This window comes from Cynocephalus volans, chromosome 15 (genome assembly GCF_027409185.1).
Source record: "Cynocephalus volans isolate mCynVol1 chromosome 15, mCynVol1.pri, whole genome shotgun sequence".
Lineage (NCBI taxonomy): Eukaryota > Metazoa > Chordata > Mammalia > Dermoptera > Cynocephalidae > Cynocephalus > Cynocephalus volans.
Genome location: NC_084474.1, coordinates 4,024,127 through 4,270,566, shown reverse-complemented (window position 1 = coordinate 4,270,566; position 246,440 = coordinate 4,024,127). Strand labels below are relative to the sequence as shown.

The 246,440-nt window shown below is 50.0% G+C and overlaps 1 protein-coding gene across 1 annotated transcript; it reads left to right on the top strand.

The window, feature by feature from the left end:
- The first annotated feature begins 33,677 nt into the window (after nucleotides 1-33,677).
- ANK1 (ankyrin 1) lies at nucleotides 33,678-234,751 on the top strand. The gene is made up of 46 exons (XM_063080073.1): nucleotides 33,678-33,803; nucleotides 147,844-147,945; nucleotides 168,590-168,688; nucleotides 172,864-172,962; nucleotides 173,452-173,550; nucleotides 174,409-174,594; nucleotides 175,534-175,632; nucleotides 176,308-176,406; nucleotides 176,688-176,786; nucleotides 179,581-179,778; nucleotides 181,194-181,292; nucleotides 181,667-181,765; nucleotides 182,183-182,281; nucleotides 182,693-182,890; nucleotides 183,329-183,427; nucleotides 183,818-183,916; nucleotides 187,803-188,000; nucleotides 190,413-190,511; nucleotides 192,184-192,282; nucleotides 192,527-192,625; nucleotides 193,634-193,726; nucleotides 194,142-194,214; nucleotides 194,939-194,962; nucleotides 195,829-195,925; nucleotides 196,875-196,953; nucleotides 198,010-198,107; nucleotides 198,188-198,412; nucleotides 199,065-199,219; nucleotides 199,527-199,738; nucleotides 200,209-200,413; nucleotides 200,741-200,837; nucleotides 201,042-201,270; nucleotides 202,378-202,503; nucleotides 202,630-202,749; nucleotides 203,949-204,027; nucleotides 204,291-204,365; nucleotides 205,817-205,948; nucleotides 206,781-206,927; nucleotides 218,453-219,011; nucleotides 221,395-221,605; nucleotides 222,176-222,318; nucleotides 224,704-224,959; nucleotides 225,546-225,629; nucleotides 226,576-226,641; nucleotides 226,931-227,065; nucleotides 232,733-234,751. Exons 1-45 carry the CDS (start codon nucleotides 33,678-33,680, stop codon nucleotides 227,027-227,029), a joined length of 6,078 nt encoding a protein of 2,025 aa, XP_062936143.1. The 3' UTR covers nucleotides 227,030-227,065; nucleotides 232,733-234,751.
- Nucleotides 234,752-246,440: the final 11,689 nt, after the last annotated feature.

Sequence of the window (246,440 nt, the reverse complement as noted above, 5' to 3'; positions counted from 1 at the left end):
AAGACATGGAAATGTCCAGAGATTAAGAGGGACTTTGTTCCCTTCCATCTTTTTTAAATCCTTTTTTTTATCATGAAAATGAAGTATGCTATATACAGAAGAGTCCATAAAACACGTACAGCTAAATCAATTTGTATAAAGTGAATATCTCTGTAAAAGTAGATCTTGTCCAGAAGTAGTACAGCAGCCAGTAGATCTCCACCCTGACTTGGAGGGCACTTTTTTTTTTTAAAAGATGACCGGTAAGGGGATCTTAACCCTTGACTTGGTGGTGTCAGCACCACACTCAGCCAGTGAGCTAACCAGCCATCCCTATATAGGATCGGAACCCGCGGCCTTGGTGTTATCAGCACAGCACTCTCCCGAGTGAGCCACGGGCTGGCCCTTGGAGGCACTTTCTAATCTCAGTCTTCCCTCCCAGCCAAAGATTATCACCATTCAGACTGATGTGGTAAGTACTTGCTTAAATTTCCTTACTACCTAGTTGTGCATTCTTTTTTTTTTTCCCAGACAAGTGACCCAGTTTCTTTAATAAATAAATTGCAAAGAAAAAATATATAGGACATGGAAGGGGAACCTACAAATTAAAGAAATTTAAGAAATGTCGACCACTTGCAATGTTGTGGAAATTGTTTGGATTCTCATTACTGTAAGCAAAACATAAAAAGAAAAAATTAATTAGATCATTTTGGTCCCCAGATTAAAAACTTTCAAGGACTTTCTATTGTACTTAGAAGGGAATCCAAACTCATTCCTGGGACCTCAAGGACCTGACCCTGTAACTCAGCATCCCCATTGTATAGCCACCCTGGTTCTCAGTCCACGTCTTCCCACCGTTGACCACTGCCCCTGCTGTCTGGGTTGGGCACCACGCTGCTCTCTCCCTGTCCACATCTTCACGTAACTGGCTCTTCCTCCTTCGGGTCTCATCTGAAGTGACCGCTTCCCTGATTGCGCATTGAGTACAATCACTAGGTATGGTCCCTGTCCATTCTCTTCTTAGAGATCCTATATTTATCCACTTTATCTTCCGTCTCCACACTCAACTGTAATGTGCTCAAGGACAGGGACTGTGCCCCTCTTGTCCTCTGTATCCTCAGGAGAGGAATGGAGTCAGGAGCACAAAAGGTAAGCAGGGAAGGTGGCTCCAGCCTCGCCTCTTCATTTTCTACCAAGGTTTTAAGGATTCAAAGACAGAGCACCTAAGAGGTGGCCTGCCTTTGTTTCCTTCTGTCTCCATTCCTCTTCTAAACTTTTTGTCTTTGTTTTGTAATGTGCTGTGATTTTATTTACTTTTAGAGAATATCCTTTGAGTGAAAAAGGTTTATTTACTCAGAATGGTGAACACCTACTGTGTGCAAGGCACTTTGTTCGATCTACTTCCTTAAGGCTCGGGTGAAACACAATCCTGGGTGCTCTCCTAAGACATCTTCCCTTCATGCTCCTAGATGCCAAAGGGTGCACTGCACTCATGGCAGAGAGCAGCTCACATCCCGGGCTGTCCATCGCGATAGTCCATATCGCTCCAGGACCACAGAGCTGGACAAAATGGGGGAGGAGGGGGCAAAGCCAACTTTTTTCCTGTTGTCCACACTCTTAGGTGCTGCTGGGTGCCTTTACACCTCGTGACTATTCTTTTTTTAAAAAATTAATTACATTATTACTTATTATTTTTTACATTCTAAGATGTTGCAGAGCAGTTCAGGCGAGGGGGAGATGGGATGGGGAGGGGGATAAGGTGGAAGGAAGAGGAAGGGGTGTGGCTGAGGCCCATGGCGCCCCCTCATGCCAGCAGGGAAGCCCAGGGGGCTTCTAGCAGTGGCTGGGTCAAGGCTTGGCTGGTTGTGGACTTCGGGGTTGTGTGCCTGAGGCCCTCAGCTCCTCGCCACCCCGGCTCAGGGGCCTGGGGTACTTCCGGTGGTGGCCTGGTGATCATCACTGGGCTGATTGTGGACATTGGGGAGTGTGGCTGAGGCCCTTGGCTCTCCCTGCACCCTGGCTTGGGAGCCCAGGGGGCTTCTGGCTCTTTCAGGTTTTATAGGTGTTCTTTGGTGGTGTTAGTTAGACCTTTACTGGTTAATATCTGAACTTTGTCTCTGGTCTGTGGGTATTTTGTTTTTTCTTTCAGTTCTGTGTTGGATTATTTGCTATTCCCACCACTTAAACTCTGTACTGGAACTAATTTGTTGTCCTTTATTTACTTCTAAAATGGGGGAACTTCCTGTGGGGAACAGCACTTGAGTCCTGTGGTTGAGCTAATTTGCTGCTTTGCTGCTGATTCTCTGGGGAAGGCTTTTTGTGCAACAAAGGTTTTAATTGTTGACCTTGTAAGCACTTCTGGGTCTTGTGAGGTCCTATACACCTGGGTAGTGTAGAAACTCTGGTCTGGGCCTGAGTCTTTTCAGCAAACTGCACCCCCTGCAGATCTATATTCCTGACCAGTCTCCACTGAGTGGTCCTGTGCTGATTGGGGTGCAGATCAGTTACCCATGCTATGCCCAATGTTCCCGTGGTGGCCCGTCTCCCCCAACCCCCACACTCCAAACACTTCCAATGGGACGGGTCATGGTCCAGTCCCTTGTGATGACTCACTGGCCTCTGAGTGGCTCATTTTTTCAGTTGTCTGTGGCCCCCTCACTCCTGTATGGGTCCACAGGAACCCTGTTAGTGGTCTTGCTGCCCTGGGGGCTACCAAAGCCCTCTTCTCCCCTGCAGCCTCCAAGCAGCTTCATATGAAGGGCACAGCTGCAGCTTTTGCTGGTTCCTGCTCCATGTGCTCACCAGGCAGGGCCAGCCCTGAAGTGGGTGGGGCTCGAAATGGTAGGAGCAGTCCTTTCTTTCTCTCATCGTGGCTTCTCCTGCCTTTATGAACTCCGTAAGTCTCTCCTCTTCTTCCCCTGAGTTCTAGTGGCCCCAGCTTGGCTGTCATTGCTTTTTAATATTCGTAAATTGATTCATTATGGGAGAGGGTGATGCTGGGGACCATCTATTCTGCCATCTTGATGGGAAGTCCTGTAGGTAGACATTCTTAAACACCATAGTACCATTTTGCCTAGTTTTGAATTTTATAAATATGAAATAATATATTTTGCATCTGACTTTCCTCGACATGTCTGTAAGATTGATTTATGATTTTGGACATTGCTGTAGTTTATTTTCACTGCTGCATAATATTTTATTATATGACTACACAAAAATGTATTTATACCTTGTAAAGTTTACAAATGTAGATTCTTTCCAGTTCGGGTTGTTGCAAGTAATACCTCTATGTCTCTGGTGCACTTTTGCAGATAGGTATATTTCTAAAAGGAGAATTACTGGATGATAGGGTAGGTATAACTTCAACTGTGTTAGATAATTCCAGATAGCTTTCAAAAGTAGCAATACTTTTTTTTGGCTCCTGTCAGCAATGTATGAGAGTTCCTGCATATTCTCTTCAATATTTGATATTTTCAACCATTTCACTTTTGCCAATCTGGTGTTTGTGTAGTAGAATCTCTGTGCTTTTCTTTTTGCATTTCCCTGATTACTAAAGAGGTTGAGCACATTTTTACGTGTGTACTGGCTATTTGAAATTCCTCTTTTGTGAAGCATTTGTTCAAGTCTTTCCCTGTGTTACTATTGAGTTTTCTTTTTCTTATTGGTTTGTAGGAGTACTTTATATATTTTGAATATTTTTGACAGTTTTGTATGTTATACATATCTTCTCCTACTCTGTGACTTGCCCTTTCACTTTAACATTGTCTTCTGATGAACAGAAGTTCGTAATGTGAATGTGTTCCAGTTCATTAATATCTTTCTTTATGGGTACTGCTTTTTCTGCCCAAATTGAGAAATTTTCCCCTACCCTGAGATTACAATGATATTCTCTATAGAGTAATTTCTAACAGCTTCGTTGTTTTGCTTATATAGTTAAATATTTAATGCATCTGGAATTGATTTTTGTTCATGGTGTGAAGTAGTGGACCAGTTTCATGTTTTCCCACATGGATACGTAGTTCTAACACCACTTATTCTGTCACCCCTGCTCTACATCAAGTGTCCATACACATGTAGGCTGTTTCTGGACTGTTTGTTCTGTTTCATCGATCTGTATACCTATCCTGTCTTAATTACTGTAGCTTTGCAATAAATCTTCATATGAAGCAAAGCAAGTCCTCCTAAGTTGTTTTTCTTCTTCACAAGTGATTGACCCTTCTAGGAGTTCTGCATGTTCATGTATTTTCAGAATTATCAGATTCCTAAAAGATCCTATTGACATTTTATTGTGATTGCATTTATCCTAAAAATCAATTTGTTGAAAATTGACATCTTAACAGTGTTGATTCTTTCATTCATTGAACAGGGAGTATCTCTGCATTTGTTTAAGCCTTCTTCAATTTCTATCAATAATTTTTATTGATTTCTGTATAGAATTTAACAAAAAAATGTTAAAATTTAAAAAATCTGTGTCAGGAAATTACTAACAAAAGAAAGCTACAATAGCTATATTAATATGAGACAAAAAGGCAAAACAGATTACTAAGATAAAGAAGATTACTTAATAATGGTGAAGGTTTTAATTCATCAGTAAGATATAAAAATTCTAAATTCATATGCCCTTATTAACATGATTCCAAAATATATAAAAGAAAAATGGTGGCCGAGCCCGTGGCGCACTTGGGAGAGTGCGGCGCTGGGAGCGTGACGACGCTCCTGCCGCGGGTTCGGATCCTATATAGGAATGGCCAGTGCACTCACTGGCTGAGTACCGGTCACAAAAAAGACAAAAATAAAAAAAAGAAAGAAAAATGGGCAGAACTATAATGAGAAAAAAAATCTACAGTCATAGTGGGAGGTTTTATTAAATTAATAAACTTTATTTATTAGAGCAGTTTAGGTTCACAGTAAAATTGAGCAGAAAGTAGAAAATATTCCTTGTTTCCACATATGCACAACCTCCACCACTATTGACATCCTACAAATGTACAGTGGTACATTTGTTGCAATCCATGAATCTACACTGATACAACATTATCACCCAAAGTCCATAGTTTATGTAGAGTTCCACTCTTGGTGTTATACAATCTATGGGTTTTCACAAATGTATAATGACATGTAGCCAACATTGCAGAATCATGCAGAATAGTTTCATGGCCCTAACAATTCTCTGCTCTGCCTACATGTCCCTCACTCTCCTCTAACCCCTGGCAACACGGATCCTTTTATTGGATCCACAGTTTGTCTTTTTCAGAATGTTATATAGTTGGAATCATACAATATGTGGCCCTTTCAGATTGGTTTCTTTAACTTAGCAATATGCATTTAAATTCTATCCATGTCTTTGCATAGCTTGACAGCTCATGTCTCTTTAGTCTTAAGTAATATTCCATCGTCTGGATATACCATGGTTTATTTATCCATCCACCTACTAAAGGATATATTGGTTCTTTCAAATGTTGGCAATTATGAATAGAGCTGCTCTGATGGGTCTTCAAAAAGTTCACGGAAAATGTGTATTATGAAAAAGCTATGCATGGATTTCAAAACATTTTTGCACCAAAATAAACTCATACTAACTTGTTATAACATATCTGAGCAGGATCTAGTTTGAGGCACTGAGAAGGATGAAGCATCAGTTTGAAAACAGCCCCTATCAGAGCAATGTGAATTCTGCTAAAATTAAAGCAAGAACAAAAAAATGGTGAAATCATTGATGCTTTACAAAAAGTTCATGGGGACAATGCCCCAAAGAAATCAGCAGTCTACAAATGGATAGCTCATTTTAAGAAGGGACGAGACAATGTTGAAGATGACGCTCTGAGTGGTAAACCATCCACATCAATTTGCAGGGAAAAATTAATCTTCTTCCTGCCCTAATTTAAGAGAACCAATGATTAACAGCAGAAGCAACAGCCAGCACTATAGACATCTCAACTGGTTCAGCTGGCACAACTCTGACTGAAAAATGACAGTTGAGCAAACTTTCTGCCCCATGAGTGCCGAAACTGTTGCACCCAGATCAGCTGCAGACAAGAGAAGAGCATTCAATGGAGATTTTAAACAAGTGGCATCAAGATCCTGAAGCCTTTCTCCAAACAATTGTAACAGGAAATGACACATGGCTTTATCAGTATGATTCTGAAGACAAAGCACAGTCAAAGCCATGGCTACCAAGAGGTGGAAGTGGTCTGGTCAAAGAAACAGTGGGCCAGTCAAGAGCAAAGGTCATGGCAAAACTTTTTGGGGATGCTCAACGCATTTTGCTTGTTGACTTTCTGGAGGGCCAAAGAATGATAATATCTGCTTTTTATGCGAGTGTTTTGAGAAAGTTAGCTAAGATTTAACAGAAAAACACCCAGGAAAGCTTCACCAGAGAGTCCTCCACCATGACAATGTGTATGCTCATTACTGTCATCGAGGGCAATTTTGTGAGAGTTTTGATGGGAAATCATCAGGCATCCACCTTACAGTATTGATTTGGCCCCTTCTGACTTCTTTTTGTTTCATAATCTTAAAAAATCTTTAAAGCACACCCATTTTTCTTCACTTGATAATGTGAGAGACTGCATTGACATGGTTAAGGTCCCAGGACCCTCAGTTCTTCAGGGATGGACTAAATGGCTGCATCAATGCTTACAAAAGTGTCTTGAATGTTGGAGCTTATGTTGAAAAATAAAGTTTATATTTTTCATTTTTATCTTTTAATTTCATTTCAACTAACTTTTTGAAGTCCACTCATATAAACATTCATTTGCAGGTTTTTGTGTGGACATAAATTTTCAATTCATTTGGGTAAATACCAAGGAGGGCAATTTGTGGATTATGGTAAGAGAATGTTTAGTTTTGTAAAAAACCGTCAAACTGTCTTCTAAAGTGACTGTATCATTTTGCATTCCCACCAACAATGAATAAAGAGTTCATGTTGTTCCAAATCTTCATCGGCATTTGGTATCATCAGTGTTTTGCATTTTGGCTGTTCTAATAGATGTGTAGTGGTATTTCATTGTTGTTATAATTTGCATTTCCCTTATGACATGATGTGGGGCGTCTTTTCATATGCTTATTTGCCATCTATATTTCTTTTTTAGTGAGATGTCTCTCAGATCTTTTGCCCATTTTTAAATCAGGTTGTTCATTTTATTATCATTGAGTTTTAAGAGTCCTTTGTATATTTTGGATGACAGTCCTTTATCAGATATGTCTTTTGCAAATATTTTCTCACAGTCTGTGGCTTATCTTCTCATTCTCTTGAAGTTGTCTTTTGCAGAGCAAAAGTTTTTAATTTTAATGAAGTCTAGCTTATCAAATTATTTCTTTCATGGATTGTGCCTTTGGTGTTGTATCTAAGAAGTCATTACCATATACCCAATCTAGATTTTCTTCTATGTTACCTTCTAGGAGTTTTAAAGTTTTGCATTTTGCATTTAAGTCCATGATCCATTTTGAGTTAGTTTTTGGAAGGGTGTAAGGTCTGTGTCTAGATTATTAATATTAATTAATTTATTTGTTTTTGTACATGGATGTCCAGTTTTTCAGGCACCATTTGCTGAAAAGACTATCTTTTCTACATTGTATTCCCCTTCTCTCCTTTGTCAAAGATCAGTTGACTACAGTATGTGAGTCTATTTCTGGGCTCTCTTTTCTGTTCCACTGATCTATCTGTCTGTTCTTTCACCAACACCACACTGTCTTGATTACTGTTACTTTATAGTAAGTCTTGAAGTCAGAGTCAGTCCTACAACTTTGTTCTTATTTGATATTGAGTTAGCTATTCTGGATCTTTTGTCTATACATTTTATAATCAGTTTGTTGATGATGTACAAAATGACTTGCTGGGATTTTGATTGAGTTGCATTGAATCTATGGATCAGGTTGGGAAGAACTGACATCTTGATAATACTGAATCTTCCTATCCATGAACATAGAATATCTCTCCATTTATTTAATTCTTCTTTTATTTCTGTCATCAGAGTTTTATAGTTTTCCTCACATAGATCTTGTACATATTGTTTGTTAGATTTATACCTAACTATTTCATTTTTGTGGTGCTAATGTAAATAGTAGTATGTTTTCAATTTTAAATTCTATATGTTCATTGATGGTATATGGGAAAGTGTACAGTGAGAAATTTTAAAAGCCTTTTCTAAGTGAATGATAGAACTAGCAAGTAGAAATCAGCCATGATATAAAAGAAATAAACAAGATTAACAAAATTGTCCTAATCAACACATATAAATCAACACATATAAAAAACAGCATGCTACAATAGCAGAATATTCAATATCTTTAAAAATTGGCTATACATTAAGTAATAAAACATGTTTCAACAAATATCAAAGGATTGAAAAAAACAGAGTAAATCTTCACTACTATTGTAATTATGCTACAAATCTGTAACAAAAAGATAACTAGAAAATCCCCAGATGTTTTGAAATTAAGAAATAATGCTTTTAAATAATTAATAGTCAAAAAAAAAAAGAATAGAAACTTAAAAATATTTTGAGCTGAATTATTCACAAGCCAATGAAATAGTGGATTTAGGCAAAGATTGTCAAATGTTGCTAACATCTTGGAAAGAGACATCCAGGACATCACGTGCATGCTCATACATCCTGTGAAAACATTCTTGCCAGAAAAGCCAACCCGATTCTGAAGAAGCCTTAACGTATCAGTTTACAGAAAACACAGGGACAGAGGAACCTGTTAAACACTACCACAAGGATACAATCAACAAAATCTAGAATGTGAGAAACTTCGCAGGATAAATGGCAGATAAGTGCAAGGAACAATAGAGGGACAGGGGCATGGGGGAGGGGTCTTATACAGTAAGAGACTTGAGAGAAACGTGAATGAAATGCGTCCTGATTCTGAGAAATTAACCTAAAAACGTTTATGATAAAGGGAAATTGAACACCACATATTTGATGATATTGAGGATTTGTTATTATTTTAGAGTGTAATATAATGATATTGTGTTTGTAATATCAAATATGTACAGGTGAAAGGATATGCTATCTGGGATTTGCTTCAAAATAATCCAGCATTAGTATGAATGAAATAATTGTTGAAATAATATTAGTATTGAGCTGAATTTGTTGAAGCTAGTGAGTACATGGGGGTTCATTATACTATTCTCTCCACTTTTGAATATATTGAATATATTTTTTTAAAAAATATAAAATGCCTTTAAAAATGTATTTAGAAAGAAATTTATGGCCTTAATTAAAATGCAGATAGTTGAAAGGAAAGGCTGAAAATGAATGGCCACTCTGTGTCCATCAGATTAGTAAAAATGAAAAGGTTGAAAATATAGATATTGGTGAGAATGTAAAGCAACTGAGATCTTATTAACTGCTGGTGAGAGTGTGAGTTAGTTAAACTACTTCTGGAAACTTCTTGGCATTATGTTTTACAGTTGAAGTTATGCATGTCCTATCTCCCAGCAATTCCACTCTGAGTTATAAACCTACCTAGAGAAAGACATGTAGCTTAAGTCTCAGGATTCATGTACAAGAATGTTTGTAGCAGTATAATTTGTAATGACCCAAAACAGCCCACATGTCATCAATAATAGAATGATTAAATATTTTTCAGTATGTATGTACAGAGGAATTCTATACACCAATGAAACTGAAAGAACTACAGTTAATGCAATTAATGGATACACTTTTGCTTAGGAATAATGAGCAAAAGAAGCCAAATAAAAAATAATACATAGGACACCAAAAAACATGAGCTATAAAAGAAAAAAAATGATAAATTGGATTTCATCAAAATAAAAAACCTCTACTTTTTGAAAGACACTATTAAATAATGAAAAGTTTAGCTACAGGCTGGGAGATATGCATATTCACAATACATATATCTGACAAAGGATTTATATCCAGAATATATAAAGAACACTTTCAACTCAATAAGTTAACCCATTTTTTAAAAAATGGGCAAGAGATTTGAGCAGACACTTTACCAGAGAAGACATATAAATGACCAATAGTATTTGAAAAGATGTTCAATATCATTAGTCAACAAGGAAATGAAAATTGAAACCACCATGAGATGGCATTTCACATGACTAGAATGGAAAAGACTGAAGACTGGAGGCTGGAGGCTGGACGCTGGAGACTGGCCCATCAAGTGCTGATAAGGATGCAGGGTGATTTGAACTCTCACTTTTGCTGGTGGGGATACAACTTTGAAAAACAGTTTGGCAGTTTCTTAAAATGTTAAACATACACTTACCACATACTTTCCGGCAGGTATATTCCTAGGTATTTACCCAGGAGAAACGGAAGGGTGACATCTACCCAGAGACTTACACACTGATGCTTGTAGCAGCTTAATTCACAAATGCCCAACACTGAAAGGAACCAGATGTCCGCTGGCTGTCGAATGGATGAACAAAGGTGGTGCACGTGCACAACAGGACGCTTTGCAGCAAAGGACTTGCGTGACAACATTAGTGAATCTCAAAGACACAGTGCTGAGCAGAAGAATTCAGACTCAGAGCACATTCTTTGTCACTCTGTTTATATAAAACTCTAGAAAAGGCAAAGCTAATCCATAGTGACCGAAAGTAGATCAGTGGTTGCGTAGGAATGGAGAGAGATTGACTGCAGAGGGACACAGGGGACTTTTCAGGTGATGGAGGTGTTCTGTATCTAGCCAACACTTATCAAACTGCGCACAAAAATGGGTTATAAATTATACCTTATTACATTTGATTTTAAAAAAACATTTGTACACCCACGTTCATAGCAGCGTTATTCGTAATAGCCAACAGGTGGAAACAACCCAAGTGTCCACCAGTGGCTGAATGGATCAGCAACATGTGGCCCACACATAGAGTGGACTGTTATTCACCCTAAAAAAGAAAGGAAGTTCTGACACCTGCTACACCATGGATGAACCTTGGGGAAATTATGCTAAGTGAAAGAAGCCAGTCACAAAAGAGCAAATTTCACTGATGTGAGGTACGGGGGCTGGTCAAATTCATAGGGATGGGAAGAGAACGGTGCTTGCCCGGGGCTGGGGGAGGAAGGACAGTGTCAGGAAGGGGCTGCGTCTGTGCGTGTCTGTGCGTCTGTATGTGTCTGTATGTGTCTTTGCGTGAGTGTGTATCTATATGTGTGTCTGTGCTTGTGTCTGTGCGTGTCTGTGTGTGTCTGTACGTGTATCTGTGCATGTGTCTTTGTGTGTCTGTGTGCAGATTTATGTGTGCGTGTGTCTGTGTGTGTTTGTGTGTGCGTGTGTGTTGCTTGTGTATCTGTGTGTGACTGCACGAGTCTGCATGTGTCTGTGCGTATGTTTGTGTGTATGTCTCTGCACGTGTCTGTGTCTGTCTGCCTGTCTGTGTGGTTGGAGGTGTGGATCCTGGGATATTCGTTTTTCGACCTGGGTAGTGGATACATGTGTATTTGGCTTCATAATGATCCACTGAACCACATTTATGTTTTATCTAATTTTTGAATTGTATTATATAGCACAATTTTAAGAAAAAGTTAAGGAACCTCAAGCCTTCTGGACCTGACTCCTGGGCTCTTCCCATTAAAGTCCTTGGTCTCTAAATATACTTTTGAAGACAGGTGCCAGTGTCCTCGCAGTGGCATGGTCTCTGTGTGTGGCCGGGGCAGCAGTGGAGAGGACACCGTCAGTGGAGAGATGCGCGTCAGCCTCGGTCGGTGGGTTTATGTGACCTGCACCTCATGTGAGGGAGGTGACTCTGTGAGTGCAGGAAGGGAGGCTTGGCAGGGAGGGGCCTGGCGCTGCACCTTAGGGGTGGCTGCAGGGACAGGCTGGGCGGATGCACACAAAGCAGAGGCGAAAGCAGGGGACACAGCCAGCCTGGGGACGTGGGCGGCTCTCAAGGGACAGGGTGGCGAAGGCCTTGAATTCATGTTTTCCACTCAAGGCATATTTAGCAGCACCTGTGTCCTGCGCATGGGTCTGAAAGCGGGAAATATGGCCAAGAGCAGCGAACCTGCTGCCCGACCTGCAGCCCGAGAGGGCAGAGAAGCACAGCCCGGTGTGGGGGAAGCAGCTGGGGGGCACCTGAAGTCCTGGTGGACGAGAGGGAGGGGTGGCGCGGGGTCCCTCGCCGTGGAGAAGCGCTGCTGGGTCCACCCAGCGCTCTCGTTGGCGACCCGGGCTGACAGGATGGACAGTGAGGACTCTGCCACGTGTTGGCTGTGGCGCCATCATGATACCAAGATGAGGGGGTTGCGCCTGGTTGCGGGGTGGGTCCGAGATAGCGGCGGAAGGGCGGCCGAAGGTTGGCAGGCTGCTCGGGGAGCGGTGCCCAGGCTGCGGCGGGGCGAGGGCCAGCCCGGGAGCACAGCCTGCAGGAGCCGCCGGCCCCTCGGTGTGATCGCATCCCCTGGGCCAGACAGCCCTGCACAGGGACCTGAGCAAGACAGGCCGGAAGTGGATGCATTTTAATAGATGCTGATAAAGGGGACGGAAGACTAACCTTGGTGCTCTGGGGATTAATCACAGGGACAGCAGGACAGCAGGAGAGACCTGGGTATCTGCCACAGGGAAAGGGGAGAAAAGTTTATTGTGATGCTGCACCCTCCAAGCGGCTGGCTCTGGCATAAAGACAGACATCAAACTGGTGGAACAAAATAAGGAGCCCGGAGATAAGCCTCACATGTATGGTCACTGATTTTTGACAAGGATGCTGAGGTCATTTAATGGGGAAAGGACAGTCTTTTCAACAAGTGGTGCTGGGAAAACTGGATATCCACACGCAGAAGACTGAAGCTGGACCTCTGATTTACACTGTACACAAGAATAACTCAAAATGGATCAAAGAAATAAATGTAAGAGCTAAAACTACAAAACTCTTAGAAGAAAACATAGGGGGAAAGCTCAATGACACTAGATTTGGGAATGATTTTTTGGATATGATGCCAAAAGCTCAGGCAATAACAACAAAAATGGACAAATTGAACTTCATCAAGATTAAAAACCTTTGTGTGTCAAAGGACACTACCAAAGAGTCCACAGAATAGCAGGAAATATTTGAAAACCATATTTCTGCTCAGGAATTAATATCCAGGGTATACAAAGAATCCTCCAACTCAATGGTAAACAACCTGATGGATCTTGGACGTGCCTGGTGCCATTTTGCACACAATAGCACAAAGTGGCCACCAGCCTTTTCCTTACAAGAAACCTCGTGGTTTCTGAGAAATAGAAACTCCTCTACTTCCACATGGGTGCAACCTTCCACCTGATTGCATCCACCAGCCTTATCTTCCACTCCAGCACCAAAGCCCTCCCTGATTAAGTCAGCCTTCCCTGCAGCCTAGAGAAGCTCTCCCACCCACCAGCACCACCTGGTGCTGCCCTCCATTTTGAGCGCATCCTGGCAGATTCTTTTCCTTTAATAAAGCTTGATCGGTACCCAGCGTTTCGACTCACTTTCTTTCATTTTGGTTCCGAAACCCAGGAAGGGTCCTGGCCAGGACCTTTGGACAATCCCCTTTCTGGGGTTGACTGGCCCTCCCAGCCACCCTTCGTGGACCTGCTGAACTGGGTGCCTCCGGGACTCTCTCTTTTTGCCATTTCAGACCAATGCATCCACCGTTGGTCTCAATTCAGGGTGAGTCATTGGGTCTGTCCCGATCCCATACAGGTTCCCCAGACTACTCTCTCTGACTACTGTCTATTTGCTATGAAGCCCAGGTGCCTGGCTGAAGGAACCCCTCTCATGCCGTCCAGCTATTGGAGGATGCTCCTCTAGCCAGTTGGTGGCTCCTCTCTCGAAAAGAAGGTGGGCACCAATGAGGATGCTCCTTGGTGTTACCTTTCTTCTACTGGGACTGATCACCTCCTTTCTCATCCTCTAAATGGGATCCTCACAATCCAAACCTCCACACTCTATGCCCTTGGGCTGTCTCCTGGTCAATTTAAACCTAAACATCTCATTTTCCACAACCATTTGGCCTCCAGGGAGATATTAAACCTAAATGTCTCATTTTCTACTGTAATCTCTATGCCCTCTGGGCTGTCTCCTGGGCAACCTCTTGGCCTCCAGGGAGATATTAAGCACAAATGCCTCATTTTCTACTACAATCAGGTTTGGCCTAAATACAAACTAGACAATGGATCCCAGTGGCCAGAAAGTACCACTTTCGATTTGGATACTCTCAGAGACCTAGACAACTTTTGTCACTGAAGAGGCAAAGCCAGGGAGATTCCTTATGTTCAAGCCTTCTTCTGTCTCTGATCACGTCCTTCTCTCTGTCAAAACTGTCCTACATCTCAAATTCTCCTAGCTCATGCCCGATTTCCCCTTCTGGACTCAGATCAATCCTTTGATCCGTCAGACCACTCTGCTCCCTGAGCACCTCCTTATGCTCCTGATCCCCCACCAGCCTCTTCACCTTTTCCCTCTGTTCCTCATACCTGGTCTCGAGATGCTTGTTCTCAGCCACCCAAACCCTCTCCTTCTTCCCCTTCATCAGGTGACAATCCCACCTCAGCTCTGGCTCCTTTATACCCCCTCTGTGAAGTGGCTGTGATGGAGGGAATTGGCTGGGTCCATGTCCCCTTTTCTCTTTCTGATCTCTCTCAAATTGAAAAACGACTGGGATCCTTCCAGTCCAACCTGGACACATATCTTAAGGAATTCAGGTGTCTCACCCAGTCTTATGATGTCACCTGGCATGATATTTTCATGATTGTCACTACTGCTTTGTCCCCAGAGGACAAGGAGCAGGTCTGGATACTAGCCCAACAACAGGCAGACGAGGTACATGCCCCAAATAATAGGCAGCCTGTGGGAGCCATTGCTGTTCCTTGCATGGACCCAAATTGGGACTACCAGGCTGGCCATGGGGACCAGGATCTCTGGGATAACATGACACACACTTGATTTATGGCCTCCAAAAGGTTACTCACAAGTTGGTCAATTATGACAAGCTTAGAGAAACACAGAGATCCACTGAAAATCCCAGTGAGTTCCTAACCTGCCTCTCTGAGGCTTTACATAAATACACATGTATAGACCCAAACTCCCCTGCAGGCAGGGCCTTACATTCTCATTTCATTACCCAATCAGTCCTTGATATTCAAAAAACTAAAAAAACTTGAGGATGGTCCAAATATGACCCTATGAGACCTCCTCAATGCAGATTTCAAGGTTTTTAACAATAGGGAGGAGGAGGAGGAGAAGGATCGATACAAAAGAGATCAGGCCAAATACCAGCTCCTGGCTAATGCCATCCATGGTTCACACACTCCAAAGCCAGCTGCCTCCAGGGACAAGCCACCCAGGGAATTGCTTCAAATGCAGTCAACCAGGCCACTGGGTATGGGCCTGTTCTAACCCCAGGCCAGGCCCTGTCCTCACTGCAAACAGCCAGGTCACTGGGGGGTTGACTGTCCCACTCACCAGAGACGGAGTGGCCCAGTCCCCAACCCACAGCCTTTGGCTTCACGGCCATCCTTACCAGAACTTCTTGGATTCACCAAAGAGGAGGACTGATGATGCCCAGGGCCCAAGGCCCCCACAGAGATCACCACATGTGACCCCAGGGTAACTCTCCTCATAGCAGGTAAGCTGGTCTCTTTTGTCATCGATACAGGGGCCACTTACTCTACCCTTCCTGAATATGCAGGACAAACAACCCCATTCTATATCACAACAGTAGGGGTCATGGGATCAGAATACTGCCCATGGATAACTCAACTCCTTTCCTGCACCCTACGTTGCACCCAATTCACTCACAAATTCTTAATAATGCCTCAATGCCCAGCCCCCTTACTGGGATGGGACATCCTTTCCAAATTCAAAGCTAAACACTTTAACTCCAGCCATAATACTCCTGTTACAGGCTGCACCCAGACCTGGCCCCTAAGGCTTCTACCTTCCCCTTCCCCTTGGACAAGGTTAATCCCTAGTATGGGACATTTCTTCTCCCTCCATTGCTACACACCATTCCTCTATCCTTGTTAAGTTGCAGAACTCCTCTTTGTTCCCTAATGTCCCACAATACGCCATTGCTAACAAACACCTAATAGGCTTAAAACCCGTCATACACAAACTCCTTTCTTCTCATCTCTCACGGCTTACCCACTCGCCTTTCAATACACCCATCCTTCCAGTTATAAAGCCTAATGGCTCATGCCATTTAGTTCAAGACCTGAGGGCCATTAATGTGGCCATTTTACCCATAACCCCAATACTCTTCTATCCACAATCTCAACAACAATCCACTTCTTCTCTGTACTTAACCTGAAAAATGTCTTTTTTCTATCCCCTTACACCCTTCCTGTCAAAACCTGTTTGCTTTCACTTGGACTGATCCTAATACATGTCATTCCCAACAACTCACCTGGACAGTACTAACTCAGGGGTTTCGGGATAGCCCCCACTTCTTCAGCCAGGCCTTAGCTCAAGACTTATCTGAACTTCCCCCCCAACCTCTAGCACTTTAATACAATATGTGGATGACCTCCTCCTTTGTAGCCCCTCCTATGAGGATTCACAGGCCCACACTGTTGCTCTCCTTAATTTCCTGGCCTCCAGGGGATATCGAGTGTCCCCCAGCAAGGCCCAAATTTCTTCCCCTTCAGTCACCTATTTGGGAGTCCACCTCACCCCCAACACTAAAAAAATAACGGTGGATCACAAAAGTTTAATTTCTAAACTACGAACTCCTACCACAAAGAGTAAAATTCTCTTTTCTGGCGCTTACAGGATACCTCCACATGTGGATTCCTAACTTTGGTGTGTTAACAAAACCACTTTATGAGACAGCCAAAGGGGATGCCACAAAGCCCATTCATTCCCCCTTCCAGTGATTAAAAGCCACTCTCCTCGCACCACCAGCTCTATCCCTCCCAAATCTATCTCATCCTTTTATCCTATACATCACAGAAACCCAAGGATTGGCAATTGGGGTTTTGGGACAAGAGGTGGGAGATATCTTCTCCCCCGTTGCATATCTTTCTAAACAACTGGACACCACAGCTCAAGGATGGGCCCCCTGTTTACAGGCCTTGGTGGCAGCTGCCCTTTTAGCACAGAAAGCACAAAACTAACTTTTGGACAACAAACAGTCATTTCTTTCCCCCATCATCTTCAAGACCTTCTGAGCCAGAAGGTCAAGTCACTTCTCTCCCCTTCCTGCCTACAAGTTATCCACCTTACCTTCATTGAGTATTCCCAGTTTTCCCTCAAACCTTACCCTCCCCTAAACCCAGCCACTCCCACTCCAAAATAATCACAACTTTTACAACATAACTGCACAGAGGCTCTGGACCTTTTTCTCAATCCCTTTCCACACATTTCCCCACACCCTATCATGCGGCCTAACATACATCACCTCAGTCATCAGTCGAAGTAGAAAAAGCCAGTCACCTCCTAAAAACACACCTTACCAAGCTGTCCATGGAACTTCACCTCCCTTGGACCTAACTTCTCCCTGTAGCACTCACTCGCCTGCAGGCTGCCCCCCACAAGCCTACAGGCCTCAGCCCCCTCAAACTTATGTATGGCAGACCCTTCACCCTCACACCTCTCCCTTCCAGCTCATCACCTTTAGGCCAGTATCTCCCTACTCTTTCACTCATTAGGGATCTTTGGGAACAGGCCAACCTTCTATAACCTCATCCTTTCCCCACCACCCCCTCAGACTTTAAACTGAGCCTGGGACAGCAAATGTATACTAAAACCCGAATCCCAAAGGCCCTCTCGCCATGCTGGGAATGGCCTTATACAGCACTTCTCACCACCCCCAGGGCAGTAAAGGTACTAGGAAAGGCCCCTTGGTATCACTTATCCTTGGTAAAACCAGCACCTGAGACTTTACCCAAAGAATCTGTTAACACCAAGCCAGAGGGGTCCCTCTGCTCAACCCCCAACCCAACATCTCCTTACACTTCGTCCATTTTAGGACCCACAAAATTGAAAACCTCCAGGACCTGCACTCTTCCCCCAATGCCAGAAGAAGGATGGTCTTTCCCCTGGTGATCATCCTCTCACTCTTGCAGGCCCGCTTCACGTCCTTCACACAGGAGCTCCTCCAAGACTGGTCCCAACCCACCATCTCCAGTGTTGAAGACACCCTTGAGTGGGTAACTGAATTAGCCTGGCAGGGCGCCCTCTGCAATGACACCCCCATGAGGTCACCCTCTACTCCTTTTTCCTACTACGCACCCTCTCAATCTCTCAGCCCCTGAACACTTGCCTTTTCTCTTCCTCCTGCTTCTTTTCCTAACAGAGACATGTGCCACACCCTGTTCACAACGTATAAGCAAGGTCTTGGTGGGTGGAAGGACACTTTCCAACCTCCCGGGTCTGCCACCCAGAATCCTCAGGGGAACCCTACAGGACACATTCACATCCCTGACATATGTTCCCAGAACATGCTATGACCAGACAACAGCCACATCATGTTCTTACGGGGGTAAAAACTACTGGGTAGCACTTTCCAAAGGGGCCTCTGCTGTAGTGCAGCGCCCACCAGCAAAACCCTTCTGCTTCACCCAGACCACTCACCTGGGCTATAGCGATGGGGAGGACTTCAGGACAAAACACGTCGGACCCCTGACCATGATGGGACTTGGTCCCTGCCTCTTTCGATGTTTCTCTAATTTCTTACAGGAACGTATGCAGGTTTTCACCAGCCAAAAGGCCACTGAATTGTCCCTGCGATGAGGATATCAGCCCCTCAGAATCAGTGAACCTTCCCCAGAAGAACGCAGCCTCCCCACATGAAACCAATACCCCGACACCTAAATCTTTTATTTTTTCATATCTTTGCTCATCTCCAGCAGGAAGTAGCTTCAGAAGAATGAGACCTTCACCCCTTTTCCCTTCTCCCTATACTTAAAAGTCAGGAATGATGGATCTTGGACGTGACCGGTGCCATTTTGCACACAATAAGCACAAAATAGCCGCCAGCTTTTTCCTTACTAGAAACCTCGTGGTTTCTGAGAAATAGAAACTCCTCTACTTCCACATGGGTGCAACCTTCCACCTGATTGCATCCGCCAGCCTTATCTTCCACTCCAGCACCAAAGCCTCCCTGATTAAGTCAGCCTTCCCTGCAGCCTAGAGAAGCCCTCCCACCCACCAGCACCGCCTGGTGCTGCCCTCCATTTTGAGCACAGCACGGCAGATTCTTTTCCTTTAATAAAGCTTGATTGGTACCCAGCGTTTCGGTTCACTTTCTTTCGCAACCCAATCGAAAATTGGGCAAAGAACTTGAACAGACATGCCTACAAATAAGATACACAAATAGCCAACAAGCACATGAAAAAAAAATTTAACATCACTAATCATTAGGGAAAAATGAATGAAAACCACAGTGAGGTATGACCTCATACCCATGAGGATTGCTATTATCAAAAATAGGACAAAACCAAAAAAACAGAAAATAAGAAGTGTTGGTGAGGATGTAGAGAAATTGCTGGTAGGAATGTAAAATTGGACAACTGCTGTGGAAAACAGTGTGGCAGTTCCTCAAAAAATTAAATAGAACTCCATGTGATCCAGCAATTCCACTTCTGGGTGTGCATCCAAAAGAATTGAAAGCAGGGGCTTGAAGAGATTGTTTGTACCCATGTTCATGGCAGCATTGCCCACAATAGCCAAAAGGTGGAAACAGCCCAAGTGTCCATCAGTGGATGAATCAATAAGCAAAGTGTGGCATGCACATGTACCGGAATGTCATTCAGCCTTTTTAGGAAGGAAATTCTGACACAAGCTACATCATGGATGGACCTTGAGGACATTATGTTAAGTGAAAGAAGCCAGTCACAAAGATAAATGTCATATGGTTCTACTGACCTGAGGTTCCTAGAGTTATCAGATTCGGAGGCAGAAAATAATGTGGTGTGTGCCTGGGCTGGGGACGGGCACCGGGGAGTTAGTGGTTAATGGGGACAGAGTTTCAGTTTGGGAAGATGGAAAAGTTCTGGAGCTGGGATGCTGGTGATGACTGCACAGCAGTGCGAGTGCACTTAATGCCACAGAACTGCGCACTTAGAAAGGGATAAAATGGTAAATTTTTATGTTATGTGTATGTTACCATAATTTATTTTTAAAAGTGGAGAGAAAGACCCAACAAAGGACATTTATTCACAATTGTTCCTAAGAGACAGCCCTGATCACTGGTCTGGGGTGTCTAAAGGGCCTGAGGCCAGCAGGAGGGTGGTCTACCCTTGGCTGAGCAGGGTCAGAGGCCCGATGGGAGGAAGCTGGGAGGGGCTGACCATGCCCACCTGGAGGATGAATCCAGAAAGAACCCCACGTCGACTGAATGTGTCTGGGTGTGAGTCCTCCCCCCAGGCGCTGCAAGAGGCAACTGAGACTCCAGGAGAGAGATGTCCACATGCTAAAGTATTAAAGCTGCATAAAAGGTACACGTACAGTGCAAATTCTACCTCCTCACACTTCCCCAGCCCCTCTGCTCCCTTCCCCAGGGGCAGCCTGGGTGGGAACTCCCCATACATCTCTTCAGACGTCCCTGTTCTCACCTGAGCACAGGTAGGCGCATCTGTCTGCACACTGGTGTGTGTCTCTTTCATCCCGCTCTCATCCCTTGTCTTCCCGCACAGCTAAAAGCCTACTTCCTTCCTCTATTTTTATCACTTAATCTATCTTGGAGAGGTTCCATATACATTACCTCCTATGGAGTTGCCTTATTGTTTTTAAAGGTAGCACAGTAGTCCATTGTAGGGATATATTATGCCTATAGGCTAACTCAAACCATTTTTCACTTTTTCCTGTGGCTCTCAGGTTTTTTCTGCACAGCTGCTGTTTGAGTACAGGTGTTGAATACCACCAATATTTTCTGCACAGAACTCTGTGACAGACCTGCTCAGTGAGCAGGTGAGTGAGTGTCTGCGTGCCTGGGGACCCTCAGGTCCTGGGCACACAGCCTCCTGCCCTCTGCCTCACTCTCACTTGCTCCTTCTCACTGAGGAGTGAGGGGCCTGTCTGTGAAATCTGCTGTACCACATCCTGCCATGTGCCTTTCCCTCTGTCACAGCTGAAGTCAAAGGACGCTGTAAGAGGCACCCAGGGGACGGGAGCAGAGGTGTGGGCGAATGGCCACAGGGGGTCCCAGCCCCTTCCTGGGGCTCTACATTATGCACATTACCACCCCACAGCCCTGTGCTGACAAAAGACCTTGATTGCAAAATTGGAAGCCCAGAGTAGCAAGCTCAAAGTTCTAGGAGGAAAATATGAAAAGGTCAAGAAAAGCCCAAAGTATTTATGAGCCTTTTACAAAAGAAATGTGAGGACGGCCACGTTTAACCTGATGCAATACAAACAGTATTATGTGCAGGGCCGGCCTGTGGCTCACTCGGGAGAGTGCGGTGCTGATAATACCAAGGCCACGGGTTCGGATCCCATACAGGGATGGCCGGTTGCTCACTGACTGAGCGTGGTGCTGACAACACCAAGTCAAGGGTTAAGATCCCCTTACCGGTCACCTTTAATAATAAAAAAAAAAAAAACAGTATTATGTGAATTAAAATTCGTAAGGTGAATCACTTTAAAAGCATTAAATGGAAACTACTGTTAAGGAAATGCACAGGGAATCCTTAAAAATAAAATTTATAAAGATCTTTTAGTAAAACAATCACCCTTCCCTTTGCCCCTTTCATTTAGTTGATGTTTTCGGCATTTAAACTTTTTTATATATTGAGTCTTCTTAAAGCAAGACCCACAGTTACAGAAAATTCACTGGAGGAAAAAGCCACATTTATGCCTGTCAGGGTGTGTTTTTAGATACCAAACAGAGGGCAGGAGCGGGGAAGGTACATGCCTTCTGGTGCCAAAAAGAGGCTAAGAAACAAAAAGGCTTTTCACAGTTGGATTGAGGAAGGGGTTCCAGGGAGAAAACAGCCTGCTAATAAATGAGCAAGGACATGGCATCAGTGATGCTGACAAAGGTTTTAGATGATGAGTCCATTTTCCAAGCTCATTTAAACATCTTTAATAAAAATAATCAAAGAAAGAAATATGAACACCAGGATGCTCAGGAGGCCTCACAAAACAGTTGTGGCTTTCATGAATTAATTGTCAATATATATGAATTATATATCTTAACATAGAGCCTGCTATATACCAGGCTCTGTAAGAGGCACTGAGACACAGCAGCGAACAGAACAGAAAAAACCCTTGCTCTCGGGGGCAGGTGATAAATTCAACACATGACTAAGACTCAACGTGGGACAGAGAGTGGTACATGCAAAGGAGCAAAACCCAAGCAAGGAGGGCTGAGTGCAGAGCGGGGGGCGGGGGAGGCTTCAGCGGGCGTGGTTTGGGGAGACTGCTGTGGGCTGAGCTGTGGCCCTCACATGCTGCAGTCCTACCCGCACTGGCTCTGAATGTGACTATGTGGAAAGAGGGCCTTGGATGGGCGATTAGGTTAAAATGAGATTATTAGGGTGGGCCCTAACCCAATGTGACTAGTATCTTTACAAGAGGTGATTAGGACACAGATGTGCAGAGGGATGACCATGTGAGACACAGAGGGATGACCATGTGAGACACAGAGAGAAGGCGCCACCTGCAAGCTAAGGAGAGAGGCCTCAGAAGAAAGCGACCCTGCTGACACATTGATCTCACACTTCCAGCCTCCAGGACTGTGAGGAAATCAATTTCTGTTGTTTAAGGCACCCAGTCTATGGTATTTGTTGTGGCAGCCCTAGCAAACTAATACCAAGACCTCCCTGAGAAAGTAACTTTTGAATCAAGACAGAACAAAATGAGAGAGTGTGCCAAATGTGGGGGTGGGGGGTGGGGCAAGACAGCAGTGCAAAGGCCCTGAGGTGGGGGTGTGCCCACGTGGCTGGAACGGAGTGGCAGGCTGGGTCAGAGAGATGTCAGGGCATGTGGGAGGCAGCTTTGGCTTTTTCTCTAAGATGGGAAACTGTTGTTGGTTTTGAACAGAGAAGTGTGACATGGTCTGACCTATACTTTAACAGAATCCTTCTGGCTGCTGAATTAGAGCAGGCGTCAGATAGGCAAGGGGAAGGCAGGGAAGCCAGTGAGTGCGCTGTTTACACTTCAGGTGACAGAGGACTGCAGCCTGCATGAGGATGCAGCACAGGATGGAGCTCTGGACACGGGTGAAGGCAGAGTCAGTGGGACTGGCTGACAAACCACGTGTGGGACATGATGGGAAGAGAGGGGTGGAGAGAACACCAGTGCTGTTGTTCTGAGTGGCCCAAGGGGAGGAGTTGCCACCACCTAGACCGACAAGGCTGAGGCAGGAGCAGGTGTGGGAGCATCGGGCCTGGCTCTGGGCGTGGTGAGTTAGAGAGGTCTGTTAGAGTCGCTGGTCATGGAAGCAGCTCCAGGGCAGGGCACAGCCTGCAGGTGTACCTGTGGGAGTCATCAGCAGGTGCATATACCTGAGCCCACCCAACAGATGAGAGTACCCGGAGTGTGGGTGCAGGAAGAAAAGCGGTCCAGGGAGGCGCCGGCTGCCCAGTCCTCAAAAGCAGGGGTGGGCAGGTCAGGGAGTCTGGGGAGCCAGGGGGATTCTGCAGTGAATGCTGCTGCCAGCAGGTCACGTCAGACAGGGCCAGGAGTTGACTCTGGAGCAATGGTCACAAGAGAGCAATGGTCATGGCAAGACTAAAAAGTGGGTTACGGGATGCTGAACAACGGCCGTGGTTTTAAGAGAGTGGGGCCCCATCAAATCAGGAGATCCGACCCGGCAGCTGGCGGCCAGGTAGGGCCTTCAGCTGCTGTCCCCTCCTCAGTGGACACACCCTGATACCTGCTCTGTGTGAGTGCTGTGCCGGGGCTCTGGGTACACAGATGAGTGTGCTGTGGGGTCAGCCCTGTGCACTTGCTCCTGCTGTCGCCCACTTGACCCGCTCTGGTGACGGCATCTCCTCCAGTCCCAGGTGCTGCCTCTCAGCTCTTTCCACTCATCTCCTGGTCCCAGCTCAGAACTGCTGAGGTCACCAACAGTGGTCTCTCCATCCCTCCAACCATATGCAGTGACAAGCCACCAGGGGCCAGTCCAGCTGGTGCCCCCACTCATGTGACACTGGGACTTAACCATGCTTTGCACCATGGTTTCCCCCCAGGCAGACAAAGCACAGGTGCACGTGAGCTGAGCTGGGTGGCCAGTGTGGCTAAGGGAGGAGGTCAGGTCCCAGCCCAAATGTGCTGGGGCGCTAGGGGTGGACAGTGGCATTGTGGAGGAGGAAGGGAACAGAGGAGGACAGGGCTGGGCTGCCCAGCAACAGGGATGAACGAGTGCAGACAGAGTGGGGAGTGAGGGAGCCTGGAGCTGAGGCCAGGAGCCAGGCGGGGTCAGGCCACGTGAGCCTGGAAAGTCACCTGAGGGACTCTTTCCTTCATCTGGAAGGTGACAGGAAGGTAAAGCTTTCAGTAAAGGAGGGAAGTGAGTGTGATGGGTTGAATCGTGTCCCAAAAGAGGTTGCAGTCCTAATCCCCAGCACCTGGGAATGTGACCTTGGGACCAGTCATTTAATTATGTGGGAAATATCTAGCTACATTATTTGGAAAAGGGGTCTTTGCTGATAATCAAGTTATCCAATATGACTGGTGTCTTCTATTAAAAGGGGAATTTTGGACACAGGGACAGACGTGGATAGAAAGTGATGATGGGGGGACACATGGAGAAGGCTGTCTCCGAGACAGGGAGCTCCTGAGCCACTGGAAGCCGGGACGAGGCATGGAGCAGAGGCTCCTCACAGGCCTCGGGAGGAGCCCGCCCTGCCGCACCTCGGCCTTGGACTTCAGCCTCCACGACTGTGAGACAATATGTGAGTGTGAGGACGCTCTGAGTGTGGCGGCGTGGAGCTGCCCTGCAGGGGAGACACAGGAGGCAGGAGCCGGCTGGCTGGTCACGGCCATAGCCCAGGGACAACTGCCGAGGGCCTGAGCAAGGACGGCAGCAGGAGAGTGAGGAGCAGGCAGGTCTGAGCTAGCTCAGAGGGCGAGTCAAGGGACTCTGGCCTCGACAGGCAGTGCAGCCGCTGGTGTGGGAGCAGCGTTTGACGTGCGGTGACAGCCCGTGCAGGGCCATGCCTGCGGCATCTGTGCGGACACACCATGGGTGGGGAAAGATGCCTGCGGCTGTCTCAGGAGCTGCTAGAAGGGGACTGGCGTGGAGCGAGGACAAGGAGCAGCTCAGCAGATGGAGTAGGATCAGGAAAATACACGGTGAAATAATAGGAAATCTATGTATGTTGTCTCTGCCCTGCGTTTCTCACATAGAGCTCCTAATATCCCTGTAGAAAAAGGGGCTGGAAGAATCTTTTGTTCTAATATTTGGTGTTTGACCCAGTCCTGACCCAGTCCTGACACAGAGCTCCTGAATGCCTTGGAATCTCCTGGGTGATGGGAGCAGCTTTTGTTCTAATGATGCGACTCTTGTGGGCTCCTGGATGGCCTTAGGATGGGGGCCGGTTGCCAGGGGAACCAACTATGTGATCAGTGGCTTGGAACTCTCAGCCCCACACCCATCCTCAGCGAGTGGAAAGGGCTGAAGGTTGAGTTGATCCAGCGATGTAATCAGTCATACCCACATAATGAAGCCTGCATAAAAACCCCAAAGGCCTGGGGCCAGAGAGCTCCAGACAGCTCTGCACCCCTTCCCACACTCCTTGCCCTGCGCATCTTTTCATCTGTCTCCTTTGTAATATCATTTATAGTAAACAGGTAAATGTAAGCAAAGTGTTCCCTGAGTTCTGTTGAGCCGCTCTAGCAAATTAATTGAATCCAAGGAGGGGGTTGTGGGAACCCCAATTTATAGCTGTCAGTCAGAAGTACAGGTCGTAACTTGGGGCTTTCAACTGGTATCTGAAGTGGGGGCAGTCCCGTGGGACTGAGCCCTTAACCTGCGGAATCTGACATTAACTCCAAGTAGCTAACGTGAGAATTGAATTGAATTTCAGGACACCCAGTTGGTGTCCCCTGGAGAATTGGTTGGTGTGTGGGGAACCCCCCATTTTGGTAACCAGAGGTGAAGGGTTATGTTCACTCTCGTGTTGAGTGGTGTGTGAGAGTCGGAAAAACACTGGTTTTTCCTATCTCAAACAACCATCAACCCGATTAAAACACAGGCAAAAGATTTGAATAGATACTTCTTGAAAGAGGAATATTACAATGGCCAATAAACACATGAAAAGTGTTCAACTGCTTTAGTCATCAAAAAATGCAACTGAAAGCCACAGAAGGCTAGCACTGTTCCCTCACTGGAAAGGCTGAACTAAGTTATGACAACATCAAGTGCTGGTGAGGATGTGAACAGGAAATCCCTTACAGGGCTGGCTGGATTGTAAATTGGTATAAGCACTTTGCACAAGAGTTTGGCGGTACCTATAAAAATATATGTAAGCAGCAGTCTAATCCTGGGTATCTACCCAACACAAACGAATGCTTCTGTCTACAAAAGAAATGTCCATGAAAGGCCACAGCAGCTTTATTCACAGCAGCCTCAAAGTGAAACGACGCAAATGTCCATCAACATGAGCATGGGTGACTCACCTGTTGTACAGTCACACAGGGGAACACTACAGTCATAGAAGAACACTGCAGACACGTGACAACGTGGATGACTCTTGCAGACACAGTGAAAGAAGTCCTATGCCAAAGGGTCCCTACTGTATGATCCCATTTATCTGAAGTTTAAACCAGGCAAAAGTAATCTAAGGTGACCGAGGTCGGAGAAGAGCTCACCTTGTCATGGGGGGCGCTGATGGGGGAGGTACGAGGGAGCGTGCTGGGCTTCTGCACATGTTCCCTGCCTCGACCTCACTGGTGTTACACAGGTGTGCACATATCTATACTGCGTGCATAGGTAGGGACAGAGAGGATGGGCCATCACCACAGTCCATCCACACCCACTGAGTCAGGATCTGCATTTTGAGATCCCTAGGTGATTTGAAATCTGAGGACTAGTTTTGAAGAAAGGCTGTGGAATCCAGTGAGCAGCAGGATTGTGGATGTAGAGGAGAAGAGGGGGAAGCGTCTTGGGACTGCCAGGTTTCTGGCTCAGGTGACTGGGTGACTGGTGATGCCATTAACTGGGGACTGAGCTGCCAGGAGGGGCACTAACGAGTGACTTCTGGTGGCACTGTCCGGGAGGTGCTGGGTCCACCTCTGTTCCTGTCTCAGTCTAGGGGAGAAGTGAAAGCCGAAGTGATAGATTGGGTCATGAGGGTGCCAGTGGAAGCCCAAACTCAGACCACAGAGGGAGCAGGAATAAACTGAAGGGGCCCTCAGCAGAAGCTTTTGTCAATGAGCCCTGAAAAAAGCATTCACAAGGTAGGAGGACATCAAGGAGAGGGTGGGGTCCTGGGGTCTCAGAAAGCAGAGAAGCATGCGACTGGGTCCAGCACCCCAGGGAGCTACGTGCACAGGGGCTCCGTGGTATGGTGACAATCCGAACGGCAACAAGGCAGGGGTGGGGAGGGAGGGAGCGTGCCCACGCTCTCTGGTGGCTGGGCTGAGGGAGGCGGTGATGCGCGATGGCTCGTGGCTGGTCACAGGCCGCATGGAGGGAGGAATGCAGTGGAGACGGGGCGTGGGGCCAACAGGCCTGTCTTCTGAGCAGGCGACAGGGAATGGGACCTGGAGGACAAGCCGAGGGAGCAGCACAGACAAGGGTGGCCACAGGCACACATGAGCGGCGGGGTGGGGAGCCGAGCACACTCTGCCGGGAGACTTCCGTCCCTCCCGTGGTGGGGACACAGGAGGTCAGAGCAGCAGCCAGGACACTGGCCAGCTCAGGGGGTCCAGCTCAGGTTGAGTGAATAAATTAACTTTATTCTACTACTTTCCAAGGATCAGACGTCAAGCATCTTCCTGTTTTCCTGTTTTCTCCGGACACTATGGTTTATATGCTCCTTTATCTCTCCAAATTTCACCCTGGAAAACACAATGATTAAAATATGTTGCCTTCATTTGTAAGCCTCAGACAGGAAACCAGAAGTTTCAAGCACAGTGTTCACCTTTGCTATAAAGTCCTCACACAACTCCAGACACGGGGGAGACTGAAAGTGCTCCCCAAAATTCTGAAGGGCGAGCACACAGAAGAAGGGCTTGTGTGATATCTGTGCAGCTGGAGGGCACAGCGAGGCTGGGGTGCGCCGCCCAGGAAATGGTTGAAGGACTGTGCAGGGGACAGTGGCCCCCTGGGTAGGCTGCCCAGGGTGAGGGGTGATTTGGCCTGGGAATGTGGGGGTGAGCAGGAGGACCCTCCCATTCACTGGGAAATGGGGTGATAATGCGTTCCAGTCCTGACGTTCTGATTTTCCATTGGCCTTTCTGTCCCACCCTCTACATCAGGCCTCCTGGGTGATCATTCCTGGCTCAAACTTGAACCGCACGCCTCCAGGGTGTGGCACTGAGCCAGATGGTGGGGACACCAGAGTGGGCGGGTTGCACTCTGTCCTCAGAGGCTCAGGGCTCATAGACACTCTCCGGCTCCTTTCCAAAAAGGGATTAAGGATGCAGGGACAGAAAAGGAGAGACCTTCCAGGCCCAGCCTCCACGGAGGATGTCCATGCTAACGTAGCAATAAAAGCAGACTCTAAGAACTGACGGTTTTGCTTCATATCATAGGTCTCGTGCCATTGATCTTTAACAAGTTATTCATCCTTTTTTTTTTTTTTTTTTTTAAAGAAGACGGGTAAGGGGATCTTAACCCTTGACTTGGTGTTGTCAGCACCACACTCAGCCAGTGAGCAAACCAGCCATCCCTATATGGGATCTGAACCCGTGGCCTTGGTGTTATCAGCACCGCACTCTCCTGAGTGAGCCACAGGCCGGCCCTATTCATCCTTTTTGTGCCTCACTTTCCTCATCTGTAGAATGGCAATGATAAGGGTGCCTACCTCGTGGAGATGTTATTAAGGTTAAATATACTTAGAAGAACGCCTGGTGCACCCAATATGTTTTAGCTGTTTATATTATTTAGTTCAGGAAGCAGATTTTATCTTGGGAATCTTTATTAATTATTAATAATGTTTCCTTTAAAAACACAAATAGGTCTAGTTGCATAAATGCATGCTTACAGATTGGGTTTGGGGGACCAGTTGGAAATCTCAGAGAAGAAAGCAAAAATTTAAAAATAGATCCCCTTTCCATTTACTTCACAGGTAAAAGATCTCACTGAAATACAGAATTGACTTGAGTAATAAGTGTCCCTGTGGAAAAAGAAAGAAGAGACGCTTCTAGGGGCTGTCTCTGGTGCTGAATTCAAACATCTACCTCTATGTTGGAGTGAGTGACTGTCCTTACCCGGGAGTTAACGACAAGGGTCTTGGGTGCACATCTGACTCTGTGGCTCCTAAGAAAGGGTGAGAAGAGTCTAAGAATGAATGCCCTGGTCAGATCACAGCCCAGACACCTCACTGAGAGATGTCACTGTGCTGAGGAGGTGGCCCTCTGGTGACCACAGTGAGGCATCCCGTCGACCTTGGTGCTGTGTGTGGACCACTGTGCGTTTTCCTTCTACAACTTCAGAAGAATCAGATGGACTTTTGGTTGCCTGCCTGGGGATATTATTTTACGTGTCTAACTCGAGTCATTAATATCACTTCCACACTTTAGGAGAATCAGCTGAGGTCAGGCTTTGCCTCACTTAGCAGCGTGGGTCTGAATTCTGACTCCGCCCCATTAGAGAGTGACCTCAGAGAAGTCACTTAAACACACTCAGCATCAGCGTCCTCCTGTGGGAGCCTGCTGGGACAACCGTGCCTCTGTTGTGGGAAACGAATGCTCGGTAAATCATGAGCAGTGTCTGGGGCATGGTACATGATCAGGTCAGTAAAGCTGGTGGTGGTGATGACGATCTGTTGCAGTGGAGAGTCTAGAAGGTCCTGCTGCCACTCCTCCGAGCAGAAAAATGGAATTTAATGATAATATAAATCTTTTCATCAAGGTACCCTTGTATGTTCCCGTTTTCTCTTTCTCACCCTAAAATCTTCCTAATACATAACAGGATCCAGGGGAAGAACCATACAAGTGGACCCTGGACATGGGCAGCACTTTCACCTTGCCCCGTGGGACTTTTGAAACTCCAGGGCCAGCGCCACCACCCTAAGTCATGATTTGTGGGGAAGTAAGGCAGGACTGTCCATGCACTGCCCACTGTCTGCTAGGCCTTAATGACGATGTTTTCCCTTTGGGCCTCAGAGATTTTTTTTTTTTTTTAACCTTTGAAAGGCGTCTATAAGGATTTAGATATATAGGAGAAAACAGGATCCTGGAGCTGAAAGGGGCCTTAGACACCAACTAGTCCAAGCCCTTCACTCCTGGCATCGAGGAACTGAAGCTCAGTACAGCACTTTATATTTTACAAAGCGTTTCACATTCTGTCTGCCCTGGTCCTCCTGACAATCCTTCAAAGGAGGTATTGTCAGTATCCTTGTTTACATATAGGGAAACCGAGTGGTTTAGAGCAGTGCGTTGGTTAAGAGCATGGAGTCTGCAGCCAGACTGCTAGAGTTCAAGTTTTGGCTCCAGTATTTACTAGCCGTGTGACCTTGAGCAAGGTACTTAACTTCTCTGTGCCTCGTTTCCCCCATCTGTAAAAAGGTGATAATGTGTATCAGTCTGTTTCTGTTGTTTATAACAAAATCCCTGGATTTTGGGTGATTTATAAAGAAAATGAAATTTATTACCTACAGTTTCTGACGCTGGGAAGTCCAAAGTCCATCAGATGGTGGTGACAGTGACCCAGGGGCCTCACATTGCAAGATGGTGGAAGCAGAGAGAGCAGAGAGAGAAAGAAAGACAGACTCTCCTCTTCTTTTAAAGCCCTCAGAACCATGCCCCTGACCACCATTTTTAATCCATTCACCACTGCAGGGTCCTACAATCCAATCACCTCTTCAAGCCTCCACCTTACAATCACTGTAATAGGATTTCCCACCCTCTTTACAGTCACAGTGGGGGCTAAGTTTCTAATACATAAAACTTGGGGTTCATAATTCAAGCTTCAGTGAGTTTTGGGGGACATAATTCAATCCACTACATAAAGCTTGGTGTCATGGAAGTGCTGCTATTTTGGTTATTATTCCTTAAGTGAGTATAGGGTAGACTTGTTGATTTCTTCAACACATGTTTATTGAGCCCTTCCCGTGTGTCAGGCACTATGCAAGGTGCTGAAGATGCCATGGTGAGCAACAGCAGGCACTGTCCCTCCCCTTATGGGGCTTAAAGTCTAGTGGTACGGGAGACACACGCATCAGTGCAATCACTCACACCAGCGTGAAGCCACACTCATGGCGAGTGTTAGGATGGAGGCACATACGGTGTTGTAATGAGAAGGGAGGATCGGTTTGGGGCCCTTGAGGAAGTGAAGGCCGCTTTGAGATCTCGAGTGAGTTGGAATTAGCTAGACTGGAATGGGGGGAGTGGGGACAGAGCAACCCAGGTAGGGCACATCAAGGACACAGGCCCTATGGAGAAATGGTGTTGACGCGTTCGAAGGCTGCTGAGGCCGGAGCACAGGTCAGGGCACACCTGGGGCAATACAGGTAGGAAGGGCCCGGTCATTCAGGTCCTTGGAGGCCATAAAACAGATTTTGATCTTCATCCTAAGAGTAAAAAATAAGGATGTTAAGCTGAGAAGTGACAATAATCAGATCTGTGCTTTGAGAAGATGATGGAGGGCTGGCGGGTTCCTCCGTTGGCTAGAGCGGTGTAGCACCAACACCGACTGGAGCTGGCCAGCTGCGGGGGACGGGGAGGGGGAGGGGAGGGGGAGGGGAAGAGGAGGGGAGGGGGAGGGAAGGGTGGGGAGGGGAGGGGAGGGGAGGGCAAGGGGAGGGAAGGGGGAAGGGGAGGGAAGGGGGAAGGGGATGGGAGGGGGAGGGGAGGGGAGGGAAGGGGGGAAGGGAGGGGAGGGGAGGGGAGGGGAGGGGGAGGGAAGGGGGGAAGGGAGGGGAGGGGAGGGGAGGGGAGGGGAGGGGGAGGGAAGGGGGGAAGGGAGGGGAGGGGAGGGGAGGGGGAGGGAAGGGGGGAAGGGAGGGGAGGGGAGGAGGAGGGGAGGGGAGGAGGAGGGGAGGGGGAGGGGAGGGGAGGGGTGGGGGGAGGGGAGGAAGAGGGGAGGGGAGGAGGAGGGGAGGGGGCAGGGGAGGGGAGGGGGAGGGGAGGGGAGGGGGAGGAAAGATGACTGAGACTGCATGGGGGACGGATGCGGGCGGCGGGAGCAGATGCAGCCATGGCCGTTGGGAGGTCAAGGGCCGCCGGCCGGGGTCTGGCCCTCGGAGGAGGGTCGGTGCTGCAGATGAAGTGGTGCCTCTCCAGCAGGTCGATGGGAGCCGGGGCGCGGGTGAGCTGCTGTCCCATGCGGTAGGCACCAGTCACGTGTGGCTGTTAAGCGGTTACAATACGCCCGGCTGAATTTGGATTCAGCGCTGTACGTGTAAAATACCCACTGAACTCTGAAGACTTGGTAGAAGAATGTAAAATACCTCGTTAATAATTTTATATCCATTGAATGTTAAAATGAAATTTTGGGTAAATCAAATGAAAGTCTATTATTAAAATTAATGTTAGCAGTTTCTTTAAAGTTTTAAAAACGTGGCTACTTGAACATTTAATTGCGCGAGGGTTTGGTGTTTGTGGCTCAGCTCACACGTGAGGTGAGGAGCGGACGGTGCAGGAGCCCGCGCTGGGAGGCGACCGTGTAGGAGGCCAGGCAGCAGCCGGACGCTTAGCCCCGCCGGGCGGCCGGGTGGCGGGCGGACAGGAGGCCGCGCGGAACGGCGCGCAGGTGCGGGGCGGGGCGGGGCTGGGGCCGCCTGAGCTCGGCGCCCTCTCCGCGCCGCGGCGGCTGCCCTCGAGGCCCTGCCCGCGGCTGCTTCGGCGTCGGCCTCGGGCCCTCAGTGTGGAGGGAGGGGCGGACGGAAGCGACTGTCTCCCGGCGACTTCGCTTCACGCCTTGCGCGTTAGTTCCCACCAGTCCCTCCCCGGCCCCGCGTGCAAGGGGAGCTCCGCCCGCGGGCCGGGGGCGGTGCCGGACGCAGGCGGGTGGGTGGGCGCGCGCGCAGCTCCTCCCGGGGCCGAGGGCGCGGGGACGCGGTGCCGCCGGGTCCCGAGGGCGCCGAGGGCAGACGGCTCGCCTAGTCCTGGACGCGTCCTGGCGCTGGAGTCAGGAGCCATGCCGGCGGAGGGCCCACGGCCGGGAAGGGCCGAGTGCGGCCGTAAGCGGCGCCGGGGGCGGGGCGGCCGCTTTGTCCCCGCGGCCCGACGGCGGGCGCGGGCGGAGGCCCGGGGCCCCCGCGGCGGCCTGCGCCGGGTGCACAGCGTCGCCGGGCCGCCCTGTCCCGGGCCCGCGCCCTCCCGCGCTAACCGCCGGAGCCCGCCCCCCGGCCCGCCGCCGCTCGCCGCTCGCCGCAGTGCGAGCCGCCGCCCCGCGCCGCCCCGCCCCCGCGCCGCCGCCGCCGCAGGAGAGGGAGAGGGAGGGGGCCGGGGAACGGCGGCCGGCCGAGCCCAGAGCCCGTCCCGGGCGGCGGCCAGCCAGCTCCGGCCGCGGCGGGAGGCGCCATCGCGGGCCCGCCAGCCAGCCGCGGCGCGCCTCGCGGCCGCCCTCACGCCGCCCCCCGCAGCCCGCGCCTGCTCTGGCTCTGCGGAGCGCCGGGACTCCCGTCTGCGCCCCGGGAGGCTGTCGCCACCCGGATCGCAAGTGTTGGGTCCGGGAGGCGGGGACCGCGCGCCTTGACCCGCCATGGCTCAAGCGGCCAAACAGCTGAAGAAAATCAAAGACATCGAGGCGCAGGCCCTCCAGGAGCAGAAGGAAAAGGAGGAATCCAGCAGGAAGCGGAGGAACCGCTCCCGTGACCGAAAGAAGAAGGTAAGGGGCGGCGGCGAGAGCCCAGCGGCGGGGGCGCCCTGGAGGGGCTGCCGGGGAAGGGGCTCGGCAGACCCGGGAGCCGGGGCGCGCGGGGCCCAGGCCGGCGGAGTCGATGCCGCCGCGGTGGGGGCTCGGGCGGGCGGCAGCGAGGGGGGGAGGCCGCCGTGAGGTCGGGAGGAGGACGGGGCAGGAGGCTGGAAGGGCAGAGCGGGCGGCCGGGAGGCTGCGGGCGCGCGGGAGCCGGCCCGCCCGCGGAGACCTTTCAGCACCGCGGACAGATGCCCCAGGCCGGCGCGCTACGGGCGAACTTTTCCGGCCTCCGGGCGGGCCCCGGGGGTGGCGGGCTGCACTGCGCCGGCAGGCCGTCCCTCCTGGCGGCTGCTTTGGGTTAACGCGGCTCGGGGTTCTGGGGGCAGCGCTGCCGGGCGACCCACTCTCCAGCGCGGAGAGCGTTTTTCTCAGGTCTCTCGGAACCAGTGAGGTTCCCGCCCTTCCCTGAGCCCAGGAAGCCCCTTTCCTGACACTCTGGGTCCGGCAGCAGGAAGGAAACCCCCTCCCCCTGCTGGGCATTTGGCAAGATCTTATGTTCAGGTCACTCCAGATTAGCCAATCATGGCAATGAGGGGACATTCCTTTGGAAGCTAGGCACGGTGCTATCCAGCCTGGCCCAAAGGCCTGTTCCCGGAACAGCCCTACCGACCAAGGGGCCTTTCTTTGGAGGGGTGCCAAGACAAGATATGCCCCACAATGACCCAGACCCCTAAAGGCAACTATTACTATTTTCAGCCTTTCCTTTCTGGGCCTGGGGTCTCCCCACCCCTGATCAAAGCACTTCCAGAAACACCTTTGGTTAGACACACTGTCCAGTTAGAAACGCCTTCATTGTAAAGAGAGGGGAGAGTTAACAGGCAGCGGGCTCCAGCACAGAGCCCATGCAGGAGGCCAGGAGTACATGGATGTAATCCTGGGAATCGGAGATGGAGCTGAACCCCAGTTCCAGGAGAGCCATTTTGACCTGAAGAAGCCAATGAGGTGCTGGGCCTACAAGCCTCTTGCCAGAGAATGGGGCCTCTCAGGGTTCCAGGACAGAGGTACTGGCATTGGTTGAGAAGGAAACTTTTTTTCCCCCTGAAATTATCTCATTCTGAGAAAGAAGTCTGGTGCCTCTGGCAGACAGCAGAGTGTGGGAAACAGGCTGTCTGTGGGTCACACACCACTTACCAGTTGGTCAGCAGGACCAATATCCAGCCTCTTTCTAGAGATGAGACCCAGGGGCAGAGGTGTTCTCTGATTTTAACAGAAGCAATACACACTTCGTAGGCTTTCCTGAACCATTCAAAAGACAACAGCCCCTCCTCCCTGGAGAGACTGCCCTCTCATGTGTAAGTAGTAGTCTCACAAAGGTACCACCCCTTAAGCAGGACAAAGGAGAGGCCTTCCCCAAACCGATGGTGAGTCAGAGTTTGGGTGGGTCTAAAATACCAGTGCCCATCCTGTGAGTCAGGCAGGGAAGTCTGGTTGCATGCGGTGGTGTTCACCCACTTTCTTGGCATGAATGTGATCTCCTGGTTAGGAAGGAGTGCTCTATATTTCCATTCCTGCCTCTTGCTTTTGGAGCCAAGGTGATCCTCTCCAAAACTACTTACTCAATGTTTTTATCCCACTTCTTTCCCTTGAGCTTCCTCTTTGATGCTCCCGATGCTGTAAATAATTTTTTGAGCAACAGTCAAAACAAAAGTCTCCCTTTCTTCTCTTCTTTGATTCCTTTACATTCTAAGAAATTCCCCTTCGTGTTACTCTGAATGCTGACTGCATATAATACACACATATAAAAGTGGCAATTTCAGTATTCTTTTTACTTCTTTGATCTGAACCTTTACATGCCTGGTAAACTTTCCCCCCATTTTTTAGTGCTAGATGATCCTATATTCTCCTCCCCCTGAATTGTGTTATTTTGTTTTACCAGCTGGTTGCAGCATACTGCATCAGTAAGCATTCAGAAATCTTCCATGCAGATTTTCATTATTTTATGAAAATAAATCCTGTGTGCTATGATGGATACAACAGTAAAGAAATCTTAATTCAAAGTGAGAGCAATGACGTAAACTCTTAGGGCTGATTCTTGGGTGGGTGTGGGAGATTTGGTACTGGTGGTGTGTAGGGATGCTTCATTTGTATTTTGTAATGACTGTTCTCTAAGCCACTGGAATGGTCTGGAGAGCCATCTCAGAGGATAGAGTTAAAATGTATAGGAAAGTAAAACCAGGAGAAGGTGGAAGGCCTAGAGGGAAGGGTGGCGAGGCAGAGCAGGAAGGGGCACGGAAGTCTCAGCAGGGGCTGGGGAGCAGGAGGCCAGGGGCTGACTGGAAGGTTTGAAGAAGGTAAGTCCCAGTAAGACCCATTTCTCACATGTGAAGCAGTTTTTCAAGGCAAAGTATATTAAAAGCCAGCAGTCGAGGACTGTACAATTGGTCACACAGACTAAGGGAGGCTGTGGAGCCACCGTCCTTTTCTTATATCAGCATGAAGAATTTCACACATGCAAATGAACATTTTATTGCAGGGAACTGGCGATTCACGTGAACGTATAGCTGAGCCAAGGGCATTCTGAATTTCCTAAAAGGAAAGGTGTTTGTCCCATGGGTAAGCTACTTAACGGGGCCTGCCTGAGCAGAACCGCATCCCTTCCGTTTGTAGAAATAATCACGGTTGTAACTTCAGCGGCGGTTGCAGATTTTACAGTTGGTGGTGCTGTGTGGGAAGGCGCTTGCTAAGGGGTGCTGTGCATCGGGGATGGAGGAGGCTGGTGTTGTGACGCACTGGCTGACACAGATTGAAACCACCTTGACACAGGGAACTGAGCTAAATCTCTTACTCTGGAGCTCGGAAAATGCCTGCGTTCTGATGGCTTCATTCAGTTTTCTGTGTCTGTGGCACACATCCTCGTCAGCTGCTTGCTGTTGTAGCTGCAGCTTAAAAAAAAAAAAATCCAGTGTTTATCACTTTTACTGATAATTCCCTCTACTTCTGAAGGTTGGGATGGAAATAAATAAAATGCAAAGCATTTGTAAAGCAGGCATTTGCATTAAGAATGACAGCTTTCTAGGGCTGAGGAAGCCCTTGGCATAGGAACGTGTGTGCTTTTCATGTTCACCCAGAGCTTAAGACTGGGAGGAGAGGAGAACAGGGCAGTTGGGGAGAAAGCGAGGCAGAGGATGGATGTGGGGCAGAATTCAAAGAAGGAGGAGAGGAGAGGGTGAAGGGCTGAGGGAGACAGGAGGATAAGGGGCTGATGTCTCAGCTCTACTTTGCAGGATTGCATTAAGCCTGCTACCTTTGATGACCTGTGAGTACCCTGGGGTGGTGTTTACAGAGCTCTCTGCTTGCCCCTTGTTCTGCCCACCTACTTCATTCATCCACTGATGTTGGTGAAGGAAGAGATCGTGTCCCATTCATAGCTGCTACCCAACACCTGACTCAGTACCTGACTTGTAAGGGGCAGGCAGTAGATGCTTGTGGAATGAATGGCTGAATGAGTGAATTAATATGTTTGTCTCTAGATGTTTGCCTAGATGTGGTCTTGGTCGCAGATGTGTGTTCAGATGAACAATACATTCTTTGACTGACGGTCTTTTGGGGGTTTCTGAAGACAGCCTGATATTTTTTTCTTTTCAAATCATTTGCAAAATAATAGAGATTTGTAGGCAGGCCGTGGAACCATCTAATCTTTTGGTGTAGTGAATTCTACCACTGAGCATATAGCTAGTTCCTTGCAGTCCCTGCTGCACTAAATGTCAAGTGGTTTTAGCCATTTGGAATAACAGCAGTGTTTGCACAGGGCCCCAAGGAGCCAAGCACTTACCAGCAGGGGTGGAGGAAGGGTGAGGAAGATAAAAAAAGAAAGCCCAGGAGTGGAAATGGCCTCCACCTCTTTACTGTGCAGGCTGCTCCGTCAGTCTTTCCAGGCCAAGTGGCACTAACTCAAGAGCCCTGAGCCCTGTCTCACAGCTGGCGGAGGCCCTGCTCCTGTACTGCAGAGATGTCTTTGGTTGATCCAGTGATTGGGACCACAGGGGAGACTGGAGGTGGGGGATCTGCATGAGACTGGGATAGTCGAGGCTGGAGCTTATCACAAGGAGCATTGAGGGGTTCGGGGCAGGGAGGAGTAGCAACAGGGTGGAGGGATGAGAGTTAAGCAGGGGAGTCATGTGGGTCCACAACTCCCATTTACAAAGGGCCTCAGATGTAAACTTCTGCTCTAAGCTGTAAATGAGTATATAAATTCAATCGAAGAGATAACTGACAGGATTGAAAGAGAATGATGTTTGTCACACATCTTTAAACCTGGGTCCTGCTACTAATCCATTCCACTAGTATATGTTGCAGTATGAATTGACATTTGTATATACAATCTGTATTCGGCCTTTGGATAGCGTAATTTCGTTCCATCGTATGTGAATGATTAAAAAGGTTGGTTTGTTGGTTGCAAGCCTTTAAAACATGCACGGCATTGGTCACCCTGCTTCGGTGTTTCTTCTTATTTTAGTTTATTCCGAGCCTCACAAAATGGAAGTGGCCCTGCCTCTCCCAAGCTCTGGGAGGCGCGGCAGCGGCCGAGCAGGTGGGTCTTCGCAGCCTGCCTTGAGACCCAGCTCCTCCCTTGCTGCTGCAGCGGTGGCTCCTGTCACTTCCCCGCCGGAAGCTACACCAGCCCAGCAGGGTCCTGTGGGCAGAGAGGAGGCCCACTCTCAGGGGTGCCCAGCACTGTGTGGTTTGGACTTCATTTGCCCCTCACAGCTACCCCTCGAAATAGGTGGGGCAGCAGCTGAAATTCAGAGCCTGGGGCACGTGACCTCCCCGTGAGGGGACCCTGGCTGTCCCCGAGCCTTCCTGCCACTCTGGTCACCTCCTCAGAGGTTGCTCCCAGCAGCAGTTCTGACACGTGTGCTTCCTCATGCGTCAGCTCACACAGTGCCCTGCCTGGACGCCTGGCGCAGCCTGGGCCGGTGTCGAGACCCCAGCCCGTCGTTCTCTCCCTGCGGTCGCCGAGCTGGTTTCGCTCTGTGTGCGTGTGCGCAGAAGTTCCTGTTTTGTCTCTTCTGCTAAACTGTAAGGTCCCTGAAGCTAAATCTTGAGTCTGTACCTAACCACCAAGTACGTACTTACGGCTTGAATTGATTGAGAAGCTACGTTTAACTAGTTCAGACTTTTTTCTTAACCTTTCTGTTTAGTTTGGAAGTTGGCCCTAAAGAATTGGTACCTAGTAAGTCTATTTTTTTCCCCTTGAATTATTCTAATTGAAGTAAAACCTACTGTTATCAGTGTTTGATTTTTGAAGCAGGCACATAAGCTTCCCTTGGCTCCCCGTCTCCATTTCTGCTTCTTGAAAAGTTCGAGCCTACCTCTTACAGAGCACCAGGCCCCGTGTCGGGTGCCCAGACTCCAGTCTCAGCTCTTGCGCTCACCAGCTCCATGTGTAGAATAAGCCTCTGAATTTCTCTGGGCCTCTATTTGCTTATCTGTAAAATAAGGGTGAGAATCAAATGAGGTATAAATGAGAGGGTGCTTTGTAAAATTTAAAACTACCATATATTTAAGGGGTTATAGTTAATAGCATAACGATTGTTAATTAACAGTCCTGGTACGCACTCACTCATGCTGCTCATTCTTTCTCATAAATCCGATGGTAAAGCTCACGCCTGGTCTGCCGGGGGCAGCGTGAAATCTGTGTGTGCTTGGGAAGGTCAGCACATTATTATTTCAGTGCTGGCAAATGAGAAAAAGATACTTTAAATCATTTCTTCGTTTCATTTTCAGGAAAGAAATGAATTTCCTATTTTGACAAGATTTATTACCACAGACCTACTCAGTAATCTACATGGGTCTAGTCTATAGCTTTGAGGTGGGCTCGGGTATTTTGGAGCTTTATTAAAGTTCTGCATGGCATTTGTAGCTGTATGTCAAAAGGGGAATGTAAGAGTGTTTCCTAATTTTTCCGAGCATGCTATCAACTTAGGGCCATGGCCAGTAAATCTGGGGTGTGGAATATCACAGATGGTATTATGGGTACCAGACTCCTTCAGGGAGTTCAGGAGTACAAAGCACAACATATCCTCCAAGAAAGGAAAACTCGCATTACGGACACTCAAAGCTAAAGCAAAGCAGATTGAATGGCCAGCCAATTTTTTAAAACTTTCTTTCCTCATTTACTTCCACTGTGACTGGGTGCTTCTCCTCAAAGATTTCTCTGTGCTTTTGCTGAGGTGATAATACATTTCAGGTGCTTTTTCATTCATTCGAGGATGTCACCGACAGTGATAGCTGCACAACAGCCCTGCTCATCCCTGTGGAGGTGCCTGCAGCTGCTGAGTGGCCGCAGGGCCCACATGTGCCGCTCTGTGTCCTCCTGCGTCCTCCCGTGGGTGGCAGCCGTGGCCAGGCTCGAGCTGGCTTTGCCTGCTTCCACGGCCTGTCTCCGGGCAGCCTCCATGGCCTGGCTCCCCTCTGGTGTTCAGAGTGGGCCAGGCCTGAGAGTGGCGTCTAACCAAAATGTCTCCCCTTCCTGGAAGGGGAGGACTTCCAAATTAGTGGGAAAGCTGCCAAAGGCAGAAGTGACCTCGCACGGAGTGGAGTGCTTTGTGCAGAGCCACTGGCCTCCCATCCCCGCAGGGCCCGAAGCCCTCTGGGCATCCCGGAGCAGCTGTTTGCTGGCTGAGGACAGGCAGCAGGTCAGAGCAGAGGAGAACGGCGCTGGTGACCGCCACGTGCTCCTGGCTCTGTCTCCCAGCATGGTCATTTCTCCCTTCACTTTCTGTTTCCAAGACTTATCTGTCTACCCCATGATCAACACCTTCTCTGTATAATCATTTAATAATGTGCTCACACATGTAAGTAGAGTGACAGTATTGCTGTGGTTATCATCTGTTTTCCTAGTGTCTGGGCCTTTTGCTTTTCCCATGGGCTGCGTGGGAGTCCCTGGACCTCTAAGGGCCTGGGCCTTTGCCTGAAGCACTTGCCAGGAGCCAGACTCTGCTCGGCATTTTGGGGACAGGAGGGGACAGAAGGCGAGCCAGGTCCAGCTCCTGTGTGGGAGTTGTCAGGTCCATCTCTTGGGACTTTGTGGTTTCCTGGCCTGACCCTAAGGAGTCAAGTGGTCTGAGTAGTTTTGAGTGCCCACAAGGAGGCAGGCCACCAGGAGGAAAGAAGCACAGGAGATTAGGGGGCACAGGACCTCATTGCACTGGGATCGGGAGAGGTGGGGATGGAGTAGCATCGCAGGAAAAGGGGTGGAGGGCTTGTCACAGTTGCGGCTGTCAAAACTGATTCTGAGGGTGAAGGGACAGCCTCAACCCTCAAGGGGAGACCCACAGGTACAGAGGGGAGGGACTTCTCAACTTGGCTGCTGTCAGAACCACTGGGGGCGAGGGCCACTGCTTGCCAAGCTGCACACTGCACACCTGTGCCTGACCCTCGTGGGACGGGCCACACCTCGCTTCCAGCAAGCTCCCCTCGCTTGGGTGGAGCCTATTTACACCAAGGGGGAGCTACAGTGTCAGTGTTCTAGCAGACCCCCAGGAGCAAGTTGAGGGAGCACGCCAATGCCAAGGGAGGCTAAAACCAGGAGGTAGAGGAGAGAAGTGAGAGGGGAGGGGGCTGCATTTACTTGTTGTTTCTTCTGTGCCAGTTCCAGCAGAAGTGGGCCAGTGAAGAGTTGACTTGAATGCAGCCGCCCGTCGCTGGGTTGGGTCTCCGTGGACTGTTAGGAGGCCGGGGGGTAGGGGGTAGAAAGAGGGCTGGAGGAGGGGTCGGGACTGCAGCCTGGCAGAAGGAGCAAGGACGGCAGGCGAGGGAGGGGCTGAGGCCTCCCGCCCACCCCGTGTGATGCGCAGGGAGACCCCAAGGTCCAGGCAGGGCGGGAGGCTCACTGAGTCTCAGTGCAGAAACCGGGTGTGGAGGGCGGGCGTCTGCAATGCTGAGGGTGACCCTGAGCTGGGTGTGAGGGGGAGCGTGGTGGAGCAGGTGGCCTGCTAAGTGGTGGAGCATGTGCGAGTCCGGGATGAGGCTGTAGGCTCACTGTGACGTGTGTCATATCTGCCTACACATGTACAGTGTCTGTGTAAGCATGCGTGCACATGTGAGTAATAGCAGCAGCAGCTTGCTTCCGACTTGGCTTTTGGGTAGTTGGTGGTACCTTTCATTGGTCTAGGAAGGAGGAGAGGGGACAAGTCAGGAAGAAAATGATGAGTCCTTTTTTGGAATGTCCTGTTAGGTAGCTTCCTGGGCTCTCAGCTGATAAAGGGAGAGAGCTCATAGCAAATATTCTTAAATATTGGGGAAAATGTGAGCCTGATGGAGGAAGGAGCCAGCAGTTAGTTCAAGGTGCTGGAATGCAGGTGTTCCAAGAGGTGGTGTCACACATGGCACACGCATGTGATGAAGCCGGCAGGATGTTAGGAGAACTCAGGAATCACTGGTGGGCGCTCAAGCCTGCAGGGAGAGGAAGCCCATGCAGCCTGAGGGGGCTGGGGGGCACTTGGACACTGTCACGCATGTGATGACATGCTATGAACTCATTAAAAATGATGCTTGGAAGAGTATATTTTTAAGAATATGCTTTAAAAAAAAATAGGAATATGCTTCAGATGTAACACTGACTTTAAATGGAAGCAATAAGCTGAACAGACCAGGAAAATTGAGGGTGGCCAAGTAACATGTAACTAAATAGGGAAATACACAAAAGGTTGGCAGTGGCTATCTTTGTCATGTGTGTTTCTGGGTGATTATGTTATCTTTTTAATTCTTTTCTGTATTTTTAAGATAAGACAGAGGATGCCCTGCTTGTCCAAGAGGGCAGCCAGGCATTCTCTGTGTGTCTTCTGGAGAGGGAAGCTGGAGTTTACACATGACATCACACCACTATAAAGAATTCCAGGGTGACATGGCCTAGGGCCAAGTAGGTAACAGAATGTACTGGCTTCGAGTAGAGCTGGAGCATGGTCCCCAAGAGGCTGGGCAGTTGGGACTTGGCATGTGAAGCCATCCATTTGTTATCCAACTTGAAAACGTGTGTGTTTGGTCTAATACTCCACTCTGCAGCCAGAGTGATCCTCCAAAAATGCAAATCAGATCTCGACACTCCCTCCTTTAAGACCTTTGGTGGCTTCCCAATTGCCCTTAGCGTGAAGTCCTGGCTGGGTACCAGGCTTCCTGCCTGTGTAGGCACAGCCGCTTTTTCCATCTCTGTCCCTCCCCTGCGCACCGCATGGGGGAGGGCTCTGAGCTGCTTCTAATGAACTGGGTGTGTGCACTGTCACTTGCCTTTAGATCTTCATGAACTTCAGAACTCTTCTACCAGAACTCAGGCATTGCCACCCAAGTCGTGACCAGGCTGGGCTACCCAGAAAATCGAAAGGGCTTTAATGTGTGGCAGGAGGTCGCCTTCGATGGTAATGTCAAAGCGGTGTTGAAGAGATGTGGCTTTGGAGTTAGATGGAGTCAGATGTCTACTAGCTAGGTGATTCTGGGCAAGTTGTGTAATTACTCTCACCGAGCCCCAGTCTCACTGATTGTGAGGTGGAAAGGATAATATCTACCGCACAGCCATGCAGGGTTCGTGGGAGGTTTGAATGACTTGATGCATGTAAATCACCCAGAATACAGTAAGCACTCAATAAATGGTTCCCACTCACACCCACCTCCCACTCTGGAACACCCAATTAAATCCATGACGTGGGCATTAGCAGGCTATGGACATGGAGAGAGGGTGGCAGAGGGGAACACGTGACTGCACCAGAGCTCTGAGTAGATAAATAAATGAAGATTTAAAGATGCAACCAGTGGAGTTTTCCTCTTCCGCCCTAGATAAGACTTAAAAGGGGGAACTCTGGTCCCACTTGACTGAATTCTCATCTTGTGTATAATTTAAATATAGCGCGTTCCTTTCCAGAGATGGCCACTAAGGTGAAATTCCAAGGTTGGTAGTACTCATGTAGGATTGCTGCCAATTTCTTAAATGAATTAGGAAAGACTTTGGAGAAATGTGAACCTCATCTTCAACTCCAATTAAAGTGAAGAAGCAGAGACAGTCCAAGTCAGAAAAGCTTCAAAGTCTGAAATGTCTGCAGAGTTGAACTGAATTTTTGGAGACGTCAAATTCTCCTTTGGCATCGAGACTTGGCAAATTCATTTTAATGCCATTTGAGAGAGCTACCTTGGTTTCTGCCATTGATAACACTGTGGAAATGAGAAAGCTTCCCTGCTGATCTTAGGTTCCATGGTGCTAGTGGGTGGGGAAAGCCCTTCCACAGCCTGCTAGGCCAGTGATGCTTGGGCAGGGATGAGCAGAAGGTCTTCTCTGACACAGGAAAGCTTTAGCACATGAAGGAGGGACCAGGGCTGCCTGCCACCACAGAGCAGTGTCTGGACACCATGATGTCTGCAGAGCTCCTGAGTGGGTGCACTCAGCCATCTGCTTTGGGCAGAGCAGACCACAGTCACACAGCTTGTCTTCTTGTTTGTCATGTGTGTCATAGCCTTTTGACTCCATTCTAGAATAGATCTGCATTTGGAGGACATTGGACTACAAGCAGTGTGGCTGAATTTCAGCGCTTTAAACCCAGATATCAACCCACACAGGACTTAAAGGAGGCAGACAGCAAAAACATTCTTTATATTCTATGCGGAGGTAAAAGCTGTGCCACTGTTAGATTCTTCAGCAAGAGCTTGCAGGGCCTCTGGAATAGTTCACTTTTCTCCGCCACTCCTGCCCACGGCTTCCCTGCAGCAGCCTCCTAGCAGGTCTCCCAGCTGTGCCCTTCCAGTCAGTCTTTACCTGGCAGCTAGAGTCACTTTTCTTCACACACACGTTTGATAGTTGTCCCTAGGAGGAAGTCGAAACTCTCTCCCATGGCTCATGAGGCTGTTGGAGATCTGCCCACCCCTAGAGTCTACCCTCAGAATCCTCTCCAAGCTCTCCTGCCCCTGCCCCTTACACGAGCTGTTCACTTTCTAGAACTGTCTGATTCCCACTCATCCTTTAGGGCCCAGCTTCCCCTTCTCCCAGGGGCTTTTCCAGGTCTGGGTCTGGCTGCTATGGAGGACGTGCCTACTCCAAGGGCAGTCAAATGAGCTGGTGACCAGGACCCCATTCCCAGTCTGCCACTCTGTGTTGGCCCAGGGAGTTTCCAAGGCCTTTTAATGCTGATGGCACCTTTACTTAAGTCTTAGAACAACTCAGGATTATGGTGTCAGTAAGGAAATGAAATAAATACATTACCTGGCATTTCTCAATTAATCAAGTTGAGTACAGTCTGGACTGTGGGACCTCTCCTCCTCCTGCACCACTCCCTCACATCTGTGATTATGAACTATGTGCCACTGTGGGTAAAAAGGACTGAGCCTGTGGACAGGAGAGCTGGGATTTAGTTCTAGTTCTCTTGATTCTCTTCTGGTGCTTTGGACACTTTTCTGATTCTCAGTTTCCCTACCTCTACGATAAAGGGATTGGCTTAGAGGGCTTTTAAGACCCTGGAGGTGCCCATTATTTTGTGATTATGTGGATTTATAAGACCACTGGGCAAAATGATTCCCAGAAGTCAGCTGGTTTACCCTGGCCTGTGGTGTGCTGTCCTGGCCCAGCTCTGGAGGATGCCAGACTGCCAGGCATGTGACTGTCAGCACAACTGTGACAGACCACCTGGCTCAGGATTCTGGACAGCTGCTTAGTCTTCCATCCCACCTGGTGTCTCCTGTCCACACGCTGGCACTGATGTGAGCAGATGAAGGAGAGAGTATGCAGCTGGAAGGGTGGCCATGCTCTTCGTTAGCAGATCTGGTCCTTTGGGTGTGTGCTTTTGAAGACCTGCCTCTCACTGTGCCTGTGTAATCAGGCACCTCTGTGACCGTGTACCTCCAGCTGAGCACAGTGAGGCGCCTCCTCCTTCTTCTAGGTTTGTAACAAAGGGTAACCTCTGGGAGGACAGAGAGTACCTGCCTCAGGTGAGCAGGGATGCAGGAGACAGAGTGCTTTCTACTTTCAGAGCAAGGTGACTGGGTCTGTCACACACTGGTGAGTTGCTGTCAAGGTCATGAACAAATCAAGCCTTCTCTGCCTTCTGCACCTTCTCCCATGGGGCTGGGGGAGCACAGGAGGCCCGACTCCAACAGCGGCGGTGGCTGGTGCAGCCCTTGCTGCCTGTTATCCTGGTAAGCAGACCCAGGCAAACCCACAGCTCCGAGGACCGGCAACCTTCTGTGAGATACATGATGCGGTTTGTCAGACAGGACTGGCTTTTTAGAGGCTCCACTTTTAGAGGTGAATTTGATGTTTTTGGCAAACCCAGCCTCTTTCTCAGTTTCCAAGGAGTCAGTGTTTTTAGGTGAGGTCAGCACCCCAGCCCAGCCCCAAATGCCTCTTTTTCAATTTCAGTCTCTGCCCCGGGGACCATCTCCATTACCGTGGAATGCGTGGCCCGCTGGTTTTCATGGAAGGCCCAGGTGCTGAAACCTTCCACACGTTCTCCAGTGGCTGCTCGGCTGGGGTGGGTGGAGGAACTATCCCAGGAAGGTGACAGCCAGGTTCCAGCTGGAAGACAGTGAGGCCCAGTTGTGTGTGGCTGATGCTCTCTCCACAAAAGGAGAGAGGGGAGGCAAGGGACACCTCTGATCACACTACCCGTGGAGCCCACTTGGCCCCCAACTCTGGCAGGTGCATGGGAACAGCCCTTTTACAGGTGAGGCCCTTAGGAGGCTCGGAGGTTAAGTCACTTGCTAAGGGCATGCACTTAACAGAGCCACAGCCGGCTCAGCTGCCTGATTGTGAAACCTTTGCCTGTTACTTCTAGGGCTATTGTGAGGATTAAACAAAATGAAATAGAGTGCCTTAGAGGAGAGGGATGAGGGGCAGGATGGGCTGAACATAAAGCACTCAACACAGAGCTTAGAGCTTGATGCGAACTCTACGTATGAGTTCCCTGACTGCAACATGAAATACCGTCCCACCCTATCAGCCTCCAAACCATGTGGGGAGAGAAGGCCTTTCTCAGACAACTAGCACCACAAACGTAGATGTAGATGCAGAGGTAGACACAAATATAGATATGTACCTAGACCTAGATATAGATGTGGACAGAGACAAGGACGTAGATCTGTACATATGTACTTACAGGGCAGTGTGTGGACAGTACGTTAGCACGAGAACATTAGGACTAAAGATGCTGGTCCTGACTCTGCCCCTCAGACAGTGGCTGGTGACCTTGGGAAAATCACCTCTTTGGGTCTCTGTTTTCTCACCAGTAGAATGAAGGGCCTGGATTAGACTAGGTGACATAGTATCTTCGAAAGGACCTCAGAGATCTCACATCCCATTCCCTTCATGGGAAACTGTGGTCTGGAGAAAGGAAATGTCCAGATCACACGGCTATTTTTAGTGGCCAAGCAAGCACTAGAACCAGGTGTCCAGGCCCCAACTCTTCTGTGCTCTGGCGAGAAATTCTGGCTCTTGCAAGAAATGATTCTTTGAGCACAATATGGTGGGAGGAACTCTGAGAAGGAAAGAGGGACTTTGTTCTTTTGTTCCATGTGGAAACAGCCCCACCCAGTAGAGGCAGAAGACGCAGAGCCTGCCAAAACGGGATGTGCCCATCTGCATTGCTGGTGCAGGGTGCTAAATTATTCAGGACCCGCCAGGCGCCTCTGCTGGGGAGAAGGCTGACAGGGAGCGCAAGTCTGGGTGCAGAAGCCTGAGGCCTCTCTGGGGCCTGGTGGGAGGAAATGTGCCCTGGATAGATTATTCCAAACCGGTCCTCGTCCCAGTGCCCTAATTAGTGCTCTTGGGCTGCCACATGCGCCAGCCACCACCTGGGGTGGACACTCTGTCCTCTGCATCTGGCCTCAGCATCTGGTATTGTAGGACCTAACGGTAGAGGGGACCCTCAGTTCCAGTGCAGTCTTCCTACTCCACAGGCAGGGAAACTGAGGCCTGGTCAGGGGCAGTACCTTCCCTGAGGCTCACAGGTGAGCATCAAAATCCAGAGGGGAAAAAACCCCCACTTCTTCTGGGATGCCTTCCCTGACTTCATTAGGCAGAAGTCGTTGCTCTCTATTTTTTATTTATTGAAACGTAATTGACTATATGTATTTGTGGGGTACAGATTTGAATATCAATGCATGTGTACAATATGTGTTGATCAAATCAGGATAATCAGTATACTGATGTTTCTCTTTCGTGTTCTTCAGCACTGATAATCTCGGCACAAGAGTACTGATTGTTTTGTTTAAATCAGAGGTCAGCAAACTTCTCCTGTGAAGGACCATTAAGTAAATGTTTTTAGTCTCTGTGGCAACTGCTCAACCCTGCATCGCAGCATGAAAGCAGCCCTAGACAATGCACAAGCAGATGAGCATGGCTGTGTTCCAATAAAACTTTATAGACACTGACATGTGAATTTCATTTAACTTTCATGCATTACAAAATGTTATTCTCCCCCCCCCATCATTAAAAAATGTAAAAATCTTTCTTTGCTAGTGGGCTATACAAAAACTGGCAGCAAGTTAGACCTAGCCTGTGGGTGCAGCTTGCCCACCCCGGGTTGAATACTTGTGTTCCTTGTTAGACTGTGCTCAAAGGCAGCACCGTGGTCATCTCTGCTTGACTAGAACCTGCTGGTTGAATGAATGAGTCTGGTAATTTGGATTAAACACAGATACACAGAAAAATGAGCATTAACTCCTTTGATCCTTAAACCATCCTTAGAGTGAGGGAGGCAGAACAGGCATTGTTGCTGCTATTACAGACAGGAAAACCGAGGCTGTGGATTGGTCCTTGGAAGAGCCTTAGGGTTTCTCATTTCTGCTCCTGCAGGGGCGCTGCTGCATCTTCGTTCCTGGGGGCTGCTGAGTCCCCCTCAGTTGCTGGGGTGGCTGTGAGGAGCGAGCATGGCATGGCTCAGCTGCTGGGTGCGGAAGGAGCCGGCCGGGAGTGCGGCTTTCAGCTGTGCGGGTAGACAGTCAGGAGCCCGCTGGGGAAAAGGCCCGTGTTGACATGGGTGGGTTCGTTTCCTACATCTCTGCCGCCCTGCACTCCTCGAGTAGAAGGCAGCGCATTGCTGAGAGTAGATGTTCTGTCTGAATTATGTGAACTGCACTTAATTGCTGGGGAATGTCAGTGTTCTTCAGAGATGCAGGCACTCTGCTGCTGTTGGTGACTGATGGCAGTCCTTCACATTGCTGTGGTGCCGCCCTGCCCTCCGCCTTCATGACCACATTTGAGCTCTCAGCAAACTCAGGAGGGTGGCAGCCCAGAGGATGTGATCCCTGCCTTTCTGGACTGGGAAGCTGAGGTCCAGGTGACATGGTTCCATTCCTGAGGTCACAGCTCTGGGGAGGCAGAGTTGGGGATAGCAACGCACATCAGATGTCTCTTGTGCCTTCCGTTCCACTGATGCTGCATTTTAAACACGTCCCTCCTTTTTCTTCTTTTTGAGCTGTAGGCAAGGCTGGCTTCGCAGGTGGGCAGAAGTATCACCCTTGATTTAATGTCCTGCTGCCACCACGTTGAAATCAGTCACCATATCCTAACAAAGGGCCCTGCATTTTTATCATGCGCTGGGCCATGCAAATCATGCAGCCAGTCCTGGCTGTAAGATTGTCTTCATAGCCAGCACTTGTATTTTTCTTTCCAATTAACCTTGAGTGTGATTTGATCTTGGCTGAGGCAGCTGGGATATCCAGAGGAGCTTGTTTTTATAAACAACTCCTCCCAAACCTGTCTAAAGGTGAGATTACTGTGTGGCTCTGGTGAGAAGGCTGGGAGGTCAGCCTCTGGCTCTTCTTCCTTCCACCTTTGCCTCTAGACTTTGTCCCTGTGTGGGCAGGGGACAATTCTCACATCAGAGGTGAGGTTGAAGGTGAAGGACCTGCTCTTCCCTGCCAGTGGCTGCGGTCCCAGGCTGGATGCAGCATCAGGCTTTGGGTGCTGTCTTCCGAGTGGGGGTAAATAGTGAGAGCCACTCAACTCCTCAGGTCTGGTGCAGAATACATTCTCTATTAATTTTTGTCATCGCAGTATATGGCATTTGGGATTATTTCAGAAGTCTCATAATGGGTTTGAGGGGACTGTGTGTCTGGCACTGCTCTTAGACTCTGCCCCCTTCCAGAATGTTAATGTATGTGCTTTTAGGTGACTGTTTTGCCAGGAATAACAGTAGCCACGGGTCACTGCCCATTTGTGGGTGCCAAGCGTGTGCTGAGTGTCACTGCCAAGCCCCCCAGTCTCTTCTGTCCCTGTCCTCTCCCTCACACTGCTGCCACCCTCCTGGCCTTTGTTCTGCTCCCCAGATGTACCTACTGTGTCCCCCTCGTGGTCTCTGTGCTTGGAGCTGGCTCTGTCTCCTCTGCTGTGACACACAGCCAGCCGGCTCCTCTTTGTTGTCCCAGCTCCAGCACCACCTCCTCAGAAAAGACTTCAGACCACCTGCTCTAAAGTAGCCCACTTATCCCTTCACCCTGATATGGGCTGAATGTGTCCCCCAAATTTTCATGATTAGAAACTTAACCCCCACTGCGACAGTGTTAAGAGGGTGAGAAATCCTATTACAGTAATTGAGAGGTGGGGCTTTGAAGAGGTGATTGGATTTGAGGGCTGATCCATTCGTGGAGTTCTGGGCATGGTTCTGATGGCTTCCTAAGGAGAGGGAGTGAGGACTTAGCTCTCTGGCTCCTGCCATTCTTGCCATGTGACACCCTGCATCTCTGTGCAGAGTCACCACCACGAAGAAGGCCCTCACAGATGTGTTCCCTGGACTTTGGACTTCCCAGCCTCCAAAACTGTAAGAAATAAATTCTATTTCTTTATAACTTACCCAGTTTCAGGTATTCTGCTATAAGCAATAGAAACAGACTAATACAGCGCCCCCCCACACACACACACCCACTCTACTACATCATTATGTTTAGTTTTCTTCACTACCTGGAATTATCCTATTAATTTCTGGTTTATTATCTATTTCCCCCTCCTCGCATTAAAAATTAAATTCTGAGGGCAGCAACTTTTTATGTCTCATTTACCACTCTTTCCAGAGTCTAGAAGAGTGTGCGGCACACAGTAGGTGCGTAGTAAGTATATATTGAATGAAATGGTGACTCCTCACCACAGTCCTACAGATTGAGGCACCATCAGCCTCACTTTATAGAAGGGGAGATTGAGGCCCTAGAGCGATTGATTAACTTGTCCAGCACCTCTCAGCCAGGAAGGAGGGCTGGGATTTGACTGCACAGCACCCGCCTGCCACCGCGCTGGCCCTCCTGCCTCTCTGTGACCTGCTCCTGGCTGCAGCCTGGAGCACGGGTGTGTGTCAGGCGTTCCCTGCGCAGGCCCTGGGGCGTGGGCTTCTACAGCTTGTCTGCCTTTCTTATCTGCCCTGTGGGATGGTGATTTCTTATCTGGGCCCTTCTATGACAGTGTGGAAGTTCTGTAAAATATCTTTGTTTTTCTAAATATTGGGTATAGAAATTATTTTGATTTGCAAAATTTTAAGTGAGTCTTTTCATTAAATCACATTTAGTTTTACATTGATCAAATGACCTTTATTGAAAGGAACAAATTCCTCAGAACCTATCCAATCCCATCAAGGATGGTTCTGTAAACGTGAGATAATATAAGCATCATTACTCACAATAGCCAGAAGCAACTCCAGTGTCCATGGATGGATGAATGGATAAAGGAAATGTGGTCTATACAAAAAATGGAATATTATTCAGCCTTTAAAAAGAAGGAAATTCTGGTACATGCTACAACATGGATGAACCTTGAGGACATTATGCTAATTGAAATAAGTCAGAAAAGGTAAATACTATATGATTCTACTTGTATGAGGTTCCTAAAGTAGTCAAATCCACAGACACTAAGTCTCTGGCTGGCAGTAGCTGGCAGCGGCTGGGCAGAGGGGAAATGTGGAATTAGTGTTTAATGGGTACAGGGTTTTAGTTTTGCAAGATGAGAAGAGTTCTGAGCACGGGTGGTGGGGTTGGCTGCATGACACTGACAATGTTCTTAATGCCACTTAAAAATGGCAAAGATGGTAAATTTTATATTATGTGTATTTTACCACAATTTTTTTTTAAAAATGAAAATTACCTTTGAGGAAAGGTGAAGGCAGGGTATTCTAGGACAATAGAGAATACAGGTTATCACTGGGTGGCCCTGTGTGTTTGAAAAGGAAATGTAAGAAAAGAGGGGGTGTGCTCCAGACCCCTCCTCTGAAGCGGTGTCTACAGTTTCTCCCAATTCTGACGGAAGCTAGTGTCAGGTAGAGGAGAGGTAGGAGCTAGATGTGGAACTTCTCGCAAGCTGGGTATATTGGAGATGCATTGGAGACTGCGTGGGAGTGGCACAATGACATTTGTGTCTTAGGAGGACTTTCCAGGTGAGGAGACTGGAGGCAATCAGGAGGGCTAGAGGACTGCAGCTGGTGTGAGAAGCTGGCACAAGCAGTGGCAGGTGGATGGAAGGAGGGTGACTGAGGAGCGTTGCAGAGCCCACCCTGCACCTGCATGTGGAGACCAGCGGGGAGGAGTCCGGGCTGAGTGGTCCTGATGCCCTTCACTGTGTGGGGAGGATGGGACATGGGCCGTGGCGGGAGGAAGTTCATGAGTCACCCTCCGGACTTGTCTGGCTTGAGCTGCCCTGCGGGGTTGTCTGCTCTGGTGGCCAGTGGGGTGCGTGGATTTAGTAACGAGGATAAGGGCTGTGTGCAGATACAGACATGGCAGAGGTCGGAGCACAGAAAGCAGCTGGAGCAGAGCCTGTGGGCAAGTCTCTCACCACCATTCAGTAAATGTGCCCTGAGCCCCCGCCAGGAGATGAGTACTGTGCGGGGCGTTGTGGGCACACACACTTCCCGTTGAGTTATGTGGGCAGGTGAGGTTTGCGGGATGTCTTATCTGGTCCGGGGACCGTGCCAGGACTGACGACAGAGGCAGGCCCAGCTCAGCACAGTGCAGACCCTGAAGAAACAGTTGTTTCGAGGAGACCATCAACTGTAAACAGCCATTTAAGGTCCCTCCTCAGTCTTGCTCAGGTAGGGTTACTTGCTCGGCCTGAGTTATGTGTGGCATGAACAGAACACCTGAGAATGGGGGGGTTATAGCAACTTATTCATATATGTGATATTGTTCCTGTAAGAGTAAAATCCATCAGAGCTCTTGGCCAAGTTTGCTTTTTAACACTGCGTGTCTGGAGTCAAATCCACTAATGCTCGCAAGCACAGCATTCAGTTGCCTTGTGGGTTTTGTTCCTTTGCCAAAACTAAAACAGAAAGTTTGCCCCGGCTAACTGTGACTCAGGCACTTGTGCTTATGAATCCAGATTCGCTGGAGGAATTGTGCTGTCTGAGCCTGTTGGGCCGAAGCTTCCGACCCCAGGGGAGACCAGGAGGATTTCAGGAGCGCAGCCCACCCGCAGGTGCGCAGCCCCGGCCACAATCGGATCTGCAGGCAAGGGGGATGACAGCCTGGTTCCCCAGGGCAGCAGGGTTCCCTTCTTGTCCTCCTGTTGGCAGCCCGGTCAACACACCAAGCCTGAGGCGGCCCTTCCCTGGGGAGGAGCCGCGTGGCTGGGGCTGCAAAGCTCTCCTTAGGAAATGCTTTCTGGAGATGCAGGTATTGGACTTCACGGCAGGCAGCTGTGGTCAGCGCCGCCTGGGTGCAGTGAGCCACCATGGTGGTGGTGATGGGGTGGTCATGGCTACCCTTCCCCCTTTGCTGTGCCCTGTCCGTGCTAATCTCTCAGCAGGGCTGTTTTCCTCAAAATCTTCCATTTATTCTATTTACAAGGCAGTACCTATGGCAGAGTGGCTGCGGTTTGCAGCTGTTTACAAGGAAGCCCGAGCATGGGTAACAGACGGTCCATTCTTTGCTATGGTGGGAGACCAAGGAACGCCAGCTGAGGGAGGGTGCAGGACCCGGTGCTGCTGCAGCGTGAGAGTCTGAGCCCGGGTGCACATTGCTGGTTTGCTGCCTTTGCAAGAGAAACCCTCCACAGTCCGATATGGCCACCAAAGAGTGGCATTTGTATAAAGAAACCTTATTACAGATTTTTTCATATGCAATCCAATGGGAGAATAATATTCCATTTGGCAAGTTGTGGGCTTTTGAAGGAAATGGTATTTTGAAATGCGTTCAAAGGATGCACTTAGGAAGCAAACTCATTCCTAGCACCAATGTTCTGTAATAAGAACAAATAGGAATGGACCCTTAGTGTGTACTCAGTCCTGGGACTCATAAGAACAGGGTGGGAGAAAGAATAATCACTATTTCAGGGGGTTAGAGGCCTCAGTTCTTGACCACATTCCAGAACCTCTTACAACTTGTACGGCCTTTGTAAGGCACCTTTCTGGGCCTCAGCTGCTTCATCTGCAAAATGGGGTTAATCAGCTGGTCCAGCTAGGGCCCTAACCAATTAAAAGCTAAGAGTCTATGAATATTATCAAAAGCAAACAATTTCAATGTTTGCTATCTATTAATATGGAGAAAAAGCAAGTTACCAAGTAGTACATATGTATTATTTTGGTCAGGATGTAAATATTTGCATACCAAAAATGCCTAGCAGGACAGTGACCCAATTGTACACATTTCTGAAATTATCTTTAGCTGGCATCTTATGATGATTTGTTTTTTCTTTTTCTCTGCTTAGATGTAAATTCTAATTTCTCCATAATGAAGATGAATTGCCTTATATATATATATATATGTTACACCGAGTGACACTCACATTTGATAGAATGATGTTTCCCCCCAGTGGTTTTTTCCTTCTGCCTCATCATCAGAACTTGTTTAGTTTTTCTTTTCTTTTTTTTTTTTTTTGTACCATTCTCTTCTTTCATTCCCTTCCTCAGTTTCCCTCCCCAATTTTAAGGCATTTTCAATTAAAAATAAATATTTTCCCAGGTTTTTGACTTTCAAAAATTGGGTGTGACGTATTTCCATTCTTTTAAATGTTGGATTTGCCTTTTTCTTCCTCTAGGAGCCCCTCTCTTCTCCAGTCTGGTCTAGGAAGGTAAACCACCAGTTGCACCTTGAGCACAGGTTGAGGGACAGTGTGACCCCTTTGTTGCATTCTCTGCCAAGGGGCAGGAGGTGGTCACTACTTGAGATGCTGTTTTGGCTGCACCTGCCATTTTCTGCTATAGGCACTTCATTCCAGTTGAGCCTTGCCCCAGTCCTGTGACATGGTTTCTTAGATATCCACCTTGTAGACAGGGGAACTGAAACCTAGCAATGTTAAGTAACTCACCCTAGGCAACCCAGCCAGTAAGGACAAGCTGAGACCTACACCCTTGACTATATAGTTTACATATGTGTGTCTTTAGCTCTGTTACTCCCCAAGCAGAAATAAAGTCCCTGGGGATCAGAGCCTGGGAGGCTAGAGGGAGATAAAGAGGGGACGGAAGAGGTCAAAGACATTTTGCCAACTTTCCCACAATTTTGTTCAAGCTCCAAGTCACCCAGACTCAGTGCATCTGAGCAGGGCCTGGTATTACTCATGTAATTGGCACAGCTGCCCAGGCTCTAAGGCTAGAAGCACGTACAGGAAGAGGGGCACTGAAGTGGGATCTGTGCGGCACCACTGCTTGTCCTTTGGAAGTGCGTTTTCTAACAAGGCATGTTTATAGAGTAAAATATGAGTCTCCTTTAAGATTTAGCAAGGAAAGCAGTGGTCCAGGCAGAGGCTGAGAAACTGCCTTGGCCTCCGTTTTCCAAGATGCCAGTCCTGGGCATCTCTTCCATGTGGCCGTCCATATGGCAGGCTTGGGTTTGGCCCCACTACAGTGCCTGGCCTAGGCCTGGCTGTCTCTGGGGGCCTTGCTGAGGTCTGGTGGGCCATGAAGCACGAGGCCGTGGAGCATGGAGCCATGGATATGAGAAACGAAGGTGGCGAGCAAGAGCTGACGCTGAGTTAGCAGCAGAGTGGGGACCCCCAAGCCAAGGCTTCTACTTCCACGGCAGGGCTCTATCGTGGAGCCACCAAAGCATGTTCCATGGTGTTGCAGCAGGAAACAAACCACAGTTCCACGCTCAGAGGAGCTTGTCGATGCTTCTCTGCAGTGCCTCTCGGTGCCTTTCACTCCGTGCACTGTGTATAGGGGTGTACGCTGCAGTGTTGCCAGCACCTCTGACGATGGAACCCTTGATGACGGGGCGTGTGGTGGGAATTGTCTGTACAGACACACTTTGGGAAGTGCTGCTCTAGAGTTATGCCACAGACTCTATACAACACTGTCTTCTGTGAAACACGCTCGTCACCACCACTCATGTGAAGGAGGCCTTTATTCAGTGCTGCTGTCCTCCCTGTGCAGAGTCAGTTCCACCGAGGACTGCTGTCTGTCAGCCCATCTCCTCCAAGAACATGTGCCCAGACAGCCCTGCTCAGCCACACACGCAGCCCGCGGCTCCTGATGATTTCCCTGCTGAGCCATGGGTTCAGGGGAACTTGCTAGTGTTTTGATCACTCATGCCAGTGTCTCTGGGATCAGGGCATTTCTGTGGTTGTTGGAACGGCAGGGGTTTTTTTGGAAGCAGCAGTTGTGCTGTCCACAGACTGCTGGAGAGCATCTGGTTGCCTGGTCTCGTTGCTAGCCCAGCAGCCTGGCTTTGGAAATCTGTTTATTTGCTCTGAGAGGTGCTCTGGGCACACAGGAGAGGTGCTGGGCCCTGCTCAGCCCTCACAGCTTCTCATGGGTGCTGCAGCAACGCGAGGAGGGTCGCCTGCTGGGAATGCTCCTGTCTACCTGTGCAGCCCTTCATTACCGCCTTCCCTGCACATGGGAGGGATGCCACCTCTCAAAGAACGCTTTCTGCTGAATGCATATTCAGTTCTGGGCACTGCCCTGTATTACTCCTTGCTGCGATCTATGAGCTAGTTCTTGTGTCACCCCATTTTTCAGATGAGGAACCTGAGGTTCAGAGAGATTAGGTAACCTGTTTGGGTCACAGAGCCAGAGCTCACCTTTCCACCACAACATACCACCTAATGCCAGGCCCTTAGCTCTGGGCATCGCGTCAGTGCATTCTTAGGGTTCACTGTGTTGTCCTGCCTGTGTTTTTGTGAAGGATGTTAGATTTGGCTTGGACTTGCCTTGACTGCCCCACTTCTTGGACGGGGCTGATCTGCCCCCACTTTGTAGGTTAGGGTGCTCTTGCCTGTGACCCCCAGCAGTGGAGCTGGTCTAAGCCAATGCACGGTTGCGCTGCGTGCTCAGAGGCAGCATCCAGGCAGAGCAGGACTGTCTAAGTGGGGCATAAATCTTGAGCTATTCTTGGTTTGCAAAGACAAGATTTTAATGACCTGGCTCTTCTGGGCTTTGGAGACTTGGCAAATTTTTAAATGTCTATCTAGAATAGCCCCCCTGCCCCACCCCGGTTGTCTCTTCCTCTTTCACGTCATAAATGTTTGAGCAGATCCAGTCTGCAGCCTGCCTTGTCTTACTTGCTGACGGTAGGTGTTAGCAGGGAGATGTCCTGCTGCACATGCTTCTTCTGACTGTGTCCACCACCTCGTCTTCCTTTCCTTAGTGAGATTGGGCCCTTGAAAGCAGAGGCCAACAGAGCAATGGCGATTTTCTGGAGAATGTGGACTGTGAACACATTGATTCTTGTAGCTGATTGGGGCCAGAGGCATCTGTCAGCTGCCTTTTTCTGTTGCAGCCACCACCTGCTTGGACTTACAAAGCTCCAGGCCCTCAGAGGTGGAAAGACAGGCAGTTCGCAGTCCTGTGCTTGAGACTGTGCTTGAGACTGTGCTCGAACGGTCTCACCCTGGCACCTTAGCCAAGGACAAAGACAATAAATCAATAAGTATTTATTGGGCACATAGTCCATAACTCTCAAAAAAGTCGCCACTAAAGCAATATGGGTTTAAGAATAAGCAATATGGTGCCCACCCGTGGGCCTTCCTTTCCCACCGTGCTCCTGCTTCTGCTCCCCAGTTCTAGGTTCTCAGGCTGCACCTGGGGCCTTCAAGACCCTTGTGGGTGGATGACCCCCAGGGCTGACTCTGCTGGTCTTGTGCTCAGGTCCTGTTCTTCAGCACCTGCTCTCCCGGGGTGCCAACATGAGCATGGCCACGTCACGATGGATCATGGTGAGTTACGGCAGCCTCTCTGCTTCGCCCCACTCTCCCTGCCCACCTCTCTTCCTGGGCTGACTCCCCTCCTTCTTTGGTGCCTGTGACACCCCCTCCTCCAGCAAGGCCCTCGGCAGCCATGCTGCACACAGCGGCTGACTTTATGAGACACTCCATAAGTCACAGCCTGTGCTGGGCACACTACGTGGCGTGTCATGTGATCCGCACAGTGGCCCTGTGAGGTAGCTTTTGTTGTTGCAGGACTCTTCCAGACAAGGAGATGAAGACAAACCTGCCTGCAGTTTATAGGTGGCAGGTAGGAGCATGACCAGACCTCATTTGCCTGACATCTGAGCTGGGCTCCTGTCCTTGAGCTCGCAGAGGCCCTCACTTCCGATCCCACCATCCGGTGGCTCACCTGGCACCCTGCGTTGTGGCCGTCTCCTGGACAGTTAGGCTCATCTCTCAAATGGGACATGAAACAACTCGAGGCAGAACCCACAGCGCCACCCCCAGGGTCCCACACAGGGAAAGGAGTGCTGCACAGATGCTCTGGACAGCTGGTCTGGGTGTTTCCCCTCTTGGCCTAGCTGGGTTTTTAAGAGTGCATCAGTCGCCCACACCATGGAGTGAGTCAAAGAGGGGATCCAAAGTGTTTTAGGGCGAGAGGCTTTCTTGAGGGTCTATCAGTTCTCAGTAGTGGAAAGGAAGAAAGAGGGAGGATAATGAAATAACACTTACTAAACACCAGGGTGCAATACCTCCTAGTTGCTCTGCGGGCATTGTCTGAAAACCCTGTGAGGTGATAATACTGCTTTCATTCTTCAGATGAGAAACTGAGACCTGGAGGGTTGCAGTGGCTCTCTTGAGGACACAGAGCTGTCGGCTGAGGAACTAGGGTTCAAACCTGGGCTTTTCTGATCTTACCCACACAGTTGCCACTCTGCATGAAGCCTCCCCTCTCAAATTTCTAAGTCACGTTTAGGCAAAAAATTTAGAACAACTCTTATTAGTATTAACATTAGACGAGGTACAGTTGTGCTCAGAAGACCAGAGCAAAGGCTGAGAGCTTGTGTTTCCTACAGGGGTTTCCACCTGGAATTCTACCACTCTACAGACTCTACTAATAGCCCTCAAGAAGTTCCCTTGAAATTGAAAGCAAAAAGTGTGTTTCTGTGCATCTTTCCTGGGAGAGAGAGGGCCACAGCCTTTATCAGTTCTTCAGAGGTGTCCATGACTCAAAAAAAGCTGAGGGCTTCCAGTTTAGGGGAGCAGAGAACAGATTGCCACAGGGAATCTCATCACTGCGTGTGTGCTGGAGGACAAGCCGAAGAATCCCAGTGGTGGCCTTGGAATTTCACGTGCTGAGGAGGGAGTTGAGGTCAGATGGTCTCCCAGTGCCCCTCTCAAGTGCTAGATTCAGAATGTCGTGGCTCTAAGTCCGTGGGGACTGCGGTCTCCAGGCCCGCCGCACCAGCTGCTTCAATGGATGTGGCAGGAGTGGGTGGTACGGGAGCCAGGAGCTGCGGGATTTTCCACTTGGCAGGGGCAGGCTCTGAGGGTTAATGCGTTCTGGCATTCTTGCTGATGCCAGGGAAGGAGGGGAAGGAGGCTGTGTGCTGCAGATGCATCCAGAGCAAAGCCACACTCAGAAACCCAAAGTACCCTCGTGCTCACTGCTTGAAGACAGAGCAGGCAGAGACTTTTCTCCTGACTTATACTCAGAGTGACTTGATTCCCAGCATGGTTAAAAAACAAGCATATCTCAGTGACTGTTGATTCCTCTGTACGTAAAGTGGCTTCTTTAATGGAACTGATCTGCGAAAAATACTCTCTGAACATGACCCAGTGATCTGAACTGTTGACGGGGAGGGAGGCTGAATGGCGTCCGGGCAGTGGTTTGTGTGTCTGCCTCTACCCTTCCTAAAATGAGGCTCACAGTGGGCATGGCGGCCCACTTCCTCACCTTCAAACAAAAGTGGAAGGAGAGTGAGTCTAGAGATGGGCTTGATTCCAGTTGGTTCATATCTTTTTGGCTTCGGTCACATGACATTTTCATGTTCTATCTCAACGCATCTCATTTATATGTCGGATTGTTCATACATCTATGTATCTGTTTGAATTACATTCCTTGAGTATCAGCGGTCTGCCGACACTGCGATTGAGTGCACAGGAATGAATGCGACACAGGCTCCGAACTCTCGGTGCTGGAGCGTACCTCTCAACGCTAATGTTCACATGAATCACCGACTCGCCCGGGGTCGTCTTAAATGCAGATTCTGAGGCACAGGTTTGAAATTAGGGCCGAAAGTTCTGCATTTTCAGAACGCCCCGGGTGGTGCCAGTGCTGCTGGAGGAGCAGTGGCTAAAAGGCCCGCATCGGGTGCCTCTCTTGCATTACTGTGAGGATCCACGGGTTAACACGTATGAGGACACTAGAAAAGCAGAAGGTGCTTCTCACTTAGAATGTTTGTTCTTGTACTGTATCCTTTATGGGCCTCCAGACAATCAGGTAATAGAGACGGTTCAGCTGGAATCTGGAATTATTTGGCTCCTTGATTGGCTCAGTGGAATTGGGGGCCAAGCTGAGCTAGATGTACCAGAAGATTCCAGCTTTAATCTAGATTCAAAGTCAGAGCAGGCAGTTACATAAGCCAAGCTCCCTCTCCCCACCTTCCCATCCTTCCCGTTTCATATGAGCTTTCATATGAAAGACGTTCTTTTTCTCCTGAGAGTGCCCAGATCCCTGGTACTTCCCAGCTGGGGGCAGCGACCCTCTGCAGGGAGATGAGGTTTTGCCATTTAACAAAATGGCACAGTTGAAAGCCATAATAAGTAGCCAAGAATTTAATCCAAGATTAATTAGTGAATAAATACTATGTAAGCCTAATAAGGAGAAAACATTTCTGTCCTTTATGGGAAAACGATCATGTGGCACATTAAGCCTAGGGTTGAGCAGAGTAGTCCTTCATTAGCTGATAAAGTTTACCCCCAGGGAAGGCGACTGAGCTTCCACAGAGCATCCTCAACAGGCATCTGTGGATAGGGGGTGGGGGAGGGATGGGAGGGAACCGAACTTAGAGAAGGCAAGGAGCAGTTTATTCTAGTCTCGTCTTTTCTCCATCTTTAAGACACAAAAATTAAAATAAATTTGATTTTTAAAAGGAGTGCTACATCAATATAGCCTAGAGCTAAATCAATAATAAAATCTCATGATGAAAAATTACCCAGAGGAAGAAAAACATTAAGTGTTCAGACCCCAGAAAAAAGAAAAATCTAAAGTATATTTTTCATTGATCTTGCCAGAGCATTTCTGAGTTTGCTATTTTTCCTTTGCAATTTTTCCTTTGCAATGCAGAAATTCTGAAAGTTTATTTGACAATTGCACTAAAGAGATATTGTAAGCAAAGTTGCCAGAACATTTTTGTAGAGTAAATCATTTTTTAGCAAACCTCGACTCTCTTTGGCATGTCAGTATCGGGAAGAAAGCCAGGAAAGAGAACTGTTTTGGTCTCCTCTAAATTGACAATAGTCATGTTCCTGAAAAGTTGAGTGTAAAATGAATTTTTGTAAATTGATTCTTATTTTTGAATGCACTAGGGAATCCAATAGTTGTAAAAACAAAGGTGCCTTTTGTGTTAAGTCAATACCTTCCCTCTCTCACTTGTTTTGCACTTAGAGATTTTTTCTGTCCAAATTTTGAATGTTGAGTCTGCTGGAAGCAGGGACCACCTGTGAACAAAGACAGGGAAGAAAGGCCAAGAGTCAGGCCAAGTGCAGGGGAGCCCCTGAGCAGCCCTCTGCACGGAAGACCTTCAGGAGTTGGGCAGACCCACGTGCTTTGTTGGCAAGGGCACCGAGTTGGGGGGACAGTGGCCTTGGGGCCAGACCAACCTGGGTTTGGCTCCCAACTCCATTGCCAGCCAGCTGTGTCATTCTCAGAAAGTCATTGAACCTTGGAGAGTCATTGGACCTCTGTGAGCTGCAGCCCCTCAACCCTGTGACAAGGCTAAGGGTACTTCCCTCAGAAACTGCTTAAGGATGAAGGGATTGTGCCTGGCAAATAGCAGATGCTCAACTTATGGGAGCCACATTTAGTGAGGGGCCAGGGGTCTTTTGGTGCAGAGCCCCTTGACCAAACTGTAATCCACGGTTTCCTCCAACCTCTTCCTCTCTGCACCCCCCTCTTCTGTCCCCACTTGGTGTTGCTCCTACATCTTGAACAGGTGACATTCCTTTTGATAGCTGTACAGCCAGTGCCTTGGCCAGTTAGCAGAGTCTCTTGCAAGTGCAGGAGAGGCAAGTCGTGACCCCAAGATATCAGAGTTGCCACCTAGTTTTCACACCAATCTTCTGTCACCATGTTGTCCCTGGCACTCAGGCAGGTGTGAGATCACCCTCACCACTCAGCATCTGTTGCACGGCTGGTGACTTATGACAGCCCTGCACCCTCTTGTATTCACCTCCTTCCTTCCACACCAGAGGCCTCCCATGGCATCTCGTGCCCTCCTATTTCCCCCGCAGGCTCAGAGCCCCTACCTTTGCTCTCTTTCCCTTCTCTGGAATTTTCCCTCCCGAGTAGGCATCCGGGCCCAACCATCCACTAGCGGTGTGATCTTGTTGTACCATTTCTTCTCCTAAAGCCTTGATTGCTTCAGCTCTAAAATGGGATGATGATCTCTGATAAAGTTCTGAGGGTGAAGGATAATGTACAGAATGCACCTTGTACTGGGTTATTATTATGAGCTTGTTTGAGCTAAGGACTGGGGCCGTGGTAGAAGAAGGTAACACCTGAGCCAGGTGACAAATTGGCAGTGGACAGCCAGGCCCGGCATGCAGGAGGGCAGGAGTCCCGGCCCTCTGCCCGGCACAGTGCTAAGCCCGTGGTGTGGACTTGGCCTCATGAGAGCCTGGGTCCAGATCCAGACCCAGCTGGTGCAGAGCTGGGCTCTGGCCCTCCGGGGGGCCTGCAGCATGCTGTTGCTCTGTCACTTGCCTGCCCTCTGCCGCTCTTAGGGGTTGCAGGAGCTTTTGAAAGAGAAAGAAGAAGAGAGGGAGAGGCAGATGGAGGGAGAAGCCACTGAGCAAGCTGATGACCGTGCTGTGCTATTAATATGAACCAAGATTTAATCAATTTCTTTCTGTGAACTCTGCAACTCCAGTATTGATCTCTAAGCACTAAAATTGAATAGGAAGCCATCTTAGTGTCAAAGGTCAGGTGTGCTGGCCAGCTCAGATGCTGGAGTGAATTTTGAGTGAGAAGACACAGCTAAGATTTCTGCAGAGGGGCCTTCATTTCCAGAGACTCCTAAAATCTCAACTGGTCTTTCTTCTCTTTAAGGTACTTCCCATGAGGTGGTGATTTACCCTTCTCCCTGTGGAAGAGGACAGGCAGCTGGTGTGGCGATGTGTGGGTGGGCAATGGAGAGAGACACACCCACTTCCTGGCTGTGGGGCCTCAGGCATACTGTGTGGTCTTTTCACTCTTCCATTTTTTGTTCAGTAACTATTTATCGAACACCTACTGTATGCTGGGTACCGAGGATACACCAGTGAGTAAGTCAGATTTAGTACCTGTCTTGGTAATGTTTTTTTTTTTTTTGGCTTGAAGAAGTGGCTTTTTATTTTAAATTTTCACAAAAAGGCACTTCAAAAAATTTATTGAAAATGCATATTATGGTGAGAGGTATAGGGGTCTAGTTTCGTTCTCCTGCATATGGATATCCAGTTATCCTAGCACCTAGTGCATAGGCTTGGTGTCTTTGTCAAAGATCAGATGGCTGTAGGTGTGTGGGTTGATTTCTGGATTCTCTGTTCTATTCCATTGATCAGTGTGTCTGTTTTTTATAACATGCTGTTTTGGTTATTATAGCTTTGTAGTATAGTTTAAAGTCAGGTTGTGTTATGCCTCCAGCTTTTTTTTTTTTGCTCAGAATTTCTTTGGCTATGCATGGTCTTTTGTTATTCCATATAAATGTCTGGATAGTTTTTTCCATTTCTGAGAAAAATGTCATTGGAATTTTGATGGGGATTGCATTGAATTTGTATATCTCACCATATACTAAAATCAACTCAAAATGGATTAAAGAATTAAATATACGCCCTGGAACAATAAAACTTCTTAAAGAAAACATAGGAGAAACACTTCAGGAAGTAGAACTGGGCGCGGACTTCATGAATATGACCCCAAAAGCACGGGCAACCAAAGGAAAAATAAACAAATGGGATTATATCAAACTAAAAAGCTTCTGCACAGCAAAAGAAACAATTAACAGAGTTAAAAGACAACCAACAGAGTGGGAGAAAATATTTGCAAAATATACATCTGACAAAGGATTAATATCCAGAATATACGAGGAACTGAAATAGGTTTGCAAGAAAAAAACAGGTAACCCAATTAAAAAATGGGCAAAAAAGCTAAATAGGCATTTCTCAAAGGAAGATATATGAATGGCCAGCAGACACATGAAAAAATGCTCAACATCACTCAGCATTTGGGAAATGCAAATCAAAACCACACTGAGATACCATCTCACCCCAGTTAGGATGGCTAATATCCAAAAGACTGTGAATGATAAATGCTTACGAGGTTGCGGAGAAAAAGGAACTCTCATACACTGTTGGTGGGACTGCACAATGGTGCAGCCTCTATGGAAAATGGTATGGAGGTTCCTCAGACAATTGCAGATAGATCTACCATATGACCCAGCTATCCCACTGCTGGGAATATACTCAGAGGAATGGAAATCATCAAGTCAAAAGTATACGTGTTCTTCAATGTTCATCGCAGCACTATTTACAATAGCTAAGAGTTGGAACCAGCCCAAACGTCCATCATCAGATGAGTGGATACGGAAAATGTGGTATATCTACACAATGGAATATTACTCTGCTATAAAAAAGAATGAAATACTGCCATTTGCAACAACATGGATGGACCTTGAGAGAATTATATTAAGTGAAACAAGTCAGGCACAGAAAGAGAAATATCACATGTCCTCACTTATTTGTGGGAGCTAAAAATAAATAAACAAATACACAAACAACCTGGGGGGGAGGGAAGAAGACACAACAATTACAATTCCTTGAAGTTGATATGACAAGTGAACAGAAAGGAGGTTGTTGGGAGGGAGGGGGGAAAGGGAGGTGGGAGGGAGATTTTGGTAATGGGCCACAATAATCAACCACATTGTATATTGACAAAATAAAATCCAATTAAAAAAAAAAGAAAATGCCTATTATAAAAAAACTATACATGGATTGTAAAACTTTTTTGCACCAGTAAACTTATACTAACACATTATAACACATCTGAACAGGATCTAGTTTGAGGCACTGAGAAGGATGAGACATCGGTTTGAAAAGAGCTCCTACCAGAACAACATGAATTCTGCTAAAATTGAAGCAAGAACAAACATCAAATTGAGGGTGAAGCTTGGGTAGAAGAATGGTGAAATCATTGATGCTTTACAAAAAGCAGATAATGCCCCAAAGAAATCAGCAGTTTACAGGTGGATAGCTCATTTTAAGAAGGATGAGACGATGTTGAAGATTGCTGTGGATTGATTGAATTGTGTCCCCAAAGTTTGTATATTAGAAGCTAAATTCCCATTGTAACTGTTGAGGGTGGGAAATCCTATTATGGTAATTGAAAGGTAGGGCCTTGAAGAGGTGATTAGATTGTAGGACCATGCAGTTATGAATGGATTAAAAATGGTGGTCAGGGGCGTGGTTCTGAGGACTTTAAAAGGAGGGCATCTGAGAGTCTGTCTCTCTGCTCCTCCATTTTCTGCCAGTAAGACCCCTGCATTGCTCTAAAGCCACCACCAAAGAAGACGCTCACCAGATGTGTTCCCTAGACTTTGGACTTCCCAGCTTCTGAAACTGTAACCAATAAATTTCATTTTCTTATAAACTACCCAGTTCTGGGTATTTTGTTATAAGCAACAGAAATGGACTAATGTGAGGAGGAAGCCCGCAGCATCAGACCATTGATATCAACTTGCCAGGAAAAAATCAATCATGTTCCTGCCCTAATTGAAGAGGACTGACAATTAACAGCAGAAACAACAGTCAACACACAGACATCTCACTGGTTCAGCTGACACAATCCTGACTGAAAAATGACAGTTGAGAGAACCTTCTGCTCAGTGGGTGCCAAAACTGCTGCACCCAGACCAGCTACAGACAGAGCAGAGCTCTCAACAGAAATTTTGAACAAGTGAGATCACAATTCGGAAGCATTTCTTGAAAGAATTGTAACAGGAGATGAAGCATGGCTTCACCAAGTAGAATCCTGAAGACAAAGCACAGTCAAAGTCACGGCCACCAACAGGTGGAAGTGCTACAGTCAAAGCAAAAGTCGACCAGTCAGGAGCAAAGGTCATGGCAACAGTTTTTTGGGATGCTCAAGGCATTTTGCTTGTCGATTTTCTGGAGGGCCAAAGAATGATAACATCTACTTATTATGAGAGTGTTTTGAGAGACTTAGCCAAAGCTTTAGCAGGAAAGCACATGGGAAAGGTCACTAGAAAGTTCTTCACCATGATAATGCTCCTGCTCATTTCTCTCATGAAACAAGGGCAGTTTCATGAGAGTTTCAGTGGGAAATCATCAGGCATCCACCTTACAGTCCTGATTTGGCTCCATCTGACTTTCTGTTTCTTGATCTTAAAAAGTCTTTAAAGGGCACCTATTTTTCTTCAGCCAATAATGTAAAAAAGACTGTATTGACATGGTTAAATTCCCAGGACCTCCGTTACTTACAGATGGACTAAATGGCTCATATTGTTGCTTACAAAAATATCTTGAATGTTTTGGAGTGTATATTGAGAAATAAAGTTTCTATTTTTGATTTTTGTCTTTTAATTCCATTTCCACAACTGTTTGAAGTCCCCCGTGTTATGAAAAATGTCAAATACATGCAGAAAAAGAGTTTTTACTAACCCACCACTTAACCATCACCCAGTTTCAACAATTATTAAGCATTCAGGCAAAACTTTTAGCCAGTAGACTCAACAGTTACAGTGCACGGTAACAAGAGCAAGAGCAAGTTACCAGAGACCTTAAGCAAGCTACTTTACCTCTCTAAGTGTCAGTTTCTTCATCCACAGACTGGAAAGGCTGGGCTTACCTTGCGGGGCTGTGCAGGGGATGCAGTGGTGGGCTTCACAGAGGGTGACCAGCTCAGCACCTGCAGGATGGCGAGGGCTGCATGAAGTGGGCAGTCACGGGGCTGTCGGGAGGCTACAGAGGGGAGAGTGTCAGCCGCGGCAAGGACAGCGTGACCTTAACGATGGGGTCCAGGGACATGGTGATCCTTACCATGTAGCTGACTGCCCTTAGCACAGTGCCTGGCTGTGAGCAAGCACTTGGTAGGCAGTGGTGAAGGTGAGGATGATGATGGACCAAGTCTTCCCAAACTTCAGCATGGTTGGTGAAAAGAGTTAGGAGGATTCAGGAGAAAGCTGATTGGCATGAGCTGATGAAGGAGCTGACGAGGCCCTGTTAGGTAAAATAATGACGTGTGGAATACTGAAGTATTAAAACGTTGACGTAACGTAACCCCCTGGTGTGTTGGGTGCCTCACATGCACACAGCAGTGGCTCTACAAGGCTCCTGGCCATGGTCAGGCCCCTGCCTTTGCCTTCAAGGAGACTCAACTCTATTCAGGAGATAGGACAGGGACTCCTGATAAATTACGACAACAAATTACTTAAATAACAGCCCACAACCAAAGGAGAGCGGACGTGTGTGAAGCTGATTAATTGGCTCATTACTTGCATGGACGCTAAGTGCTCGTGCTCAGAGGACAGCGCATGCCAGAGAAGACTCCAGACAGTCTCCCGGGGTTTCCATTAGGTCTTTGGTGACGGGTAGGAGATAGGAAGTGGGTCCCTTCAAATGTCGTTCAGAGGTTGGTAAAATAACATCGAAGCTCTGTTCAAAGTTCAGTGGTTTAGCGATTTTTAAAATCATTTTCAGGTTAGGTCCAAATCCCTGGTGCACTGTCTGGCACTGGAGGGTAGAAGCTCATGAATAAAGCTCAGGAATGGCTTTAGGACAGGTCCTCTTGGGGTGATGGCCCCAGACCTGGAGACCAGATCTAGCCCAGGGCCCGCAGCTGGGTGGGGAAGGCAGGGTCCATCCAGGTGAAGGGAATGGGCTTTGCACTCCAGCCTCAGGTCCTTGATGTCCCCCTTGGACTTGGTATGCCACTTATAAGATGGGGACAATGACACCAGGCTGTCTGCTGGCGGTGAGGATTGCATGGGCCAGCCTTAGGGGGTCCTTGTGTGGGGATTATGTGGGATGGCTGTAGTGGACAGTGTATTCAGCTGTCCAGACTTGGGGCTGTTTTCAGGTTGAGAACTCTAGTTCCACTTTCAAAAAGCGTGGTATTTTTTCTTCACCCTGCAAGGATCCATTCATTTCCCCCACTCCCACTATCCTGAGCAGCCTGATGAGAGATGTACGCTCAGGACAGTCTCGGGGCACAGATGAGAGTGTCCCCGAATCAGGCAGTGGACAAAGGGCTGACTGCGGGAGAAGAGAGCCGCAGCATCAGCCCTATGCCTGTCTGCCAGGCCTGGCTGCAGTGACAGGTGACTCTGAGCTGAGGTGTGAAGGACTGTTAATGCTTCGTGCTTTGCACGTCCTTGCGAGGTGTCTGCATTTGCACCAAGGCCTTTGAGAGATAATACCTTATTACAGAGGAATCACTCTGTGGTGGGGACATGGGGTGCTGTGTGATCTGGTAGAAAAAACACCACATGTTTTATCCAGAGGTTCTACGTCCGTTGCATGGTTCTGTTAAAGAAAATGTCATTGGATAATCACTATGGATGCATGCATATAAATGCATGTGGAAAGATCCAGAAAGAGATACATAAAATTGGCAATGATGGTGAACTGGGGGGGCTCTGGGATGGGAGGCAGGGTGGACAAAAAGGATTATAGTCTTCTCTGTAATGTCTAAATTTTGCACAAGAAGAAGATATTCCTCTGTTAGAGCAGGACACGGAGTCAGCGCCAGCTCTCTGGATGTCCTCGGGTGTGACGTGAGGATGGGGGTCCTCAGCGAACTGTCGTGGGATCAGCTGAGATGATGTTTGCCCAGCTCTAGCACATGCTTGGCACAAAGAATGCCATCAGCAGAAGTCAATGTCATTGTTCCCTCGGCAGCAGAGAAGGGCTTGCCTGTCCGTTTCTTTCCCCAGGTCCACAGGACGATGAGGTTTGCTCCCTCCTGCAGCTGGCAATCACACGGCCATGCTGGCCATTGAGAGGTGTGCACAGTGGTGTTTTATTTCGGACCTGGCTGTGAATCACCTGCACTGTCCTCCTCATGTTTTTCTCCCCAGGTGACCCTTAGGGAGGCCGGGCCACCCCTGTGTGTCCACTTGGAGGACAGCCACATACAACACCACTGGGCTTGCAGGAGACTGGATGTGAGCAAGCAGTGAACTTTTTGTGTTAAGTCACTGAGATTTCGGGTCATTTGCTGTCAATGCTAGGTGCACTAATTACACTAACATGTTTTCTCTTCTGGTTCTGAGTTTGCGATCCTGCTCTGCTGTCTAACTCTCAGTTTCTTCAATGTATGCTGGGAAAGACACGTGTTTTGTCTCTCTTGCCTGCCTCAGAAGGTCGTGTGTGGAAACCCAATGAGAGGTGGGTTGTGAAACCACTTTGTTATACTGGAAGGGTGTGGCAGGTGGGGGTGCTGGTGGGCCCCTGATGAGGGTAGGGGAGAGGGGCTAAGGAGGAGGGCCTTCAGGCACCCCAGCTGCAGAGAGTGCCTGTGGCTAGAGGTGGTTGTCGCAGCTTTTCTAGTTACAGTAGAATCCGTGGATAAGGCAAGGATCGATTCTGGGGATCAATTAACTGAAGGCTGATAAGAGACTCAATGTTTTGTTGGGAACTAGTCATTGCCTAGGCCAAGGCAGAAACTTGCACTGTAAGCAGTAATTAAGAAAGATTTGCCCTTAGCCCCTATTCCTGGGATGTGTGCCAGTCCTGCGAGCCTTCAGAGCTACCTGCCTCCAGGAGCTGCTCAGATGGGGACAGGTGATACGCCTGCACACGCTTTAGCTTGTGCAGGCCTTGGCAGAGCTCCATGCTAGCCCCAGGCCTTGCTCAGCTGCTGCTCCTGTCTGCAGGTGAGTGCTACTGGAGGGCCTTTGAGGGCACAAAGGTGAGCCTGCCCATCTGGCCAGTTTGTCAGCATAATAGGGCAGTGTGGTCCTGTGGAAGGAGCTCTGGGCTCAGGACAGGAAGCCTAGACTTGTCAGGGCTTTATCTTGTCTGTAACAAGCTTCGCAAACCTAGCCACGCCATGGCCACACTCTGGGCCTCAGTTTTGTCCTCTACAGAGTGGTCCAGGGAATCTTGTTTGTCCAAACATAGACCCTGAGGACACAGTTTGGCACAGACAGTCGGTGTCCCTACCCCACAGAGCTTCCAGTCTGGCCTGGCACTGTGTATCCATGTAGTCCGAGAACTCTCAGGTTCTGTGGATGATGAACACCAAAATCTGAAGCACACATTTTGCAGAGAAAATGGTGGAAACGAATTTGGAAAGAAGGTGGGGGGAAAAGATAGAAGAAAGCAGAACTTTTGGTGACCCTGATATGTAAATATTCTGCAAATGTCTGTGTGAATATATGCACCCACGTGTACTTTTTGCATGTGGACACTTAGTCGTTTTCGTGTGTTTAAGGAAGTAGTGGGAGGGGAAGGGGAAATGCAGATGGAGAAGAGGGACAGAAAGTCATGCTTCCTTTCCTCTGCTCGCAGTCAGACTGCTCGTCAGGAGGCTGATTTCTGTGCATCTTCCTCCCTTCCCCAATGATTCACCGTTTAGATCCAGCCTCTCCCAGCCCGGCCCCTCCTCTGAAAGTTCACCTTTCCCTGAGCCCCAGGCCACTGAGGATGGGATAAGTCAGAGAAGAGCTGATGCAGAGCTTGCAGGTTGGTGGGCTCAGAAATTCACATCTTTGTGTGGCAAGATTTGTTGCCAGCTGCTGTCCGGGGCGGAGTGTCTCTTTCAGAACAAAAATGAACTTGGTCAATCAGCGGGGTGAAGACACCCCACCCCCCGGCTGTCCTAGAGCTGGTGTAAGGTGGGTCTCTGGCCCATGGGTTGCAGCGTCGGGAAAGCTGGCCGGGTGGTATGCAGCTCCCACCTCCCGTGGCCTCCCCTCTCCAGGCGCCTCCCCACGCCTCCTCCCACCTCCCAGCCTCGAGCAGTTACGGCAGAGCCAACCAGCTGATTAAGAACAAAAAAAGCTTATATTTGTAAACAGATTTGCAGTTTGCAGAGCTCTTTAGAGACTTTTTTCCTATTTGCTTGTTATCATGTCAATTTGGAGGCAGGTCTGTACTTACTGCTGTGGTGGAAACCGGGGCTCAGGGAGCATCAACGGCGTGTCGGAGACCGTGTTAGTGACAGGTGGAGACGCTGCGGCCCGGAGCACTGCCTGTACCTCCTGTGCTTGCCGCGCCACAGCACTGTGTGTGCGCTGTGGGGTGCCTTGTGTGCGTGTGTGTGGTGTATGTGGGGTGTGTGTCTGTGGTGTACGTGGTGTGTGTGTGTGGTGTACATGGGGTGTGTGTGTATGTGGTGTACTTGGCGTGTGTGTGGTGTACTTGGTGTGTGTGTGTGTGTGTGTGTGTGTGTGTGTGGTGTATGTGCGGTGTGTGGGTGTGTGTGTGGTGTACGTGGTATGCGTAGGGTGTGTATGTGTGGTGTATGTGGTGTGTGTGTGTGTGTGTGTGTGTGTGGTGTATGTGCGGTGTGTGGGTGTGTGTGTGGTGTACGTGGTATGCGTAGGGTGTGTATGTGTGGTGTATGTGGTGTGTGTGTGTGTGTGTGTGTGTGTGGTGTACATGGGGTGTGTGTGTGTGTGGTGTACGTGCGGTGTGTGGGTGTGGGTGTGTGTGTGGTGTACGTGGTATGCGTAGGGTGTGTATGTGTGGTGTATGTGGTGTGTGTGTGTGTGTGTGTGTGTGGTGTATGTGGGGTGTGTGTCTGTGGTGTACGTGGTGTGTGTGTGTGGTGTACATGGGGTGTGTGTGTATGTGGTGTACTTGGCGTGTGTGTGGTATACTTGGGGGGTGTGTGTGGTTTATGTGGTGTGTGTGTGTGTGTGTGTGTGTGTGTGTTTGTGTGGTGTACGTGGGCTGTGTGTGGTGTACTTGGGGTGTGTGTGTGGTGTATGTGGTGTGTGTGTGTGTGTGTGGTGTACATGGGGTGTGTGTGTGTGTGGTGTACGTGCGGTGTGTGGGTGTGGGTGTGTGTGTGGTGTACGTGGTATGCGTAGGGTGTGTGTGTGTGGTGTATGTGGTGTGTGTGTGTGTGTGTGGTGTACATGGGGTGTGTGTGTGTGTGGTGTACGTGCGGTGTGTGGGTGTGTGTGTGGTGTATGTGGTATGCGTAGGGTGTGTATGTGTGGTGTATGTGGTGTGTGTGTGGGTGTGGGTGTGTGTGTGGTGTACGTGGTATGCGTAGGGTGTGTATGTGTGGTGTATGTGGTGTGTGTGTGTGTGTGTGTGGTGTACATGGGGTGTGTGTGTGTGTGGTGTACGTGCGGTGTGTGGGTGTGGGTGTGTGTGTGGTGTACGTGGTATGCGTAGGGTGTGTGTGTGTGGTGTATGTGGTGTGTGTGTGTGTGTGTGGTGTACATGGGGTGTGTGTGTGTGTGGTGTACGTGCGGTGTGTGAGTGTGTGTGTGGTGTATGTGGTATGCGTAGGGTGTGTATGTGTGGTGTATGTGGTGTGTGTGTGTGTGTGTGTGTGTGTGTGTGGTGTACATGGGGTGTGTGTGTGTGTGGTGTACGTGCGGTGTGTGGGTGTGTGTGTGGTGTACGTGGTATGCGTAGGGTGTGTATGTGTGGTGTATGTGGTGTGTGTCCGTATGTGGCAGGGTGTGTGCCTGTGTGTGCATGGAGGCAGGGTGGATGGGTGCAGTGGTGATGAAGTAGGGAGATGTCTCCACCTGTCTGTCCTGGGCTGGCACACAGAGAGGTCTGTCCACCTGTCCACCCTTTTCTGACCTGGATTTACCTATGTGCCCTCAGCTCCAAGGCTGCAGCTGTCTCTAGCTGTCCTCACTGAACCCGGTCACTCCTATGCTTCATCTCTGGACATTCCTGAGGGGGTACCAAGGTCTGCCAAGGTGAGGGGTTGGACAGGGGCAGGGCGTAGCTGCTGCCCTCTGAGAGTTCCACCGCAAAAGGCCAGGGACAGTCCCCAGCCTCCCGGGCTTCCCTCTGTGGCAAATGTGTGGTTTCACGACATGAGACTTTTGGAAACCCTTCCTCACCTACCTCTCTATGATTTCTAGCCCACGCCATGTCTTAGGTTAACAAGCTCCATACATTTATAAGCTGCTGTAAATCTGTACTAAAACAAAACCAACTCTTTCAAGCTTCAAAAGAGATCTGCTGGCTCCAGTGTTCCAGGATTTTGTGAACAAGTTGATGTCTGCAGGTCCCCTCGTGGAGATTTTCTAAATTCCCATCATCATCACCCTCTGGCCTTCCCAGGAACCCCAGGGAACACCTCGAGTAATGCAGCTCATCTTCTGATGGCCTCAGCTACACGTCCCACATTTGACTGTGTGCTTGCTCCTGTGCCGGACACAGCCTTCCACGCATGGCCTCGCTTTTAAACTTGCTTCCCATTGTTTTATCCAAATAATGGACACACGTGGTTCAGTGAAAGCAACAGCCCCCAGCCCACCCGTCCAATGCCTGGCCCCATCAATCACAAACAGCCACTTTCTGTATGCAGTTCTTCGGGTAGTTACCTCCACACCTGAGTATTACTACACGTTCTCATTGAATCTCCACAACAATCACACAAGGTAGCTGCTCTTATTATCTCCATTTTACAGATGAGGAAACTGAGTCTTAATGGAGATAAGTGGTTTGCCTAGAGGCACTGGAGCTAGGAAAGGAGAGCTAGGGCTGGACTCCAGATCTATGCTTGAAATCTCAGCACTGGGTGAGAGGTGGCTCCCTGCTGTCCCCATGCTCCACCCTGTACTCCCATCACCATATCCAGTGTCATTCTCTGGCTTCCAGGGTGGCCTGCTGTATTAGTCTGTTTTCTGTTGCTTATAACAGAATACCTGAAACTGGATAACTTATAAGTAAATGAAATTTATTGCTTACAGTTTTGGAGGCTGGGAAGTCCAAGGTCCAGGGGGCACATCTGGTGAGGGCCTTCTTCCTGGTGGGGGCTCTGTACAGAGTCCCTTGGCAACACAGGTAATTGCATGGTGAGAACAGCAAGAGTGTTTTCATGTGTGCTCCTTATAAAGCCACCAGTCCACACCCATGTCAACCCATTAACCCATTAGCCCATTCATGAGGGCAGGGTCCTATGATCCAGTCACCTCCTGAAGGCCCCACCTTTCAACACTGGGGCTCAGTCTTCCACATGAGCTTTGGAGGGGACACACATTCAACCTGGTTCATGATCAGCATAGCACTTTCTAGTTCCCAACCAGTGGGTTTTTACAGCACCACCAGCTCAAAGAATGGCTTCCTACATGCTAGAAAAAGGCTGCCCTGGCCCCTCATGTCCCAGTCTGGAACTGGTAACCCAGCAACAAGAACATCAGTAGGACAGAGCCGGACTGGCTGGGAGGACCCAGCAGCAGGTGACATGTACTGCCCTCTGCTGCAGGAGGTGCTGCAGTGAGCCAGCCTCGTGGAGCTTTGCTGTTAGAACTGTGTTTCCCAGTGGACCCTTCAGAGAGGAACTAAGTGAGGAGCAGCGTCATCCACATGTTCCTGTTGTGTGGCAGAAGGGGTCACTTTCTTTTTCTATTGTTTTTATAACTTTATTGAGGTATAATTTATATACAAAAACTGCACATATTTAATGTGTACAATCTGATGAGTTTGGACATATTCGTGCGCCTGTGATATCATCACCACAACTGTGGTCATAAACATCTGTTGGCTCCAAAAGTTTCCTTATACCCCCCTTTTGGTCTCCTAACACATGTTCAAGTGTGCAGTGCGGTGTTGTTATCTATACGCACTATGCTGTACAGCAGATCTCTGCAGCCTATCCTTGTGCATGACCAAAACCATACCCATCGAACAACAATTCCTCCTCCTCCCCTTTCCCAGACCCTGGCACCACTGCTCTACTCTCTGCTTCTGTGAGTTTGACTATTTTAGGTCCCTCGTGTAAGTGGAATCATGTGGGGTTTGTTCTTCTGTGACCTGCTTATTTCACTAAGTGTGATGTCCGGTTTCATTCATGTATCATATGTGGTAGGATTTCCCTTTTTTTTAAGGATGGATAATGTTCATTGTACTAGGGGACTTCAAAAAATTCATGGAAAGGGCTGGCCCCATGGCTCACTCAGGAGAGTGCGGTGCTGGTAGTGCTGAGGCCGCAGGTTCGGATCCTATGTATGGATGGCCAGTGCGCTCACTGGCTGAAAGTGGTGCAGACAACACCTTGCCGAGGGTTGCGATACCCTTACCGGTCAAAAAAAAAAAAAAATTCATGGAAAGATGGAATTAAAAGATGAAAATGAAAAATAGAAACTTGATTTCTGAACATAAGCTCTGAAAAATTCAAGACACTTTTGTAAGTGATGATACCAGCCATTTAGTCGATCCCTTAAGAACTGAGGTCTTGGGAATTGAACCATGTCAATGCAGTCTTTTTTTACATTATTAACTGAAGAAAAATAGGTGCCCTTTAAAGACATTTTAAGATTAGGAAATGAAAAGAAGTCAGAAGGAGCCAAATCGGTACTGTAAGGTGGATGCCTGATGATTACCCATCAGAACTCTCACAAGATTGCCCTTCTTTGGTGAAAGGAATGAGCAGGAGCATCGTTGTAGTGGAGAAGGACTCTCTGGTGAAGCTTTTCTGGGCGTTTTTCTGCTAAAGCTTTGGCTCACTTTGTTTAAACACTCTCATAATAAGCAGATGTTATCATTCTTTGGCCCTCCAGAAAGTCAACAAGCAAAATGCCTTGAGCACCCCAAAAAGCTGTTGCCATGACCTTTGCCCCTGACTGGTCCACTTTTGCTTTGATGGTAGCACTTCCACCTCTTGGTGGCTGTGGCTTTGCTGTCTTCAGGATCATATAGGTAAAGCCACGCTCCATCTCCTGTTAACAGTTATTCCAAGAAAGCCTTCAGGATCTTGATGCCACTTGTTTAAAATTTCCATTGAAAGCTCTGCTCTGTCTGCAGCTGATCTGGGTGTGACAGTTTTGGCACCCACAGAGCAGAAAGTTTGCTCAGCTGTAATTTTTCTGTTAGAATTGTGCCAGCTGCACGAGTGAGATGTCTGTGGTGCCGGCTGTTGTTTGTGCTGTTAATCATCGTCCTCTTCCGGGACATGATTAACTTTTCCTCACAAGTTGATGTGGATGGTTTACCACCGAGAGCTTCATCTTCAGCGTTGTCTCGTTCCTTCTTAAAACAAGTTCTCCATTTGTAAACTCCTGATTTTTGGCAGCATTGTCCCCATAAACTTTTTGTAGAGCACCAGTGATTTCACCACTCTTCCACCCAAGCCTCACCATCAATTTGAGGTTTGTTCTTGCTTCAAATTTAGCAGAATTCACATTGCTCTGATAGGGGCTGTTTTCAAACTGATGTCTCACCCTCCTCAGTGCCTCAAACTAGATCCTCTTCAGACGTGTTATAACAAGTTAGTATGAGTTTATTTTGGTGCAAAAATGTTTTGAAATTCCTGCATAGCACTTTCATAATACACATTTTCCAAGAACTTTTTGAAGATCCCTTGTATGTATGTATATATCACATTTTATTCATTGGATGATAGACATCCATGTTGTTTTCATGTCTTGGTTACCGTGATTATTGTTGCAGTGAGCATGGGGACATATGTCTTGTGGAAATCCTGATTTTAGTTCTTTTAATATATATCCAGAAGTGGAATTGATGGATCTTATGGTAGTTCTATTTCTAATTTTTCAAGGAGACTGCATATTGTTTTCATAAGGTCAAGAGTTCCAATTTCTCCCCATCCTTGCCAACACTTTTATCTTTTGTTAGTTTGTTTTTGATAATGGCCATTCTAAAGGTGTGAGGTGATAGGAAGGATTGCTTTCATTTCAAGTGGGCTACTTTTTTTTTTTTTATATGTATGCTCTTAGTGAATTCAGTTGTATTTTGGACTGAATGTTTGTGCCCCCCTCCCCGACCCCCAATTCATATGTCGAAGCTCTAGTCCCCAGTGTGGTGTACTTGGAGGTGTGTCTTAGGTCATAAAGATGGAGCCCCCATGATGGATTAGTGCCATTATAAGAAGAGGAAAAGACTCCAGAGCTTCCTCTCTCAGCCACGTGAGGACACAGTGAGAAGGTGGCTGTTGGCAAGCCAAGGAGACGGCCATCACCAGGAACCAAATCTGCTTGCATCTTGATCCCATCTTCCAGCATCCAGAACTGTGAACAATAAATGTCGTTTAAACAACCCAGTCTATGGTATGTTGTTATAGCAGTTTGACCTAAGACAAATTGAAATGTCAGAACGCAGACATACCTGTAAAATTAAGTAGTATCATTAATGAGTATATTTTTTATAATAAATTTTATTTTTAGAACAAGTTTTAGATTTATAGAAAAATTTCAAAGACGGTACTTAGTCCCATACACCCCACCCAGTTTCTCTATTTAATAACATGTTAGCATGCTACATGTGTTATAATTAATGAACCAATGTTGTTACAGTGTTATTAACTCAAAGTCCATACTTTATTTAGATTCCTTATTCTTTTCCTAATGTCTTTCTTCGGTTCCAGGATCCCACCCAGGACACTGCATTACACTTAGCTGTCCTATCTCCTTAGACTCCTCTTGGCTGTGACGGTGTCTCAGACTTACCTTGTTTTTGATGGCTTTGACAGTTTTGAGGAAGATTGGTGGCCACTGGTTTTCTGGAGTGTAATTTTAGCTAATTTGGTTGCAGTCACTGGCAAAGGCAAAGCTCAATCAGGGTTGTCCAAGGTTTCTGCTGGGAAGGTTCCATGGTGGGTGTGGATTTGGGGCTAAATATGCTACTTACCTGGGCAACATTTCAGTCAGAGGAATTCTTATCCCACTTGTGCATTCCAAGATTTAAAAGTCATCTCTAGGGCACAGGATAGGCAAGTCCATCTTCTGCTGAGCACTTCTTAGTCCATAGTCGTCTGGGGACCAAGGGGCTTTGCTTCATTCGCAGCCCCCCTTCCCAGCCCCAGCACAGCACAGGGAGGTAGTGTGTTGGGCAGTGGATGGGCGGCTCTGGGACCAGACTGCTTGGGTTTGCATCCCAGCTCTGCCACTGCAGCCCAGGTAACCCTGGCCAAGTGACCTGGTTTCCTTATCTCAGGCAAAGTGAGGATAACAGTGGTGCCCATCCTAGTAAATATATGCAAAGTGCTTGGAACATTCCTGGCACAGCCAGCACTGTACAGTGGTAGATTGTGGCAGCTGTCATTATTATAATTCTGGATATAACTGACACGTAGAGAAGACAGGTGAGTTCTTCTTTCTGCAGCATAACTCCTAACTGGTGCAGGTGGTATGGTCATGGTTGTATTTTCAAGGATCTCTTTAAGACGCAATACAGTAGTGTGTGGCACATAGTAAGTGCTTAATAAATGTGAGCTTTACTAGTATAGTATATTTTACAAACACCCTAGGCTTGTTGCCCTCCCCAGACCAGCCCAGGTTATTCAGGCCATATAGCCTGGTGGTGGTTAACCTGTGGGCTCTGCACTCAGATGGATAGGCTGCTCCAGCCACCAGCTGTGTGCTCTTGGGCAATTTCCAAACCTTTCGGTGCTTCACTTTCCCCATCTGTAAAATGGGGATAACAACAGTACCTCCCACTGTGTGAGGATTAAGTGAGTTGATGGGTGTCTGGCATGTAGCACGTGCTCAATAAATGGCAGTGATTAATGTTATTAACACACCTGTGAGGACTGTCTTTGTGGACGGCACTGTTCAGGGGCTCAGGGAGAGATCGCAAATGGCAAGTAGGGGACAGACGTGTGGAAGAGGTGACATCTGAGGTCCTATCCCCTCCCCCTAGAACTCAGGTGGCCTGAGCTTTCCCTGCAGCCTTAGTCTTTAAGGCAAATGTCCTCACGCCTCCTTATATTGTTTATCCAGGTGTCAGCCAATTACATTAACATTTTGAAAGGTCTGCCTTGTGCGTGGACCACCTAGATGCTTTCATGCACATTTGATGCTTTCATTTGATTTGCACAAACATCTCATTTTACAGGAAGGGGAATGGAGGTGCAGGTAGCCATCCGCAGGTCACGAGGCTGTTAGCATGGACTAGAAGCCCACACGTCAGTGTGTTTTCTCCCCAGCTCTTGAGTGAAGGGGCCCATGCTTGAGTAATGAGACCCATGCCATCTACATTTATGAGAAGTAGCCTTAAATCCACAGCCTGGCGAGGACTGTTTCACCTTCACCCCAGAACGGAGCCCGGCAAGCAGCACCTAGGAAGTGCTTACCAGATGCCTGCTGAGTGAGCGCAGGACCATGCAGATCCGCAGCTGCAGAGCTCTCGCATCCTTGCTCACATCCGAGCCTTACAGCTGCTCTGTGAGAAAGGTGAGGGTGATTTCTCCATGCTAGGAGTCAAGGAAACATAAGAGAAATGGGCATATACCGAGGACCTTCTGCAGGCAGGCGTGTTGCCTTGTTACCTCATTTAATTGTGCCCGTCACCTGTGAGGACAGCCACGCAGCTGAAGATCACAGCCTGGTCCGTGGTGCCGCTGTCTGTGCCCTTCCTGCCACCTTTCCAAAGGTGCCAGCCCTCCCGGCCCTCACCCTGGCTGAGTCGCCACAGGTAGGGAGCCAGGGGGGTGTGATTCTCAGGCTCCCCTGCCACACCCACCACCCTCGGGCCAAGCAGGTGCTCTGCCCGCGAGGCTGATGTAATGCCAGGACCGCAAGGCAGCTGTCATTAGGAGCCCCTGCTCTTCCATCGCATGGTACTGTGGACAGCAGATGTAGTAAGACATTACTGGAGGAGGAAAACCTCTCCTCATTTATTTATGTTACAAATCAATTCCTCTCCCCTTGGAAAGAGCAAGAACTTGGTGGGGATTTTTCCCTTTCTTTTAAAAAAATTTTTTTTGGTTGTTAAAAATACTGTACTGTCAGCAGGTTTCTGTTGTTGAGAAGGATTTGCAGCATGAAAGGAGGTCATTCTGACAAGTCCTGTGAGTTGCACTGGGCTCCAGGGAACTTTCTGGCAAATCGGAGCCTACCAGCACTGCTGAAGCATTTTCCTGAGGCCTCAACAGCCATGTAACCCCTGCTGGTTCCAATGGGAAGCATCACCCGACGACTAACAGCTGTGCTGGGCACAGGCCCAGGGAGAGGCCTGCTGATCAGCAGGTTTGGCCAGAGCTTCTTCCAGCTCCTTCCATCTCTTCTTCACCCCCCCACCCCTCACCCCTGTCCCTGGTGGGAGGCCAGGGCCTCTCTGCAGGGGCATCAGCAATGCCCGTGCTGGATGCAAGGGTCCCACTGGGGTGGGGGCTTTTGTCTGCTAGAGAAACCACAGACCTCCCTGTGACATTGTGCCAGCCTAGCCCAACCCTGGAATCAGCACCTCAGAGTGGGAGAGACCCCAGCTGTCCTCTATTCCAGGAGTCAGCAATCTTATGTAAAAGGCCAGAGAGTAAATGTTTTAGACTTTGCAGATTGTACCGTCTCTGTCACGACTATTATGCTTCATTTGAATTTTTTTCCAACCATTTAAAAATGCAAAAACCATTTTGTACACAGTGGCTGGATTTGGCCTCTGATCTAGACGTTCCTCCTCCTGCTCCCTTGAAACCTGAATATTTTCTGCCAAGGCCCCCCAGCAAGGGTGGTTATCCAGCCTCAGCCTGAACATCTTTTCAAGAGCGTTTCACCCCTTAACTCCTGCACGTGGATGCAGAGAGATCCACCACAGACTAGGCGCTTGGGTCTGCAGGACAACACTTCCTTGTATCTGCAGCCCTTGGGGCTGCTCTGACCTGACTCCTAACCTCCTCCTCACTGGCTGCAGTTCAGAAATGAAGTTGCAGGGAAGCCTTGCTGTCTGGCTACGACAAGGGCTACTACAAGGCTAATGTCTCAAATCCTGCTCACAGCGCCAATTGTCTAGCTCTTAATCCTGTTCCTGACGCCAATTGTAAAGCTAGGCGACCATGCTAGTTGTCGCAGCTCTTTTACCTGCTGGTAATCCTGCACCGACTGGGCCGATGGTTGAGCTCAGGCTGGGTCTGGAGCTCCCAGACCTCTCAAGCCCATTCACAGACTGGGTCACAAACCTTCACACGCCAGGCTGGGTCACCAGAACCCTTCATGCAGGTCTATAAGCTGGGCAACTGGCCACATGGTCCTTGGAAGCTGCAGGTCTGGAAAAACATGGCTGGGCAGGGCGGGCGCCTGAGGCAGTAAAACACCAGCCAGAGTGGTGCTACCTTGCAGGTGCTCCACCCACACACACAGTGTTTGCTGGAACCGCCCCTATCCGGCTCCAAGATGAGGGGAGCCTGACTAAATTATTCTATTTTCCCAACACTTCCGAAGCCTCGGAGCTGGTCCTTCAGCATCTGCAGGTGCTTCTGGGGCATGGGGATGTTCATGCTGTGGGGCATGTGTGAGGCAGACGGGGAACAGCAGGCGGCAGCACTGAGCTACCTTTGCTTGCAATCATCCTCCGCAGGACGCCTTCGCTTGAGCATCACAGTGGACAAGGATGCTGAGCTCCAGAGTGGGGGCAGGTGCTTCAAATCCCTCCCCACAATGCTTCCGCTAAGATGGGGCCATATTCTTGTACCTTCTGTGGCCTTTTCAGTGCCTTCAGGATATCACCATGGTGACCACTAAAAGTCACCTCCGAACCCTAATTACCTCTTTCCATGCTCCAGGTCTGGCTCCCTCCATGCAACTACAGCTAAAACGGTGGTGGAGAGGCTGGGCCAGGCTGAGATTACAAAGCAGCCTTTGTGGCCACTTGTGTTCTGGGTTTGGGGATGGGGTTTGATTGGAGTTTGCAGAAGTGAACCTACAGTAGTGCCCCTGGACATCATAATCCTACCATTTGCTTGATCCTGCCCAGTTGACTGGTGTTGGAAACCTGAAGAGCCGTTGAATCTGGAAACCCACAGTTCACCTTCTCCTGCCTCTCGCTCACTTCCCACATCCAGTTAGTCTCCCAGGTCTGCTGGTACGGCCTCCTGAATGTCTTTCAAAGCCTTCCCGTTCTCCGATCCCTGCTGCATGGCCTGGCTGAGGCCTCGCAGCCTGAGCCTGGACAGCCTCCTGACCCACTGAGCTGCCAGAGTGACCATTCTGAAAGGCACCGTGGCCCCTGGTACTCTGATGTGCCAGAAACCCTCAAGCTGCTCAGGATAGAGTGAAACCCCCAGCTTATCTGCCAGACCCATCTGGACCTCCAGTCCTGCCCATTGCCACTCTCTGCCTCTAATCCACTCTGATCCTCTCTGCCCACAAACTGCTCTCCGCACGCTCCCATCTGGTTCCGGCCTCCACGCCTGTGTCCGTGCTGGGCCCTCTGCCTGCAGGGCCACCCTCTCCAGTCTCCTGGCTAACCTCTGCGCATCCTTTAAGGCTCAGAGCAGACACAGCCTCCGGGCACCCAGTCCCACCTCATGCAAATACTCCATGCTCCACAATTCTCTGGACTCCAGTTGTCCCCTAGAACGTGCCTCTTTGAGTGCCAGGACTGTTTGTACATATCTTTGTAACCACAGCACTAGCACAGTGCCTGGAGTTGCTCGATTAATGTTTGTTCACTGTATGAATGTATAGACCGGCTGAGAGCTTGTGTTATCAGCCAGCCCTTCATCAGGCAAACTACCCCATCTTCTGGAAACCTAGGCACGGGAGGTGACCTGGTCATTCTCATCTTTGACCAACTTTATTTTCACTACCCCTCCCCCATATCTAGTCTAACCCAAATCCCCGATGCTTCAGTTTAACCTTGTTCCATCAGCCTTGCAGATGGAGAGCAGCTGCTTAGCATCTGCTGGAGTTTTTAATATAAATTCTGGACAGATTTACCTCCTGTTAATGGCAAAATAAAAAGCCCCAGAAAAGAAACACCACCCCCTTCCCTGCATTCTGGGGGCCTTGTGGATGGCATCCCCCACCCCCCGACCTGACACTTGTAACCACAGGCACTTGGAAAGTGAAGAAGCCACTGTGAGTCAACCAGAGACTGGGGCAGGCCCGGGAGGTGGGGCTGGTTGCAGGGCCCATCTGAGGGGCTGTCTGGGATGACCTGATATCCTTTGAGAGGGTCTTGGGGATTCTCGCTCCAGCCTTCTCGTGAATAGACTCTCAGGCCAGTTGTGCCTTTCCAGTCCCCCCATACAGCTGCCTTGCAGTCCAGCTTCTGGTAGGGTTAGTTGGAGAGGGAACACTATTTGTTTGGCCTTTTCTGCCCCCTCTTCAGCACCCAAGTTTGCTTTGGAGCCAGGTTTCTAGAGGGGTTTGCATAACAGATCCAATTCTCTAATCCCCAGGGGATGAGCCAGGAAGTGAACAATATGGGTTTGTGGACCTAGATTTATTGAGGTGAGATGAATTACCTCTGATGTGACAGTGGGTGAGGCCAGCTCCTGTGGTGGGGGCAGGGTGGCCAGGTTTAGCAAATGAAATCATGCAGGTATTACACGGGACATACTTACACCAGAGGCTTACTGGTTGTCGATTTGAAGTTCAGATTTATCAGGTATGAAAGGATGAGTCGACACCAGTTGACGATCCACCAGAGAGAGCTCGTTTTTTAGGCAGCGCACACACATATATATAGGGCTTCTAGGGAAGGCTGATTGGCTTAAAATACAATCCCTACTTAGAGGGCAACCAGCGCCATGATGGGGTGTGGCCGAGAAGGACTTATGTGATCAGGGTGTGATCCCTTGGGGCATTTGGGTTCTTACAAGGTATCCCGTATTTTCTCCAGCACCTGGGAGAGGAGGAGCCTGCCTTGAGGGGAGCGGGCATTCCTGGTGTCAGTCAGTTTGAGTAAAGGGGACTTGGAAGCTGGGCCCTGATGCCAAGGGTCACTCCTTCTGGCTTTGCTTTCTTGGCCTTAGGCTGGCCTGGCAGCAGGGAGCAGCAGCCTCTGCCTCCTTCATGCTGGCCATGGGCTTGGGTAGAGCATGGAGGAGCTGGGTGTCAACTTCTGGTTACTTTCCCCTTGCTGGCTCTGAGCCTTTAGACAAGTTAGGTGACGTGTTCTGACCTGATGTCTGCTGGGCCCTGAGCGTTGAAAGGAAGGGCATGGTCTTTGCTGAGGGCAGTGGGGGTGGGGTGGGGGAGGAACCGCAGGGAGGGGTGAGGGTAGGGACAGGGGTGGGTCCCAGGGAACTTGAGTTGACTGTGAGGACTATTTTCTTTCTCTGTTCTTCCCTCCCAGTGGGGAGTCATTCTTTCTTTTCAATCTTGGAGGACCTGGCCTTGATTTTAAAAATGATTCTTAACATTTTAAAAAATAATTCACAGGCAGTTTTGACAAACGTATGGGGTCACGTGCCCCACCCCAGTCAATGTGCGAGCGGAGTCCTCTAGTGCTGCCCTGTGCAGTCAGAGCCCCCCACCCTTGCAGCCACAGATCTGTTCCTGGCCCTGGAGTCTCACCTCTTCCAGAACGTCTTATAAACGGGATCGTGTAGTACGTAGTCTCAGTGTCTGGCTGCTTCTACTTGGCAGGGTGTGCTGGGGATTCAGCTGTGTGTTGTCAGCAGTTCGTTCCCACGCAGTACCTCGCACATGGCTATGCCATGGTCTGCTTGTTCGTTCACCCACTGAGGGCATTTGAGTTATTCCAGTTTGAGGAGAGTGTACATAAAGCTGCTCTAAACATTCGTGTTCAGGTTTAGGTGTCAACATAGGTTTTCATTGATCATGGGAAATACCCAGAGGTGGGACTGCTGGGTCACATGCTGAGCATGTGCTCAACATTGTAGGAGACTCTCTGGGCTGGACTTTTATCGGGAGCTGGTGAGCTCCACAGCATGCCCACACCGTTGGACAATACCACCTCGTTGTTGATTTGCCTTTGGTTTTACAGATGGGGAAATGGAGACCTAAATAGATCATGTGACAAGTCCAGGGTTTTAAAGAGAGTCAGAGTCAGGGTCCACGCTAGAGCTCACTGTTCTTTGTCTATACCATACAGTTCCTTTCATCATCTTTTGCTGGGACCTCCTTCTCATAGGGCACCTTTTTGGGATACATTGGGCAGCCACCACTGAGCCTCTACATAAATTGAGAAATGTGATCAAAAGGATTAATCCATTTAGTGAAGGAGATCATGGGACTGTGTAAACACAGCCCTGTGATGAGTGAGTTGATCTTCAAGGGCTATGATAGTGATACTGAATTAGGCTCTTGGGTCCCAAAGTCATAGAAATGAGCCATGCACCCAGCAGTAAAGCAAGCAACGCTTTATTGAAACAGGAGATAGACATGCATAAGGGGGTGTAGCTACAGGAAAGCTGGCCCCCGAGGGGAGCTGTTCAGGGTCTTTTATAAGGAAAGGAGTTAAGGGGTACAGGCCAGTGTCACAGAGTTGGTCCATTCTTTTCTTCCTGGTCGTGGCATGGGTGCATGCTCAGTTGGGACTTTGGTCCTTGTACCTGCTCAGTGGGTCCAAGATCGCTGTGGTATTCATCATAGTCACTCCAGGAGGGCCACCGTAGTGGTCACCTTGAAGCTTTGTGCACATGCAGGAACCCCTAAAAGGGTCTTAAGGTTAATCTGTAACTTAATTTTTACAATTACGGGGTAAGTTTTAAACAAAACTAACAGTTATATTTTAACAATCCTTGGGGAAAGGGTTTTGCAGTTCAGTGAATATCTGTTCCCTTTATCTCAGTTTATTTTATTGGGGAGGGCCATGGGGTAATCATGTGCCCTGGGGGGGTCTCATGACTGAGGAGTGTGAAAGTAACAAAGTGTCTTCTGCAGGGAAAATGTGGTTGGTTTTGTTCACAGGCCTAGCCCCTGTTCTGTCTCAACAGTGCTGCAGACATAGCCCCAGCCCTGGTTACGTGGCGTGATGGAGTTGTCCTCCAAATTGTTCTTCTCTGGTTCATCCACAGAATTCTTCTGAGATCTCTTCAAGCAGAACCAGCACAGAGCTGGTTTTCTGTTGCTTCCTTGGGCACTGGGTGCTTGCTCTTGTTCGGTTCCGACTACTTTCCCCTTGTACCTGTCGTTTGGGATTTGGGCCCTGCCACTGAGAGTTCTAGCTCCAGACAGCCCTTCTTTATCTGCTTCAAGTTAGGATCAAGATAGCAGGGCCTGCTGCTCCCTGGGAATCTTGGCTCTACCACAATTCCACTTTGAAGGTTTTAATGGAGGATTGTTATTCATGCTGTTACTGTTATGTAGGTCACTTCTTCTTTGGAGTGAGTTGATGGGATTTTACTCTCTGTGGAAAGTGCCATACCAGAACGAAGAACACTTTTGATTGATGATTTAGCTTAAAAATAGTTTCCTATTTTTATAAGCCTTATTAGGAACAGATGACCCCAGAGAGGAACTGCATGCTTATCTGTTGGCCGATGTATTTTGTAGAAATGTTGTAGAAATTTGTGTATTTTGAAGAAAAGGAGAGGGACTGTGGCTGTTTGGTCCCGGAGACTGGGTCTAGAAGCCTGGCGCAGGGCACCTGGGTTCCACAGCCCAACTGACTTCCTTCTGCTCAGGAAGCTACAGTCTCTTCAGGGGGATAAGAGGCAAATGGCGGCCGAGTGAATGTTTCCAGTTGGACTCCTACAGGCTCAAAATTAGATTCAACAAATAGTTGTTTAGGACTTGCTGTGTGCCAGGCTAAACGTGCTAGATACTTTCATTGATATTATCTGGGCAATATCTAGGCAAAGATAAGAGACCCTTGCTTATAAAAACTAAATACCTTGCCAAGTCAGATTTCTTTTTAAAAGGCAGCTAGGGGATGGCAGTTTTGTAAACAATGAGGTCCCTAGTGCACTTCCAGTGGAGGATTAAAGAGAGAATCTGAATTTTGGAAGACTGTTTCTCCATGCTAGGGAGCTGTGCCTGCCAGGTCTCACAGAGTGAGTTAAATTAGGAAAAAGCAGAGCACGTGCTGGGGACTGAGACTCCTGGGTCGGATTGCCTGGGTGCAAATCCAGCTCCACTCACTGCTGTGTGGCCTTAAGCAAGCAGCACCTCACTTGTCTGAGCCTCAGTTTTTCAGCATCTGCAAAATGGGAGCAGTAATGGCCTTACCTCATAGGCTGCAATGAGGATAGAGTGACATACCTGCCACCCCTCAGGAACACAAGTAAGGCAAGAGTGGCCGCTGAGACCTTGATCCTTGGGTTTTGTTCCAACAACACAAGCTAAGATCATCAAGCCAGGTATTTTTTCTAGGAAATGTCAGAATTGAGGTTTTCCTTTGAAGCCTTACAGAGGAAGCTTCTGAAAACCAATTCACAGATCCTGTAAAGTGCTTCCCCAAATGCCCCTGGAGTACAAACAGTGGCGCCTGTCTGAGGCAAGAGGGGGCAAAAAGGGGGTGTTGGTAACAGTGGCGGGCTGTGCCGTGAGCAGAGGACCCTCACTCACAGTTCTCAAAGTGTGTTAGAGTAAGATTGGTTTCATTCATTGATTTTTTAATGAAAAATATCAGCCCCCACATTGAGGCCACCAGGGGGTGCCCTGCAGAGGTGGCAGCCACCGGGTGGGTTCTGCTCTGGACAGGGGACAGAGGGCCGGGCGCCTGCTCCCCCCACCCAAGATGTGAATGACTGTGAAGTGGGAGAGAAACAGTGCCTGTTTTTTTTTTTTTACAAGTGCCCTCTCCCCAGCCCTGCCATTGCAGTGTGCACTAGAATGATCCAACTAACAGTCGCACCCGAGAGCATTTCACTGCTACTGCTTCAAGGACATAAAAGACCTCGGTGTAAGAATCACCACAGAGGAATAAACAAAATGTACCTGGAGTGCAGAAGAGGAGCGGCTTCTCTCTCGCTGGTGGCGATGATGGAAGTTGTGCAGAAAGAACGGCTCCCTGGAGGAGGCGGCATGTGAGGTGTGCCTGGGCCACTGCTGAACCCAGGGGAAGTCGGGCAGGAAGTGGAGGCTGGTGGCCACAGCTGGGGTCTGTGATTCTCCCCCTCCACCACACGTCCCAGACTGGCACTCCACAGTTAGGAAGATGGTGATGGTGAGGGTGGAGAAAGGAGCTCCTGGAATGTTGGACCAGGAGCTGGAAGGATGCGCTGGTGCCATGTGAACAGAGGCAAAGGGATTCCTCACAGTCACACAACGAGCGAGTGAGGGATGGGGAGGCACAGGAGGGGAGAGTGGGAGCGGAGGGGATGGGTCTCCCTGGCTCGTCCAGCACACGGCCTTCACAGTGATGAGAGCTGTCACAGGACTGAGAGTGGCACCGCGGGCCGGGAGGGGAGGTGTTTCCTGGGAGCTCGGGCAATAGCGTCCTGGTTGGTTTCTGTGGCCCTGGCCTGGACGTGGACTCATGAGTGACCTCAGTCTGCTGTGAGTAGTCGGTCATTGCAGAAAGCCAGGGTTACTCCTCCTGGCGCAGGCGGAGGGCAGCTTTTGTAAAATCAAGTTGGAAAAATGCTTTTTATTACTTCAGTGTTAGAAAATAACTGAATAATTTGTAATCCTGTCTACCCTAAATTTTCTTTTAAAGGCTATTTTATGTTATTGTACTTTATTTTCAAGTGTGAAGGTAATGTGTGAAGGAGAATTTGCATCTCACTATTTCTTCGTTTGATGCTTGAATCATTCAGACCTAGGGTGGCCCACCCTCCAGAAATCCTAGCCCAGAAGAGTCCAGCATGCTTCTAGCCCCCTCATCTTAGATGACTACACTGAGGAGGAATATATCTCATTTACACCAACAACGGGAAGGGCTGAATTATGAAAATAACAAGATGTGAGCCCCATGCTTTTCTAGGATCAACTTTACCAAAGTGTTGCCACTATTAGACTGGTATTTATTCCTGGCTTCTGGTGACTTTGTCCAAGAATTTCCACTTTTGCATAGAAAAGACAAAGATCGGGGGAATAATGGAATCCAAATAATATGAAGCAGTCTGAAAGTCAGCAAATATTTACTGAGCGCCTACTATGTGTGATACATGGTTGCTGATCTTTAGCCGCTTATATTATTACCAGGAACATAAGACCAATTCTCAAAATGGTTAAAAAAAGACAAGATGATTTATCAAGCAGAGAATTATGCAATCTGTGTGACAAAGGCTGAACATATTGACAGGAACAATATTAATACAGAGAGAATGCCTAGCCCAGGCTTTGCAGCACAGAGAATTACAGGTAGAGGAAGGTTCAGGTATATGGAGAGGAGGGGAGGGAGGGAAGGGGATCTGAGAAGAGCATGTGTGAAGATATGGAGGGAAGGGTAAGAGTGACGTGTTACTGTTACAGTGAGGCTTGAAAAACTGCAGAATGCAAAATATTGTATGTGGTGTAATTCTAGTTTTGAAGAAATATGTATTATTCATATGCCAAGGAAAAAAGTCTAAGAAAATGCATTAAAATATAAATAATGTTTATCAAGTGATAGATTATGGGTGATTTTTAGTTTCCTCTTTTTGCTTTTTGGTATTTTCTATTTACAGTGAGATAACTTATTCTTATATCAGAAAGGAAAACATCGTTACCTATTCAGAGAGGGAGGTGCTCAGGTGCACACTGGTGGAGGTGTGTCTGAGGATGCCTGGCCAGGTGAGGCTGGCTCCGGGGGAGGGCGGTGATGGTGGAGAGCTGGGGAGTGGGCAGCACAGGCCACCCGCGGTTGGGCTAGCAGTAGGGAGCAGTGTGAATGTGAAGAAGGGACTGGCTCTTCCAGTGAAAATAATTCAGACCCAAGGAAATGAGAACCTTGCCCTGGTGGGGAAGATGAAGAGATGGACCAGAGAAACCTTCTCTAGAAAAATGGGGCATGCACAGGCAGTGCAGGGAGGATAAGAATCGACCTGCTGTATGTCCGGGGCCTGGAAGTGACCTTTCCCACCTATGGGATTGGGTGTCCTCCTTCAGCAAGTGGGGCCAGTCTCCGAGTTGCCAGGCCTCTCTAGACTGGGACTTCGAGAGAATTGTGGGTGATCGTGGGCAGGACAAAGGGTGAGGTGAACCCCACCATTGCATCCATGGTCTCCGGCTGCAGAAAATGGGGCTGGGTCCCAGGGCTGAGCACAGGCTGGTGGTTGTCTGCAGAGCTCAGTCCGGCTAGCAGGACACCTTTTTCAGAGGCGGCCACCCAGAGACCTGAGGAAATGCTGGCTTATCAGTGGCAAACTTACTTCTGACTTCTGGCCGGTGGCTGTTGAAGAGGCTGCTCCTGCCCAGCCGGTGAGCACCCCTGCATGGGCGTGATTAACGTGAAGGTGTCACCCAGCACCATTCTGGGGCATGGCAGCAATCGCGATGGAAGATGACAGAGCATCGGTCACTTAATCCTTACAAGTACTTTCATTTACGTAATCAAGAGGACAAGAACACCACAAACTCAAAGATCTTTCTAGCTGGGAGCCCGTGTAATGGAAAACAAGAAGGAAGAGCGGCCACACCCTGGTCGGGCGAGTAGTCGCCACAGCAGCTTCTCTGGGTCCTCAGCAGAATGTGCCCAAGTTTCCTCTTTCTGCCTGGAAATGGCTATGAGGTGCCCAGGGACTTCTCTCCAGGTGGCCCTACAGGCCCAGGGCCCACTGAAGTGCCATATTGGGTAACTCAGCTGGTAACTTGTGAAATCTGCGCTCCTTTTCTTTCCCACCCACTTGTGACCCGCAGGAGGCAAGAAGGGAGGCCCAGGAGTCCTCGCCCTCAGGGGTATGCTCACACTGGAACCTGAGGAAGGACACGGGCCCAGAGCCAGGCAGGCTGCGGCCACGGCAGCCATCCACAGTCACTTGTTGTCACTTACTGTGTGCACCAGCAGACTGGGAGGGTGCAAGTGTCACTGCAGCATAAACCCTAAGCAGATGCAGCATGACCACAGTGTTGGGTGAGACGCAGGAGCATGCCACGCTCCTCCGCACTCCGCCGTCTCGCAAGAGGAGTCGGGAGGTGGGGCTGGCTGAGCCCCCGCCTTTCCTAGACATGCAGCTTGCCTCTCTGGGGACAGCTCATGCAGAAATCCATGAAGCATCTTTGTGCAGAAAATAATGTCCCCTTCTTGAATCACAGTATCTGCCACTGCTCTGCCTAGTAATGGAACAGTGGGCATGCTGTGGGAATCACTTCCACAGGAATGGTGGAATGAACGCAGCAAGGATTTCAAAGTCTGAAAGTGAGTTTGCAAAGGAATCATTTTTCATGTAGTTTGTGATGACATTTTGCTAGGTCTTGGAAGTAAAGGGATTTTCCTTTATATTATGAAATATATATGGCACAAAGAATATAGTAGGCACTTTATTAATGTCTGTTGCATGAGTAAGTGAACCAAAGTAATAATAAGATATTTTTAAGTTTAAAAATACTCAAAACGATACTATATACTGTTTAGTGATACAAATGTGTGTTATAAAAGTATATAGAAGTGTGTGGAGTGATAAAACCAAATTAGCAATGTCAGGATGAGAGGGAGGTCGTGGAAATGGCAGGAGAATGGCCTTAGCAGAGTTCCCAGTGGTTTCTTTCTTGAGCTCAGTGGGGGGTACATGTGTCATATTTCTCTTTACTCTTTTTCATATGTCTTAAACGTTGCGTAATACATTGAGAATACATAAAAGTACACTGAAAACAATATCTCTAATATACAGATTGCTTCACTGGAGAAAAGTTGAGTCGATATGTCTGTTTCTTGCCTAAGTCAGGCACCTTTTCCTTGTGTTGCTTGTTAACTCCCACTCCCTTCCTTATCTTCACCAACCACTTCTCTTGCCTACACTGTCCCTTCCAGCATTTCTCAGTAATTGTATCTTCAACTGCTGGCTGAGAGGAAGATGCTTCCACACAACCAGATGGAGGCTCTTACTGAGATCTCGTGGCTTTGTTTCTTACAGACTCCACCTTCTACATAAAAAGATCATGTGCTGTGCATGAGAGGAAACACACGTCTGTTGGGCACCAGCTTTGTGCCCATATTATACACATTTACACATATGATCTCATTGCATGTTCAGAACAGCCTGAGATCTGAGGTATGAGCTTTCCTGTTTCACAGATGATCGTTGAAGACTCATAGTGCTCAGCAAACTGCCCTGGATAAGGCTCATGTGGAGGGGTACCCAAGTCAGGCTGTGGCAAAACTGGGCTCACACCAGTCACCTTCCACTGCCCGTAAGCCCTCGTGCCTTGCTCCCAGCACAGGGGTGCAGATCCAGCCAGTGACATGTTTGTGAGGTGCCTGGGGGGTTAAGGATCATCGCCCTCACTGTAAGTGCTAGTCCTGTGGCTTCCAAAGTGGGGTCCCTGTACCCCAGCAGTGTGCAGGAAGATGCAGGAAGAAGACATTAGTACTTCAAGTTATCTAGATTTTAAAATCTCATTCTTTAAAAATTTCTATTTTACTGCGTGTTTTATAATGTAAAATAGTACATGTGTATGATTTATAAGTTAGCAAATATGCGTATATTGAAGATACATGCTCAAAAATATTTTTATCAATAGGAGTGTGAAGTTTAAAAGTTTGAGACTTTACAAAGTCTGCCCCACTGGACTGACCCACTGCAGCCCCAGTCAGCCATAAGGATGCAAGAGCCAGCTGAGCCCAGGTCATGTGGCACAGAGCCATATCACTCCTGGCACTAAGTGGACTTCCACCTGTGGTTGCAGTGACATGCAGGAATGTTGGTGAAATCATGACAAATTGGAGAGGAACACTGGAGACAGGTACCTGTCTCACTTTTCAAGAAGGCATATTTCACAAGTCCAAATTATTAAAAAATTGTAGAATTGATTATTAAGCAGATGCTTTATGACCAGTTAGGGGAAAGCAGTGGTCTCCAGCAGCTAGCACGGGTTCACCAAGAATGGATCGTGGCCAACAAAGCTCATTTCCTCTATAGCACTTAGCAGTGGTCTGTTGGGAGAAAGCACTAATTCATTCTCTCAGGCATGCACTCATGGTTCACCTGGCAGGTGATCACTGAGCATCTATATGTTTAAAGCTTCCTGGTTGGATGACATCTAGTTATGAATACATTGAAACCTCTTCCCCTAAAAAGCTTGCTTTTCAATAAAGGAGACAAACATGTACACAAATACTAGAGTAAAATAAGGTATATCCTAAGTGCCACGAAGTGATATAAACAAATAAGACCAGGATTCAGCAAAAGGAAAGTGCTACAGGGACAATGACCCCTGATAACAATATCATTCTTTTCAGCAAGGAGAGAAAACTTTAGAAGTGCTATGCATATTATCATGTTTACAATTTTTATCTATTTTGTGCATGTTTTGTATTGGTATGGTCTCATGATCTTGTGGATTGTTGGGCCTCAGGACACACCACCTCTAAATGTGACTGTAGAAGACTAGATACGCCACCCCAAAATACACTTCTTTGGCATAGTTCAAGCTAGTTATTCTGAGAAACTGCAGACACAGGAGTAGCCCTGAAAAGCTGTCTTTTTTGTAAATGAAATTTACATCTGTAAAGGAAATCTACATTAGTAAAAGTATCTGTATCAGGAAGAGGGCTGCTTCAGACAACTTCCACTGCCTGGGGAATTTTTGTGGCACAGCAGGACAGTCATTGTTCACCTGCATTTCCTCCTCTGCCCTCTTCCCCCTGCCCTGGGCCCTCTTCCTTTCTGCAGCTCAGGATGCTAGATAAACTTCGATCATCTGACCCTTCTTTGAGTCTCATATTTTATGGGGACTGGGGGCACCCCCATGTCCCTGGGAGACTGGAGACACCATTGACACAAACACCCTGCTGATGGCCTGTGCAGCGAAGGTCTTTGCTCTCGTAGTTCTCTGGGAGTGAAGATTTTGGGTCACGGGGGCTGCGTCTTCTGTTCCCACTTAAGGAACACCACTTGCATTCATGATTTCCTGAGCCTGGAAAGTTACCTCTGGGTCTTTCCATGAAGAGACATATTGGTTTGAGTTGCTTCTGGGATAAATAAATTGGCTATATTTGAAAAAGTTTTAGAGATCTCTCATTCTAAAAACCTCTCATTAGTACCTATGGGAAGATCAAACTAAAAAGAAGACATGAAGGAGTATAATGGTTAGCTTTAGGGACCCCCTTAGCAAGATTAAAAAGTAGAAATCAGATTGAGAACAAAGTTAAAATCCTTTAAACTCATTATAAATTCCCCTTCTCTGCTTTCTTCTACTCCCCAGATCCCTGTCCCTGATCCTCCAGATCTTTTGGAGCTCTGGGCCCCTGATTTAAGACTTGCCTCCTCCAAATCTGGCTAATGGACAATTCGTTCCTTTAGCTCAGGAGAGAAGCATTTGTAAGAATTAGTTTGAATTGTGACTCTTGGATTTGGGGAACCCATTTGTTATTGATCCTTTCCCTCCCATGGACAGTGACTGCTTTCCTGTTTTTCTTGGTATATGTATAGATAGATAGATAGATAGATAGATAGATAGATAGATAGATAGATAGATAGATAGATAGATAGATTTTTTTTTCCCCCTGAGAACTTGGCTTGACTTCCATCATTCAGGGTCACACAGGTTATCAGGCCATCAGGCAGCTAACCAAAAGGTTGGAGCCCTCAAGAGTATGGCTGGACAGAAGTGTGGCTGGTACCCCATTTGCAGCTAGCATACCGACTGTGGCCAGCTCCCACGGGTGAGGCCGAAGTCTTTCTCTCCTCTGGTGTCTTTGGAAGTGGATCTGAATCATGGCGGCTGCATCTCTTTGCTCCCTCTTTGGAGACACTCACGTGTCTGGAGTTCTGTCATAAGACTATTCGGTTTGGTCTTAAGTCACTTGTTAGGTGTACCTTTCTTTGGTGTAGTACTTTGGTTTATATTCAGAGTGTGATAGGAACTTTTTTTGAAGGCCTTCTCTTCTAAGCCAAAATGGAACTATATGCTCAGAAAGATCGAAAACGGCTTATAAAAACATTCCAAAGACACACAGCGCTAAATCTAGATAAGAGGAATCTTGATTTCCGTCTTGGTTGGAAATCTCGCTGACACAAGCCAAGTGACGGTGATGCAGCTGGCGGGAGGCGCAGGCCCTTGGTGTCATCCATGCTGCGACCTACTTGTGGGGCACCAAAAGCAGCTGTCCTTGTCTTACAAGTCGAGTCTTTACAAAAATAGGAATGTGTCTCAGGTGCAATTCAAAGCCCACCTGTCCTTGCCAGTTTCCAGACCCCACCTGTTTATCTCAGGATGCTTGCAGACACTAAAAAATCAGGACATTGCAAACAGAACTGTCCTGTACTTAAAAGAATTAAAGTTTAAATAGTAATTACCCTAGAATTCTGATAGTAAGTATTGGGCCGGCGGAATAGGGGAATGTCAGCAAAATGGCAATGGAGCCTCCATCTTGTTGGACCCACCCCTGGGACTTTCCCGCCTGACCCGAAAGTCACTTTCCAAGAGATCTCCTGCCATCAGAGCAATGGCTCAGGGCCACGTCACATCAGGGAAAACAGAACCTATGCAGGAAACCAAAACTTAACTTTACACAGCTACGCACCATATATGGGCTGCTGGCCACCAGCGGCCCACCCTTATAAAAACCCCACCTGCCTTTGCCCGGGCATGACATCCCTGGCTTTGCTTCCCCGTAAGCCATGGAACCTCTCCCGGGAGCGCTTTCATTAAAGCTTCCCTCGAACCTCTTGCCCGCCTCTGTGATCCTTGTTTTCCGTCACTGTTTTAAACCTCACATTTGGTGCCGAAACCTGGGAGGAGATTGCAGGCCCCAGTCGGACTGGGAGGCCTCTCTCCTTCCCCACACCAGGACCTTCCAAGCCGGACGTTTTCTCCTGCGCCTTGAGACTTTGGGTAAGTCCCCTCGATCCTAGGCCCCTCTCCTAGTGGTCCTGTCCGAAACCGCGGCCGCGTCAGGACTGTCTCCTCCAGTCACCAGAGGGCTGGAAGACGTTTCGGTCTCTGGGTCACCCTGGCAGGGATCATGCAGACTCCCCAATGCAAATTTGATTCTAAAACCCCTTTGGGTTGTTTATTGGCCAATCTTGAGACTCTAGGACTTTCTCAAGATCTCAAAAAGCAACGCCTTTTTTTTTATTCTTCAACAGCTTGGCCTCAATACAAATTGGACAATCAGTCTCACTGGCCCCCTGAGGGCACTTTTGATTATCAGGTCCTCATGGATCTAGACAATTATTGCAGGCGCCAGGGCAAGTGCTGTGAGGTCCCATACATCCAGGCTGTCTGGGACCCGCGCCCCCACCTCTCCCTGCGTGCCCCGTGTTCCACCTCTCAGGTCCTTCGTGCACGAGCCCCCCTCTGTCTCCTGTGCCGGCCCCATCGGCCCCAAACCCACACCCTGACGCCCCCGCCCTTTTGTCCCTCTCTCGGACCGTGGGAAGATTTGGCCTGCCCACCCACTCGAATTCCATCTGCACCCCCTGCCCCACCCCCACACCGGCCCACGCGTCTTCAGCCCCTTCCCCTCCCCCTTATTCCGAGCCCCTTTCTGCTTCCTCTTCTTCCCTTTGTTTGCCTGTTCCGTCTCCACCTGTTACTCCCCACCTCATGGATCGTCCCCATTTCTGCTCATACCGCTCTCGGGTCCCCCGTCCTCAAGACCTCATTTGCCCTTTGAGGGAAGTCGCAGAGGCTGAGGGGGTGGTCCGGGTCCACGCGCCTTCTCCCTCCTTGACCTCTCACAGATCAAATAACGCTTGGGCTCCTCTTCTGCCAACCCTCAACAATACATAAAAGAATTCCAATATTTAGCCCAAGCGTATGATTCAACTTGGCGTGACTTGCACGTCATCCAAACCAGCACTCTAACATCAGAAGAGAGGGGACGCATGCAGGCTGCTGCCCAGGAACATGCAGATCAAGTCCACTTGACTGATGAGCCACGCCAGCGCGGCTCAAGCCGTTCCCGCCATTGACCCTGAGTGGGGCTGCCAAGATGGCCGCGGCGCCGTGACCGCACGGTCCGATGCCTTCTTGCCGGGATGCGGGCGGCTTCCAATAAGGCAGTAAACTATGATAAACTCTGAGAAATCATTCCAGGACCTGATGAAAACCCCGCCATGTTCCTTAACAGGCTCACTGAGGGTCTATTGCAATATACTCATTTAGACGCCAGCACCCGGCAGGGGCCACCGTCCTGGCCACCCATTTTATTTCTCAGTCCACCTTAGATATTCTGAAAAAATTTAAAAAGGCTGAAGAGGGCCCTCAAACCCCTATCCCTGACCTGGTGAGGATGGCACTCAAAGTCTTTCATGCCCGGGAAGAAGCAGCTGAAATTAAAAGGCAAGCGTGTCTCCAGCAGAAGGTCCGGCTCCAAACCCAAGCCCTGGTAGCTGCCCTGCGGCCGGCAGGCTCTGGGAGCCAAGCCACAGGGGGAAATCAACGCACCCCTCTTCGAGCCTGCTTCAAGTGCGGTACCAAGGGACACTGGGCCTGTCTTTGTCCTAACCCAAGGAAACCAACACGGCCCTGTCTGCAGTGTCATGCAACTCTCCATTGGAAATCCGACTGCCCCAGTCTCGGCACATCCCCTGCACCTCCACGTGGGGAGACGCTAACCTGGCTGATCCTGTTTTCCAACTACTTGGTTTAGATGACGAGTGACGAGGCCCAGACTCGGAGGCCCCCTCACCCATGCCGAGCCCAGGGTTATGCTTCAGGTACGGGTAAGTCCATTTCCTTCCTGTTGGACACGGGGCCGACCTACTCTGTTTTGCCCTCCTGATCAGGCCTCAGTCTCCCCTCTCCGGTAACGGTCGTGGGGATTGACAGCACCTCTTCTAATCCACGTGTCACCCCTCCCCTTCCATGAATCCTGGACCGGTTTCCTTTTTCTCATTCCTTTCTAATTATCCCCCCTTGCCCCGCTCCTCTCCTTGGTCGGGATGTTCTTCAGAAGCTCCACACCACCATCGTTCTCCTCCTCCTCCCAGCGCCGCCACTGCCCACCTCATTTTATGTCTTATTTCCCCCGATCCCCCGCCACTGCCTCCCCTTCTAGCGTCAGTGGATCCCCAAGTATGGGACATTTCTAAACCAATCATAGCTTCTCACCACACTCCGATAAGGGTACAATTAAAGGATCCAACTACTTTCCCTTCCCGCCCTCAGTTCCCCATTTCACAGGCCCACTTGCTGGGACTTAAACCTATCATAGACCGGTTACGTGGCCAAGGCCTCCTCATTGCCACCAATTCCCCTTGCAACACCCCTATCCTCCCTGTTAGAAAACCTTCGAGTGCATATCGTTTGGTCCAAGATTTAAGAATCATCAATGAGGCGGAGTTCCCAATTCATCCGGTCGTCCAAAATCCATACACATTATTATCCAACATTCCTCCGGGCACGTCCCATATTTTCGTTTTGGACCTCAAAGACATCTTTTTTACCGTCCCTCTCCACCCGAATTCATGTTTCCTTTTTGCCTTTGCATGGGCGGACCTGACACCCACATTACACAGCAGCTCACTTGGACTGTTTTACCACAAGGTTTCTGGACAGTCTCTACCTTTTTGGCCAAGCGTTGGCCACGGACCTTAGCTCTTGTCTTTTGTCCCAAAGTACTCTTTTACAATATGTGGACGATATCCTTTTATGTAGGCCTTCATTATCTGTCTCCCAGCAGGACACTGCCACCCTCCTTAATTTCCTTGGGTCAAAAGGTTATCAGGTCACCCCTCATAAGGCCCAACTTGGCACCCCTACTGTTACCTACCTAGGTATATCCCTCACTCCCACCTCTAAATCTCTCACAGAGGACTGCATCCGCCTCCTCCAGGATCTCCAGCCCCCCCAAAACGCGGATGAAATTTTATCCTTTTTAGGTCTTGTGGGGTTTTTCCGACATTGGATTCCCAATTTCTCCCTCCTTGCACAGCCATTGTACAGGGCTGCCAAGGAAACACCCCAAGGGCCCTTAACTGACCCCACCACTATTAAACACCTTTTCTTCCAAATTATGAGACCATCTTGCTAAAGGGCCTACTTTGGCCCTCCCAGATCCATCTAGGCCCTTCCAGTTATTCACGGACCACCAGTCTGGCTCAGCAGTGGGCCTTTTGGCCCAACCCATTGGCCCAACACATCGGGCTGTGGCATATTTATCAAAACAATTGGATCCCACAGTTTTGGGGTCACAATCATGCTTAAAGGCATTAGCAGCAGCCTCCTCCTTAACCAAGGAGGCCCTGAAATTCACTTTGGGGCAGCCTCTAACTGTTTTCTCCCCCCATAGGTTATCAGATTTACTTAGTCACAAATCCCTTGCCGATTTGACCCCTTCCAGGATTCAGCTATACCACCTCCTTTTCATTGAGAACCCACAGGTTTTTTTTGTCCATGTCCCCCCATTTAAATCCTGCAACCTTGTTGCTCACGCCTTTTTACACTTCTGAGCTGGTCCACTCTTGTCCTCAGCTCCTGGAAAGCTTTGCTCCTTCACACCCAGGGCTTTTTGACCGGCCTTTACTTGACCCTGTCCAGGTACTTTTTGTGGATGGAAACTCCTTTATTGCCCCCGATGGCCAGAGGCATGCAGCTTACACTGTAGTAACTTCAAAAATCGTCCTAGAGACGGCACCCCTTCCCCTTGGTACAACTTCTCAAAAGGCAGAATTGATAGCCCTCAGTAGGGCTCTCCACTTGTCTAAAGGCCAGCAGGTCACTATATATACAGATTCTAAATATGCTTTCCTCATTGCCCACGTTCATTCTGGCCTCTGGCAGGAACGGGGATTCCTCACTACCAGAGGAACCCCTGTAGTCAATGGGCCCCTTATCCACGAATTACTGGAGGCCCTCAGTGTCCCAAGCGAGGTGGCTGTTGTTCACTGCCGTGGTCATCAATCATCCAAGGACCCCACAGCTCAGGGCAACAACAAGGCAGGTTCCACCGCCCAGGCCACAGCATTGGGCTCAGCCCTGGCTCCTGTCCTTTCTTTACAGACACCTCATTTTCCCTCATATACTTCACAGGAAGCCCAAACTCTCAAACAGTTGGGAGGTATTGTTGGCGACAAGGGCTGGATTTTCATTCAATACAAAATAGCCCTTCCAAACCAACTTGCTCCCATCATCATTAAGGATATCCACCAGTCCCTCCACGTCGGTCCAAAGGCCTTGTATCGTTTTCTGGAACCTCTGTTTTATCACCCTCACCTCCATCAGTTCATCAAAACGGCCCATCAGTCACGCACCATTTGTTCAGAAGTCAATCCTCAGGGGGGAATATGCAGATCGGGGCCTAATCACCAACTTCGGGGTCACCAACCCGCTGAAGACTGGCAACTCGATTTCACCCACATGCCCCGCCACAAATCTTATCGTTACATACTAACCGTGGTGGACACTTTTTCAGGGTGGATCGAAGCTTTTCCCACAACTCACGAAACAGCAAACGTCATAGCCTCAGTGCTTGTCGAGCACATCATCCTGAGGTTCGGCCTCCCAAGGACGTTGCAGTCCAACAATGTTCCCACCTTCAACTCCAACATCACCCAACAAGTCTCCAACAGCCTAAACATCACGTGGAAGCTTCACCTCCCCTACCACCCCCAGTCTTCGGGTAAGGGTGAGCGGGCCAATGGCCTTCTCAAGGACCATCTTACTAAACTGACCCTTGAAACTCGTTTATCTTGGCCAACCCTCCTCCCATTGGCACTAACCCGGCTTAGAGCCACCCTCCGGGGACCGTCGGGCCTCGGCCCTTTTGAGCTCTTTACAGGTGGCCCTTCTTGCTCACTCATAATTTTCCAACTTTATCCCCCCCCTTCATCGTATCTCCCTTACTTAACCCTTTTGAGAGCCCTTCTCCAGGCCCATGCTGATTCAGTCATCCCACCCCGGGAGAAACTGATATGGGTGTCCCCCCAGTTTTAAATCCAGGAGATAGCGTTTTATTAAAAAGCTTACACCCCAAAACCCTCCAGCCTAGGTGGACTGGCCCACACATCGTGGTACTGACAACCCCCACTGCCACTAAGCTTTTAGGACACCACTCGTGGGTACATCTGTCCAGACTCAAGCGGGCCCCTTCCCTGAACCAGGATGTCTGGACCGCACAGTCCCTGGGACCTACCCAGATCTGGCTCACTCGCCACCCTTCTCCTCATGGCTCTGCCTCCTAGTTTTTCTTCAACTGGTAGATGGCACTTTTATTTAATTGAGAGTTGGACATCTTCCCAGGTTATAGGGACCGCTGACTGTCCTTCTCAAGGATGTCAGACGCCTGTTTACATTCCTGTTCAAGCCTTTAATTCTGCCCCATGAAGGACTTCTAGCCCTGCCATCTGTTTCGTTTATGACCAGGCCCAATACAACTGCTACACCTACTGGGTCCAAACTAATGGTGGCTGCCCTTACAATTATTGCAACATCCATGATGTTAAATCCGCAAAAAACCCAGGTGACCTCAATCATTACCAGTTCCTTTACAGTGTCTCCGCTGCCCTCTATGTCGTGACCATCCCAGACCCTTGGGATCAAAGATGGGCAGACGGAGTTGATGCCAAATTATACCAATGGCCTTTCCAGTTCTACCCTGTTACTTCCCTTAAAATTTACAGGGCTTACAGAACAATTTCCTCATCTTCCTCCCCGCTCAGTAGTCAGACTCGGGTCATTCAGACCCAAGAAAAAAACCTCCAATGTTTAATACAAACCGACCCTCCTCCTCGCGATCCCTTTTCTTGGGTGAAGCTCATTCAACAGGGCACTGCCCTTGCCAACCTTTCCGGCATGGGTAGCTTATCCCATTGTTTCCTTCGTGCCGCCCTGGTTAAATCTCCAGTTGTGGCTATCCCTCTTCCTAAACCATTACACGCTTCTGCCACACCTAATGGTCCTTCCCAGGTTGAACTTTATCACGTCCCGTTGTTTGTCAACCCTGAAAACCCCTTTCCCTTTTTGTTATTCTACCCCTAATTCTTCTCTTTGCAACGTCACTTCAAATTCCACTTCCAATGATACCCCAGATATAGGATTTTATTGGTGCAATGGCAACCTGTCCAAATCGTTAAACATGTCAGCTTCTTCCCTTTGCCTGCCTGTGTCACTAGTCCCCTGGCTCACTGTCTATACCTTGGCTGACTTTGCTGACTGTGCTAGCTTTGCCGGTCCTGGAAACCGCCAGAAACTTTCAGCTTTCATTTCCTTCCCGTAATGGTTGGGGCTTCCTTAGCCTCCTCTCTCGTGGCCGCAGGGTTGGGCACTGGAGCCCTTGTCCATTCTGTGGGCTCCACCAGGGACCTCTCCGAAAATCTCCAAGTGGCTATTGAGGCCTCAGCCAAGTCTTTAGCTTCCTTACAGCGCCAGGTCACTTCATTAGCCCAGGTAGCCCTCCAAAACCGGCACGCCCTAAGACCTTCTCACCACAGAGAAAGGAGGCACCTGCTGGTTCCTCAACAAAAAGTGCTGCTACTTCATCAATGAATCAGGTGTAATTGAAACCAATCTTCATACTCTCACCAAAATTCGTGAGTCCCTCCAATCCCAATATCGCTCAGAAGACCCCACTTCATTTCAGTGGTGGCAAACCCCACTGATCACATGGCTTCTCCCTCTTTAAGGCCCACTTCTTATTTTTGGTCTCTTGTTAACTTTGGCTCCTTGCATGTTTCGATTCCTTCAGGAATGGATCCGTGAAATATCTGGGGTTTCCATCAATCAGCTTTTGCTACACCCCTTTTCCTGCCTGCCCACTTCCGATGATCCCTTCGACATCCTCTCCCAGCAGGAAGTAGCTAGAGTTTGATTTGCCGCCCCTATAACACCAAAAAGATCGGATGTTGAGCCGGCAGAATAGGGGAACGTCAGCAAAATCGTACTGGGGCCTCCATCTTGTTGGACCCGCCCGTGGGACTTTCCCACCTGACCCGAAGGTCACTTTCCAAGAGATCTCCTGCCATCAGAGCAACAGCTCAGGGACATGTCACATCAGGGAAAACAGAACCTATGCAGGAAACCAAAACTTAACTTTACACAGCTACGCACCATATATGGGCTGCTGGCCACCAGCGGCCCACCCTTATAAAAACCCCACCTGCCTTTGCCCGGGCATGACATCCCTGGCTTTGCTTCTCTGTAAGCCATGGAACCTCGCCCGGGAGCGCTTTCATTAAAGCTTCCCTCGAACCTCTTGCCCGCCTCTGTGATCCTTGTTTTCCACCACTGTTTTAAACCTAACAGTAGGCAAATATGCCCCCAAACCTCCTTTTTGGTAAAATCTTGCATCCTTTCTACTTCATCTTACCCATGAACCATCCCTTTTGAAATTCAAACTTCAGAGAGATCATTCTCACAAGAAAAAAAAAAAAAAAAGGAAGAGAAGAAAAAGGAAGGAAAGAGGGAGGGAGGGAATTGTCTGGAAGCTGGCAAATGGAACATCTTAAGTAGAAAGTTTTAGTTATCTGAGCAGGCAACCTTAACGTGTACCATTTGCCAGATTCAGCTTATTCTTTTATAAGTGAGTTTTGAAAGATCATACCTGGCATGAGGCTAAAGTTTAGAGTGAAAGCTGTAAGGTCTGCTTCTGTCTCTATATTTATATACGTCCACATATGTATGTATGTTATGTAATATGATATTTTTCAACCTCTGGATGAACTCTGTTTAATTGGCTTAAAGAAAAATGAGTTCTTATAAAAATTATTCTCAGAAAAAATAAGAACTAACCCTAATGTTTTTCAAGTTTGTGTGACTAGTAAAATTTGGAAAATAAGAATATTATTGATTTAATTAAAGTAGGCACATCTTCTTAGTTGTTAACATTAAATGTAATGCAGAAAAACAACTTTTACCTCTATTAGATGATTAAGATCATAAAGCTATGGGTCAACCTAGGAACAGCTGTGTGAGTGAACTGTGGTGTGTGTTACTTTGTGTCAACCACAGCAGTAAAACAGAAACCCAACTATGTAACTTTCTGCGTTCTTGCTTTTGTGATACTTGCCTAACAGGCAGGCGCTGTACAAATAGTTAATAGGGAAATGACTTCAGATGATGGCTGAGTTTGTCTAATGTCTCAATTTTTGTGAGTAATCTAAGCATAATTGTTAAGAACAAGTGAATTAAATAGATATAGATGGGATAAAGGTTTAAAAATAAACTTTTAAGCAATAATTATGTTTTATAATATACTTGTTTTAAAAGATTTCCCAATCTCTTTGGTAGCTATATCCTTAGGAGATATTCATTGAATGTCTAGGTTATTTCCAAATAAGACAAAATACTGAAACATTAATTTTGAACATAAGTTTAAGTTTATTTATTTTTGCCTTCTTAAATTTTATAGAAATACAAAATATATTTGGGTCTGTTAGTAAGTATATCCTCTTCCACGTTATAAAACAGTTCTAGAAATTATAAAATATGTATTCATAAAATGTTGGTACAGGACAGACAGTTCAAACTTGCTTACTTCCCAGGTTTCCACTGGAAATTAGGGTTACTAAGACTTAAAATTATAATATGTAATTAAAACTACTAGAAATAATAAGGGAAACAACTCTATGCAAAATGTACAAGGAAAGTCAGGTGCCATAGGTATGACAATGTGTTTTTTGTTGTTGTTGTTGAAAGAAAAATAATTTTGTGTAGGTTGGAGGCTATTTAAAGGTTGTTTCAGAATGAATGGAGGAAGGATGGACAAAAACTGAAAGGATAGGAAGTTGGGAAGAAAGAGTGAGAGAGAATCTTGTCAATACCAACTGAAATTGAATGAATTTATTACAAGGGTTTTAAAAATCAGCCTTAATATAAAAAGTATACTGATGCAAAACTAGAATTTGGTCTTCTCTTTTAAAAATAAGATTTTCTTGTAGTATTGATGAGATAGTGAAAGATTTTATTTTTTTAAACTTTTGAGTGATCTGTTTGTAAAAGGGGGGTGGTTGTTCTGTGTTTTATCAAAATAATTTCCTGTGCTTCTTGTTTTCTTAATTAAGTCTTTGATTACTTAAGAAAACTTAGCCTTCTCAATATTGAAAGAGCTAAGGTTTTGGTTTTTTTTTTTTTATAACTCGGTAACTTTTCTATATTTGCCTTTGAAATCTTTTGTCACTTTGATTTTATTTTATAATGATCTGTGATGCTATTTAATCAAATGTTTAAATCTTTTGATATTGACAAACTTCCCTGAAAGAAAGTGAGCTGAGATGCCGGGTACCATTCAAGCTTTATTAAAGAAAGAAAATCTGCTGGGCTGTGCTCAGAGTGGCAGGCAGCCCGGGGCTGCCCTGAAAATGGGGGACAGCACCAGGTGTGGGGGTGGTAGAGCTTATATAGTGCCAAGGGCTGTCTGATCCCATAAAGGAGGGTCATTATGCTAATGTGGATCGGGGTGGAGAACTGCTTCCTCGTGGAAGCAAAAGGGGTTTCTGTTTAAGTCAGGAGGCTTCTCATAAAGGGAAGGGGGGAGGGGAGGGGAGGAGGTGGGCGGCGCCATTGTGTACTTGGGCTTGTCTAAAGTGGCAGCTGGTTATGTTGCAGATCTATTATTCCCAAAATCAAATTCTAAATTAAATCTTTTTGACCTTAAATTTACTTTGGGATTTTCCAGATGGCTCCTAGAATTTCTCAAAAGAAAATTGTTCTCTCTTCTTATAAAAGAGAGGTATTAAGCTAATTAGGCTTATTTGATATGTTCCATTTGCAAGGAAAGCATTGCCAAGTAAGAAATGATGTTTAACTTTCTTTGAGTTATATAGATGTATGTTGCTAATATGTGTTCCAGAAATTGCATGAAATCTCTAAAATCTGATAAGTCCTGGTAAATCAGTTGTAATTGTAGTTATTACTTTAAAATGTTTTATGCCCAGAAACCACCACATTTCCTTGTCAGTTGCATCATTATCGTGATGAACTCTCACCACATCTTTAACCATGGCCTTTCTACATCTATGTCATCCAAGCAGTTATTTTTTTTTTTTTTACTTTAATTCTTTTCTAAAAGCATTTGCAATTAGCTACAGTTCAAAATTGCTTCTTCAAGGAGACTTATGAAAAAGACTGTAATAAATACTCGAATACAGATTTCTGATAACTTTAAGATCATACCATTGGACTGGGTAGGAATTTCCAGAACTTTAGTGAAAAAAATGATGGATTCATAGAACTGCTAACTGAACATCAAGCAGAACAAGAATCAATTCCATGGGTGTCTGGCTACGACAAGGCCTACTGCGAGGCTAATGTCTTGAATCCTGCTCACAGCAACGATTATCCAGCTCTTAATCCTGTTCGTGATGCCAGTTATAAAGCTAGGCGACCATGCTAGTTGTCACAGCTCTTTTACCTACTGGTAATCCTGCACTGACTGGGCCGATGGTTGAGCTAGGGCTGGGTCTGGAGCTCCCAGACCCCTCAAGCCTGTTCACAGACTGCGTCACAAACCCTTCACAGTCCAGGCTGGGTCACCAGGCCCCACACATGCCAGGCTGGGTCACCAGACCTCTTCACGCAGGTCTATAAACTAGGTAACTGGCCACATGGTCCTTGGAAGCTGCAGGTCTGGAAAAACATGGCCAGGAAGGGTGGGTGCCCGAGGCAGTAAAACACCAGCCAAAGGGGGCACTGTGCAGACACACTCCATCCACCCACACACAATGTTTATGGAACCGCCCCTATCCGGCCCTGAAGCGAGGGGAGCCTGACCAAATTGTTCCATTTCCCAACAATGGGACTAAATGAACTGATGAGGATAATTTTGTAATGACTTTTTCTTTGAAATATTGCTGGTTCTATAAATATTCTGCTTTCCAGATTTAAGAAAACTGATTTTTTTCTTTTAAACCTTCTATAGTTTAGGTAAAGTATACTTTTGTGAACAAAAATGAAAACATTTACCTTTTTCTCCCTACCTGATTACCCCGGAATGTGCACACTATTCATGAGTATTCTTATTTTTTATGGCAATATACTTATTTGCATAACTTCAATAAGAGTCTGTTCTTGAAACAGGACACAATTGGAAACACTGGTTATATTGCCAAGGCTTTGACTGGAATGTCATCTTTTCTCATATGACCAAACAACTTTAAGGAACTAGGTTGACTTGATGGAGCTAATAAAACCCTTAGAAAAATGAACTATTGACCTGCATGTGGTAAGGAACGTCACTTCCTGGCAGGCCCAGGAACCTCAGGATACTTGGGGAATGTTGAGAAGAGAGGAATTCACCCAGATCTACAGATATTCTAGGCAAAGTTTGGTGGTGAGTCCTTGTCTTGGCTTCCTTGCCTCGATAGGCTTTTAAATGTCCAATATGAGATTCCTTATTAAAATTTCCAGCAAAGCAGGCTGAAAGAGCCTGTGCGGTCAGTCACTCTTCTTGCTGCAGTTATGTAAACAATTGTGCCAAGTTTAGTGAGACTAAACTTATTTTTCAAACAAATCAACCTTACTATGCTTATCTGTGGTAAAAATGGGGTCATTGTAAAGGGAAAAATTATATTCTAGGCCTGTTCATGTTCTTCGAGATTTTTGTCTACCTGTAAACTGAACTGGATTCTGAATTTCTCTAATATCTGACTAGAACTCACCAAACTAACAGTTAAAATTTTCTCCCACCTTTCTGACTTTAAATCACTAAAGAAAAACTGCCATATTCCCAAAGCCCTGCATGCCAAAGTTGGATGACTTGATATGAACTTTGCAGAGATCACCACAACAACCTATGTATGGACAGCCTCTGTGTCTGTTGTCATGTGGGCCACTCAGACATCACCAGGGACATTCAAACTACAAAAGATGCTTTTAACCAACAATCTAAATCTTCCCAAAGGACTGCCCTCTGGAGACAGAAATTTAATTTATAGTCTGCTCCAACTATTAACTTACATTTTTCTTTTGATGCCATAGAAATGCCCCTTCAGGGCTTGTAGGACCACCTACCAACTCAGTTTCTGAACTGTAAAACTTCTTGGGAAATTTTCAGACTGGGGGATGTTGGGACTTAGGACATACCATCCCAAAATGTGACTGCAGGAGACCAGAATATTTCACTTCAAAATACATTTCTTTGGCATATTTCGAGCTGGTTATTCTGAGAAACCACAGACACAGGAGTAGCCCTGAAAAGCTGTCTTTTTGTAAATGAAATTTACATCTATAAAGGAAACCTACATTAGTAAAAGTATCTGTATCAGGAAGAGGGCTGCTCCAGACAACTTCCACTGCCTGGGGGACTTTTTGTGACACAGGAGAACAGCCGCTGTTCACCTGCATTTCCTCCTTTGCCCTCCTTCCCCTGCCCTGGACCGTCTTCCTTTCTGCAGCTCAGGATGCTAGATAAGCTTCGATCATCTGACCCTTCTTTGACTCTCATATTTTGGGTGACTCCTGTGCACACGTACGTAATTAAATATGGCTTTTCTCCTGTTAATCTGTCTTATGTCAATTTAATTCATAGTCCAGCCAAAGAACCTGGAAATGTAGAGGGAAGCCATTTTTTGTTCTCCTATGGACAAAATGAAGAAAAGTGAAGTCATTTGGGTTGACTGATCATAGTTATGTGATTTGCAACTAGTGGAACTACTATAAATAAGGTGGGTTACTTAATGGACTGATGTCAGCCCAAAGGGAGATCTTTAGTAACGTGCTGCTGGGCCCCCTCCTCAGCTATTTAACGCCTCACTTTACAGTTGCCTGCAAACATAGCAAGCATATTCACTCAACTGTCTGGGAGGTGGGTCATTAAGTGTTTTCAGGTGAATGAAGATTATAATTGCTCTTGTTTTATGTCAGAACACATCTGGAGTATTTCTTCAGAATCTCTGAAAGACCTTGAGAAACATGGACAAACCAGGAGTATACTCAGAGAGAATAATAGTAGTAGCAATGGTTACGTTTACTGAGCACACACTCTGTGTGGGCCTTGTGCTGGGCGCAGGGCGGGCCTCCTCTCACTGGTCTTCACAGCAGCCCACAGTACCCCGAGCATGCTGAGGTTTAGGGAGGTTGCCCCACCTGAGCTGGAACTCAAGCCCAGGCCTGCCTGGCCTGGCCTGTGCTGTGGCCTCTGCCGAACAGAGACTAGTTGAGGATCTGGGCCTGCAGCCTGGACGGGGCAGCCTGAGCAAGGGGGTGGAGGACCCAAGTGCATTAAAGATGAGAGGAAGCGGGGGGTATATTCAGAACGGGGCTGGTAGGAGCCACAGGGCAGCAGCTCCTCCTGAGTGAGGAAGGCACATTGCTCCGGAAGGTAAAGGGGGCGACACAGCTCCTTGTCAGGGATGTCAGAGGAGGGCTTCTGCTCGGGGTGGCCTTAGGTCTGTTTCCACACTGAGATTCTCTGACCCTGGGTGGCAGAGTGGATGTGCAGCAGCCCACTGCTTACAGATGGTGGGTTTGCCGGCCGTTAGAGGAGACGTTGATATGGCTTCAGGGAACTCCATGGAGGAGCCACGATGGCTGCCCTGTGGAAACGAATTCCTTTCCATGAAGCCTGGATCCATGACCTGAGGGTGGAAGGAGCAAGCTGGAGCTGCTGTTGCCTGAACTCTACCTTTTCGGGTGAAATAGAAAATAGCTTTCAACCTGTACACCTTCTAACACGAAGCTTTAGATGCGCTGAGTATTCGGGTGTTTTGACAGTCAGCGTTTGTCGGACGTATGACTGACTTTCCTCCCCCAGCACCACCTGGATCTGGGAAGCGCCAGGCTGTAAGTGGTGGGACAGACCACCCCACATCTGAAAGCAGGGCTGAAGCGTGGAGGAGTCTGAATGCCCTCCAGCGTGGAGAGTGACGCTTAAACAGAATGTTTAACACTTTCCACTTTATTGTCATCAGATCACAGATAAAGATAGAATCTGGGGGAGCCCAAAGCAAAGTTCCCCTTCCTTCTCTCTCCATGTCCCCTGCCCTGCACTCACACCCATCACGTACCCGTAGTTCACTGCAACTCGATGGTGAGAGAGCACCAGTGATCCATCACCCTCTGCCACACGATTCATTCATTTTTGCAAATAGGAGAGGCAGGCAGTGTGGCCTGAGAGAGTCGCATTTCGTCAGCAGAACAGATTCCAGCCTCGGGTCACGGGTCACTAATTAGCTGTAGGACCATGGGCATGTAAGTTTCAGTTCCTCCCTTTGTAAAACAGAATAGTTTTTAACGATAATAAAGAGTGAGGATTATTTTAAGTATTACACATCATAGTGCACGTCAACATGTTTGCAAACTGCAAATTGCTGTCATTATCACCATGATAATGACAAAAGGGAAGCCTCCTGCTGGGTTGGAGGTTTTTACAGAGGTTTCTTGTATAAGTGTAGTGCTGGTTTTTGGATCCTCAAAGGACTGGGATAATTAGGTAAATAAATCTTGGCTAAGCCAGCACGTGTAATGGCCAAACCAGGGGTCATGTCCTCAGTTCAAAAAGGAGTGGAAGGAATGAGAGCAAGGTAGAGTTAAGATGCCTCCCAGTTAAGGAGAGTTTTTCAAATCATGTCACTTGGGGAAGCTCAGGTCCTGGATTAGCCACTTTTGTGTGGTCTGCTGGGCCTGGCTGTGCATAGCAAGACCAAGACTTGCAGGGCAGGCATGCAGTGGGTGAGTGGCGTGGGATGGTAATCCTATAGTAAGAAGTTAGGAAATAATAATGACAAATACCCCTTGCTAGCTGGGTGCCGGGAAACAGTCCTCCACACATTTTGTGGAGGGAAATCAAGAATGCCCATCAAAGCCTCAGAAATGTTCGTAACCTGTGACGTCGACCAATCTAGAAAAATATCTGGGACTGATCTTAAGAAAATAATCACATTCGAGACCACAAAGGTATTAATTGTAACATTTTCTAAATTGGCAAAAAAAACATTTAGGAAGAATCGTAGTATTCAGCAACAGGGGATGGACTAACTGGGCTAAATGAAGTGCTGGCACTCTCAGGGCGCCCTGCTCCGCAGTTGTGAAAACAGTGACGAAGAGGTGCACTTTTCTCATGTGAAGGCACTTGCTGACATACTGCCAGTTAACAAGAGCAGGTTATAAAACATCATGAGTTCTGTTTTTGGAACTGTATGTATGTTTATATGTATTATGTGTGTACTTTTACAAGTCTGCAGGGATATTCACTAGAATAATAACACCAGCTAACATTTACTGAGCACTTGCCAAGGGCAGGGTTACACATGTGCTGTTCCATTTAGTCCTCTCAGGTACCCCTGAAGTGAGCATTAATATTTTTATTTTATGGAGGAGGCAATTCAGGGGCTTAGAGACATTAGAAATGTGCCCAAAGGTCACACAACCAGTAAGTGGCAGAACCCAGGTCTGTCTGACTCCAAAGCCATGTCCATCACCCTGTTGTGACACAACCTTCCAGTGACAACACTGGTACTATTTGGACAGTGCAATTATAAGTTATTTTATTATTTTTCTAAGTTATATGATTTAAAAAACTTTTTACCTTGTGATAAACTTGCATTATCTGTGTATTTAATGAAATACCTGTGTTCCTCTCAGATGGACAAGATAGGGAGGTCAATTTGGGAAAGCTGTGGATGTCCAAGGAGACAACTGGGCAACAGAGGCTACTGGCATTTTGAATAATACAAAAAAAGGGGGGGAAAGCCCATCAAATTATTAGGAACAGGGGAAATGTGTAAACCAGGTCATTTGTCACTGCTGAGATGTGCTGTATAGTTGCATGACTTGCTCCAGCTAATAATAATGAACGCATTTAGATCATTTACTTATTGTGCCCCTTCTAACGATCCTGGGAAGCAGGCAGAGAAGGTATTTATCTACCCATTTTATAGATGAGGAGTACTGAGGCTCAGAAAGGGTAAGCGGCATGTCACAGGTTCTATAGCCTTATGTAACAAAGTCTCAACTAGAGCTGAGACCCTCTGACCCCTAGTCCAGTGCTTTTTCTGGACAAGAGGCTTTCAGAAAAAATTGTCCTGGAATTGAAACAACCCATGGGAGCTGGGTGGGATGAGAAGTTGCACAGCACACTGCAGCAGTGAGTCAAAGGTGTTTGAGTTGGTGCTGCTGATGGCTACGGAGCTGGCTCGTAGAGGAGGTAAGAATGTCATGGGCACCAACACCCTCTCCAGCTGAAGACCGTTTCTGGGTCTAGTCTCAGAGAAGAGAGCTCCTGACCTGGGGGTGGCCGAGCAAGTTCTTTCTCCAGAAAAGTCTTCTCTTCTTCCTCCTCCTCCTCCTCTTTCTCCTCTTTCCCCTCCGCCCTCCTTGTAGAGAGAAAACCAGCCCTCCCTGCCTCTCCCTTCCCCTTCCCCAGGTGGACACCTGTAAAGAAGGATGTTTCAGTGATTCAAATCAGGCTTTGTTCAGCCAGGGTCCCTTGAACACCAGTATTTTACTCTCAAATTTAAAACTAAGAGAGGGGAAGTTAATGCCCTCAGATTGCCAAATATTATCTCAGTACCTCTTAGAGTTGCTGGGAGATTTTATCAGGTACCACCCTGCCACACCATTGCCACTGCCATCATTACCGCCACCACCACCATCACCATGAGACCCATCTGGTGCACAGCCTTCTCTCAGATGCCACTTCCTGTCAGATCGTTGTAGGGATGTCACTGTTCTTGGACATACGGTTGCAATATTGGGTTAGCTGTTCAATGGAAGAAGGTGAAAGGGTCACGGAGATGGGCAATGACGACTCTCAGTGTTCCTTGCTGGACTTCAGGGTAGTATAAACTCAGATAAGTAGACTACAAGTGATTCAAAGACATGTTATGGTCTCATTTTGGAGGCAATATAGTGTCATGGTTAATGGAAACTGCTCAGAGTGAGACTTGGGGGTAAGCCCCCAATCCTCACTAGTCCCATGACCTCGGTAAGTACCTCTCCCACCTCGGTTGCTTCATCAGTGGAATCAGGGGTTATCACAATGCCTACCCCATCAGATTGTTGGAGTAATAACAGGTGCAAAACTTTAGACTGTGTCTGTTTTCTCTACCATTGCATACCTAGGACTATGCCTGGCATGAAATAGGTGCTTGGTAAATGTTAAGAGAAAAGAAAGTGAGTGAATGAATGAATGAGTAAGCACGTGGTGAGTGCTTAATAAATGTTAACTATTGCTATTATTGTCAAGTATTTAAGTCTTACATCCCTCCTCTTACAAAGATAAGTACAGTTTTATTAATTTGACTTTTATTTCCTCTTTTTCTCCCATCTATTGATGGTGAAAGTGTTAACTGTAAGAGAAAGGTCAAATGCAGGCATAGAGGGTTCAGATCCCCTACACATCAGCTGCAAAAAAAAAAAAAGTATAAACAGGGACTTCCGAGAAAAAGAAGGGCCTGAAACATTGGATAATCATCGTGTAAAACAATCAAGAGTGGAGTCTGTCATAATTGGTGATCTCAGAACATTGTATTGCTTCCAAACTTTTCTCCTTTTTTCCCTGACTCCTGCTCCTCTTGTTTCACCCAGTAGTGGAAAGAACAGGGGACGCATGAGACTCTGCTCTGCAAAAATCGTGGACAAACCATGGGCCGCAATTCCTTGTTCAAAGCAAGGACAGAGGAACAGTTGCTCTCCGAGTTCCTGTCCAGTCTGTTGTTCTCTGTTCCATGATTTCTCTCTGGCTACGTCAGAGAGTATGTGAGGACCTAAATCTGCGGTCAGAGTGTAGTCCAGAGACCCAGGGAGCCTCATACCCTATCAGGGGATCCTGAGGTCAAAACTAGTTTCATGACCAAGTGATGTCACTTGCCTTTTTCACCCTCTTTCTCACACATGTGAGAACACAAAACATTTACTGATTATCCTTCAGATTCCACTCTGCGACCAACCTTTAAGAGATAACCACTCGTGGAGTGCTGGTGTAGCACCTGATGCGAATTGCACGATTAACTGAAACGGCTAATAAAATTCTCCTCCCGTTCCAACTGCATATGCAGGTGAGGCCAGATCTTCTTCGCGTGCCTCAACCCGGACCCCACACTACGGCTCACTGACTGCAGGAGCCATGCGGGGATCCAACTGGCTTCTCCTACGCTGGACATTAAACAGATTTGCAAAAATGTAAAGCGGCGACCCTCTTTTCCCTCAATTTTTTTGTTGTTTTGAAAATATAGTTATTTTTTATAAAAATATGTTATCTATGTTCATGTGAAATGGGTTCATTATGCTTTGTTTAAAAATATGAGGGTACTTCCAAAAGAGGGAAAGATTCATATTATCATTTAATTCTATTTTTCCGTGAACTTTTGGAAGTACCCTCATATACATAGTTTTAAAACTCAGTTTTCATTTCTAGTGTAGTAAATATTGATAGATATAACCCACATTTAAGGAAAATCTGTATGGATCCTCATTTGTTTTTCAGTGTAAAGCAATCCTGAGACCAAAAAGTTTGAGAGCCACTATTCTAAATTTACCAAAATAAATGGGAGTCTGTCATTGGATTACTGTTTATTACCTAATTGTCTGTTGTTTAATTGAAAGAGAGAGAGACTTACCATGTATATATAAGTGAAAGACTCACTAATATGAAGCTGTCAGTTCTCTTGAAATTGATAAACATATTCTATGTAATGCAATCAAAATAACTTATAGAGTTTTTTGTGAAATTTTCCTAAACATATATGAAAGGGCAAAAGACCAAAAGAATGTTTGACATTTTTAAAGAAAAATAAAATAAGGAGACTTACCTCACCAGTATTAAGACTTATTACAAACTGGGCTGGTTGGTTATCTCAGTTGCTTGGAGGTCAGTGTTGATAACACCAAGGTCAAGGGCTCGGATCCCTGGCCAACACCAAAAATAAAAAGGACTTACTACAAACACTATTAAAACTTATTATAAAGCAGCAGCAGTGAAGACAGTATGACATCGGCTCTGAGACAGACACGCAGGCCTATGGCTGATAGGAGAGTCCCCTCCTCAACAGACCATGCACGTGGAGACGTCTGTGATGAAGACGACACCGTGGCTCCATGGAGAGGATTGAAACTCTTAACTTACACCACACACACAAATAACTCAGGTGGACTTAAAGACCTAAATATGAAAGCAAAACTATGCAGTACTTAGAATACAGGAACATGTTTTCATGAGCTCAGAATAAAGACGAATTTCTTAAACAAGACAGAAGCCACACAGGCCATAAAGGAAATGATCAATATATTTGACTGCATTAAAATTGACAACCTTCTATTCAAAAGACATCACTTTAAAAAGTGAAAAGATGAATCACACCCTAGGAAAAGATATTTTTATGCATATGCCTGATAAATGATTAGTATTCCAACTATGTCGAGAACTCGCACACCTCAATAAGAAAAAAACAACATAACAGAAAAATGGGCACATGGCTTGAACAGTAATTTCACAGAAGAGGAAAAATAAATGGCCAATAAACATGTGAAAAGACGCTCAACCTCATGAGTCATCAGGAAAATGCAAATAAAACCACAATGTCATGCCATTTTACACCCACCAGATTTACAAAAATTTGAAAGTCTGACCAGATCAAGTGTTGATGAGTGTGAGGAGCAGCTGCATAACCTGCTGCTGTTAGTGGGAACTGGGAGAGCCGGTTCCAAAACAATTCAGCATCATCTAATAAAACTGAAGCTGCACGTACATTACCATTCCGTAATTCTACTCTCGCTAGCATACGTACTAGATAGACCTTGCACACCTGCGCCTGGCAGCTTTTATAAGGATGTTCATAACAATAATGTAATAGAAAAAAAGTTGAAAACAACTCAAATGCCATCAGCAGTACAATGGATAAATAATGTGCAATGTTTGCCTACAATGGAATATCATACAGAGGTAAAAACGAATAAACTCTTGGCTGAGTCTCAGGAACATCATGTTGCATCAAAAAAGCACATAGCAGGAGAATTCATACAGCATAATTCTCCTTATCCACAGTTAGAAAATGATAGAGTTTGGATGTGTCATCCCCACCAAAATGCATGGAAATATGATCCCCAATGTGGCAGTTTGGGTCATAGGAGCAGATCCCTCATGAATGGATTAATGCTCTTTCTGGGGGTGGGGGGCCTGAGTGAGATCTCGCTCTATTAGTTCCCGTGAGAGCTGTTTAAAAGACCCTGGCACCTTCTCTCTCTCTCTTGCGTCCTCTCGCCATGTGATCTGCTTGTACCCACCGGCTGCCTGCCACTTTCCACCATGAGTAGAAGCAGCCTGAGGCCCGTGCCAGACGCAGCTGTCCTAGAATCATAAGCCAAATAAACCTCTGTTCTTTATAAATTACCCAGTCTCAGGGATTTCTGTTGTAGCAACACAAAACTTACTGATATAGAAGACATGCAAAACCAAACAATACATTGTTTAGGGATACATACATAGATGGCAAAACTACAAAGAGAAGCCAGGGAATGATGAACACGGGTCCAGGAGAGGGTCTACACCCATGTGGGAGGGGAGGGGGGCGGGAGGTGGGTGGAATCAGATGAAAGACTGGGGCACTGAAACCTGTGACTGTCAGCTGGGTCATGGGCACATGACATTATTATCTTTCTTTATGCCTTATAGACGTGTGTAGCTACAGTGGGAAAGTGTGTTGGCTAACTGTGAACTAAAAGTCTTAATCCAGAAGCAAAATGGCAGGCTTGGACTCCAGCCCCTAGATCTGGTCTGCCTGGGTTAGAAACCTGGCTCTGCCCCTTCGTGAGTAGATTTCTTAATCTCTCTGTGCCTCAGTTTCCTCATCTGTAACCTGGGCCTGATGATATGAATACCTCACTATCATCAGTGATTATAAGGGCTGTATAAGTTAATATTTTATCAAGTGCTTGAAACAGAGCCCAGTGCCTCGTGCGCACCGTGCATGCATTTGTTAAGGGAATGAAGGAGGCGGGGGGGGGGGGCTTGTGAAGGCGAGCAGTGGAGTGGAGTGCTGCATTTTGAAGGGGTCCTCACAGGCCGGGCAGAACCTGTACTCCAAGTCTTGGGACAGCTCCTGTGGCTCCTCAGAGATTAAGGGGCAGGGGCAGAGAACTTGGGAGAGCTCTTGGGGGCAGTCTGCTGATGGAGGGAGGGATCACTCCAGCCCACAGCACGTTGTCACGCTGTCCTCAGCTCTTCATGGTCTACCGGTGGTGAATTTGGGTGGTTTGAAGTCTGTTGTTTCCTTAAAACCGATCTGTGTCTTAACCGGTCCTGCTCTCTTTAACCTGGCTGCTTGGTCTGCCCCTGGACGCGCCTGGTTTTTTCCTCCGTGGATGTGTCCATGCAAGAGGAGACTTGTGTTGCCTGGGGGGCCCGGTTCTGGGTTGAATTCTCAGGGGACCCAGTGCCTGGAGATGCTGAGCTGCTGAGGCTCAGGCCTCAGTCACCTGTGAGAGAAGGTGTTGTTGCCAGAAGCCCCACCCAAGGACCTAGCAGAACCTCGCCTAAGATCTGGAAGTGCAGCTTTTACGAACAGGACATTTTCTGCGTTGTTGTGGCGCTTCATGCTTATTTGTTGGTGTTTTCTCCTTGGAGCTTGGGAACGCCAAAAAGAATACTGTGCCCCCTCTTCCCTGGACAGAAATGGCTTCTTGCTTCTGTCACTCTTATGGGGGACAACCCTGGATCCGTTCCAGAAATCTGTATTGAGCACTTACTATGTTCCAAGTCTGCTACTATTCCACACTCATTCCTAGTCTGAGTGGGGTGCAGGCTGGCCCTTTCCCTCCATGGGCTAGCCTACTCCAAGATGTGTTGCCAAATGGTCCGTCCATCCTGTGCTACAGTGGTTTGAAATCAGGTGTAACATGACCTGCTGCTTCTACATTTTTAACTTTTCTGGCTCCCTCTTTTAAAAAAAGCCATCGTTTGAGTCAAGTGCTTCAAAAGACGCTGCTTTAAGCCTTGTGCTACAAGGACTGTGGTGATTATTTTCAGTCAAGATATGGCCTAAGCCTCGCTTGTGTTCCCCACACCGGGTCAGGTGCTGGTCTGCTGGGACATGGCTCCAGCCTCCGGGGCGGGGCTCCCCAGCTGCTGTGGAAAGCAGAGGGGTCAGAGAGTGGCTCTCGGTGGCGTTTTTCTGTGGCAGCTGCACCCTCACAGCAGGGCCCCTTCAGTTCTGCAGAAAAGCTCTGAAGCCAGATGGCTGCCTGGTCGGGGGCGCTGGACCAGCCTCAGGCCAGTGGGAGGAAGGCTGTGGAGACCCTTCCCGGGCAGGACTGAACCCAGCGCCTGCATGGTGTCAGCACGCCTCTAGACGAGGGGCTCCCCGGCTCCAGGGGCCCCCGTTTCAGTCCCTCCCGTCATCTGCTCCCTCTGCCAGCCACCAACTGCGATTCCAGAGCATGGTGTTCTTACTGGATAAAGCCACTCTGGGCAGATGGCACCTCGTCCCATTGTTGGATGGACGGATGTTGCCAAGAAGCCTTCCCAAGTCAGGCCTGCGGGGGCTTGGCCTGGATGGACCCCGCCTGTGCCCGCTGCCTGGCCCCCTTCCCTCCTAGGCGCTGTCCGCTGGAGACTCACCTCTGGTTCCCAGGAAAGTTGATGTTTGGGCCCCAGAGTTATTAGATTGTGCCCCGATTCCCTGCAAATCGGCAGTTAAGCAGCAGGGGCCCCGGTGAAAGCACGCAAGGAGCAGAGGGCAGGGCCCGTGTCCTGCAGACCGCGCTCCGCGGGACACGCCCCTGGCCTCCCTGGTGGCTCTGGCCGGCCGCCCGAGGGTCCCTGGGGGCGGTGCCGGGGCTGCAATCTGCGAGGCGCAGGCGGCGCCCCGCCCGCGCGGGCTCCCCAATAGCGCGCCGAGCTCGGCCCGATAAGGCCCCGCGCGCCGCCGCCCCGCGTCCTGGGCCCAGAGGCCGCGCCGCGTCCGCAGCCTCCGCAGCGCCGCCGACGCTCCCCCTCGGGACCCTGCGAGGGACGGCATGCCCCGCCCCAGGGGCTTCCGCGTGGTGAGTGCCCGGGCCGCGGCTCCGAGGGGGCGGGCAGGGGACCGGCGGGCCCGGGGGCGCCGGGAAGGGACGCGCGGCCAGCCTCGCCGCCGCCTCCGGGTGCAGCCGGCGCCCCCGGCCTCAAGGTAACGTCAGCACGCTTCGCTTTGTCCCCGCAGGTAGCAGGTGGCCTGTGCTGACTCAGTCGGTCCAGTTCATATTCTCACACCCAGACGGCCTCTGCTGTAGGGTGGGGAGGAGTGGTTGGGTTATAATCCGAATCCATTGAGACTCTGGAAGCTTTCCTTCGGCTTCACTGAGCAGTGTGTTGAGGCGTGTCGTCACACGGCCGTGGCCCTGACGGAGACCGAAATAACCTGTGAAAGTGGGCTCGCAGGCGACCTGGCCACCCCCGCTTGGATCGGGCCTGTTTTCTCAAAGGCCACAGAGGCCATGCACCTCAGGGTCACACGTTCTGGTTCCTGAAGTGCTAATCTTTGGGTCTGTGTTGCTAACTAACCAGAGAGACAAGCCTGAGAAGGCAGGGGAAGAGCGTCACCGCGGCCCTGGGAGACAGGGCCTGCCCTGGGAGACAGGGCCTGCTGGGTACTTTAAAGCGATAACGGAGGGGCGCAGGGGCAGCCCGCCGCCCCGGCTCTCCCCTGAAGATAGGACATATCGCCGGCCTGCAGCCGCCGCTGTGCTGTTCCTAGCGGCCTGTGTCGGGCGGGGCTCTTGGCTTGGGCGATGGATTCAGAGCCCACAGTGGCACATCAGGCCACACGCTGAGGGCGATGAACGGAGGGACTCTACTTTAGTCACCGGCGAGAGCATGTACTCTTCTAGTCGCCTGGAAGTCACAGAGTGCAGGGGAGACATGTCAAGCAGGGATTTTTTTCAGTGATGTGCCATCTGCACAATTTGCCTTTCCCGACTGATGGGTTTTTCCTAAGGAGGGGAGGCTCTGTGGAGGAAACGGAGGACCCTCGTCGTTTTAGCCCCACGGCAGCATGCACCAGGTTCCGTTCACCTGAGCGTCTTCCTTTTGCTGGGCTTCTCTCGGCTCCAGGTTCTGTGGGTCTTGGAGGCGCTCACAACAGACCTCCGGAAGTAGGGCAGGTGACTGGGAGTGCTCCATGGAATGTGGAACTGTCTCCACTCGTGCAGGAATAAGGAACGGCCAATGAGCAAAATGTGTACAGTTACCGACCAGATAGCAGCCTTGAGAGAGCTGGGTTTCTCTGTGTCAGTTTCCTGATCTGGGAATTAGGTCTGCTTGAGGCTGAAGAGAAGTTATGAAAACATCAGAAACAGGAACAGAAGACCTGAGGGTGCTTACTGTAACCAGAGTCAATAAATTCAGCTGACTCTTGACTTTATAGACCAGTTATAATTAGTTTTTAAGCCCAGGTAGCCAACCTCGCCCCAAAATAGTTTGGCCAGCAGCTTTGCAGAGCCAGCTTGCTTATTATTTTGAGATGAATTGAAGTGAAACATATTTGGAAGGGTGGGATTTTGTTGTTGTTGTTGCCAAAAAACAAGAAGGAAACAAAGATAATAGAGTGCTTGCTAAAGGTAAAGCTACAGAAAACCTTTGTCCTCAAGGTCTGTTCAACACCCTATCACAAGCCTTCATTAAGTACCTGCTATGTGTCAGGTCCTGTTGTGGCACGGGGAACATAGCAGTGAACAAACAGACAAAAATCTGGCCCTTGTAGAGCTCATGTTCCAGCAGGGGAAGGAGACAGACTAAAAGCAAAATAAATGAGTAAATTACACATCTCTTAAAAGGTAAGAAGTACTATGGGGAGGGGAGGGACAGGCACAGGAAATGAAGGTGGGGAGTTCTGCCATTTAAAAGAGAAAGCCCCAGTGAGGTGCCATTGAGCAAAGACTTAAGGAGGCGAGGCAGAGAGCTGTGTACCACGCAGAGCTCTGCAGGAAGAGGCCAGTGAAATAGCACATGCAAAGGTCCTGAGGCTGGTGTGTGGGGGGGATAAGTAACCAGGAGGCCAGAGTGCCTGGAGCAGTGAGGAGGGATGGGCTGGAGGAGGTGAGGTCAGAGGGGTGGCAGGAGGGAGAAACTGGGGAAGGGCACAGGTGCAGAAAATGTAGGGCCTTGTACATCATGGTGAGGATTTTACTTTTACCCTGAGTGGGACGAGAAGTATTAGATACTTTGGGTATTAGACAGGCAAATGGTATGAGTTGACTGCTGCTTATACCCGCAACTTACTCCTAGGAACAGACTACCCAGTTGAACCACGTGATACAGCATCACCAACAGTGTTCTCACTGAATTCTAGTGCAGTTGTTCCAATCTTTTTCTCTGGGGTACACGAGCTGGTTGTTTATTTAGTTATGCATGATGTATTTCATGGACATACCTAGGTATTGGTAATCCCCTTCTCCCTGAAATTCTCCAATTTAGTGAGAAAATAAATAGTGCCACAGATGCTGTTTACTTAAAAAATTGCCATCGGTAAGATTAAAAAGACAGAAGCCACTATAAAATCACAACTCATTTGCAGTATAGTAACTTATACTCACAGCTGCTGCTGATCCTGCCCTCTTTTCTCTGGATCTGGGCGTGGAGAGAGTAGACTGTCGCCATCAGGCCGGCTATCCGGCGTGGGCAGTGAGAGCAGAGTTGCTGTGCAGGATCTTTGCATTTGTTCCAGGTTTTAGAGAGTAGTAGTGGTCTTCTCGCACAGGTGGTCTTGCTCCCTTCCATTCATTCTGCACACTTGATCAAACTGGTTTTTTAGAAGGACGAGTCTCACCACGGTACTCCCCTGCTTTAAACCTTTAACAGTGTCCCCGTGTTCCTAGGGTAGTGTCCATGCTCCTCTTGTGACGCATCCTGCCCTGCCCTGCCAGTTTCACAGCCCTGCTTGTTGCCTGGCCCCCACGACAGTGCTCCAAGTGCACTGTCAGGTTGCACCTGGAACTTCCTGTATTATGTGTGGAGGCCCAGTTGCCTCTAGAAGGCAGCGGGAAGCCTCGCTGTCCCTTGCCAGGGCAATATTGCTCAGGACACTGTCTGCCCTTTCCAGAAGTGGGGCACAATTTTGGAAAAAAGAGCACCTGGTTTTCATTTCCTTTGGAAATCCAGTGCCTGTAAAGGCTGAAATGGAGCTGGCTTTGCTCCAGCCCTCTGGCCTCTGGCTGCCCAGCCGTGGATCAAGGGTGATGACGATTTGCAAACCATGGCACAGATTCCAGCCACTCAGAAAACCCACTCGCATCCTGACAGAGCTGCCTGTGTCCTCTGTCCTCCCTGTCCACTCGGGGGTGAGCTGGGGTGTGTCATGGTGTGCACACGACACACCCCAGCTGTGGTTTCCTTGTTCTCCAAAGCGAAGCTATTCATCCACCATCTAGCATCTGTCATCTCTAAGGCCCTCTGCAGGGCTGGCTAATGTTTCTGTCTACATGGTGTGTTTTGAAGGTAGCCACAGAATCCCCTAGCCCTCAAACACCTTCACTACCCATCTGCCATGAAGCCTGCAATTCCACCATTAGAGATTATTCCTTAGGTTCCCAAAGGGGTTTTGTCTCTAAAAGTCTTCTATTAATTGTATACATCTCAGCCTGTGCAGTAGGACCTTGAGTTGTACAGATGCGAGAGGTAATTCTTAGTGGGAGTAGTTGGGCGTTAGACACAGCAAGGAGTGGAATTCAGGGCAGGTTCATGAACAGAGGGGATGAGGAGGTGCTGGGACAGGGGTAGGAAGGGCAGGAAAAGCTCACTCCTCGATTTCGGACAGTGACTGGGCTGAAGACTCCTTACTTGAATGAGTGATGTTGGACTTCCAGATTCTGAGCAGTCTCTTCCCGCACATGTCATCTTGGTAGTGATGGGGTCAACCCAGGAATTGGCTGGGCTTCTTGGCCTGGTTTCCCCTGGGCTTTATCCAGCCGTCCGCTAGCTATTCAAAGACTGTACGGAATGACATAGTTTTACAATGTGACTTCATTTTAATTCGGTGTTGAAAGTGCCCTGCGAGGTAGAGTTTGTTATCCTTACTTTCCAGATGAGGAAACAGAGTCTGAGCAGTTACTTAACTGGCCCAGGTCCCACAGTGAGGTTTCCCACCCATGTCTGCCTCCTGACACTCCACAGACAGAAGCTCACGGTGCCTTTTTCACCTCCCAAACTGGTCACGCTGACATTATTATTTGGTATGCCTGTCTCCCTATAGTCTGCAGCCCGACTGACCAAACTGTGTCCTCTGAAGGCCATGGCCCTCAGCCAGCAGTTAATCCGCCTCTGCTTTGGGATGTCTCTTGCACTAAATAAATACTTGTGGAGTTAAAAAGAGGATGCCCACTGAACACCAGCTCTGGTTTCCTTGCATGTGTGTGAAACACGTGAGAGCGTGTCAAGGTCCCTGCGCTGAGTGCTCCGCTACTGGAGCTTGTCCCACCACTGCCTCTGCTCTTCTCTTCATGGAGCCCACAGAGATAGCCTTTTATTAGAATAGCAGCCTTACTCAGGTTTGGCTAAGAAATATCTGCAGAAGGAGTGATGAACTGATAGGTTGGGAGGTTTGGATTTTCAGCCTCCATCTAGATTGTCTTCCTTTGGGGCTTTGAAAAATCACTTCGTTTTCAATGTCCTTGTTTCTCCATCTGAAAAATGGAGATACTAGTACGTGGTGCTGCCTACCACAGCGGGGCCTGGCGTTGAGTGCTGGGCTGGTATTAGCAGGTTGTTCCGAATGTCTCAGGCACAGGTGACATGTAAGAGAAGCCCGAGGACTGAGTAACTGTACTGAGCCTTCTCTCCGCTCCATCCATTTGCAGCATGGCCATTAGGTCTTCAGCTTTTGAATAAGTGGGATGTACTGAGAGCAGGGGTGCCTGAGGCAGCCCTAGGTTGTTGTTTAAGGGTCTTTGCTTTGCTTGTTTGCATCTAATTTTGTTTAACAAAAAAGACACACCTAGCTCAGAGACTTTAATGATAACTGTGAACTAGGCAGAGTCTGTCTCTAGGGTCCCCCATGGCTCAGGGACCCCCCTGAGCACCAAGAAGGGGAAGACCCTGGGGATGTAGATGGGGAGCAGCCGGGAGTGGCTGCTCTTAAAGCCCTTGTAGCCTGAAAGGAAAGATGGCGCGTGCACCTGAAGCACGACAATCCCAAGTGAAGAGGGAATCTGCGGCGAGGAATCGACTGCTTTGGAAATTCAGAAGAGGTAGAGAATATTGCAAGCTGGGGAGATCAAGGACCAGTCCATGGAGATAGTGCCTCCCCGTTGGCTCTAAGGGGTCACGTGGTGGCATTTCACTGAGCGCTTGGCTGCAGGGCCCACCTTTGGACCTTCATATCACCCGCTCCGCCTGCTCCTTCGACAAATCCTTATTGGAGCCACTATATACAGGACTCTCCTCTGTACTCTAAAAAACAAAACCAACCACCTCAATAAGTGTTTAAGCATCTGAACTCAAGAAACAGATGCATTGCAGGATATTTGCTTAATTTGCAAAAGCTTCACCCTGGGGTTTCTTTAAGTACTTAGCTCCCAAGTGCACATGAAAAATATTATATATAAAGACTTTTGTGTAAAGCAAAAAATGTTTTTTAACTGAATAGATTCAGATATACTCACATGCTAGAAGAATCTAAAAATATCTCCAGGTTTCTCCTTGCCTTTCATATTTGTCAGTGAATTTAATGACAAACATCAATCACCTACAAAGTATCCTTGTGGCAGGTGGTAGCATTGAATGTCTTACAGTTCTCACTGAAGAGATGAAAATTTCATATACTAAAGTTCACATGTACAAAGCGGAAGATTATAGACTTGATTAATTATGTCCCAAAAGGATGCTTTGCCTTGAGAAGGAATCCAGTAAATATAGGTAACTATTGCATGAAAGTTCTTTGTTTTTATGTTGTTAGTTCCTAGGGGCCAGGGAGGCTGGGGGTGTGGGTGGGGTGGGTGTTAGGGTGAAAGAGTGGGGCAGGAAAATACACTGCACTGTCTAAAGGCTTGGCCAGCTGGAGAGTGTCAGAGGGAAGCGTGCTACACAGGGCAAGGTAAAGAGCTTGAGAGTCACACACTGTTGGGGAACATTGGCGTAAACACTGTTACCAGGTTTCTCCAAGACTGCTCAGAGCTTCACTATGCTTCCTTGTTTTGTGAGCCTCTGACAACAAGGTTTTCATTTCTCACATTTGTGCAATGTGCCCTTTGGGCTAGAGTGGGTGACATTATGCAGGGCTGGTGTTCCTGGCAACATGCTTCGGGAAACACAATATCAGGCTCTAAGGAGAGGATGGTGTTCAGATCTTCATTTTAGGAGCGACCTTGATGCTTTTTAGGGGCATGTGAGTCTGCGAGGACAAGGCTCTGGAACTGTGACTGGGAGAAACCTTGAAGGAATAGAGGGAGAGAAAGACTAAAGAGACTGAAGGAAAGTCCCCAGTTGTCACCAGGTGGCCACGGGCAGGAGCAGAGACCACCTCGTGGTGTTCCCAGGGCAGAGCCAGGGAAAGAAATGGAGTAGAAGTCACAAGAAAGCAGATTCCAACTTGAGATGAGAAAGAACTTTCCAACAATTGTAATTCTCTAAAGGGGAATGTATTTGATCAGAGGCCTGCCAAGAATTTTGATGGAATGACAGTTGCATGCACCAGGAGTAGGACTTAGATGACCTTTGAAATGGTCCCCTTAAATGACTTATCAGACAGACAGCTCAAAGAGGAAATAGGGTTTGGTTAACAAATGCTCCACGGGCTGCTTTCAATTAGGCGCACAGTTACTTTGCTAAGGATCGACTTATCCAAATGTAGTCTAATTTCTGTCTCCGCCTGGGCCTGTGGGGTTTGATAGCTCCCATGGTTGGTTTAACAGCTCTGTGTGGAAATGAGAAAATCCTTCAGTCAGGTGGACTGGATTTGGGATGAGCAAAGGAGCTCTTTCCAATGTGGATATTTTAGGAGTGCCTATACCATTTAGATACAGCGGCTAGAAATCTTTGAACTTTCTGATCAGCTGGTGACTAATGATCAAGTCAATGAAATACTTTATAAGCTGATAGGATGGAATTCTTTTATCTAATTTGGGATCCAGATTTGTACCTTGCTTTCTAAGATTTGTGTAGGTGATTAGAGAGGCCCAACTCCAAATGTGTAAGATGAAATAAAAATTAATTTATGCAATGTATGGTTTTCAGCAGACAGCCATGTTCCTCATGGGCATCCTAGGGGTGGGGAGAACCTGCTGGATGCAGGACTGACTCAGTCTGGTGCTGCCACTCAGAAGAAAGATCTTTTGTGGAGAGAAAAGATATGTGGAGTGGTGACATTAGGGGCCTGTAGGATAGCAACCCTGCTCTCCCAGTGTGAAACACCACCCAGGAGATGCCAGGAGCATGACCCTCAACACAGATGGGCTTCTCTATGACACACGCAGTTTCTTTTTGCCCTGCATTTTGGCCTTGAGAGTTTGGCATGTTTGGTTTAACAGATCTCTGGACATATTCAGCTTTCTTCGGTCGGGCAGCCCTGGAGCAGGGGTAGACTTTCCCAGAACTGAGAGCAGTCTCCGGGAGACAACTTAATATCTGGCGTAAGAGGGCATGACAGGCAGGTCCTCTTCTGGAAGGGCTTCTGGGGCCCTTAGGCTAGTGCCACAAGGGTGGGATGAAGCTGGTGTTGGGCATATTAACAATCTATTCTCTCTAAACTAAGGACTTGCATATTCTGTAGTTACTGAGCTCCCGTTTTGTACCTAGACACTTAAAACCCCAGTTATTTAAATCCTAGGGTTTTCTCAGCTCCATTTCCAGTTTGGCCAGAGTGGTTTCTTATCACTCTGTCTGTGACCCCTTTGTGTCTCTTCCTCTGCAGAAGACAACAGCATTGCATGTAGGTGGAAATAAAAGGAGGGTGGGGAGGTGGAGAAGGTGGCGAGATCCCACCTGGAGCACCCCTGCAGAGGGGTTCCTGCTACATCCCTCCATGCCTGTGAGCCCTGGAGTGTGGCATGCAAGCAGAAGGCACTTGCACAGCTCTGCTGGGGGGCAGGGAAGTGAATTCGTGTGGCATGCTGCCTAAAAGGTGTCTCTTGGAATTGTGCCACGTGGTGGCCCTTCCAGTGAGGGAAGGGATACTAGGCAGGGAGTCCAGAGCCTGCCAACATTCTGGGAAAACTGCAGGGGGCAGGGGAAGGTGGAGGTGGCTGAGGAGACTGTAGAGGGCAGGGCGAGGAGGAGCTGGCCTCAGATGAGCCCACTCCCCGTCACCAAAGAAATTTCCAACTGGCATTCATCTCCTCTCTCCAGCCTTCCAAACAGAGTCCCCTGGGGAGACTTGCCACAAACGTGCAAGAGCAGGGCAGAGATGTTTCTCGTTGGCACTTCTGGTGAGCGATTTTACCGGTTTTCTAATGAGATGAGATTAGAAGTTAAATGCCAAAACCACTCTTGTTTTTTGTTTGTGGTTTATTCTCCCTCCACCCCCAACTGCCTGAAGCTCCTTTAAGTAATCTATCTAGTCAACTATAAATACACTTGCTTACAGAAAGGACAGTGGGCCGGCAGGCTCTGCCCTCCACTGTCCACCCCCACATATAGCCCTAAGGCCCATCCCTTGTCTCCTTGTCTGAAGGTGCCCTGACACACACAGCACACATACCTGCATGTGTACATGCACACATGCACACACTTATTCATGAATGCACATGTGCACACCCATGCACACGCACACAACCCATGTGCACACGGTCACACACACACTCCCTCACGGTGGGAGGCCTGGGCAGGCACTGGAGCCGGCCAGGCCTCAGATTCCAGGAACAGCGTCCTGCAGGTGGGAGAGGCCGTGGCCCACTGGGTGGGAAGAGTCGACCAAGAGACAGGGGCCTGCCCCTCTCCCTGCCCCGGGGGTGTAGGAGGCTGGCTCCTGCCCGCCCAAGAGCAGAGGAAAACAAGCCCGAAGCTGCAGTCATGAGTCACCTGGGTTAACTCAACAAACTCCTCTGAGCACTTGAAAATGTTACTGATATTTATTTATTCAGCGGAGTCTAAGAGGAAGGAGTGTAAAGTTAATGGTTAAAAATTGGGAGCAGGTGAGCTTGGTCTTCTTTCTGGTCTGACTCAACAGATGCGTTACAGGAGAGTCCAGGGAGGGCCCGTGAAGGCTGTTCCACTTTTTCTGACCTCAGCCTCTCTCTGTTGTCGGTCTCAGGACAGGGTGGGCACTTGGCAAGTGCTAAATGGTAGAGCGCATGGCCTGGACAAAGTGGTGCCAGGCGCACCCCAAGCCACCGATAGAGAACAGAGGCCTCCCCTAGGCTTTCCCTCACCTCTTTCCCCACCAGATCTCACACCTCTTTGTTCATGACTTCATCAGAGCTCCTGGGCGTCCTATTGTGCCAGTATCACTGTCCATACCGCAGAGGCCCTGGAGCTGAGTGCCTGCAACCGCAGACCTGGCTCCTGTTGCCGAGCTCAAATCCTGACTCTGCCACTTCTCTGCTGTGTGACCATGGGCACGGTTTTTAACCTCTCTGTGCCAGATTTCCACATGTAAAATAAGGGTAAGGAGGGTTACAAAGTTGTTGTGAGGGGTAAATGAGCTAACACCCGTTTACAACAGTGCCCAGCACATACATACCCCCAAATGTTACCTATGGTTATCTTTCTTTTGGTTCCTCCACCAGCGCCTCTAACTTCTTGTCCCATGGGCATCAAAAGATGCTAGGATCCGTAAGTGTAGAGGAGGGCATTCCAGACCAACCCAGGGGCTAGAGATCCTAGAGACGGGAGAGGGTGTGGCATGTTCTGTGGCCATGCCAAGCTTACCTCTCATGGCCTCTGCATGTCCACACACCACAGGCCCAGCCCCACTCTGCGTTCAGGCCTCTGCTCCAATGCCACCCCCTCAGAGAGGCCTCCGGTATCCAGCACCACCCAGCCCCACACCCCACAGCACTCCCCATGCCCTTGCCCTGTTTCCTTTTCCTTGAGCACGTATCCCTCCCCTTAGGATGCAGACCTCAGTGCCCGGCTTCTGCCCTCCCGCCCATCAGAACGTGTGCTCTGTGAGAGCAGGCCCGACTGTCCAGTGTTGCCTCCTTAACAGTGCCTGGCACCTAGCAGGCAAACATGAATTTTTTAAATGAATGAATGAATCTAAAAATCATCTCATTTTTCTCTTTGTATAAAATCTTTGTGAGGGATGGAACTTCCTTCAACCTCATGACAGGAGACGTTTAAAACTTTAAAGGCTATCCAGTACAGTTGCAAGAAGAAAGTCCTCACGCTTTCTGTCTGATTGTGGTAGTCAAGACTGAATAGAGGGAAAAGATGAAGAGAGAAATTCTGTAACTTGGGAAATCAGTGAAGAGCTTGTTTTACTCCAAAGAAGAACCTAAAGTTTGAGTTTACATGAGAAATGTTGGGGGCTAGCCAGTTAGCTCAGTTGGTTAGAGTGCAGCCTTATTACAATACCAAACTCTTGACTTTGGGTCCCCATACCGTCCAGCTGCAAATAAAAAGGAATGTTGGGGACTGGCTGGTTAGCTCTGTTGGTTAGTGCAAGGTGTTATAACACCAAGGTCAAGGGCTGGATTTCCAGCCAGCTGCCAAAAAAAAGTGGGTGAATATTCCCTATCACCCTTACCTGGCTGAATGTACCTTTTGAAGTTTAAACTAATTAAGAGCAAGTCAGTTAACTTCATTTGGCACATTTGGAAAAATAAATGATTAAAGAAAAGCAAAAACTTTAAAAGCTATGCTATCATTAGGAATTAATTATTCTTTCACATACTATTCATGCAGTTCCCTAGGGTAGGCATATTTATTTTGTTGCATAACATATGTATTTTAATGTAGAAGTGTTTGTTTCTGGCCCCACATGTTCTGTCTGGGAGGTCAAGAAGCATGTGTTCTGTGTCTTCTATAACCAAACACCTGGAACATACGTGGCTCTGGACAAGCATTGGTGGTGTTGAAATTGAGCCCTGCAACTTCCTAATACCTGGTAGGCCTTTAAGGTTCTGTTCAGATCTCACTGCTCCAGGAGAGATTCCCCAATGCCCTCTCTGATCTCAGTCCTACCTTTGATCTCCTGTTGCTTCTGTTTGAAGCCCCTCATTTGGTATTTAATTGTACGCTGCCATGGGTCATCTTTTGAGCTATTGTCTTACTGCGTATTTAACTTGTCTTTTGTTCTATTCTATTTTCCACATAGCTATATTTTTCATCTCTCACAGTTTGCATTCTGCCCTAAGAGAGAAACCATAGAACATGTTTATTTGTGTCTGGCACTGAGTTCTCATATTGCACACAGCAATTCAACAGTTCATGTTTGAATGAAGAATAAATGGATGAGGATAAACATATCTGTTGGGTACCACCAAGTTCTTGTATTGATAATTCATCTCTGTTACCCTCAGCCTAAAAGCTCTTGAAGGACTAAAGACTGATGTGAATATTGGTAATGATTTTCCTTCGGAAATGTTGATTGGAATTTTGGTATATTACTCCAGAAGTCCTTGAAATATCTCTTCTCAGCTCCGTCATTCCAGAAACTGTGTGTGTGTGTGTGTGTGTGTGTGTGTGTATTTAGTGATACATGATTCACTGCCCCTTTCTGTCATTCTTGCTCTAATACTTGACATTCCTTTATTTAGGAGTTCAAGGTCAGGGGTGCTGTGAAAGGTCATTTTGAAAAGCTGCTTATGGAAGTGACTTCAAGATTGATTTTAGAGAAGAAATAAGGTCTTCACTTCATAAAGTCGTAGAACTTTAGAAATGGAAAGAACATCAATACAGTTAAAACATTTTATTTCTTTAAAAAGATACGAAGGCCAGATTTAAAAAGGGACCATCTAGATGCTTCATTATCATGCAGATTAGAAATGTCAAAATTAGTAATGTACCTAGGATTCACCCAATATGGGTGGAGTTTTCTGCAGATAAGCAGGATGGAGAGAAATGCAGATGTGGCTGATGATTTATAGCTTATTTCATCACCTTTTTAACTTAAATAATTATAAGAGGGGTGACGTAAATATTGTATGAAAAGATATCTGAATGAGAAGCTGGCCAGAATTCGCAAGAGGATTAAATAGAGAGAGTAATGGTCTCTATTCAGTTTTTAAGAATAATGTGATGAGCCCTGTGCAAACATTATGTGTGGCACGTATTATCTGTTGCCTTGGTAGTAAAGAGAGAATAGGGTAAGCAAGCAGGAGGCGGATGCCAAGGTGCTTTTCTGTGGTGGCTGCTAAACTCCCTCTTTAAAGGAGCTCAGGTCAATCTTGGAGGAAAGAGCCTGTCTTCCTGTTGTGAAGCTGTGGGAATGGCAAAATCAGGAGGCATCAGGAGGCCGGGTAGTAGCTTCATCGGGTTTAATTGCTTTGCAATGTTTTGGCTCTGGGAAGAGAGAGGAAAGCTCTTCAGTGAGCGTTTGGCTGGTGGATCTGCCCTGATCACCAGGGGATGCTCAAGTGGGCCGCAGTGGTGAGGGTCCTCGGACTCCATCACTTTCATTATCCCTTCTTGGGGTTGAGCATCCAGGGCCAGCTGGGAGGCTCAGCACCTGCTTCCTGGAGCTTCCTCCTCCTGGTTCAGACAGGTGTGTGTCTGCGGTTACAGGAGCCGTTACTGTTAGAATTCGAGAGAACCCAGTTGGAGGGGACTGGGGTTGTGTTTCACGACTCTGCGTTTTCCCATCACTCTCAGCAAGACTGTCTCTGGTCAGTCACCTCTCCTTAAACCCTGAGGGCCTAGGTGCAAGTAAACAGCGGCCTAACATCTCTGCATTGAATACTTCTCTGATCAGTGGCTAGGGTATTCCCTGAGTAGAGAGAATGGCCGTGTTAATACCACAGATGCCCTGGTTGCACCCAAATTTCCAAGACTGAGCAATTCTTTCTGGAGGATACTGAATTTCACTTTTCTCGTCTACCCTAAAAATATCTTAGGCTGTGTGATCGGGCAGAAACTGGAACAGGTCCCTTCACTCTGCTCCGTAGGCCACCCAGAGCATCGTATTACTCTTGGGTGACTTTGGGCAAATTACTTGAAGTTTTTGTACCTGAGGTGCTTCTTCTGCAATATGGAGATAATAATAGTCCCGACCTCACAGGTGGCTGTGAGGATTAAATGTGTTAAGACATCTAAAATGCTTAGAGTGGTAGGGCCGGCCCGTTGCTCACTCGGGAGAGTGTGGTGCTAAAATGCTTAGAGCGGTGCCTGGCTCGTTCAGCCGTTCATGTTATTATTATTTTTAAACCCCTCTGCCCTTTCCCACTCCTTCATCTGTATCTCATTGTCATGGGCCAGAAGCCATGGAAGGGGTCACAGAGCATGGTCCTCCCAGGCCTAATTCCTAATGGACAGCCCACAGCTGCCTCCCCTAGCTGGGAAAGCCTTGCTCCAGAGGCTGGAAAAACTCTGGGAGGCCTGGAACTCTAAAATCTTTAGACAGATCTCCCTGTGACTGGTGAAGGGCCACTCATCCTGGCTCTGTCCCTTCAGCATGAATTGTTCAAATAAAGTGGAGGCCTGAGTGGATCCTCTGGTCAGCCCTGCCTACTCCAGACGATAGTTCCTAGGAGGCATGGTTGCATTTCTTTTGGGGGGGAAGGGCAGCTGGCCAGTACAGGGATCCAAACCCTTGACCTTGGTGTTATGACATCGCACTCTAACCAACTGAGCTAACTGGCCAGCCCTAGCAGGATTTCATTTCCAAGGAAAGACAAGACCTTGGTTGTTCCAGCTGAATGTGCCATGCAGGGATATCTAAATTGACCCTTGGGCATCCTTCAGAAACTCTGGAACCCTGGGGTTCACTGCCAGTACTCAACCCTGTTTGGCAATTTGGAAAAAAAAAAGCCTCCATGCCAGCACCATTGAAGTGAGTTCTCTTCTGTAGTTTCCCAGCGTGCGCTGCTCTTCCCATACCAGCAGGCTGCAGGGGGGAGGTTCTGTAGTGCTTGCAAACACTCGAGGTAGTTTAGTTAAATGGGCCCATTCTGGCAGTACAGCTCATACATGTTTTCCAAAATGTGTGTAATTTCCATCCTAGTCTGGGCTCCCCAATCAGCAATATGTTCTGAAGTGTCAGTTCTAAATGTAGCCAGTTCCTCACACATGGGGAGAGGAATCACGGCTCTGTGCGTGGGCTTGTATGCTCAATGTAAGGCGCTTGGGGAATCGTGTGTGTGCACCTCATGACATCCCAGCTCTTCTCGCCCTCAGCTGACAGGGTTGAGCTATTGAAGGACTGTCTGCAGAGTGGCTATGCCAGGCCTGGACTGGTGGGTTCGTGCTAATGGAGGTGGTGGGTGCAGATTCGGGTGCAGGGTCCTCTCTCTGCAGCACAGCCCAGGCTCTGGATGGGAAGCACCTGTAACTTCCCCACCGAGCAAGGGACAGTGGTCCGCAGGGGCCCTGGCAGCTTACAGGGAAATGGGCAATTTAGTCAGCCAACCCTGAACATCTGACTGTTGTTTGTTTTTCAGTGATATAGCTTATTTTAAAATCTGAATTGGTTGGATTCATTTGGATTCCAATCCAGCTAACATTTATCAAGCCCCTGGTACGTGGCCAACATAGTGCTGACTCTGATGTCTGTTGTTTAGACCAAGTCTGGCGGAAGCTGCTGTTTGGTTGACTTAGGGATGTAACTCAATCTTGTTCAACTCAGGAGACCCTTACTGAGTGCTGCTTCTGCTCCAGGGTCTGGGATCCCAAGAGAAAGGATGTGAGAAGATGCCTCATCTCACACTTCCTTTCTGACCAGGTGGTCCTGGGCAATCTCAGAACCACTCAGCAGGAGCATTTGCTTGTCCTCAAGGCACTTAGTTCCTTAGGAATTCTGGTTCTATTTCTTATCCAAATGGAGAAATGGATACTGAAGCTGAAATTTGTTATTGTACATAAAACATTCTGTTCTCTTCATCTGCCTATTTAATGAGTGACAGTGATGTCTGGGTGCCTGTTTATTTCTCACTATTGGGAAAATAATCCTGTCCCCTACAGACTTGCCACAGTCTACTCCCCACCCTTCTCTCCCACACAGGGACCACTGGGGAGCTCATGCTCTGCCTGGATACTCCTGTCGGCAAACCGTTGGCTGAGGGCTCTGGAGGGGGCGGGGGTCCCAGAGCATATGATCCGAGAGTAGGAAGAAAGGGGAGATGACAGATATATAAAAAGCACATAGATTTTTCACACTGGGAGCAGGGGTATCAAAAAATCTCAGTGCTGAAAAATAGACTCAACATGCAAAACCCTTTCCCAATTCAAGGGCTTATTAGGAGTCAAATTCCACTGAGGCCAGGCCAAAGAGCAGGCCTATAACTCAAGAGAGTCCTTTGGAGGGACAGTCAATAAGGGGAATAAGGAATAAGGGGATCCCAGGAATAAGGGGAAGCCATGCATGTGTGTCAAGAGGAAACTCTAGATCCATCCCACCCCACCCCCACCCCAGTGAGCTCGTTTTAACATTGGCCTTCTCTGGAATCCATGCAGCACCTTCTCGTGGGTTTAAAAATAGACACCAGGGCTGCCAACCCTCTTAAAAGGAACAGGATAGAGGTCAGTGCCAGCTCTGTGGGGACTGATACCGGCTCTGATCACCTCCCTAAATAGACCCCCACACTGCCATCCCTCACTGCAGCGAGGCCAGGCGCCCAGGGCTGCCTCGCTGACCACTGGGAGCTCGCCACGTGGAGTTCACTAGAAAATCAGCTTTCCCTCTCTTCTGTCACTACTGCAAAGCTTAGGAAGGAATAACAAGGTTTTACAGGGGTCAGGCTGCATTTCTTATTCAATTCAGTGTAACATTTGTATGGAACATTCTGTAAAGTTCCTCATTAATTGGGGAGGAGGTCATGAGGGAAGGTGCAGTTGTGTGCCCTTGACAGCTCACAGGCTCCTCAAGGTGGTTGACGTTTAGCTCCACGTGCGATAAACTGGCCTGCCTTTTCTGGTAAAGGGTGGATTTCCCGGTGCCCACCCTTATCGGTCATGCCAGAGTCCCGAGGCTCTGGGGTGACGCCCTGTGTGGGTGAGGGACAGATAGAACATACTGGTCAGCAGGAACAGTGCAAGAGGAGCTGTCAGACTTGGGGCTCGGCACAGCCTCGCTGTCCACGTAATGCAAGAGTTGTTTCCTCACTGCAGAAGAAATGGACATTGAGAGTGGCTGACACAGCATAGCCCTGGGGACTCTTGGGTCCTGATCTCCACCCTGGGTGTTTAACCCTGGATAAGCAGTGACTGGGCCCTAATTTTCCAGTGTAGAAGCAAGACTGGTGACACCCCATACTTCTCGGGGAGAGGTTCATCTGACAAAAGCTTTGGCTGAGACACTCTCCCGTTATTCTCACAATACTGAGGGGGGGGTGAAGTTATTTTCGTTTTACTGATGAGGAAACCAATGCTCAGGAAAGTTATTTCCCTCATGAACAGCTCTACCGCTCAACTGCAGTAGACATGCAAATTGAGTACAGTATTTTAAGAGGCTGTCCAGAAAAGCAAAGAGTGTTGCTGTTATTAAGTTAGTTCCAGGCGTGAGTTGATTCCATGGGAAGGTTAAAACAGGATGATCTTTGCCACAGGGCCTGAAGTGCCAGGACGCTCGTCTCTGGTATCCTGGGTCTGTCCTGAATGTCAGCTGTGATGTCCCTGTAGAGAGGATCTGCCTTGTGTCCCAGACTGGCCACCACTTGAAGCAGCCTGTTCCTGCTTCCCCAAAATGTCCTGGGGAGGCAGTCATCTGAGAATCCCACTTACTTGGGATTCTTTGCTTCAGGCTTCTGAGCAAAGAAAAATATAAAGAGTTCTCCCAGCTTGTGGAAGAGCTAAAGCATGACTGAAAGGCCCTGCGGATCCACAGCAGGCTGGCCTATAAACTGCCCTGGGCTTCTGCTCTATCCTGGGAACAGCCCCCCTCACCAAGCTGGAGGCAAGCCAAGGGCTTTCAGTGTTGCACAGAAAATTGGCCCCCACCGTGGTCTCCTCCTGACATAGCTTCATGTGGCCTAGCGGACAGGACTCCACAGCCAAAGCCTCCAACCCTTCATTATGCTTGTCTACCGAGAAAAGTGCACAGAGACAGTTGGTAAAATTTTAGCAAGACTGGAAAAAGTCCTGCAGATCCCATGAAGCTGCAGGATAGGACAAGTGGGTCTGGTGTCTTCGCTGAGAGTGGCTGCTTTTCTCTCTATCCCATCAGGTCCTTCCCACTGGTTTGGTCGAGTCTTAGCAACTCTCACTGGCAGATCTCCTCAGCACACTAAATACCGACATTAAAAAGTGCAGCCTCAAAAGAAAAAGGAGATGCAGGAGCAGGATGACTATTTGTGGTCTAAGGGTATGGTAGTGATGGAGGGTTGAGGGGGGCAGTCAGTTATGGGGAGAAAAATAATGGTTTCTATCTGAAATCCCAGGCCCCAAAGAGTCCCCACCAAGTCATTTAGTTTCTCCTGTGCCTCCTCTGTCCACCATATCAAATAGTGAGTTATCTTTCTGTGCTGTCCTGAAGGCTCTCCGGTAAAGAGTCATCCCCTTCTGAATAATGAGTTTTCTTAAGTCACATATCCCTTACAGCTGGAAAATTCTTTCTGTCTAATCTAAATCTTTTCTACATCAGTTAAACCTGGAGACTTACAGTTTCATTCTGGCTAGTGGAAATGGCAGGTGTGTCACCCTCCAAACACTGTGCTAGTCACAGAGGGGAGGGGTGGGACAGTGAGGGGGAGGGGACAGGAGCACAGACAGCACAAGCTGTCTCAGGCTGTGAGGAGTTTATAATTAAGTCACTGTGCAGGCGAGCACAGCTGGACAGGTCACCACATAATTAGTCCCACTCCGGGGTCCCAGGCTCTAGTGCTGGAGTTTACATTTTAAGGGTTATATCCTTTAGCCTTCTCTTCTTTAGTCTTGATCATCTCAGCTCCTTTAACCTCAGGCCTTACTGAGCACATGTCTGTAGTTGTATCCTTTCTTCTCCCTTTGGGGCTTGCCTGACTCTGCATATCTGAGTTTCAAAGCCTCAACTCCATTGAGGTCAAAGTGAATGTCAAGAATTCTTTGCAGTCCTGACATCTAAAGTTCTCTGATAATACCTCAGCATCTTTCCCATTACAGTCAGAATGTTGTAGGTTGTATTCAGCTTCTGGTCCACTATGACTATCTCATCTTTTTCTGTTTGATTGTATATAACCCATAGCATTGTATAATATAAAGAACACAACTTAGCAGTTACAAGAACTGAGTGCCAAAATTGGAGTACAAATGTTTTGCTATTGAACTTTGAATATTTCACGTGTAAGATCTCAGTTTATTTCACTTTAAGGCAGAACTCCCAAAACTCAATAATAAGAAGACAAACAATCCACTTTTTTAAATGGGCGAAAGATTTGAACAAATACATCACCAAAGAAGATATATGGATGGCAGATGAGCATCTGAAAAGATGTTTAACATCATTTGGTTATTAGGGAAATGCAAATTAAAACCACGATGAGCTACGCTGCACATCTGTTAGGATGTCTAAATTGAGATTGATTATACTGGGGCTGGCTGGCTAGCTCAGCTGGCTAAGAGTGTAGTGTTATAACACCAATGTCAAGGGTTCAGATCCCTGAACCAGCCAGTCGCCAAAAAAAAAAATCGACCATACCAAGTGTTGGTGAGAATGTGGAATGTGGGCCAGCTGGCAGGAGGCAGGGGTTACAAAGGGGCATGAAGAAACTTTTGGAGGTGATTTATATGTTCATTATCTTAATGTGGTGATGATTTCATGGAGGTATACCTATGGCAAAATTTACCAAATTGTACATTTAAAATATGCAAGTCATAGTATGTCAATTATACCTCAAGTAGCTGGTAAAAAACTGGTTCATCTTTCAGTTCATTGTGTGAGTCAATGTGTTTTGTGTTTTTGAAGGAATTACACATACTATTCATCCTCCATTTGAGTAGGCCATTCTCTCTCTCTAAATATTAATGTTGAAACGGTGCTTTAGAATCCCATGAGGTAATCCACCAGGCTATGATCAGGGCTGTTCCAGTAACCATAATTTATTAATTGAAGCTGTATTAGAGGATTCTAGCAGTCCGGGAGGCAGTTTTAAGAGGCATGGGGCAAAAGACCTGCAGAGTGGCCTGTGTTTTAACCACGTGTGCATGGGGATAGGAGGGGCTGCAGGGACTTCCCACTTCCAGACAGACTCTTGTCTTCCAGAGGCTGCCTGTCCTGAAGTTCAGTCTCCAATGGTATTAAGGGTCTTGGGCCTGGGCAATTCTGATGTTGCCGTCTTCAGATACCAGTTTTTTCACCCACATGGGGAGAAGTGAGTTGTATCATTACACTTTGGATGACTGTTTTTGGCAACATCCTGGCCTTTTTTCTTGATCTTTCATTATCCCGTTTTTGGGGGACTTCTCCCCAATTGTCACATGGCTTTGGAGAGCACCTTGCTTTGTAACACCTTCTCACCTTCAGTTTTTCTAACCTTCAGGCGCATCCTCCACATTATCTTTTCCTGGCCCTGAGCATACTTTAGTTAGGACTTCTGCCACTGCTGTTAGTGGAGGCACCTTGGGTCATTTTGGCTTTGGGGCGGTTGGGCCCACTGATGAGTGCTGACCTTGGTCCTAACTCTTAACCTCTCTGGGTTCAGTTTCTTCATCCATCCAGCTGTAACAGCATCGTCTATCTTACTGTTAGATGAGGGAACCAATGTGCCATCAGCTAAAAGGTGCTCAGTGTGTTAATTCATCACCAACACACGGCTGTCTTGTGCCATAAGTCAGGGTGCAAGGGGTGGGTATTTGGTATTGTCTAGACTGCTATTTGAAGAGAGCAGAAGCCAGGCTCACGGTACAGAACATCTGTGCTGTGAGCAAGCCGTGTGTGGCCAGGGACCCACTTACCTGGCGATGCCATTTCCCGCCAGCATTGAGCCTGCTCTTAACAATCCCTGGTGCGACCTCCAACGCTTTGCCAAACCCTGACACGCTTTCCACATCTGCCCCTGAGATGACCTCAGGAGAGGGTGAGGATGGTCCCAGAGCGGAGGACTGGGAGGCCGGCAGCAGCGGGGGTGGTATTTCAGCCAGGCCGCCAGGCTGGAGCAGAGAGGGGGCGGTGGCGGCAGTTCTGCGTCTTGCTCGCGGCCTCATTTCGCGCGGCGGCTCTCTGGCAGAATTTGGAATAGGTTGATTAACTGGCATCTCAGGACACGCTGGAAGAACTCAAAACCTGCAAATTGGTTACGGGGCATAAATAGACTTGCTGAGCTCGGCCCGGGCGTCTCTGCGGGCTCCGGGGCCCGTTCACCGGGGCAGTCCGGGTGCAGGAGGCAGGGCGGGCGCGCGTGCAGCTTGGAGCTCCTCAGCTCCATTGGACGTGCGGGTCCTCCGCAGCCGCAGCCCTGCGCCCGCCCGCCGCCCCCACGGCCGGCCTTGCAGCGGGCGCCTTCTCCCCGGATATCGCTTCGCATTAACTTTCGCATCTGCCATGATGATGGCGAGAACATGACGGGATCCCATTAGCGGCTGGCGGCCGGCTGCCGCTGGCGGCCGAGCGCAGCGAGCCCGATGCCGCGTAACTGGCTGGCGCTCCCCGCGCCGGCCCGCAGATAGCGGGGGCGGGGAGCAGGAGCCGGCTCGGGTTTCAGCGCGGGCGCCGGGCGATGGCAGCCAGGCCGGGCCGGGTCGGGCCGGGGCCTGCGGTGAGTGGCCGGGCGCGGAGCTGGGGGACGCGGGCGGGGGGCGCCGGCGCTGCGGCTGCGGCTCCCCGCGGCTCCTCCGCCAGCCTGCCCGGCGGGGGCGCCCCTCAGCCCTCTGTGGCCGCGCGCCGGGAGCCCGGGCTGCCCGCAGGCCCCGGAGGTGGCGGCCGGGCGAGGCGCGCACGCGGGAGTGCGGGGCCGCCGCGAGGGTCCCCGAGGGCAGCCGGGCCCGGGCCCGAGCGCTCGCCCTGGAGGGGATCCCGCCGGGCAGCGGGGAGAGGGTGCGGGCGGGCGGGCGGCGGCGGCTGCTCGGTCGCACTGCCCTGCGACCGTGTGCGGCCCCGCGCCGGCAGCGGGGAAACTGAGGTGGGGAAGTTGAGGCGCGGCCGCACGTGGCGGAGCAGGGCCGCCCGCCGTGCGCGCAGCCGGGGTCGGCCCGGGCCCGGAGGCAGGTCGTAAAGCTGCGGCAGCACAACTTTCCGAGAAGAGCCGGGCCACACCCCTGATGGAAGCGCCCTCGCCGTGGCCTGGGGTCCGCTCCCGCGCGGCCGCCGTCCGTCCTCGCCCTCGGGGGGCTGTGCGGTGTCCCCCGGGAGGCGTCCAGCGCGTGTTCCTGCAAGTTCTGGCAATGGCCTCGTCAGAGAAGCCGCGCGTTGCCCCAGCAGGACCCCTGGGGACAGACACAGTGCCTTATCGCTCCTCACAGAAAGTGATGTTCGCCGCGTTTCCGCTCATCTTTTTAGATAGGAATTTTGCTCTGAAGACCTTGAGAAAGTGAGCCGTGATCCGTCCAGGGGAAAACTCGGGTCATCCCAGGCCGCAGGCAGCGAGAGAGGGCGGCCTCCCCCGCCGAGTGTGGCTGGCGCGTGGCTTCAGCCACCGCTTCCCGCCTCTCTCTCCCGGGACGCGGAGCCCGGGGCTACTTAGCCAGAGCTATGCTAGCGTCGCCTCCCTCGGGAAGTGCGAGCTTAATGACAGTCTGGAGTCTCAGGTAACCGGGGCTCACCTCCCCTTCCCGCCCCTGCAGAGCAGCCCTGCTGGGCAGCCGGGCCCTGGGGCAGCTCCGTGCTCCCTTCCCTCCGTCCCCTTCCTCCTGAGGGGAGCACAGCCGCTGCGCGCAGGCGGGAGGCCTCCTGCACCCACGGCGAACGTGACCGGAAACTTCAGAGCACAAGAAGATGCTTTGGCCCGTGAGGCAGTGTGGCGCCCTGGTTAAGAGAAAGGCCCTGACATAAAGGGCATCCAGATTGGAAAAGATGAAGTCAAACTGTCCCTGTTTGCAGATGACATGATCCTATATATCGAACAGCCTAAAACCTCTACAAAAAAACTCTTGGAATTGATAAATGATTTCAGCACAGTAGCAGGATACAAAATCAACACACAAAAATCAGTAGCATTTCTTTTCTCCAATAGTGAACATGCAGAAGGAGAAATCAAGAAAGCCTGCCCATTTACAATAGCCACCAAAAAAATAAAATACTTAGGAATTGAGTTAACCAAGGAGGTGAAAAATCTCTATAATGAGAACTACAAACCACTGCTGAGAGAAATTAGAGAGGATACAAGAAGATGGAAAGATATTCCATGCTCTTGGATTGGAAGAATCAACATAGTGAAAATGTCCATACTACCCAAAGTGATATAGAAATTCAATGCAATCCCCATCAAAATTCCAAAGACATTTTTCTCAGAAATGGAAAAAACTATTCAGACATTTATATGGAACAATAAAAGACCACGAATAGCCAAAGCAATGCTCAGCAAAAAAAATAAAGCTGGAGGCATAACACTACCTGACTTTAAACTATACTACAAAGCTATAATAACCAAAACAGTATGGTACTGGCATAAAAACAGACACACTGACCAATGGAATAGAATAGAGAATCCAGAAATCAACCCACACACTTACTGCCATCTGATCTTTGACAAAGGCACCAAGCCTATTCACTGGGGAAGGAACTGCCTCTTCAGCAAGTGGTGCTGGGATAACTGGATATCGATATGCAGGAGAATGAAACTAGATCCATACCTCTCACCGTATACTAAAATCAACTCAAAATGGATTAAGGATTTAAATATACACCCTGAGACAATAAAACTTCTTAAAGAAAACATAGGAGAAACACTTCAGGAAATAGGACTGGGCACAGACTTCATGAATACGACCCCAAAAGCACAGGCAACCAAAGGAAAAATAAACAAATGGGATTATATCAAACTAAAAAGCTTCTGCACAGCAAAAGAAACAATTAAAAGAGTTAAAAGACAACCAACAGAGTGGGAGAAAATATTTGCAAAATATACATCTGACAAAGGATTAATATCCAGAATATATAAGGAACTCAAACAACTTTACAAGAAGAAAACAAGCAACCCAATTAAAAAATGGGCAAAAGAGCTAAGTAGGCATTTCTCTAAGGAAGATATCCAAATGGCCAACAGACATATGAAAAAATGCTCAACATCACTCAGCATCCGGGAAATGCAAATCAAAACCACATTGAGATACCATCTAACCCCAGTTAGGATGGCTAAAATCCAAAAGACTATGAACAATAAATGCTGGCGAGGCTGCGGAGAAAAAGGAACTCTCATACATTGTTGGTGGGACTGCAAAATGGTGCAGCCTCTATGGAAAATGGTATGGAGGTTCCTTAAACAATTGCAAATAGATCTACCATACGACCCAGCCATCCCACTGTTGGGAATATACCCAGAGGAATGGAAATCATCAAGTCGAAGGTATACCTGTTGCCCAATGTTCATCGCAGCACTCTTTACAATAGCCAAGAGTTGGAACCAGCCCAAATGCCCATCATCAGATGAGTGGATACGGAAAATGTGGTACATCTACACAATGGAATACTACTCAGCTATAAAAACGAATGAAATACTGCCATTTGCAACAACATGGATGGACCTTGAGAGAATTATATTAAGTGAAACAAGTCAGGCACAGAAAGAGAAATACCACATGTTCTCACTTATTGGAGGGAGCTAAAAATTAATATATAAATTCACACACACACACCCAAACGGGGGCGGGGAAGAAGATATAACAACCACAATTATTTGAAGTTGATACAACAAGCAAACAGAAAGGACATTGTTGGGGGGGAGGGGGGGAGGGAGAAGGGAGGGAGGTTTTGGTGATGGGGAGCAATAATCAGCTACAATGTATATCGACAAAATAAATTTAAAAAATAAATAAATAAATAAAACCTCTAAGTGAAAAATAAAAGAAAAAAAAAAAAAAAAGCGGCCAACCACTCTGTCTTTTGATTGGAGAAATCCATTTACACTTAAATTAATCATTGATAGGTAAGAACTTATTCTTTCCATTTTGTTAATTGTATTCTGACTGTTTTGCAATTTTTTTGTTCCTTTCTCCTCCTCTTTCTATCTTTCTTTGTGATTTGATATGTGGGTGGCTGTTTGTTATGGTATGCTTTGATTCTTTCTCTTATCGTTTGTGTATGCACTAGAGGTTTTTTCCCTGTGGTTACCACAAGGCTTACATAAAACAAAAAAAACAAAAAACAAAAAAATAAATAAATAACATAAGTTACCCAAAATGATAGGATTTTGACTTGGAGCATATGCAGATTTCAGATTGGATTACTGGTTTTGAAATAAATCAGATTGTGTGGTGGCAAACTAAAAAAAAAAAAAAAAAAAAAAAAAAAAGAGAAAGGCCCTGACGGTTCACTACCCAGATTCAAATCCTGGCCAAGCCGCATATGAGCCGTGTGACTTTGGACAAGTTACTTCACTTCTCTGTGACTCAGTCACCTCATCTGAGAAAAGGAGAGAATAAAAGTACCTGCTTCATGGGATTATTGGGAGGAGCAAATGAATTATTTAGAGTGCTTAAAGCATAGTAAGAGCTTTATAAAAGTAATCTGATTTTGTTTTGAAAGGAAATTCAGGGACATCACATGGATTAACCAGCAGGTATGGGGGCCAGGGGGACACACGGGTAAAATTAGATTAAAGTGGAGCTCAAGATGAGGACGGGGCAAAGACGCGAGAGGGCAGCCTTGGTGATTACCAGCGTGGGGTGCCCGCCCCTGATGGTGATCCAGGCTGTGCGGACACCATGGCCCGACTTTCCGTGCGCCATGAGCCTCCTTTGCTTCCTTCTCTCCCCTCACTTAAGAGACTTTTTGCTGCCTGGCAGGGGATGGATGGGACTTGGAGAGGGCCAGCAACTTGGCTGCAATTTATCACAGCCCAGAGATAGTCTGCTTAGTATTTTGTTGTTATTGTTGTTCTGGTTAGTGTTTATTCAGGTAAATATTTTTTAACGGAACATACTGTATGCTTTTGACTCTTTTCTGCCTCATTGGATTACACGGACTGTCCCTGGGTGCACCTAGGACAGGCAGTTGAATTGCAGGGGTTGAACTGGGCAGCTGGACAGCAGGGGCTGGGAGGAACAACATGGCAGAGATGGATCTTATATACCAACTAGGGCCACTTGCCCTGTAGTTTAAGTATTACCTGGCACGGAGGAGGTTCTCAGTGAAAACGTGTGGAGGAAAACTGTGGATGCATGCCCGAAAACCCCTTTGAACTCAGTCACTTTATTTTTCAAATCATAAGGGCAAAGACCTATATTCTGACTTTTTATTCTCTCTCTTTGCCCTAAGGACCAAAAGGAAAAATGAAAAAGACCTCTAACCATCTAGGTGACCTCAGTCAGTCACTTCATTTCCCTGGGCCTCAATTTTGTCATTGGTGAAAGGAAGGACTGGAACTAGATGATTCCTTCCTAGAGAACTGTGTTGGCCTTAACATAGTGCTCAGGGTCAGAGCTGGGACCTGCTAGGATGTGCAGGGACCTTCTCTCTGCCATAGATTAACTGTTCAATTGGCAAAGGCACGTACCACACCACAGTCTGTTAGGGCTGTCTGGACACCCTCAGGTTTGAAATTGCCAAGAGCGCACTTTGGGGTCAAGGGCAATGGAGATGCATAGGCTTTAGTCAGGCACAACTGGATTGAATCCCTGAGCATTAACTATCTGCAGAACTTGGGCAAGCTATTAGCCTCTCCAGACCTCACTTGCATCACATCTAAAACGGGGATAATAGTTATACCCACCTCACAGGTTGTGATAAGAATTAAAAGATTTAACATTGGTAACACACTTGGCCCAATGACAGGTATTATAATTTTATTGTTATATTATAGAAACTACAGAAACTGCTTAGCATTCCTCAGTCTAGGCTAGATTGGGCTTCCCTTACCCTCTATTTATCTGCTTGTCTGTCTGTCATAAATATGTTGCTTTGCTTTCTAGATTCAGTGCCTTGAACAGTCAAACAGTGCCATTGGTTGACACTGCATCTATTTTTACCTACCTGTTCCGAAGTTTTCATTCTGAATCCTGTGGTTAGTGGTAGGAGATGTCTCTTTAACACTGTCATTCTTGAAGAATAATAAAGTGTTTTTCCTAATAGTTGAATCCAGGTAGGCTGTCTGAATCAGCAGGTATAAGCAGACATTTATCTGAGAGGCTAAACCTTGTGTCTGATTTCTCTGGGAGTCCAGCTCATGCATGGGGAGCCAACAAACTGATCCTTACTTCTGAACTATTTCCTCCACCACCCAGGTTTTGCTGAGAAACCCGGGGACATGGGTACCATGCACTTTAGGTCAGGGAGGTCTTGACCTAGCAGAAACTTAATGTTTTGAAGGATCCAAAAGAGATAGAAGATTTGGTCCCTGGCCCAAGAAGTGAACAGTTTGGCTGGGGAGACAAGACTTGCATAAATTGAATAACTGGAGAAAGGTGTATTTAAAATGTATTTAAAAATTGGGCCAGCCCCGTGGCTCACTTGGGAGAGTGCAGCACTGGTAGCGCCTAGGCTGTGGGTTTGGATCCTATATAGGGATGGCCAGTGTGCTCACTGGCTGAGCGTGGTGCAGACAACACCGAGCCAGGGGTTATGATCCCCTTACCGGTCCAAAATAAAAAATAAATAAAATAAGATAAATAAAATAAAATGTATTTAAAAATCAAGCTCCTGTTCTCTGGTTCCTAGATTTAGGGATGGTAAATACTGAGTGTCCAAGGACAGCATTATTCAGGAAGTAGGAGCCAAGTGGGGCCTTGAAGAAAGCAGAGATTGGAATTGCTTCCAGGAATGCCCCGGGGGTACAAGGGAGGAGAGAAGAGGGGGCCCTCCTGCCAGGTGGGGGCAGTGAGAACTGAGTGTGGGCATGAGCCAGCAGCGCCAAACTGGAGTTGAACTTATCTGATGGGGGCCTGGACTAGGGGAGAGCTGGCAGGAAATCAGGAGTCGGGGGAGATGTGCAAGGCCAAGCAGGATAGGAGGGGGTGAGCGGGGAGGGCTGGGCAGCGCCTGAGTGCAAGGGAGGATGTGTCTGCAAGGCTGGGCAGTCCTGATGCTGACAAGGCACCTCGAGTGGCAGAGGCATGCAGCCCTGCTTTGGGGAGGGGATCAGAGTGTCACTGTTAGCTATAAATTTTGAGCCTGCGGTATTTAGGGTTGATCATCATTAGCTTGTGTATCAGTCTCCCGTGGCTGCTATAAAAATTGCCACAAACTTAGTGGCTTAAAAGGGCAGGAATTTGTTCTATTTAAGTCTGGAGGCCAGACATCTGAAATGAAGGTGTCAGCAGGGCCGCACTCCCTCCAGAGGCTCCAGGGGAGACCCTGCTCTGCTTCTTCCACCTGCTGGTGGCTCTCCAGCGTCTGCCTCTGTCTTCACGTCCTCTGTGTGTGTGTCTTGTCTTCTGTATTTTCTAAGGACACTTATTATCATTGGGTTTAGGGCCAACCTAGGTAATCTAGGATGATCTCATCTCAAGATCCATAACTTAATTATATCTGCAAAGACCCTTTTTTCTAGTAAGGTCACATTCATAGGTTTCCAGGATTAGGGTGGGGGCATATCTTTTGGGGGGGCACCATTCAACCCACTGCAGCACATTTTCGGAGGAGGCAGCATAGAGGAAGGAGACAGGTGCCCTGGTGGAGAGGAGCCATTGGCCCAGGATTGTCTGGAGACATCGCATCCCATGTATTCACAGAGGGCCTGTCATGTGACTACTCATACCATTAAACTCTGCCTGTGCACGGGCTGTGTGCCAAGCTCATACTTCATTGGTGTTATTTTCTTTAAGCGTGACGAGGGCATGGGAAAGCTTATAGGTAAGAAAGTAGGAGCCAAGGGTGGCTATGTATCTCTGCACTTGGCCAGGCCCAGCGGAGCTGCTCTGAGCTTTAGCCGGTTGCACACCAGTGCTGGGCTCTCCATAAGGTTCATCTGCATTAGTAGACATTATTTATTGTCCCCAGCTCTCACACTTTCTGGCTGTCATTCATCTTTAATGCAAACAGATGTTCCTGGTGGCAGGGCTTGACATGCATGGGGCAATGGCCGGACAACTGCTAAGGAACTCAAGTACTTTACTCTCATTTGAGAAATCTGACTTAGGGGCACCTGCGTGTTAAAGCCCAGACTGAGCCAGCCGCAGAGCTGGGAGGCTGAGCTCATGGGTCCCAGAGCCACGCTGACTGCATGTGAGTCCTGCCTGTGCCTCTACCTGCTGAGTGACCCTGCACAAGCCACTTCAGCTCTCCATGCCTCAGTTCTTTCATCTGTAAAACAGGGTCCACGTCGTACTCACCTCCTGGGTCTTTAAAATGAGGACTAATGCATCTGTGTGTGTGTGCGTGTGTGTAAATACAAATTGTATGTAAAGTGCTGACAATGGTGCTGTATGCTGTTTACTTAAAAAACAACACACTGAAGAGCACATGCTTGGTTCCCATGGTGCCTGTGTTCCTGACACACCGGGGCCGGGGGTCTATGTGTTAGTGTTGACTCATCAGCAAGAATGTGGAGCCCTTGAACCTCAAAGCAGTGGAACCCCAGGCCATGTGGATCATTTGCTGCTGGAATGAGAACCCTCTCTAAGGCTGGTCCCTCCTGGGTCCTAGCCAAGAATGTTTGCTTATAAAAATACCAAACGGAAGGGAGGCCTGAGCTCTAAGGCAGCCTCATGTGCTGGGTCTGAGAGCAGTCCAGCCTGGGCCTCTAGAGCACCTGTACCATGTGGGCACCAGGGCACCATAGTGGGAGGGTGCAGGGGCTTCTGCCATGGCCTTGGCCCTTTTTCCAAGCCCCTGGGTCATTAACACACAGAGGACACTCACAGCCTGCTGTTTCTCCCTCACAGGCCGATGCTGCTACCAGCTTTCTGAGGGCAGCAAGATCAGGTAACTTGGACAAAGCTTTGGATCACCTGCGGAATGGGGTAGATATTAACACCTGTAACCAGGTAAGTGGAATGGAGACAGGCATGTTGTCTTTGAAGAGGGGCTCTTGCCTGGTGCCATTTCCTGCGAGCTTTTTTTTTTTTTTTTTGACCAGTAAGGGGATCGCAGGTCCGCACCATGCTCAGCCAGTGAGCGCACCGGCCATCCCTATATAGGATCCGAACCCGTGGCCTCAGTGCTACCAGCACCACACTCTCCCGAGTGAGCCATGGGGCCAGCCCTCCTGCGAGCTTTGAAAATGCCTGTATTAACCTTTTTTGCAGCAACCTCAAAAATCCCCAAGGGCTTCCACCTGCTGAAGGTGCTAACCTTTGTGTCCACATCCCTGCTGTGGGTCAGGGCCCCACAGAGAAGGGCTGATGCTTGAGCAGTGAGAGAAGCCCTGGCTCGGATCCCTGCAGCCTCTTCTGTTAGAAGCTGCAGCTGGTGCCTGCGGTTGTCTTGGAACACACGGCCTTTGAAAGTGAGCAGGAGGTAGGGCCTTTGAAGTATGCTGTGGCAGTGGGGACACTTCATCGCCTTTGTCCAGCAGCAGCCCTTATGGGTTCTTGGCTGGGTGAGTGAGGACTGGCCATCAGGTGCTGGCGAGGGCAAGCGTGGCTCCAACTGAGGACGGACGTGGCTGGTGTATGTGGCTTGCTCTGGAGGGCTCCTGAGCAGCACGACAGTGAGTGGCTGGCAAGGAAGTTTGATGTGCTCAAGATGGATGGGAGGGCAGAGAGCAGAGAGTCTGGTTTTGAGCCAAAGAACTAGAAAGTAACTGAATAGAGAGGAAATACTCTCTAGAAAGAGAGCAGGTGTGGCTTAGGCTTGTAGATTGGTGACTTGTTTTGTTTTGTGGGCCAGCCAATTAAGTTGTTCAGGTACACATGCTAATTTAGTCTCTAATTTAGAATAAGTTTACCAATTATGACTTTTTTTTACTATCTTAACCATTTTTAAAATAGTTTTTAATTGTGGTAAAATACATATAACATAGAATTTACCATTTTTAAAGTGTATAGTGCAGTAATGTTAAGCACATTCACAGTGTTGTGCAGCCAGCACTACCATCCATCTCCAGCGCTCTCTGCATCTTGAAAAACTGAAACTCTACCATTAAACAGCGACCCCAGGCCCTGCCCCCAGCCCAGAGCAAGCGCCTGTCTGCTTTCAGTCCTTGTGAATTCGACTGTTGTGGGGGCCTCGTGGAAGTATGCCCGTGGTGTTGGTGCTTGTGACTGGCCCCTCACACTCAGCACCATGTCTTCTTGCTCATCCACGTTGTAGTAGATCGTATGACTTGACTGGCCAGCAGAGGCAAGTTCCCAGAACGCTGGTCACATTTCCCATGGGCAACGTACCTCTGTCCCCTGCCCCTCCTGACCCTGCTTGCTTTCTCTCCCAGGGCCAAGACCACATCTGGATTCCACTGGTCTTGTGCTGGCATAAATTCACACCTGAAATAGTGGAGAGGGTGAGGCGGGCGAGGAGTGTGGTGGGAAACAGAGCCGTGGCAGGGAGCCTGGGGGCACAGGCGTGTGGCCCGGAGGAGGGGAGAATGCCTCCCTGCCTTCTCTCATCCCTCCACCCAGAAATGCCAGCACCACATACCAGGACCTCAGGGCACTGGGGTGATTCTGACCAAATGTATGGAGCCAATGGCTAGCCTTTGGAGAGCGACAAAATCCTGAACCCATTTCTCTGGTGGGAGGAGGCAGAAGTACGGGGGCAGGCAGAGAGTCCTGGGGTGCGAGGCTCAGGCCCGTCTTAATGCCATAGCCCAGAAACCACCGTGCAAGCTGCGGTGGTGGTATCCTCACCTCACAGGGGAGGGGGCTGCATGCTGTGCCTGCTCCTGGGCACAGGGATGAGCTCCGAGGCTGCCCTTGTCCTGAGCAGTAGAGATGCGTGCGAGAAGCAGGCCTGCAGAGGCCCGCCAAGGGTTAAGACTCCAGCTCACAAAGGAGCCCATTCAGCTGAGGTGGGGATGGCCCAGTGTTCATAAGACTTGAGCCAGGATGTTGATGACCCTGGAAATGGCTTGGTCCCACTGGGGCTCCTGTTGGCGGGCCCTTGGGAGTGGCTGCTTGTTCATCCTCCCCCTCCTCAGGGCACCGCCCAGGTTTGTTCCAGGCTCAGGGAGCAACCGCATCAAGGCTTTATTTGCACTTTATCGACACCATGCCTGATCAGCTCAGTGCCAGGGACGAGCTGCTGTTGGCCCCGCTGGAGACCCAGGGGGGGCTCCTAGCTCAGGCTCGAGTGCAGTCCCAGCTGAGACAGGCTTTTTCCTTCAGAGGACCCTGCAGCCAGCCAGGAAGCACGTGTCAGAAGGGAGTAAGGAAAGGGATCACCCTGGCACAAAGCCCTGGCTGTTGATGAGATTCGTGGGGCTGTGCAGGGACAGGCTGCCCCCGAGGTGGAGCTGGTCAGTGTGCTGGGCTCCTTCTGGCTGTGTTGGGGGTTGGGGGGAAGGACTCTAGTTGCTGAACTTATGCCCTTGTTAAACACATGCATGCCCTACAGGGACAGTACTGCTTCTTTATAATGTCCCCAGGCCTAGCCTCCTAACGGCACTGAAGCTTTCCTCTCTGTAAAGCTCACCTTCATTGTTTTGAAAAGATAAAAACAGCCCTTGTCCTGGGTCACGGCTTGAGAATCTGCCTGTGGCTTGAATCTTTTGAGCTGATGGACTGTGATAGCTGTAACAGAGCAAGTGCTTATCCTTATGTAAGTAACACACTTTCAAATGGCGTGTTTGGTGGGTACAGTATGTGCTGCTTGCCACAATAGGAAGCAATGCCTCTAAGCATGGAAAGAGGAACTTTTGGCTTGTATAAGAGACAGTGGAATACTCAGGGCAGTTTCCTCATTGCATAGACTATGTCTACTAGTTTTTATCACCCTCCTCGTTATTACGCTTATAACAAGAAGTTCATCCCTAAGCGCACACATGCACATGCACACACCATACTTTTATATGAACTCCCAACTCTTTCATTTGTTCCAGCACTGTTCAAGCTTTATATGAACGCCTGACTCTTTCATTTATTCCAGCACTGTTCGAGGCCCCAGGTCTGGCATCTTCCTGTGCGTCTCCACACATGTACGGAATGCAGGGCTCTAGGGACATAACAGTCAAAAAAACAGTCCTATGTTCTCTGAACTGTAGTCTACTGGCAGTGAGAGCTATTGGTCAAATAATCACACAAACTGAAATGCACACCAAAAACTGTTTTAGTAACCATGCAGGGAAGGCATAGAGTTTTATGAGAATATATGAGAGTACTTCAAAAAAATTGTGGAAAGTGGAGTCAAAGACAATACAAATCTATCCATGAACTTTTTGAAGGACCCTGTTATAAGAGTTCTGGCCTAGAGCTGACGCCCGAGAAGGCCACCAGGAGGAGGGTAGCTGAGCTGAGGGGTGAGCAGATTCATGAGGTGATGGAAGGTAGGACATTCGGATCACAGGGGACAACCTGCGCAAATCCTGGAGGCGCTAAAAGAATGGAGAGTTGAAGGAAGGCCAGAGTAGGTGACGTGAGGAGAGCAGGAGGGACCCAAGAAGGAGCAGCTGGGGTCGTGCTGGAACTTATGCAGGGACAGAGTCATAACATTCAGCCACTGGGACAGCAGCCCCCAGGACTGGGGGTGGGAAGGGGAGGCAGAGCATGCACACATGCACATGGGCGTGCATGTGTGTGTTCTCGGCTGCTCTGGACCTAATCCTGGAGCTGCCAACTGAGGGGAAGGGATCTGGGGGAGAACCAAAATGGTGGGGGTGAAGACTGCATGAGGGCTGGCGGCCATGGCTGTTGACCAGGGAGTGGAGGCATTTCAGCGTGTGACAGCCTGTGCAGCTGTGTTGCTATGTCCTGGCAGGACAGCCCCTGCTCACAGGAGCCATGTGGAGGGTTCTGATCTTGATCCTGAGGGTGGAGGAAAGCACGCCACAGACTTCAGCTCAGCGGTGACATGCTTAGAGTGTGCTTTAGAGGATCCCTCTGGCCACTGTGTGGATGGCCCAGAGGTGGCTGTGGAGAAGCCAGTGATGACTTGTAGCAGTAGTCTGAGAGAGGAGCATCTGTAGGTGGGGTCAGGGTCGTGTTGTGGTGTAGAGGACGGATTGGGTGCCAGAGGGCAGGGAAGGAGACTTCAGGAATGACCCTGCGGGTCTGGCTTCCTCTGGGCGACAGGCGGGTGGCCCTGTCCACTGAGACGAGGAATGCGGGAAGTGGACTTGGTGTGTGGAAATGACGGAGCCATGCGGGCATCGGAGAGGAGTCTCTGAGGAAGCTAAGTGAAGATACAAAGGGAGCAAGTGGACACGTGAGCCTGGGGCACAGATCAGGGGTCAAACCCAGAGACAGGTGTTGGAAGTCATTCAGCACTTGAGGAGTCAAATGCTGGCGCTGGCTGAAGAGGCAGGGAGAAGAGGCACGTTGAGCAGGACCCCACCAGCGTCCTCGTGCGGTTATTCCACAGGGGTTTATTAAACACCTGCCTCCTGCCCCGTACTATTGGAGGCACGAACAAAATAGACAACACAAGCAGTCTGTGCTCTCGTGATGCACGTGTGCTGGTACAGAGGCAGGCAGCAACCAAGAAATGAGCACATGTCTGGTGTCAGCCGTGGAGGCAGGTGAAAGAGCCTGTTTCAGGGGCCGATGACTTCTGAAAGGTGTGAGAGCTCTGAGGGAGACAACACGTGGTTTCTGGGAGCAGCATTCCTGGAAGACGGAGGAGTGTGTGCAGAGGCTGGGGCAAGAGCAAGTCTGGTTTGTTGGGAACAGCAAGGAGAACAGGGTGGCTGGAGAGGAGCAATCGAGGGTAAAAGTGACAGGCAAGGCGGTGGGAGCGGGAGCCAGGGCCGAGTCACCAAGGGCTGGCAGGCCGTGCTGAGGACTCAGATCTTGCTCCAAGGGAGATGATGGGAAGCCGTTGGAAAGTATTACACAAGAGGTGCTCAATCTGACCTAGGTTTTTAAACAGTCACCCTGGCTGTCGTGTGGAGAGTAGACGTGGGGCATGGGGACAGAAGCAGGAAGGCTGGTTAGGAAGCCTATGCGGGGGACCAGGTAGAGCCCTGTGGTGGCCTTGAATCAGAGCCCAGTGGACATGGGGAAGCCATGGGACTTCCTCCCCAGGCACACGAGCGGGGCCCTTTCCCAGCATGGGACCATGTCATTCTTGCCACCTCAACAGCCGCATTGGTTCAAGTCTTAACTCAAGCCACAGTGAAGACATCCCTGTGCCACAGCTTGAAGTCTCCTTCCTGCCTTACATGATCAGCACCTCTGTCACCACTCAGCTGGGCCCCCCCGTGGAGCCCAGTGACGCAGAGCGTGTCTCACCTCCCTGCAAGTGGACTGTCAGCCACGGGAATGCAGAGCCCCCGCAGCACCTGGCAGGGGATGCATCACATGTAGATGTGCGGATGCTTGTTTGAATAACACGGCTGCATGGTGATGCACATTACCCGTTTTACCTTCTTGTTTCCAGAATCATTGCTAGACTTTTTATATCAAAGCAAAATCGTTTATCATGGAGACTACAGCAATAAAAAAATACTTTCTGGGATGAGGTGATTGACTTTACACATTTACCAGTTAGTCAAGTAAAAAGGAAACAGGAAGCAAGCAGCCAAAGCCTCTGTCCTCCTGCATTTCTGGAATTGTCAAGCTGACATGGATGCTCCACTGGGAACCAGGAATTGTATCTCTAGGGACAAAAAAGCCTTGCTATTTTTGTTTTCTGGTCTGTTCTTATGACGCTAACAAACGCTGGCTCGCTTGGCCTTCCTAATGGGAAAGAAACTACTTGAGAGCGCAGGAGACACTTTCCCACTGAAAAGAGAAGCCTTGGCTGCAGCTCTGGCATAAGGCAGGGAGTTAGAGGGGAGGGCTTCCTGGAGCACCCCAGCCCCCTCGGTCCCCTTTGCCTGTTTTATTCTTCTCTGTAGTACTTGTTACTACCTGATTTATTATGCATTTATGTGTTTGTTTGTCTTTCTTTGTCTTCTCCACTAAAATATAGGCAGCTTGAGGAGAGAGGACTTTGTTTTATTCAGTGCTCTGGATCAGGATCCTGCTTGGCACAGAGCAGGAGTTCATAAATTCAGTTAATAGTCTGAATGAAGAAATGCAGGGCTGATAAGCTGGCTATAAGCACTAATGATTAAAGCTTACATGTTTTATATTTAGTTCATATAGGAACTAGACTGAGCCTTGTCACTTCGTAAGAGCATCGTGAAATAGTGCGTTCTCAGGATAATGCTTCTCCTGCAGTAACCATGGCTCAGATTCTGGCAGTAGCCCCACTAGTCAAGTATGTGGCAATATTTGCTGCAGTATCCAGAAGCTCAACCATCTGATGATCACAAACACATAAAAGGTTTCCAATGCTAAAACTCAGCCAATGAAAGCACATGAAACCATGCCAGTTCCATTGATGTTTCCTAAATTTCCACATGCATTTCGAAGCCCCGTCGTTGTTGGGTACTTGTTTTTCTTGGAGGTAAAGTGTTTTAGGCATTTCAAATAAATGGAACAAATATAACAATAATTTCTGCTACAGAGTAATCTTCTCTACAGCAGCCAAATGCTAAGGCTTTTGATCAGGATTTGTTGGGCTCTGGTGATTGCAATAATTACAACCTTTCCTAGTTATAATATCTTAGTGTTTAGAGGCAATCATATCATTCAATACTCATCTTATAGATTAGAAAACTGGAGTTTTGAGATTACTTCTAAATATCTTATGAGCTTTACCACTTTGGATTTGGTGAGATGGGCTTCAGAAGAACACATGAACTTTCTCCAGTTATTCATTTATTTCTCAAACACGTACTGATCACATCCAGTGACCCGCACACTATACTAGGGATGAGGGCTAACAGAGATGAATGAATCCATCCCCTGCTCTCAAAGAACTCAGAGGCAGGTAAAGAACTTCAGTTTGTAGATGAAGGGTTCAAATTCAGCATTGTAAGTGCCGTCCATAAGGAGCACAGAGGATGTTTTCATTCACTTAACAAATTTTTATTGAGCTGCTCAATAACGATATACCAAGTGCTATCTACTCAAAGGTGACGAGGTCCCAGTGCATGCTGTCACTGGGCTTCTAGTCTGGGGGTAGTAGCTAACATGCCAGTGAATCAGAGGAAGGTCTTTAAGGAAGAGGATCTACAGGTAGAGAATTGGGAGAGAGTCCATAGACTGAAGGCAGGAGTGGAGAAGGGCACAGTGTGGTGGGAGCTCTGTGAGGCTGGAGTGAATGAAAGCTCAGAGGGCGAGGGCAGTGGCCAGCCAGGCACGGGAGGTTGTGTCTAGGTCAGGACAGACATGGAGCTGGCTACCTTTCTTTGTCATCTTCTCTTCCTTAGGAGCTTTCGACAGGTATAGAAATGGCTTTCAACTACACAGTTCCCTGACTCTACATGTACCCCCAAAGCTTACCCAGAAAGCCTTCCTAATATGTTAATATGATAATGTGGTAATATCTAGCCTTCTTAAAACTTGCTGGCTTGGTGCAGCCCTGGAATAGAGAGGAGAAAACAAGGACACTTCAAAAAGTTTGCAGAAACATAGAGTTGAAAGATCATATGAATCCTTCCATGAACTTTTTGAAGTGCCCTCGTGTATTATTGCAACCACCGTGTGAGAAAGTGGTATTCTGTGATATGCAGTTAAACCAGACAAGCAGCTAGTTGCCCCCTATGCCTGACATCATGGTGTATTAGTCTGTTTCTGTTGCTTATAACAAAATACCTGGAACTGGGTAATTTGTAAGAAAACAAAATGTATTGCTTACAGTTTCAGAGTCTGGAAAGTCCAAAGTCCAGGGAACACATCTGGTGAGGTGACTCTGCGGCAATGCTGAGCGTCACATGGTGATAATGGTGGATCAGAGAGAGAGAGAGAACTTCTCATGCACTTTCCTTCTAAAGCCCTTAGAACCCCTGACCACCATTAAACCACCAATTGGATTAATCTATTTACTAGGGCATGGTCCTCACATTCTAATCACCTCTTCAAGGCCCGTCCTTTCAATTACCACAGTAGGATTTCCCACCCTCTTAACACTGTTACAGTGGGGATTAACCCTCCAACACATTAAACTTTGGGGAAACACAGTGCAATCCATAATATACCACCTTGCCTCCCAAAACTCATGTCCTTTTCACACACAAATACATTTATTTCATCCCCAAAGTCTTAACTTGTTTCAACTCAAAAGTCCAAAGTCCCATCTGTGAACAAGATACAATGGTGGGACAAACATAGTCTACATATGCCATTCAAAAAGGAAGAAATAAGCCAAAAGAAAGGGGGTGACAGATTAGACAATTACTTGATTCCTCGTCACCAGTAAGAATGACCCACAGAGTTCAATACTCACAGATCACAGTTGCACAGCATTTCTCTGTCCTGCCCTAGGGAAGACCGCTTTCAATGCTCACATCACCCTGGTGTGGGGGGTAGAGCAGGTGCTTGCCTAGTGGGACTCAAGGAGGTGAAGAGTCTTCTTGTTGTCTGTCCGAGTCTCGCATGCTCTCCTTGGGTGGATTTGAAACTGAACAGCATGGTCCATTATTCCTGAGTGATCTGCCCCCAGACTGGTTTTATTTTTCCTTCCTTCACAGCAAAAGAAGTTAATTGACCATTTTAGTTACATGAAGATGTCCATTAGTAGCGATGACAGGGACATCTCTGGAATCCTAGGGACTAGGAAAAGGGTGACTAGCATCTTCAGGAATGATCCAGAACACATTGCAAGGAAGGCATGCCCTCCAAACTCTCCATTATGGTTTGATTGCTGTGAATTTACAATCTGAAGGCCAGATGTGATATTCTCTGATTTGAGATATTAAGACATAGGTCTCTGTATTCGGCAGGTTGTTAGAATGTGTGTTCCATTCTGCAAATTCTTATGAAAAACACTCCATGTGCCAAGTTCCATGCTAGGACCTGATTACAGAGGCAAGGAAAACAGGACCTCAAAAGTCCAGACCTCTAGGACAGACAGACACAAGAACAGATAAATGCAATTGTATGTGATGGGGGCCTAGAGAGAGTCACTGAGTGCCATGGGAATGTGATTGAGAGAACAGTTCACTCTTGGGGGCTGGAAATAGGGTTGGTTATGGCAAAGTAAGTGACAGAGAAAAATGACATTGGATCTGGGCCTTGAGGAAGACTTGTCTCTCTGTTAGTTAGAGGAAATGCCGAACACAAATCCCATTCCTTGACTGGGATAGACCAGGAATGTGAAATGCCCTGTGATTGTTTACTTTGGTTGTGAATCCTTCGTTTTAAACTTTTTTGTTGATGTCGAGAAGTGTATCTCTGATTTTAATTGTTGCGTGTTTTTAAATTTAACAAAATTAATACATGATTCTTTAAAAATCCAAACTATACAGAAATATGTAAAGCCTGAAACTCTCCCCAGCCCTCCCCCTGTGCCCCCCAAACTGTTGTTAACAGTTTGGTGTGAATCTTGTCATACTTCTTTCTGTGTGTGCAAAGCACACATCTCCACTGTTTTCTGTGAGCTGCTGCGTTGTTTTATTCGTGGAATCATGGGATCAGGAGGAAGCTTGGCAGTCAGAGCCCTCGATCATTTTGAAGATGCACAGACTGAGGGCTGGGGAGGTGGCAGGTTCTTTCCTCTAATCCTCACACCCTTCTTCTGAAGGCCTGTTTTTTGGTTTTTTTTAAGCCAATACCAGGATTTCAGACACAGAAACTCTTTCTAGTCCATAGGAGATATTCTTAGCTGCTGAGCTTAATTTCACAGCCCCATTCTTTCACTACCTTGAGCTCACTCTTCCTCCTCCATCTCCCAAAGGGCCTTTCAGCCTCTGCAATTGATCTGCTGCTGAGCCACAGACTGCGGAGAGAACAGAGTGCTGTGAGTTGTGTACAGAGCGGAGAGAAGGTGATCTGAGGTTGATTCATCTCCTTGCAGAGCTCTGAAATGGTTGTGGGTTCCTTTTTTAAAAAAAGATAATTAAAAGGATTAGAGTGTTTTTCCTCCTCATGAGTATCTAGTAAACTATGCATCTTAAGAGCTAGCTGGGTAGGAGAGCTAAATTTAGATTGTAGTAAAGCCAAGAAGGGAAATGCTTAGAGTCACTGTTGTTCCTTTCCATCTCTGCCACCTCTTTCTTTTTTTTGATGTAAAATTTTTTTTAATATATAATGTGTAATATCTGTGCACGTATATAACAAATACAGTAGGCACTAGATTATGACAGGTGTTGTTATTGTTCAATGATAGGGTCTGTTTCTTAGACAGAACAGATACATTTCCTCTCAGATCTATGCTACTTCTTTCTGAGTCTGCACTTTCCTCTCAGTTTCTTCTCTTATTCTGTCTTCCGTGTCCCTAGACAAGACACAGTTTTGCAAAGGAGATGAGGTGTGATTTTCCACCAGGGTTATGGCAGTTGCTTCAACTCTGTCTGGCTCCTGATTCATTAGAAGATCTTCTGATTCAAGATCATATATTTTTGGCAGCCCTTTCCCACCAAGCCATCTCTGGGGAGCCGCACACTATCTGGGTTAGGAAGAGGCTGCAGTTGGGATGGCCTGCAGAACATGCTTCTGCCCACCACAGGAGGCGTTCCCTGTCAGCAGGGTTCCACGTGGGGCTCAGGGCTGTTCTCTTGTCACTGTTTCATGGCACTCTGGGTTTCCCATCCTGAATAATCAGTAAAGGCTGCACCTCTTGGGTCCTCTAGAACTAGGACGGGTGGATGTGGTCAGATCTTCACACTGGTTCTGATTCCCTAGACATGCAGAAGCCATCACATGCCACCCATCCCCCACCACCATAACCAGAGCCCAGAACACCCCACAGTCTCACCAGCTCTCCATCACCACTCCTCTCTACCTTCCATTTTCTGTAAAATTTTCCATTTTTTGTAAAATTCTTAATAGTTTCTAACCTATAGAAAAGTTTTAAGAGTACAAAGAATGTACACATCTCCCTTGCCCACACGCTCTATGACCATTTTACTGCATTCACATGTGCTCTTTTTATCCATCTATCCATTCATCCATCCATCTACTTATCCACCCATCCACCTATCCACCCATCCACCTATCTATCCATTCATCTATCCATCCTTTCATCTATCTATCTCTCCATCCATCTGTCCATCGATCCTTCCATCTGTCCATCCATCCATCCATCCATGCATTCTTCTTTCTGTCCATCCATCCACCTATCCATCCATCCATCCACGCATCCATCTATCTACCCATCCACATATCTATTCAATCATCTATCCATCCATCCATCCATCCACCCACTATCCATCCTTTCATCTGTCCATCCATCTATCCACCCGTCTATCCATCCATCCATTTATGCATTCATCTTTCTATCCATCCATCCGTCTCTCCATCTGTTCATCCACCCACCCATCTGTTATCCATCCACTCATTCATCCGTCCTTCTATCATCCATCTATCCACGCATTCACCTATCCATCTATCCATCCATCCTTTCATCTATCCATCCATCCATGCATTCATCTTTCTTTTCATTCATCCACCCACTTATCCATCCATCCATCCATCTATCTATCTACAATATAAATCATATATGACATAAGTCTCCATCACTCCTAAACATTCCAGTGTGCACCACCCAAAGTAAGGACACTTTCCCATGTAACCATCCTACACGCCTCACAATAAGGAAATCAACATGGATGCAGCACAGCCATCCAATCCACAGACCCCATTACAATTTTGTCAACTGTCCCAACAATTTCTTCCTCCCCTCTCCCTCCATTGCTCTCTCTCCCTCTCTCCTCCCTGCTCTTTCTCCCCCCTTCTTCTTCTCTCTCTGTTCTCCCCCACCTTCTCTCTCTTTCTGTTTCTCTATCTCAGGAATCTCTCTGGGAACATACTTAGCATTTAGCTGTCATGTCTCATCAGTCTCCTTTAATCTAGAATAGTTCCCCAGTCTTTGCCTGTCTCTTATGCTTTTGACTATATTCCAGTCTGTAGTTTGAACCTCAACTGTGTCTTTCTGATGTCTCCTCATGGCCAGACTAAGGCATTGCGTTCTTGACAGGAATACCGTAGAAATCATGCTCCCTTCCCACCCCTGGTGATGTTAATCTTGATCACTGGGTAAGGTTGCTGTCTGCCACATTTTTCTACTATGAAATCATCAATTTTTCCCTCTGTAGTTGATCAGCATTTTGTTAGGGGAGGAAAATATTCCAAGATAATGCCAATATCTGTTCCTCATGAAACTTCCAGGCACCATCCTTCGCATCCACTGAGGACTTCTGCCTGTATCAGCCACCACTGTGATGGTTCCAAAGAGTGATTCTCTATTTCCATCATTTCTTCTACATTTATTAGCCAGCAGTCTCCTGGAGGATAAGCTTTTCCCTCTCTCCCATTGATTTATTTTTTCATTATTTATTTATGCCTGTTTGGACTCATGGATTCCTATTCCATTTGGTGGGTTTTATCCTGATACTCTCATGGTTTATTTTAATGTTCAAATCTAAATTAGGCCAATAGGGGCCCTTCCAGGAAGTTGGCTTCCTGGTTCTTCGACATGCCCTCACCCTTCTTTGAGCATACCTTCTTTCCGGCACAAGCTGCTCAGGCTCACTGTGTACTGTCCTCGCCCTAACCCTGGGTTGGCCATTTTTCCAAGGACCTCTGGTTCCTGTTAGTGTCTTTAGACACCTAATCTAGTCACTTGATGCCCACTGCTACTGGTTGTCATATGTTTGTGGGCATGTGTATATATACATACACATCTATAGCTATTGCTAAATCTACCTACCTATTTTTAAAATGTATTTTTAAATGTATTTTTAAAATCAACTAGATCACGCTAATACCTTTAGTTTCAGTCCAACACCTCAGGGTTCTTTCCAGCTTGTCCTCTTCCCATGTGTGTAGATCCCTTCAGAGAGCGAGAAACCTGACTCTCCCTGATTCCTGTCGTCCTCAACATGTTACTTCCCCATCTGCTCAGTGTAACAACCTTCCAGCCACTCCGGGAGCCCCTCCTCTTTCTCAGACCCCAGACACAACACTGCCCATGCCCTGCGGGGCACCCAGGGCACCCTGCCCGGCCTCCTTAGATGCCACACCTTCCAGCCGAGAGGGGAGGGAAGGAAAAACAAAGAGAACGGATGATGGGAAAAGCACTCGCTTATGTTTTATTTCATTTCTCTTTTGGCTAAAAATGTAATGCAGGTGATTGGAGGAAAGGAATTAAGATTTATATTGCTCTAGTAATTTTTCCTTGCTGGGTGTTTAATTCATTTCCTCATCTATTCAAACAACACTGAAGTCGCTCCCTCCTTCCTTTCCTGCACCCCCTCTGCGTCTTTGGTTTCCGTGGTCTTTGCCGTCCTTTCTTCCCTACCCTTTCTGTCTTTCCCATCTGTTTCAGGATTTGGAGTTGGGACAGCAATCATTTCAACTCTTTTTTTCTCCCCATAACCCTGTTCAGATTCTTATTTCCTACTCTGTTGCAGAGCGGCAGACTTGCAAATGTATCATGTTGTGATCTTGTTCCACAAACAGGGACCAATCACAGAGCAAAGCTAAAGGTCACAAAGGTTAAACTTCTGTAACAGAGAATACGTTATCTTATCTGGACAGATATAACAAACTCAATAGAGAATCCAGATGGAACAGGAGAGTGGGATATTAAATATGAAAGCCTAGGGGTGTAATCCCCTACATTGACATCCTTGTCATGGGCAAGATCTTGTTTGGTTCTTTCTGACCACGTGGGTAATGGGAGTGTTGGGCCAAGGTAGAATTGCCTACAAGTTCCTCTCTCCACCTCTCTGTATTCACTCTGGGTCCTCAGGCTTCCTGGCTTCTGGGCCTCTGCTGTTGAGCTTATCCTTTCCAGGACTCCAGTCCTTTCTGTCCCTGTTAGAACTTCCCCTGGCCGGTGTGTCCTTGCCTCTGTGCCTGCTCAATGGCGGGCAGCTAATCTGATAAGCGGCACCGATGCACATGGTGATAGGTGTCGATGAAGACAAAGGTCATGCTTCTTGGACACTAATTAGCACATTAGCCTAAGTGCTCTGCAGACACACCATTTAGCTCAAAGGAAGGGAGTGAGGGTGGAGATTGTGAGCTTCAGGAAGTGTGAGGTGAGGGGCAGGTGGGCCTCGATGTCCTCAGTCACCGGGCACCCTCAGTCACAGTGGCTTGAGGCTGCTGCTCCGTGGGGATCAATGCTGCGAGAAAGGAGGCGTGAGGCCCGTGTGTCCTGTGAGGATGTAGGCACTGGCTTTTGAGGTGTTCTTGCGATTTTCAGAGCGATATAGAATCTCCGGACACCAACGCCTTTCTGTTTGAAACCATTCTTCTGCTCTTGACGGGATAAGAGTTAAATTTCCTATGGCGTGTCTACTGTATTTGTACATTTGGAAATCAGTTAGTACAACTGGGGCAATCAGAGGAGCTAAACAGAGGAATAATTTACTGAGAACAAATGTTCGGAATTGTGTATTTTGCCAGTGGAATTTCTCACAGTTGGTAGAAGAAAATATTCTAAATTAAATCATTCAGGCTGAATGTGACTTTTTTCCTTCTTCTTAAAAGGGTTAAAGAAAACACAGCCTGGCTGACATCCCCTCCCCCTCCCATCCAACAGATTGCTTCTCAGAAGAATACTCTAAATTGACGTTTTACCTGAAAAAAAGCAAAGGCAGATGGAAAACGCTAGGTGTGTGTGCCTGGCATGGATATTTTTGCCAAAAACGAGCCTAAAAAAGGTTGTGTGCTGTTTTAGGACCATGTGGAACAAGACCATCTGGAGCTATGTGTCCTCAGAGGCTCCAAATAGGGGGTGTGTAGGATGTAGAAAGCTTCCAAGAACACTGCTTCCACCCTACCCTTGAGAAAAGGCTGTATAATCTACCAAAGTATAGTTTTCCCTGAGCCCATCAGAGGGCTGAGGTAGCAAGGTAACCAAGTAAACTGAATTCCAGAGGGGAAAGGCCCTCCAAGGAGAGGGCCGCATCACACACAGTTTCAGCTATGGCAGCGTACAGGGAATGGGATGGCTGCCATACAGGCAAAATCTTAGAAACTCAAAGGCCACGTGCAGCCCCGTGTATCTGGTCCCAGCTTTCCTGCACAGGCTGTCATGAGAAGCACTGGGACAGGTCAGGAGACCACAAAGAGGCTCCCCTGGTGGATAGATGTGCAGGGGTGAAGGGTGGCATGGAGGCACAGGGGTGGAGGGATGCTGCTAAGCTTTGCCGGCTTCCCTAGACTCTTCCTTCATGTGAAGCAAAAACAAACCATCTCACCTTTAGACCATAGAGAAAAATCCATTCTCCTAGGAGAGGAATAGAAACCAACTGCCTCTGCCTCTGGGAGAAGGGTAGAAAACTTTCTTGCCGAAGACCCATTGCTGCTGCTGGAAAGCAGAGGCAAAAACTGTACACTCCTGGAGGGGTGGAGGGGTGGGGCAGGAAACTGTCTTGGGCCCAGGATCCTACACCAATAACAAGCAGAGGTCTGCTACTGCTGGAGGAGAAGCAAGAAACTCCCACCCAAGACCAGTATAGACAAGGCAAGTGTTGCTGCCACAGAAAAGAGGGGAATGAATGCTAAAAATAAAAATTAAAATTAAAAAATTCCACCTTCGAGGTCCAGAGCCTGCCTAAGCCTGAAGCTGGACCAGGCTGAAAGAGAACTTGGCTGCCTGCACCAGCCCAGCATGTCGTAACAAGGAAGAGCAGACCACTGCTGAGAGAGGGGCAAGAGCATGGAGAAGGAGCCTGTTTGAGAACCAGGCATTCAGGGAAGGTGATGCTGAGAGAGATTAGGAACACAGAAAAACTCTGTGGCACCCCAGCTCTTGCTCAAAGCTCAAGGTAACAACAGCCCATCTTTAGAGGAATGTGAGGTGGTGTGGCACCGAAGATAGCAGCAAAACCCAAGCCTAGGTCAACTCCTAACTAGCTTGCCTCAGTCTCCCCACCCCACATGAACAGAAGAGGCATGTCCATTTCCAGGCACAGATACTATTTACTTCAGTTTCCACTGCTCTTCTACACATAGTGGTTGGCAGTCAATTAAAAACTGCAACGTCGATACACAAAAGTAAGAAAAAACAAACCATTGTCAAGAGACAAAGCAATCAACAGAACCAGATGCAGAGACCACCTGAATGTTGGAACTATCAGATGGACTTTTAAATAATTATGATTCATTTGTTTAAAGATCTAGTTGGGAAAGTGGAAACATTCATGAACTGATGAGGAATTTCAGCAGAGTAATGGAAACTATAAAAAAGAGTACAGTGAAATGCCAATTATTAAAAAACACTTTCTCAGCAAAGAATTTCTTCAACAGGCTCATCAGTAGACTGGACAGCTAAGGAAAGAATCAAAGAACTTTAAGATAAGTCCATAGGAATTATTTGCATTGGAACAAAATATAGAAAAAGGAAAAAAAAGTGGGGAAAGAAAAACAGAACAGAGTCAACTGGTCTAACATACATGTAATTAAAGTCCCAGAAGGATGTGTCTTTAGGAAGAAGAATCTGACAAGCTGGTGTTTTCTCCTGAGAAAGGCCAGTGGTTAAAACGTGGCCACTAGTACATATTGTTTTGCTTCCCAGCTTCTAATTTAGCTGAAGCATTTACTCTCATATTCCTCCACCTACTTCTTGCTTGTCTTCTGCATCCTGTTATTTGGGAGAAAAAAGATGTGATTCCCTGCCCCACCACCGCCACCTGCTGCAGCGCCTGCCTGCCATTTAACATCCAGACGGATGACCGTGAAGGGTAGAAGGAGCTGCTGAAAAGGTGCAAGGCAAGATTCAGCAGCAACCAACTTAAACTTGGTCTAACTGCAACAGAACACGTGCTTCCTGGCCTCGGAGGGGCAGCAGGTCACAGTCCATCTCCGTCTGCACTTACAGCTAAGAATGAATAGCTCACATAATTCCCACTTCTCCCCCCTTCTCATTTGAGCAACAAAAAAAATCTGCTTAAAGAAAAAGAAAGTACTAAACAGGGCATTTATCTTTGGAACACTATTTTGGATACTAGAATTGGTCTCCTGTATGCACTAGTTCTGTATCTAAGCATATGAGCACACGAGCTCTTTGGTGGCTACGTGCAGTGGGTTAGTTCCGAGGCACTGAGCAGCTTCAGCTGCCAGGCACTGACTGCCTGGCACTGCTGACCTGATGTCCACCGGATGAGGCTCGTTCCTGGAGAGCACTGGCAGCCAGGGGTCTGGGTGTTTGTGCATCCCTAGCATTCAAACACTTCATGAAGGAAGAGGAGGGTACTTGGTGAGGAGTGCTGGGAGTGCAGCTTCTAAAACTCCAGCGTATAGCATTGAAACTCACACATGCTTCTCTCCTTGCTGTGGTTAATGAACCTGTGTGGCTGGCTGTGTGCAGGCTGGCTCCTCTGCCTGGAAAGGCCTCTGTGATGCTTTTGGGACCCCTTGATGGAGCAATTCCTCCTCTGTGCTGCCCATCATCTTACACTTGCCATTGTGGGTGTCTTCTACATGGTTTTGTGTTGACTTTTTGTGCATCTTTTTCCCCCACAAGCTGAGCTCTTCGGGGGGGGGGGGGCGGGCTGTGTGTGTCTGTCGACAGGCAAGGGCAGGTTCCCAGGAAGCGCCTGTCAGATTGGTGAGCTCAGCAGCAGGCGGCAGCAGCGTTTGCTGCAGTCCCGCTCTGTGCAGTTAGTTTTGCATTTCACTCCCAGGCTTCCCTGCACCCCTCTCATCAGCTGTGCTCAATGGCTCTCATGGGGACCTCGAATACAGATCACCTCGGGAGTAGACTTGGGAGTAACCTAGGTGACTGTGTTGAAAAAGTAAAAACAAAGTGAGGAAAAATTGTTAAAAGCCATGAAGAAGAAAGAGATCATTGAACCAGGGTCTAGGATGGAGGGTGCATGAACTACGAGCCATGCAGATCTGCTCAGGTAGCCCCTCTGTGTTGAAGAGCGTCACCTGCTGCCAAGAGGGCAGCTTTGGGCAGGAGGCATGTGACCAAGGGAGGGGAAAGGGACTTCCTGTGGGCCAGGGTAAGGAATAAAATCCAAGAGATCAGTGACAGAGTCATGGCCAGATCTGTATGGATTACTGTGACAGCGTTAGCTGTGAGCTTCCTAGTAATCAAAAAAGGGACAATATGCTTTCATCACCTGAAAAGAAGAAACACTAGTTCCTAGGGGAAAAAGAAAACAAAACCTTTTTTTCCCTGGGGAATCCAGGTTGGTTCTGTGTGTGGCTATGCTCCAGGAAGGCTGTGTGACCTCAGCTAAGCACTTGGTTACTCTGGACTTTGCTTTTCAGCTGTAGATGAAAGGGTAGAATTCAGGGATCTCTAGTATCCCTTTCAACTCCAGCATTCTCTGGTCAAACAGTTTATCCAGAATCCCTCCAGATTGAGATCCTGACATGGCTCCAAAGAGCAGGAACCAGCCACCCCAGAGCACTGGAGGTAAATATTAGGTATTTTCCTCCCAGGCTTGCCAACATCCCAGCTTTGTGGCTTTGAGGACCAAGAAATCCTCACAAAGTGACTCTGCTGCCGGAGCGAGCACTAAAACCCTATCAGTCAGCACCAGGCAGCCTTGGCTGCTGCCACCGTGGAGAGGCTCCTGCAGTGAGTGGACCGTGGTGGCTGCTGGCCTGTCACCCACACAACCACAGACACCGCTCCTAACTCCCCAGGAGGCACAGATGCCTGCTTTCAGCACCGGGAGCCTTGTAGCAGGGAGAGGAGCTTGTGACAGGTGCTGTGTGCTGCTGAACAAAGATAGCAGTGCTCTGGGAGGGGTGGGGCTCCGTTTGTGCAGACCCTAGGGGAGAATGGCAGGAAAAGCTGCAGGCAGAAACAAATTGCTTTTAGGTGAATTTGGGAATTTGCACTTTTTGTGAGTTGAGAATGTTGTCTCTGTCTTCCACAGCTCCCAGAGCCCTGTTCCAACAGAAAGCCATCTTGCTTCAAGGACATTCTCCCTTTCTGTGATCAGAACTAGCTCTGACCCACCTTTTATCTGATAAACTCATTCATACCAGGGTGTGAAGAATTCACACAGCTTTGAATGCTGAGTTGAATAGTGGGCAAAATCTGCAAGAGGAGGAACTCTCATGGAGATTTGCAGGCATTTGCCCAAGGAAATATTTGGTGAAGGGCCCCTCCCGTTCCCCTCACCCCTCAAGGCTGGCTGTATGGATGGGCAAAAATTTGCCCAGCTGCACTCACTGGCTGTTTGGGGTGCAGGGTGGGCCTGATCAAAATAGGAGGTAGGTAAATTCCCCTTGCATCCCCCTGTCTCTTCTTGTTGACACCCAAGGGACCAGTTCTATCTGTTTTGTTTGAGCCCCGCCCCCATAGAGAGAGTTGTATACACCCTGGGTTCTCCCAACTTCGGGAGACTTTCCTCTGCTGGTCCCAGTATGACTGATCCAGTATGACTGATCTGTTAAAGGGTTAAAGCATGACTACTCCCAGGTGGATATTTGTGTTTTAACGGGAATCTTCTGAAAATGGTCTGCTGTCACAAAGGGAGTGTGGGAACTTCAGGAACCCGGGTGGGGCTGTGGTGAGTCAGGGATCCTCATATCACACCAGTGGGAGCCAGGCCCCTACTTCTTGTGGGCTCTGAGGCATCCCTTTGAAAGGAACATGCTAGAACAAGTTGACCACAAGGGGAGATGGGAAGGAGGAGAGGAGCAGAACACAGAGCAGGGTGGGGCCGCTCTCTGACCAGAGCACTTTCTGTGTGGAGCCAAGTCCACTCCTCTGGAGGAATTGAAATTTCGTTCTGTTATGTTGGAATTATTGGTGGCTCTGTGATGTCAGCTTTTGCCACAAAGTTTCCTGACCTTCAGGTGCAAGGACTGGAGGACCAGGCAGCGTGAGAGCGGCGTGCAGAACTCAAACTGGCCATGCTCTAAGGACACAGCAGTGGCTTCAGCAGATTTGACTGGAGCTTCAATGAGTTAGTCTGCTTTGGTGGGCTGATGGTTGGGCCTGGCAACAGTGTTTTGTTTTCTTTTGTTTTTCCTAAAACTTTGGCAGGCAGGCTTCTTTGGTCATACATGAAATGGCAGGATGCAAGGGCACTATTTTGATACTGATTTTTCTATTGAGGAAATCTTATAGCTGGGTGGTTGATGGTATTTAGTGCTCATATGACCTTATTTCAGCATTTATCATCTTATTAAATACATGTCTGTCTTTACAAATGCTTAGGATGCACCAGGGTTACCTCTTTGCTTTTCCTGGTTGCTGCTGTGAAAATCATTAGTCAGGGAATTGAGGCTGTACCATTCATTTCACTTAAGTGGGATTCCTGAAGCCTGGCCAACCTCTGAATTGCAAGGGCCGCCTGGGTTGTGTGCGAGCTTGTCCAGGGAGGGCTGGTCTTGCCGTCTCCCTCTCCTCCTTCCCTGCTCTCTGTCCCCTGATGCTGCCACACAGGAGGTGCTGAGGGGGCTGCGCTGGATCTGCTCTGTGCCTGTTCTGGCCACTTAGGGCCCCCCATCCTTCCTTGCTACTCTCCACATCTCGCGGCTGGGCAGGGGCCTCACTGCAGCCACTTGCGACAGCAGAATGCTCAGTCCAGCTAACCAGCCCTCCCTGCTCTGCTCTTTCCAGAATGGGCTGAACGGCTTGCACCTGGCCTCTAAAGAAGGCCATGTCAAAATGGTGGTTGAACTTCTGCACAAAGAGATCATTCTAGAAACGACAACCAAGGTATGTCTCATAGGGAGTGGGGGAGCTTTTCGCTGACAATTCAAGTTTGTGGGTCCCTCGTGTACTGTCCCAAACCCTGGCTTAGAAACCCAGGCGTGTTTCTGAATTTCTCAATCACTTCCAGTTCTCTGAATCCCTGGAGCACCTGGCAGCACGGGACCCTATTTCCAGAAAGAATCAGTGAGCCTTTATTTTATTCTCACCACTAGATTATACATCTCAAAAACACCAGCAACCTGTTTTCTGGTGGCTTCATACTTTCTCCTGGGCTGGGAGCACAGCAAGCTCCAGGGCCAGGAGCCTGGGTTCAGATCCTGGCTGATGTACCCCACGCTCTGGGACCTCGGGTGAGTTACTCAGCCACTGTCAGGCCTCAGTCTCCTCATCCGCAAATGGGATTATAGAACTTGGTTGCAAGACCAATATGAAAATTATGTGAGATAATGTATATAAAGTGCCTGGCACGTAGGAACCAGTAAGTACTAGTGACCAGGTTGCTATGGAGGGCAGAAGAAGATAGTCTGATTTCTCCTTCTCCAGCAGGTCTTCCTTGTTCCGCCCTAAACTTGTTTCCTCTTTTTACTAATTTCCTAGAGCAGCATTTTCTTTAAGGGGAGGCATCTGGCATACACTACTCACAGCAATGTATCTCTGCTCATATCAGTAGATTATAAACACCAGTGACTTAAGGGCACATGAAATTGACACATCCAAAGATTACAAAGTAAGCTTCATCTCTTACATGCATGCCTCTTATTTGTTAAACAGGATGCACTCAGCAGTTAGAAACAAAACTAAACAGAAAATCATCTCCATTTGCTAACTCAAGTACTGCTTCCTTGATTCTCCTTTTCTCAGATGAATTTCTTCTCCCCTTTGTTACTTTGCTGTGTTTTTCTCCTTGAGTTTCCCCCATCCTCACATTTTCCATTTGTTATTGATTGCGTATGGCCTCACACACGGCCCCAATTTCATTTCCACGCAGCAAACATTCTGCCGCCTCTCAAGCAGAGAGCACAGGAGAACAATGTGTAGAGAACAGGTGCAATTTATGGTTGCGAAGTGAACTACCACAGTGTTGTGAAGGTGGAATCATTTCTTGGGATGAATTCTGTAATTTTCATGTCGTTTCCTGAATATAAAAAGACGCACTCACTGGTGAAGCAAGCTGAGTTGCTCTTTCGGACTGGATATGGGACATTTTTCCTAACCCTATGGCCAACACTAGTTGTCCCCGTCTACCCCTCCTGTGGATGGGGGATGCAGTTGGTTCCGTCTCGGGCCCTCACATAGCTGGCTGCAGGCAGTGAGCCTCTCACAGCTCCCTGTGGCCAGAGCGGCTGCTCCCACCCGCACTCGCCCACACCCCTCCGGGCTGCAAAGACATAGTGCTTCAACATTTTTCTCCTTCCGAATTTCCCTTTTTGATTACTATTTTGCAAGTGAACACTTGGTGTGTCTTCTTTATTTATACAAATTTTATCATCCAGTGTGGTTTCAGAATGCCATAAACAGGGAGGGGGAAAAAAGGTGAAACTGAAACCATGAGCCAAGGAACAGTCAGTCACAACAGACTGGGGAGTTGTAATGGGTCCCCAAGCATGAAAAAGTCTTTTAAAAAGTAAAAAGCCCAAACCGATATAGGTTCCCAAACTGCTTAGAAATTTTAATAGCATAAAACAAATGCATCCTGTCCCCCACCCTCCCGTGCCCACTCCTGAGAGGCCGGAGCTCAGCACCTAAGCTGTTAGTGCCCAGAGAAAGCTTTCATCCCATCCAAGAAAAGCCTTCCCCCTCACTTGGGGTCCCCCACCCCTCTCCGCTCACACCTGTGCAGCGTCCTCCCTTCTGTGAGCTCTGTGAGTCCCTGGAAATGGAGAAATTGGGTATTTGTGGATGGAAATATAGCTAAATAGTTTTTCCTGCTCCTTCAAGGCATGTTTCTTCATGCTGAGGGAGAGGCAGAGAAAACAGAGCCTCATAGCCCCTCTGCGTGCAACTCCCCCACCCAGGGCCTTCCTCCTGAGCCTTGCGAGAGAGAGAGAGAGAGAGAGAGAGAGAGAGAGACAGAGAGAGAGAGAGAGAAACAGAGAGAGAGAGAGAGGCAGAGAGAGAGAGAGAGTGTGTGTGTGTGTGTGTGTGTGTGTGTGTGTGTGTGTAGGGGCGGGGGGAGAGAGAGAGAGAGAGAGAGAGAGAGAGTGTGTGTGTGTAGGGGCGGGGGTCCATTCCAATCTCTTCCCTTGCACTCATTCCTCCCACCACTGCCCTCAGCCCAGTGGCACGAACCAAGATCTGCAGCCGGGGTCCCACATCTGACCAGCTCCCCAAGTGGAGGGGCCTTCCCCGCCTCCCATAGATAAAGAAGGCTCCTGTGTCGTTTGATCTCAGGCAGAGTCACATGGGAAGAAACACTCCACATAAGCCTCCTTGAGGGCAAGGGACCTGATTCTCAGCAGCCTCTGTACCTCTGTGCCTAGCCCAGGCCTGACACACAAGTGCTGAGTAAGTGCAACCAGTGAGTGGACGGACACAGAATGCCTCCTGCTTCACATGGGAGACCGGGAACTCCACTAGGAGCTGAGTCCTGGATTCTAGAGAAGTTTCTGGTGCCAGCAGCCCTGCTCCACTTGGTACAACAAGTGAATTGGACCCAGATGCCAAAGGCTTTAATGTAGGCTCTTTAGATTTCCATGAAAAATTACTAATTAGCATCTGTACATTCATTTTGGCATTTACCCTCTGATGGGTATCTGAGGAAGAACCCTCATGTTTATCAAATAGGACTAAGGGAGAAGTCAAAAAGATAGCCTCAGGAGGCAGCAGACAGGAAACTCCTGCCTGATACGGGCTTTGGCATTTGAGGCACCCAACGAAGTCTGAGAAACAAAGACCTGAGCTTCTTCCAGCCCACAGGGTGCACAGAGGGGCTGCTTTGTCCCCCACCAACACACAGGGTGCAGGGCTGGGAGGCTGTAGAGCTTGGTGCCCTCTGCGCAGTTCCGCCTCAGTGTCAGATGGCCACAGGGTAAGGACTGAGTTTTTCAGTTCTTAAGTCTCCTGAGGTGGATTAAATGTTTATGTAGTTTAGTAAAAAACCATATCCTGTCTGAACTATGAAAAATGAGGTCATTTGAGATCCCTGCTTCTTCAGTGACACAGAGACCAAGGGCACAGCTGTGGCCCTGCTCTCTCCACCCACGCTGGGCGGCAGAAGTGTCGAGGGGAGCCTGCCCCCGACTCTCTCTGAGTGGGGTCCCCCCTTGGAGGCAGTGCTGGCATTGGGGCTGGGACTCCTGGAGGATGAGGAACCTGGCAGGAGAGACGGCCAGCTGGGGACGTCAGTGTCCTGGACACAGACGAAGGCTGCCAGCCTAGAACCCCATCTGTGAATTGTCATTAAACATGCAGGAGGAATCCAGACAAGAAAGCTGCACGTGGAACTCGCGCTCTGGGGACCTGCCCTGCTTCCTGTCTCAGTTACCCGTCCTTACCTTTTAAAGAGTCTCACCACTGTGCGCCTCGTTTTCTCTGGGGTTTATTCCCTCTGGCTTTTCTTGCCTCTCTTATTGAGTGAAAACTTACTCATTATATTTTACTTTTCAATATTTGGAGTTTTCTTTCTTTGCGTTTTCCTTTGCCAGACTTTATTCTCTTTATTTCCCTGCGTTTATTTGCATGTTTTTGTTCTTTTCCCCACACATGTCATAAACGTCCAGCCTCCCCTTTGTTTTTCTAGGGAAACTGTAGTCGTGCCCTCTGTCACCTGTGGGGGTCCCTGGGACACATGCAGGGAGTCAAGCCCGGGCGTCCGCTGGCCACGTTCCCCAATGCTGCCGGCCTTGCTGTGGGCTCCAGCTGTCCGGTGGGGTCATGGGTTGATGCCAGCCCTGTTGGCCATGACAGGACACAGAGCCGGCAGGCCGCAGTTAGCGTTGCCAAGTCGTGCATGTGCGTTTGTGTGTTTCGTTCAGCATCGTTTTTCACAGTAACTGGAAGAGTTTTCCTCTTTGTGTTTTCAACACTGTTTCAACCTGTGCGACAGGTCAGGCACACACGTTTTCTACCCCTTTGGGCCATAAAGAAGGCTGCAGGCCCCCAGCCAGGCCTCTCCTGCCCTGCCCTGGCGGGTCACTCCCACAGGCCTGGGTGAAACCTCCCTGCCCCGTGTGTTTCAGAAAGGGAACACAGCACTGCACATCGCCGCCCTGGCCGGCCAGGACGAGGTGGTCCGCGAGCTGGTGCACTATGGCGCCAACGTCAACGCGCAGTCACAGGTAAGAGCCATCGGGCCTCGGCGCGGCCTTTCCTCCCTGGAGCTTTTTCCTGCTTTGCCCTGGACACGCCGTGGCTGGGCCTGGATTTCCTGGTGTCACATCTCCCAGCAGGGTGAAGGCGCCCTCCCCATGCTTGCGTGCTTAGGTACACATTCTCAGCATGTACAATCTCTGTTCAGTAAACCTGCAAATAATATAGTCAGTTATGGGGACTGCAGGCATGGGGGGCTGATGAAGAAGGGAGTAAAATAGAGTGGGAGTGGCAGAGCCGAAGAGGCTGACCAATGGAGAGAGCCCTCCCCACCTTGTGGCCTTTCGCAGTATTCCTGACATGCCAGTTGAAAGTGACAGTGAGTGTTCACAGGTGGGATGTTGCCAGGGGGCTTGGTTGAAATGGGATGAAGAGAGAGCCATTGAGATTTTGCACTGGTTTTAGCGTCTCTCTCCCCATTGTGGGCGGATTTAACAGCTCCCTCTCTTGATTTACAGAAAGGCTTTACACCCCTGTACATGGCAGCACAAGAGAATCACTTGGAAGTGGTGAAGTTCTTACTGGAAAATGGAGCGAATCAGAATGTAGCCACAGAGGTAAGCGCCCAGGAGGATGTACCCTGGAAGCCTCCGCTGCAGCCTGCTGAGTGCTCCTTCACACCACTGCACTCATCCTGGCTGCTATGGACTCTGCAAGGGCATGAGAGACAAAGTCATAGGTCCTGAGGAGCACTCAGACACACACCAAAGAAGTGACATAAGACCCAGCAGTGTCACCCCTGTAACCAGCACTTAAGGCTGGATGGGGGGTGGTTGACAAGTCTGCCTTGGGCCACAATGAGAAAGGCTCTTGCCACGAACCCACTCTATACCCTTGGGCAACTCCCATTAGCTCTGATCCTGAGTTTTGATCTGGGTGACATGATGACAGGACTTGGTTATTGCTGTGGGCATGGGGTCCCGTGCCCCTCAGCACACGACTAAGGAGACTCATCACAGTGGCTTCTGGTCACATATAGGCCTAGCTTGGTTTCTAGCATGCTGGGTGTTCAGTAATATTCTGCCATCTTCCAGGCACTGCCCTGACAGCAGTAGATGGGGTGGAGGTGGGTAGGCAAAGAATCGAAGAGCAGTGAGAAGTTTTTCAGAGCACACAGACTTGTAAGTCAAATTGTAAAGGAAAACTAAGTAAGTGCTGAAGAAAAATCACCACAGGCTCTATGGGGGGGCAGAGAAGGAATTGGGGTCAGGAAAGGCTTGGAGGAGGATGTGGCATTTAAGCTGATCTTGGAGGACACAAGGACTTTGAAGAGCAGAGGACTGGAGGAAGGTCATTTCAGGCTGGGGACTGTCGTGCACAGGAGCCCCAAGGCATGAGGGTGCGTGTCCTGTCCTGAGGACTGCAAGTGGTCAGAGAGAGTTGGAGCAAACCCCTGTCCCCTCCCCTCTGGCCAGGATGGCTTCACCCCTCTGGCCGTGGCTCTGCAGCAGGGCCATGAGAATGTGGTGGCCCACCTCATCAACTACGGGACGAAAGGCAAGGTGCGCCTCCCAGCTCTGCACATTGCGGCTCGCAATGACGACACCCGGACAGCCGCCGTGCTTCTGCAGAATGACCCCAACCCAGACGTACTTTCCAAGGTGAGGGCAGCCTGACAGGGCCCAGGAGTGATCTGGCCGGGACCCTGGTGGCTGACGGGCTGCAGAGGCACCATCGAGTCCAGCAGTTTCTGCACAGAGCCACAGTGGACAGCCTCCCTACATCCCTGCTGAACCCTGGGAAAAGCGTTCTTGGTGTGGAGCAGGGGAGGGACCTTGTGCTCCAGGTCACCCGGAAAAGTGTCCAGGCGGGGTGGGTGGTTCTCCGGCCAGAGTAAACTCTGGAATCTGGAGGTAACGCTCTGAACTTTCAGCCCCATCTTCCCCTGGGTGCCCCGGTGGAGAGAGGAGGTGTCCCCACGTGTGGAGAGGCTGGAATGTGGAGACTGGGTTCCCCAGAGGCCAGATGACCCGTCACCTGGGCATGCTGCAGGAGGTTTTCAGGCTCTGCCTATCCACTGTCTGAATGTGTAGGCTCTTCCCCTTCCGTGAGAACAGATTTCACAGGGTTATTCACATAGCCCCGCCCCCACGCTCCCACACCCCACAGCCGCTGAGTTTTGCCCAGAAAGTTTGGCTGGAGCGAGGCGTGGTCTGAGTTATGGAACAGAATGGTGACAGTGGCCCGTCAAGGGTCAGAGGCCTGCCTCTGCTGGTCAGCAGAGTCACCAGGCCCCTGCAGGGCGTGACACACCCGAGCATTGAGATCTGAGCCCTGACACTTTGTTAGTGTATCTTTGTGGGTAACTGTCCAGTGAACTGGTCTGTGGGATTAGAGGGGTCCTGTCTGTGTTTGTCCACATGAGCCATCGAGGTGCTTTCAGGCTCTTGAACCTGACGTGCCACAGAAATCCGGCACAATCTCCTCTGTGCATAGAGTCCTCTGGCCCGCAGGCTTTTTCAGAACCCCTGGGCTGGTTCTGAGAGAGAAATGTTAGTAGGTCACATGTGATGAGTTCTCTCACCTCTGTTGTGCCCCAGACGGGATTCACCCCTCTCCACATCGCAGCTCACTACGAGAACCTCAACGTGGCCCAGCTGCTCCTCAACAGGGGGGCGAGTGTCAACTTCACACCGCAGGTAACCACAGGGTCCAGGCTCTCACCCCTCGCCTTAGTGCTGCGGGTTCCACCCACACTACAGACTGCCTTTGGGCAAAGCAGCCCTGTGTCTGCTGGGGCTCCGTGCTGGCAGGTTTCCAGTCACCAGCCCTCAGTCTCCACCTGCCTTGTCTTGAGAAAACTGAACTACATTTGCCCATTTTATTTCTTTTTTTTTTTTTTAAAGATGACCAATAAGAGGATCATAACCCTTGACTTGGTGCTGTCAGCATCATGCTTTCCAAGTGAGCCAACTGGCCATCCCTATATAGGGATCCGAACCCATGGCCTTGGTGTTATCAGCACCACACTCTCCCGAGTGAGCCATGGGTTGGCCCTACATATGCCCATTTTAGAGGGGGGAAACCTGGAGGGCAGGGGATGGTTTTCATATATCTGGCTTTCTTCCCTCTGCTCCGTGGACTCTGGGAGACCTGGGTTTGGCCAGCTAGGTGGGGTGAAGCACCTTGCCACCAGGTCCTTGCAGGTTTTTGAAATCTTTCTCAGGCGAGGACTGCCACATTGTGGGCTCAAAGTGGCTGCTGGGCTGCACCACCACTGGGTTGGGGTGGGGTGGAGGCCTGGGGATGGTGCACCGATGCCATGGAGAGTGCAGGAAGGCCACCCTGACTGCTCCATGCTTCCTCCCCTCCAGAACGGCATCACGCCACTGCACATCGCCTCCCGCAGGGGCAACGTGATCATGGTGCGGCTCCTGCTGGACCGGGGGGCCCAGATAGAGACGAGGACCAAGGTGGGTGCTGGCAAATGCCATGGCCAGTCCAGGGCAGGGAGCTCTGCCCCCAGGAGGCTCACCTGCAGTGGGGGCTCCTGGCAACCCAGTTAGTAATGTGCCGCCAGCCTCCCAGAGCACCTGCAGCAGTAGCCGGGATGGAGCAGAGATGGCAATAGGACTGTACTGACGTCCAGCTTGTCCTGAGGCATCAGCACTTCTGTGGCTGGGGTGCTGCTGCAGGCAGGCAGCCTCTCACAAGTGTCTTTTGGGCTTCCTGTTTTTGACTCTGTCTTTCAAAGGACGAATTGACACCTCTCCACTGTGCAGCTCGGAATGGGCACGTGCGAATCTCAGAGATCCTGCTGGACCATGGGGCACCCATCCAAGCCAAAACCAAGGTGTGTGCCTCTTGGGAGGAGCGTCTTTTAGGCAGGCCTTCAGGTCAAACCTGGGATGAAATCCCATTTCTAGAAAATAGAGATGCTAATACTACTAATGAGACAGTGTGTGACTTCTACTATAGTGCCTGTCGCATAGGAGGCCCTTGGTGGATCTTTAATTATTATCTAGATTGGGGTCAGCAAACTTCTTATCTAAAGGACAAGGTATTAAATATTTTTAGGCTCCAGTGAGGCCCTTGGTGGATCTTTAATTATTATCTAGATTGGGGTCAGCAAACTTCTTATCTAAAGGACAAGGTATTAAATATTTTTAGGCTCCGCAGGCTATGGTCTCTGTGGCAATGATTAAACTCTGCCAGTGGAGGGGGAAAGCAGCCGTGGGCAACATGCAAATATATGCAGCCGTCTTTAAATAGAACTTGATTGACAAACACAGGCAACAGGCCAGATTGGGCCCACAGGCTATAGTTTGCCTATTAGCGTTCTAGATCAGTCCCTGCCTTTTTCATCCTAGCTGCAGAAGACAGGAACCCAGTACTCTAAGAAGCCATCACAGCCTGGGCCAGACTTGAGAGAAGTTAGAAAGAAAACAAAATAGTCCTCAGGCTCCCTCAGAGGCTGGAGCAGAGGCCCACGCCAATTCTGACTTGAGGACTCCAGTCTCCTGGGGCTAGCGCGGTTGACCACACAGAGCTGCCTGTACCCCTCTGGGCCCTCTGCCCCGTTCTTTGGGCCACTCAGGAGGTTTTCTGTGAGCAGTTCTCTGTTCTAAAATTGCAGAACAGTCTACAACTATGAAAGCCAGTTTATTCCCTGACAAGTTATCGTGTGAGTGTTCTGCAGAGTCATCTTTAATTGGCGTTGTGATTCATAGTACCCAAGGTGGCGTGTGTGTGTGTGTGTGTGTGTGTGTGTGTGTGTGTGTGTGTGTGTGTGTGTGTCTCTCTCTCTCTCTCTCTCTCTCTCTCTCCTTGGGTGAAGATATCCTCTACGAACCAGTTTCTCTCTCAGTTAACCCTCCTTCCACGGCTGCTTTGCTGTGATTTTGAGCATGTCTCTTTCTCTGTGTACCCCTCTCTCCTAGGATTCCTGGAGTGATCGCATGAGATAATGTCTTTGAAAGTACCTGTAAAAGTAAAAATCCTCAGATAAATAAAAGTAGAATTGCTACTACCAGTTATATTATCAGGTCAGGAGATTCTCAACAGTTTTTCACAGAAGCCCTGTATTTAAACTTATATAAATGTTCATAAGTTATTAAAGATTTTATATTATCCAGATTATTAGAGTGGGGCTAAAACAGGTGTTGATGAAAATTGTTTACTGAGAACTTCTGACTTTTTAATTGGGAACTATTGTAAGACCTTTCTAAAATGCAGTAAGTGTATTTAACTCTATTAGTCTGCTTGGGCTATCATAGTAAAGCACCACAGACTTGGGGAGTGGGGGTTGTTAAACAACAGAAATTCGTCTCACAGCTCAGGGAACAGGGAGGCCAAGGGCAGCGTGTCAACAGAGTCAGATTGTCCTGAGGACTATGAGGCAGCCTCTGCTCTAGGCCCCCTGGCTTCTGGGGTTGCTGGCAGTCCTAGGCATCCCTTGGCTTGTAGAAACATCACCCGGATCTCTGCCTTCATGTTCCCATGGCGTTTTCCCTCTGTGCTGTGTCCAAACCAGTCCTGCTAGATCAGGATCCACACCACTGCCTTGTCTTAGCTAATTACATCTGCAAAGATCCTGTTTTCAAAGAAGGTCACATTCTGAGGTCCTGGGTTGGGACTTCAGCATGTGAATGTTGAAGTGACACTCTCTGACCCGTAACACTAATGTTAGCTCTTGCACCCTGATCCTGCTTCTCCCTTGAGGTCGGTCATGGCTTCCTGAAAGCCAAGGCTCAGCTCCCGCCTCTCGGCCCAGCTGCGCTGCCCGTCGCACTTGAACTGCATGGAGGTCCTGAATTCCTCCACATTTCTCCCTTCACCGGGATGTTCTTCCATTTTGTCTTGCTGGTGAATTTCCTTCACCTCCTTTCAAGCCTCTGCTCAGGGACCACCTCCTCCAGGAAGCCCCCTGCCCGGCCCTCCCCACAGATGGCAGCAGCGTGTCCGCCTACAAGCTCCCTTAGGCAGGGGTTATGTCTGTTCTCTTCTGTTTCCCCGGAGCTTAACCCATACCAGGCGCACAGCAACCACTTAGTAGATATTTGTTGAATTAATGTCTGAAGGAATGAGTGATTCTCCTCTACCTTTACTGTTTTTTAAATAAATTGCTGTCTGACAAACAATGAGAATTCTTAACAGGTTTTTTTAACTGAAGTTTGTTTGTTACAGGCAAAGAATAGAGGGATTTAGGTCCAGGTTCTATTTTATCATCGTCCATTCACTCAGAACCACCTTAATGTGCACGTACTGGGCATTGAGGGGCATTTAAGAAATGTCAGCACAGTCTGCTCTTAAGCTTATAAATTAGGAGAAAAGATAGCACACACCTGAGAAGTTCACCATGAACGTAATTCAGCACATGTAAGAAGGTCCGAGTGAGTGGTGCGGGTAAGGAAAGCCCACAGGAGTCTAGGCTGCTCAGGGAAGGCTTCATGGGAGAGGAGGCCTGGCTAGGAGGCTCTGAGGATTCAGCTAGAAGGAAAGGAGGGTGGCTGTGGGCAGAGACCCACGGGAGCCTGGAGGCCAGAATGAACCAAGCTCGCTCAGGAACCACGTGGAAGCATCATGTGGGGACTTCTGTGTTCTTCCCCGAAGGCTTTGTGACCACTTGTTTCCATCTCTTCACCCAGAATGGCTTGTCCCCAATTCACATGGCGGCTCAGGGAGACCACCTTGACTGTGTCCGGCTTCTATTGCAATACAACGCCGAGATAGATGACATCACCCTGGACCACCTGACCCCGCTGCACGTGGCAGCCCACTGCGGCCACCACAGGGTGGCCAAGGTCCTTTTGGACAAAGGGGCCAAACCAAACTCCAAAGCCCTGGTGAGTGGGAGGCCACTGGAGAAGTTGCCAGCAGGAGGTGGGGCAGAGCCACAGGCTGCACCTCGGAGGCAGGGCAGCAGCAGGTGCTGGAACCCCTCCTGCACTTCAGGAGCTCGCCATACAGGCCTGCAGGGGCCCAGGAGGCAGCAATGTGCGCACAGGCTAGGGATGTGGCTTATGCTTGTCCCTCACTCCCCACTCCACATCCAGTGGGTGTCACCTGAGATACCCGGTGACTGCAGCCCCGCTAGCAGTCCGAGGTCAGGGGTAGTCTAGTGAGTGGCTGAGCCAAGCACTTCCTCTGCAGAGGGCCTTGCAGTTTTCATGGTGCTTCAGCAGAGACAAGTGAAGACATGCAGCACACTCCTGGGGCCTTGGGTCCTCCCCTCTTCTCTAGGCTGGGCCCCCAGCGTGGCCCAGGCATCAGGTGTAGCTTTGCACGAGCCCCCCTGTGCCCACTGTCTCCCCCAGCCCATTCCCAGAGAAGAACCAGGGGCAGCTTGCTTTGAGTGCGACCACATGCCACACACCATTCTAGGGTAGCTGGGGCTTCTTAACCTCGGGACTGCTGACAATTGGGGTGGAGGTTTGTCGTTCGGTGCATCGTAGTGTTCAGCATCATTCCTGGCCTCCACCCACTAGGTGCTCATAGCTCTCCTGCCTTAGTTGTGATGATCAAAAACACTTCCAGGGGGCTGTCCCCATGGCTCACTCGGCAGAGTGCGGCGCTGGGAGCACCTAGGCCGTGGGTTCGGATCCTATATAGGGATGGCCGGTGCGCTCACTGGCTGTGTGTGGTGCGGACCACACCGTGCCAAGGGTTGCAATCCCCTTACCGGTCAAAAACACACAAAAAACACTTCCAGACATTGCCATGTGTGTTGGTGGTGGGGGCAGGGGGCAAACCATTCCCCAACCCTCTTTGTCTGAGAACTACTGACCTAGGAGATAAAACACTGAAAAAGCAACAGACAAAATAAAAATTCCTGTCCTTGTGGAGTTTACACATTAGTATATCACACTTTAGAGCAGAAATTCATTTCACTAAAAATGATCAGTGGTTGCAGAGAAGAGGGAACATGATTTGCTTCACAAAAGTACTCTTTACTGTAAATTTACCCTGCAGAGATCTTTAAACAGCAGGCTAAGCATCCAAAAATATAATCAATTTTTTTAAAAATGGTTTAAACAACACGTTCAGCAACAGAGTGAGAGCCACCTGTTTCTTATGTGATTTGCATTAAGTGACATTAACAAGATTGATCCATTGACATTGATTCATTAATTGGTCTGTGGGAATCCGTTGATGGGCTGGGGCAGGGGCTGCCTGCTAGGACAGCCTGGTGGTCTTCTGAGTGTGGCTTTGGGCTAATGTGAGCTCCCGCTTGTCTGTCTCCCTTTGTGGCGGGCTGCAGAATGGCTTTACCCCCCTGCACATCGCCTGCAAGAAGAACCACATCCGTGTCATGGAGCTGCTGCTGAAGATGGGAGCCTCCATTGACGCAGTCACCGAGGTAGGAGAAGACCCATGGCTTCACCTGCGCCTCGCCTGGGATCTTCCCCCAGTCGCCTTCTCTGAGTTGTTCTTGGTGGCCACGTGTAGCTGCAAGTCTGGAGTACTGGAAGGAGGGACCCAGGAAGACTGAGACCAGGGGGAGTACCTGTCAGATCTCAGGGAGCTTTCCAGTATCAGACATGGTCTTAGTGAGTTGTAAACATGGGCAGAACTTGCTGCAGTGATTTTTTTCCTCCAGCCATTCCCTGGCAGCAAACCCATGTCAGTGCACCCCCTTTTCTTGGAAAACCATCAGGGAGTGCTAGGGGCAGAAAACATCAGATAGGGTCTGGTGCTGTCCTCTTCTGCCTCACTCGTCCTTGTCTGTTCCAGTCTGGCCTGACGCCTCTTCATGTGGCCGCCTTCATGGGGCACCTCCCCATTGTGAAGAACCTCCTGCAGCGGGGGGCGTCGCCCAACGTCTCCAACGTGGTAAGCCTGGGCCACGGGCTCCAAGGGCTCTCTGGGGGAAGGTAAATCTGCAGAATAGTGAAGGCCTCTGACTTGGGGAGAAGGTCCTGTCCACTGATGCTTTCCCCGTTAAACTTGTCATACATCTGTGAATCTTGGGGGGTTTATTTTGGACAATAATTTTGGAGCTTCTGTAAGTGTTATCTGGAAATATATTAAATTTTTGGATATTTGTTAGCTTTGGGGTTTACTTTTAAGTATACCTACAACACACACACATACACACACACACCCCAGGCTGAGAGCTGCTTGCTGGGGCAACTCTGCCTCTTGGATAACAACCCACCAGCCTACTCCAGGCTGGCACTTTGGAGCTCTGTATGTGTCCTTTTGGAAACCCAGCATGTATAACCATTCCATAATTTTGTTATTTTACAGAAAGTGGAGACTCCGCTACACATGGCAGCCAGAGCAGGGCACACAGAAGTGGCCAAATATTTACTCCAGAACAAAGCCAAAGTCAATGCCAAGGCCAAGGTGAGTTCTGGAGGCAGGAGGGAGGGTCCTGGGAGGTGAGTGATTCAGGCACAATAAGGAGAAACCACCCTCGTTAGAGGCCGCAGTGCTCGTGTGCAGAGACCCCTCACCACTCCTGATTAGGGTGCGCTGGACACTCGGGTTCTGCATGGTGGGGTGCGAGAAGGCCAGAGGTGTTTTTGTCAGGGCTGTGTTTCCTGAGAATGGTGAGAGTCCGGGGGCAGGGTGGCCTGAGTATTCACTGGCCGTCATTGCGGTTGTGGTGCGGGGCGGGAGCAACCTTGTGAAGACAGCATTGCCCATAAAAGTCAGCTTACCCTCTCTGGGCCTCACCTGCCTTCTGTGTAACACGAAGAGTTGGATTTGGTAACGCCAGCGCTTCCTGTTCTTTGTTTTCACTTTGGGGTCCAGGATGACCAAACCCCACTTCACTGTGCGGCTCGCATTGGCCACACACACATGGTGAAGCTCCTGCTGGAAAATAATGCCAGCCCCAACCTGGCCACCACCGCCGGGCACACACCCCTGCACGTTGCAGCCCGAGAGGGCCACGTAGAGACAGCCCTGGCCCTGCTGGAGAAGGAGGCGTCTCAGGCCTGCATGACCAAGGTACTGCCCTCCTCCTCCCACTCCCAGGAAGCAGCAGGCAGTCACAGAGGGGCTGGAGCTCCAAGGGATCCCACCTGGTCCTCTTTGTCACCTTTGTAATGCGGCAGGCAGCTGGGAGGGTCAGCACCTGGTGGTGATCATCCATCATCCCTCCTCCACCTGCCCAGCCTTCCTTCAAGTCTCTGGGGACACAGGAGGGCTTAGGGCTCAAGCCCTGCCCTCAGCTAGCTAGCATCGAGTGACAGTGCAGGTGGTCCCATACCCTGCACGAGAGAAACGCACATGGTGAGTGGTGGGCAAGGTCGCAGGACCACGGGGGCCAGGGCTGTCCTCTGAGACAGGCTCTGTCACAGGAGGCCCCCTTCCCTGGCTCGGAGATGCCAGAGGAGCAACGGGCACAGCAGATTTGGATCCCTGACAGCCCCTGTTTCTCCTCAGAAAGGATTTACCCCTCTCCATGTGGCGGCCAAGTACGGGAAGGTCCGGGTGGCAGAGCTGCTGCTGGAACAGGATGCACATCCAAATGCGGCCGGAAAGGTAAGCTGGGATCTCCCTCCCTCGCTCCCTGCTTGTGAGCCCTGCTCTTGCCTGTTCTGACCATCTTTTGAGTGGGTGGCCATCTAGGGAGAATGATGGAAAGACAGAGCTTCCTGTCAAAGCCTTTTAGAGTGGCCATAAATATACTTCGGATTGCTGGTGACCTTCTCTGAGCACGTGCCCATGCCCCCGTCGTCCCCACAGGAGGCAGGAGCTGGCCCTGGGTCCTGCCGGTTACGTCATTTAGTGACTGAGTCAGGGCTGGCGTTGGAGGATTTTTAACCAGATTGTGCCTATATAAATAAGCGTCATGGGTCTTGTGCTCACAGCGGTCCCTGGTGGCAGAACCCCTGGAGTGAGGCTGTTCTCTTTGTCTGTTTCTTGCTGTAGAATGGGCTGACCCCGCTGCACGTGGCCGTTCATCACAACAACCTGGACATCGTCAAGCTGCTGCTCCCACGGGGCAGCTCGCCCCACAGCCCCGCCTGGGTAAGGCCTGGCAGCCCCAGGGGCAGCCCGCTGGCCAGTGCTTCAGGAGGGTTGTTTCAGAAGGATCCCGAGGGTTTTGTGTTTTGTTTTCATTTTTACCTCAGAAATCTCACCTCTCTTTCACAAATGTTACCTACAGTGTAACTGCTGCTATTTGGGGACCAGGAGTGGGCTAGGAAGTGGTAACACTTCTTGGCAGCAGGTCACCTGGCAGGGGTAGAATTCATTTTATGCAGCCATGTGTTCCCCCAACAGCCGTGGGTCAGCTGAGCTCGCTACCCCAGCTGCAGAGGTCATCCTGTAAGTGGATAAGGATCTCTGGGGAGCGGTGAGCCTCGTCCCAGAGATCCAGCCTTGGTGGGACCACAGTAGGGCCAGGAAACCTCATTTTAACCTTCTGTCCAGGCAGTGCTGATGCAGGGCACAGTGACCACATCTGAGAAATACTTGGGGCTGAGTGAGCCTGCTGGACCCTCTTATGAATGTGAACCCCCCCTCAATTGTTCCTCTCGTGAGTTCAGACTTTTAGATGGTGGCTTTTTCCTTAGGGAGCCACACATCAGACATGCATGCCAGCCTCATGGTGGCCTTTGAACGAGCTGCTCAGAGCAGTAGGTTCCTTGACCCTGAAGGGAGCAGACAGTGCTTGCCACGGAAGACCAGACTTGGGGGTGGATAGCACAGGGCTAAAGCCGACCGCCAAAGGACCGTTCTGGGAGCATCCTGCACCCGTGGGAAGGCGAGGGTTGTGTGGGGTTCTGTGAGGATGAGGGCAGAGGAGGGGAGCAGGGCTGGGATGTGGTGTGAAGGGACAGCCCAGACGCAGAGGGGCTGCAGAGCAGGCAGCTGTGGGGTGGGTCCCCACACGATCCCAGCAGACACCTGCTGACTCCAGGATGGCTACAGCCCAGGCGGGGGAGTCAGCGAGGGGCTTCAGTTTGCCTTCCCTCCTTGGCGGATGCTCAGCTCACGCTGGGGCGTCACCTCCCCACAGACACAGCCTTCCCAGACACCCGTCTCCCTGGCTTCTGTGCTTGCTGCTGATGTAGCAAACCCCACGTCACTGTGATGGGAGCACACAGCCCTGCTGTGATGTCAACTTACTCCTGCCTCTAAAAATAAAAAGCTGGGCTCCCTCCGCCCCCTCACTCTTCTACTTATGTAAATGGAACTGGAGCCAGGCTCATGATATTTAAAGAGAGATAAATCCAAGCACAGACCCTGTACAGATGGGCTTTGTTTCCATGGCAAAAAATAGTTTCCAAAGTAGTCTGGCAATTTTGTAGAATTTCACATGCAAATCTCTCTGCACCCAAACCCAACCTAATTTTGATGCTAATGTTGTTTTAACATTTAGCAGAGCCTTCTGGCACGTGCATTCCTTTGGATGAGCTCATTTTCTTGGGAAAGAGGAACCTCTTCCTGGCACAGCCCCTCCCTAACCTCTCCCTGACTCTGCACCAGCCTACCCCTTGTCCTTGTCACCTACAGAAGGTCATTCATTCCATTAGTCCTGGATTGGAGGAAGCCCTGAGGGGCGGTTCCAGCAGCCTGAGTCTGCTCCAGGGCAAGCTTTCCCTTGGGCAGATTGGGGTCCTCTTTCCACCAGTGTGGATGCCCACAGCTGCCCAAGTGGCCTGGGACCCCCGACTGTATGGCCATGAATATACTTCAGATTGCTTGAATAACAGTCCTTTGCACATTAACAGGAGCGCTGATAACGCTGCTTTCACGGAGGGAAGGCCTGTCCGGCCGGCCCTGGCTGAGTGCTCTGCGTGGCCTTCATTTAGCACTGGCGGCAGCGCTGGGGAGCAGGCGTTCTGTGACACTCATCCTGGAAATGGCCATCTCCACTCGGAGACAACTCCCATGCTCAGGCTTCAGCCACTGAACGGCAGCTCTTTTTCCTGCTCTCTGTTGATACAGCATGAAAATCACTTTACTTAATTAATTTTATTAAAATCAAAATGCCAATCTTGAACACAAGGTACAAAGAACAATTTAATGTTTTCTCATAACATAATCAAATTAAAAAGGGACAATATTAGAAAGAATTATCTTACATAATTCTTCAAAGAGAATGATTTTTAAATTCAATTTAATTCTTCAGGTAAATTACGACTTTTCATTTCCCCATAAAAGCCACCTTACAGGTGACCTTGCTACCCTTCCCCCATCCCTGGTGCTGTAGATCTGGGGCTTTGCTGTGTTGGTCAGCCCCTTTCTTTGCCTTTCCTTTTCCTGACCAGTGATCCTGGCAGAACCAGAAATGTTGGTTTCCACAGTGAGGCAGTGGATGGCAGGGGGAACCCAGTCCTCGGAGACAGCCGGAGGAACGCTGGCCGAGGTGCCTTTTCGTAGTCTGACTTCCCCAACTGTCCTGCTGCTGAGTAGACCGGACACGTCATTGACTTCCTTCCTTGACTGGTCTGGCCTCACCTGGGCTGCTGGAGAAATCACGCACCTTGAGACAGATCGCACATTGGATAGCTGTCTGCTATGGGGCTGGGCAGACGTGCTTCCTGAGAGTCAGGGTCCTGCCCAGAAAGTCCCCAGGCCTGGCTGCACCTTAGCCTTGAGTGCTCCAGGGCCTTGCTACTCAAGGTGTGGTCTCTGAACCTGCAGCATCAGCATCACCTGGGAGCTTTTTAGAAATGCAGAATCTTGGGCCTACTCTAGACCTTCTGAATCAGAATCTGCATTTTAACAAGGTCCTGAGTGACTTGCGTACACATCACACTTTGAGAAGTATGTTCTAGCTGAAAGAAGCTGGATGTGCGGTCAGAAGGCCCAGGTTGGGTTATCTGGTGTTCTGCTCACTACATGACATTAGATAAGGCACGCAACCTCTCAGAGAACTAGGTTCTTAATCCACAAATAAGAATGCTTGCCTGCCTTGCCTTGCTTGGTTGGTTACAATGAAGCTCAAAAAAGATAATGTAGGTGAAAGATTTTTCTAATAATGATGACCAAAAGGATCCATCTGTAGACTGTCTGCAATGGGGTAGGAGCTTGCTGCAGAATGTAAACCCATGCACTGCGTCCTTCATTGAGAAAGTCTTGCTACTAAGAAATAAAAAAAGTTGACTGCATACCAGTGCACAGTGACATACGTAGATGATTTACTTTTGAGCCAAGCTCCCTCATCCTGTCATGGACTTATAATGTCTTTTGAACCAGTGTACTGCCAAACTCTGATGCACAGGTATATTCCTTTCATATCTTAATTTTGGAATGAACCTTCACATATATTATCATATTTGATTCACCCAACAACTTTGAGAAACAAACAAGGTAGATGTTATTATATGCTTCTAATGGCTCTAAAAATATATATATACAAAAGGAAGTCTGGGTTGTTGAATATCTAACCCCAGGCCACACAACTAGTTAAGAGTGGACTGAGGACTGGCCCCACATGCTCAATGGCCCCTCGCACCACCCTGCATAATGCCGGCAGGCCAGAGGGGCCCAGCTGCCCAAGGACGGAAAGAGGGCAGCTGCTTCTGTTCCTTTCTGAAGTGTCTGGGGCTTTGGGTTCTTCTTTCAGAAGGGAAATGGGAACCTTTAATCCATTTACTTACCTTGCCTTCTGGTTGGTCTGCAGGCTGCCTGATTGAATCTGAGCTTTTCTTGGTGACAGGCTATTTCCTGCCTAGCAGTTAGTCAGAGCATGATAACAGAAAATAGATGGTCAAAAAAGGTGCAGGCATTGCTGGCTATGGGGCCTGCAGGGCTGTCTCCAGTTCAAGTGGATTTTGCTTGTTTGTTTACTCTTGCTGCTCTCCTGGGTGATATCACTCCTGCTCAGTGGATGTCCCTCCTGCACCTGTGCTGTCCACTAAGTGCTCCTGTAACCAGGCTCCTGTGTCTTCTTCCGTTTCAGAATGGCTACACTCCTTTGCACATTGCTGCTAAGCAGAACCAGATGGAGGTGGCCCGCAGCCTGCTGCAATATGGGGCGTCCGCGAATGCAGAGTCAGTGCAGGGCGTGACTCCCCTTCACCTGGCTGCCCAGGAGGGCCACGCAGAGATGGTCGCTTTGCTCCTCTCGAAGCAAGCCAATGGCAACCTGGGGAACAAGGTGGGCGCAGCACCTCCAGATTTGCTCTATGACCTTCATAATGCGTTAGTGTCAGTGAACTAGATGTAAGGTCTGCACACCAAGTACCTGCTACGCACCTGGGTTCTGAGTTAGGTGGTGCATATGTGTGCGTGTGAACATTACAGCAGCCTGTGTAAGAGTCCTCTCAGTTTTATAAATGAGTAAAGAGAGTCAGAAAGTTTGCATATTCCCAAGGTCAAGGGACCCTAAGCCCAGCTGATGCCAAAGCCTTTACAGATTCTGCTACACCATGCTGGCTTTCTAAACAGATTGACTCAAGGATCCACAAAAAGATCAGTACGAAAATCCATAGCACGTTTTCCCCAAAATAAGCCAGTGTCTACACTTGAGTGTGCTAAGTAACTTGGTACTAAATATGAGGGAACTTCAAAAAGTCTGCGGAAAAATAGAATTAAAAGACAATACAAATCTTTTCATGAACTTTTTGACAACCCCTCATGTTCATTTTCTGTGTGGGAAGATACTTTTTTAAATACTGACCTGTTTGTTAGCCTAGTCCCTCTCAACCCAGGGGTGCAGGTGTGTGAGCATGGAGCCCACAGTTGCATGTGGCATTGCAGGGCCACAGGATACATGGGCGTCCTTCTGGGAGGTGCCGATAGTTCTCCTTAGCTTCTCAAAGGAATGCATGACCCAAGGAAGACTAAGGGTCACTTCTGTTTTTTGAAATAACAGTTTTATTGGAATATAATTCACATAAAATTCATCCTTTTGAACTGTACAATTCAGTGGTTTTAGTATATTTACATAATTATGAAACCATCCCTACTATCTAACTTCAGAACATTGTCGTCACCCCAAAAGGAAACCCCATACCCATTAGCAGTCCCTTCCCATTCTCCCCAAGCTCCCCAGGGCCTGGCAACAATGAATCTGCTTTCTGTCTTTATGAACCTGCCTACATTTCATATAAATGGAATCTTACAATATGAAGAGCCATTTTTTTTAAAGGCACTGAGAGCACTTTTTTTCCAGGATAATTACCGTGTTTATCATTACACAATGTATTTGTTTTTTGTGGCCCTTTACCGATTTCTTGCTAACTCCCCCCCCCCGCCCCCGTTCCCTCCTCTGGTGGCCTCAGTTCTGAAGAACCACTTCTTTAGATGATAAATTCAAACAACACAGTTTCAGGAAGTCAAGCTTTGTAAGGGTAACTTACAATTTCCTGCAAGCTGTTAGCTCGCTCTGCCTCTTGTGCATGTGTGAGCCCCGGCCCCCAGCGAGGGCACTGCTGCATGAGACTCTTGTGGCTCATGGTGTCCTGGGCTTCCTCTCGGTCCCATTGAAAGCAAGCTGTGCAAGGAGACACTGACGGTGATGGTGATTCTCTGTACTGAAAACATTCCCTCATCTGCACCTCACCCTCACGAGGCACATTATTGGTGTCATCCCAGAATCAGGCAAGGTGTTCATTTGAAAGCCTTGCAGCTGACACAGCAGCTGCTTGGTGGTGGCTGTTCTTACCTCAGGTAGCCTCTGTGCTACCGGTGAGGCCACCTGCCTGTGCTGCAGCTGGGGGTACTGCCCACAGCCTCAATCAGCCTGGGGATGTGCAGAAGGCACAGTAGGGCAGGGAGCCCCTGGGGAGGGGCCATGCCTATGGCTGCAGAGTGTACAGAGGAGAGAAAATGTTCTGACATTTTCGTGGGTGTGCCCACATACCAAAAAAAGATCTCTGATACATTGCTGTCCCCATGAGAAAGCTGCAATGAGAGGTCCAAAATGGAATTCTCACACCCAGCAGGACACACCACCCTCTTTACGTACGGCACTGGCTGTGACGTGAGCAGAGCAAACTATATGGAAGCGGCACATTGTGCCATCCAAAGTGCTTCACCTGTGCTTTCTCCAGGGATCCTCACTTTGCCCTTGACCTGGGTCATTGATAATTTCTGTTTTCTAGATTAGGAAACCAAATCTCTGAAGCTTGTATGGCAGTCCCTGTTGGGAAGGTACCATAAAGTTTATCTAGATCCGAGGTCAGCAAGCTACAGCCCATGGGCCAGATCTGGCCCACAACTTGTTTGTGTAAATAAAATTTTATTAGAAAACGTGCCCATTTGTTTATGTGTTGGCCATAGCTGCTTTGTTACCACAACTGGCAAAGTTGGGTATTTGCTACAGAGACACAAGTCTAAAATACAGACAGGCTGGTCCTTAACAGAAGTTGGCAAGAGCCAACTCCTGATCTGGTTTAGCCACCCGATTTTCTAGATAAGGATACTAAGGCCCTGAACAAGAAGAGCTTTGCCCAGGGCCAGGGTCACATAGCTTGTTGGTGGTTGCAGAGCCAGGTGCAGCTGCCACACCTCAGTGCTCTTTCATGGTGGCTGGACTAGGAGGGGATGAACTTCTTTTTCCTTCCAGAGTGGACTCACTCCCCTCCATCTGGTAGCACAAGAAGGCCATGTTCCCGTGGCGGACGTGCTGATCAAACATGGTGTCGCAGTGGATGCCACCACCCGGGTAAGGCAGGCAGCCCGTGCTTCAGGCCTTGGCACCCCCCGACCTGCACTTTCACAGGACCCTACCCCCACCCTGCACTTCAAAGTCATCTCTTCTGCTCTGGGGACCCAAGGGGACATTCTTCCCTGCACTTCCTAGGGCTGGCTGTGGAGTTCGAAGACACCAATCTTAATCATCTCACTTTCCGTAGGGAATTTTAAAAAGTTTGCTAGACCTTTGAGCCTCTGTAGCCGGAAACTGAGAGGGTGTTTGATTGAGACTCTAAGACCTGTCTTACGTCAGTAGTAAGCGTGTCAAAATGTAGGCCTCCCTGGATTCACTAAAAAATTCTTCCCCTCTTATTATAGCATTTAGTTAAATTCTGTTGAACGTTCTTTGACCCTCTTCTGCATTTGAGGATGAACGTGTGCACGCCATGACACACATGACGCACATGGTGGCATCCACCCTCAAGACATTCACGGGAGACAGGAAGGGGACACAGGGCGCAGGGGCGCTTCTGGGGGGGAGGGTGGCCCCACGAGAGGCGCTTTGCTCTTTTTCACCACAGGCCGCTGTTTTAGGAAGAGGGACTGACTGGTGCCACCCCGGCCAACCTCCAGAGTTCCACAGGAACACTGGGCTATGATGCTGTGTCAAAGTCGCCCTGAGAAACTTCCAGAAACTGTTTTTTATCCCAACCACCTGCAGCTTCAACAAGATTTTGCTTAAAACCCAAGAATGTTCTGGATCTTTGAGGCTTCTCTCGCAGGCCTAGTTCAGTCTTTGGGGTCCTGCCTGGAGAGACCCTATCCTGTGGGTTATAACAGCCTCGAGGATCCAAAACCACCCCATTCCGTGAAGGTCCAGCTGGCAGGGTTTGTGTGACGATCATGCCTGGAATCTGGCACCAGCGCCTGGGGACCCTTGGGACCAAAGAGCCCAGACAGCCTTGCTTGTTGGCCCTTTGCAGGTGGTGCCAAAACGATGTTCAGTGGACAGATTCCTCAGAAAGTAGCCCTCACAGCCAAACCTCATACAAATAAGTGTCCAAAGCCCACTCATTCCCAGTGATGACCAAATGTAAACTCCATTACACTACACCTAAGTAACCTGGACAGCCTTTGTGGGGCTTACAGTGGGATTTCACCTTCCTAGTGGAGATGGTCGGTGTGGCTCTGTGCCCTCATCAGCGACTCCTCAGCAGCAGCCCAGTGGCTGCACCCTCCATCTTGGGCTCTCTGACATGGGCTCTGTCCAGGCCTCCCTCCTTCCACTAAGGCCCGCGTCTGTCCTTAGCCCCACCTGCTTGTCCCTCCACTTTATCCTGGGTGGCCTCCCTCATGTCCAAGGCCTTCACCCTCCCACAGGCTGATGCCCCCAGCCCAGCGCTCTTTGCAGGACTCAACAGCATTTTTCCAGGTGTCCGCCTGACATCTGCCCTTGGATCTCACGAGCATCTCAGTGTCACTGGTCTAAAATAGAGCCCTGTCCCTTCCCAGGCCAGTGGTATCTGACTGGCAGCAACAATACAGCTCACACCCAGAGCAGCTGCCAAACTTCCAAGGGCTTCCCTGCCCATTCTCTCTTAATCAGCTGTTTCTGTAAGGATTTCCTTAAACACGCAGTTTGTGGTGGCTTTTGGTCTGCCCAGAGCCCTGCTGGTCACCCATTCTCATCCCCTCCTCTTCAGATGGGGTACACCCCACTCCACGTGGCCAGTCATTATGGAAACATCAAGCTGGTGAAGTTCCTGTTGCAGCACCAGGCAGATGTCAATGCCAAGACCAAGGTACGGGGCGCTCAAGCCGGACTCCCATCCTGATGCTGCTTAAGTGCAAATTAGGGCCAGCCAGAGCTGCTCTGGGCACATGCGGGCTCTGTCACAGTTTTAAGCTTTGACCCTTTTTAAGCAGGAAATGGGGAAAATGCATTTTTTTTTTACATCATACGCAGAAGACCGACAGGCTCTGTAGTGTGTGTGCAGTTCTCTAATGGTTAGCTAACCCTGCCCAAATGTCCACCTTGCTGTGCAGCTGGGATACAGTCCCTTGCACCAGGCGGCCCAACAGGGACATACGGACATCGTGACTCTGCTTCTGAAAAACGGGGCTTCCCCAAACGAGGTCAGCTCGGTGAGTACCCACCTGCTGTCTTGCTCATCTGGGTTCTAGACGAGGCTGCAGTACCAGAAAGTCGTGGCTGCCCTGGGTATCCCAGGGGATGGAGGGTTGTTGTCAGTTTCTGGTTTTGGTGACCTGAAGGTTAGCCTTTTAAGCACCATTTACCCTCCCTTTTTAATTTTTTTGTTAAGTATTCTTGTTGAACCCCTTTCTAAAATAGATGAAGCTGCTTGCAGAATGGTACAAGTGAACAAAAGATAGATGTCCTGAGTGCTTCCTGATCTTTCGGGGCTTCAGGGTTATCCTTAGCAAAGTTGGGCATGACCGTACTGCAATATGAGCTTCCTCTTCTGAGCAGGCAGAGGTGTCATTAGATTGTCCCCACGGCTGCTTCCAGCTGTGAAAGTGCAGGGACCCAGTTGTAGATGTGGTTGCTGAAACTGTAACTGTGGATGGGGCCAGCTCTGTATGGAGCCTGGGGCACGTCCTGGACATAGAGAACTTAGAAAAATAAAGCCTCAATATCAATTTATTTTCACTTAGCTCTGTCTCCTAAAATCAAAGTAGAAAATATGCCCCTACCCTGTTTCTGGTGATTTCTGATTTCTGATTGGCCTGATTGGAGTTCATGGAGGTACACAGGTTATTTTAACTATCCTAATGCTCAGTTTCTGAGCCACCGATCTGGCTGTGGGAGCCATGAGCAGTGCTGCTCTACGCACTCACACTTGGAGAGCTGCGAGCCCACTCCTTCCCGGCTGGTTCACTCTTGGCAGGGCTTGCTCCCCTGCTCTCATTTCCCAGCCCCACGTCCAACCCTACAGATTTCATCTCCCTTGTCTGCACAGGCACTGTGGCTGACAAATGTCCAGCCTCACACGTGTCCAGGGTCTTGTTCTGGGCTCCAGGGCAGAGCCTGTCCATGTCGGCCCCTCGGCACTAGGGCATGGGCTTGGCCTGTGCACTGTCCTCGCAGACTGACTGCCTGGTCTGATTGCACCTCGCTACTGTTTTTCCCAGAATGGAACCACGCCTCTGGCAATAGCCAAGCGGCTCGGCTACATTTCCGTAACAGACGTGCTCAAGGTTGTCACGGATGAAACCAGCGCAGTGGTATGTCTGCTTCTCCCTGCTGCCACCTAGAAACACACAGCCTGACAGGGCGCCCTGTGGGCTCTGTGACGCCCAGCACGAGCACCACGCCCAAACGCTGGAGGGAGTGCCTGCCTTCGGGCAGAGCTGTGCTGCCCCCTAGCGGCCTGGGGAATCGGGGCCATGGCCAGAGCTGAGGGGCAGCAGCAGATGCCCAGGCCTGGGAGGGACAAGGACAAGGGAGGCTGGAGCCCCCGTCGATCCCCCTGAGGTTCCTGCCAGGCGCCGGCATCCAGGCTAAGTGCCTCCTAGGCCTGGTTTTCTTCATTTGGGACAAACCTCCTTTCCCACCTCCTCTCCTGCCTCCACAGTTGTGACCTGGTGAAAGGGTACACTGCCCAAATTGGGTTGATTCCTCTGCTCTTTCTCATTTTAGCTGGTCAGTGACAAGCACCGGATGAGTTTCCCTGAGACGGTGGATGAGATCCTGGATGTCTCTGAAGATGAAGGTAAAGTTGGGTGGTGAGCTCAGGCTGAGGGCACAGGGGCTCTGAGCACTCCCTGGTGGCCTCCTGCCCCCGCCAGGCTGCACTCAAGAGGCCTGACAACACCCGAGTTCTGCAGACACCTGCACTTTACAAGCAGTCTACTGTCAAAAGTCCTGCTTTAACATAATCTTAGGTGACAGAAAATTGACATCTCAGAGATCGAAGTGTGAAATCCCACTAGGTTTCATAGATACACAGATGTTGCATGTATTATGCATGTACATCAGGTTGGATGTGATTCTACCCAGATCGACTCTCAGAGCTGTGAGGAACTGTAATAAAAGCCTGCCTGGTGCTTTCCTTGTGCCTTGAATGACTAATAGGTGGATTATTTAAGATTCGTGAGTTTGCCTTTTAGTAAGCTGCTCTTCCCACACATAGTGAGTTAGGGGGTTTTGGATTACATCTGTCATTATGGAGTCACTATAGCTTCATCTTCTGTGGAGCACAGAGCACTTCTAGTGCTCCTCCACTCCATGGAATCCTTGTTTCCTCACTTGAGTGTGGAGGAAGCCCTCATGATACAGAATAGTTGGGTGGGCCTCCCGTCTGGTAATGCAGTAGCTGTGTAACTCTGTCAACTAGATGGTTAAAGCTTTTCTGTGTCCCCTGTGATAATATGTCTCTCACGTTAACTGACTTCAATCCTGTCCTTCCTTCATTGTGGCTCTTCTTTGCTTTCCAGGAACTGCTCACATAACTGTAATGGGTATGCAACACTTTCTGTTCCTCGTGGTCTTTTGTCACCAGAGCACATTTCACCCTGAGCAAGCCAAGCTCTCACTAATCCATTCCCACTTTCATCGTCCTCTGCTGGCTCACAGTCCAGAGCCAGACGCTTGACTAAAACAGGACATGTGCACTCCTGAGATCCCCACCCTGGTGGGCAGCCCCCGTCTGTCCATCTCTGTGTCTGTGCCCACGCCACCATGTTTGTGATCATAACTGCATGAGCTGTTGTGATTCCATCCTGTCAGCTCCAGACCATGAGACCAAGACACTCCCTGCTGTGTGACATACATGACAGCGCAAGGTCGAGGGCCCGGGCTCCACTCCAGTTCAAGGGGGAGAGGAGTCAGAGGCAGTCTGGGTGCAGGCCACTGGCTCGCCCGTGCTCTGAACCTCTGCATAGTGGGCTTCGGAAGTAATGAGGTTTTGGCTGCTGTGGTTACAAAGCACCCCACAGCCCTCAGGATTAGTGACTATGTTCTGGCGTGGTTTACATCTGTGGTGGTGTGGGAGGTGCAGTGACAGCCCTGGCTTTGGTGTCACTGCACACCCCAAGCGGGCTGCTTTGAAATGGAACTTGTCAAACTGAGAAAGCTCTTTCCGGCTGTGTCTTTTTCCTCTTATAAAGCCTGGTACAGACTAAGACGTTAGGTGCTGGCTGCCCATCTGTATTCCAGGGCTGGAGGAACAGGCCTGGGCAAGGACATTGCTAGTAGTTCTCTTCAGCATCAGAGACCCTCCTGCACTGCCCAGGAGCAAGTGCAGAGAGGAGGGCCAGGAAACGCACTGCTTAAGAGGAGAGATCTGTCTCCATCCCCTCACTCAGTGGGACTCATGTTGTTTCAGGGGAAGAACTTGCTGGCTCCAAGGCCGAGAAGCAGGATTCCAGGGATGTAGATGAAGAGAAAGAGCTGTTGGAGTTTGTGCCGAAGCTAGACCAAGTGTAAGAAGGACTTGCTGGCGGGGTCACCTGTGAATGGCGAGGGGCAGCCTGGCACTGAGGGTGGGATTGAGATTGAGGAAAAGCCACAAGAAGGCCAGGCCCCGGGTGTGCCCCAGAGACACATGCGGCTGGGCTGCACCTCGGCATAAGCCAGCTTTGTGCCTTCACGCAGGAGGGACTTTGCTCTGCAGTCCCTGGCCTCTCTCTTTCCCATGCACATTCAGCTTCTGACCAGAAAACCCATTCAGGAAGACCCACGTTAGAAACTGTTGCTAAGCTAAGGTCAACCACTGCCCATGTTGCTCTGTCACTGAGGCACAGTAGGTCAAACCCACAGTGGATCCATGTTTGTCTGGAACCCATTTCTCATTTGTCCCTGTGACTGCTGTGAGGTACCCCACTGTGCATACATTTGTACACAGGGATATTTTCAAATAGATCTCAAATCGACACTGTTTTAGAAACACTGAGCCCTAGGTGTTTTCTTAACAAACAGAAGTGTCCCATGGCTTATGCAAAACAGGGCAGTGGAACGAGCAGGAAGTGAAACTGAGGATATTTAATCAATATTTACTAAACCTCTGTTAGAGATAAACACAGAACTCAGAACCTGGCTGTGAGGCACTCACAGATTCATGTGGTGGGACCCCCGCCCCGGCTGATTACACAGCAATGCAGAATAGTGCATCATTCAGGCCAGAGTGCGGCTGCAGGAGGGGGAGGAGTGTCGGGGGAGTGCTATGGAGGGCTGCGTGGCACGCACATCCCTCAGCTTGGGTGTGATGGACACTTGGGTCTGGAGAGGCTGAGAGGGAGAGAGAGGCCTGAGGCGAGGGGGGCTGGTGGGTGTGTAGAGAGGTAGGAGGAGAGGTTACCACAGGGGTACAGAGGCCTTTCAGGGCTGCTCACAGGATCAGTCCTTTGATTTCCCAATGTTTTTGGCACATAGGGTGGAATCTCCAGCCATCCCGAGGATTCCTTGTGTCACACCGGAGACAGTGGTGATCAGAGCTGAAGAGCAGGAGCAGGTGAGAGGCACCGTTTCTCTTCCCTTCCCGTTTGCAGAGAGTGAGGACCCTGGGGTGTGGCTGTCTTGAGATGACCTGTAGCACAACAGGCACAAGCATCTGAGGCATTTACAAAGCATCTTCAGGCCTCGATACCACGACTTCTCTGTGCCCATGCTAGTGGCGTTCCTGTGATCCCAGATCACAAGGCTATGTGCCTCAGAAAGCTCCAGGGTGTGTGCAGCACCATTATCATAGCCCAGTGGTGACACCGGAAGCTCTGGCTCCAAAGCTGTGTTCACAGCCAAAAGCCCTGAGCACACTGCACTCACGGGGACAGCGGGTCATGGTGCTGGAGAGTAGGTGGGCTCCGGGCAAGTCGTGGGGTGCTGCACTCCTTTCCTTTCCCATCTGTCCAAAAGGGACAGTTTCTGCCTCACCTTCTTCAAGAGGAGATTGGGAGCTGGAAGCAGTATGTAGTAGACAGGGGCACTGGAGCGCCGTTCCTGGTGCAGAGCATTGTTCATGTGGCACCTATCTTGTGGCTTCCCAGGACGTCGGCTGCATTTGTCCAAAAGGGGATGGGGGGGGTGTTAAAACAATTGAATTTCCCTTAGTTTAATCTTATGCCACTTGGTGCTATAAGACAACACTTGACTGAGTAATTTATAAAGAACAGAGGTTTACTTGGCTTACGATTCTGGGATGTTCCCCTTCACAGCGGAGGGAACAGGAAGCCCCCCAAGGGCAAGGGTCTGCCATGTTCACCTTACTTCCTGGGATGCCCCCAGGGCAGGTGGCTGTTCTGGAGCTGCACAGATGGGGGTGAGGGGCAGAGTTTGCCAGTGGGTGTGGCTGGAGGGCTGGGCTGGGGGCTGGAGCCATCTGCTCCCCAGCTCTGCCCCAAGACCCTGGGCCAAGGAGGGGCCCGTGCTTCCTCTGGATTCCAGGGACGCCCAGTCCAGGAAGGGTCTGTGGGTTGGGGGGAGGGAGCACTTCAGCCCCACCCTTGCTCTCGGCAAGCCCGGGGCTGGCCCAGGCGGTGGGGGACAGAAAGCCCTCCACTCTCCTCCTCAGGCCTTCAAAGAGTATGACGAAGACTCGCTGGTCCCCAGCAGCCCAGCCACAGAGGCGTCCGACAACATCAGCCCAGTGGCCAGCCCGGTGCACACGGGGTGAGTAACACACGTTCAGGGCCCCGCCTGCTCAGCTCACGAAGGGCAGAGGAGCCCAGCCTGACCTGCTGTGCTTGTAGGTTTCTGGTGAGTTTCATGGTGGATGCCCGGGGAGGCTCTGTCCGGGGGAGCCGACACAACGGCCTGCGTGTGGTGATCCCTCCGAGGACATGCGCGGCACCCACCCGCATCACCTGCCGCCTGCTCAAGCCCCAGAAGCTGAGCTCGCCGCCACCACTGGCTGAGGAGGAGGGCCTGGCCAGCAGGATCATTGTGCTGGGGCCCACGGGCGCCCAGTTCCTGAGGTGAGAGGCCGCCGCACCCATACCCACGGGGCAGGGCCCTCCTGATGGGCGCTGGGAGCCCAACACCTCTTCCCCGCCTTCTGCATGCACCAAGGAGTCCCTTGCCCGGGGGAGCCTCACACTCCCCAACACTGTAACACTAGAGAGCAAGGTGCTACTTTGGGGCCCGATGATGTGCCAGAGGGCAGCCCCTCCGGTCTTGCCCTGAGGGCGGCAGGCTTCCAGGCCTGCTCCTCTCCTTCTCTGCGCAGACAGGTTCCACTTGGAGCTGTGCTGTCCTTCAGGTACTGTGGGTGTCCTGTTGGGACAGGCCCTGCCTTCCCACCTCCATCTGCCCTCCCATTTGCACAGTGGCCTGCAAAGTGCTTTCTCCTTGACTTTCTCTTTAAACAGAGTCCCAGATCCTCCCTCCAAAGGAAAGGCCACTGTGGCCATTTGACAGATGAGGTAGCTGAGGCTCAGAGAGGTTAGGTCACCTGTCTAGGGATGTCACACGCATTCCCAGAACGGGGTCTGAGGGCAGGGTCATTCGGGTGAGCCTTGGCTGTGTGGCTGTGGAGGGCCTTGGCCTGAGGCAGGTCTGCTCCACTGTAGAGACCTGCCCTCCTGTGCCCCGCCACTTTCCCCACTGTCTGTTCTGTCCCTGCTTCAGCCCCGTGCTTGTGGAGATCCCCCACTTTGCCTCCCATGGCCGTGGGGACCGTGAGCTTGTGGTTCTGAGGAGCGAGAATGGCTCTGTGTGGAAGGAACACAAGAGCCACTATGGAGAGAGCTACCTGGGTGAGGCCCTCAGTGGGATGGACGAAGGTATGGAGCCCTCCTTCTGGGGATGGCGCGTGAGGGTGAGTTGGGGGTGCGCTGTTGAGGCTGCCTGCAGTTTGGAATGTCCTGACAGGCAAGGGATGGCCCTAGGTGGTCGGGCTCCAGGACCCTAGGATGTGCAAGTGGGCGCCAAGCCCCCACCTGCCACCGGCACCTCCTCTGCAGGGCCTGTGGGCCTGGGGACCAGCAGAGGGCCTGGGCACTGGGTCCCAGGGGTGAGGAGGTTCTGGGGCCCAGCAGTGGGCTCACGTGTGCCCAGTGTGACCAGGTGGGTGGCCTGTGGTGATTGCAGAGCTGGAGAGCCTGGAGGAGCTGGAGAAGAAGAGGGTCTGCCGCATCGTCACCACCGACTTTCCCCTGTACTTCGTGATCATGTCACGGCTCTGCCAGGACTACGACACCATCGGCCCCGAAGGGGGCTCTCTGAAGAGCAAGCTGGTACCGCTGGTGCAGGCAACGTTCCCAGAAAATGCTGTCACCAAGAGAGTGAAGCTGGCTCTGCAGGTGACATGGCTTCTCCTCACCAGGGTCTGGAGGGTGGGAGGAATTCACGGCCCTTGAGAAGACCACCCTCTCCCCGGAACGGCCCCACACTTTTGTCCAGTGACTTAAAATTCCACCGTAGAGACTGGACCTTGAACTCAGAAGAAAGTTGGGTGGGGGGATGAGGCAGCTGCTCCCTGAGATGCTGCAGGATGCCCCAGGTACCCAGCCATGCTCGGCCTGGGGGAATTCCACACATGCCTCTGGGAATAAGATGTAGAAGGAGAAAGGAGAGAAAGGGCTCAGAAAGGAGAGCGAGGCAGTGACCTGGGCAGGTCCTGGGGTCAGCACGGTGAATACAGTGGCTCAGCAGTAGTAGGAACCCCCGAGCGTCTGCCCTCTGCCCAGGAGGTCTCTCTCCCAGCACACTGCTGCCTCCTGACATGCCCCTCCTGCTCAGGGCTGAGCATCTTGCTTTTGGCACTTCACAGGCACAGCCGGTCCCAGATGAGCTGGTTACCAAACTCCTGGGCAATCAGGCCACATTCAGCCCCATCGTCACCGTGGAGCCAAGGCGCCGGAAGTTCCACCGCCCCATTGGGCTTCGGATCCCACTGCCCCCTTCGTGGACAGACAACCCGAGGGACAGTGGTGAGGGAGACACTACCAGCCTGCGCCTGCTCTGCAGTGTCATTGGTGAGAGGTTCCCCTTGCCCGTATCCTCTTTTCTCAGCAGCAGCAGCTCCTCTGGGACACCCGAGGGGGGAACGGGGAAGGTGAAGCCAGCAGTCACCTCGAGTTTTGTGTACCCCTGGGGGGTGATGTGCTCTTCCAAGAGATGGAGCATGACGCAGCTGAATAAAGCCCTCCAAGCCCTTGGAGAAAGGTGCTGCGGGTCACCAGGAGGAGGAGCAGAGTGTGGGGGACACGCCGCCCTGCCCTCGCACGCTAGGCTCCACGCTTGGCTCTGCCCTGTGCATGCCCCCTGAAGACCATGCCTGCCTGTTTCTGCTGGTGTTGCAGGAGGGACAGACCGAGCCCAGTGGGAAGACATAACAGGCACAACCAAGCTCGTGTACGCCAGCGAGTGCGCCAACTTCACCACCAACGTCTCTGCCAGGTGAGGCGAGGCCCCACCCCACCCAGCACTGCGGGCCCCCTCTTGCCCTGACCTCCTGTCCAAGCTTGAGCGTAAGGTCCCTTCGCTGCCCCTCGACCTAGAGACCCCTACCACCAGGAGCAGTGGAGTGGCCGCAGCACAGTCACTGGGAGCTCCCCGGCGGGCACTTAGGAACACGCTCCTAACTTGCCCTCTCTCTTTTAGGTTTTGGCTGTCAGACTGTCCTCGGACAGCGGAGGCAGTGAACTTTGCCACGCTGCTATACAAAGAGCTAGCCGCAGTGCCCTACATGGCCAAGTTCGTTGTCTTTGCCAAGATGAACGATCCCCGAGAAGGGCGGCTGCGCTGCTACTGCATGACCGATGACAAGGCGGACAAGACCCTCGAGCAGCACGAGCACTTTGTTGAGGTGGCCCGGAGCAGGGACATCGAGGTACACACTTGCTGCTGGTGTCACGGGTGCCCCTCGCCTGTCATTGGCCTAGCGCAGTTGGGAAGCCCTTCCTCTGGAGGGTCCCCTCTTGAGAAGCGTCCTAGGGAAGCTTCAGCACAGCTAAGGGACAGCACACATGTGTCTCAGAGGAAGCAGCAGGTTGTCAGCCCAGTGATTTGTGAGATAGGGGTTGACATTTATTGAGTTCTGTGTACTGGGTACCATTTAAGGTGTTTTACTTGCATAATCTCATGTAACACTCATAACTACATGTGCCTTTATTATCCCCAATTTACATGTTAGAAAACAGGTTGAGAGACGTTAAATAACTTGCCCCAGATCAGCAACTAAGCAAATGGTAGAGACGGGATTTGTCCAAGTTATCCGACCCCAGACGCTTCCCTGCTGTGCTAGGGTTTTGGTAGCACCCAGACTGGGAAGCAGGGAGAGGGCTGGACAGGTGATGTAGGCAGTGAGGACTGAACCTGTTGCTGACCCCAGGACACCCACTCCTGTGAAGATGTGTAATGAGCCAGGAACTTCCTATGGCTCTTGCCTCAGAATCTGTGCTGAGGCTTCCTGGGGAAGGCTGAGGCTTGGCAGAGAAGCACAGGGTGGTGACTCAAGTACGGTTCCCCTGCCAGCACGGCGGTTGTTCTCCCTGGGCCTCAGTTTCCTCAGCTGCCAGTGGGTTAAGGATGACATCTCAGTTGAAAGTGTTACATACACAGTAGCATCTTCGTTGTAGGTGAGACAAGTCCAGCACAGTCTTTCTAGTACTTCTCATGAGCTAAACACTGGGACAGATGTAACAACAGACCCAAGTTTTCCCGAAGCCATTTTCTGATATCCTAGTGGAGTTGTAGTGTGCTCGGTTAGCAATCCTGGTCAGCCTCACAGGGAAGTGTGAAGATGCTTATTTAAAAATCCTTTCAAGTAAGGAAGCATGTCCTTCATGATACCCTCGGGAATAAAGCCTTTTCCAAAAGAAACAGTGGGAGTGCCCCAGGCTGCAGCGAGGCTGTCTTGGAGGGCGGAGCAGAGCTTGAAGGCGGGAGGTCTGGGCATCCGCCTGACGGGGCCCGCATTGCTTTTCCTTCCCTGCAGGTTTTGGAAGGAATGCCCCTATTTGCTGAACTCTCTGGGAACTTGGTACCTGTCAGAAAAGCTGCCCAGCAGCGGAGCTTCCACTTCCAGTCATTTCGGGAGAGTCGCTTGGCCATCCCTGTGAAGGTGCTGGCACCCTCTGTCTGGCTGGTCTCTCCTCTGGGACTGGAACGTTTGGGAGGCAGCGTCTAAGCTGGCCGGTCTGGTGGACTAGAGGAGGCCCTGAATCTTCCTTTGTGTGGTTGAACTTAGGTGCGGGACAGCAGTCGAGAGCCGGGAGGGTCCCTGTTGTTTCTGCGCAAGGCCATGAAGTATGAGGACGCCCAGCACATCCTCTGCCACCTGAACATCACCATGCCCCCCTGCACCAAGGTCAGCTGCCACCCAATGCCACCCTGGGCCAGAGAGGGTTCCCCTGAGGAGGTCCCCAAACAGACCGCAGGTCCAGCCCTTCCAAAAGGCTGCCTCCTGCTGCAGCGCTGCCATTGGAGTCCCCGAGGGACAGGAAGGGTCCTCATTTTCCTCTGGCAGGGAAAGTATGCCCTGGCCCTTCCAGCCGGGCTCAGTCCAGCTTTGGTCATGGACACAAGAAGCAGCGTCCGTGTCTGGTGGCCATGGTGTATCCACGCAGTGGGCCCTGAGCTCTCTAAGGAGGAGCCTTCAAGGCGTCGTCAGGCTCCCCTCGGCTGAGGCCTCTGGGGCTGAGAACCATGTGTTGGGTTGCTCGAGGCTGCCTGGCTGTGGAGAGCTCCCATCGGGCCTCTTTCTCATGAACTTCCCCATGTGCTAGGCCCTCAGAGAAGGGTGTCCTGACATCCTGAGCCACTGTAGACACCCAGCAGTCTTAACCAAGTATGTTCAGTCATGGATGCCTGTAAGAGTATCACAGTCACCACCTACACTAGGGGACTTTGGAGTGACCGTACGTCTCCAGAACATTGTAACGTGTTTTGTTGGTGTTTTAACCGTTAGCCTTCCATGTTAACCTAGAAAAGAAGCAAGCTGATGTTCATGTGTCCGAGGCTCGGTTTCTCTTTTCTTTCTGGGCACAAGGGTGAATAATTTCTCTTTCAAAAGAGGATTTCCTGCAGCCTCAAGAGCCATCTAGGTGCTTTCCACAGGGCTCTGGTGTGAAGCCTCAGGCCAGTATCAGAAACAGTTCTTTTCAGCAGAAAGGAATCCAAACAGATAAACATAGTTTTAAGTTCAAACCCCAGCTCCACCACTTATGAGCTGAGTGGCCTTGGGCAAGTTACTTAACCTCCCTGCCTCAGTTTCCTCATAGAGGCAGCGGGAATAATGACAGGACCTGCTTCACAGGTCATCATGAGCACTCAGCAGCCATCATACATGATGGGGCCACGCGAGTTTGTCATGTCGTTGTCATTATCAACAGTGGCAAGCCCTCTGACTCCCTCACACGCCACCTCTTCCCACACTTCTGTCCTTCGTGTGGAGCCTCCAAAGCCGTGCAGCTTCTTGCTGTTTACCCGGCCCCGGCTCGTCACTCCCACCCCACAGCGTGAGGGCTCAGGGACGTCCCAGCACCCTCTCTTGTCTGTCTTCTGCAGGAGAGCGGAGCTGAGGAACGGAGGAGGACCTTGACACCGCTGGCCCTGTGGTACAACATCCTCAGCGAGTCCACACTGGGTAGAGATCTCTTTGTGATGCTTTGTGCTTGCCTGTCCCCGAAAAGCTGAGAGCGAGCTCGTTTCCCTCACTAAGGCCAAGGCTCTGCCGCTGATGTGATTACTCAGCCTGTGTGCTCTGAACATGCACATAGAGCCTTGGCCTGGGGTCCCCACCTGACTCTCTCAGCCTCTGGTGCACGCGGGGGTCTGCCATGTGATCCGAGCCCCCATCAGGGCCGTCTGCTTATGCCTGTCCAGTCCACTCTGGTCGTTTCTTTCCAGGCTTCCTCAGTGGGACAGACCGAGCAGATATGAAGCTGGCTATTATATCAGAGCACCTCGGCCTCAGCTGGGCAGGTGAGTCAGGGCACTTGGGCAGGAAGCGCTTTGCCACACCTGCCCCGCACCTCTTCCCCTGAGTGAGCAGCACGTGACAGCCCCTCCAGCCTCCCTTCATTGTCCATTGAGTGTCTGGTCTGTGAGTGTCTCGAGGAGGTTTGTTGTCCAAGCAACACAACTGGGTGCCAGTGGGCAGGGGAGCCCCCTTCTCCATTTCTTTCTGGCTTTCCTCTGTAAGAAAGAATCAAGTTTGACATGATTCTAAGGTCATAAGAGACCTTAGAATATATCTAGTTCACCTTATTTTACAGATGAGAAAACTGAGATCCTGCCAGAGTGACTTGGTTAGGTAGCTACTTAGTGACCAAACCCAGAAAAACAAACAAAACAGACACACAAACAAAATACATGCCTCCTGGCTGCCTGTCCACCACGCCTTGCACTCTGTACACTGCCTTTTCTCAGAGGCTGGCTTTGCTGCGGAGAAGGAGGGAGAAGAGGGCAGCTCTCAAGCTATCCCAGCTCTGGCTGTGCTGAAGGCTACCAGATGCCCCGCGACAATGGGGAGGACAATGGGACTGAGGCTGACGCAGTGAAGGCTCAAGATGTGTGTTGCTTGGCCACAGACCCTGGAGCTCAGTTCTCCCTCCTTTCCTATCTGTCTGTCTGTCTGTCTGTCTGTCTGTCTGTTTATTTGTTTGTTGGTTGGTTGGTTGGTTGGTTGGTTTTGTTAACTTTTATATGAACGGACTTCCTCACTCCCTCACCCTGCAGAGCTCTTCAGACAAGCTCAGACACCTTAGCAATAATTAGCTGAAAGGCGGCATCCCGACAAAAACTCAAAAGTGCCGGGACTGCTGATTCTCTATGTGCTGCTGTTGCTGCTTGGGGTGTGTGTGTGCATGTGTGTGTTCTGATCCTCACTATCACTTCTCTCCAGTCTTCCTCACCCTTGAAAGGAGACTCTGATGCTGTTCTCCTTCTAAAGCACCTGTGAGAAACAACAGTAAAAATAATGGGGCGGCTACCGCTCTGTGTCACTGCCTTGCATCTTGGGACTTGTATTTTCATTTTAAATGTGCACATTGCCTTTACCTGGCGTGTGCATCAGCAGACTCAGCCCCTTCCTGGCTGGGGCTGACTTGCCCCGTGACCTTGCAGCAGCTGCTGACCTTGCTGACAGGTTTTGCTCCTCAGCACAAGTGTGAAGTCATGAGAGAAAGAAAGGGCACTCACCCACTCATTCACTTACTCACCAGCTATGGATCAAGCCGCCCTGTCCCATGTCCTGGGGATACAAAGACATGGGTGCCAGCATTTCAGTAGGCATTTCTTGGTCAGAAGAAATACCACATGCAGAGAGAGCCTGCACCCAGCTCCCCGTGCTCCCCATAAGGCACCCTCACGGCAGAGTGCCCAGGCCAGGGGTGGAGCTCGGCTCACACCTGCTCGTGGTTCTTTGCTCACAGAGTTGGCACGGGAGCTGCAGTTCAGTGTGGAAGACATCAACAGGATCCGCGTAGAAAACCCCAACTCCTTGCTGGAGCAGAGCACAGCCTTGTTGAACCTCTGGGTCATCCGGGAGGGAGAATCCGCAAAGAGTGAGTCCGGCTGGGCACAGCAAGCCCTCCCTTTCCACTGGCTGCCCTCGCCAGAGCCACTTCCTCAAGCCTCACTCGTGATGGCGCCTCTGGAACCAGTCTCTGTCCCTCTGTCTCTCTGTCTCGGTTGGTCTGTCTTTCTCTCTTTCACATACCCACACACGCCATCATTCTCATGGTCCCTAGGTCTTCTAGGCAGTCCTGCCATAGGACATTGATTACCAGAGAATCTTGACCGCAGTCTCACTCCCTCCCTTGGAATGAAATGAAATTGCTCCAGGATCCCTAGGTGTCAGCACATACGTGGGGCGTGTGCCTCTCATCTTCAAGTGCACAAGTGTCCCCCTCCCAGGACAGCATGGAGAGCCGAGTCCCAGCTGGAGCAGCTCCAGGAGCATCTTTTTCCACCCCAGGGGGCATTTGTCTACATTCCCTTTCCTGCTCCTCCTCAGCCAAATTCCCGTGCTCAAAACACTGGGAGGAATTGTCTACACTTGTATGTCAGATCAACTGGCAAGGGCCAGAAATTCAAAAGCACTGAGTCCTGTCATTCTCACCCTCATTGTCTTGTAGGATTCCTCTTAGGTTACTAAAACCACCCCCAAAACAACAAACAGTCTTTCTGTGCTTGGAAATTGGCCACTGTTAGCATTTGGAAAAGATATGTTGACGTGTAAAAAACCCTGCAAAGAGGCAGTTTGTTTTGGTTCTGACAAAGCAGGACACCTCCCTCCACGTCCCCTTCTCCTGGGCCCCCTGCCCAGTTCTCAGAGCTGCTGCCCCGGGACAGTCGGAGCTCGCTGCTCACCGCCTCTCCCTCCTCTCCCGGCAGTGGAGAGCCTGTACGCGGCCCTGCGGAGCATCGACCGCGCTGAGATCGTGAGCATGTTGGAGGGCTCGGGCAGACAGAGCCGCAACCTGAAGCCGGAGCGGCGGCACGCAGACCGGGACCACTCGCTGTCGCCCTCCCAGGTGAATGGTGAGTGTCTTCGGGAGAGGCGGCCGGCAGGGCCCTGCCTTCCAGGCTTGTCTCTCCTCCCTTTGGGTCTGTCACAATGACTCTGCGGCCGTGCCCTGGCCAGCAGGTGCAGCAGGAGCGCCAGAGCCCAGGGCAGTGGCTATGTGTCACGGGCCCTGCCAGGGGCCCAGCGTCCCCATCTAGACCATACTCAGTGGTTGGGAAGGAAGGCGTGAGAGCATGGCCTGAGGACTCGCCGGTGCCCCTCCGCGAGCCCAGTCTCCCCTTTCCTCTCTCGCTCAGTCCTCATCCCCTCTCTCCCCTTGCTGCGTTTGCTGTGGTTCGGCATGGCAGGGAGCCCCAGTGTGACCTAGCCAGCCACAGAGGGGAGCCGGGAAGCAGGCACTGGTGTGAAGCAGCGGCTGGGCTCCCCACGCCTCCTGCACCTCTCTGTAGCCAGGGTGCTGGGTCGGGAGGCTGTATACTATCCTTTCCTCCCTGCCGACTCCTGTGTGGCTCAGCTGTCTCCTCTTTAAAACCAGCAAGCTGGGTTGGATCTTTAAGATTCCTTACAGACCTTGGGGAAAATACTTTAAAGCTGTAACATGGCTTCCTCTGGTGCCTGATGCATCACCCTGAGCAGATGCAAGGCAATGTGAAGTTCCCCATGCTCCTGATCTTCACGGCCATCGCAGCTGCGCATGGCTTGCTGGTGCCCAGCATGGCACCCTGGGCGGGGAGCAGTGTGGGGAGCTCCAGGCTCGGCACAGGGCCTCCTCCCCGACATCCTGGGTCTCCGGAAACATGCCACCTCTCTCTTTTGCCACTGACCTCCCCTTGACTGCAGTCTGCCCTCCTGTCACCCTGCTCATCTCCACTGTCTCCACATGGCCAGGGGCGCCAGAGCCATCGGCCTCTGCTGATGCATGTCCTGAGGACCGCCTGCCACCCATGCCTCGTGGATGTGTCATGGGCATGTGTGTGTGTGCGTACATGTGCACGTGTGCACGCATGTGTACGTGTGCACAGTGTCACCTCGTAGTGGCTGCCTGCTGTGTGTGCTCTGCTCACTCTTCAGGTCCACCATACAGGGCTGTGGACAGTGGTCCACATCCAAGGGGACCCCTCGGGGACTGGTGGGAGTGTCGCAGAGACTGCTAAGCAGGACATCTCCCAACCCAGAGGGGAAAGAAAGGAAGGGCAGCTGAGGAGAGCCGCAGAGCTCGGGGAGCCAAGTGGCACAACATCCTTTCTGTGTGATGTGGGCTCTTCAGTACCCCTGTGCTGTTTCAGTGAGTCAAAGCAGCAGGAGTGTGTGTTCTTTGTGCCCCATCTGTGTACTACAGAGCAACAGGCCACTAGATTGACATGAGATGAATAAGGTGGTTACAGACGCAGGCATTTTTGAAGTTCCCACTGACTATAGGGCCCATGGCTCTGGCCAGGCCTGGGAATTCAATGCCCAAAGCAGTTCTAAATCCTGCATGGATGGGTCTCTGAGTGCTCCGTGCCTGGGGAAAAGACTCTTCCTGTTGGTCAGCCCATTTGCAAATATTTTTCAAGCATCAGCTACATGCCAGGCACTGCTCTAAACAGGGAAGATGAAAAGTTCTCAAACAGACAATGAACAGACATGACTCTGCATTCATGGAACTGACCTTCTGTTAGGAGAGTCAAGCAGTAACGTGGTGTGCAAAAGAATTATGTGCTGTGCCATCAGGGTCTACCTGAGTAAGGGTCAGGAATTCAGCAGTGTGATGGGGTGGGTGGTGTTTGAAGGGGCTGAGGGAGGGCACTGCGTGTGGACATCAAGGAAAGAGCGTCCTAGACGGTGCAAAGGCCCTGGCAGGGCCACACTTGACGTGTTCACAGCAAGTGAGGGGCCGGGGGCAGGTGCGGGGAGCAGCTCTGTAGGACACCACAGGGCACTGGGTTTTACCTGGAGGGAGATGGAAAGCCACTGGAGGGTTTTGAGCAAAAGAGTGACATGTTAGAACCTAGGTTTTCAAAGGATCCCTCTTTCTGCTGTGCTGATTTTAGATGGCCACCATGTGTTGTGTCTACACCTCCTGGCTTCTCTGTCCAGCCCCGCCAGCCCCTCTGAGCCCCATCCCCAGCAGGTCTCCTGACAGATGTGGGCTGCAGCCTGCACACTCCCCAGCCCAGGCAGATGCTCATAAACGGGCGCCCAGCTTGCTCGGTCTGCCTTCCTGTGATGCCGGAATTGGCTTCTGTGTTTTCCTGCCTGCCTTCTTCCTTGTCCCCAGAAGACTGTCTCTTATCTGGGTACCTCTGGTCTGGAAAGAAGGAAGCAGAGGGATCAGAGGTGCAGGGGCAGGACTCAGCAGCCTCTGCAGTTCCTGGGGCTGTCTCCTGGGCAGGCTCACAGAGGGCTTGTCCTGGTGCCAGTCGGCCCAACACATCGCACTGGTGGTCACAGCTGTCCCCTGGGCTCTTTTGTGCTGTATCTCATTTCTGTGCTTGTCTGAGCCACCTTCTGAAGCCACAGGGCCTCGGGGCAGCGTCTGGTTACTCTGTGCTCCTGTGAGTCCAAGGAGGGCAATTGGAGTCTGCTTCCTTCCCTGGTCTCTTCTTGCTGTCTCTGCCCGGACTAGCTGGGGCCAAGGGCCAGGTCAGAAGGCCAGTTTGCTTCTCCAGCACAGGAGTAACATAAAAAATCACCTATAAGGCAAAAAAAATAGCATATTCCTGAAAATAAAACAGACCTCACATGAAAGGAAAAAATGGGCCTCTCACACCTGTGTCTTGCATGCATGTCAGCTCTCACTGGTTTGACAGATTGGACACTTATTCCTGTCTACTTGGAAATAAAACGTGTTTCATTCACATCAACTCTGACACTAGTGAGCGTGGCTCCTGCCTGAGGCCAGGTTGTCTGTCCACCCCTTTGTCCAGTTTGCTACTGATATTAAACTAATAGGATAATTATTGCCTCACAGTTGGGGGAGAACCAGGGCAATAACTGAGACGAGGAGGGCCTGCCTGACTGTGCTCTGTCCCAAAGCAACATTTGCCTTTTACCTGATTTCCCCAACTTGAGCCCCAGAGGGGAGTAAGGGGTGGGCTGGTGGCCCAGGTGTAGTGGGCTGCTTGAGACTGCTGCAAGACAGACACTTCTGAAAGTCAGCACAGGGGGTTCGGTGGATCTTACTGGGTTCTGGACCACCCCAGACCTTGTGAGATATTGCTCACGGAGGCACTTGGGCCCGAGCAAGCATCGCTCCAACTTAAGTAACTCCCTCCATTACCAGGAGCAGAGCTACCTCTAGCCTCAGACCTGCACCTGTGTGGGTGGGCAGGGCCCTCTGGAGACTGAGAGGAAACAGCCAGGCAGGCCCCTAGATGCTGCTACCCTGCTACCAGGGGCAGGCTGCAGGGTGAAGTGGGCAGGAGCCAGGCAGAGGTTCTCATCCCCACGTCTCCATCTGGGTGGAATTCCATTAAGCTGAACACAATGGACATTTCAAGGTGGGAACTTGACAAAGAATACCCAAGAATGAGCCTCAGCTGTTCTGTGGCCGGTAGACCTGCCTTCTCCCAGTTCTCCTCAAGTCTTACTGGGATTCCCAGGAGTGACGGAATGTTCATCCGGCCATATCCATGGGGCTGCTTAAGACACATGGCACTTCTGGCCAAGATGGGGTAACAGGAACTGGACATATCCTCCTGCTTGAAATAAACCAAAATAGATAAAATATATGAAACAACAGTTTTCAAGACATTACATATCAGGCAGCAAAGGACAGTGATCCGTGCAGTGCAGAAGTAAATGAGGTGAGTCCCCCAGTGGCCTAGATCACTGCCTCCAAAGAGTTTCTAGGGAAATCCAGGCAGACTCCCTGAGTTGAGAAGTTACTGAGAGTCCAGGAAGACCAAGGCCACTAGAGTTCCCAAGAGTAAGGACCAGAGAGGAGACAGCTGCGCAGACAGAAAGCTCTGGAGACCTACAGAGGGTCTCTGCAAGTTCCAGCTGAGTGTTAACCCGCTATTCCCGATGGTCAGACTGATCATTCACAGACGTTGGTTAGAGGACAAAGAAGGGTCTTGCCTCAAAAATGGGGAATAATTAACCCTAGGTTGAGCAATGCTGCCGTCTGGCCTGATAAATCTTGAAAGCAGATGCACAAGGATCAAACTGCTTCCAAGTAACTTGGAACTGCATAACAGAACAAAGTTCTAGAATATTTATAGGAATATAAAAATATCTACCACCAACCAGGTAAAATTCACAATGTCTGGCATCCAATCAAAGATTATCAGACATACAGAGAAGTAGGAAAACGTAATCCATAATGAGGAGAAAAATCAATTTATTGAACCTGACCCAGGACTGGCACAGATGTTAGAATTAGCAACAAATATGGTAAAACAGTTATTATAACTGTATTTCAGATGTTCAAAAAGTTTGATAGAGACATGGAATATATTTTTAAAGGACTCAAACCAATCTTCTAAAGATGAAACTATAACGTATAGGATGAAAAATACACTGAATGGGATTACACTTAGACATTGCAGAAGAAAAGATTGGTGAACTTCCTAACAGAGATAGAAACTCTCCAAAATGAAAAACAGAAGAGAAAAACTTTAAGAAGCATCAGTGAGCTATGGAGCAATTTCAAGTGACCTAATATATATGAAATTAGAGTTCCCAACAGAGAAGAAGGCAGAAAAAGTATCTGAAAAAATAATGGCCAAAATTTTTCCAAATTTGGTGAAAATTGTTAATATGTAGACCCAACAAATTTAATGAACCTCATGCACAGGAAACATGTAAGCAAATACATCAAGGCACCTTATAAACAAACTGGCTAAAAGTGGTGATAAAGAGAAAGTCTTAAAAGCAACCAGAGGACGAAAAAGAAAACATGTGTGTCCCAGGGAACAAAGTAAGAATGGCTTTGGATTTCTCATTGGGACAACACGAGTGAGAAGAAAGCGCAGCAGCATCTTTAAAGAAGAAAGGAAAACATCTCCAGCCAGCAAAAATAACTTTTAACAATGAAGTCAAAATAAAGACTGTTGCAGACATACAAAAGCTGAAAGAATTCATCAGCAGGAGACCCATAAGCAATGTTTAAAAAAAGGAAAGTCTTTCAAGCCACAGGAGAATGACACCAGACCGAAGTGTGGACCTGCGTGAAGGAATGAGCCCTGCCAGACATGCTGACCGCAAGGGAAGACACGTAAGATTTACTGTCCCACTGTAAAAGATAACTAAAAGATCTCTAAAAAATAACTGACTACTTAACAAAAATTGTAACAGTGTAATATTGGGTTGACAACACATGTAAGAGCAAGATGTACGATAACAATAACACAAAAGTCAGAAAGAGAGTTGGAAGTGTACTGTTATAAGGTGCTTAGAGTATCACTTCAAGGTAGAATATGTAGTAAAAAGTTAAGCGTGTATGCTAGAAACCCAAAAGCAACCACTGAAATAATAAAACAAAGAGTTATAGCTAGTAACCCATCCAAATAGATAAAACAAGTCTCAGTACATCTAAAAGGATTCAGGTCATACAAAGTATGTTCTCTGATCACAATGTAATTAAATTAGAAATCTACAACAGAATGATATCTGGAAAATCCCAAATATTTAGAAACTAAATAATATACATCTAAATAACCCATAGGTGAAAGAATAAAGCAGAAGGGAAATTAGAAAATATTTTGAAGGCTGGCCAGTTAGCTCACCTGGTTAGAGCATGGTGCTGATAACACCAGGGTCAAGGGTTTGGGTCTCTGTTCCAGCTAGCCACCAAAAAAAGAAAGAAAAAAGAAAAAATTTTTGAACTGAATGAAAATAAAAACACAAAATATCAAACTTTATGGGCTGCCACTAAAACAGTACTTTAAAGCACTAAATGTCTACATTAGAAAGTAAAAAAGTTTGCAAATCATGACCTCAGCTTCCACCTTTAGAAATTAGAAGAGCAAGTTAAACCCAAAGCAAGTAAGAGAAAGGAAATAATAAAGATCAGGTGGATATCAATGAAATTGAAATCAGAAAAACACTGGATAAAATCAGTGAAACCAAAAGCTGGTGCTTTGAAAAGATTGGTAAAAGTGATAAACCTCCAGCCAGACTGATCATGAAAACAACGGAAGATACAAACTACCAGTATCAGGAATAAGAGAGGTACATCACTACAGGCTCTACAGGTAGTAAAAGGACAATAAAGGGATATTATGACAATTTTATGCAAAAAAATTTGCAAACATAGATAAAATTGACAAAGGCTGTGAAAGACACAAACTATCAAAGCTTAATTAGGAAGAAATAGGTAACCTGAATAGCCCCATGTAAACAAAAGAAATTAAATTTATAGTTGAAAACATTCCCACAAAGAAAACTCGAAGCCCACGTGGCTTCACTGGTGAGTTCTACTGAACATTTAAGAAAGGAGAAATAACCCATTTAGAAATTGGGGCTCTCTGCTCCTCCCCATGCCAGACAGCCACGTCCTCTTGCGCGGTGCCAGCCACGTCCCTGAGACCTGATGGTGAAGGCTGGAGTAAACGGATTTGGCCATGTTGGGTGCCTGGTCGCCAGGGCTGCTTTTAACTCTGGCAAAGTGGATATTGTCACCATCTGTGGCCCCTTCATTGACCTCAGCTACGTGGTCTACATGTTTCAGTGTGATTCCGCCCCTGGCAAGTTCCATGGCACCGTCAAGACCGAGAACAGAGAGCTTGTCATCAGTGGGAAAGCCATCACCACCTTCCAGGAGGGGGACCCCGCCAGCATCAAATGAGGTGATGCTGGTGCTGAGTATGTTGTGGAGTCCACTGGTGTCTTCATGACCTTGGTGAAGGTGGTGGTTCACTTGGAGGGTAGAGCCAAAAGTGTCATCACCTCTGCCCCTTCTGCTGACACCCCATGTTCGTGATAGGTGTGAGCCACGAGACCTACGAGAACATCCACACGATTGTCAGCGATGCCTCCTACACCACCAACTACTTAGCCCCACTGGCAAGGTCATCCTTGACAACTTATAACCACAGTCCATGCCGTTACTACCACCTGGAAGACTGGCGTGACGGCCATGGGGCTCTCCAGAACATCATCCCCGCATCTACTGGTGCTGCCAAGGCTGTGGGCAAGGTCATCCCTCAGCTGGATGAAACTCATTGGTGTGGCCATTTGTGTCCCCACTGCCAACGTGTCGGTTGTGGATCTGACCTGCCATCTGGAGAAAGCTGCCAAATATGAAGGCATCAAGAAGGCGATGAAGAAGACATTGGAGGGCCCCCTGAAGGGCATCCTGGGCTATACTGAGGACAGGGTGTCTCCACTGACTTTAACAGTGACACGCATTCTTCCACCTTCAACACTGGGGCTGGCATTGCCCTCAGTGACTACTTTGTCAAGCTTATTTCCTGGTATGATATCAAATATGACTACAGCAGTAGGGTGGTGGACCTTATGGTGCACATGGCCTCCAAGGAGTAAGAGCCCCCAGGACCACCAGCCCCAACAAGAGGAAGACAGAGGCCCTCAGCTGCTGGGGAGTCCCTGCCCCAACTCAGTCCCCCAAAACACTGAGAATGTCCCCTCTTTGAAACAGTTTCCATCTCAGACCCCCTGAAGAAGGGGAGGGGTCTAGGGAGCCCTACCTTGTCATGTACCATCAATAAAAGTCCCCATATGCAAAAAAAAAAAAAAAAAAAATTGGAAAGGAGAAAATACCTCACAACTAATTCTGTGAAGCCAGTGTTAACCCTGATGTTGGGAGGAAAAAAAGACATTGCAAGAAGAAAACCACAGACCAATGTCCTTCATGAACGCTAAACGCAAAAATCTAAACTAAAATGAACTCGGACTCATACCTTACACAAAAATTAACTCAAAATGGGTGACAGATTAAATGTAAAACCTAAAACTATAAAACTTCTAGAAGAAAACATGAAAAAAAAAAGACCTTAGAGATCTCGGGTAAGGCAAGGATGCCTTAGGTATGACACCAAAAGCACAGTCCATAAAAGAACAAATTATTAAGCTGGACTTTATCAAAATTAAAAACTTCTGCTCTTCAAAATGCACTATTAAGAAAATGAAAAGACAAGCCACAGACTTGGGAGAAAATATCATCTGCTACAGGTATATCCAGAATATATAAAGGACTCTCAAAACTTAATAATAAGAAAACAGCCCAGTTTTTAGAATGGACAAAAGATTTGAACAGACACTTAACCCAGAATATATGCAGATGGCAAACAAGCACATGAAAATATGCTCAGCGTCGTCAGGCACCAGGGAAGTGCAAACTGAAGCTGCAGAGAGACGCCACTGTACAGCTGTAAGAACGGCTAGAATTAAAAGGACTGACCATACCGAGTGCTGATGAGGATGTGGAGAAAGTGGAGCTCTCATGTGCTGCTGGTGACAGTGTAAACTGGTACAACCACGTTGGTCATTTCTTAAAAAGCTGAACGTACACTTACCATATGATCGAGCCGTTCCACTTGTAGGTATTTACCCAATACACCTACCAAGAGAAAAGAAAGCATATGCCATTCAGACGAGCACTTCTGTTTGTAACAGCCCAAACTGGAAGCAACCCAGACGTTCACTAGCTGGTCAACGGATGCACGATCTGTGCACCTGTCCAATGGGATGTGCTGCAGCAACAAAGGTGGGTGGACTACTGACTCACGCAGCAGCACGGAGGGAGCCAGGCAGGCAGGGGAGTGGCAGCAGCCAAACAGGAAAGAGTACGCACTGTGTGAGTCCATTTGTATAAAATCCTAGGAAATGCAAACTAATGTTAGTGACAGAAAGTGGGTCACTGGTGGGCCGGGAAAGGGGGACTGGGACAGATTGAGAAGAAGCATTGAGAAACCTTTCTGGAAGGATGAATGTCCTCTCTCACTGTGTGGATGGCTTCCTGGGTGTGTCATGTGTCAGAACGTACCACATTATTCTCTTTATTTTTTTAATTATCTTTTTGGTGGCTGGCCAGTACAGGGATCAGAACCCTTGCCCTTTGTGTTATAACACTGTGGTCTAACCACTTAGCTAACTGGCCAGCCCTCAAATTATCCACTTTAAATACGGGCATTTAGTGTTCATCAACATATCTCAATAAAGCTGTTCTTAAAAGAGTTTCAAGGCAAAACCTAGTGAAAAGACCAAAACTTATTAGCTGTGTGACCTTAAGCAAGGTGCAATAGTTTCCCAACATATAAAGTAGTAATAACGTCACTTTTCTTGTAGGGTTGTTGTGACAATTAAAAATAACATGTTAGAAATGTTTTGTACTAAATATGTTCTCAATAAGTGATGGAAGTAATATAACAATGCTGGCAAGGACGAGAAGAATGCTAGAGACTTGACTCTGGAATGTTCTGCTCAAATACATCCAGAGAGGTTTCTGTGGAGGGCTTGAAGCCATCGCCCCTGGTTTTCCAGTGCCTCAGGACACTGTTTTACAGAGTGACGTGGAGCTAATGTCACAGTGAGATCTGACCCACGCATATCTCCTGCTGTCCCACCTCCTCAGTGGTCCTCCTAGTTTGGCCAGAGCTGAAAGGGATTTCCTGTGTCTCTGCCACTGTGGGGCCTCACTCCAGCACCTCACCACCTCATGGTCTCTTCTTCCTCCCTTAATTTTCGGACCTGGAACCAGATAGACATGTAGAGACCAGTCAGGAAGAGAGAGTGCATGTCCAGTGTGTGGCATGGCTCCTGACACATGGGACACACAGGTAAATGCAAGCAGTGGTGGTTTCACGAAATATGGGTGAGGTCACTCTGTTATGGCTGCTGTGTCCCATTGCATGTCTGGAGGGCTCTGCAGTTGTCCACGGGGTCAACAGAGTCCTGATTCTGTTCTAGGCAAGTGGGAAGAAAAGGTAGACACCGTCCCTGTCCTCCAAAGGTTTACAGTCACAGGAACCAGCTTAGTGAGGGGCATGGGACAGGCTCAGATAGGGGAAGAGAGGGAATCAGAGGAGCTGAGGTCAGGAAAACATCATGAAAAAAGAGGACAAAGAGAAGCTAGCTTCTGTGTGTGTGTGCACATGTGTGTGTGTGCATGTGTGCGTGTGTGTGTACATGTGTTGTGTGTGTGTGCACGTGTGCGTGTGCGCGCATGTGTGTGTGAGTGCACGTGTGTGTGTGTGCAACCCCCAGCCCTTTAGCGCAGTGCCTGACGTAACCAGACCTCGGTACGTTCTGGTTGGATGAGAGAGCAAGTGAGAATGAATGGAGACAGTACTGTCATGAGCAGAGATGGGAGAGCCAGGAGCCAGGCCCAGAGCTGGTAGGGAAGGCAGGTTGCCAAAGGAGCCCATGTGGAGAAAACAAAGGCTTAGGCGGGGAATGGTTTGATTGGGGTTGGGGAGAAAGAAGTCTGGACACTAGGCTGGGGGACTGTCTGCACGGCAGGGGCAGCCTCACCACACCCAGGGTCCTCCTTAGTCCTACTGGAGTTTCAGCGGCTATAGGCACATGACTGCTCCTTGGCTCCCCAGACAAGCTGAGTCGAAGGGAGAATCTGGTCTTCTAGGCCCTTCTTCCACCACAGATTGGCACCTGCTCTGCAGGGGAGGCAAAGACCCTCTCTCCCTGCAGCAGGGACGCCCACTCCTCCCTGCCGGAACACTTACATCCAGCACATACACAGATCCCCCGCCACCTGTCAGTGCCACTCACTCAGTTTGTAGTCACTTCTGAACATCAAGGAGCCATTTCCAAGGCCAGCCAGCACACTGCCAGCCTCTATATTCAGCAGCAGGCCAGTTGGCAAGGCACAGGCGTGCAAACAGGCTGTGGGGACCACAGGCAGGCCATGCACTAGGGGCTTGAGCTGGCTGGCTGGACTGATGTGCCTGGTGCCACATGGTGCCCTCTGGCCTTGCCCCCATTTCAGAGCCCTTGGGACCCTCTCCCATGCCACTTTAGGTCATCCAGAGTTTCTGGAACCAATATGCAAGTTGAGGAAAAGTTGCTTCATGCCAAACCAGAAGCCTGTTTCCCATTCGACTGCTGCGCTGAGGTCTGGATGTTCAGTGCATCTGTTACATCCCTCAAAAGCAACCTGGTTACTGAGGCTGGTCCTGGGGGGCTGTTCCCACCCTTTCAGGTACATTCCTAACCCAGACCCTAAGGACAGTGCTAAAGTGAAGTTTGAGCAAAGAACGAGCAATGTTCATTTCTGCCCTCCCACCAAGAAGGGGGCTTCATCTGATCAGAGACGGATCGGAGCACAGGTCCTCGGGTAAAGGCCTCTTTATCTAGTGCTCTGAACTGTTTAAGGAAGAATCCACTCTCTTCTCTTTGCCATCCCGCAAAGGAGCCCCCCTTCTCCACCCTCACTCCCTGGCTGCCCCCACCCCCCAACTCAGAGCCTTGTTTCTCTTGCCAGGCTGCAGGCAGCAGCCACAAGATCTGAGCTTGGAAAGCCCCTGCCCGAACACGCATGCGTCTCTGTGGCTGTGCCTGTGCGACCTGGACTTGCATGTGGGTGTGACTGACAGAAACCGCTCTGGAGCATGTTGCCCTCTGTCTGCCCATGCAGGTTACTCCTCGCTGCAGGACGAGCTGCTGTCCCCTGCCTCCTTGCACTACGCGCTTCCCTCTCTGCTGCCTGCAGACCAGTACTGGAACGAGGTGGCTGTCCTGGATGCCATCCCCTTGGCGGCCACGGAGCATGACACCATGCTGGAGATGTCTGACATGCAGGTGTGGTCCGCGGGCCTCACCCCCTCCCTGGTCACTGCTGAGGACTCCTCTCTGGAGTGCAGCAAGGCCGAGGACTCTGACGCCACGGGCCACGAGTACAAGCTGGAGGGGGCGCTCTTGGAGGAACTGCGGGGCCCCGAGCTGGGCTCTCTGGACCTTGTGGAGGACGACACAGTGGATTCAGATGCCACAAATGGCCTTATTGATTTGCTTGACCAGGAGGAAGGTCAGAGGTTGGAAGAGAAGTTGCCAGGTCATGAGAGGCAGGATGGCTCCACAGGGGCAGGGCAGGACTCAGAGAGTGAGGTGTCTCTTGTTTCAGGCCAGCAGAGGGCGCAAGCCCAAAGCACAGATGCCCCCTCCACGAGTCAGGTGCAGGAGAGGAGCCAGGACAGGTAAGGGCTTGGCTGTGGTGGGGGGTGCCTCCTGTTTCCTGGGTTTCAGGGAAAGATGTGACCGGCATGAGTATAAAGGGAATGCCTGGGTGCTGCTGCCAGCCCCACCCCATGTGCTGGGTGCCCTGGGGCACATGAACCTGGTATGGCACCAGCTTGTCACCAAGCCATACATAAGAGAGCATCTGGGATCTGCAGAGGCCAGTCCCTCCCAAGACGCTGAGGGGGATGGGACAGGGAATGTGCACTTAGGAGAGAGGTTGTGGGGCTTGAGGAGACTGTGGCTCCAAGGTGCCACAGGATGAAGGTGTCCTGGATGCCTCGCCACCAGGTGTCACTGTTGAAGACCATGCTTAGCAACCTAGAGGCACCAGGACCCAGGGGGGCCCTCTACGTATGATCACGTGGCCTGCATGGGATAGAGCTGACAGTGGTGCCCCTCCTGCTTGTCCCCTTGGAAAGAGGGAGACTGTGGGCTTGGCTGGGGCAGGACAGAGCTCTCAGCTGTGGAGCTGGCTGGTTCTCCTCACCAGGCTTCCTGTGCCACAAGGGCATGGCACAGCACCAGCCACGGGTAAGCGGTGTCAGCATTTAGGGAGGCTGTGTGCCCTCTGCAGACACGAGAGTGCTTCGGCCATGCTGGTTCCCCGTCCCTGCAGGGGACACCCAGCATGCTCCCAGCACCATGCAGAGCCCTTACAGCTGCAGAAGGAGATGAGACAGGCATGAGATAGGGTCACTTGGCCTCCCTGGGCTGGCACGCGAGGCAGATGACAGAGGCCCTTTGTTCCTAAGTCCCCTGAGCAAGGAGGCAGGCCCCATGCTCACAGAAGGACTGGCTGGACCTGAGAGAGCCGCTCTTGTCCTCTCCTCCCACCCCATGCTCCTCAGGCCTCTCCGAGGCCCGGGCTGGTGAGGCCGTTTCCCAGGGTTCATTCACAGTGGCCTGAATCCCATAGCAGGAGGGAAAGAAAGTAGTTTAGGAGACAAGACAGCAAAGAATTCGTTTTACTTCCTAAATGAACCCTTTGGTCACTGAGGAGGGTCGGACAGACTGAGCCCATGGGTCAGAGGGGCATTCTGGACACTAGAGCTGCCCCGCTGCAGTGACAAGCATCCACTCAGGGACCAGGAGGCCAGGGTTCCAGGCCTAGCTGTGTCACTCCCTGGCACTGGGACCTCGATCAGCCTCCCAGCTGGGACAGGGGAGTTTCATTCACTCGATACTTATGGAGTGCCTACTATGTGCCAGGTGCCTACAAAAAGTGCCTAGGTGCTGGGGAAATGGCATTGGATGAAACAAACAAGTCCCCACCTGCAAGAAGCTTGTGTTCACGGGGGGAGGCTGACAGGGAGCCAGGCAGAGTAAGTGGGACTGGAAGTAATTGACATGGCAGTGCTAGGTGAGGAGAAGCACGGAGAGGGGAGTGGGTGGGGAGGGCCAGGAGGCGGGTGTGGGTGTGCTGGGAGGGGCTGGGGGCATGTGTGTACGGGGTCCATGTGCAGGGGTGAGCAGAGGGGACACCCAGTGCAGACCCAACATGTAAAGGCTGGGAGGTGGAGTGTGCCCGTCCCGTGTGAGCAGCAGTCTTCCTGGAGCAGGGTGGGCAGGGCAGGGGGACCAGGGAGGCCCTGGAAAGACTGGCGTTGCTGGGTGGGACAAGAGCCCCTGGAGGGTGTTGAGCAGATGAGGGATGTGACCCAGCAACTGCCTTGAATGGAGCCTGACATGGCCAGAGGGAGAGCAGGAGATGCTCTAGGGGGGAGCTTGGTGGTGATGGGGACCAGGATGGCCGTGGTGGTGGTGGTGAGAAGTGGTCGGGTTCAGGATATATTTTGAGTTGAACTGAAAGGATTTGCTGACAGATGTGATATGGAGGGTGACAGAAAGGGAGGCGTGGGGTGGGGCACTGGCATCGCCACCTGCTGGCTGCAGTGGGGCACGACGGGGAGAGACCGCGGGTGTGGGTTTGGCGACGCTGTCCTCGAGGGGCCTGCCAGAGATCCAGAGCGGAACGTGGAGGCGGTGGCTGGGTTGGCAACTGCAGCCGGGCGTGATGAGTGTCAGGGGCAGGGGTTAGAGCTGTGGCTCAGGAGAGCTCTCCCAGGAAGAGGACATGGCCTGTTCAGAAGTGAGGGCCCCAGGAGTGGTTGGGGGAAGGGGAGCTGGGCACATGTGGTGCTCTGGAAGCCATGGAAGGATGGTTTTGAGGGGAGAGAGCGAGCGCCTTGGCAGACGAGGACCAAGTTGAGGACTGCTGAGTTGGCGACCTTTGGGGGTGGTTCAGGATGTCCTGGGTGAACCGGGGCTCTGGAGGGGAGGATATCTGAAAGCAGCTGGAAGGGTGACCAGGTGTCCTTTCTCTCCCCGGCTGTATGTCAGTCCCCCGGATCACAGACTGCAGGACTGGGATGGGGAAGGCTCCATCGTCTCGTACCTGCAAGATGCAGCCCAAGGCTCCCAAAGGACGGTCACCAGCATCACAGGGCTGGAGCCCAGTGGGTCTCAGGAGCAAGAGATGGTCCTGGCATCTTTCGAAGGCCCCCAGGCTGACCAGGAACAGGGACAACGAGGCCACGGAGAGCACGTGCAGGTGAGAGCCACAGGGCCTGGGGCTCTGAGCAGCTTCTCATTGCTTGAGCCTGAGCCAAGCACTTTCTTTAAAAATTGTGGCGGCACTTGGCCTTCTCTAGAAGAGAGGGTGTGGGGTGCCATCGCCCTTCCCACCTCCTCGACCCTGCCGGGGACAGGAGGGCCCTGCGGAGGGCCCTCAAGGGGGGCCCTCAGGAGGGGGCTTTGCTCTAGGTCTGGCCGATTCTGAAGCCGGGGTTTTTATTTGTTTCCTCTTTTCTGTCGAGTGTTAGAAAGGGCTTAGAGTAGAGAGAACTGGGCCTCAGGCCAGCTCTGGCCCGCCATGGTCTGTGGGCCCTGCAGAAGCCACTCTCCTCTGGGTGCCTCAGTTTCCTCATCGGTACACGAGGGAGGGGTTGCCATATGGCTCTGGGGTCCTGCACTTCTGCGTGGCCTCTGGCAGTGGTGAGCAGAGCGGGGCAGCAGGGCAGGGGTGCTCTCCCTTCCCTCCCGTCCTGCCGCCTCTCGCCTCCCGCTTCCGTCTGCGCGTCCCTGCCCTCCGTGGAGCTCCTGCTTTACCCTGCTCGCTCAGGCCTCGCTCCGCAGCCAGGCTCCCAGTCACCCATCCGTGGCCAGTCTCACGTCGTCTGTAGCCCACCCCGCACAGCTGTTGGAGCGAATGGCAGACGGCGTGTTACTGTGTGTCCTTTTGATTGACGTGTTCTCACGAAACGCGTGCCGCCGCTCTGCGCGCACATTTCTCGCGTGTGAGTGACCCGAGTGCTCCACGCCTCTTTCGGTTCCTGTTCTTCACTCGGCACCGTTTCCTCGTCTGGGAAGTGCTTCCTCCTCTCTCCTTCCCTCTGTCTCGTTCTGTCCTTGTCTCCCTTCTTTCCTGCCCAAACCTCAGCCCCAGCGGAGCACCTCTGAGGACTGCAGGCCAGGCTGGCTCTGACACGTTGCTGGGCTGCTGGCTCTGGAGAGCTGCTGGGAGCTGAGGAGGGATTGATTTAGAATGCTTCCCTGCCAAGTATGTGCACGCGGACAGGACAGGTGGCTGTGTCCACTTTTAACTGCAGACCACGCCACGTGTTTGGGCTGCTCCTTGGCACCCACCCCTGCCATTCCCAGGAACAAGCCAGAGCACAGCTGCTCTTAACTGGTCTGTTTTGAATCCCTGGGGAGAGAAAGCGACCAGGAGCACTGCCCCTCTGCCATCAGCCCTTGGTGACGGGAAGCCAGGCAGCAGAGGCAGAAAGCAGGACAGCTCTGGAGGATCCCAGAAAGGGCACTTCCCAACCATACAGTCCAGTTCCTTCAATTATAAATGAGGAAACTGAGGCCCAGAGAGGCCAAGATCTTTCTGCAGGGTCACACAACAAACCAATGTCAGGGCCAGGAGAGTCCAGATCTCCCAGTTCCCAGCCCCACGTTCCTGTGTTCAGAGTGAGTGTGCAGGGCCTCCAGCCAGCCTGGAAATGGAGCCTGCACCCTGGCCTAGGAGCACGGACGGCCTGGTCAGCTGCTGTCAGCCATCAGTGATCATCTGACAGGCCCGGGTGGTGGAGAGGCCCAGGAAGGTGGTGATGTGCAAAGCACCACTTACTAGTGTCTCACTCAGTCTCTCACAGCAGTGACTGAGAGAGAGGCCGGTCATGAGGACTTGGGAGGTGGGCCTAAAATGTCTGTAACCCAGCTAATTCCTCTGAGGACCTGCGGGAAATGAGCGGCTTTCTTGACCAAGCCAAAGCCAGCTGGTCTCCTGTGACCAGCTGCTCTGAGTGTGCTGTGGGCTTCCATCTTTCTGGGCGCTTCCTTGTTGAAATGAGGTGGCGCTGTGCAGGGAGGGGCTTGAAGTCTGGCTCTCATGTACTTGTCCTTTTATTTAGGCAGGGTCCTTGGACTCTCTGTGCCCTTCGTGTGAAACAGGAGCATACAAGCCCTCCTGGTGGGATGGCAGCAGGGTCTGGCTGCAGAGCAGTGTGTGCTGTGCTGAGCGCTTGCCGTTTTTACTCACAGGGGCAGTGCTCAGACTGTGGTCCTCACAGCAGCGTCGAGAAGGGTTAGGAGAGCACTTAAGTGTCTGTTTTATGGGTGAGGAAACTGAGGCACAGAGAAAGCACCCCACAGGAAGTGGGTTTTGGGGTTAGTTTGCTGTGTCCCAGATCTTTGTTCTTTCTGCCATGCTGGGCTGCTACTCAGAGAGGAACAGCCCAATCCAGAAAGGGAAATTCCTCCCAGCCCCAGCTGCCATGGCTGTATTTACAAACCAGCTCTGTGAGCTTAGGTGCAATAAATGTGGCTCCTGCTCAGGGGCGTTGACAGCCTAGCATGGGAAGAGCCTTTAAGGACAGGCCTTAAATCAGTGCACCACTTACATGCTAAAGTTTAGGGTTGCTGTGCCTCATAAAGGAGGGGACCCCGGGCCTGCAAGCTGACGGGAACTACAGGCCAGGTTCCAGGTGGCACCACCCCCTGTGCTAGACCCCTGCTGTTCTCTCTTGGTTGGGCCCAAGCAAATCACTCACCTGGAAGGCTGTTTCTGAAATAAACCCTTATCTATTCAGGGTGTTTGCTGGTCCTGTCCCTACAGTGCCAGCACACATCCTTCTGGTCACTGCAGTGGCAGCCCACGGAGATGCAAAAGTAGCCATGTTCTTGGAACGCCTTATTTTCTGGAGTCCCTGAGCGAGAACTTTCCCTGAGCAGAACGCCCTCTAGTTCCCACAGGGACAGGCAGGCAGGAAAGGCTGGGTGGCCAGACCCCTTCCAACTCTCTGGGCGGGGCTCTGACATGTGCTTTCAGTGCCCAGGACACAGGCACCTGCCGGCTTCCTTCTTGCCCAGTTGGACAGCTCCAGCAGCTGGTTTGGGAGCTAAAATTATAGAAGACTGACATCACCCTGGTGCCAGGGCAGAGCCAGGCTGCGTGGGAGGAGGGGCATTCAGGCTGGGCTCTTCTAGCCAGGAGGGCCATTCGGTCTCCTGCCCAGAGAGACAGACCAAGAGAGCAGACCAGGGAGAGAGACGGAGACTGGAAGGGGTCCCTGGGGCACTGAGGAGTCCAAGAGGAGAATGACAGGTGGGACCCTTGCAGTGGCCGGGGCCCTGGCTCTGCTGATCCCGGAAGGGCCGAGCTGGTGAGGAGGCAGCGAGGATGTGGACTTTCGTCACCCAGCTTCTGGTGAGCCTGGTGCTCCTGGGCTTCTTCCTGGTCAGCTGTCAGAACGTGATGCACATTGTCAAGGGCTCCCTGTGCTTTGTGCTGAAGCACATCCACCAGGAGCTGGACAAGGAGCTGGGGGAGAGTGAAGGTCTGGGTGACGACGACGAGGCTGTCTCCACCAGGGTGGTCCGCCGGCGGGTCTTCCTGAAGGTAACCGCCGTGTTGAGGGCACCCTGCTGTGCCTGCCGTGGGGGAGGCTAAGGGAAGTGCCGGCACCCACTCAGGACCTGCCCCTGAATCAAGCACAGGTGATGGCCAAAGAAGCTCAGCTCTGGGACTTAGGAGACCTGCTCTGGACGTGTTTCTGCCACCACCCACCTCTGGGATTGTGTGCAAATCACATTCAGGGCAACAGTGTCTGTGGAAGGGCTTCCTAAACTGTGAAGTACTGTGAAAACATGAGACCAGTGTCTCACTTCCTCTCTCAGGGCCCCCATCAGGCTTGTGTAATGTCCCTGCTCTGCCTGCTCCTGGGGCTGCCGTAAGGACCAAGTGCGCCAAGCTCTTGTGCCCTGGGGCTGGTCCTGTGTTCAGGCCTCGCAGCCCACAGGCGCCATGCCTGTGGGGTGCCATGGTCTGGCCGTGGCGGCTGCTGTGCTGGCGTTCCCTGCTGTGGTGGGATCCAGTGGATGCGGCAGCTGCCGCAGTGGCCGCTCCGGTTTCTCAACCTCCACTCTTCCCAAACCCCCTCTGCTGATCTTCTCTCTCTGTGAGTTTTTTCTCTCTCTTATTCCAGGGGACGGAGCTTCAGAATATGCCAGCAGAGCAGGTGACAGAGGAGCAGTTCACGGATGAGCAGGGCAACATTGTCACCAAGAAGGTAGATACATGGGGTCCCCCTGGCTGGGGAGAGGGAGGGGGGCAGGAGCTGACAGGGTGAGCACGGCTGTGGCTGGCTGCCTTTGTCACACAGCTGTGACGATTGGGTGCTGGGAGCCGTCAAACTCTGCAGTCCATACGTGGCTCTCCTTGGGCCTCTTGGCCTGATCCAGGAGGACCGGCCCCCGTGAGACACCCTGAGCCCACTCCCACGACACCCAGCCCTGAAGACAGCAGTGGAGAGAGCAGTTTGACTGTCCCTGGCCTCCCAGGGGCTTCTGCAGAAAGAAAGGATGTGGAAATTCATTGACTTGGTAGCAGATCTGAATTCAGTAGACATGACTTTCCTAGCTATGGGCAGAGGGAGCATCTTGCATGTGCCTGCACGGGGGGGCGCTGCTCCCAGGTACCCTTCAGGTGTTGGTCCTTCCTCCTGCATGGTGAGCTTCTCGCTGGCAGGGACCGTGCCATCTGTATACTTTCATCTCCCACTCTGAGCACATGGAAGGTCTAAGAGTAGAGGGTTGTTGACTATTTGGGTGAATAAACAAGGGAATGGATGGATTGAATCAAAGTACTATAGGTAAAAAGAAATGTCCTCGGCCCTCAGGCACTTGCTGTAGAACAGGGAAGACAGCACAAATTTCCACCAATTCCAGGAAGCAGAAAGATGTGCTATGGGCTTGGGACAGAAGTCACACATGGTCAAACCTCGATCCTTAAATGAAACCTGCCCAGACCCCTTCCACTAATTCCAGCCCCTCTGAGGTTGTCCAGTGCAGGTTTTTCCATCAAGTAATAAGGGCAAGAGGCCAGTCGCCTTTCGTGGTCTCTCAAGGAAAAGCCCCTGGAGGAAGCTGCCCTCCCCCCATCCCACCCGGGCAGACCAGCCCTTTTCGCTCTGTCTTGATGGCTTGACCAGCCTCTCCCTTCCCCACTTTGTTCAGGTCATTCGCAAGTTTGTTCGGGAGATAGACTCATCTGGTGCTGATGACACCCAGGAGCACGAGGAGGTGATTGTCGCGGGGCCCCTGGAGGATGCTAGTGAGCTGGAAGCTGATATCGATTACTTTATGAAACACGCCAAGGTACTGAAGGGCTGCAGCTCGCACTCTTGTCCTGGCCTCCTGGCCCCTGCACCAGCCGCATGGGGCCCTCTCCTGGCTCACTCTCCCTCGAGGCTCCCTTCTTCCCTGGTGGGCAGTATTTGCCACCTCCACGGGGTTTCTTCATTCTTTTGCCTGTCTTTTGCCCATCTATCTGTGTGTCTGTCCTGTCTTCTGTCTCCGCCGCCATTTCCAGGTGGAGCTGAGAGGGAGTGGCCTGCAGCCGGACCTGGTAGAGGGAAGGAAGGGGGCTCAGGTAGTGAAGAGGGCCAGCCTGAAAAGGGGCAAACAGTGACCCCACACCTGTCTCTTCGGACTAGCCTCCTGGGAGGTAACGCCATCTGTCTGTCTCATCCTTTCTGCATGGCCTTGTCTTCCATGGGGCTGGGGCCACCACTCACCCCTAACCCTGCTCCCTGCACACCATCCACCCTGGCATGATGCAGGATGAACAACCTGTCACTGTGGTCCCAGCCTCCTAACTATGTCTGAGAGCCTCAATTTCCTCATCCAGAGTCAATAATATCTACTTGACCTACCTCTCAGGGAGTGCACAAATACAGTTTTGAAAAAATATTTTTGCAGAGTGAAGAGCACTCTGTAATCCAAGCAGGAATATCATCCTGGAAACCAAGCAATGGGGATCTAGAAGTCAGCGGACAGGTGCTGACAAGGATAGTGGAGTCTGGGCTGAGGTGTTTCAACACAGTGCTCAGGAAGAGCTTCGGGATGTAGAGCTGGGCTGTCCCTAGAAGATGGAACCCAGCTGCAGACCTGACCAGCCCAAGGCTTAGACTCTGCTTTGAGTGTCCTGAGACACACTGCTCCCCTGCTTTCTAGGAAGGGCCTGAGTTAACAGGCCCAGGGTGGATGGCACTCCCCTGCAATCAGGAGGATCTGCGGGGCTGAGGCCTGGGCCAGGCATGCGCAGTGTGAGCAGGAGCAGCATGACCAAGGAATGGGTGTGCCATGGCGTGCGAGTGAGGACACTGTGGCGATGGCCTCCCACCGGCCTGTGCAGTGCTGGGGGTGTCTGCGGCCGGCTCTGATCTCAGTCCTCCCTGAGGGATCCTGTACTGAGCTGCCCCGAGGCCCTTCATTGTGCCCAGCTCGGGGAAGCTCAGTACAGGATGCATCGGGGTGGCAGCCAGCAGGGAGCGCGGCACTGCCCGGCTGCTACCCTCAAGTCCAGGGCCTGGCTCAGGGCTGGGCAGTACAAAGAAGGGCCCACAGCCACTCGAGTCACCACATGTGCTGACTCTGGGCTTCCCAACATAGCTCAGCACTTGGGCAAAGAAGAGGACAGGTGGATCCAGCTAGAGGATAAAATTAGACCTGACTCCTCAGCAGCTTAAGGAGGTCACAGTGTTAACCCCTGCACTGCCACAGGGTCCCACCAGGCTGCTGGTTTAGAAGACTGATTAGCGGCCATTGGATCCTGGAAATCATCCAAAGATGCAAATAATTTAAAAAAGCAGATGGTGAAAAGAAAGCATACTGTTCTGCCCTGTTTATCTTATGGTAGCAGCAACGGTGGCAGCTTTAAACTTGAGCTTCTTTGGCTCAGGTTCTACTGATGTTCCTGAATGTGAGGAGGCTACCCAGAAGCCAGGCTGGCAGAGGGAAGGAACCTTGAGGTTTTTTTGTTAATTTGCTATAGATGATCTGCAAAGCAGCTGAGCCCCCCACAGGTGACACGTGGAGCAGCCTGCTCCAGGACAGTGCTGGGCCTCCTGCTAACAATAGGCCAGGGAAGCAGGTGGTGGGCACAGTGGTGGGGGGACCTTGGCCACAGGCTCTAGGGGCAGCATAAAAGGCCCTCCCCTCCCAACAAGAGCAAAGGCTGCAGAGAAGATGGTGAAGCATGTGCAGCCAACCCTCTCTGTTCGCAGGTGTTGCATCTGCGAATTTGCCTACATGCCGGCATTTATTTATACCCCAAACCACATTCCCTGTACTTGTGCAGTCAGTCACACACGCACAGTAGCAAGAAATTGGAGTGGCCTGCCATGTACGCTCCCTGCTGAGGTCGAGCGAGGCGACCTATCACAGACCTCACGCTATCAGCACGTGTCCTTGCTGCGGTCTGCACTGCCACACCCCTTGCACCGTCATGCTGTGTGCTGGTGACTTTGCTGTTTAGAAGTGCCTTTAGTGCTACTGAGCGCAAGAGGCTACAATAGGCTTTATGGAGGAGAAGATACGTGGTTGGATGAGCTTTGTTCGGGCAGAGTTACAGTGCTGTTGGCCGTGAGTTCAAAGTTAATGAATCAACCGCGTGCAGTAAACGGGGAGTCTGTAAACAAAAACATAAAACAAGGTTATGTATTCATCGGTTGATGTAAATGCCTGTGGTCACAGGAGCCTAGCCTTGCGTCCCCTGGGAACCAGCGGTTTGGTGCCGGCTAATGCAGTGTTCACAGCGACCATATGGAGCCTCACTACTGTGAACAATGAGGGCCGATGCGCTTGTGTTAGCAAGTGAAAGCGGGCCTCGGCGGCGTGGGTCCTGGGCCCGGCTCCTCCTATTTTCAAGTGCTGTGACCTTAAGCAAGTCATTTAACCATGCTGAGCTTCCATGTCCTCAAGGGAGGATGAAAATAGTCCCTTCTGAATGTGTGCTACACCTTAATAAAAGCATTTGAAAACACGATGGCAACTGTGGAGCTGCCGTGAAGAGTAACTAAGGACATCTGTCCTCTGTCACTCAGTCGTTTGCAGACCTTGTTTAGTGGACTAGAGGCAAGTCGATTGGCCCTGGTAGGTCCCAGGTTCCTCATCCGTAAAACAGCAGTAATGCCAGGGGTGCCCTGCAGGATGACTGTGGCCAATGACGGGCTTTGTTTGGGAAAGGGGTCCTAAGTCGTTAAGGCACAGTATACTGCTGCCGAGTGTGTTCACACCCTTGCACCCCGATCAAATGCAAGTCCTGTTGAAACGTGGATCCCTGGTCCCTGCCCCAGACTTACAGAATTCAGTTTCCAGAACTGAGGATTCTGCACCCAACTCCTCAGGTGATTTTTACACACGTTGAAGATCAAGTTATTGTGAGTCACCTTGTGAGTCAGCTTCTCCTCCCATGACCTACTCAGAGTGCTGGGGCACAGCTGTAGACTTCATATCTACAAGGCAAACTGAACTGAAAGATGGCTGTAGTTTGTTTAGAGATGGGGAACACCCCCACAGGGCACAGCAACCCCGTCCTGGGTGGGGACTGAATGGACCGGACCAGCACTCTGGTCCCCAACAGTCACTGCCAGCGTTGGGAAGGATTTTGCCTCTGAGGCCTGGCGGGCTGAGGGAGCTTTCTGGTAGTGTTTAAGAAGCGGGAAAATAGCCATGTCATCAGAGCAGTACTGTCTGTGGCAGATGGTGGCAGGCAGAGGTTTGCTCATGCCCACGCATTCGGGTCTAGACATTGGGGTGTCGGTACTGCTAGGGGACAGTACAGAACCGGCAGCTGCAAGGGCTGCGGGCAGAAGCAGCCTGCCACTGTCTGGGCTGCCCAGCAGCCTGGCAGGCACTGGTGCTTGGTGCTCCTCTGCATCTGCGTGCCTCTGCCATCCGGGAGCTCCAGAAAGCTGCAGGAGGAAAGGGCTCTGCCTTCTTTTGTTTTCCTTTTTGAGAGACGCTTTCGATTCAGACACTGTGGTTGCAACACTTGCATTAGCTCTGAGAGTAGAATATTTTAATACATTTAGAATTAACCAGTAATCTCAAAGGGAGGGGCAGGGAGGCAAGACGTGTGGCTTGTTGTTTTAAGTTGCAGTCTGCTCTCACTGCCCAGCAAGTGCGTTAGAGTCCGGGGTCGGGGGAGAGAGGAGAAAGCCCAAGCAGCAGGTGGGGGCGGGAACAGGTGCCACAGCACAGAGAGAAAATGAGGGGAAGACCCTGGCCTGCACAGCCACCAAGAGTGGAAGGGTCTATTTTCTCAGCTTTCTAAAGGGTAAGGCCTTTCTCAGAGGACGCAGCCCAGTGGAGGGTCCTGAGTGGAGCCAGCAGGCTCATGTTCTGATCCTACCCTTGCCACCCCCACACGCTGCAGCTAGACCTACCGCTGCCCCTCTTGAGCTTCCGTCTGCCCCAGATGAAATGAGCAGCTGATCCAGAATGATCACTGCGTCTGCTCAGCACCTGGGCAAAAGAGCATGTGGGCGACCTTAGCTCACAGATTTCTCCTCGGCTCCAGATTTCTCCTTGAGGTGTGCTGAGCACTGGGCTGGGTGCTGTGGGGAAACCCAGGAAGGTGTTTCTGCTGTGATCCAGCAGGGATAACAGAGACATAAAAAAGAACGATGGGACAAAGTCACATTTCCAGGGGGCCCAATAATAGTTTACGTTCATACAATGCTCACTGTTCTAAGCACTTTATGTTCCTATCTGTTTTGCTCTTTCAAACATCACAACTATCTAATAAGGTAGGTTCTGTTATTGTCTTCATTTTACAGAAGAGGAAACTGAGTCACAGAGCAGGTAAGTAACTTGACCACAGTTAGTCAGCAGGTAATTGGCAGAAACAGGATTTGAACTGGGGCACTCTGGCTGCAGGGTTCATGCTCTTAACCAGTTCACTCTGTGATCTCTCTAGATAAAAGGTAGAGGCAGGAAGGGAGAACTTCCAGAGCTGAGAAGACTAGAGTTGTCAGGAAGGCTTCCTGGAGGAAAGGTCTTGAGGGCTGTGGGCAGAACTTCAGCAGAGAGGAGAGTGGATGGCGGCCTTCCCAGGTAGAACCGCGACCACAGGCGGAGAGCAGGAGGGCATCACGTGCTCAGGAGGGGTGCAGGAGATGGGCCTGGCTGAGAGGGTGGCCCAGGCAGTAAGGAAGAGCCTTGCCCTCCAGGGCGACAGCTCTTTCAAGCCACTGCAGCACAAGTTCCTTCAGGGCAACCTCTGGCAAGGAAGTTCACACCACCCTCCCAGCCCTGGAGAGCCACTCAAGAGCTGATTCTTGATTGCCTCCAACATTCCTCCCCAACCCTGTCACCTGTAGGGCCCAAGACAGCTCCATGTGTCAGGACAGCGCTGTCTCACAATGAGGTGGCCTTTCTGTTCCACCTCCTACCCCACCCAGGAGATTATCTCCTCCTCCTTATTAAAGCGTCCTGCTTTTCCCCATTGGTTCCAAGGTCCTTGCAGGCAGAATCTTGGGTGGCTGGTCTTGGAACATGGAGTTTTCACTCAGGTTGGAGGATGAGGCACAGGGGTGGGGTGGTAGCGGAGCAGTGTCTTGCTGCAAATCCCAGGCTGCAGAACTTGAACTTTTGCTCCACAGGCAAAACTGCTATTTTCCAGTTAAGATGCACAATATTCTTGGGAGAATGCACGTGTTTGTGAACGATCTCTTTGCCACAGCAGAGGTGGTCTGTCCACGGTGCGTGGGGAGAGGAGCCAGAGGCACCTGGCAGTATGAGCTTGTGGACCAAAGAGGGGCTGTCCTCCCTTGAGGCCATGAGCTCTGAGGCCAGAGATCATGTCTTCTCCATCTCTGGGCCCCAAGGCTGGCACACAGCAGACATCAGTGCATGTTGGCTGAAGTGAACTGAAAAAGTGGGGGCACCACTGCCTAACCTAAGCAACCCCTTTCTTGGCCCAAGCCCTGGCTTATGAAAATGGCCCCTTCTTAAATGCAAGGATCTACACATGAGGATTTCTCCCATGTGACCACACAGGCATGAGCTTCCTCTCTGAGAGTACTGAGCACAGCGCTCCTTAACCTGCCAGGGATGGTCTCATGGGATCTCATACACTCAGCAAGGAGCCAGTGCAGGGCAGGCAGCAGCCCTGAGAGGCAGCCTCTGGGTGAGGTGAAGGGCATGAGGAAGGCTAGGGTCTGCCAGCCCGACACCTCTCAGCTCATCACCTTGCTTGCGGAGACTGCTTTTCCTGAATCAGACCCTGCTTGAACAGCCGGCACAAAACTCCATGTTTTGGGTTTTTGCTGGGAATTGCACCTTTAAATTCTAAGTGAATCCTTTTCTCTTTGTGTCTGTCCCTCAGGACCACACCTCGACACCCAACCCCTGAACTCCACACACTCTGCCATGCACACAGGAGGAGAGCTGCACCGGAGGGCTACGGAAGCAGCTGTGTTTCTCTAAGCTCACGGCAAGACCTCTGTAAGGGCCTTCTTTAGTCTCCTATTCGCATGAACGGCGACTGTAGACGCATGACCTGCAGTCCTCAACCCTGCCTCTAGCAACGATGGATCTCTGCTGGGAATCAGGACAAAAGCAGCAAGACGGGGAGTGTGAGTGTGCAAGTGCAGACGCGAACAAGGGCTCTTTTGTGGCTGGGGATGAGCTTTGGTTTTTTTTAAAAATTGTTTTAATTTTGACTTCGTACAGGGTACTTTGTTTTTTTCAACCTTATCTGTAAGCAATCCATGTGGGCTTCCTGGAAAGGAAAAAAAGAAAATAGAAAACTAGTCCTGAAAGCAGTTCAGCACCTTAATTCCACATCCCCTCCCCTTCGGTGGCCTTCCCCACCCCCACAGACCTCCATTCCACTTGTGACAATCCCCCCGTGCCCCAGTGGACTGCTCCTCCCAGAACGTCCCACGCGACGCTGGGGACACACACACTGACACACGCCCGTGCGCCTTTCCTGTCCACTTAGTGTATACACAGATTTTACTGTGACATCTGAAGCTGTATGGAATCTCCTGTGGACAAACTGGAATTTTTTATGTTGTCTCTTTCTCTCTGCCAGTTTCAGTAATAATCATCTTCCAGTGGAAAATCATTACCTTTAGAGTGTATTCGGGGCTCCTTGTGTGGAGGACTGAATCTGAGTTGAGGGCCCCAGGCTTAGGGTTCGAAGGGAGCCTGCCCCATCTGAAAGGGTCTTCTCTCTCAGCTGGGGACGGGCTGGTGGCTCAGGATTGCACCAGCATGTTCCATAGAGAAGGGGATTTCTATATCTTCAAGCACTTACGTCATAGTCTGTGTTCAAAGTGTCAACTGTACAGTAATCAGCCTTGTGTATATGAAAAACAATAAATACTATGCAAACCAATAGAGACACTTTAGCAGTGCGTGCAAAGCACGAACAGCTCAGCTCCTGAGGACTTCTCCAGGCTACGGGAGGAGCTACAGGCTGGCTTTCAGTGAAAGAGGAAGGAAAGGGTAGGCCAGTGAATGAACCTGCCAGTTCTCAGAGGTCAGGACGCACCCAGTCTCCCAGAGCCAACTTGGTGCTGTAGGTGCAGGTGGCCGCAGGCTGGGGGGTCGTGGGTGCAGGCCCGAGGCTCCAGGCTGGACGGCCTCAGTGCCCCCTCTGACCAGCCCCTGCTGCGCCCTCGGAGAGGCGGAGGAGGAAAGTGAATGACACCAAAAGGCCAGGCTATAGGGCAGGGCAGGAAGGGAGCAGACAGCTGGCTGTTCCTCGCCTCAGTGCCACCAGGGAAGAGCCTTAAGTCACACCAGAGCCTCCAGCAGAGGGAGGCCCGAATCAGCACAATCGCACCCGCCCTACTGGCGGCGCCCCCGGGGCCAGGAGAGAACTGGCGGGAGGGCTCTTCTCGCTGTCCCGAGGGCCGTTGTGCACGTCCAGTCACCTTCCTCCCCTCCTCGGGACACATCCAAGTAGCACAGATGCTCCCTCCGTGTCAGGCACCCCCGGCCCTGGGGCCTGAGCCCAGCCCCAAGGGCTCCCGACGGCGCAGCGGGGCCCCGGGGTGCAGGGGTCGCCCCTCCCGGCCCGCGCCCGCGCCCGCGCTTGGCTCCCCTCTGCGCCCGCGGCATGGCTGCACGCCCCCGTTGCTAGTAGGATTTCTTAGAGGAGGAGTCCGGGGTCTCCACACGATGCCTAGAGAATGCTGCAGTCTGCACATTAGATGCTTTTTAGAAGTTTTGAAATTACCTTGATTTTTTTAATTGTTATGAAAATGAATCTTCTGGACTCTCTCCCACATGCTCTGTTATGGGAGAGAATCCCACTGCCCCCTCTGATGTATAGACCATTCTCCCTACACCAGCTGAACAATGTCAAAATTAATAAAGAAATGGACTCATGGCACAGGACTCCATCTCCTTTCCCGATCGCTCCTCTGGGGGGGCTGGGAGGTGCAGGGGTGAAACCCAGCTGGAGCGTGAGATCAGTCTGCACAGAGGCCTGCGCCCTGGGGAGGGGCCCACCAATGCCTGACTCCTTCTGGAAGCCAAGACACCCCTTAATTAGGACCACCCACCCTGGGAGAAGCCTCCAGAGAGATGGCAGAGCAGATTTCTACCCCACCTAATGGCTACCATGAGACCATGAAATGGGGGGATGTCAGAGGAAGGGCAGGGGCCCACAGCTGGCATACTCTGGGGGGACCCCCTAGCACCCCCTGAAGCCCTCTGGCCCCTTACTACTGCCGTTTAAAGTTTGTGTTTTGAGAACTTGGTCTTGCTAGTTCCCTAGCAAAAACACCCTGTTTCTAACTAGCTCCTGTGCACAAGGCTGGCCAACAAGCTGGTCTCTGTCCTCATCTGTCAGGTGGGGAATGGATTAAGCAGTTGCTAAAGTCTCTTCAGTTTGTCTCCCTGGGAGCCCCAGACACCAACATCTTTGCCAGACTTGACATTAAATAAAAACCAAATCACTCCCCACAGCATTCCTTAGTCATAAGTGCCCATCGTGAGGGAGCGACCAAGTCACAGTCCCAAGGTCCCTGGAGCACCCCCAGCCCCCACCACACTCAAAGCTTGTTCCTCGGAATCTGAAGGCCCTCCCAGGCCAGTGAGCCAACAGAGCTGTGCACCTGCATCACCCAGAGGGCTTTCTGAAAACAGGTTCAGATCACAATTGCCGGTGGGGGATCAGGTGGCAACGCCAGGAATGGGAATCCAGCTTCCTGGAATAGCTGTGATGCACGGCTTGGCAGTAAAGCTAACTCGGAGAAATAAGAACCTTTTTTCTTGTTTTTAACTCAAACTTTAGAAAAGCCATCTCCACATCCTTTGTGAAGTCTTCCTTGCATTAACCTAAATCACCTGTGTTAGGAGAGCGTGGCTTCCTGCGTGAGAAGGGAGCCTTCCCTGAGCCCTGGGCCCTCTGCCTCCTGCAAGAAACCAAGGAGCAGGCCCACGAAGGGGCTCTTCCCTTCTCCCACCTGCCAAAGCATAGACCAGGGTGGTGAGAAAGTGAGCCCTGGCAGAGCCGATGGCCTGGTTGGGAAGGGCTTTGGGGCCAACCGAAAAAGGAGGGGTGCAAGTCCATCTGTCTGGTGGTCACTATTTTTCCAGTCATTTCGCATGTTCAGACTAGTGAGTGGCAGGCTGGTTTCCATTTTTAGAGAAAAACTCCAGGAGAGAATGCTGCCCAATACAGAAATAACCCAAGTACCTGGGAAATAGGCTCTGACTCCTCTGTACCTTGTTTTCCCTGTTTGTAAAATGAGACATGGCCTCAAGTAAAGCCTTGCATGTTGCAAAAATTCATTAGAGGAAAAAAACTATATGGGTGCTCTGCAATCCAATCCAGTCCCCCAGCATCAGCTATCTCCTGAGTACCAACCATGCTCAGCCATCAGAGATTTCCAACCCAGGGGCCAAGCCAGACAGAACACGACCATTGAAGGGACACAAGTGAGGAAGGGGCTGCCCCGAGGCAGAGACGAGAACTCCTGTGCACAGCTGCCCCTCCCTTCTGCCTCATGGCCAGGAGATGCATGCACCCACCCCTGTCAGAGCTGGCCCCCTCTCCAGCCCCTGACCCAGGAAGGCTCCACCCCAGTCTCAAGCTAGTCACAGGGATTGGCTCCCCCCAGAAAGCGGGCACTGCTCAGCCTCCCCACTTACCCTTCCCAGCCCCCAGGAGGGAGGGGATGCAGCCATGTTCTGTGAAGCTTGGCACCTGCACAGAAAGGGGCCTGAGCAGCTCAGGAGCGTGCCCTCTGAGCCCGGCCTCCTCGCCCTCAGGGGAGCAGCTGCAGGAACCCTGACTTCCAGCTGCCTCAGGAGCCTCCAGGGCCCCCCAGACACCCACCTTTCCTGGGCTTGGGGGAGCAGGCGGACCCTCGGACGATGGACAGAGCTTCTAGAGCTCATTCTCTCGCGCGTGTGCGCACACACATGCACACACCCTGGCTGATTTTACAGTCAATCTTTCAAAGTGCAATTTGTCTAGGAAAAGCCAATGCGAGGCCCGTGTGGCTCCGACCAATGGCGACGCGGCTCTCGCTGCTCAGCCAGTCTCTGGTCTGTATTCTAATGGGCCATATCTTTATCAGAGAAATGCTCCTTCTCTGAACTTAAAACTTGTCATGGAGGGTCCCCAGACTCAGAGGCAGAGGAGGGTCTGAGCTGAGGCGGGAGAGAGGGCAGGGGCACTGGGAGCCTCCCCTGCCCCGGGAGCACCTGAGCAGCGGGCAGCTGCCCTGAGCTGGGCGGGCCGGGTGGGCCGCGGGCTCTAGTGCGAGGCGGGCCGGGGGCTTGGGCCAGCCCGACCCCTCCCAGCCTGCCATGAGAGCCTGGGCCAGAGCGTGGCGTCTCGGCCTCTAGGGCCCGGCTTCGGGCTTCTCGCCTTCCCTCCCCTGCCCTGGAGGTCATGGAGTCCAACCTGCAGGGGACGTTCCTGCTGAACAACACAGCGCTGGCCCAGTTTCCGGAGGTGAAGGCGCCCGTGTGCCAGTACTCGGTGCAGAACTCCTTCTACAAGCTCAGCGCCCCGGGGCTGGGCCCCCAGCTGGCGGCGGGCACCCCCCACGGGATCACGGACATTCTCAGCAGGCCCGTGGCCACGCCGAACAGCAGCCTGCTCTCCGGCTACCCGCATGTGGCAGGCTTGGGGGGCCTCGGCTCGCAGGGGGTCTACTACGGCCCCCAGGTGGGGAATTTTTCCAAGGCTGGGAACGAGTACCCCACCCGGACCCGGAACTGCTGGGCGGACACGGGCCAAGACTGGCGAGGCGGGCGGCTGTGCAGCAACAGTGAGTACGGGGCCACCCTTCGCCCTGGCCGCCACCCAGACGCCCCCGGGGACAGCGGGAGGGAGGGGACCGGACTCCCACCTCCCCCGCTGCTGCCAGCCCACCTGCTCAGACACCTGCTCTCTCCTCAGCTCGTGCAGGGCTCAGGCCCACCCTCTGCCCACTCCCACCTCAGCTTGGCTTGGACACACATGTCTGACCCCACCCCTTACCCTCTGCCACCTCGGCTGCCCTTCCAGGGAACCTGGGACTTCCGGGCCCAGAGATGGCCACACAGCTACACTCACCCTGTGTGGGGCCCACGCACCTCACCTGCTTCTGCTGCCAGAACCGGAGCCACCACTTCCTCACCCAGCGCAGGGGGATGCTACCCCCAGTGGGGAAAGCTCGCACTGCGCCACCTCCCCAAACAGCCCTTCCTGCCCTGGCATCCCTTAGGGACGCAGACTGCACCCTGACCCGTTGAGGTCCTGCCTGTGCACGGGGGCCCATTTCCCACCTTCCTCCCCAGGGTCTGTGTCCACAGTAGCAGCGACACCACCCAGCCTCCAGGAGCAGCTGGGGAGCCACGCCGAATGTGGCCCTGGCTGCCAGAGGGGCTGTCCTCATCCTACCACCCCCGAGCCATGCGCAGGCAGGTGAGGCTCACCTGGGAGGCAGGGGAAGGGACAGTGTCTTCAGGAGCCATCCCGTGCCACCAAGGCCCACCTCTGTCTGATCTCTGGCCTCCCCCATGCAATGGGGGCACACGCCTGCTTCCCTGCCCACCACACTGCTCAGGTGGTCACACTGCCCACCCCGTGCTCCCCCTGAAATCGGGGAGTTCCATAGGGGTGAAAACCTCACCTCTCGGAACCCATTTTATAGCCTGGTTTTTGGGGTGCTTAAGCTTCAAGCTGTCTCTCCCTTACCTCCATCATCCACCCCCCACCCCGCATACCCTCTGCACGCCCCTCCTCTTCAATCCCGAATGCGCATGTGCACAGGAAAATATCTAAGAAAGTCAGTGGTGGAACTAAGGCAAAGGCAGAGAGTACCAAGGACGGCAGTCTCTCAGGAAGTCTCTTCCTCTTCTGTGCCTCAGTTTCCTCACTGTAACATGAGGCGAGGGGTCATGGGCTGTCAGATTCAACTGAACAAGGCGTACACTTGAGGACTCTGCTTCCCCAAGCCCACAGCCTGCAGCTCTCTCCTGAGCAGGCTGCCTGGACGGGCTGGGGGTCGGGATCTCAGGCTCCCATGTCCAGACTCTCCAGTGTGGCTGAAGCCACCTGACTTCTAGGCCCGGTGACATGGGGAAGCAGCAGCTTGGAGCTTGAGGCTAACCCTTTCCTGGTTTTCCCAGACACCTGGGAAGTGAGGCCTGAGAGCAAGGAAATGGAGGGGAATTCATAGGCTCCTGGGGCCCTGTTGCAGGTGGAAAGTGACCTGTAGGGAAATCCCTGGGATGAAGAGGAAAATCCTACCATCCCTCAGGGGAAGGCAGTGTCACTGAGTAGTGAGGACATTAGACAGCGGGGCTTGAGACCAGCACTGAGTGCCTGCTGCCCCTAAGTAGCTATAATCTGGGGCAGCTGTCGTCTCAAGACCGTGCCCAGCCAGCCATGACAGAGGTCACAGGCACTGTTACCCAAATGGAAAGAACGCTGCTTGCGTAAAAGGTGCCACGCCGCCCAGGCAATTTTGGTGGCTTCTCCATAAGAGGGAGCTTGCCCCGTGGGAGAGGCAGGAAGGGCTGGCCCCCTGTAGGCAGTACAGTCCTTGGGGCCCTGCTCATCCCACTGACCCCACACTTCCTTCTTCCCGCCAGCCCCTGACTCCCTGAGCGACAGCATCCACAAGAAAAAGCACACCCGACCCACCTTCACCGGGCACCAGATCTTTGCCTTGGAGAAAACCTTTGAGCAGACCAAGTACTTGGCGGGCCCTGAGCGGGCACGGCTGGCATACTCGCTGGGCATGACCGAGTCTCAGGTCAAGGTGAGTCTGTGCTGTGATGGGTCTGCTGGGACAGTAGGGGGGCCTGCTGGGACAGACTGCCACTGCATGGGAGAGAGGCAGCCCTACTTCCCAGTGACTCCCAGCTCCTCAGACAGAGGACATCCTGGTGTCTGGGCACTGCCTACCCACCTAACCGAGAGGTTGTCACAGTTGACCACAACAAAAAGGACATCAGCTCCTGAGCCCATTCCGGGCCTTGCATGTGGGAGCTCATTTAATCCTCACAGCAGCCTGGAGGCCGGCCTTGCTGTCCCTTCTACAGATGAAGAGACAATTGCAGTTGAGCCTGCTGCTTCTGGCCACCTGGCTGGCCAGGGCGGAGCTGTGGCTCAAAGCCAGTGTGGGACTCCACATGTTTTTGTGTGTGTGCGCTCAGACTTTTCCTCTCCTCCTGGGTCTCAGCGTCTGGCCTGCATCAGGAGTGAGCCTCTGGGCCAATGCAAGCTGCATCGAGGCTTGATCAGTCAGCCAGCAGCTAGCCTTGGTTTACTTAGCTTTAAACCGAAGATAATATACCTGCTCCCACTCAGGTGCGCCCCCAGAGAGACGCGCTGGGCGCTGAGCCGTCTGAAGCCCGCAGCCAGCGCGCGGTTAGGAGGGCAGATCCGCCTCTGCACTGCTGGCCTTGGGAGCTGGGATCAGTGCCTTGTCAACAGGCCTGCGGGCGCCTGCTTGTCCCTCCTCAGATTCCCGGGTTTGGAGCACCAGGGAAGAAAGCTTTCAGCCATGCCAGACCCACCCGACACAGTGAGCTGGCAGCAGGTCTAAGGCAGTGCCAGGGCAGGCTGGCGCCTCAGGTCTGGGCTCTGCCTCTGCAGCCTCCTCGCTGGCCAGACCTTAACTCTCCTGCCGTGTTCTCCTGCCTCTTTTTCTGCACTCGTCCACTGACTTGAGCAATGAGCATATGTTATTTTTCTCATGAGGAGAAAAATTCTTCATGAGGCCGGCGAGGGCCTGTTGGCCCCTGAGCACCTGCTGCCGTGGCCCCCGGGCTAGACGCCCCGCCCCGCCCCGCCCGGGCATCTCGGCGCCTCCACCCGGTGCTGAGGCCCCACCAGGGGGCAGGTGCAGCCCTGGGAGGCCCCGGCGAACCGAGAGGCTCCGCCGTCTCGCCACCCCCAAAAGTGACGGGAACGTTACGATCCACTCCATTCTCCAGCCATTTATTTTACTATAGGAATAAGCATCACTGCGCTCGTCACCAAGTGGAGTCGCCCACCCAGGGACCGGCCCTGTGAGTCCTGTGCGCGCATCGTCCTCAAAGTCTTTCTCACCCCAGGTGTGGTTCCAGAACCGGAGGACCAAGTGGCGGAAAAAGAGCGCCCTGGAGCCTTCGTCCTCCACGCCCCGGGCCCCAGGCGGCGCGGGGGCGGGCGCGGGCGGGGACCGCGCGGCCTCGGAGCACGAGGACGACGAGTACAACAAGCCGCTGGACCCCGACTCGGACGACGAGAAGATCCGGCTGCTGCTCCGCAAGCACCGCGCCGCCTTCTCGGTGCTGAGCCTGGGCGCGCACAGCGCCTGAGCCCGGCCGCCCGCCCCGCGCCCCCGTCCCCCCGAGTCCCCGCGCCCCGCGCCCCCCGCCCCGAGCCCGGCCCCGCGCCCCGCATCCCCGTCCCCCCGCGTCCCCAAGCCCGGCGTCCCCCGCGCCCCCGTCCCCCCGAGTCCCCGCGTCCCGCGCCCCCCGCCCCGAGCCCGGCCCCGCGCCCCGCATCCCCGTCCCCCCGCGTCCCCAAGCCCAGCGTCCCCCGCGTCCCCGCCTCGCGCCCCCCGCGTCCCCGTCCCCGTGCCCCGCGTCCCCGAGCCCCGCGTCCCCGCCTCGTGCCCCCCGCGTCCCCGTCCCCGCCCCCTGCGTCCCCGTCCCCCGCGTCCCCGAGCCCCGCGTCCCCGCCTGGCGCCCGGCCCCGCGCCCCGCACCCCGGACCCCAGGCCCCCGCGCCCCGCCAGCCAGCCCCGCGCAGCCAGTCCGGGCCGCAGCCGCGGGCGCACGCGCCTTCCTTGCCCCCCGTCCCCAGGCGACAAGCGGCAGGGTGTCGCGAGCAGGAACGGAGGAGGGTGGCAGAGGGGGCGCCGGCGGCCCGTCCAGTCAAGGGAAGGGAAGACAAGCGCTTCCGGAGACCTGCCGACTGTGCAGAGCCCCAAGTGCACAGGCTGTGGGGTCCCGCACGTGCCGGTGTGGCCCGCTGCGGGGCGCCGGGCACTCGCTCAGAGCTTTGCGCAGGAAGGATCCCGCCTGAGGGCGCCAAGCACACAACCCAGGCTGGAGGGAACCCACTGGGGGACGGGGACGGGGGCGCGGCACCAGCGAAACACCTGACTCGAGGATCCGGCCCCGCCTCGTGGCCTCCTTTCTCCACTTTCCCCTCAGGACAGATGCCCCAAGACAGGAGGACACGGAAAGCTCCGCCAGCTTGCAGGCAGAGGCGGAGGAGAGCTGAGAGATTGCTCCCTGGTGGGGACGCTGCACCTGAGAGGCGCCACCTGGCCCGCTCTGATGCTGGTGCAAGGACAGGACCACCTGGACAGGGGCAGCAGCCCAGCTGGGCAGGACCTCAGAGGTCCCCCTCGCCCACCAGGGGCACGCACGCAGGAAGGGAGACGGGCAGCACCTCAGGGCAGGGCGAGGGGTGCCTGGAGGGCTGACTCAAGAGCTTGCCGGGAGCCCCGGGCCCAGCCTCTCCTCGGGTCACCCTGCGGCCTGGCACTGGAGCACCAGTTCAGTGCTACCAGAGGGCAGGTGGGAGCGGTGGGGGGGGCCGGCCTTAGAGGAACGCAGCCCGAAGGGACCAAGCGTTTGACCATCCTCACTGGATTGAAAACAAAGAGTAAAAATAAAAGTCCGTAAACCTTCCCGTGGTTCCTGTGCTTCTGTGAGAGGAACGAGCCGCAGGGTACGTTTGTGGGGTTAGCTCAGGGCCTTCCCCAAGCCCAGGGGATGTCGCTGGGCCGGCCCTGACAGGTCGCCCAACGTGGGTCAATTGGTATGTGCCCGCACTGTCCTAGGTGCTGAGAGGCTGAAGATGAATTTAATGGGGTCCCTGACCCCATTCATTGTTGTCTACTGGAGGAAATGATCTGTGTGGAGAAGTAGGTGCCAGAAGGAAAAGGTAATGGGGGAGAGGCTAGAAGAACGACGATTAATTGAACACCTGCTAATTTCTCGCACGGGGAATACCTGGATCTTCTCACCTGGCCCCCCAGGAGACCTGGGAAGTAGGTAGTACCTCCACTGTATGGACGAGAAAATCGAGGCTCAGGAAGCACCACGCCAAGTCACGGGAACGGGAAGTGGCCACCTCAGAGCTGACTGCAAGGCCCTCTCTCTACCTCCCCAGGCTGCAAAAGGGGACCCAATAGCCTTTTCTGCAAAATGAGAAGCTGGAACTAGGTGTACTTCAAAGACCTTTCCAACTTTAACCATCTATGCAAACACCAACAAAGCCTAAGGGGCCACAAACAGCTTGTCCCCTCTTCTGTCCCAGCAAGTCCTTCAGCCCATCCCTGGGGCCCCCAAGGAGGAGAATCTGGCCTGTGGAGTCAGCGCAAGTGGGAATGAGGAAGGGGGAAGACCCAGGCTGGGAGCCTCCCAGAAAGTGAGGCACCACCTTCCAAAATACCCTTCGTGGATCCAGAGGACAGAGGAGAATGTGACAAGAAAGTGTAGAGAGCTGGCCATCAGCTCAGTTGGTAGAGTGTGGTGCTGATAACACCCAGGTCAAGGGTTCAACACCTGTGCAAGCCAGCTGCCAAAAATTTTTTTAATTTAATTTAATTTTTATTAAATTGTATTTAAAATTTTTAATTAAATCAAGCCTGGGGAAAGTTTTTCCCAGACACATTTGCTGAGCTAATCAAAACCTCTTTCAATCTCCAGTGCAGAATGCTTTAAGGTCTAACCCACAATCCGTGAAGGTGCTGTTGCAGTAAGTTACCGTGAAGTCACAGGGAAAGGCAGGAAACACCGAGGCTTAAACAGGAAACAGAGTTTGTTGATATATCGGCATTGTCTCAGCAAACTCTTGTCCAAAGGCTGAGCGCCGAATGCAGCCGGGCTCTTATTTTTATATCATAGCACCTCTGGGTTTTTGTAACAGGGCAAGAGAAGTGATCTTATGATTTTATGTGGTTATGACTCTGGCTCGGGTTGGAAAAATACAGCAAGGAAGAAGCAGAAGCAGGGTGATAAAATTCTGTTACAGGAGTGTGTGTTAACTGCAATGTGAGACAAGGCAAGGGTGCAGCTGCAGCTGGGTCTGTATGACATCTGGGTGAGGGTCTTGGTTACAGCATAGCAGGGCACAGCTGGGCAAACATGAGTGCCTAATGGCCACAGCCGGGCGGGACACAGCCAGGTAAGTACGAGCTCCTCAGTGCCTCACGTGCGGGAGTTGGTGTCTCTCCTCTGCAGTGGGAAGAAAACAAAGGCAGCTCCCAGGAGTCGAGCGCAGTCTGTGTGCTCCCAGCCAGAGCAGGCAGCAGCTGGCCTCAAATCCCACTGAGGAGCCCTCGCTGACATGGCTGTCCTGAGGGGCACCCTACAGTGGCTGCAGCTGGAGGGACGTCTGCTCGAGAGGACCCAAGGACTCAGCACAGGCCACAGAGATGGAGGCTGGCTGTGTGCTCTGGGAGCCACAGGGGGCACAATGTTCACCGAGCCCCACAGGCTGCAGGGAGCTGTGCACAGTTGCTAGGCAGGTATGGAGGAAGATGTCACGTAAAACAGTTTGTTTCTTAGGCATATTATATTCTTTCCTAAAGTATATTATGAGCTTAACTGCTCTATTATATAACCATAACTCTTGCATGTCCGATTCAAGTCATTTGGGGTCAGTATTAAGTCAAGCCTGGGGAAAGTTTTTCCCTGAGACTTTTGCTGAGCTAATCAAAACCTCGTTCAGTCTCAAAGTTCTGGGACACCTGACACTGGAACCTCTGGCTAAAAGACTGCAGCTTCCCAGCCGTCCCTTCCAACTCCTCTCCTGCCTCCATGTGTGGCCTGAACATAAGGGCCCAGCCAGGGAGAGGCACTGCCTCCATTTCACTAATCATCGTGCTTAAGCCTATTCAAAACACTAGACTTTGTCCCGGGGCCCCACTGGGGTCCTGAGGTTGGAGCCAGGGGAAGCCAAACCCAGCTGCAACCAAGTAAAGAGCACACCAAAGCACTATCTCCATGCAGGTAACCCACCACAGCCACCGCAATTGCCATGGCTGCCACAAAAGCAGCTAGTCTCTGTAGCAGCAGTCACAGCCACCGTGTAGATGGCAGGCCTGACTCAACTGCATTGACACGAGAGGCATCAGCAGAGACCAAAAAACAAAAAAGCCAAACAAACGAAAAAAGAAAGAAGACGTCGTCTCTCTCCACAAAGCCCACTCCAGAGTAACAGAAGCAGCATCTGTTTTACAATAACGGGAGGACTTGGTCACACCTGTCCCAGCACTGGACAGATCATCTGGGTAACAAACCAGCAGAGGAACAGCTAATCTATCAGACGGAGAGAACAAATCTATGGTTACTACAGGGGGGAGGGGAAGGGGACTGGGGGAGAAGAAGGGGGCGAAGTGGGCTCAACTCCTAGCCCCACCACCCTCGGTGTCCTGGGGTGAGCTATTTAACCTCTGTGCCTCAGTTTGCTCATCTGTAAAATAAGAATGATTGCAGGGTTTCCGTAGGACTAGAACTAATGAGTGTGCTTGGCCTATGCAGACAGCAAACAGTAGCTCTGTGTTATTCAAAGAGGGCCTTGAGGACACTGTGGTTTGCATGCTTGTGTCCTCTCCACAATTCATATGTAGAAACTTAACTCCCATTAAGAGGCATTAAGAGGTGGAGCCCTTGAGAGGTTATTAGGCCATGAGGGCCCCACCCTCCTAGCAGGAATTAGCACCCTTATAAAAGGGCTAGAGGGACCAAGTTTGGCCCTTTTTTGTCCTTCTGTCCCTTCTGCCATGTGAAGATACAGCATTCAAGGCACAGTCCCAGAAGCAGAGACCAGGCCCTCACCAGACAGCAAACCTGCCAGTGCCTTGATCTTGGACTTCCCAGCCTCCAGAACTGTGAGAAATAAATCTCTACTATTTTTAAATTACCCAGTTTGTGACATTTTGTTACAGCAACACAAATGGGCCAACAGTCCCGAGTCCGAGAGCCCACTTCACCAGGAAGTAGCTGGTCACTGTGCCTGAGCAGGTTAACCTTTTCAAGTCGTGTCCTTTCCTGCCAATGAGGCTGATGAGCCAAATCTGCTAGACTGAAGAGAAGGTGAAGTGACATCACGCACAAAGCACAGAACGGTGTGGGCACTGAGGCATGAGTGCCGGCACACTCTCTCCATCCCCTTCAAATTCACACCGCTGGTAAGTGGCAGAGCCAGTTCTCAGCAAGGGGACACACAGATCCAAAGTTGCAGCTGCGAACTGTCAAAAGACAAAATTACAACAAATTTACTTATAGATCCTAACTGGCTTTTATCTGGGATTCTGGAATAGGGCAACACCTCATTCCACAAGATAGAACGAGTGTTCTGCTGAGCTGAGCAGAGGAGATCCGTTTTCTAGAAAGCAAAAGGCTGAGGAAGTAGAAACAGAACAAAGAGCGGACTGGTCATTTCAAAGTTCCTTTCCTTGCAAAGGTTACAGCAGAGGGAACTTCCTTACCATGCCGGCTAAAGCTGGCCTGTTTGGGGATTTGGCTATCTCTCTTTCTCCTGATTTCTCAGAAGGTCAGAGAAAGATCTCAGCAGCTTGGCCGCCTGGAACCTCAGCATGAGTGACTCCATCTGGGTTTGG

What these genes read in the sequence shown, in the direction of transcription:
- ANK1 (XM_063080073.1), top strand. Translation starts at nt 33,678, where the DNA reads ATGGCTCAAGCGGCCAAACAGCTGAAGAAAATCAAAGACATCGAGGCG. An exon ending in ACCCAGACGTACTTTCCAAG is followed by an intron (nt 174,595 to 175,533) that starts GTGAGGGCAGCC and finishes GTTGTGCCCCAG; the next exon opens with ACGGGATTCACCCCTCTCCA. An exon ending in GAGTGAAGCTGGCTCTGCAG is followed by an intron (nt 199,739 to 200,208) that starts GTGACATGGCTT and finishes GGCACTTCACAG; the next exon opens with GCACAGCCGGTCCCAGATGA.